The following is a 243,793-nucleotide window of genomic DNA, read 5'->3' as shown; positions in this document are numbered from 1 at the left end:
AGCAGGAAATGAGAACAGAAGCCTGGGGAACACTCTGTAGGGAGAAAGAGGGTACATGGCCTTCATTACCATCAGTATAAGGCAGGAACAAAGGGATATAAAAATGCACCGTAAAGCAAATCTACTGTGTAGACCTCTATATTGCAAGTTGCTCAGTGTAATTCATCTATGTGAAAGTGTGTCCTAACAGAAAATGTCTATTGATATTATCCAGCATAGCTCAGTTATCATCTCTAGTAAACAACTGGATATCCTACTTCACATCATAGGTACTTAAACTGTGAAACTATTTGTCACAGGACATTCTGGATATTAAAAAAAGCACATGTATTCAAAAAGTAATTACAAAAATGCATAGGAATCTCAGTTAAGGCCTGCACATTGGTGATTATGAAGAGATTTCTCTCTCTCTCTTTCTGGCCTGCGCAGCCGAAATGAAACAGGATCATTTGGAAAACTCAACAGCACACTGGATGCTAAGCACCTGTTAAGCTGTTCTGGTGCCATAGCTTTACCACAGGTAGAAAGCTCACCTCTTTCCTCTGATCATTCGTGGCTTTTTCACAATGAAGTGTTTTGTAACTGTGTATAAATTTATACACTAGCAAATGTACTTGATATACTTGTCTAAAGTAAGTAGATGCAGATTGCTCATTGTTGGCCCTTGACTGGGACCAGGCACAAAACGATTATTCTGACGTGGCAGAAGGGTCCAGTAATGGAACCTGTCAGTATCTCTCCTCTAAAAAAAATTCATAACTATCCATGCTCACACAAACCTCATGAAGTTCAACAAGACCAAGTGCAAGGTCCTGCACAAGGGTTAGAGCAATCCCAACCATGGATACAGGCTGGGTGGAGGATGGATGGAGAGTAGCCCTGTGGAGAAGGACTTGGGGTATTTGTGGGTGAAAAACTGAGTACGAGCCAGCAACGTGCACTTGCAGCCCAGAAAGCCAACCATATCCTGGGCTGTATCAAAAGAAGCACAGCCAGCAGGTCAAGGGAAGTGATTCTGCCCTTCTACTTTGCTCTCAGTAGTCCAAGTGGGGTCTCCAAGTTCTGATCTGGAGTCCTCAGCATAAGTAACACATGGACCTGCTGAAGCAGGTCCAGAGGAAGGCCATGGAGGTGTTCAGGGGGTGCAGCACCCTGATGACAGACTGAGAGAGTTGGGGTTGTTCAGCCTGGAGAAGAGAAGGCTCTAAGGAGACCCTGCAGTAGCCTCCCAGTACTTAAAGGGGGCCTACAGGAAAGGTGGGGAAATGTGCTATCAGGGAGTGTAGCAATAGGATGAGGGTTGATGGTTTTAAACTGACAGAGGGTAGATTTAGATTAGATATTAGGAAGAAACACTTTACTGTGAGGGTGGTGAGACACTGGAATAGGTTGCATAGAGACATTGTGGATACCCCCTCCTGGATGTGTTCAAGGCACTGGTCTAGTGGGAGGTGGCACTGCCCATGGCAGAGGTGTTGAAACTAGATGATCTTTAAGGTCCCTTCCAACCCAAACCATTCTATAGTTCTATACAACCCTTTATTTTTCTAAGAACTGAAAAAAAAACATTAAAAAAGTAAAATCAATAAACTGAAATCTGGTTAATAAAAGGCATATTTTATTTCCCAAGGTTATGGTCATTATAGATACATAAGAGTAGAATTTTGTGCTCCCATGGACTACAATAATGAAGGCTATAGAAAAGCAGATTAGGATGACACAGAACGCTAGCATTTATTCTGAAGGTAACTATCAACTGGCATACTTAGAAACTGTAGAAATCAACAGAACAGAGATCTGTTATAAGCTTTGATAAACTAGATCTGAAAAAGCGAAGACAGATACTATGCAATATAGCATAACACAATATGGACCATTTAGGAAGCATGCAGCGGTAGAGTTGCACACTCAACATCTGCAGCCCTTTGCACAGAAAGATATGTCAGCTTTTGCAAATGTTTATCTTAAAGCAAATAAATTTGTTTGTAAAGGTTCCACTGAAAATAAAAATATGTCAAAACAACAAAACACACCCCATCCCCACCCCAGCACATTCTTGAGATGCTACTTGACTGTTAGTTCCAAATGTTTGCAAGGCCATGTACAGGAGGAGCTGAATTATTTCAAATTTTGTTTCTACAAAGTACAACAAAATACTAAGGAAATTGATAAGAGTTAAAACAATCTAAAAAATTTATATAGAAGAGAGAAGTCATGTAAAAAGTATTATTTTTAAAGTAAAAGCAACTGTAAAACCTCTTTACTTGGTCTATTACCTGAATTTGCATCTTTAAAAAGCTGGAAAAACCCTCTAGCTTGCAGTTAAAGTAGAAATTTTTATCTTTTTTCATATTTCACAACCTGACCAAATATCATTTCATTAAATAAGAAAAAGAATAATAACATCATCCTACAAGAAGAGGTTGCTGATATGAAAAAAGACGATCCTAAAACTTAAGTATGTCCTAGCCCTCAAGTAAGAGGTACTGGTGCTTTGCCTTGTTTTAAGGTTAAGTATGTAGGTCACGCTACATGTGAAAGGCTTCTAGGCGCATTCTGTTTGGATCTGCTGGATGTCTTAGGGCAATTCCATATCGCAGCAGCAGCTCAATATAAGGTGGCCAAAATGAGTCATTGATCGTTACATAGGGTTCATGTGGTGTGGTCATTAATTTGTTTATAAGAATCTGGAAGATCAAAAGGATAAGATTTAGGAAATGAACAAAACCTCTAGATTTTTATCTCCTCTAACCAAATTTATACAAATGATTATGATAAGACACTTGTGTAGGCAATATAACAAAGACTACAGGAGAAATACAAGACCTGTTCAAAGTAGAAGTAAAACAAAGAACACACAATTAACTTCATTACACCTTTTTTTTTTAATGTAAAATTTAGAACCAGAATTCTCCTTTTATCCAGACTAAGTTTTTCATCATCTGTCAAAAATTCTTAGTGGCTTTTAGATAGCGTAACTGTAAATGCTTAAAATTTTTGAACATGAAGGTGGTAACTGTTATGTAATTAATCTTTAAGTCTGTATCTGTTAATACACAGGATTACACATTAATTGGTCCTTCTATCACTGTTATACTATTATATTTCAGTGAAAAAGAAATCAGACATAACATTCTTAAACATTTTACTTTTCAATTAATGATCTTAACTCTATGTCATATACTGTTATTTATCTTATTAGTATAGTATGATCAGATCTGATTATTGGAAAAAAAACCCCAGATCTCTAGATAACAAAACCATCTTACCTCTAAAATTTCATTCAGCGTTATCAGCTCTACAGCTGGCTCTTCAGAAGAATTCTGCAAAGATAACCACCCCCCCAGCCAAATTAACAGACACCAAAACTAAATCATCAGAAAAAGTGTTAATTAACAAAGAAAAATAATCACACAATTATTTGGTTGTATAGTAAAACAATAGATGAAGACTTTTCCTTAGATCTAGTCATGACAAAAATACAAGGTAGTACTTAAATCATTCATCTACCAGTTCTATATTATACACTTTAAATGTACTGTTTTTAAAATTAATTATTAAAAAAGATTAATCTTAAGTGATCTTAGTACATATACCTGGGTTTAAGTTAAAATAAAATCAAGTACATCATATTTATAAATTTAGTGCAGTGCAAAAAATTCTATGAATATGATCTGTTAGGAGAAAAGTAATTTTTTTTTAAGTTTAGGAAAATGTTTACAAGTTTGACGCAGCTCAAGACTTGAGTTCATAGTGCTTTACTATATTTTCATTATTTGCCAATGACTATTTGTTTACTTCTACTGATTTCAATTAAAAAATTAGCCAAGATTAAGAAATAGAATCATTAAAAATATGAAAAAACGTTCCTCGATAAAATACCATTTGTACAGCAATCCATTAGAAAATTACTTGTTCATTTGTAGCAAGCAAATCAAGCCATTTGCCTAAAAATTGATATGGATTCCTTAGGCTACAATACCAAAAAAATCTGCTTGTGATGTTGTACGGCGAACCTGATGCTTTTATTTTTCAATTTTATCCTTCCCCCCCTTCCACTTTCACATACAACATAATAAAGGAGAAAATACAGCACTGGTGTCTGCGCACTCAGCACTGCTGTTGAATGTGTCAACTAAGTCCTAAGATACTAACAGATCTGCAGCACCTTATACAAACTCCACTTCTGGAACAGAAGAAGAATACAAGCAATAAGGAAGACTTTGCGAAAGGCAAGTTCTGGCTCCTTTTTTCCCTGTCACAGTTCTTAATATTCTCACCTTCAGAAAAACACAAAGGGGACATACTGCACACTCCATGGAAATCTTGCAAACCATGGAGCTAGGGGTCAATAACATCTATCTTTGTGCCTTTATCTTGATGCAAGGCTGAGGAAATAGAATCTACACTAAGCAACTGCAAAAGGTTCCTTGGAGCAATCATGACAATACTTCTTCTCTTCTTGTATTTCCCTGGCCAAAAGTATTACTTCATAACTTGGGTAATATGTTCAATATTCATGTTTCAAAGTTGAAATTAGGTTAGGGTTTCAGCAATTACTAAAACTGAAGAACTAAAGAATAAAATCCTAAGGATATTAGTGTAAAAGAGGTTTGCACTCGCACAGAACTAGCAAACTTATTTTGCTAGGTTTATAATATACATTGTAAATATTGTTTTGTAAAATTATATTACTTACATATTTCAAGTGTCGCCCATATAATAAACACCTCTAACGTATATAAAGTCATTTTTAAGCAGGATGCTCAGCATTTATTTATTTAACCTGCAAAGCACCTTCTTCTCCCTTCCATGAGATAGACTATCATAAAGAATATTCCTCAACATATGACTTTTCATATTTCTCACCTTGAAAAAAGAGTGTCTTTTTTTTTAATCTGAGATTTAAAATGCAAGACAATTCTTACCTCAATCACTACCTAAACTAAAGTTCTTGGGCCATGGCTAACCTGGGGTGCTGTGATTCAGCCTTCCCTCCTGCTCCCAATCCCAGAAGCAGGCGCCTGGTGAAAGGAGGGTAGAACCAGAGCAGTGAGGCTTGGAGCAGTTCACACTACACTGGAGCCATGCCCTACAGTCATCAGCCCCTGCATGCAGAACTACCGAGAACAAAAGAAGCTTCCACGAAGTGAAGCAAAATTACTGATGTAATTTGGATTTGAGAGTTCAGTGCTTCCAGAGTGTTGAACCAAGCTGATAATAGATGTGAATATCATCTTCCCCCAAATCAATGTAGCAACAAATTTCACTGCTAATGCCATCAATTTGTATTTCTGACACAATAAAGAAAACAATATAGGTGAAAGTGTCTGTCTCTCCTGCCTTCACAGTTAATCACTTAGATGCAGATTACGGAGGACCTGCAGTTCAACCACTGAGACCCAACTGAGTAAAAAGATATAGAAGCAGCTATGAATTCATGACAGGTGAAAAGAAAGAAAAAGACTTGTCACAAAAGAAACTGTGTTTAAGAGTTCAGAAAAATCAGTAAATAAAATTAAGATAAAACCAGACCTTGCTTGGAAATTTAACTAAAAAAAAAAGGTAGAAGGTGAGCTTGTGTGAGCAGGGGAAGTGTTGATTAATACCGAACACCTTGGGTGAATTTTTTTTTCTTTAGATTTTAATAAGGAAAGTGGCATGTAAGGGAGATGAAGGCAGGGTAGGTAACAAGAATTTCTGCTAGTTAGTATAACAGAGACTGAGAAAACTCAAGCAGTTGATACTTGCTCTAGGGCAGGAGATTTTACATAAAATCTTCCTTAAGAGTTCGGAAACACACCTGAATTCACTGTTTCTTATATTTAAAACACAAGCTGGATATGACCATGAGCAATTTGATCCAACTTTGACATTGGCACTACCTTGATGATGAGTTGGAATGGAAGATCTCCAGAGGTCACTTCTAGCCTATATTTTTCTATGACATCACATAAATGGGAGCAAATAAATTGGTGTATCTCATTATAGGAAATATATTTTTAAGGAAATACTAATGATATATATAGGAAAACCAGACAATCACTTAAAATGCATCTGGGAAAGACATCAGTGTTTGAAGAGCCATGTCCTAGAACAACTCTATGATGAGTAAGAACCAGCAAATAGGAAGGTGACATATCAGGCTGAAATCAGGAAATATATGATTGAAAGACAACTGTTAATTAAATCCCCAAAACTTTAATTTCTTAGTGTTATAACAAAATGTATCATATTCAATAATAGCAGGAAACTGGAAGGCATTGATATGCAGAAGAACTAAGATAGAATAAGACATTTGAAGATGGCTAAATAAGACTTTGAAAATGGACATCGTGCTTTGAAAGCCCATTTGGCACTTCTATGTGTAAAACACATACTTTCATGCAAACACAAGTTTGTTTTTTTAATTAAAAGCTCAGGATTCATCAGTTGGAAATAACAGGAAGAAAAAGACAAGGGTGTAATCTGTTGCTTTTGTGATGACTGCGAGCTAGTAGTTTTCTTTATAATATTGGTCTTTACCAGGTTCCAAAAGAGATGCATCCAAATGGAAGCAAATATAGAAAGCTGGTGTTATTAGAATAAGCCAGGGAATTTAAAAAAATTGTCTTACAGGAAAAGAACAAGAAAGCTTTGCTAGTTCAATTAGCAAAACAAAGAAAGAAGGTATTAAGATTGCTATCTATAAATATGTCAAGAGGAATAGACACAAGAAAGAAAAGGAGACAAGACTGGTGTAAGAATACAGGAATATGTGTTAGACATGAATAAAATTAGACTGGAAGTTCGGAGACAGTTTCTAATGAGAGTACTAAGGTACTAGAATAAATCCTGATAAAAACAGTAGTAACAAAAATACTTAGTTTTAAAATAGAGCTCAATGATAATATTAAAAAAATCATATTATGTGGTTGTCCGAAATAACAGGGAACTGGATTAAAGAAATCCTTTCTATTTCTGTATTCTTAAATGTGTCTGAAATCAAAATCAACCCCTGCCTTTTTTGTAGCTATTCTTTCAAATAGTAATGGTAAAAGGTTTATTTTTACTGCAGACTTTGAATTTATTATGCAAAATACTCCCTGACTGCCTATTTTCCCCTAAAGTTTTAAGATAATTTTTGGCCCAGTTTGCCTGAACAGAAACTGATGGTTAACATTCCAAACTATGCTGTAATTATAAACACTTGTCCTTATTATTGTTCCAAAAACATTGTTAGACAATTAAAAGTTGCTTTGCCAAGGAAAACATGAATTCACTTGCCTAGTCCAGTAAAAAAAAAAAAAAAAAAAAAAAAGAGGAAGAACTTGGAGTGAATCCCTCACCATTTCCACATTTGGCACGGCTTGCAGTTCAGTAAGAAATACAACACATTACTATGTATCTTATTGGGTAAGGGATATATACATTAAAAAGAAAATATCCAGCTGGGAAAAGCCTTTAATATAAACCAACCTGAAAAATATCAATTGTACCTTGGGTCAGCTGTAGGACTATACTTATTTCAAAATATAACTGCAGACTTATGCTGGTGATTTAAAGAGATACTGCATCTAAGTAAACAGAAATTGAACATTCCAAATCTAATAGTTATTAAGAAAATCTTACCTTCTTTTCAGCACTTCTACCTTTCTCTGGAAGAGGAAAATGTTCTTCTAGGAATTTACCCAGAGCATTCAAGAGTTCTTCCTTATACACCCGTAGTTTCAGCATTTTTTTTTTCACGTCTTGAAATGCTCCGGTATGCAAACTAATAGAACATGAAATTCAATGAAATAATTTAAAAGTTATTCTTTGGTAAAAAAAAACCCACCAAACTTTTTTACTACTGTTGTGAGTTCAACATCTTCAAACACAGGATATAGTAGCAGATAGTAGCAATATTTTCTATGTTCCAAATATGGATTACTGAGTTATTTGATATATTTAACAAAATAGGTATGTTGTAAGAGTTTGTTTGTTACTTTGCTCTTGTTGATATTTAAACTTGTCAATATAAAAACACAACACTGCAGAAATACCTGTTTTGGGGAAGCTGTTGAACTTGGGTTGTTGTCTCTTCTTCAAATCCATTAAGAGCATCTAGTACCTGCTCCTGTTCCTCATGCCACTGCTGTTCTCTTTGAAACACGAAAAGTAGGAAATGAAACAACAGATAAAATGTTTTCCTGGACAGTCAAAAAGAAAAAGTGTGTCAAAAAAAGCTTACAGCATTCATAAGTCCAAATTCTTGTATTACCTTTTCAGATCTTCTTCCAGTTTTTTATTCTTTGATTGAACTGTTAGCAGCAGCATTTCAAGATCACTCTTTACTTTCTGCAACTATAAAAAAGTAAAAATAAACCTACAGTTTGCAGATAGCCCAGTCCATAGTATTTGTTCTATGCAAGGTTACATTTGTAAATCTGGTTAAAAGCGCCGAAGTTACGTGTAATTTCTTAAGAAATATGGCTACGGAATGCCACATTAATTTTTAAATCCACTTAGAGCTATTTAAAATGTTACTGTCACCAGTTGCTCATAAGTGTCTTATTGAAGCTCAATAAAACAACATAGCTGACTTTACCTAAAGCAGATTATGGAGCACATACATGAACTGCTCATCTGATGAAAGACTGAGGAAGAAACACCTACAGCATCAGGCCTGCATTGTCTAAGTCTTTGCAGCTGTTTGCAAGAATGAATCTCTGCTAATTCCACCAACATAAAGCATATAGCACTCAGAAAACAAAGATGCTGAAAAGAAAGACTAACCACATAATGTCTTAACAAAAAGAAAAAACAGCTTACCTCTTCTTGTCCTAATGTTAACAGTACATCTGGATTGGTAAAAATTACTGAAAAACAAAATGGATTAGGCTATTTGCATTAAATGATACAGACTTGTTTATACAGAAAAGCAGCCTGTCTGGACAGAAACTTGTGTAGCCTTTCAAAAACTAGTTTAGCTGTCAGCAGCAGTTTAACTCCATTTTGTGGTGCCCTGATGGACTAACCTACTGTCGTTTTTCAGCAAGTTAAATTAGACTGAAAAAAGTGTGGTGCTAATGCTTCTGCGTTATTTTTTATACCTGAACTAGCTCAGGTACATAAAATTGAAATGTGAAATACAGTCAGACTTCAAGATAAGCAAGCCTGATTTTTTCAGTGGAAGGGATGTCAACATTACCAACGTGGACAATCAAATTCTTCAAGTCTTACAACTCCTCGGTAAACAGCCTCACAAATGCTTGATCAGGATTGTAAAACCTACCAGATTTAAAGAACTTAAAAAGCATGCCACCATCCTCACTGTTCACAAAAACAGATACATGCAGGGAGATGGAAGGCCCAGCATGGCCAATATCCTAATTCCAACCCTAAGCAATTTAGGAAAAGTACAATACTATTCAAGGATGTGGTGATGTTTCCCCAGAATGCTTCTGCAAAAAGCAGTGATTTATGCTCATGAATTTTCTAAATAAGAAGTGTATTGTTGTATTTGATAGCTTTCAATGGGTTCCAATCAATTCTCAATTTCATGTCAACTTGCAGCATCTGCATAAACATATAACTCTTGAAATCAAGCATTTGAATCTATTAGCGGGAGAAATGAAAGCTACTCTAACAGATGTAAATCCTAACACAATGGGGATATTTTTTCTCCAAGCTTAGGCTCCAAATCTGTAATCTTAAAACCCATTACTTCAATAAAAGCTTTTCCTTTAACAAAAAGGAAAACCCTTAACGCCCTCAAAAAAGCATTAAATATCTCCTAAATACAATACAGTTGACTTCATAAATTTATAAGAAAGTACATTTTCAGTAAACGCATTTTGAGAAGCCTTAGATTAGTAGCTTTAAAAGCAGTTTGTTCTCAGATTAAAAAAATCAGCAAAACTGAGTTCAAAATGCATTAAATTATATGCCACAATAAAATCCGTTTTATTTAGAGACAGAATTACTGTCTCTAAATCTTGACACAAAATTTTAGTAGGGTGGTCCTAAATTAAGCTTATGTTTAAATGCTGTGGGAGGTAGTGGTCTGTGCTATTATTAGAGCAAGATTTCTTTAATGATATGAATATCCTACATACACATGATAAAATTCAATGGTGTGCTTTTATTCACATTCACTGGCATATTTGAAGAAACCCATATAACTCTTCCCCCTGACACCTCCCCCCCATCCCCAACTACCCTGAGCCCTCACTACCTGGAATTATCAATTTCTACTACTGCTTTCTAACACTTCATTTTACATACCTAACCCTGAATATGTGCTTCCCATTCAATATACATGTTGTCTGAGTATCAGACTAGAAGGCCACATCTTCCTAGGAAAGAAATTACTAACCCTAATTTAGCAAAGGAACAGTGCAGATGTGAGATACTGGGACAACACATTTATGGCAGCTGCTACCGTAAAGAACACAGGTTGCTCTATCTACTGTCAGTTAAGGTTTTTTCAGATATGAATCACTGCACTTGCAAAAAATCAAATGTCAAAAAGAATTGCCTAGTGATACATAGTACAATTACTACGCAAAATACTACCAGATGCTAGCAGTGTAAAAGCAACTACTATGCACATGTTTATACAGAAACTTCTGTTAAAATAAGAGGAATTTGGCAGAATACAGACATTTTGCAAAGAAAAATAGAAATTATGCAGAAACCACAACTATTACATGGTCGTTTCCACTTCCTTATTTTGCAAAGGTAAAAGTTAAATTCTATTTTTATGAATCAAATGCTTCTTAAGTTTTAATTCAGCTGATTTAGCAGCTCTAGAGCTACGTAAATAGTACCATAAATTGAGAAAGAGCAAGAGACTAAGGTAAAAGCTTTGCAAAAACACAATTTGCATTGTGGATTCAAGTCTGTTTGCCAATATTGTGCCCAAAGAAGTGTAGAACTGCCAAGTTATAACCTCTGAAAATAAGGTTTAAAATTGAAACGCTGACAGGCTCTCATTTACAAGAAATGAGATAGCCATTACTAAAAGCAGAAACCAAAGTAACAAGACAGCCTGACATTCATTTAGTAAATCTTATGAAATTAGTATTTCTACAGTTCCTATTTGGATAAATTCAGACAATGTTTTCAATTAAGTAATTCCTCCTTCAAAACAAACAGTAGGTAAAAAGGAGCCAAGATGGACAGAAAAGGCGTAAGTGCAGTAGACTCTTCATTTTTATACAAGCACTATAACTATTCAAATTCTATGCAGCAACTTCTTTTTTCTTCCCTCAGAAAGGTAGCCAAAAAGGCAAAGCTTTGGCTTCAAAATATTATTTGCATTATAATATCCATAGATCATTTCTCTAGTACAAAATTAAGATTTCCAGTAATAAATCTTATCACCTGGGAACAAGTAAGAATGGTTGAGCAAAGCAAGTCAGCAAGCCAATAAAAATAGGTCAAGCCCCAAGAATATTTTTAAGCAAATAGCTTAAAGTTTAAAATAATTACATATTTTAGTAAGGAAACCCAACATCTCCAGGTATTTTACCCAGATAAAAACTGTAAGTGCTTTCCATTCATTTGCTTTAAGCCAGCAACTTACTCATGAGCGGCAGCCAAGAACCAGTATTTCCCAAATTAATTCAATGTCATACTTTTGGTCTGCATACCTCTAACAGGCACTTAAGCCTCTGTCTAAGAATCGTCAGTGTCACAAAGCACATGAACTATGAATTTATTCTAATAGAGAAATAGCATCTCTTTATAAGAAAGAAGAAATATTGTTTTCACCAGCTCCTATAATTTGATCACAATACACAGCAAGTACGTCAACTTTGAAAGAAAACAGAGAAGTGACTTTAGTGGTCATCTGAAAATGCATTCCAATTTGGCCAGATGACAAAATATTAGAAATCACCACTTGCTGTCTGAAGTACATTCCTATCATTTTGTAGTCACAAAAAAAACCAAAGCCTCTTCTGGCATAAAAATATTTAAATGAGTCAAAGTATCCATTTTTACTGGGTCAAAAGGTGCTAACATTTCCTTGACAGGAGACGTAACAGCAAGTGCTACCAGAATAATAATGATAGTGTAGTGTGAACTGTTTTTAAGAGTCTCCAAATGGGACATCTGAAAAAACAGATTACTTTACACTTCTGAATGGTTTTATTTTCAGTGGCTGGCCACATCAGCCTTGTAACAGAGTTAAATCAGTCACCCCTAATGTTTATGTACAACAAGAATTTTTAAGAACTGAGGGATTTATACCTTTTGACTGATAATTCCTAACAAATATAAAAGTTCTACTTGTCTGAGTGGTTTGTGCTTCTTGGGATCAATAAGCGATTCGGATTCCTGCGTTGCTCAGATAAACTGAGATGTCTTTTAGCACCTTTTCTTGACCTGAAATCTCTGACCCCTGTTAAATCCAAGCTAGATATTTTGTTATGGTGTAATGGGCTTACCACTACAGGTTTACTTCAAAGTTTCAGCTAGTACATCGTAATACAACACACTTCCATGAAGTAGTAATAAAAAAAAAAAGCCAAGGAGCTATGGTTAAAAATATGTCTGGGTAGATTACTGTTAGCTTATTAGCAAAACTTGCAAAGATAAAAATTGTATCCATTTCTTAAGAGACAAAATGAAGATGGAATTCTTTGCCAAAGTAGTTCTGGCCTAAAAAGGAAATACACATGAAAGATGCAGAAGAAATGATTACTAAAAGGAGAAACGTGAAGGAGGATAACAAAATAGTGAACGTTCATTATGCTGTTAGGAGATCTGCTAACATTTTTTTTTTTTCATTAACTGACTGATGAATGGGTGATATGAATCGTGCATTTATTTGTTCATATTCATAAGATTAACTTACAGTAGAATTCACTTTGAATTCTAAGTTCACTTTGAACTGAAGTCCAAAAAGAATATAGAAACAAAAGATACATGCTACTGTGGGAAGTATTTAATTTAATTTTTAAGTACTTGTAGTATGAAAATACAATCATCAGACATTTGATATATACACAGTTTAAGATGCCTAGATGAAAGAAACTTTGCAAAGCTTTATATAAGTATACCTTACATGGATGCAGTTACTTACCCTCTTCAGGACTACTTTTTTGCCATTGATTATGTTCTGCTGTTAAAGCTTTCACTCGCATCATTAACAAGGAAAGCTGTATAACAAGAAAAGAAGCATCTCTTGAAGTGTGTTGAGTTGCATTGGAGTGAAATGAGACAGAGCAGTATAGGAATTCAATTATTACGTTTATACAGCAGAAAACAAAAGAGCATATATTACAATAGACCATTTATTCCTTCAAAAGATATAGAAAGCCATTTGCAGGGATCAAGAAACATTTTTATTCTTTTTTTCAAAAGGGGGAAATCAGAAGTGGTCAGAGTTGGAACTTTTCCCCTAATTTCCTCTGTACTATCAGACAATGACCACAACTGAAGACGAGCCATTAGAAGGAATGAAAATACCTCACATCCCCACTCCTCCTTAAATGCATGGTTCATAGACATTGAAGGTTAAATGAACTGTGCTTGATATGCGTAATGACTAAACAAAAGATTAGCTTCCAAAAAACAGCAGTCAAACAAATCTTCTATCAAAACCACATCTGTGGACTCAACAAAAAAATGCTTTAGAACTAGTGCTCCAGCTTATTGCAATCATTGAAAATATTGGAGCAATAAGAAAAAACACCAGTTCAGAAGAGTTTATTAAAAAACCCAAACTAAACAACCATAGATTTTTAGAAGGGTACTTATTTTAATATCTTACTATATTCTGGAGAAAGACTATATTCATTATTACTATTTCACTTCCTGAAAATGAGGACTACACCTGTAATTTTAAATTTAAATTTAAATACATTGTAAATTACATATAGATAGCATATTACAAGTAATCTGATATGAAATTAAGCATACATTTAAATACAAAAGGTACTGCTGGTATGCTCAACATTCCACAAGAAGCACTGCAGATTGCATTTGGCTTACATCAAGTAAAAAGATAAAAATATGCTAAGAGTCATCAGTCAATTTCTTACGATAAAAATATCAAGAACTGACAACTTAAGCTTAGCTTTTTACTACTCAAAATAACTTTGTAAAGTGCATTTTCAAAAGACAATATTTTAAAATAAAGGAAAAGAAAATAAACCTAAAACAAAAGAAATAACCACCATACAAACACTTTTTATTTTCTAGATCTGGGGGATCCTAGAATTGTCATCTCTTTCATAATGGAGCACTACTCTTGACAATACTACCAGCTTATTCTTTGTTCCTTTAAACTTGATAAAAAAGGATGTACAAAATGTTCTGACTATTCCAGTAACTAGACAAAAAAGCCCTTTCAAATAAGTTCACGGTATCATTCAGCAACCTTAAATCAAGGACCATCTTTTCAACAGACAAATACATACAGCAATTATGTACATCAGATATCTCTCTCTCATGGCCTATATACAGTCCTAGCAAAATACGCCGCTCAGTAAGTAATCCATTGCATCAGAGACCAGAATCAGTCCCCAAACTTAAAGGATAAAACCACAAAGAGCATTTTGTAAGCTTACAGTCTTGAGGTGATTAAGAAAAGAAGCCTTTTTTTTGCCTTTTTCTTTCGGTTCTCCCCCTATCCCAACCACTGGAGATGGGGAATAAGTGGCCTCGTGGTTCTTTGTTGCCAGCTGGGGCTGAACTATGACAGCCAGTTACGATGAAAATAGAATAGAATAGTTCAGATGGAAGGGACCTACAGTGATCCCTCCATCAGTCAGTCCAACTGTCTGACCACTTCAGCGCTGATCAAAAGTTAAAGCATGTTATTAAGGGCATTGTTCAAACACTTTTTTAACGCTGACAGGCTTGGGCCATCCAACACCTCTCTAGGAAGCCTGTTCCAGGGCTTGACCGTCCTCTAGGTAAAGAAATGCTTCCTAATGTCCAGTCTAAAAGACTCCTGGTGCAGCTTTGAACCATTCCCACGCATCCTGTCATTGGATCTCAAGGAGAAGAGCTCAGCATCTCCCTCTCCACATCCCCTCCTCAGGAAGCTGGAGAGAGCAATGAGGCCGCCCCTCAGGCCTTTTCTCCAAACTAGACAAGCCCAGAGTCCTCAGCCGCTCCTCACAGGACATGCCTTCCAGCCCTTTCACCAGCTTTGTTGCCTGCCTCTGGACGCATTCAAGTACTTTCACATCCTTAGATGGTGGGTGCCAGAACTGCACACGGTACTGCAGGTCATGCCACACCAATGCTGAATACAGCAGAATAGTCACCTCTTCTGACCGGCTGGTGATGCTGTGGTGATGGCTGGTGATGCACCACAGAATGTGGTTTCCCCTCTTGGCTGCCAGGGCCCACTGCTGGCTCCTATTGAGCCTGTTGTTGACTAGCACCCACAGATCCCTCTCTGCAGGGCTGCTCTCCAGCCACTTCTCTCCCTGTTTATACCTGTGCCCACTGTTACTCTGTCCCAGTGCAGAATACAGCATGTGGACTTGTTAAATTTCATCCCATTGATGATTGCCCAATGCTCCAGTCTATCTCGATCCCTCTGCAAGGCCTCTTGTCCCTCAAAAGAGTTAAAAGAACCTCCCAGTTTGGTGTGATCAGCAAACGTGCTAATGGTGCATTCAACTCCTGCATCCAGATTGTTGACAAATATATTGAACAGAACTGGCCCTAGAATTGAGCCCTGAGGAACACCGCTGGTGACCGGTCACCAGCCAGATGTAGCCCCATTCACTACATCCCTTTGAGCCCTGCCATCTAGCCAGCTCTTTGCCCATTGCACTGTGTACCTGTTCATCTCAGCTGGACATGTCCAGAAGGATGCTGTGAGCAATAGTATCAAAAGCCCTACTAAAATCCAGAAAAACTACATCCACTGCCTTTCCCTTCACCCACTAAGTGGGTGACCTTCTCATAGAAGCATATCAAAATAGTTAAACAGGACTTTCCCTTTGTGAACCCATGTTGACTGTGCCTCATGATTGCATTGTTCTTTAAATGTCTTTCAATGGCACACAGTATGACCTTTTTCATAATTTTTCCAGGAACTGAGGTTAGACTGACAGGTCTGTAGTTTCCTGTGTCCATACAAGTGCCTATGTTAGGGCTGAAATGAGATCCCTTTAAAGTTGCTGACAGAGGGTATAACATGACCTTTTACTCTCCTCCCTATTTTCTTTCATGAAGTGCAATCTTAATTTAATCTTTATTTTTGCAACTCCATTTAATTATTGTCTTCCTATAATAGTTTTCAAGAAAAGCCCAATGTTTAACTATTTATACTTTCCAAATTTGGGGTCCTCATATAAATTCGATTTTGAAGATTCCTATTTAGAATTTACAAATAGCTAAACAGTGAGCCAGCATTGCCTTTTTGCATGTTCCCCAAAATTTAAGGGATACAGGAGCTCACATTCATGCACTCAGCATCATTCAGTTCATTTCTTATTCAAATTTCTAATTCAAATTCAAATATTTTTTCCTAATTATACCCACAAATGGGGGAACAACTGTAATTTTCACATACAAAGTTCCAGAGTAAAACTAAAGGGATCCATATAGTTTCACAAATTACATATACACTGATTAGGAAATAGTCCAAATGAGTATTGAAGTTACACACCCCGCCATTTTGCTGCCCATGTTAGTCATTTATCAGTTGTGTGGTAGAACTGCATGTAACCTTTTTGCTATACATAAGTGCAACTTTTCAGTATTTGCTGGATACGTACTTCGGAACTCAGCTTCAAAGTTAATAAAACCGTCAGCTTTAGAGAATAAGTGAAGATAATTTAATTTCCTTCTTTTGGGAACACATCACATCTTTACAGAAAACTAAATATTTTGTGGAGAATAAAAAAATAAAAGAAAATACTGTTTTACCTTGGCATCTGATTGTAAGAGTGTTTCCGTTCCTAGAAGCATGAGCTTGCTCTGACACTTGGTAGAAAACAAACAAAATACAAACAATGTTTACTTACTCTTCCCCTTGGTAGGACAGAAACACAATGCTTTAAAATCCTGACAAAAGTTGTTTAATATAGAAAACAAAGAGTTTTGACTTGGCTCCTACCACATCCCTCAGAGCCTGACTCTGAACAGCAAATTAAGAAATATTTTGAAATCACACCACGGTAAAAAAGTAGAACTTCAATTAATGGAAAAGTAGAAAAGTTAATAAAAGATGCATGATGTGATGAAAAAGGAAAGTTACAGATCAAGAACATGAGAAACTGGGAGGAGAGAGTCATGGACAAGGCTGAATAGGGAAGCTGCTAAGAAGTTAACACACTTGCAGCTACTATTCTGACTCTGCAAACAGAGTAATCGCGTTATAATACACATTTTTAATTTCAACTCATTTAGGGCAACATACTATACACTTCAGAAATGGTCTGATTTTTACAAGTGCACTACATCAGTCTGATGACTGCAACGGGATGTATGTCAAGTCTGAAATACAGGCCACCACAGATATCCAAGGCTTCAGCAGAAGACACCTGCTAAACTCTTTCTTGTTCTATAACTGTCAGCAATTTTAACCTGCCTCATGACAGGGCAGGATATATTCTACTAAGCAGTAAAACTAATAAGCAGTACTTTGGAAACGTTGCTGTTAATATTTGGAACCAAAACACAATACAGGATTTCTCCAATAAAAACTGCTAATGCTGACACACAATCATTGGCACATTACATCATAAACCACATAACCTAGGAGCTAATTCCACGACTATTAGTTGTTCAAACATTTTGCTGAAACATGCATGTATACAGGATGCAATAATCACAAAATAATAAAAATCCTATTTTTTTTATCAATTTCCAAAAATAGCACACTTCCTGTATTGTTTTGAGGATGCTGTAGATAAGATAAAAGATATCAAAAATTTTCAATTAAATTCAAAATAATAAACTTTCTAACTTCCCTTCTAAACTGAAAATTTCAAAGAAAGTTCACATCCCCTGAAGTGGCCCGAAACAAAATTTCTGCTGATCACTTATTACATTACTTCAGAAACCTAGACAGAGGATTCCCTGTCACTTTGTCAAAATATTTCAAGATAAGTTTACATATAACAACAAATAAGAATCACATTAGTCTCTTTAAATATAATTCTGTAAAATTATTGCACTGTGAGTTGTCTACACTTTGTTCTACTTTAAGTTTGGAAGTATTTTTACTTCAGTTTCTGATACTTTTAATGCTTTGAATCTACAACTCAGAAGTCATGCAAATAGCATACAAATACAACATAAAATTGAGTGAAGCAATTAAGACTCTCCAGATATAATTTAGAACATGACTTTCATCAAACTCAGCAAAATCTTATAGGATGCGTAGTACAGCAGTGCCTCAGAACTGTTAAAAGTTTATCTCTCCTGCGATCCCTGTAAATAAAAATACCTCATTCTAAAATTTTATTATTAGCATATTGGACCATGTATGTGGAGAGACAAAATTTATTCTTGAGGATGTGCTGTCAGTTTGTATGAGCATATCCTTACATTAACTTCCTTCTAAGCCACCTCCTCCTACCATTCTCTCTCTCCTTTAAGCACCAAACTACTTGTGAACAGCAGTTGAATCCCATCTTGTATTAGGCTAAAAAGAGAAGGATTTCAAGTATCAGTGTGCTGGTACTACAAGAACACAAGGAAATCTGTTAAAGCTAGAGAAAACTAAACATCCCCATTCTATTTAACTAAATCATAACATCTGCACACCATAATCAAAGTTTAACGCTGCAAGGCATTCTTCACTCCTGCCAGCAGATCTACTTTTGGTCTTTCTGAAGAACTTTTATTCCCCCCACCCACCTTTTTTTTTGTTGTTTTGTTGCTGTGGTTTGTTTGGAGGGGGTGAGGTAAGCATGCAGTGAAGGATGGGGAGATGAACAAAAAAACCCCACAAAGGACAGTTCAGAATAATCTATTCTGTCACTTGTCATTTGTATACCTCTTCTATGTGCTTCCAAATACTCTCACATTCATTCAAGATTTCTTCCTTGGCATCTTCAGGACAAACGCAGTCATTGGTGATTTCTGGTAAATATTCATCCTATTAACAAGGAAATAGGACAGTTATCACGTAGGTCTACAGTAATTATTAACAGGTTACTGAATCATATCTGCTACTTCAGGTCAGACATGTAACAGCAATACCTCTGAATCCAAAGCTTTCAGTTAACTCTCCTATACTCCTAGACAGCACCCAATCATTCAGTAAAATCAGCTAACTACATTACTCTAGTAAAATTTAAAGACACTAATAACACTTTTTAAAATTGAATCACAAAGTACTAAGTTTTCAAAACTGCTTTGATTATCTGCAATAGCACTTTTTATTCTTATTGAAGAAACAAGAAGACAGTCTCACATCTACAAAGCCACGCTTTTCTTCCATATATCTGCAAAGTTCTGAAGCATAGTTACTTTTGCTCTGTCTTCCAGTAAATGTCCTAATCTATTTCTCCTTATGACAACTTGAATTCGTAATCCTTTTGATTAAGAAATTAAAGTGTCCTGGAGGTTACTAGAAAAACAAACATGAGAACTCAAAGATAATGCAGGCAACCAAAGAAAGAGGGCACCAGGACAGCGAGGAGAAAAATCGACGCAAATTAAGTTGAAAACTTTGAGAAACTGTTGGGTCAGGTAGGAACCATACAAATCCAGAAATATAATGCTAGCTTAATCTATAAAGAGATACATGAATGACAACAGCAATTAAGAGGGAAAACCAAGAAGGGACAAAATAACACTCAAAAGAAAATTTTGGTTTGGAAGGTAAAAAAAACAACAGGAATTTCCTAGATATGCAAGATGCAGGAAGCCTTTAAAAATACTTAAAGGGATCACTAAGACCACCAGATATGGAAGAGATTAAAATAAGACATTTAAAAAGATTAAGATCTAAAGAAGAAATAAACATCTCTGCCTTCTTAATGATGCACGAATTCCTAACTCAACCTTTTGTTCATTTTCAGAACACAAACACAACATCAGAGAAAATGATGTGGAAAACCTGAATAATTTAAAAGGAGTGAAATATTCAACTAGTACCTCCAAAGTTCAAGTATGCCATAGCAGAGTGGCTAAGAAAAAAATCAGAATCTCTCACTGAACACTGGAAATATTCTAGAGAACTGAAAGGTAGCAATACTTCTACTAAGACTTCCTGGCAAATTTGTTGCATCAATAATTAAAAACAGAACACTAGAAAATCTAGACTGCCATGATCTGATAAGGTCTAATGAGCACAATTTTTTGTAATGGAAAAATCATTATCTTCTTAAGAGTCTTGAAATGTCTCCACAACATAAAAGAGAAACAGTTTACATAATTTATTAATACTTCTGAAATACCTCCAGTAAAGTCCCCCACAGAAGGCTAATAAGGAAATTAAGCAGTCTTGAGATGCAATGTACTTTTTTTTTCCTCAGACCAAAAACTGTCAAGGATGCAAACAAACAAACAAACAAGAAAAGCCTGAACAGATAATTTTCATCATGTCAAAAAGGCTCATCAGCAGAGCTAAGAGGGCCTGAAAGAAAAAGAGCGGGGAGGGGGCCCTGGGGCGTGAGGAAAAGAGGAATACATAACCTTTTGAAATTTGAAAGCGGTCTTGGGGTGGAATAAAAAGTCCTATCATCCTGTGTTCCCCTGCAATAATACGATCCATCAACATGAAAACATTATATGAAATAAATCTCAGAGTATATAGCCAAAAAAAACCTCAAAAATGTTCAAATGATTAGAATGATTTTATTATTGTTGACCTTCAAAATTTCCATGCTTGATTTGACACCATGTTTTAAAATGTACATACTATTAGGAGATCCTACAGGCCTCTGTAGCGCAAGCCAAAATGACTTGTGGTCCCTAATACTGTGCTGTTAATTACCTTATAAAGTATATACATCAGTGTCATGTTTAGATGTTTTTCCTTGTAGCCTGAAGTTTTCCCTATTTCTGTATGGTAAAATTAGGTTTCTGCTTGTACACTATACCTGAAAATCGAAGACTTTTTTTTGCATGTCCTTAACATTAACGCTTCCCAGTTTTAACGTGCTATTCCTTCTTATCTCATTTAAAACTGTGTAGTTCGGTAAAAAACCACACCCAGGGACAGGGGTGCATTGTGGACTCTCTACCAAGCAAATAGGCAAGCTTTATAGGAAGTGTTTCATGGCAGTAAATACAAACCAAACAACTGCTGGAAGAAATTCAGAGATGAGAAAGTAACAGCAGCCCTGGGAAAGTAAAAAAAAAAAAAAAAAAAAAAAAAAAAAAAAAAAAAAAAAAGACAGAAAACCGGGAGTCCACGTTCGGATGAATAAAAGCAGGATGCAAACAACATCACAAAAAAGGTCAGACAGGGAGTTCCCATTGTCCCTGACACAGACCCCAGAACTACATCAGGAACCCCAGTTCTCCCTGACACAGACCCCAGAACTACAGCAGGAGCTCCCATTCCCTCCGACACAGACCCCCAGAACGACACTAGCGACCGGACGCCATGAGGAGGGCGGTTACTCCTCACAGACTAGGGCCGAACGCAGCCTCTTCCCGCTCGACAGCCGCCCGGCAGCCAGCCCCCTCCCCTCCCCTCCCCTCCCAGCGGCCGTAACAGCCGCCAGCCCCCCCTCCCCCGAGGCGCCACCGCTGCCCCGGCTCCGCGGCCGAAGCGATGCTCCGCTCCGAGCGGGACTTCAGACCCGTCTCGGGCCGGCGGCGGCGCTGAGGGCAGCTAAGCCCACCCTGGGCCGGGACGGGCGGCGACGGCCGCCCCATCCCCGTCCATTACCATGTCGAGTCCGCTCGGCTGAGCTCACCTCTTCCCTCTGCGCGCGCTCGGCACTCACTGGCTGCTCTCCGCCATGGCGTCACTTTTCACGCGCCCGGCACGCAGTGTGGCGGGAGGGGGAAGCGTCGCGGAGAAGTGACGTCCGGCAGCATGGCGTCGTCCGACTCGGAGCGTAAGCGCAAGCAGACCGAGGCGGCGGCTGGCAGCGAGGAGGCGGCGGCGGCGGCAGCAGAAGAGGAGGATGATGATGATGATGAGGGGGAGGAGCGCTGGGTCGGGCCGCTGCCGGGGGAGGCCGCGCAGGCGAAAAAGAGGAGAGGTAACGGGAGGAGCGGGGCCTCCGCCCGCCGCTTCGCTGGAGAGCGGCCCCGGGCGGCAGCGGTGGGATCGCCGCCGGGCGGCAGGCCCCGCCGGCAGAGCCCTGGCCCCGGCTCTGGGCCGCCTCGGGCGGTTCTCCCGCGCCCCGGCGCGGTGTCTTGTATCTAAAACGACGGGGCTGTGGAGGGACCCCCCCGGGGTGCAGAATTAGAGGCCGGGGCGCCGTGTTTCTGCTTCCTACGTAAGACGCCTCCGAGCTGAGGCCCTGCTTGGCGGCGTCTGCGTTGCCAAGCCCAGGCGCTTTCAGCTGCGGAGTTAACTGGCTTCTGGGTCGCTGCCCTTCGCTGGGGGAGCAGGAGAAGCCTCTGGGCGGTATGTTGACATGCGGTGTTGATGTGCCTGGCAACTCACAGCTCCTGAGTACCGTTGTAAAGTAACTGTGAGCGTGACGGTGAGCAGCTGCAAACCTGCCGTTTCAGTAACAAATGCTATTGTGCAGGTATTAAGGGTTAAGATGTAAAAATCAGAGGCAAAAGCAGAAAATCAGATTATTTTAGGTGGGCCAGTTAAACAACGAAGTAAATAGGTGCTAGCACTTAGAATTTAAGCTACAATACCTGTAGGGGACCTTGAAGTGCTTAACAGCAACAGAGATACATTTGGTTTCAAAGAAAATGAGGTGCGGTCGACCTTCTGTTTTCTGGCAGTAACTTTAAAATTATTGTATTGATTCTTTTTTTTTTTTTTTTAATATATGTTCGGACAGCAAGGTAATAGTTGCTTTAAAAGGAAGCATCTGTATGGCTTAAAGCAGATTTTGAGTGGCTTTAGTCTACCATGAATCCGTAAGCCTGAGTACAAAGCTACTTTGTACTAGGTGTACCTTTATGCAAAAAAAAAGTATTTCCTGATTTTTCTTTTCTTTTCCTGTTTAGTTCTTGAATTTGAACGTGTGTATCTTGAAAATCTACCATGTGCTTCAATGTATGAACGCAGTTACATGCACAGAGATGTCATTACACATGTAGCATGTACTAAGTAAGTGTCTTTCTTTTTTCCACTGTATCTCATTGTCAGAAATGTATTTTTGTATATGCTAGGAAGTTTTCATTGTAGAAGTCTAATAATGGGAAGTTAGTGTTGTCCAGAGGTGGTATTTTAAGATTTTTTTAAACTAAGCGTACAGGAAAGGGCCTACCGAGAAGCAAGATAAAAATTGTTTAAATAGACTAAAAGGGTCTTAAGATCCGTATTGCAGTGTGCAATATATACAGGAATAAGAGCAACTGGCTGCATCTGAGCAAAATATGATTCAGCAGAATTGCACAGATTGAGGAGATACCTTTCTTCTCTTTTATATATATACACATATATACACACACACATACATTAGCAAATAGTAACTACTGTAAAAGCAGACCTAAAATAGGACTAAAATTTGCATGGTCAAAAGGGATAGTGTTATGTATTTCCTCAATTCAGGCTGCTGACTTTTCATAGATTAATCCAAAGTGCTTGTTTTTCTAGGAGTGATAGTTCAGACACATTGTCACAGTAATTTGTTTAAAGTTCATTCTCTACATAGTGTTAATTATAGTGCAAATTACTGCCCCAGGGTGGTGTGAAAGTGCATAATAGCGTGTTTTGGTTTGTTTCTTTTGTAACTGCAGGACAGATTTTATCATAACAGCCAGCCATGATGGACATGTAAAATTCTGGAAAAAAATAGAAGAAGGGATTGAGTTTGTTAAACACTTCCGGAGCCACCTGGGTGAGAACTTGCTTTTCCTCCCCCAAAGGACCTCACTTTTTCCTCCCCCTTACTCTTAGTCCTTTGAAGAGGGAGTGCAAATGCAGAGGAGAGGGATTCTGGGAGTTGTTTACTGCAGTCAGGGGTTAAATGGTATCTACTTCATCTTTCTTCATTCCCCTGTCCTGTTATATTTTGCTCCCAAACTTCAGGAGGGATAGAGTGAGAATAAAACATGTGGGACTCCTGCACAGATCCCCTGCATCCATTGCATTGCCTTATGCCCCGCCTGTGGGGAAAATGTCTAGGACATGAAGAAGAGGTCTGTGTAAAAATAAGTAAACAAGGTACATAACAGGGGTCATAAAGTCCAGAGAAGTTTAAAAAGATGTTACTTTAGCAAGGTTACCTTCATTCCTTTTTGTTTGTTTGTTGGTTTTTTTCCCCTGCAGTATGGAAAAAAAATGGTTGGTTTTATCTGGATTTATTGCCACTGTAGAGTAAATTCTGCATCAATGTCATGATTATCAGCTGAATTAAGCAATTAAGAATTAATATTTTTAACCCAGCTTTCTGAGGTAGTAAGTACGCATAGCTCTTCTATACTATGCTAAGTATTAAATAGGTATGGACAGAAAACCAGGTTCTCATTGCTATTAGAAATGATAATATATCTGATGGAAAATAACAGTTTGATATGCAGACTGTTACAATAAGAAACATATTTATTAATAGGTAGTAAGAGTACTGTTTCTTTTTAGAGTTAGAAAGAATGTTATGGTGGGTTTTTGATCTTAAGTATCAGCTTTTCGTTATATACAGAAAAAAAATGTGAGAACAAAGCAAAAATAAGTATTGTGAAAAACTTAGGGAAGGCTCAATTGCAGAGTAATTTTGAGTGTTATGTATGTTAATCGCAGGACTGTAGAGTGCTTTTTCCTCTTTTGAGAGATGCAAGCTATAATTTTTTACCATATCATAATATTGTTCTGAATTTTTTTAAATTAAGATTGTAAATGGAAGTAACTGCCATTATAATCTCTCTTTTATGTATATGGTAAGTAGTTCATTACCACATACCTGATTCTAAACAGTGATAGAATACAAAGTGGGTTTTGTGGGCTTGGTCTTGTTTTTGTTTTTTTTTAAAGTCAGGTAGTTTTTTAAGTCAGAAAGGTGTAGAAACAGCTGAGAAATAGGTTTAAACCTCTGTAGGGTTTTTCTTGTGGAATATTGAAATGAAGGATATCCCTTTCCTGTCTGTTAATATTAAGTTAACTTTTTTTAATAGGTGTTATTGAGAGTATTGCTGTTAGTTCGGAGGGGGCGTTATTCTGTTCAGTTGGCGATGACAAAGCAATGAAGGTGTTTGATGTAGTCAACTTTGATATGATCAACATGCTGAAACTTGGGTAAGTTATTTAGTTCTTGAAAACGTTTCTTTGGGATTATAAATGGGAGTTATTTTGCTAAGAGATCAGTCAACAATTTGCAGGTTTTGAGGGTTTTACTCCCCCCAGTCACATGAAGCTTATTAAGTTCCATTATCCAAAATGCATCCAGTGGTTGGAGACTGCCTGACTGAGTAGAAAAATTTATGACTCTGTGTGCAACAGTACATCAGTGGAGTAGATCTGTGCCTTTCCTCAGCGTCAAATATGCACAAAGATGTGATGTTTCTCAAAATACTTAGCTAGGCATAATTTTTTTTCTGTTGTTTGGCACTGAATTTAAAAATTATAGACACCTAACAGTTCCAAAAGAAAAGGAATTTGACCTGTATATGTTGTCCTACTTGTTGTCATAGGGATAGAAATTTCCTTTTTCTGTTAGAGAGTGGTGTTTTTTTCCTTAGTCTTGCGGTTGCAGGGTTTCTGTAGTTATACAGTACGCAGCTAAAGAATCTCAGAGAAATATGTATGTATGTTATTGGAGTTATAAGACTGCCAGAGGAAAACAAGCCCTGAACTGTTACAAGGGTGCCTATATAAAACCTTATGTTATCTGCTTTGCTGGTTCTAGTTTCAGTATCATCCTCCAGATGACGTACTTCACCTATAGGAATTTATTCCCACTTGGCTGTCTGCTGTGGAAAAATTGCGGTTAGCCTTAGTCTTTTGGTTTTGCTGGTCTTTTCTATTTAGCAGTCCTGTATTGTCACTAGAAAATTGGTAAAATTTTGGAATGAAATAAAATTAATTTAATATTAATAAGAAAAACTTAATTTTATGTTGTTTTAGAAGGTGTTTTTTCCTGTTTGACAATTCAGGGAAAACTGTGGTAGAATTTACATCAATTTTGCTTCAGGGATACCCTGAGAATGCTACCTGTAACATTTTTCTATAGTATGTTCCCTGTTCTTTAAATAGATTTTTTTTTCAACCTCAGTAATCTACATCCTCCTCTCCCCACATATTTTTTTCAGACATAATTGGCTTTTACCTCAAGTGAACTCTTTAATGAAGAAAAGAACAATGTATGCCTGTAATATAAGCATTGTCCTTAATAGCCTTTTAAAACTTAATGTTTGTTGCTCTATCTTCTGCATTACTGTTTATTGAACAGATAGTTTCTGTTGATGTGCCTGAGAATTTTATCATGGCTCTTTGCTCAGACTTGCAGTGGTTAATGTAGAATCCTAAGTTCTGTGTGGTCTTTTCAGCTCACGTTATCTTGCGTTGCCTGCTTGGATAGGTGTATGCCAGTACATTGCAACGTTGATTAGCTTTGTCTCAAATTCTTCAGATTCTTTCAGTTTTGACTATACAGTGTGGCTATCTGCAAATCGCCATGCTTTATGCTTCCATTAGTGATCTGGAGAAGGGCAGCTATTTCTGCAGAAAACTTTGGATAATGATGCTTAAATCAATGGAACGTCATATTTATTTCTTTATGTACGTATTTGATCCTATTCTTTCTAGTGAACCTGAGACAAAGTTCTGATTATGTTTCTCCTTATGAGAATCTTTACCAGACAGACATTGAAAATCCAAATTATTAGTGTCTGTCACTTGTCAGTCCTTCAGTATCTGCTAGTTTGATTGTGAAAGGATACTAAATAAGAGTTTTCTATGGAGACTGTATAATTTCTTTGTGGTCTGTCATTTAGTTTCTGAGTTCTGGTTCTCAAAATCTTTGCTTACAGACTTTTTTAAAACAGACATAACATATTATTGAGCATATCTCTGGCTTGTTTTATTTGTAGAGTATGTTTTTGCTAGTAGCAAATGAGATCCTTCTTAAATGCATTCAGAATGCTTATTGAATATAGGGTGATTTGTCTTAATTTTACTTATGTTGCTTTTTAGTTTTGTGGTTTTTTTGTTTGTTTTTGGCAAGACCTAGTTGAACTTTTTTCTAAGTGTATGGCAAAGGTGCAGTTGTCTTCATTTCCACTGAAGTATTAATCACTTAAGAGATGAAAGAGAAATGTTATTGAGTTGTAGAAGTTCAATAGTAATCATTAATGCCACTTGTGCTGTTTAGCAGAACTTTCAGCCTTATTCTTCTTTTTCACTTACTTTCTACCTTTGCTTTCCATCACAGCCTCTTTATAAAATGATATGGGAGCAACAGAAATAGGCTGAGCCATCCACTGAATTGTGTTGCTTGGAAAACCTTGGTTATAACGCTGTTGAATTTTAGCACGACAAATATTAGCAGGACTAGTAAATGAAGTTCAAACTTTGCTTCTGATATTTGATTTCAAGTTCATAGCATAACTTGATTCTTATCTAAGTAACAGCAGTCCATTTTTTTTCTCCCTCCTTCCACTCTTTGTTGCAGCTACTACCCTGGCCAATGTGAGTGGGTATATTGCCCTGGAGATGCCATATCTTCTGTTGCAACGTCTGAGAAGAGCACAGGAAAAATATTCATATATGATGGACGAGGAAATAACCAGCCACTTCATGTTTTTGATAAACTCCATACATCCTCTCTTACTCAGATACGGTTGAACCCTGTCTACAAAGTAGTAGTGTCTTCTGATAAATCTGGAATGATCGAGTACTGGACTGGTACTCCACACGAATATAAATTCCCCAAGAATGTGAACTGGGAGTATAAAACAGACACTGATCTATACGAATTTGCTAAATGCAAGGCTTACCCATCCAGTATAAGTTTTTCACCTGATGGCAAGAAAATGGCCACTCTTGGGTCTGACAGAAAAGTTAGAATTTTCCGGTTTTTGACGGGGAAGCTGATGAGAGTCTTTGATGAATCTCTGAGTGTGAGTTTGGTCTTGCTTCTCTTTTTTTGAGGCTTTTTCTCTTCTTACTTGAATTTATCAGTGCATATACCTAAGTTATCGTCTGCTTCTAAGGCTATATTTTTTGCTGTATTTTTCTTGCAGAAAAGGTTTTCCATATTCTCTTCCTTGCCTCTTGTGTTGCTTTGCTCCAAAACTAATTCTTACTGATTTATATTAGTTATGTAGTGGTTATGTAGTGAAACTGAGTTGTTGATTTTCATCTGTGTGTTTATACTGCTAGATTACTTTTTACTAGAAAGAAATTACGGAAAGTGCCCATTTTAAATAACATCATCATAATTAATTACATTTGTCATCTTCTAAGAAATTTGTTAGATGACTACACACTTTTCTTTCTTTGCTTAAGTTTGGTACTACAACATGGCTATTGGGTCATTAAAGTAGAGTATCGCTTGTATTTATTTCAGTTCTTAAGTGTGAGTAGTCTCACTTGAATTCTGTATTTTCGAAGCACGTGCATCAGTGTTTTGCTGGATCATAAGTTTAAAGTATGTTCATATAATAGTGATTTTTTTTTTTCTGTAGATGTTTACTGAACTTCAGCAGATGAGACAGCAACTACCAGATATGGAGTTTGGCCGACGTATGGCAGTTGAGCGTGAGCTGGAGAAGGTGGATGCAGTAAGATTAATTAATATAATTTTTGATGAAACTGGACACTTCGTTCTCTATGGAACAATGCTGGGCATTAAGGTCATAAATGTAGAGACTAACAGGTAAGTTCCAGTGACACACTTTGGCATAAATATGTTTGTTTCAAAGTCTATATTCATTTGTAGTATATTTAAAACTTGATATGACTGTGGGGGTCTCTAATCTTTCTTTGTTGTTGTTACTTGGGAGCCTTACATTAGCCATAAGATACTCCCATGCTTTGTAATGAGTCGTGTCAGTTTAAAGCTTTGTAAAATGAGGAAAAAACACAGCAAGCATATTTGTATTAAAAATGTGTAATTAATTCATCTCTGGCTAACTAGATGTTGTAACAAAGTAAATGTGGATCGTGCAGTTGGGATTTTATCGCGTAAGGAGGGTGCCTAGTAAATTATGTAGCAAGTTTGAATAGAGAAGCATCACAAAAACAATTAGTAAAAAATTGCTTTGAGAGGGTTTTGGAATTTTGCTTTGAGTATTGCAGTCAGAAAGGAGATGTTCTCTGACTGTGAGCAGCTAACAGTAGCTACACCTTCTCACATCTTGCGCTTCAGGTGTATTCGTATCTTGGGAAAACAAGAGAACATCAGAATGATGCAGCTAGCTTTGTTCCAAGGAGTCGCCAAGAAACATCGTGCTGCGATCACTATAGAGATGAAGGCATCTGAAAATCCTGTTCTCCAGAATATCCAGGCAGATCCAACAGTAATCTGCACAGCTTTTAAAAAAAATAGGTTTTACATGGTGCGTGTGGTTTCTATTTAAATAACTCTATTCTTGTATTGATGTTTTCTCTGCGATATTTTTTTATTGTTGCACCTTTCCAGCGCTTTTTGTCTTGAGTACTTGCAAACACAGCTTTTCCAGGGGAGTCCCTTTATATTGCAAGTATATTCTAGAATTTTTAGCTTGAACTAGCTATAAATTCGCTAGAAGCAGCTTTAACTGTTTCATTATTGCTCAAGCAGTTTAGTAAACTTGGGATGGTTTGGGCTGTCTGAATTATAGTTCTCTGAGAATGGTATATGCTTTTGTTCTAGTTGAGGAAAAAACACCCTTAAGTAGGAACGTTTTAAAAACCTAACCAGATCTTATATTGATAAATAATAATTAACTGTACAAAATATGTAATAAAAAATAATTCCATTCAGAGCAGTATTAGGACTCAGTAGCACCAAGTATGGGCAACTAACTAAGACAGGAGTCATCTTCCTGTTCACAATTTAGATTTTAGGTGAGATGCAAGGAATAAGCCAAAGAGATGAGCAATTCCGGAGTAGTTAGTAGTTGATCTGGGATGTGATCACCATAGAGGTTAGAGATCAGTCTGTTTGTCTGTTGGTTGTGCTTGAACTTGATCCTGTTTTCTGTTGGAGCAAGATAGTATACTTTCTAAAGCTTTGTGTGGTTAGTGTGTAGCATATGCTGGAATATATTACTCTGAACGATTTGACAAGTGGGGATGAAAAGTTAGACAAAGCCTGGAAACATTACTCACCATTACACATGCAGAAAGGCTAGGGATTATCATTTGATGTGTAAGTGTACTACTCGCTTAAGTGGATGCTCGTGTACTCATATATTTATTCTGTGTTTTTCTGTAAGTACTATACAAATTACATCTTTGATATTTCTCCTGTTTTGAGTTAAATTTTCTGGTTTTCTATAGTTTTGTATTAATGTGGTATTGGAGTAAAAGGATTTAGTTTGACTTTGTAGTGAAACTAAAAGTTTGTGATGAAACCTGACAGTTTTGTGTGAATATAATAGAACACATTGATACTCTCCACTCTTTTTTTAAAGACAACACGCCAAACTACTGTGGGCCTTCTGTTGAAAAGGGGAGGAATTTTAAAGACAATAGATTATAAAAAGTTACTTGGATTTGCATGTAGCTGTGCTGGGATTTGTGACTGTGGAAATGCTGGTAACGCAGAGCACTGAAATGCAAGAATAGACTGTCTATGAATTATCTCCCTACATTTCAAATCTAGTTGGGCGTTTAGCAGGTTCAGTAATCATATTGATGTCTTAGGTGCAGAGCGGTGTGTAAGATAAAGGAAAGAAAGAGAAAACCAAACAGTTAACCTTCTGTTCTTTTGTTCTTCAGTTTACTAAACGTGAACCAGAAGATACAAAGAGTGCAGATTCTGACAGAGATGTATTTAATGAGAAACCTTCTAAAGAAGAGGTCATGGCAGCCACTCAAGCAGAAGGTCCCAAAAGAGTTTCAGACAGTGCCATCATCCACACAAGCATGGGAGATATCCATATCAAGCTTTTTCCTGTTGAGTATGTATTTGGTAGTTCTTCTGTTATTTTGGTTTTCCTTCCTTCTGTGCCTTTTGGTGGCAGTATCCAAGATGTACATTTAAAGTTAGGAATGGTTATTTTCTTCCCCTTTTTCTACTTGTTCCTTGTTTCCTGACAGTTTCTTAATACATCAGGCTAGGAACATGACTCTTGGCAAACACAAATAAAGTAGGGTAAAAACAGGTCTAAATAACAGTTGGGGTCATAGTTGTTTGGTTGGATTTTTTTTTTTAATTATTGCTTTTATTTAATTATTGGTTCAGGGGGGTTATTCGTTTATTAGCTTTTGTTCTTTATCTAAACCACAGATGTGGATAGGTCATGATGCTCTTCTGTGTAAGCTACATATTATTGTAAGGCAGTGCTGTTTGATTCCGCCTTGAAAAATAATGTTGATGTTGGCAGCGACAGTAGATTTGGCAATAGGTCTGTGTAAGCCAGAGGAATGGTACAGTTTGCAACTTCCAAATGTGGCCATTGTACTACGTTTTGTACTATTGCAGCTCCTTCAAGAACAACATAAAATTTATACCACTGTGTATATCCAAAACCAGGCATATAATTGAAAAAGCGTTCTGTGTGTGACAATTGCTGAAGTTATTCTGTCAGCGTCTCTTCTTTGTAATGCTAGTATATGCAAAGATTTTGTTATGAAACAGTAAATGTATATAATATTACCTATATATTGCTATACATTGAAACTTAAACCATATAAGTGTAGTCCATGCTTCTCCAAAACCAAGTTCATGTTTTGTCATAAGCACAGGTAAGGCAACACAATCTCAATTCTGTCCTGCAGGGCTGCTAGTCTATTATTGCTCTCTTCACAAATGTCTCCTTGCATCAGGCCCTAGCTTCTGGAATTCATAATTGTAGCATATAGGTTGCAGTAATGCTACAGCCCTTACCAGTGAGTGACAGGCCAAACTACATTATTTCTGACTTTTTTTTTTTTTTTTTTTAAATTCTCATGCCAGCGTGCCACTATATTGGCGTGCATAGTATTGCTAGGTGCTTGACTGCAATGTTTTGTGTGCAATTTTGAATTAAGTGTAGTATTACCAGGCTTGGTTATTGTTAGGTTTGTCCTTTCTTGTTCTAGTATTTCCTCCCAACTGAGATTTGAATTTTAATCTCTTGAAGATGAATGTGATTAAAAAGTTAAAGAAGAGCCTATACAAAGTGGCTTATGCCCTTTAAATCCTTGGCCATGTGCTTGTGGAATAAAGTTGTGAATGACTATGTACCACCCAGCAGGAACTGGGACTATAATCTTGTCTGTTCTGTTAGTTATGCTATTAGTGCTGTGTTTCACAAGATGGTTTAGAATACTAAGCCCAAGCTAATGTTCCTTGTCACAGCTGAAGTAACTTTACAGCTACGGACTCAACTTGGCTATTCTGTCGTTTGCTCAGAAAATGTATGTGACTGTGTAAACCTGTCAGTGTAGATCTACCCTGGTAGCAAATCTCAGAAGTAAAAAATCGAGTCACAAAGGTGAAGGGGTTGGTTGGCTGGTTTTTTTCCCTTTTTATTCCATCAACAGTATTCCAGCTGCTTCCAGACAATGTTTGTGAGCAGCTTCAGAGGAGGCTAACTGACTCTGCGGACTGCAAGTTCTATAATATTAAACCATTGTATTTTTAGATTTTACTTCTGGTATGCAACAATGAATGCCTTACATGGGTAGCTTAATACAATTATGGAGGTAAAAGAGCGAACAACTTTTTGCTTATGGAGCATACACTCCTTAATTGATTTTGTAAATGAACCATGTAAATAGAAAGCTGGGGAAGGAACATCTAATCAGTGATGCCTTGAACTAGGCTTTGAAGAATAGATTTATTTGCTGGCTGTCATGGTTTAACCCCAGCTGGCAACTAAGCCCCATGCAGCTGCTCGCTCACATCTCTGCAGTGGGATAGGGGAAAGACTTAGAAGGTAAAAGTGAGAAAACCCATGGACTGAGATCAAGACAGTTTAATAAGTAAAACAAAAGCCGTGTCCATAAGCAAAGCAGAACAAGGAATTCATTCACTGCTTCCCATCCGCAGGCAGGTGTTCAGCCATCTCCAGGAAAGCAGGGCTCCATCACGTGTAATGGTTACTTGGGAAGGCAAATGCCATCACTCTGAATGCCTCCCCTTCCTTCTTCTTCCCCAGCTTTACATACTGAGCATGATGCCATATGGTATGGAATATTCCTTTGGTCAGTTGGGGTCAGCTGTTCTGGCTGTGTCCCCTCCCAACTGCTTGTGCAACCCCAGCCTGCTCGCTGGCGGGGTGGTGTGAGGAGCCAAAAAAGCCTTGATGCTGTGTAAGCACTGCTCAGCAACACCTGAAACATCACTGTATTATCAACAATGCTGCTGCCTTCCTGGGTAATCATGCAACTTCGTACTCAAGGGTTTTTTTGCTTCCAGCCCTGGGTTTCAGGAGGTGGGGATTTGCTTTTATCCGTAGCTGATAAAATCCCTTTCTACAGTGTGCTGAAACACTGCTCAGTACAACAGGGTCTTGGTCTCAGCTGAAATCTTCATGGCGTTGCCACCATACAATTAAATATTTATTGTGGCCTGTATTTTCTGTTACACAATTTTAGGTGCCCCAAAACAGTGGAAAACTTCTGTGTGCACAGCAGAAATGGCTATTACAATGGACACATATTTCACCGTATCATCAAGGTAATTTGTAAAAAGTTTTTGTTTGGTTAGATAATGTACCTTTGAAGTCAGTCCTCTCTGTTAACCTTTTCCTTTCCATTTTGCACGGGGGATTTCTGGAATGGCTGGAAAGTTCTCTGTAAAGTCTGAACAACTCTGAGGTTCTAAATAACTTCCATCATTTACTGAAGTTGTTTAATAGTTTTTCTGCAACTGACAAGGTGGGAGAAATCTGAAAATTGAGACAAAGATTAATTCAGCAGTCCTGCTTGAATTCAGACTTTGTTTCATATCAGAGGGCAGCTTCTTGTAAGGCTTCTTATTTCTGTTGCACCAGAATCAATCTGACACAGCCCAAGTGTTCGCAGAAGCCACAGATAGTCTGGTTTCTTGTCCTTCACTAGCAGGAACGGCGTTTGTTCTGCTTGTTTTTTCACAAGTACTTGATTATGATTTAAAGAATACTTTGTCCCTTATCCACAGCATTTTAACACTTACATTTTGTTGAAAGGTTTAAAGTTTGTTTGAAAAAATGTGACATAAGGCATTTTTGCTTATTTATTCTATGTGATGATATAATATTTAATTTCTGTGCAGGGTTTCATGATTCAGACTGGTGACCCAACTGGTACAGGAATGGGAGGTGAAAGTATTTGGGGAGGAGAATTTGAAGATGAGTTTCATTCAACTTTACGACATGACAGACCATATACGCTCAGCATGGCTAATGCAGGACCAAATACCAATGGATCCCAGTTTTTTATAACAGTAGTGCCAACTGTAAGTAGTAAAGCTCAATCTAAGACCTGAGATACTAACTAAATAGTAAAAGTGTATCTTTTCTGATGGAAAAAGGAACACAGTACTATCTAAATATCGTCTTGTTATTGTGCAAATAAATGCTACACACAATGTATACTGTGTAGGCTTCACTGAAACAGTCTTTTAAGAAATAGAAAAGCATTTTTGTCAGTTGTGATCAAGAGGCCTTTTGCCTTTAATTGCAGTAAGGGCGATATCAAATTCTTAGTCAATGCTTGCAATTGTTTATTACTGGAGTATTTTGTGTTAATATACTCATTTAAATTTGATGGAAATCTAGCTATTGCTTAGATTGTTTGAAGTTTTTTGGATATGATGCCAGGATGACTTTAATATTGCCTAATTATAGCTACACAAAGAAGCCAGTATTTACGTTTGAAGATTTCCTTTAATCTCTGTACAATTTCAGAGCCAAAAAAAGAGATTTTGATATGCGAGTCTAACAGATACAAAACAAATACTTAAAGGTAACACAGAAACTGTATTCATATAGCACTTATTTCAAAACTATGTTGGTTTGTTGTTTTTTTTAAAGCACCCATCTACCATAATTTTAAAGCTTATTAAGTTTATCAGTGCCTATATTCAGATTGCTAATTGGGCATACTTTACGAATATGAATTTGAATTAGGTCATATTCTGGACTGGCACTTACAATTCAGCGGTGAAAATACCATGAAATAGAGAGACTGAAACAGCATTTCTGTGAACTGGGAATACGCCTTAAAATAAACTATGAAATGCTACTGCATTGCTAGAACTTGACCTGTGTAGTACTTTAAGGAAACAATTGAAAAGGTGATGAGTTTAAATGCATATGAACATGTATTAGCCACACTCTTAAATTTCATAGTCTGAACAGACTAAGATGTATTAATGTTTACTTATTCTAGGTCACTCTCTTTCTGGTTTGGTGCTTAACCTACATGCTGCTTTCTATTTTAATATGCTTTTTCTTTCTCTGCCCTCAAACAGCCATGGCTAGACAACAAGCACAGCGTGTTTGGACGGGTGACTAAAGGAATGGAAGTTGTTCAAAGAATCTCAAATGTAAAAGTCAATCCCAAAACCGACAAACCCTATGAGGATATCAGCATCATTAATATCACAGTGAAGTAAGCTAGGAGTTGAAGGTTCCAGCTTAAGCAGAAAAAAATTCAGCATGGTGGGACCCAAAAGGGGACCCAGAAAGAACAGAAACATTTTTGATAGTTCCTAGACAGAGCAATTGCCAGTTTTACTATTTTTAACGTATCCAAAGTGCCCTAAGTCTGTATTTCTGTATTTTAAAGTAAAAACACCTGCATGTTTCTTACAAAGTCTACTGTTTTTCTTGCATCTCTTCTATGCAAAACTAAAGACGAAAACCCATACCCTGTCTCATGACTTATAAAATAGGACCAGGGTATTGTTTGTAACTTTTTCATGTTTATTTGCATCGTTCCTATCTTAATTAATCCTCTACACACTATTGAAGTCTTTGACAGAGGAAAAGGTTGGAAATCCTAAACTGCGTAAACTCTTCAATCCTATCATGCATCAAAAATTACATTAAGTTACGATACTGTTTGCTATAACAAGATATGTAATCTACCTCTGTTCTTTAAAAATAACTGTGTATGTGTCTGCTGTGTCCAAGAGCAATGATCAACTCCTGGAATGCCAGCGGATGAAGTCCTATGCAATGGGTTTGGTATTGCCAATATTGGTTTTTTTCTATGCACTGTTCTCATTATTTTAGCCTGGGGAGTGTGTTTCTGGATTCATTTTTACCCAAAGTCCTGCAAACACTACTACTTCTACTGCCATACTTAGTTTAAAATAAATGATGGGAATCACCTCAACTAAGCTTACATCATGTGTTTCTGATGCAGTCCTCAAGGAAAGCTCAGACTTGTCCAGCTGACATGAATCTGTGGCTAGATATGGTCCTGTTACTATGTTGGATAGTTAAGTCTACTCTAAATACAGTAACATTGACTGTTCATGTTCACATAACACCACTGCACTCATACGAGACTCAGGAGTTTACAGTTCTGGTAACATCATTCGTGAAATGAGATGTGTGCTAATCAAACAGTCCCTCAGAAGCTGCTACCAACAAGCAGCTTATCTTTGGTGAGATAAAGGGATATCTTCAAGGATCAAGAAGAAAAATTCTACAGTAAGTTAAATGTAGCACACCTCCTTAAAAAAGAAAAAAGGCAAATTTATTAAAATTCATTCTGAAAGTTTCAGATACTTTTATTGAAAAGAATTCATTTTCTGGGCAACTCAAATTGCAGCAGCTTATGAATTTTTTTTCCACTAAAGGAGCCCTTTCTTTCAAGAAGTCTTTACATAATATCCACACCTACTCCAAGAGTTAAGAATGAGGATTATCTCAGAATAAAACCCTCATGTACCACATAATCCACAATAAATTTGAAGGTAGCATACAGTAAGACCATATCAAGTGATAAAACATTATTTTTCACTTATTCTAGATGCACTGTTTTTGAGCTGAGATTCTTTAAAGAAAGCCACAACACAGTCACTGTATGTTGTATTTACTCAATTTCACAATTAAGTCAAAATCCTATGAAAAGTTAATCGGTCTTTTCAAATAATCCTTATAGTTAGTAATGCTTGAGTGAATTCTAGTTGAGGAAATACTCCAATTACGTATTGCATAAATCAGTACACTAGAAACTAAAGCTCAGTAAAACTGGTGAAACAAGCTTAAATTTATAACTGAAGCAATTTATATGTAGTATTAATTTATAATACAAATAAACCTCTTAGTGGACCTGTTTACACTGAAGAGTTCACAGACAAATGCAACACTTTCACAGTTACTTCAAGTCATCTTAAATAAATTCCATTTAAAAACACTTTTATGGTAGCATTCCATGTGTCACAAGCAATCCTTTGTACTCAAAAATATGCATGAGTGAGAATTTTTTCTCTGCCCTCAAATGCAATGTTACAAAAAATCCAAACTGGTCACCTTGAACATTTTAAAATAGAACTATACTGAGAGGTATGTATAACTGAAGCATAAGCCAGCTAAAATAAAACTACAGAAACGGAATTTTTCTGAAGAATACATGTCTTCTCTGTTAAAAATATTACAGGAAAAGGTATCTACCATGCTAAGCAGAATTTGTTCATATTTTAGAAAGAGGTGTGAAGGGACAGTCAGCCTTAACTAGGTCTGGGACTGCTTTGCAATGCAGGAGAAGCAGATGCTCAGGTCAGAGCAGCCAACTGTCTAGTGCACCAAGAAGTTACAGGCTGGGAAGGATGAACAATTTTTAGTTGGTAGGTGCAAGAAAACACCCTTCACTCTGTTGTAAACTATTTCCAAATTTATCAGGTTGTCTGAAGAAAGACTAAATATCCCTTCTCAGTACCTGTGTACATAGGTAGGCATTGAAGCCCATTTCACAAACATTTAACTACTTTAAAGCTTAGTGTTCTTTCAGCTACTATTGAAGTCATTAGACTTACTGAAACTGAAGCTGCATTTAACACCATTTACAGGAAATTTAAGTAACAAGAGAAAACTACAAATAAGTGTCATTATGAGGCAGTAGTTAACTGCTTCTTCTTGAAGAAAAGTGCAAATGTACTAAATTATTTTTATACATTCTTGGCTTTACCTAAGTTATGTAGTGGGAAAACATCATAAAATTGATAACATTATAATAGAAGCCATAGCCACAGAAAATAGGATACATTTTCTTTGCCAGATGAGGTTCAGAGCTCTCACAGGTAAACACACTTTTCAGTGTGGCAAAAATACCTACCCATCTGTGAAACAACTGCTCGTTTCCACTCTATGGTTCTCCCTATTCACCTCTACTCCAGTAAGAAAAGTGATTATAATACAGTTTTGATCTATTGGCTGTGCTCTTTGTCACTCCTCTACTGACAGAAAGAGGTCCACGGCATGGCTTCCTCAAATGGCAATGGCTGTGTACTTAAAGAGGACACCAGAAGATTCTGGTGCACATATCAGACAGATAAAATCGTTTAGCAGAGTTGCATATGCAGCAGAGACAGACATCACTACATCATTGCAACCTTCTCTAAATTTAAACAGTGCTACGCCCATATTTCATGAGTTTGTGCATGAGTAATCTGCGAAAATAGAGGCATTAGTGACAGTTCCATGTAGAAGGTACAGTGAGAATTGAAAATCTAATTATGGAAGGTTTATATCACATTTTACCATCTGCTCTTCTAAGTAAGAGTTATAATTAGTGTACACTGCTTTTACATTGTGTTATTTTATATTTTAAGGCCACTACCTTTATCTGGAAGCATGACTTCTACATAAAAGTATATAGCTGGATTGACATTACACCGCACTACTTTAAGAAGTTTGGTTGGTTTTTTTTGAACTTCACTGACTTCTTGAGGAGTAAGCTTAACCTCTAATGGCAGATCATGTCCCCAAGTACACACAAAACACTTTCACCTCAATATCACTATAGTCTGTCCATAAATAATTTAGCATGTGTAAATTAATAACACCCCCCCCAAATAACCCCTCCCCCCTAACTAGAAAAAGACCAGCTAAACAATGCCACAGATCCCTAGCCCTGCAACACGGGTCCCCATTCTCAGTTTTCTTTGCCCAGTTATGCCACCTTCTGGTAACAAACAGGGAAGCTAACAAATAATGAGGGAAACATTTTCCTTTTGTGGTGTACTTGGATGTAATTTTCAATGCCACCTATAAATGAATGCATTCTTCAGATATTAAGGAGTAGCACCGTTTATTTCTGACTAACAGACAGGACTGGCTATTCTAATAACTTGAGATGGATTTTGGAACAGTTTCCTGGGAAAGTATTTCTAAACCATGCAGACTTTTTTCTGACACCAATGAACTATTGTAACCTTGTTAAAAGTATTAGATGAATTCCACTGCATTTTTTTAATCAGGGAATGCTTTTGAATTGTAACAATCTAATTTCACCAAAAAGAATTTCAAGGCACCCTTGTAACTAGCCCATCCCATTACTTGTCACTGTATCAAATTTCAAAAACACTGTTACTGCACAAGTTTACTCAACCAATTATCCAATCTAGGATAAAGGCTTGTATTTTTCTGTACCCACCAAGTTAAATCGAGTCCCCTCTTCAGACAGCAGAGCTGGCTACAACATCCTAAATCGTGCAAACAAAACACAACAGTAAACTACACCCTTAAATTGCAGCTGCTGTAAAATTAAGCCACATCCAGGACACCAGCTGCCACTAACTGCCTTGAAAGCCAGTCCAATCCTTCATAAAGTCCTGTACCACTTCGGGCATCACAACCCTGAATATACCAGCTACGGCCACAGCAGAGTTTGTGGAGACTCAGCAGTTCTGTGATTTCTTCCACTGAAAGTGCACCTGCTACATCCTGCAACAGAACCAGATATAAAGATTCAATTATTCTTCTGTATTATGTTTGAAGCATTTTATTTTCAAGTGATAGCTTAGACTGAAACTACAAATCATAGAAAATGTTTCCAAACACAAAAGCCAAATAAAACAGTTACACATTTACTCCTTGTTACCATAAACCAAAAACTGGTTACTAAATTTACCAAGCACTCTAGCATCACTTATTTTACTAGTACTAAACATAAGGAAAACATATACATTTTATCCTTTCGACATTACCGTTCCCTACCCATAGCAGAGGGTTCAGAAAGTTGGAATTTGATAGAAAAACTAAGGAAAAGAGTAACAGAGTGAAAAAAATCACACATACCTGTTTATTAGCAAAGATCAAGAGCAAGGCATCCCGCAACTCCTTCTCTGTTAATAATTTTGCAAGTTCACTGTGTGCTTCACTAACCCTGTCTCTGTGACTGCTATCCACAACAAACACCACCGCTATGAAAGAGAGAGAAACGTTATACACCTATTCAAATATAAACTCTGTAAAATTAGCTTTCAACTGACACAATTCTTTTTTTCCAGCAGTCTATGGGAAGTTTCTCAGCAGTGCACAACTTCAGTTTCAAATCCAGGAGGAGTGAGAAACGCCTTACATATCTCCATACCTTTGACAAAAATCTACAATTCATCCTAAAACACGGAAAAAAACTCTGAAGTTTTTTGCCTAGTCTAATATAAAGGCTGTGATATTTGAACTACTTAGGTCTAAACCCAGATTTACTATGTGTGGACTGAATATCTCAGTTTAAACCATTTCTTGATCCATTTATACTCAATCAACTCCCACACGACTGTTCCAGTTACCCTGAACTGGCTGTAAAATCTCCAGATTCAGCCAAATCGGCACAGCTTCCTCCAGCTACAGACTACACAATCCAGAGAAGATTGTGATGGACCTGAAACAGCAGTGATAGATATTGCTATCCACCACAGAGAGTAACCAAGATAGCAGGAAGACTGGAGAGTCAGGGAGGTATAGCTAGAGGACAGAATTTAAACTCATGGGTTTTGCAATGAAAAAGCCTCCAACACCAAAACTAAAAACTTACTGCACGTATACACCACGTTAACCGCTTAGGCCTTCTCTCCAACATACAATTCTTCAAGGCAGACATGATTCCATGCTATTGGTGTTTACATGGTAAGTTTTAAGAGGACAACAGAAATCCCGAAATACGATTTTTAAGAGTTTGAAAAGACAAACAATTTAAAATGTTAAAGTTTGCAATGAAGACTGAAATAATGCACAAAGCAGAGCACGTAAACTGATGTTTGTCATTCCTAAGTATTTCAGATAATTTGGAGTTAATTAATGAAGAGGAACCCTTTTCTAAATTAAAAAACAGCTGTGGAGGATTTACAGGGGGACAGCATCAATTCCTAAGTTGGCACCATTTATGTCAGTGTTTTCAGAATCAGTAATCTAGTCTATGACCAGATATTACGCTGCAATACCAAGTCAGAAGTTACAGAACTTTGTGGAGCGTTTTAAGTTGCCAACTAGGGCTCCTAGAGGCTGAGTATTTTCATTTCAAGTGGTATTTAAATTTCATACCTGGCAAGTACTACTCCTCACTATGTAAACTTTGGAACACTGCACCTTGTCTGTTGTCAGCTAGAACCAGTTTAACCGAGATTCTAATTTTGTTTGGCTCCATGAACTGTCTGACGGATTTATGGAGAATGCACCTTTATCGTGCAGCAGACACTATGACCAACTGGATTAAAATTTCTTAGCTCATGAATCTAGCAGCTGGACTTCGCATTAGATGAACAATTTTTACAGTTATAAATTATTTCTATTAATAATCTTTTTGGCTCTGAAATACAGGCTAGAAGACAAAATACAGATTAAAAGTTGTACTAGTCTCACCTTGTGTATTGAGATAATAATGCTTCCACAAGGGCCTCAATTTGTGCTTCCCTCCAACATCCCAAATAGTAAACTTCAAATTCTTGTATTCTACTGTTTCAACATTAAAACCTAGAACAAAAATATTAAAGTTGTATCATGTTGCTCTGTATGAATATAAAATGACCAGATTCTACAGATAAATCAAACATTCAGAAAAAAATTAAATATAAATTATTGCTACTAACCTATTGTTGGAATTGGCTGCATGAATTCATCTTGCTTTAACTTAAACAAAATAGTTGTTTTGCCAGCTCCATCCAATCCTAGAGTGACAACACGAATTTCCATTTTTGGTCCAATATGTACCCTGTTGTCCTGGAAGAAACAGCACACACAAAACAAGAGCAAGTTTAGGAAATTAGAATTAGAAAACCCTAATATTTAAGATACTTATCTTGTTACCATTTGTAAAGTGATTAAATGGATGGACTCCAAAAATACTGGGCACAATCATCAATCACTTCCTGCAGTAATATAAACCAAAATATCCAATAATCTCTGTAGTGAACCTGTAACTTCTGCCTGAGCTACCACAGGTCTTTTAGAAAAACAGCCGATCTCATGCTAGTACGTCTGTACTTGATAAAATTTCAAATTCTTTCATCATTTTCGGCTCAAACCGCATGAGGAGTTGCTCATAGCAATTCTCTGACCAGAGAAGTCTCTATTGGTTTTGTTGCTTTTCCACTACGTTTTATCACTTTATTAATGCTCCCAACTACAGAACTATTTCCTTGCTGGAGGCTCCATAGCTACCCCTCTTCACCTCAAACCACTTCTAATCTTTTGCCACATTACAACAGCAACATTATTAGCATTAAGCAGTAATCTGAAATAGTGAAGAAAAACAAACAAACAAAAGAAACCCCAAGTCTTCCTTGGAGGCAAGGAAAAAGAATCACCTTCCTACTTGTAGTTTAGACCAAGCTACCATGAGCTTGAATGAGCTGATGCTAACAATGCAATCAAGTGGTATCACTAATATAAAGCAGCAAATCGTAAATTGTAAAACAAACAACATAGGCTAAGATTACCATGTATCCTTGAAACATAATTTGAAGTACTTAGAATTGCTACCTTGATGAAATACCAGAGTTTCAATCATCAGAACTATGTGGCAATACACTTGTTTTCTTGCAAAATCCAGACAGCACTGTGCTGGGCAAGTAATAGACAAAAACCTGTGTCTACCCCACACAGCTTTTTATTTCTTCTTGCATTAGAAATGCTATTTATTTAGTGGAAAAATGCTACAACCTCTCCTGGTACAAGACCAACATGGACCAGTGTGACCTGATGTATAAACATCTAAATGATGTGACATGAGATATATATAGATAGGTAGGTAGACAAACAGATATACACACATATGGGGTCCATTATATAGCTGGGTATACATCATCATGACATGCAACTCCATTCTCCCCTCTGTCACAGCGTACTGCCAGAATAATCAATATAGATTAATTCAATGACCTTATGCTATTGCAACCTTCAAAGAGAGCAAAAACACCTTGAGAAACTGCTTTCTAAAAAAAAAAAAAAAAAATTAAAAAATTTATACAAGTACCACAATACAAAAGTCAGCAACATCACAATTGTAAGTGTAAGAGTCAGATCAAAGGTCCATCTAATCTAGCATGTTGTCTGAAACTAGGTAAAGATGGATACATGTGAAAGTAAGGAACAGGAAAAGCACCTAATGATAACTCCTCTAAATACCCTCCTTATGTCTAGCACCTTGCAGCTCACGGACTTACTGAGCCAACATCTTGATGTATTATTCACATATGAATCCAACTGAATATTTGAGATTTGGAAAACAAAACATTGAGACTTATTTGTTTTTTAATAAATTTCCTTTTAAGTTCTGGAATTTTGGATTCAGAGATGAAGTTGCCAAATTCAGTGACAACACTGCAACACAGCATGTTATCAAAAAGGGTTACTTCCTGGAGAGGGAAAACCTGTGGGCAGATTCTTGACAAGAATATCAGCAAGAAAGGTACAAGCTAAGAGAAAGAACACAAAGAAGCATGCAAAAGGCACTGAAGAGGCGAAAAAATGCCATGCCTCCAGCACCCTTTTCACACTCAAGCCTCAGTTCTGATTTTGTCTAAAATTTCTGGGGATGAATCTCAACACTTCTTCTCTGTGCCTGAAAAGAAGGAGGAAGGAGAAGAGGTGGCTCAGGATAGAGCTGCCGATTTCATAGATTTCTTGCTGGAGGCAGCACCCTGTCTATGGCCAGAGCTTGCTGACAGTGAGACAACCTGGCCATCCTCTCAGGGCTCCACCAGAAGCACCAGTCACCTCTACAGCTCCCACAGCTGGAGGGCAGAGGCAGCGCAGGCCTCTGCAACCTAAAGCATCAGGGAAGTGGAGGAGATGAACAATTCTGTCAAATTTAGTCATCCTGTTGCAGTTTGCTTTCAGCAAGATTTAGAGTGAAAACAGGTTGTTCTCAGTATATTTGTACTCTCTCAGAAGGAATCAAAATGCAATCTGTGATGGACACCAGATTTCCAATTTTTGCGTGAGTAGTTCTGTCACTTCAGGAAGAACCTTGCAAGAAAAGTTCCCACTCAGAAACAATGTATAGCACCTGTAATACAAGTCAGAAATAACCGACTATTGATGATCACAGATAGAAATTGACAGATGAATAATAATAATAAAAAAATATCTTTCTGCATCAACTATATTATCACCTTTAATCAAAAGTGTTATTTAAAAAAAAAATCTGGCCCTTCATGTCTACATTCCTGGCAGGTGCATAACTTGACAGCACACTTAAGAACAGATAACCTGTGTCTTCTGTTCACGTAAAACTTGGTGTTTTCTTAATTCTCAGTAAAGTGCAGAAGAAAAACCCACACAACAATTGTGATCTCTTGGTTTTTGTCCTCATCCTTTGTCTTTCTTAAGAAATTTGTTGACATCACAAAAGCTGTACATAGATTTACTTAAAGATAGTGTTAAGTGCTTTCCCTCTCATAGATTACTTGAATACTCTTGGTGTAGATAAGGGTTAGCAGTTTCCCATACTTGCTTCAACGTTGACAGATAAGTGCTCTTTACTATCTTAGGTACTGGTTCCTTACTCATTTTCCCTTTCCCAAGTATGTACACACAAATATTGAGGATGACCAATTGCTACTCCACAGCCACTACTCTCATTTGACCAGGACAAACCAGCAATCTCTCTCTTCCAATAAGAATCACATTCCTGGGTGAGGAGCCATTTCCTTGCCAGCAAGCTCACTACATGAAGACATCTCTATCTTATTTGGTCAAAGCCCTCGTAAATACATAGGTAAAGAAGGATTCATTGGAAACAATATAGTAACAACATTTGGGAAAAAAATATTATATACTAACATATTTCTTGAAAGACTTTCAGCATCTTGTTCTGGAATTCTCCAAATCCTCCCTTCGGAGCTTTTAATGTGGATTTTCCCTGAATGGCAGGAGGAGTTTTCCATCTCATCAGTGAAATAAAAAATGTGGATAAAACCTACTCACTTTCAATAGCAAAAAGGACTTCTCCCTCCCCTCCTTGAATCTCCACAACCCTCACTGGATATGGAATGTTCCTCTGATCTGGTACTGTTTGAAATGCTTTTTTAATTTTATAATGGATGCAGCCCTCAGTGCAGGAGAGCTCCCGAGAAAGACCTTTTCAGTGAAATTATAACAGTTTAATTTTTGATCTGAAGATTTTATTTCTGTCTGAAATCTGTTGCCAAGCACAGGCCTTTCAGATACAACAAGCCTCACTACAAGTCAAAACAGTGGCCATCAGCACAACAGTATTCTAAAAAAAACATTGGGTAGAAAAAGAGCTTTAAACTTTGTCAGAAGTGAGGAAACAAAAAGTGAGAGACTGAACTAATTGCTTTCACCTTACTTTTTCATAGCTGCTGCTGGTTTTGTTAAAAATGGCATTTGCTTTGGCATCTTTGAAATTCAGACTCTAAGCTTCAGGATATTTCATAAAAATACCAATTTGTGACAGGAGAAAAACAACAGAAGCCCCATCTCTTTCTAAAGAAAGCTGAGGTGTAGAGAGATACTGGAAGACTTCTGGGTCCTCCAAGCTGAGACCTATTTCAGATCTATTGCAGCTTGGTTGGCTGCAACCATTCTCTTTCCAATTGCTCAGAAATTCTCAATCAAAATTTTCTGAGACTAACAGCTCCTAAAGGCAAAACCAGACCATCTGAAATGCCTCTCTGACTCAGCCCTGTGAGATGGCACCATCAATCAACTCTGAATACACAGAATGCAATTCATCATCTATGAAATGTGAATGTTACTTCACTTATGGAAATGAGGATTTGCAGAAGAGGTCTCTCTGATCCTAACAGCTCTGGTCTCTGCTGAATAGGGAAGGGAGGGGCAGAAATGAAAATGTTGCATTTATTGATCTGACAAAGCAGTTATTACATGGAAATTCAAATATACTGAATTTACAAAACAAATTATTCAGACATCAACAAGGACTGCGACAGAACCCCCACAGAAGCATCCATTTCCTTATAGTAAAAGCTTCAACAGCAACAGTTAAACCCTCAGTTTCATCTCAGCAACAATAGATTCTATTCCTCTTTCACCCATTCAGAACCAAAAAAAAACATAAATCAAAGTACTTCTTGTTCTTTAGAGTTTCAAACTTATTTACTCTCCTACATGAAAAGTACCACTGTCAGGGTTCGAGAAAACCCATAACAATTTATTGTCATTTAGACATTCTATCACCCGATGACCCCTCCTCACCCAGAAAGGGGAACTGGGGAAAGCAAGAAAACACAAGGGTTGAAATATAAATAGATTTAATAGGATAAGACTAAATAATTAACAACAATAACAAAGAACTAGCATTAATCCCGATACTAATATAAGATATACAAGGATTATACTCGGCCAATTCTATCAGTAGAAGCTGTGCACTCCCAGCAGTGGACAGCAAATGTGGGACACTGCGAGCGCTGTGGCTTCGGGAGGAAGGGAAGGGCTCAGGGGTCTGGCACCGGGCAAGAGTTCTCTGGACTGCCACCATGAAGGGAGAGAGAAACTACGCAGCAAAACTTTCTAATTTATATTGAATGGGACATTCATGGTATGAAATAATCCTGTTGGCCAGCCTGGATCAAGTGCCCAGGCCTTGCTCCTCATCATCCCTGCACCTGGCAAAGCTCAAAAACACCGAGACTTTGAATACCACATAGCCTAGCTGATATAAAGTAAATATTTTCATAAATTCAGACACTAGAGTCTTCCAAAAGTGCAGTTTTCCCCAGCATTAGAAGTGTCCTGTGTCACTCAACCCAGGACAATCACCATTATCAAACTCCAAATAATGTCATCCTTTTCAAAGAATAAGTGGTATTGAAATGATATTACAGCAATTAAAAAAAAAACTACTTAGAAAATAAACTGTGTCTAAATTATCAGTGAATACAAAGCAACTGTAAGACAAATTATCATTTCACAAATTGAAAGAAATACATTATTTTTAATACTATAAACTGAAAGTTATAATAGCATTATTGCATTTTAAAATAGGTGTGCAATTTTCAGGAAATAAAATAACAAACATTCTGCAGAAGTTATGCTGTCTTCATGAAAAAGCCAAAAATACGTGGAAAAAACAAAGGGTAGATTCCTGGTCTGAGTTGAATGTACAACAAATAAGGGATGTTACCAAAGAAAGGTGTTTCTAGAATTCACAAATATGACCTTACATATTTAAAAGAAAGCAGCTAACTTTCAAAAAAAGCTACTGATGTAGTCAATGTCAAATGAATGTTTCTCACACTTATTCTAACAGTACAGTGGTTTTGTTGCTCAAATACTAGATGGCACTCATCATATGGTAAGACACTGTGGCTCTAACTGATACTGAACTGCCTAAATTTGCTGCAACAACTACAGCATCATAATGAACATATAACGTTGCTGCTGTCTTTTAAATTACATTTGGGACTTCATAAAGTGCATAGTTGTACTTTGATGAGATTAAGAATACCTTTGTAAAAGTGACAGGTATGCTAGCATCCAGCTGTACGTGATCTGCAAGTTCTGTAAACTGTTGCTGCTGTTTCTGTAATGTCTCTAGCAACCTTGTAATTTCCTGTTTGGCCAACACTACTCTGCAGTCATCCTAAACAGACAAAGAAAACAAAAGCATACCTTTCCTTTAGTAACTTACTTAAAATAACCAAATACGATGCAAATACGATGGCTGGAAATAAAGCTTTTTAAATAGAAATACTCTAGTTAAAGAAATTCACATTTACAGAATAGATTTATTTATTGCAATACAAATGTGAAGACCTTGTCATTCTTCCTTAATACTAATAGATACTGAATTGTTATGCAGTTTTAAAAAACTTTTTCTTTGACCTCTCTTAGCCCTGTATGAATAAGAATACAAATTGTAAGAGACAGTAATGTAATATAAAAAAAATATTTATATCATTCATATATCATTCCAGCAGCTGGAATAGAGCAGCTGCTTTGCAGCATACAGCGACACTCAACACAAAAAGATTAATATGCACCAATTAATGATGGGAACTTTTGCACAGCAAAGTACATCTGAGTAAGCAATCAGACACTAGCTCTAACCAAATTTTTTTTTAAAAAAGTACAAATAACACATTAATGAAATAATTTCTCACACTCAGTTCACTGTTCGCTAGATATGCTATCACTAAATTAAGTGAATAATAGACCACCCAGATACTCTCACGCAGATGCTTTCTTCACACATTTAATATTATTACAACTGCTACCAAAAGTTATTTAGTCTTAAAAGATTTTTTCTACTATCCTTGCATGACAGCTATCTTCAAACACCTATACTGGTAATCGCAACTGTAAAATCCTTCCCATAAATCTTGTAGGCTTTTTGTTTCAGGTTCATCTCTCCTTCCCACTAACCTCACAAATAACCAGAAATTTCTCCAGACAAAAGAATCATGCCACAGGGTTTCCAGCAACTAGAGGACTTGATGCTTTTGTACTGATTATCCTTGTCTAACACCACCTTGTAATGACACTGCAATCTTTGTTGTTTTAACATTGTAAAGGGAATAAAAATGCAGAGTATCATTTAACTTTTTCATCTGTAGCCTAAAGTTAATTTGCAGTTCCACCTATCTTGCCATATGTTACAGCTCACTTGTCAACCTACCTGTTGTAAAGTCTTTTCACAATGAAGGCAAGCTGTTGAAACCTGTGACAAGAGGATGGTCATGTCTTCTTGCTGTTGCCTAAGCCAAATCAACTTCTCTCTCACGTGAGCATCAACAACACTAAGAGCCATTTCCTCCTGACGACAAAGGGTTTCATGAAGATCAGAAAAATAGGCTCGGACACATGAGCGAGCGTTCTCTGCAGTCCCTGGTACCTACAGCATTGCAGTCGGGAGATCCAGAGCATTAAGGACACCAGTTGATTCCAGAAGTACATTCTTCATTTTATTCCCGTTTCTAACTTATGTTCACATCTGCTTGGCTATATCACAGTTCAAGTCCCAGTTATACAGAAAGTCTAATCAGCCCTAAGATCAAGAACCTCCAAGAGGTTACTCCAATAAACAAATAGGTTATTTGTCTGTATACACACCTTACTAAAAATAACCAGGGAAAAATGCCTCAACAGTATCACAGCACTGAGAACAGATGCAATCTGTCACAGTACGTCAATACTGTACTAACAGTTATATAGCTTTCCACACTGCCTCCGTATTTTCATGTAGCCTAAAAACATTGTAAAGGACTACAAGTTCCCCTCTATCTGCTGGCTTAAGCCTCAAAACAAACTTGGTAGAGAGAAAGTCTTTTAAGACCTTAAGGTCTTGTCTTCTAAAGCCATATATAATTTTCAAAGAAATTCCTTATCTTGGTTATTACAAAAAGCAAATATTCTGTGCACGTAGGGGGAAGAAAAAAAAGCATACATGTTCAGTATGGGCCATTCCAACTCCATCTTCAACTATTTGTTCTCCTCCTTCTATATGCTGAACAATTCCAACTAATTTTCTGGAATAATCCGAGATTTCTTCTGTGAAAGTTCTTATACAGTGGGCCATGTCTAAAATGGATGCACGAATCTGGTTTGCTTCTGGTTCCAAGACAGAATGCTATTAATTAAAAGCAAAATATCAAAGATCATTCATAAATATCTTCCTTAATAATGTTTTCTATTTTACTACATATTTAATACATACGTGTGTGTATGTGTGTATATATACACATACATATATATATAGGAATGGCAAATAAGAATTTAAAACCATCTTGCAATTTAAAATGCTATCAGGAGTTACAGATTATGCTGAGACTAAGATAGGCATCTAGCAATCACACAAGTAAATATACAAATTTGCCCATTTATCATAATCATTTATAAAAAAAGAAGGGTGGTTGGACTGCACTAGATTGGGTGAACCTAGTGTTTGCACAATGAAAACAACTTTCAGAACTAGTGGCTCAATGCTGTGAGAAGTTCAGAAAAGTATCAGATAAAGGCACTGTCAATCTTAATATATAAATAACTTAATGTGATCTTAGAAATAATGTTGGTTTTCTTGTAATTTTACCATGGCAGTTACCTGAAATGAAGGGAAAACAAAAGAACAGTATGAAGTTACTTCATATCAAGACATACCAAGAATCTACCCTCCTTTCTTCATAATCTTTTGTACTTTCATTGGATAAATAATTATGCAATCCACCCCACGGCATGACTAGAAATGGATTATTAGCAGTACCTTATGACCTTGATGCTTCCCGTATTCTTTGCAGACACAACACATAAGAGGACTCGCCTGACAGCCCTCTTCTAAACAAACAAACTCAATAGCATGTACTTGGTGTTGGGAGCACATGGTCTTCTCATGAGGCTTATCAGCAAGAGGTACACGCCTGTGTTTCGCTAGTGTCTTTGTCGAATGAGTAAGCTGGGAACAGTCTGCGCACAGGTGAGTGGCACAAACAGTGCAATATACAGATGCAATGTGGGCTTCATCTTCGTCGCATCGAATGATACTCTAACAACAACAACACAAAACTGAAGTTGTTAATGTTTAATCACAATAACTAGGAAAATCAGAAGACCTGCCACCAATATAAGCCTGAAAACAGTCTTTCCTTAAAAGTTACACACTAATAAATATTTGAACTAGTTTGAAACCTTGATTTTATGTTCCAAATAAATTTAAAAAAAATAAAAGTCAGTTTCCTTTACAGTCAGCTGCAAAAAATTACTCTGGAGATGTACAGTGATTTTATAAATCCAAATTTCAGTGGAAGTTGTAAAGGTTTGGAGGCTACAATAATTCAGGCTCCAGTCATTTCTTCCAAAGCAGTCATTACAGAACAAAGAATTACAAAATTACAGACAGACAAAACACCAATGGAAAAATAGGCGCTTAGGACAATTATTTTTTCCTAGAATGGCACTGCATGATACTTTTTGCAAACCAGTTGTTAATATTGAAATGATTAAAGCAACTAGTTTTGATAATGACGTACTATCATATGATATAGTGATATCGAATTACCATAAAAGGCAACTACTAGGGAAGAAGAGTTGAAGTCTTTAGGAAGAGTTTCTGAGAAGTTTTAGAAAACTGTCCTTAAATCACTATACCTGAAATATCCAAATGAATAACCTTTTCTAAAAATCTTAAAAGCCTAAAAAAGGGTAAAAGAGTATGCATGCTTGGCAAAACCTTTTTATTTTCTGCTTTAGTCAGTACAGATTCGTATTTAATTATGAAGCAATTAATTGAAGCTAATACTAGATACTGAAAGAAAACAACAGTGAAAGTACATTTGGCAAAAAAAATAACTTTTTTTTTCTTTCTACCTAGAGATACCTTTAAGCAAATGTAACAAACATTTTGGGGTTTTTTGGGGTTTTTTTTTGTTTGTTTTTTTTTTTTTTTTTTAAAGCTCAGTACCTCTCCAGACAGACCAATGGCTTCTTCTGCCGTCCCACACTGCCCAGCAGGTCCATTCTGCAACCGTTCCAAGAGTTCCAACAAAGCAAAATTCTTTTTCAAGCCCCAGACACCAGAATCTCCTATTTTTGAGGAAGAGTTAAATGAAGGGATGGAGAGGAAGAAAAACCTCAAGCAAATACCATCATGAGAAGTTCCACAAACTACAATTGAGATTCTGACAAGTATTAAGAGTACATTAACTACAGTGAAATACAACTACTGTTTTTTCTATGTAGAGCACACACTACTTTCCCATCCTCTTCCTTCCTTCCATCATGGAACTATTTAATATTTATGCAGATTTTTCCCTACTGAAAAGATGTCAAGATTACAAAAAATTTACAAAAAGTACTTGTAAAATAATCTGCAATAGCTAACAACTAAAGACTACAAGAACACACAAACTCTAAAGCATATCATAAAAATTAATATTTTGCATAACTATGTACTGTGAAAATTTCTACTGTACTAATAGAAGCCGTGAAGAACTCACACTGACAAACCTCATATTCCCTGAATTACAAGATGCAACACCTATTGCAGATCTCAGTCCAGTAAAAACCTGAATAACAGTTAAAACAATATTCAGAAAGAAAGATCCAGGTACAACACTTTAATATAGCAAAAAAGAAGGTATCTCATACTCCCTAGAGCAAAGCAGAAGTCCACCTCTACTCCTCTGTATGATACTCTGTATCATCCTCATTTTGTAGAGGTTAAAAGAAGCAATGCAATGAGAAGCAAAAACTGAACTGCATCCCAATGACTGCTGCAACATGCTACCTGCATAGGCCATGTAGCACACACCTAGTGATTGCTTCTCCAGAAAAGTATCATCCCTTGACTTTTTTCAGCATCATTCTCATAGATTCAAAGACATTTTCTCAGCACCATCTTTGAGCGCTGGATCATTAACTTTTAGTCATTACAGAATCACAGAATGCTTGACATTGGAAGGGACCTCTGGACATCACCTTGCCCAGTCCTGCTCAACGAGGGTCACCTTGAGCTGGTTGCCCAGGACCATGCTCAGGCACCTTTTGAAGATCTCCAAGGAGGGGGATTCCACCACCTCTCTGGACAACCTGTACCATAACCTGGTTATCCTCACAGTCAAAATCATTGCCTTATGTGCAGACAGAACTTCCTATGTTTCAGTTAGTACACAGTTCTGTCACTAGAAACACTGAAAAAAGCCTGGCTCCATCTTCTTTATGCCTTCCCTTCAGATATTTGTAAAATATCTCTCAGCCTTTCCTCATATGACAGATGCTACAGTTCCTTCGTTATCTTACTGGCCTTTAGTAACTCCACATCTCTCTTGTACTGGGAAGACCAAAACCAGATACAGGACTCCAGGTGTGGTCTCACCAGTGCTGAAGACAGGGGAAGGATTACCACCCTAAACTTGCTGGCAACATTCCTCCTAATGTAGCCCAGGATATCGTTAGCCTCCTTTGCTGTAACAGCGCACCAGTTAAACCAGGAGCCCCAGGTCCTTTGCTGCAAAGCCACCCTCCAGCTGGTTGGCCCATTCTGTTCTCTTATTCTCTTCCCAAGTAAAAGAATTAGAATCATAGAATATATCAAGTTGGAGGGGATCCATAAGGATCATGAAGTCCACCTCCCATCCTCTCATCCCCCAGTTTGTACGTATAATCAGGATTAACCCAGGATTAAATGTCTCTGCTTTGTCTACTTATTTGTGAGGTGACTGACTACATCAAGCAATGGACCACCGTTATCTCTGTTCCTCCTTTTGCCTCTCTGTGCCAGAGACAGAAATGCAGAGAAACACCTGTTGAGAAATACAAGGGCATTGCCAGGGAATGCAGTTAGAAACGCAAAAGCTCAGCTCAAATTGAAATTGGCCAGAGATGTGAAAAAGTACAAGAAAGGGTTCTTCAGGTATGTAAACAACAAGCAGAAACAGAAAGAAACACTGGCCCACTGTTAAACAGGAGAGGTGAATTAGTCACCAACAATGCTGTTGAGAGGTTCTTAAGACTTTCTTTACCAGCACTGTTGGGCCCCAGGCCTTCGGAATGGCAATCCAGGTTGACGCACACACAGACCCACCATCAGTGAAGGAAAAGCTGGTATGTGAACCATTACAGGAGCTTAAGCCTACAAATCCATGGGTCCTGACGCTATCCACTTGAGGGTGTTAAGAGAGATGGCTGATGTTGTTGCAAGGTCACTCTCCATAATCTTTGAGAAGTCGTGGAGAGTGGGGAACATCACAGAAGGCTGGAATAAGGCTAATGTCACCCCCTCTACAAGAAGGGCTTAAAGGTGGATGCAGGAAGTTAAAGGCTTGTCAGTGTCACTTCAGTTCCTGGGAAAGTTATGGAACGAATCCTCCTGGGGGCTACAAGTCAAATGAAGCACGTGATTGGGAAAAGCCAGCATGGAGTAACCAAGGGAAAATTATGCTTGACAAACCTGATTGCCTTCTACAACAGAGTAAACTGCTCAGATGATGAGGGGCAAGTGGTGGATATTGTCTATCTGGACTTCTCTGAGGCTTTCAACACAGTTCCCCACAGTCTCCTCCTAGAGATACTGATGTGTTATGGTCTAGACAAGTGGTCTGTGCAGCGGGTGGGGAACTGACTGACAGGCTGCAGCCAGGGTCAGGGCCTGGTAAATAGCTCCTTTTCAAACTGGCAACCTGTCACAACTGGGGTCCACAGGGACTGATGTTAAACACTGCTTAACATCTTCATGTGATCTGAATGATGGGATCAAGCGTACCCTGATAAATTTGCTGATGATACCAAACTGAGTGGGGAAGTAACACTTCAGAAGGGAGAGCCACCCTGCAGGAAGACCTAGATAGGCTGGAAGAGTGGGTGAACAAGAACGTTATGAAGTTCAACAAAGGCAAGTGTAAGGAATTTCACCTGGAAAAACATAATCCAGGAGTGAAGCACAGACTGGGATCTACCTGCCTGAGGAATAGCTCTGTGGAAGGGGACCTGGGGGTCCTGGTGGACAACAAGCTCCATATGAGTGAACAGCGTGCTACTGCAGCAAAGAAAGCCAACAGGACGCTGGGTTGCATCAACAAGGGCATCACGAGAAGAGGTAAAGAAGTCATTATTCCACTCTACTTGGTGCTTGTCAGGCAGCACCTCAAACACTGCGTTCAGTTTTGGTCCCCGCTATGCAAAAAAGATGTGGATAGGCTGGCGAGGGCCCAGAGAAGGGCCACAAAGATGATCAAAGGACTGTGAAGCCTGCCATATGAGGAAAGGCTGAGAGAACTGGCTTTGTTCAGCCTTAAGAAAAGAAGGCTTAGGGGAGGCCTTATCACCATGTTCCAGTATTTGAAGGATAGCTACAAAGATGGCAACTCCCTTTTTACAAGGAGTCACGTGGAAAAGATGGGGGTAATGGATACAAGTTACTCCTGGGGAGATTCTGATTGGACACAGGAGGAGAATTTTCCACAATGAGAACAATCAGCCATTGGAATAATCTCCCCAGGGAAGTGGTGGATTCCTCAACATTGGACATTTTTAAGATTTGGCTGGACAGGGTGCTGAGCCACCTTGTCTAGACTGTGTTTTTGCCAAGAAATGTTGGACCAGATAATCCTTGAGGTTCCTTCCAACCTGGTATTCTATGAGAGTCACATAACATCATGTCACATAACATTGCCCTTATGTAAACATCTGACAAAGAGGTAAGTGTACAGAAGCTACTGTACAGGGAATAGAAATAGGGGAGGGTTGCTAGCTTTGAGTAGAATAATAGAAGGCACAATGTTATCAGTAGTGCCCAGGGTAGTGACAGATGTACATTTACGTAGCTAAGGAAGAATTGCCACCTTGTATTTGAACAGAATCTGTAGGACCTGAAATTGACCCATTGATTTTATGACTGAACTTTTGAACTGTATTTGTAAGAAAAGAAAAAGAAAAGGTAGCCACAGTTAGTTTTTAGATTGTGGGACCCCACTATCTGGACAAAACTCCATAGGGATGCTGCTTTTGTAATTAAAATATTTATTTTGTACTTCATGCAAATATACCTGTCTAAGAACATGTGCCAAGCTTTTAGTGAACTTCTGCTATTCACTGTAGAAAACCACACATACTCCAGTTCTTCATTAAATTCAAGTAACTGCTTTATTTGATTTATGCTTTGCTTCAAGCATGATTTGGAAAACACAATTTTAGAAAACAATGCCAGATCCAGAAAAAAGTTCCAGATGCAAGGACTAGGAGAACAGCAACTGGAGCCTGAGGGTGGTTCCAGATGATACCTAAGAACTCTTTGATATTTTCAGTCCACATATCTGATGTCTGACTGAAGTTTGTATCTGATATGAACTCACAGAAATTGTATCCCATGCATTTTCCCAAAGAGAAAGCCTAGGCTACTTAATTTGTCTTATTCTCCTGAGTGTCACTGCATATCTCCTAAATTATGCTGCCCTGTGGCAGTCTGGTAGGCATACGCCCTCTGCGTCCTTCTGGAATTCAGATGTCATTCCACTGATCCTATACAGACATTAAGTCTTCCTTCTCCAATACTGAGATTTATCAGACACTCCATACATTTTTATTAACCATTAGAGAGAATGTGCTGTTCCAAATGAACAGACAGACACCAACTACTATGAGTAGCAAGCAGTTGTGAGAACCAACAAAACAAAGTACCCATCTCAAATGTTTACCTCTGCCTCAGCTTGGTACATGGCCAGAGAATAATCAGCATTTTCATGGCTCTAAGAATATGGATCTTCAGCTCCCACAGGAGTCTGTATTTGCAGCACACAGAGAACACAGACTGCTATAAAGGTTCTTGTGTAGAATTACACAAACAGTGTTCGAATACATTCACTCCATAAAAGGCAATGCTTTTAAGATCTAGATATGTTACAATATTGCTTATAAGTATACACAAAAGCAAAACAAAACCAAAAAAAAAACCCAACAACACAACTGCAAGTTCTCCTATCTTCAGCTTGTTAAGAATTAATTCTCTGTACTGATTTTGCCTGGGATTGAGTTCATTTTCCTCATAGTATCTGGCATGGGGCTATGTTTTGGGCTTGTGACCAAAACAGTAACGATAATACACCTGCATTTTAGCTACTGCTGAGCACTGCTCACACAGCATTGAGTCCTTTTTCTGTTTCTCATGCTGCCTTGCCAGCAAGTGGGCTAGGGGTGCAGGAGAAGTTGGGAGGAGACGCAGCTGGGACAGCTGACCTAACCAACCAAAGGGATATCCCATAGCGTATAATATCATGCTCCACAATAAAAGCTGGGGTGAAGGAGGAGGAAGAGGGGGGGCATTCAGAGTTACAGCATTTGTCTTCCCAAGTAACAACTATGGGGGATGGAGCCCTGTTTTTCTCAAAACAGCTAAACGCCTGCCTGTCAGTGAGAAGTAGTGAACAAATTCCTTATTTTGCTTTGCTTGTGTGCACAGCTTTTGTTTTCCCCATTAAACCATCTTTATCTCAACTCACTTTTGTCATTCCAACTCACTTTTGCTCTTCCAATTCTCTCCCCTGTTCCACTGCAAGGGAGTGAGTGAGCAGCTGCGTGGGGCTGAGCTGCCCACTGAGGTTAAACCACAACATTCTCTTTTACTTCAAGAGCTGTGAAACAAGAAAAATAAGACTGGCTTTCAGTCTTATGACCTCAAAACTTGTCTGCTATACATGCAAGTGGTTTTACTACCTGACAACGGTTTTCCTTCAGTACTGTTTCAAAGAACAGAGCTGCATTACACAGCTAGGGAAAATTATGTGGAAGACTGGAACGCTCACATGCCAACTGTTTTCCCACGATGGGAAACAGAACAAGTAGTTTCATGAGATGCATGCCAAAGTGAGGGCAACAATGCTATGGCACCTCTGAAGAGGGATGTGAACAGGAACCAATATATCCACACTATATACCTTACTGTTTCGTGTAGCTTCCAGTTTTGCTACAGGAAATTTTCTTTCCTAGGCACTTTTGCCCACAGTTTAAGCCATCATAATATTCTCAGTGGCCAAACTCAAAATAAAAGTTATGTGCCTCACAGATAAAAGGCAGAGTTCATAAAACAGATAAATGGATTAATATTGTTTTCCTACAGCTATAAATGGGAGTACATATAAGCTGTTCTCCCCTCCAACATCTTCAACTGGTACAAAACAACACCGGCTACCCGTTTCAAAAAAAAAAAAAATGCTTGCCAGTAAAAAAACATTCATTTTAGCAAATGCACTGTTTCTGGGAATGGGCCTATCAAGGTACTGGTTAGTAACTTTGAAGTTAGGTATAAAGCAAAGGCATGTCAGTAGTCTCTGTAGTTATCAGTTTCACAGTGGAAGCCTTATCTGGTACAGACAGCATTACCGACCGCACTCCATAAAATAAATTGCGAACACAAAAAAAGAAAAAAAAGAAAAAAAAAGAAAAAACAGTATTTTAACTTTTGTTTGCCACAGATCTTGCAGCAGTTTACAGAAGTTACATTCTGGTCCTCCACAATTACAGTTAGCACAAGCAGAGTCATCTGCTTTGATATATTCTGACTTCAGAGCTAAGTTATTTTTTAGCCCTAGCACTCCTAGCAGGATCACAGTATTTTTCATAACATAGACCATGGAAGAGTCATCTCTTATTACAAGTTGAAGAAATAGAGAGAGTGATATCCACTTTTAGAATCTAAATTATGTCAAACCAGTTTGTAAACAGAGTCTGGACTTGCTCACACTGTATCTAGACAGATTTCTAGACGTAACTCCCACAAAGCAAAGCACAGAAAAGTGGCTAGTTATTTATTAGCGCTTAGAACAGCACTGTCCCATAGCAAACTGACCGCACAACCTTCAGTTACTATAGTATATAAAATACATTAACGACATACCAATATAATGACTACTGATACTAATGTGGACCTTTTATCTCCAGATTAGCCACTAATCCAGATAGCCATTAATAGCAGAGTATATATGGATGCACCCACACCAAAAGGATAAACCTACTTATGGAATAGATTATAGCAAATTAGCCTTTAAGCAAACATTGATTTAGCCTTTAAGCAAACATTGGATAAGGCTGAGAAAGGAAGAAGCTGTTCAATCACTACAGACTTTCTTAGAAAAGTATTTTCTTTCACAGGTTTTAATATGTTTATTTAAAAAAAAAAAAAAAAAACAAAACAAGAAAGTAGTACTCTCCTCAGTTTACATCTCGTATCTGATTTTTATCATGTTAGTTCTGCTCCATGTCTAGCATGAAGAGAAAGCCAAGCCAGAAAAGTCAAAGCAGAACTAATTTACTGAAACAGAACCAACAGAAAAGATTACATCTGTAGCTATTCTGTGTTTATTTTCTAGTTCATAACTTAAAGCTGTCAGGAGAAATGAAGTTACGCTGCTTTTACATTCCTTCTTTAACTTTTTGTTATATATCCTGAGACTTGCTAATACATGTTATACCTTGTCAATACACTGTCGATCTTGGACACAGATGGAAAAACATGCAAAGCTTACACATCAACTATTAATGTACTAAACCAGAATTTATAACCAGTAAGCACCCAATAAAATATGCATTATCATACAGAAAGTCATGTCTCATTTCACTGGTATCTACCATAAAGTTTACATATTTGAGAAAAGGCCACTTTGCTGCTTTTTACACTAAACCCACTATAAAATTACTACGTACTCAACATACACATTTCCAAAACATCTGATCAAGTGTTTATTTTAATATTTAAAACCACTAAAGGATGAGGTATGTAAATATATCTATTTAATCTCTTGGACTTTAACTCAAATCCTGCTTTGGTCAAAAATGTAACAGAGTCTAGTGATCTCACCCTTGTGCCCATTACAAAACCACTACACAATCTGACTGTCTCTTCTCAAAAGAAGAATAAGACACGAATAGCAGGAAGCATGTCAGCCAGGAATGAGACAGTGACAGAGTGAGGATATTAAGCCCAACTCTAGCCAACAATACAAATGTAATTTTCAAAAGCATGAAGCTTGTCTGCAAAAGGATTATAAATAATGCAAAGAATAAAGGAGCAACTTTTGTCTAAACGTCTGAACAAAGCTAAGAGAATGTTATGTTATAGCCATGTTTTCTTGCACAACGTTTTGAATGTACCTTAGCACTCAAACACTAGCTAAATAAAATATAAATGTTAGCAATACCAATGGAATGGATTGTATGAAGGATGACAACACCTGCATACATCAGTTCAACTGAGTTCTAATGATAGAAAATAGTTTAAGTCCTGTAATGTGATGATGGTAGGTAGAGTTCACCTGAGCCATAAACTGTTTAAAGCTTCCTTAGCAGAGCTGCTCAATTACAGTCAAAAGCCAGAGCCTCCAAAGCTGTTGTATATGCACATCCCTTCCAACAGTTCCCTGGTCCGTGTATTTTTTTAAAAAAGAAACAACACACTAATCCAACACAGGAAAAAGAGAGAAAGCAGTTTGCGAGAAATGATTCACCTCTTCTCCCGAATCAAGATACTTTAGGGAAAAGGCTTTAAGAAGACTCTCCTCTTCTACAACGAAGATCTTATAGACTTTTCCATAAATATATTGCCTGAGTCAACATAATCTCCAGAATATATGGCTTCAGAATTTTGATAGTTGATAAAGCTTTTCCATTACATCTTTCTGGTTAAAGAATGTTAATCCAGTTGAAGATAAAACATTAGACAGCTCACATACCTTCAACATGTACACACTCATTTAGAAATCTCCACTAGAAGACTAATCACAGTCAACTTCATTAAAGACCTTTCAAGAAAACCCCAAAAATCTATGCTTAGTCTACTCTGCAAAGCAATACGTTTTCGGCAATATGGTATGGGTTCTACCAGTTCATTACTAAATATTTTCTCTCATAGCAAGATTTAATGAACTAGTAGAATATTTTGCTAAGTATGTAAACGATGTGTTGTCAATTTTCACTCGCAGACTCCATCTGTCCAGAAATCTTGATTGACAAAGTACTACTAACCCTGCCTTCCCCTAGAGTTTTATATATGTAGAAGAGATAGGTGAGTAAATTTAAACCAAGTGACCACTTCAGAAGGGAGAAAATACAGCTACATCTATACATATATAGATCCCCGAGTATTTCTTTCAAAAAGTTCCCAAGATACCTCAGGAAAACTTGAACGAATACAGGATTAAGTGATTTAGTAATAAGAGCAAAGGAAAACAAGCACGTCTATCTGCTGAACTGTACAGGTTAAATGACCAACTAAAAGCATCTGTAAAATCCACAGTTAGTGATTAAGGAACTTAGTTCAACACAGGTAGCTTTACGTCCTAATTATACAGCTTTTCTTTCAACAGAACTTTCTCTTGGCAATGATCCTATAACTGAGATTTAGGATACTAAACAGCTTCCTGAGACTACTTCATTAAATGGCAGAATGGCAATTGTAGAAACAGGTGAAAACAGAGCTTGCTTTCTCACATGCCCTCAAATAGAGGGAAGGGAAGGATGGAAAGTTCCCTTGACCCAGAGCTGCCATGCCTCCCCTCCCAGCTCCACTTCTGAGCTCTCAGAAGGAAACAAAACTACAGGCATAGAAGATTTAACCAACGGCAGTAACTAGTAGTTGATTAAAGCAAGATAACAAATGCACAGACACCTCAAAGAGTGACCATGACGAGCTCCACTCCACAAAACACCCTATTTTTACATGCTGAAAGCAGTAATATTTCTTAAGCAGTTCTTACGGATCTGGCAAGAGTAAAAGTGGCTATAGCCCTATTTTGCCCCAAATCACCAGGCAGAACATTTTTATTTGCAGAAGTATTTTTACTTTCAAGCTGTTTTGCTAAAATTTTCTGCTTATCAGTTTTTTGAGCAACTGCTGGTTACAGCATATCATCCTTCTTTCTAGTACTAGACAGTAGGATGCAAGTCTACTATCCTAGATATAAAAGCCGAAGCTTTTCTTCCCTCTTCCTATCTGTAGGAACCTTACAAGCTTAATAATATTTCACTGTGTTTCACCAGAAGCTCCTCAGTATTATGCAAGACAAAGAAAAAAAACCAAACTTTAAATGTTCTTATAAAGCTTTGTTTTTGTTAAAACTGAAACCCACAAAAATTATGTTAGGATACATTCAGATGCCTGGGAAAAAATGCACAATAAAAACTAAGAAGTGACAAGTTCCCTATCATAATAAAAAAAATGCTACTTTTACTTTACAAGTTACAAGCAGTGGTCTTGGACAGAAATGTTTCACAACAGCAGGACTGAGTCTTGTGCTCTAACATTCTCCCCCTTAAAAGCATACTTTAAGAAATCTTGTGCAGCTGTACAGTCATAGATAAAAAGTAAGAAAAAATGTGACTCTTTTAACCACATCTTCTAGATTGGCAGCGATTCACGATGCTCATACTTAGCACCTCCCTCCCCCAGAAAACAAACACCTCTTCTACGAGACTGAGGTTGCTTTTCCTGACTCCTATTTCCATGACAGAAAGAGTGCTCTAATATTTGTCTCAGTTTGGTCTACAGTCTAACAGATTCCCTTAGTGCAAAGTAAATTCTTATTCGAACAAATCTGATATTTAAATAGTATGGATTACTAGATTAGAGGTCTCCTGCTCTGAGGATTTTCCTCCTTCCAACAGCTTTTTTTTCCCTCATGTGCTGTTCAAAACTGCTGGAGGCAGGTCTATTAAAAAGTTCTTCTCAGTACAAATTCTTCTGGTAACTTGTCTTCTCCATAACCCTATGTTGAATAAGCAACTCCTATTCTGAAGGAATTATAAGCACGTGTCATCTTTTGCCTAAAGTAGACTTCCATTGTTGAATAAAAGTTGTACCTTATCCTTTCAAATACTGTCTGCAGACACTCCTACAGTAGGGAAATTCCTGTTGATAGCCTGACACTATCAGTTATTGCATATATAGAATTACTTTACATTTTAAAAAACAGGTTTGTTATCACTTATACTTCCCTCTGTATCACTTCATCACGAACCCAGAAAACTCTGTTTGTCAAAGAAATTACCTATCCAATTGCATGGTTTATTTAGTGTTTAGGACAACAGGAAACTAATACCCATTCAGGAACGTTTCAACCTGAATTAAAAATAGAGTAGTCCCTTTACAAATATAGGTGTTAAGGTACAAAGCTTGCAAAGCCAGGTTCAAAAAGATAAAATCTTTACTTTCTTTTTCTAAGATACCTATTTTACTAGTGCTTAACAGTGCTCTGAGCTTCTCTGAATGAAAAGGAACAATGCACATTAATTACTTGGAAATATTATCCAAGTAAGTGGAGCATTAAGAACCTGTATCTAGTGTTATTTTCTAGATATCCTTGGCTGATGGGTTTTAAGAACTTTAGACTTATGTTTTCTTACCTAGTTCAGTAACTTGTCGATCAAAAGGACAACGAACTGCTCTGCCATGAAGGGGAAGCCGGGTAAGACAGTCATGGCAGACAGTATGGCCACACAAAAGCAGCCGGGGAACTTTGTCACCTTGCAAAGAAAATACATCTTCACAGACTCCACACTCAAGAACCTACAATTTAAAAAGAGACCGTATTTGTTTTTGAGCTGATAAAAGAAGCAACACTTCATACCGTAAACCATATGACACGGTTCATTTTACAGAAGTTCCTGCAACCACAGAAGATAGGCTGAGACATTAATTTTGCTTTGTATGCACAAATAACGATCATACAAATGATATTTAAAAAATAAATAGACATGAACAGAACATTTTAACTCTTCAGCATCCCACCTGATCACTGCTAGTTCTTGCCCGCTTCATTTAACGCACTGCCACAAGAAAAGCCCACTGGCCAAGCAGCACAAGTAAGGAAGCAGAAACGTCCTCACAGGAAAAGGAAACAGAGGGCATGACCCTGCCAAAGCAGACTATCAGCCGGTGGAGAAAGTCTCCATTCATAGCTGATCCACATAAAAAGGTCAGTCACACCAAATTAGCCATTTATGAAGCTACAAACGCAGCATCGAGGTAGCAGGAAGAAGCAGCAGGGGACTGGAACATCTTAAACCGCTAATAAAAAGCAAAATCGATCATCATTTAGTAAAAAAAACAAAAAACCAACCCCAATCACCCTACAATCCCTAACATAAGAGCGTCAGCTGACCGCCTTCAGGGAGCCCGGGCCTTACCGCTCTATCGAAACAGCTCCCGCTTTGAGGCCGCCATCCTTCCCCTCATAGAGAGGCCTCTCGCCCGGCCGCCCGCCCCGAGGCGCCCCACGGCAGCGCGGACGAGGCGGGAAAAGGGCCTCCGACGCGGCCTCCCAGCCCGGCCCGAGCCGAGCCCCACCGTCTCAGGGGACGCCTCCCGCCCCGGAGACCCCTCACTCCGGCACTACCCTTTCCCCCAGCTGGGGCAGCGACGGTGCAACCCCAGCCACCACAACCTGCCCTGCCGCAAGGAGGCGGCCGAGGGGGACGGCGCGAAGGGCTAAGCAACCCGTCTCACCTTCACTGCGGCGCCAGCCGGGCTGCGACCGCTACTGCTGCCACCAGACCCCCGACTACCCTCCGGCCCAGCACCAGCCCCAACCTTGTTTACACCGACGGCGGCCATCTTGGAGAAGGCGGAGGAAAGCGGCCACCGTCAGGAAAGAGCCCGCTGGCCCCCTCCCTCCCCTCAGGCACGGCCCCGGTAGGCGCATGCGCTTCCCTTCCTCCGCACTGCTCCGGGCTGCGCCCGCCTCCTCCGACTGCGCACCAGGGAACTACGGTTCCCATCGTGCCGCGCCGCGCCGCATAGCTGCCCCCTCCCACCAACTGCCGGGCTTCTGGAGGACTCTACATCCCAGCCTGCAAAGGGAGAGGTGCCTCAGAACGCCCTTTTAGAAGGGGCCGCGGCCGGCGGTGCCTTCTGGGGGCTGTAGTCACCGTGGTGGCGGCGAGCTGCATGCCGGGACAGCCGCTTCCCGGCTCGGCGGTATTTACCGCGCCCGGGCCTTGCGCATAGGTTTGCCCGGCCTCTGCCGGCCGAGTCCCTTCCGCCACTCGACAGTGTTTTGGCCCGCCTGCCCTGCTGCAGGGGTTGAAGGCCGGTGCTATGGACGTCAACCAGCCCAAGCAGGAACACCTGCTGGCTCTGAAAGGTATCGACGGCGCAGCCTGACGGTGCCCGCCTGGGTCGCTCCTGCCGCGGCCTCCGCAGGCCCTGCCCTGGGGCCGGCCCTGAGGGGCGCGCCGGACCGGACCGGGCCGGGCCGGGCTGGGCTGGGGGGGAGGCGGCGCGGCCTAGAGGGTTTCGAACCAGTGGTGGAACCCCACGTCCGCTCCGGAGGGGAGGCCGCTTTCTTCCCTCCGGTTCAGAAGCAGGTGGAGCGCGGAGCGGCCCGGCCAGGGCGGGGGGGAGGCTGTAGGTGACAGAGGGCCCCGCACAGGGCTGTGCGGCCGTCGCGGCGGCTCCACCTGTCTGCGTTTTGCACAGGGCTTTCATCGCTTATAAGAGAACCTTTTTTAAAAGTTTCCTTTCTAGTCCACTGCTGTCTCCGTTCATTTGTTTTCTCCCTTTTAATGGCTTTTGCCCCTTTACCCTCAAGCTTTGTGCACAGCTACTGGCTTTATATCCTTAGAGTCACGAATAATGAAAATAAAGATGTGTCTGTCTCTCGCATGCCTTGCAGAATTAATACAGAAATCAAGAGAGCCCCGTAAAGGATTTGATCATTTCTGCTGGCATTTCTGGGTACCAGTAGGTCAGCAGCTGAAACACTGAAAAGCCTGAATCTACTTTCACCTTGTGAAAGTAATACTTTCTTTTCTTCTGACCGTGTTTGTAAAATAAATGCTGCTAGTTAAGTAGGAGTAATAAATAGTTGGTTAAAATCTTAATTCTGCAACCATTCTAAATCAGTGATGGATAAAGTATTGCAGGTGTGTAGATGATTTCAGACCCTGTCTTCTGCCCACTTACTAGTTTTACAACACTGCTGGAGAGAGTTTTTAATGGTATCTGCATGTAAAATTCAATATAATAATAATACAATATATTGAATTATAATTCAGTATAGTATAATATATCAAATAATAATTGCATTATTATAATATGTGGAATTATAATTCAATATAATAATTCAAAGATCAACAAGCCCTTTTTTCATGTACGTACACACACACGAAATAAACCCACAAACCTGAGAACATGAAACATTATCAGCTGCTGACATTAAAATGCATTTTGATAGTAATTAATTCAAAGAAAAAATTTTTATGATGGATCATATTGCTTTTGTAAGAAACTAGTACAATCCTTGGGCTTCTGTTGAATTTGGTACAGTGTCTGGGCTATAGATTTTGCAAAAGAAGTGAGAAAGGTATCAGGGTTTCTTTACATTGTGCCTATTTAAAAAAAATCTTGGATTTTATTGATTTTAATGTCATTGTATGTTGCTGATCTCTGGCAGGAAACCTGAAGTGACTGCAAACTTGTTAAGGGCGAAAAGCAGGAGAGCAAGAGAGTGCATGTTATGTTTCATAGTAGTCTTTGTAGTTCTACACACACATTTAATCTAATATTTGTGTAAAAGAAAGCAATGATTTATGAAAGTTTAAAGTTTTTAAGGACTTAATGAGTCTTTTAGTTATTCTAAAATCTAATAAATTAAGGAATTACCAGATCCTTAAATTAGGGACTAAAAGGTTGGCTGCATGTATTGCTCGGAATCTCTGAGACTAAAAATAAATGCGTAGTTCTGATATGAAATGGAAGCAGACAGCTTTAATTTGCCTATAGCACTTCCCTTTCAACTTCTGACTTTAAAAACTGCTATATTGGTCAGTACTGTTTTAGGAGGGGTGTTTGTACCACACATGTTTTCTAGTTGATTTATATGCCCTGGCACAAAATGTTGAAGTGTAGGAGGAAAACACTCTTTAAAAAAAAAAAAAGATTTGTCTGGTAAATTTGAGAAAATAGCCAGTAGTAATTGTATGTCTTTTAATACGCATCACAGCAATATGGCAAGACTAATGGCAGGTATGACATGGTGACAGTAAGAGAATACTCTTGGGAAGGACAGTGTTGAGTAAATTGCGTGCATACAGTTAATGTTCAGCGTGCTAAAGTTATGCTGGTAATGATGGAATGTTGCTAATGTTCAGCCTGGATAAAGGAGAATGTTATGGTATATATCGTGCTTATTTTTACTACATATTGCTTTTTTGTAAAATATCCTAGCAATGATTTTCTTAATATGGTAGTATCTTATTTTTTTATAATACTTCTGCTTTAGGTCCTGTTTTCCACAGATCTTTGCAGCACGGGACAAGGAAATTCTTGTAAATAAGATCTTTCAGTCTAGATTTGAGAATCCTAATCAAGAGACTGTTCCTTTTCCTAAGAATAACTGGATTTCTACTGTAACAAGTATGGAAGTGGTCTTGCATTATCGACCACATCAGAGAGATCTAATAAAACTGCAGAAACTTGCAGAAGCAGCACTGAGGGAGTTTCCTATTCGTCAATTACCAAGATTTACACCCTGGTTTCCAAATGATTTATACGGACTTCCCCTGAAACCAAAAAAGCAGCCACCTGTTATTTCTTGTGAGGAAGCAGAAGAATTGAAACAGCTTTCTACACCTTCAGAATATGTTACAGGATCTCCTGATTATGACTGCACAAAAAATCTCCTTGAGTTTCAGTCTAACATGAAACATGGACAGATTTTAATCCACGCACAAACTGTTCACAGACCAATTAACTTGGAGAATCAAGGAGAACCACCACCTAATGGAAAACAAAAGTTGAAAAGGTCTTGGAGTGTCTCTCTCCCTAGCCCTAAGCTTAAAGAAAAGATTCTTCCTTTATCTCAAGAACTGCAAAGCAATTTGGAGAGACTAAAACTGCATGCATTTTATAGAGCAAAGTGGACAATTGAACAGTCTATTTGTAATAATCAGAATTTGGAGGACATCTGGATAAAACTGAATAGACTCATCAAGCAGAATGAACTGCCATCTTGCAATGCTACTATCCAAAGACCTGTGGGACAGATATGGATTTTCTGTGATATATTATACTGTGAATATGTGAGAAATATTCTTAGGGAAAAGCTAAGCCTTACTGATAAAATGAATTTGCTTGTACATAAATTTGGAATTATATTTAGTTTATAATTGTAAGGTAGAGTTTCATAATAAAATTGCTGTCTGAAGTACTAGGGTTTTTAAGCAGCTTAGAATATACAAACTTTAGAACAACTGATGAATTAACGAGCAGAAAACCACTTAACATTACTTTGCTGCAGTTTTTTTAACTGTAATAATATATTTATTTAACTTTCTTTTGCCAGGAGACTTATGAATACTTCTATTAAGATTAGTAAGTTTCTGTTTGGTTTAGTACTGCATTATATAGCTTTTCTGTACCTTGGTGGTCTAAAGGAAAAAAATGAAAATAAAAATTCCAGACTATTATGGCAAGCTGTGTCAGATAATAAATTTTATGCATTTAGTGAAGCACTGTGCCCCTTTGAAATTAGGAGAAGAAAGAATATTTTTAAGTGAGTTGGTATAATCACTATAAAGATCTCTAGTATTTTTTGACACTGAGACTTTTAAGATCTTAATATTTCCTGAAAGTAGTGTGTGGGGGTTTTTTGATGAAGGCATAGCCCTCGTGTGAAATACAAACTTATTTTCTATTACATGTGTGTGCTGTCTTAGTGACATTATCTGTACTTTCCCAGAAGTACTGATGACAGCTTCAGAAGTCTCATGCTGGAAAATAATGGACAACTTAGCATTTGCTGTTCTATGACTTTGGTAATAAGGTTATTTTTTTCCCCTGATGTTTCTGGTCTTTTGTCTCTAATTATATTGGGGAACAAGAAAGCACTAACTTCCAGCTACAAGTCAGGAAATTAAGAAATCAGACTTCTATCTGTAAACCTCTGTTTGATGTGATTATGGAAGGTAAAAGTCTCTAAGGATTTCAATGCGTTTTGTGGTGGTAAAAGGTTGAGTTTAGCATGACTTTTTGTCACCTGAAAATAAAGTGGTTCAAGGTCACGCTGTGCCTGCTCAATTCAATGTTTGGAGGGTCAGCAGAGCAGTTAAACTGGAATTGATATGACTGTAAGGGTATGTGTTTCTCTGAGGCACCTCTGCTAACTCCAGGTAGCTTTGCTGTAGATGGAGGTCAAGGTCTGTGGCATCTGGAAAAGGGGGAAAATAAGTGAATGGTATTTGTAGATTTTTAGATTATCATTAACACTGGTCAAATAGAAGTGCACATAAGCATAATGTAAATCCCTCTGTAAAAACTGCATAAAATCCCCGTGGATTTTTACTTGGAATTTTCTTTTGATGACATCCTTATGTTGGAATAATTATATTTTGTTATAGGAATTACATGTTCTTTTGTAGTTTAAAATTAAGGATACTGCTCAGTTTGGATCATTGACATATATTTCTAAACTTTGATTGTTAAGGGGGCCTTATATTGATATTTGTGGTGTTTGTGACATTTAATATTACCACTTAGCAAAATTGATGTAAAATGCTGGCTGGAGTAACTGAGGATCATTATTTGTTTTAAAGCTTATATAACAAACTTATTTCACGGAAATAACTTTTCTGAGCTTAACACTAGTAGTAACAGAGCTTCTTTGTGCGTCAGCATTTTTAAAGGTAAAATGGAGTAGAATGCAGTGTGATTTGAGTTTTATTTAATGTTGTGCTTTGTGTCTAGGATCTTAAAAGAAAAGAGATGAGAGGTCATCCTGCAAAGATATAATATTTTCTAATACTGATTTAGTAGTCCTATTAAATACGATAATCTACATATCTTAATTTCTTGGTGTTTTGACTTAATTCCATGATCTATTTATTTACTGTCTTAAACATGAGTAAACTTGATCTGTAACTATTCCTTTAGAAACAGTCAGCAGGTACTATTTTATATGGGCTTACAGTAGATTTGAATAAAATTAAGTAACCGCCAATAACACAGTCCCACTATATTTATTTAATATACTGACAAAAGAGCTAAACAAACATCTTACTAAACAGAAGGAGAGATCAGTGTCACTGTTCAGTGGTAGCTGTCAGCTTTCTGCTGCTTTGGGTTAGCTTGTACATGAATAATGATACACGCAGAGCTAGCTGTGAGCACTTCAGCTTGATAGCTGTCGTGTAATAAAAAATGAACACCACACTTGGTTTCCCTCAGGATTATTAGTCTTGGGTAGCACCAATGTACAAGCTGAAATCCAGACTTTCAGTTTGTATTCTTCCAGAAATGCTTGGTTCATATGCATATATAATTCAGTGTTTTATCTTTTCATTTTCAATGCTGACTCTGGTTCTCCATTTATTCAGTTTTGCGTATTATGAGGCTTTTTATTTATCTTGTAGTTTTAACCCTCAGAGATCATGTTTTTCAACTTTTCATGGTAACAAAGGGAAGGTGTTACCTTTATTTTGTGAAAAATGAGCATAGGTCTGCTGTATGGTAGTGTAAGTTCTTGTGAACCAATACAGCCTGCTACACCCAAATGTATGTTGAAATAATTGAATATTTTATACAGCTGGAAACAGTGAATGCTGATGAGACATATAAGATGTACAGAAGTACAATAAAGATAAAAGCACAATACGTGTGTCAATGCAAGGGTGTTGATTAACTTGTTGCTGTCAAGAGAAATCTTTTTATTTTTTAGCTTTAGTTTTCAGAAATTGTATGGTTTTATGTTTGTTGAATTTCAAAGAAAAACAAATCAATAATTTTTACATATTCAGATCAACATCTAAGGTTACAAATGCTAAACTTTGTTCCATGTGAATGCTTTCATGAGAATGTATGTGCAAGATTAGGGCCATTGGTTTACGTAAATAGGGAGGAATTTATTTAAGATGCGACATCTTAAATCTGTAATACAAATAAAAATAATGTAATTTTGAATATTCTGTGTTAAAATAGCCTTTGAAAATAGCACTTTCTTGAAGTAGAGGTCTTTTAATAGCAAGATCTTAATGATTTTGATTTTGTCAGTATTGATAAAATAGGTTTGTGTGAGTGTTCCTGAAGTTTTTGTGTTGGTTTTGCTGGTTTGAGTTTAAAGTTCATGACTAAAAGAAAAAGTGGTTGTATAAATAATGTAGGCTTTTAGAGTTGTAACTCTATTTTGCGTATGTTTTGGAGATTCGGGTGTAAAAGCAATGCTTTATAGTCTCGAGTTTGACTGAAAGGGTCCGTATAGTCATCATCTCCCATTCTAGACCAACCAGGATCACAGAACAGGCACTTAGACTAGAAGAGTCCACAAAAAATGAAACTAGTACACTTCTGAACTCCACAAAGCGCTGAACTGTAACATGTATAAGACCATTAGCACATAAGATTGAAAGCGGTAGATGTTGGCGCACCAGGGGAATAAAGCAAGAGGGAGCAGTGGCATCACCAGTGCTCTTGGATCTCAGAGCAGCAGGGAATTAGTTATATTGAAAAAGGCCAGGTGATCTAAAAAGGTGTTACTGTTTTTCAGGCTAAGATTTGGTGGATTTTTGGTGTAAGGAGAGCAAGACAAAATTATACTTAAAAAATAAAAAAAAAATTTAAAACCTTGTTTCATTGACCTATGGTTTATTTTCTGCTTTTTGCAGTGATGAGGCTAACCAAACCTACTTTATTCACAAATATTCCGGTGACTTGTGAAGAAAGAGATTTGCCAGGTAATGTCTTTTCTACAGACTGATTATTATGTATGTATTACATATTATTACACTTAAGCAATGCGAGCATCTGCGACTTAGATGTCAGAGAAATCTTAGACCTCCCATAGACGATAATCTGAAACAGCAATATATTTTATGTTAGGTAATGGCTATAGGAAAATACCAAGGTGCACTCTACAGCTCTTGACCTACAGCTTTGAAAGCTTGGTGATGATATTGCAAACATGTGACCTTGAAGTCTGAGCAATTAACACACAAGATGGAAGGCAGTTGTGAGAGAGAAATGTGTAATTGTAGCAAGTTTGTCTTTACTGTCTTTATCTGTAGAAAATGCTGTGGTAACTAGAACCAACACATGAATGTTCTATGGAAAATTATTTTGCAAGAATCACTGGTTTTGAATTGGTGTACAGTCATAAATTGGAAATCCCTGTGTTGTCCTCCAGTAATAGTTGCAGACTAGAAGTCAAGTATAAGAAAGAGGCAAAGGAAAGATTCGAGAAAAGAGGATTGTGTGGATATACAAAGCAAGCGGGGGAAGAAAGTAAGTGGGGTTCATTAGTTCCGTTATGTAATGTACTTAGGCAGAATTTCCCTTTAATGTTAATTTGAGCAATGCCTGTGGGATTGCACCCTTCAGTATGTATACTGAATGATTTATTGGACATGAGTGCCTGGAAGTAAGTTATATTTTATAAGCAGACCTATAGATATGTATTTCATCCCTAAAGAAGTTGGTTATAAAATCAGTGTGCCTAAATTAAGTTACATCTAAATAAGTGATTAAGTGTCATAACTTGAATGTAGACAAAGCTTTAGACTTAACAAATATTTAGATACTAGTAATTTGATATTTCTACAGGTAATCTGTTTAATCAGCTCATGAAAGATGATCCTTCTACTGTAAAGGGAGCAGAAACTTTGATGCTAGGAGAAATGCTGACTTTGCCTCAAAATTTTGGGTAAGAATGAATTATTGTAACTGTAACATGCAAGGTTTAGGATTCATTTAACACTGATGTGTTTGTTACATTTCATTCTTTTTGAACATCATTGTTATGCAATGAGATGTTCAATTGTTATAAAAATAACGTGGCTTGATTTATAATGTGACATAATATATGAATTTTTGCTGCCTGATATTCCTTGTCTGCAGCCTGACTCTGAATGTAATGAGGATTGACAGTTGAAAGAAGTTTGCAGCTGTAGGTGAATTTCTAATGTAATGCATGACTGTAAACTACATCTTATACTACAGAGTTTATTACATTGATTTTTGTGGGTACTGTAAGCCATCTTCTTATTCTTCTCAGATTTTTATCTAGAAAACAAATTGTGACTTGTTTGTTCTCTTTTGAAGTTGTTTGTCTTTGAAGGATGAGGTTTAGAAGTATGGCTGTGAAAATGCCAGCGTACTTCTAGGATGTGATTTGGCAAACACGTGTGTGTGCACATGTGTGTATATATATTTTAATTAGAACTTAGAGAACATTTCACTGAAACCCCTTTATTTTTTTTTAAATATCTGTTACTAAATATTTTATTTTTTTTTTAAACACAGAAATATATTTCTGGGAGAGACATTTTCCAGTTACATTAGCGTACACAATGATAGTAATCAAGTTGTCAAGGACATACTGGTGAAGGTATGTGAAAATAAATATAATTACTGGATTTATAAAAAAATAAAATGTTGGGTATGATTTCTGACAAAATCTTGTTTAATGCTAATACAGAGACTTCAGGAAATATGTGTCACTTTTTCCAAACCAGAAAATAAACCTGGAAATTGGAAACAATAAGACACAAAAATAGAAATCATGATAGAGATCTTTAAAAATTAAAATTAAAAACTAGGATTGTATCAAATAAATAGACATGTTATGAAGCTTCTCTGGAGAACTGGTGTAGCAAAATTTCCATGGCTAAAAAATTGGAGTTATATTTGCTTATTTTAATTTTCAATGGAGTCTTCAAAGCAAGTATATGTGAAGCATGCATTGACTTGTCTTTTTCTTATATTTCAAATTAGTTCATTTCTAATGCGTCAGGTTTTTGCATTTTCTGCTGAACAAATAATACATTGAGAATAGAAATTCGAGAAGTCATTATGAAACTCAATGTAAAAAGTAAATAGAGATTTTTATAAGCTGCATCTTAAAGGATTGGACCATTTATATACATTTTAGAACTTGTCTTTAGCTTTGACAAGTATGTCGTTGTCTTAACATGTCTTAATTGTATGTATAAAAACATGTAAGGTACATAATGCTCAGTGAAACCTGGTACTTTATAATGTAAGTTATTTTCTTTAGACTGCTTTAAGCAGCTGCAGTTCTAACCAATGCTTTGTTTTTCTGTCCCCAGGCTGATCTTCAGACAAGTTCTCAGCGCTTGAACCTTTCAGCTTCTAGTGCTGCAGTGGCAGAACTTAAACCTGACTGTTGCATTGATGATGTGATCCATCATGAAGTAAAAGAGATAGGAACGCACATGTAAGGTTTTAAATTTTTCTATGATTAAATGAGCTCATATGAAACTGCAGCACATGCATGCTAATCTGTTGCTGCTTCGATATAGGCACAAAATTTAAAGTAATTCAAAATTATTTTTTAAAAATTTGTTTCTTTCAGCTTAGTTTGTGCAGTAAGTTATACTACGCAAACAGGAGAGAAGATGTACTTCAGGAAGTTCTTCAAATTTCAGGTATTGCCCAAAGTATTCTACTCCAATAACTGGGTGGATCTGGAAAACCCATTTTAAAAAATTTGATACTTCAGAAGCACTTTTACACACGAAAAATCCATTCAACTTTTAAAAGTGAATTGATAAAAAATATTGCTTCAATCTTCACATGAACTGATGGTTTCTAAATACCATGCAGTTGAACAATTCATAAATACTAAATATTACATCTTACCATTTTTATTCATTTATTGAGAAAGAAAATTCTTCTCTTTAAAAAAAACTTTTTATAGCAGCCAGCTTTATGATTATTTTCAAAGAGAACAAGTATTGTTCATTCTGACTTTGACACATCTAACCTTTGAGCTTAGATTGTAAAATTCTGATTTGCCTTTTATTGTGTGCAACTGTTTTTTAAATTGAAAGTTAGTGGTTTGTTTTTTAAAGCAATCTAAGCAAAGCAGTCTAATGTGTTATGTCTAATGTCCACAGAAGTAATTGATAGAGTTGAAATCTTTTGTTCCACCAAGTGAATTTCAAGACTTAAGATTAGAGTAACTGAGGAAAGCAGGAAATTGCTGTTATCTGTGGATTGGTTCTGGCAGGAGAGTCTATTTTAGCTGTGTATGTAATGGATGTTTACTTTTTAGAGAAATATGCTGAGATTTGGATAATTATGGGCTCTTTCCCATAGAATGGAGGATTAGGTGACATGCTTTACTGAATAAATTTTTAGATGCTCTCACAGAGTGTCTGGCGATACAGGAGACCTATATCTTTTGCACGTGATTTCATTTCACTCTTCTCTAGTGTTCTATCTAGATACTTCAGAAAAAAGCATTTCAGTCTTTAGAAGGCTAAATTACCATGCACTACAGATAAAGAACACCTGAGTGCTCTTAGTACTTGCAGGCCTTGAAATGGCAGATATTGATTAGCCAAAGGTGTTTCCAGGCAATCCCTGGGAAATCATTCCCTATGAATTTTCATGTGACATATTCTCTATTTTTTCAGTTATGCTTTCTAGGATCTTTTAAGTTGATCAGGTGTTACAATTGGTTTTAAACAGCTTCTTTTTCAACTATTATATGTAGTTTAACACTGATCAATAGTGCCTTTTTGTTCCAGAGATTCCTCTGAGTATTTAACAGCATTATGTTTATATGGAGAAAGAATGATTCTTTCTAAGATTTGGTTGTTATTTGGTTTGGGACGGGGGAGGGCATGTGAACCTCATAATAATTATTTGATTTTTACTGGAATGCCACTTGAAATTTACTGGAATGAATGGAAAGACTTTGTTTATCGGAAAGCGAGAAAACATCAGCATTTAGGGAAATTAATAGGAAGCCCACTGAAGCAAAATATTTGGTGTAAAAAGCGACTCAACCAACAAACACCTAAATAAAAGTTTTTACTTTTCTGACTAGAGAGAGATAGCGATGATTACTTGAGAGATTTGAACATTATGCATGATATAATGCAAAAATCTCTGTGAAGACTACTTTTTAATCTTTAATTCTTCAGGGCTAAGAGATTTGTTCACAACTTGGAACTTTAGGGGTATCTCAGGATGCAGTACACTCATATGTAAACAAAAGAAGAGTTTCCCTGCATAAAGGGAAGTAAATGTCTTCAGCAAGATAATTTAAATTAGTTTCATTACAAGTGTTAATAGAAGATTAATTCTTTCAGTTACATCAGTGTATATCCATTTTGTATTTGAATGTGTAAACTGTAGTGGCTTTATGCATGAAACTCAAGCACTTAAAAAACCAACACTTTATTTTCACCTTTTATATCACAAAAATGTTTTCTCTTACTGATTTAATCTCATGAGATTAAAATGATTCATTGGCTTTTTATTTTTTGTAATAGTTGCATTTTCAAGAGGGAAGTGAAGCCTAGCAATAGTTTGTTGCTTAAGCTAGTCACATGAATAGTTCTCTATTCAATTTTTTAGAGAAGCCCTTAGCAACTTTTGTTTGCGGCAGAACACTGAAGGACGTGTAAATATTACGTGGTTATTACTCTTGAAAGCAAGTGCAGACCACTTCAGGATACAAGATGGATGTAATGTTATTTTAAAGACATGGATCTACTTAGTGCACTGAATTCATCTAGTTTCATAAGAGGCCAGTGCTTAGATGGAGAAGTATTTGTTTTCAGTCTGAGAAAACTGCTTCGTAGTAAAGCAGCCAAGTGTGCAAATAAGAAGCAGCAAGTATATACTCTGAATTGTGAGGTTTTAGCTGAGTTGATTGTATTATATATTCCATTATGCACCTGTTCTGTGTAAGATCAAAAAAGAGAAATAACACTGTAGTAAAGATCCTAAAGATCCTAGCACTTATAAAGAAAGAAGTGAAGTTTAAGTCATGCCTCTATGGTGAAGTTGTCTGAGAAACCAATTGTCAATCTATCTTTTTCCATTTAATTCAGGTTCTTAAACCACTAGATGTGAAAACCAAATTCTACAATGCTGAGGTAAGTGAGATCTGTGTGTATTTCTGTTTGTTTTGGTGAGTGCTGGGTCTATTACTTCACATTAGGTGGTTAGATTAAATTCAAAGAGCTTCTTAAGCACGAATGGTTATGAGAAAAATTATCAGTTCTAAAGGGAAAAACATAGGTGGGGATTTATATAATTTAGTGTGAAAATAAATGTACTTTTGATGAAGGAGAGGGAAAGAGATCGTAACTAAGGCAGACATGCTAGGACCTTAATGCAATTGACCAGCAATTTGCATATTTTCTGCTTTCCGGTAAACTCAAGTGTTTTCCGTTATTGCTTGTATATTTAGGCTGATAGAGTACTTACTGTAAGGGATTGTTCACAAAACAGATAATAATTTACCAGGTTGGGTAAATTTGAATTATTGAACAGAGGGGTCGTATTTACCTTGGGGAAACTGTTCAATAATTTATGTTTAGGTTTGTAGCAGTTATACACAGTACTTCAAAACTAAATGACCTTATATATGCCATGTATATTTATTCGGACATACTTCGGCATCTGTCTTTAGCTATTAATGGGAAAGAATTTTAACTGAAGTTGACACAGATAGTGGAAACTTTTACAAATTACATACAGCATTCTTTTTATTTATAGACATTCCCTGTGGATATATGTATTACATAGATCTGTTATAGGGTATCAGCTTCCACAATATCTCATTACGTAGGAAGTTGGGACGCTTGTTTTCATCATTATCACTTAACTGCTTTGTGAAACTGAGCAAGTAGCTTAATTTTGTGAGTACCGTATTCTGCATTGTTTGTATGAAGTTCAGACTAATACTTGCAAAGTACTTTGAGAGCTTCCATTATGAGTTTTAAACTTTTTTCATAACCCCTGAAATATGGCCAGCTCTTACACTCCTAGTCATTTCATTGAAAACCTTCATTAGCATTCTTAAACAGTTTGTTTGAAATAGTTTAAAAGATAGAGTGAAGTTGTAGGCATTTTATGTTGCAGTGAATAGTACATGGGAGAAAAAAGACCAAAGTGTCAGTGAGAGGAGAAGAAAATATATGGAATTTTGGCAATTTGAAAAATAACTTAAGCTAAGTAGAAGATATTTTGCTGTCCTCTTTGTTCTTAAGTAAGCAGATATGTGCTGTGAATTTGCATGTAGAAAAGCAGAGAGTCTGCAAACCTATTTTTCTAAATATTTATCTCCATCATAGTCACACCTGGGGTTCATCATGCAAGATGATGGCTATAGAGGTGTGAAGGCTGTATTTCTTTCCCTTCCTGACAGTGTCAATAGAGAAAACAAAAAGGAGAAGTAACAGATAAGAATTTCTGCTCTACAAATGAGTATTCCAGATGCGAAGATCTGTCTGGTTCAGAGTTGTGCAGGAAATTTTCCATAAAGATTTTTCCTCTGCTGTGAATTAATAGCATGTAAATTATGAGATATTTAATATAGAGAGTGTAATTTATTTAGATAAATTAAGGCATAGGTCATAAGCGATTTAAATATCGTAGTACAGAGAAAAACATTTCCCTACAAATATGTTGGTACATCTGTCTAGGCCACAGGCTTCAATCCTTGATAGGCTGACCAGGTGTGAGATACCTGAGTAGGGTCAGAACATAAGCACGTAGTTCAGTGCCTTATAGAACTGGTGTTATCTGTAAGTGGGAATGTCTGGGAATGTCTCCTGCTGTGATTTAAGAATAAAAATAATCCTAAGAAAATAGATAATTCCTCTGGGAACAAAATAAACCCCCATTTTGTGCATGGATTATATTATTGTTTCGGACAGAAAATATCTGTTAGGGGAAAGAGGGACAGACACCTTAAATTAAATGTTGCCATCTCTCTATATAAATTTTGTTTTTTGCTGAAACACTTCACAACATATGGAAATAAAAACCTCTTTGAGGTAAACTCTTGGCAAATTTTTGACATAGGTCAAAAGTATTCTTTTCTTACAAAATTGTTTTACTGACTGGCCTTATAAGGGCCTTCATAAACTCCATTTCCCAGTTAGCCACCAATTCCTCATGATAAAGATCTTCAGTGTCTGAGCTGGTATTTGTGGGTTTTTGGGTTTGTTTTTTTCACCCCTGTAAAAGTTTTAAAAGGCTGATTTGGTGCCTTTTGTTCTTCCTGCTCAGGAATTTATGCAACTCCCATTATCATAGTATCCATATGATTGATTGAAAAAAATTTTTTTAAGATTTTGGGTGATATTAACCAAGCAATTTTCATTTGCCTAGCAAACTGATATAGTACCATTCATATTTCATTTCTGAAAGTATATAAAGTGCTGTTATGTGTTGTGACCACAGAAGTTAAATAAAATTTAAAAACCTAGAAATAAGTCTTTGGTTAGGTGTTGTATGTGATACTATGGTGCTGTCAAAGTACCAAGACCTTCATCCTGAATATTAAGAAAGACTGTATCCTTGGGAGCAGGGGAGAAGAAAAATTGGTATGTGTCAGTTATTAATTAACGAAAGGTCTTTAAAGGTTGACTAAACAGTTAAACAGTTGCCATTAATATTACAGATCTGATGTTATCTATTTATAAAGTCTGTCAATAAAATTATTTTCTACTAGAAATTATAATCCCTAATTTAATTTTTTTCTAAGGCAAGGAATGATGCTGAACTTTAATTCTCTTGCTTGTTGCTCGTATTGCAGTAGCATTCAAATCAAGTTGATCACTGAAATTCGTGCATAGAACGCATGCCCTGTCGCCCTAACCTGCTGCAACCCTGAGATTGAATTACCTGCCCCAATCTATAGAAGGTCTCTCAGTGACTCTGGCGTGCCTTGGAAAAGGCACAGTAAAAGGTTCTGCTCCTGCAAACATGCATAGGGGAGGCAAATATGCAGACCTTTAAGAAAACAAAGTTTGCAATTGAAGTTGGGTTTTTGGAATGATGGATATTCAAAAAGTAGTTTTTCCTGATTAACTTGCCTATAAGATGCAGTATTGTAGCTTTGCTACACATTCCCACATTAATTTTATTTTGAGACCTTATGTATGTGGATACTTCAAATTATCTGTAAAATAACAAGTACTGTTTTTCCATTTCATATACAACCCATTGCATGGATTTAAATTCAGGACAAACTTTAAACTTGCTCAAAAACTAACTCTCTTTTTTGGGTCAGTTTGTTCTACCATATCTTATCTGTGACTTGTGTGCCTTAGGCTCTACTTTGGATTGGTTCTGAAGCAAAGCTAGTGAACCATGTAACCATACTAGCTATAACTTATTAGAAATGTAGTTGTCATCTTTGTTTGCATCCATTTTTATTTACGTTTCTGTCTTACTAATGCTATCTTGTTTAGATGGTGCAAAAAAAATGCAGAAATGCATTTTGTTTGAAAGTTAGCCTCCTTTTTCTTTAACATTTAACTCTAATTTCTCTAATGTGTTCTTTTTTTATTTTCCCATTAGAGTGACCTCAGTTCTGTGGTAATTTTTATTTATTTTTTTATAAATATGTATGCTTTTTTAATTGCCTATCTGTCTCTGTGCTTGTTAACATTCTTTTAAAAACATAATGGAAAAGCAATGTTTGTTCTGCATATCATGAACTGATGTTTTCTCACCTTTATATGCGCAGCTAATCATTTAAATGGTTAGCTCTTTCTTTAACACCCATTGTTGAAACTAAAAGCTGCTTATTACAGACTCTTGCTTGTGGGGGTCCTCCTGTAAATTACCTCATCAAAGTTTGACTAGATTCATTATTTGAAAATGGGAATTAATCCCTTCTAAAATTTTCCTGCTTTTGACTCATAGAAATGTAGGTTTTACTACAGCACCACTTGGGTAAGCTGTGACGCAACTTTTCACGCCTGGTTGGTGGAGACAGTGGGTTTGAGGAGAGAGCAGCAGTTGGATGTTCTTCCTTCCTTTCGCTAGCTGGAACTGCACTTTCCAACTCTTAACTGCATGTAACAGTTGTTGAGTTAGTATGATGCTTCTGCAGTCTGATTTCACTTTTAAGGTGTGCCTTGTATTAAAATAAAGTGCATTCTTCTGAAGTACTTAAGGATTTTTATTCTTTTTAAAAAAACGTGATATTAAACCAATTTAGGAATAACACAAAAACTAATTTGCTTTTTCATTATGCTGCTTGTTTTTTCTTCTCTTTCAAATTAGCCTTTTCTAAATTTCTGCCTATGGTTGCTGCATTGAAAACAACTAAAATTTGGGTAAATGGACACTTTGAGCAATGGATTTATGGGATATAAACAGTATCAATTTAAGTGACAGTCAGGTGGTAGTAGTAATGAGAGCCATGTTTTAGTTGGGGTTATTTCCAGTTCCTTCTGCAAGCCTGAGGTCTGTCCCTAACTCATGGCACTTGCACAGTTTTCATAACTATATATATGCTATCATCTGTTTTGTGTTTAACATGCTTATAAGGCACAACAAATAGTTCCAGTACCATTCTGTGTTTCTTCTTCTAACAGAATGCCTTTTGAGACTAAAAATATTTTTACTATTTTGTCCCACTTTCACTTTGTAATTTACAAGCAGGACTCCACTTGTATAATGAAATCATTTATTTACACTGATTAAAAAGAAACTGTAAGCTTCCTTCCACCTTCCCCATAAAAATACTTTTTTTTTTTAATTTATCATAACAAAATACCTAAGCTGCTTCATACTGAATTTATAGGAAAGAATATTTCAGTTGGAAGGGACCTACAATGACCACCTAGTCCAACTGCCTGAATAACCCAAACCATTCTATGATTCTATGAATAACTCCCCTGTAAATGCAGATTTGGTACCCTCCTCCTTTTTTCTTTTTAATTGGCACTTCTTTCGTTTTATTTTTCACTTCTCCAGGGGCTCATGTCTCTAGTAGTCTGAGCCTTAGGTAATTACTCTATCCTGAGATTTGACAGCTGCAAAGTGACTTCACTGGTCTGCAATTCCACAGCTCTAGTTCCTTGATTTTTCAGTTTCTGAAGTTTAATAGTCTGTAGCTTTTGTTCCTGTGCTAGAATTGGTCCTTATATACCATCTTCAGGCATTAGCTTAATTTAACAGATATGTCTTACAGGATGTTTTGAAGGTAGAACACCAGTTAAACTGTTGGATGCATATAATACTGGTAACCATTGGCATGATGCAGCTGAGTGAGAGAGGAGGCTGGTTTTTGCTTTTTAGCCAGTACGTCAATGTTTTTCAGAATTATAATAAATTCCTAGAGCATGTACCTGAACTATTTTGCTTCAGTTAAAGAAAAACACACACACTTATTTTAATTTTTTTATAGAGCTTGATGCACTAGTAATCTGGCATGGCATGTTGTTGTGCACTGCAATTCCTTACCATTTATTCTATTTTTTTTTTCTTTTTTAAGAATTCAGATTAAAACTTGAGTTGCTATTGAGTTGATAAAAGTCTTGGGAAGTGGTGACCATTACAAATAAGCAATAGCTAGAACATAGCAAAATTATCCCACATCCATTGTTTGGCAAGATACCTGTTGACTAACACTTTTGCTCCTCTTGTTACTGGGATTAAGGTTTTTTCTTGCATTAATTAATTTGATTTGCAGGCATGAACTAAACACATGTGACTTTTTTTTAACAATAGGACTCTCTACTCCTTTTAAGAACACTAATCACGTTTTAATGAACTCGCACTTTTGGTTTTTTTCAGACAGATGAAGTGTTTCTGGAAGCTCAGATTCAGAATATCACGACCTCTCCAATGTTTATGGAGAAGGTTTCTTTAGAGCCATCTATGATGTACAATGTTGCAGAACTGAACACGGTTGACACAGCAGGGGAAAGGTATGTTCAAATTCAGGATATTTGCCTTGATTTTGTGATTTGATGAGATATAATCATTACTCTGCAAGACGTCTGTAATGGAAGGATTGTACTTTCATTAAAAAGATCAAAGTCCTGTTACGTATTCAGCTAGAAAAGCTGTTACAGTTTTCTTTTTATAGAAACTATTCTTACAACTTTGTAATTCTACCTAGTAGAGAAATATCCAGCTCAGTCCTCAAATATTTGGTAACATGGATGACATGGTAGCATGAAAACCTACTACTTCAGTATCTCCTATGTAAAATTTAAATCCCGTCTGGTTCTGACTTGATCCTGTAAGGCTAAATATGTACACACAGATCATCTGACTTGTCCTTGCTTCCTTCTGGTAGACTGGTAACTGTTTTCAATTGTTCTAATCAAGACCTAGCAAGGCAGCAGTCAGCGTGAATTGGTGGAACGCTCTCATGGGATCTTAAAAAATAAAAATCCATCATGCTGAAATAAATTAAATGCCTTTTGGTGTGAATTAGTAAAACACCAAATATGAGAAGAATTTTCTACTGTGTTCAGTAAACTGTTGTGGATACAAAAGCTTGTGGTATCTGGGTAGAAGTTAAATTTGGCTGTTTGTGCTTTGCTATTGCTTCGGTCTTTGGAGGAAGTGATGTTTAGGTATTTCTGCGTTGGGGCTGAAGTGAAAATTCTGTTGTCTTGCCTGTCACAGGGTTCACCTGCAGCATAGTGGAGCATTGTTCTTACAAAGTGTTTGCGTCTGTCCTGAATGGGGGTCTTAAGCTTGTGACACTGAGATTTACCAAATAGCAAAAGTAAAATTAAAAGCATTGTTTAAATGCTAAGATGCCAGATAATAAATGATAATGTAGCAAAGTGGATTTCCACCTTGGTTCTCTCTGGCTCAGATGAGTAATTTTTTTTCCCCTTCATCTTCGATGGTACGTAAATTCTAGAATTGTTTTCTGTTGTGAAAACAAAAAAAAAATTCAATGTGTTTTGCCATGAATAAAATACACACACAGAGTAAGACTGGTGAGGGATGGGAAAAAAGGTTGGGCTCTTAAGTCTTCCTAAAAAAAACTGCGTAAGACCCAATATTTTTTTCTTTTAGTGAGTCTACTTTTGGGTCAAGGACTTATTTACAACCTATGGATACACGTCAATATTTATACTGCCTAAAACCAAAACAAGAATTTGCAGAAAAAGCTGGAGTAATAAAAGGTGTAACAGTGATTGGTAAACTGGACATTGTATGGAAAACTAATCTGGGTGAACGAGGAAGGCTGCAAACTAGCCAGCTCCAAAGAATGGTAAGTTTAACTTAAACATCAGTTTAACTTAGCATCCATTTTTAAGGCAACTCAATGAACAATTTAATAATGACTTGAAGGAAAAGTTCAAGCTGCTTACTTTCTGGACCTCATTCTGAATTCACGTGTTTCTATACATATTTGAGAAAGTTATTCAATACATTTGGTCAGTGATGTGTGGAAAAACCACTAGTCCGAGGGACTATAGCTGCACAAAAGCATTCTTTTTTTTTGGTTATGTGAATGGCAACATTTTTTGTTTTCTTGAGGATTTGTTTTCTGGCACGTAACATGCCTCCATCTTTTTTCATAGCACCGAACAGCATAACTTAATGAATTGTGCACTTGAATTGCCAGAATCAAGTAACCTATGTAGCAAAATACATCGGTTATTATAAAATTAACTTCTTGGATGCCACCTGGCAACAAACTGAAAAGCACTGATAAAGGAACTCCTTTAAGTATGCTGTTGACACAGAAGTCTGCTTCGTAATTCATATGGACAGTTTAGCTTCAAGTAACAATTTTTATGTATCGGATAATACTATTTATTTTTCATGTCCACAGTCTTGATTGAAAATCTATTCTATTCTGATCGATTTAAAAATTGTTTGTGAATTTTAAGTTGTAATTACTAGCTTGCTTAAGTCAGCTGCACAGCCCGTCTACTCTAATGCCTAAACCTGATTTGCATCTTTTGAATTGAGGATGGTGTAATACGGGAGAGAAGTAAAAAAGCTTTGAGTTTACGAAGCTTGTAATTGAGTTTCTGCCTCTGTCTCTCCCCCTGCCCCATCTTCTAGTAAATCGATCAATTCTGTAGGGAAATCACATTGACTAGGAACTAGGCAAGCAAACTTGGATCCTGGAAATTCACAGCTAAGTCACTGAAACTTCTTTGTTTTTTAATTGATGTGTTAAGGATCTGTATAACCCCATCACATCAGAAACCGCCCTTTTTTCTAAACTTAGAAAAACTTAGTAACTTTATTTCTGTTACTTTGAAACTTGCTGCTTGTTTTCTAACTGACTCATTTTCAACGGACCTTTCCTATAATTTCTCTTTAAAGGCAGGTATTTTTTTCCCTTGTCCCTAAATCAGTATTCCGTCACGCTGCATCCCTTCTTGCTGAACCTTTGAGAATTGCGCTTGTAATACAGTGGTGATTAACACGCCTCCACACTCCAGGATTAGTTTTAGTCATCCGTCATTGTTTTGTGCTAGTGATTAACAGAGAAACATGAGTTATTTTGTATACTTTGAACAACATTTGTCTTTGGAAAAGCAGCAAACAGGTTTTGGATGTTTTTTCCTCTTTGAGTTGCAGTGCAACTCCCTCTCATTGTCTTCTCATCTTTTAAATGCTACCAGATTATCCTGTTTCTAGGCTCCTTTCGCTTTCCATCATTTTCCTCCTAATCCATTTCATTGTTTCCCCCATAGACCCTGAATTTTACCTCTGATGTTGTTTTGGTTCAGATCAGGAATGCACTTTTGGAACAAGTATCCTGGATCACCCCCATATACCATAATTTGAGGGCTTTTGTGGAGTGGTGTCCACAGTATGCCAAGGGTGCTCCATCTGCTTACGGGCATTCAATCCAGGACTAGACTAGAACCAGTCCAAAGAACATTATTCTTGAGTAGCACACGCAAAGAATTTTCTAGTTGATTCCATACTCTGAGCAATTATCTAATTTTTTGATGAAAAGGACGTTCCTCCTTGAAGTGCTACGGCAAGGCTTTTACTTCTAGGCATATGTTCTCGCAGGTATCTCATTGTTAAGGCCAACAGGTATGTACTGGTTTAGGCCTTGTCATCTGCTCTGATCCTGTCTTGATTTGGTCAATCGTTCCTAAGTTTATTCTATAAAATACTGCTTTTATTGTTGGTTTGTGTTTTTTTTTCTTAACATACCTTTTAAAAGAAGAGTCTAATGTTATGACAAATTCCCCGTTGCTTAGGGAACTGGATACAATTTTTCCAGTAGAATCCTTCATGTCACCTAATACAGCTGAAAAGATGTGCCTTTTTCTGGTGCTGGATAATTACTTCTATTTCATGAAAGGTTCCAAGCTTATTTATGTTGCTTGACTGGTCTGAAGTCTCCATTGGTTTGGCAGCCCTTTGCTCACTCTAATGTCCAATTTAATATGCTTTCTTTAAAATGTCATCTGTCTTCAGCCTGTAATGAACTGTATATGGCTAAAACCTGTTCCCAACCTGTCACTGGCTTTCTGGACCTCTTAAGGTATATCTTTTAATCAAGCTGTAAACTAACTTTTACTGCAGTGTCCTTCTGTTAGCAGAATTGGAACACGTGTCACAACTAAGCTTTGTCAGGCAGGACAAATTTTCCCCTTGTTTTTTTCCTTATCTGTCATTTGTGGGGATTGAAAATGGAAAGTTTTTTATCTGCAGGTTACCATCTTTAATCAGCCCTGACTGGTAGTAACAGGATATTTATCACAGGTTTGTTAGTAGACCATAGGAAGTGTGTTCAGCTCTTGACAAAATTGGTTGGCAAATATTCATATCATGTGCCTTCCTAACTGGTGGCAATTAACTATTTTAGCAGACGTTTGGAGGACTGAAGTGGCAAGGAGAATGAACAATCTCTTATTTCTTAGACTGTGGAATAGTAGCGGGCTTAAGCAGGAAAACTATACTTATGTTGTCCGTAGTTTATCTGTTATGTGCATAACGGAGAGGTCTTAGACTAAAGCTGATCTCAGGAACTGTGTATGGGTATCCAAACTTTATGGATGTGAACTATCTGAAAAACTTAGTAATAAAGATCATCCTTGTCTAATGAATTGTTAAACCTATCAAGGTGGTGGTCATCAGTAGTGGATGGAGCACTACTTTTGAGTACAAATCAAAAAGAGTCAATTTTGTTTCTTCAAATTCTTCTTATTCTAAGCTTGTTGCAGTAAATGAAAACTTGACTAGTAAAAACTTGAGGTTTACTATGCATCATCTGAGAATATACATTCTTGTACCTTCTCAGGCTCCTGGATATGGTGATGTAAGGCTTTCTTTGGAGACAATACCAGACACCGTGAATTTGGAAGAACCTTTTGACATTACATGTAAAATAACAAACTGCAGGTAATGATGTCCTGTGATTCTTGTGCTTTTTCCTGAGTGGGTAAGTTGTGGCTGTCTGTTTCATTTTTCAATACTTTCTCCTGAAACAACTCAAACCTGGTCTTTACTATGAGTAAAGAAATGACTTGAAACAGATCTTTTGGATTACAACGTTTTTAAAAAAACTCAAAGAAACAAAAAATTTCCATCATGATCTGCTAATACTATTTGAACTAGGAGATTGCCAAAAATCTGTAGTGGAATTCCATGGAACTGGCTGCAATATCATTTAAGATTGCACCCCATAATTCAATCACAAATCATCTTAGTTCTTAGTTAATCTAATAACAAAATTAGTGCATATATAGGATTTTTTTTAACTACAAGTAATTTTATCAATAAACAATGCCATTTGTATTCAGTCAGATTTTACTACTAGTTCTGCACCCCTGCTAGAATGCCTGCTAAACATTGTCACTGTAGTCTTTTGTACATCTTTATCTGTGTTTTGGCTTGTGTTTACACTAGGATCTATGGTAGCCCTTTACAGAAGAGTTGCAGGAGTGATATTTAAATAAAGTAATTCTAAATAGAAGTTGAAGCCAGGGATAAAGTGTGTATCTGGTCTGCAGATTCTTCTCGTGAAAATCTTGTGCTCCATCCAAAACGTGAGCAGTATTGCACTATCCTGTGTTGCTAAACCCATGGCAGGACGCTTGTGTCAGACAAAGCTATGTGCAACTGAACTACTGTGCTTCGCAGTAAATCTTGCTTACTGCCTTATAATTATTTATAAATGCTTGATTAATAGTAAACTGAATAATAAAGTAATGAAGCTTTTACATGTGTGCAGTCCTTGAATGTTAAAAAAAAGCCCACAGGTTTATTCTTGTTTTTCAATTTCCTCTAGCAGTGAAAGGACTATGGATCTGGTTTTGGAAATGTGCAATACTAATTCCATCCACTGGTGTGGAGTTTCAGGAAGGCAACTTGGAAAGCTGCACCCAAGTTCATCCCTCCATCTTGCACTTACATTGCTGTCTTCAGTGCAGGGATTGCAAGTAAGTCTTTATAGCACAATTTTGTTATGAAGTAGCTCTTTTATAAGCTTAGTAATTCTTTCTAATAACAACTTTTGTAAATATTTTCCCTTTCTAGAGTGTCTCTGGCTTAAGACTTACAGACACGTTTTTGAAGAGAACATACGAGTATGATGATATTGCACAAGTCTGTGTAGTTTCTTCAGAAGTCAAACAAAGCTGAAGAAAAAAATCTGCATTTCTGCTGGCCTTTTTTTTTGGACCAACTTCTTGATGTTTTTGCAGCGGAATCATATCAAAATGTGTACAAACAAAACTACATCCCTCTATACCTGTAAATGTAACTGTGCTTATTTAATTTCTCTGATCATTTTTGTAATGTTTTAAAATAGTTTAAAAACATGCATATGCATTTCATTTCCTGAAAAGAAAGCCTTTGAAAAGTGTAGCTCTAGCAAATCATATTGCATTAACATTACCTTGGGGCTGTGGGGGTGAGAATGAGATGAAATCTATGACATTGTACTTATTTTTGTTATTTTAATTATTTTTAAAAATATTTAAACAGTTTTAAAATTTTGGGTCTGACAAAACTGCCTCAGTTTGAAGGAACTGGCCTCTTATAGACAAGTTCCTGGAATCCAAACCCCTGTGAGAAATACTTCGGGGTACCTGGCCTGGCAGCGTATTTGCATGGTACATGCATAGCCATTAGAACTAGAGCCTGATAAAGGCATGAGATGAGAAAGTGCGGCTGGCACTGTTGAGGTGCCAGCAGCTAGAAAGTAGAGATCAGCCAAAGAATGTGCTGGTTGTGGCTCAGTCTTTGGAAAGGAGTAATAACAGTAAATCTGTCCCGGTTTTGTGCATCCCTGCCAATACAGGGCATGCTGTGAACAGGCGTGTTACTTCCCAATTAGTAGGGAACTGAAAACTAGAACAGCAGAACTCAGGCATTTTTTATTGTTAAACTGTGGCAGTGCAAATTAGTCTTCCATTTAAGTAGAGTTTTAGGAAAATGAGGGAGGAAAAACCCTGAATGGCTGCCCTAGATCAAGTTCTCCAAAGCATATGCAGGAAGGAATTCGGGACTTGGTTAAGCACTGAAATGTACTTTTTCCTTGCTTTGTTCTGACAAAAGATGGAAATATTTTTGGCTGAAATATCTAAGGCCACCCAATGGTAGCCATTTAATACACAAAATGCTGACTAGCTTTCTGAGCTTAACACTAGTTAAACTAGTCTTAAAGATTCTACTCAGTGGCTTGCCGTATTTCTCAGCTACCATATTGGCAGTTAGCAACCTTACTTAGTTTTGACAATATTTTACTTAAGGCTTTCCTGTGTATAAAATCTTTAAGTGTAGGATTCAGTTTTAAAATACTGGATAAATTTAGGACCTGCTTACTAAAGTGAGGGAATGAGTCCATAGAAGAAAAAATACTAAAACTATATCCTGCACATGTAAAAAAATGCAGATTAACCAAAATAAACAGGTAATTTAAAAAATGCAATTTATCTTTTACTCTAGATTCATCAACAAATAAAAACAGTAAAACCACAGCTATCCAGACAATAAAATGTAAATAACTTTATTTATAATCTATTTTCAAGTTAAACTGACACAAGTTAAAGGAGATGTAACCATATGGTAATAAGAGGTAGGAGAGACATAGAAATGGTAGACAAGTTGCATCGTGCCAGTATGACTTGTTGTAGCCCTGAAACAGAGTACAAATCCAAACCTGCAGACTTAGTTCTTCCTCAGTATGCAAGAGTGATTTTACTTTGTACTTTTTACAAAACGAAAAGTGCAACTGAAACAGTTCCTAAGCTTAACAGTGTCTTTATGATCAGGCATAGTTAGAAGAATATAATTCCATGCAAGCATGTTACAGGAGTTTACAATTTGAGTGCAAAACATTTTCTTCTCTAACAATTATCACACTTACATGCTGATGGAACAGTACTGATCCAAAACCAATTAAGTGTTAAATGCATATTTGCTCAGTTGAATGATAAACTGCAGTTGGCTTTAAACTAAAGCAGTATTTATGGGGAGTGTGGTTTACCACTTGGATCTAGCAAGATGGAAAATTTTAGTGCAAAAAAAAAAAAAAAGTGCAATTATTACACAGGAGAAGGTTCCTTCTTCACCCTGTGATTAAGACATATTGCATGACCCTGTGAAACAATCTAGCCTATTCAAGGCAAAATAGACTTAGGCATAAATGATCCCTCTGTTCCTGGTTTCAGTAGAAAAGCATGTAATGACAGCTCCTGTTATGGGTTTCACTGTTTTTTATTTAGGCTATAAAGCCCTTTCTGTTAATACACAAGAAACAAAGAATGTTTACAACTAAAGTATTGTGCCAGTTGTAGCATGGCAGGGTTAGACAATGCCATCAACATTTTAAGAAATACTCTGGTTACATGCTATCTGTACTGGAGTAAAACCTAAACAAGACAATACTGTAGTATGTGAAATGAAAGTTACCACTCTATAAAGATGATTTCAAGAGCAGTTTTCAGATAACTGACCAATGCTTCATTCCATTTAACCATGGGGATAGTTGTCCTGTACATCGGGTAAGCCATAGGGCTTGTACTTGACAGTACAACTTCTACAGGCAGTCTTTGAATATTATTGTATCTTGTAGTTCTTAAGGAACTCTCAAGAGGTTCTTGACACTCTTTCTGTCTTAAAGTAGTGTCATGGTAGAAAGGTAACTGACAGCATGATGATAGCTGTCACAAAGTAAGGATAAATTGAGCACGAGAGGTACTGCAGTGCTGTCCAGTCCACTCTGGATTTGTTGGTTCCCCTTATCAAAGTTAGTAAAAGTCACTGAGCAGTTGAAAATGTGAAGAAGAGAACTAAGAGGAATTGTGAAGTTTAACAGGAGATATGCTAGGAGCAATGCTTCTCTGATGACACAACATACTACTCCAAGCAATGTTTGTACAGTAGTTGTAGCCCACCTACAGCTTCCATCAATCCTTCTTGCAAATAATACACTGTCCTATTAAATGTAACTAAACTTAAGTAGCAGTTTTCTTCAATGGATCAGATTCAGGATCTGAACTACCACTGAAAAAAGATCCTGTTAGGGATTTTCTTCGTCATCAGATGTTAAGTCAGAAGCTGTTACGTAGAAATGTTTATTTAATGTAAAACTTAAGTACATCTACAGCCTCAAAAAGGCAGCTACAGCAACTAACATAGAGAATTTTAAGAAGTATTTCAATGCTGCATATAGGCAAGCTCTATTGAATGAAGTATGAAGTGTTTTAAAGTTGTTTAAGTTGCTCTATTAAGCTTTACCTCTTTATTCAACAGATGGTAATATAGATTTCCTGTTGTGGTATTTTCTCCAATTCTTTTCCATTCTCCTTGGATCCAGATGTATTTTTCCCCATTTTAGTAGAGGAAGACTCATACAATAGATGCACAACTAGCATTTCTTAGAGTCAAGTACATGGCTTAGCCCCAAATTTTGCATTTGCTTCTACTTGTGACCACAAGACTAATGTCTGAGGTCTAGGAGTTCCTGTGTATTTCTCCATTTGGGAGTCTTTTTTGACTTCTTTGACTTTCTTCTTTTTTGACCACAAGACTAATGTCTGAGGTCTAGGAGTTCCTGTGTATTTCTCCATTTGGGAGTCCTTCACCTTTGTTACTCCTTCACCTACCTTCTCCAGTCTGACTGGCCAGCAGAGATCACTTTCTCCTAGGAATCAAAGCAAGCTCCTCAACTTAGTTTTGATATACAAAGAGGAAAGCGTGAGTGTTAAGAACCTCCCTGGAGTAAAAACAAATGTACCTTGTATCAGCAAGCAGTGTGAACAGTAAGCAGAATAAAAAAAGTTAGTGTAATAAAAATACAGAAAAGCAGTGCTCTCTGAAAGAGTAAGATTAACTGAGCAAGAAAAGCCAGGGTAGGAAGAGAAATACTATAGAGCATAAAAATCTTTGACTTGGCCATATAACCATCAGTTAGGATAGATATGTGTAATGGAACTTAAAAGTAAATCCTTAATTATTTAAGTCAGTGATTTACCACACAGGAATAGGAAGAGAATCCTTCTTTCTAAGGCAGTTATTTTTTAATAAAGTTTCAGTACTCATTATTTGTACAGTCACAGGATCAGTTTTAGCTTATTACAGTTAAGAATTTTAAGCGTATGTTAAATACTGCATACACACGGAATGTAATACAGTTTGCCATGCCTAGGAAAATAGTGCCATAATGCTGACCTCCAGGGCTACCATCATGATTTGAGGGTATGCATGGCAGTAGAAAAGCCTAAAACTTGTTAATACTCTTTCCTTTTTGAAGCCAGGTTCCATTTTGGTTTCTGTGTATTATCCTACTCAGGATTAGTGTCTTCTCTTTCTCTACAATTTGTGGTACTCCTTCATATGCAATCATCTCCCTACCTCCTGCTCAATGAAGTTGAAAAACAGTTCATGTTTCTAATGACAGCCCTTCCATAGGCTTAAAGAAACAGACTTCAAGCATTAGTTTTTAAGTACACTCTACACTCCAACACTCAAAAGTTGGAGATTCATGTCAGCCCACAAAAGGGCACATCAGATGGGCCTATTCTTTCAGTATTTGACAGGCAGTACAGCCATAATGATTTTCACCATCAGAATAACCTGCCTTTTATACTAGGATTTTGGAATTACACTGTTATGCAAGATCAGCCCACTACAAAACTCCTCCCCACTCCATAGCCCTGGAGATCAATCTAATGCACATACCGAAAATGACTTGTACTTAGGGATTTTAATAAACCACCTATTTAGTGTATTAATTTTCAGAGGAGTAACTATACATAAATGATATGTTCCAAGTTATGTGCAATAGATCTGTTTAACAGATTTATTCTTGTTTGCAAACACACACAAAGAATTTTCTGTCTTCTATTCAAGCAGAAGAGTTACAATGGTGCTTTTGCTACTAACTATGGTACGCATTTTGGGGTTATATACCATTCCAGTTCACATGCCTCCTTTAAGTCAGGAATGCTCTTCAGTACTGCCACTGAAAGATCTGCTCCGGACGTGATTTCTCAGTTGCTCTATGAGCTCTGGATTCTGCTGCTGTATCTGTTGTGCAAACTGCTGCCCCCTGTGTTGAACAATTTTAAGTAAAACCCAACAGGTAAAAAAAAAATCTGACAAGCAGCATTTGTAAGAAAACAGAATACAACTGAAAGTCGCATTATATGCAAATTAAGACTGACGATTACTTACTGTATAGTCTTAATGAAGATATTTGTAGCATTATGACTTTATCTAGTTAAAGTCTCTCCAAACATCTTCATTTACATTCTTTAGGGCTATTACTTCTACTTGATTATTACCTTACTTGGTAAAACTAAAATTTAGCAACAAATGTGCTCCATGATTTGCTCCCTTCTTTTTGAGAGCATCCGTTCTAGTTTTTTTAAAATATCTACTCTTGTGGCTGAAGTGCAACCTTATATTATTTTTTCCAGAAATACAGTGTGCAGCTGCCAACTTGTACTTGTGGGCAAGACGTCATTAGTAGAAAGCAAGCATACAATTACACTTTATGTCTTGTATGACTGAAGTAACAACAGATTCATCTCCGTAAGAGTTGTAGCTTAAGAGTTAAATTAATAGGTCAGAATAATTCCATGTAAAAGATAAGCATAACACTGGTTTACTAGAAGAAGCAAGTAAGTAAAACATTACTTCACAAATAGCCTGGCACGGCTTCTCTGTAACTTCTGCGTTTTGCCCAAGTAGCAAATTATCAAGACTCCTTTAAACGACAGTGCAGGTTGAATGAAATCCACTGTTTTCATAGATGTAGTACATGTTTTTTGTGAAAACAGCCCTTGATTTTGTGGGGGCACCTTCCTGTCTGTGATGTGAATTATAAATTACTTCTGCCCTGAAGGTGCAAAACTTCAGAATAGTTTGAAACAGGCTAGAATGCTGAAATAAAGTAAACCTGTATGCCCTTTTAGAGGTCTTGCCATATAAGCAAATAGCATGTTTTTGTGCTAGATGGATTATCATTATTATATTAAAAAAGACTTGGGTCCCAGTTTTTGTAAAAGCTACTCCTCATTATACTGAGTTCCCTGAAGCCTTCCTACCCTAAACACAGGGATGCCAGAGCAGAACGTGTTGCAATCCATCCTAAGTAGATCTGCAGCTTTTCTAACTAGTGTCTGGGATACCAGGTAGTAAATTTATCAACGCAATTTGAAAGCACGTGTAGGAGTACTTAAAAGATTTAAAGGAGCAGTTTTATAGAGGCATTTAGAAAGTAAACAGTGTATGACAACCAGAAAATGAAACTGAGCACGCAGTTCAGTCATTCCAATTGATGGAAATGTACAAAGCAAACAAGATAGTGGAAAATAAGTCTTCAAGTTTTCAGTTTTAATAATAATCAGGCATACAATGGGCACAGGCCACAGTATAATTGCCTTGACGGTATCCCTTTTAAACAGATGTTGCACAATGATGCTTCTACAAATGTAACAGTTAAAACTATGCAATTCTTACTTACGCATGGATCAGGCTGGACAAATCCGACAGGCCACCAACACCGGCAGCAGGGCCACCAATGGCATTTGACATCATCCCCGACATCCTGGAACAGTTAGCATAGTGTCGTCATTGGGGTATGCAGGGACTTTTACAGTAAGCAATACACTGTAGTTCTTTTTTTAATTGCTGGGAGGAAATAAGCTGCAACGGGAAGAAACTGCAGTAGTTTTATTTGCAGTAAGCAAAAATAAAATTATATTTCATTAATACAGTATTATTCACCTTTTCTCTTATTAATTCGAACTCCTAAATACATTTGGTTTAATAGTACTCAATTTTAATACTTACAGTTGTTGAACTTGGGGATTCTGCATTAAGCTTGCTGCCTAGAATAGACAATATATAGCTGAAATTATAACACATTTACTACTTGGGTATCACTGAGGAAAATGTGGGGAAAAAACCCAAAACACCCACATGCTGTAGTCTATGTTTTATTACAAAATTAAGCTAAGTTTATGTGCGCAGAGATGCATGGTCTCCAGCAAAAAGAATCATTACAGGAATGTATTTCAAAGATATGAAGCTGAGAAATTTTGTTACATGTTAGATAAAAAATAGTAGTTACAGATTCAGACATGAAAAATACGACAAGAATACATTAAACATAGAATCCCTGTATCAGAAAACAAAAAAAAAAAAAAGAAGGAAAAAAACCCAAACACTTAAGGCTTCCAAGGACAAAGGCTGGGCTTTTTGGAGAAAGGTCTGTATTTTGTTGATTCTCAGCCTGGATAAATTAGTTTTGCAACTACTATTACTACTGGGTATAAACTGTTAAGATTACAACCACAAAATATTGCAGAATAAACCAGAGCGTAGACTTACTTGGTAGCATGATTTTGTAGTAACATATATCTTCTGTAGTAATTGCATATCTACTTACTTTGTAGTAACCATGAAGTTATTTAAATTTCTCATTCATAAGACCCCTCAAAAATTATATTGTGTTTACTACAGTTAAGGGTGTATATGGACAGATGCTATAAAATAAACCAGGTGATATTTTAAAGTTAGTAACATACTTCCTGCAGAAATCAGTGTCTGAATGAAGACCAATAGGCACAATGCAGTATCTGCTTATTCACTCTCTTATTAAAGGTACTACAAAACCCAGATATATACAGTATTCATTTTATTGATCAATATATCTCCATATATACATCTCAAAAGTAAATCAACTTTTTTCTAGCCTACAGTTGGATATAAAAGGCCAAATTCAGGTCAATTCTATGGGTAATAGAGGATTTTTTATTTATTTATTTATTTATTTCTTCTATCAGTAACAAGTCTGATCTAAGTTATGGGCCCAAAATGGTGGCTAGAAGTAACTTTCTCAAGGTCAGACAGTGAGTCAATTTTTTTCCTTAAAAACAGAACAAAAAACTACCTCACAGGAAAATAATTCATTTGTTCCTGGGTGAATGCCCTGTGACTCTATCTACTTGACCAGGCATCTTCTGGAAATAATGCAAAAAATCTTTTCCTCATAGTAACCTCTATATTGAAGCATACATCTTTGCCTCTAAACAGATGCAGACTGTCTGAGTAAGTTATGTTGCCAGTGAAGTGGTACACAGCGTCCCAGTGCTATTTAATTACCAGTGCCATTGCAGCACTTGCTGACTTCTTCCTTGCCTGCCATCTCTGTTACTTGGACTTTGCATCAGACCAGATGTGTTGATCTCTCTTGCATGCACTGCATTTCCACACAAGCACTGGTTGAAATGGCCTGTCCTAATGAAGCTACCAAAGGCGTAGTATTTGGCTAAGAAAGCCATGCATGGAGAAAAACTACTGAGGGACAAAAACACAATTTGCCATTGTACTGGAAGTAAAGGAATGCAGTATATGTTATTTGTATTAATTGTTTGCACATCTCATGAAGTTTTGCACGCTTAAGGATATCAGGGGTAATATGAAAAAGTAAGAACAGAAAGGTGTCTTGGGTAGTTCTCCCCAGGCAGAGTTACTTTAGTCTTGAGCAGACTGCAACTGAATCAACTGCTATTCATTTAACAGATGATTTCTTTGTTAACTGCTATGTAGAGAATAGAAAAATAAATGTTCACCATGCTGTTGACAAGTGTTTTACTACCAATACTATCTATAAAATACAGTATAATGTAGAGCTTGAAATATACTCACCATACTAATGAAGGCAGGATTGTTTATCAAGCTTGCCATGTCAAAACTCAGTCCAGTTCCGGTCTACAAACAAATTGCAATTGAAGAGAAGTTTACCTACAAAATCCCATTTAAAGCTACTGTAAATAAATAGATACAGAGCTAACTTACAGGACTGGACATGTCTCTTAGTTTCTGTTCTGCTATTTTCAAGTTTGACTTGTAAGAGTCATTCTCTGGATCAAGATCCAGTGCTTTTTGGTAACTGGTAACTGCCTCTTCGTATTTATTCACTGAGGTCAGAGCCAACCTAATGTGAAATAAAGAAATTCTGGGTAGAATATAAATGACCGTCAAAAGATAATGATACATTTTCTGTTCTAAGTAAGTAGAACAGTATCTCACAACTAATTTTTAGCTTGCACACTAAGTTAAAGCAAGTTTTTAGTTTTGCTATTGTGCTACTATTGCTTAGTGTAAGCACTTCTTTTTGCAAGAGATAATCCCTCAAGAACTCATCTTGCATTGTCTGTTCCATATACTGGAACCACAAGTTTTAGCATAATAGATTTTTCTCTTAGGATCAGCGTAAGGTTCTCCTTTCAGATCTACTTCAACAGTTTGACAAATGGGTTATATAGGATAGTAGTAACATATGTAATATGCTGTAAGAAACCCTTGTATCAGGGAAGTCTGCTTAATGTTTTAAAAAAAAAAGATTCTTTCCCAGCAGCTCGGGAGAGCACAGGACATATCTACTACCTTTGAAACAGTATTTGTTTCCAAATTTGATTAACTGCTACATTTGAAACATCATCTTTCTTTGAGCTATTCCAGAAGTCTGTCTGGCTGCAGTTTCAATTCTATCTCCTACTGTATTTTCAGTTTATACTGACCACAAAACTAAACTGATCTTTTCCACATTTTGTGAAAGATCTGTGTAATGCACATTCAGCTATTTAGTACTCCAGTCCCCCTTTGGCACGTGCTGAGCTACACAGACTGGGTTGATAAGCCTGTGCTAATGCCCACTGACAGACCTCAGCCTTCTATCGCAGGCAAGAGAGCTCAGCGTGTTAAGATATATCAGTCACAGCCATTACTCTTCAGTGATGATGAGCTCAGTAACTACAGGAGTTTCCAGTAATGCTCCTGGAGGAACCCACGCAATATTAATATCTTCTCTCTTAACACAGTTACTCCCATAGAAAACATTGTCCCTTTTGGCCCATTAACTTGCATTTCTTGTCTGGACAGAAGCTATTTTGGCAATCTGGTATTTCTGTGATGCAACTATGTTTGTTTTTTTTTTTTTTTTTCTACAGAGAAAGCATGTAAAATTCAGTACAAGTCAGAACAGTGGGCGACAGCTTCTTTGCTCACAATTCCTACCCAGCCAAGTGCTCTCTCAGGGTCATCCTGGAAGTATCACTTTACCTATCTCCATGGCTCCCGTCTCCACATATTTCTATGGCACTCCTGCATCTTTCTGTGACATATAAAGAGTTTTCTTTCAAATCCTGAGAAAAACTGATATGCCTGCATAATGCAGTCAGAAAACACAGCTTTCTCATAAGGACTTTTTGTCGAAAAGGTGTTTTCTGCACTTGTTTTTTTCAGTTATTACTAAACAAGCACTGGTTCCTCATTCAGCCCATGCAAGTGTATTATTATATCCATCTGCTGAGTTAGGCAATGGCTTGTAGCCTAAAGTATATCTTCTATCAAAACAACCAGACAATCAAAAAAAAGAGTAGCTTGATTGCCCCAGAATGATCCCACTTACTTTGTGTGTCAAAAGGCACACTGGTCTTACATCCAAAACTCTAAAATAACCTCCAATTCACAATTAAATCAGCCTGTACCTTCCCTCTGTCTCACTGAAATCAGGAGATGTCAGGTTGTGCTATATGAAGAAACAATCTAAAGAGAGTTAAATAGGACAAAACCAATTCAACAATCCCTAAACTTTCAAAGTTAATTAATCATCTCAAAAGCCAGCCAGGCTACATTTGTATTAATAAAATAAACTGTATAGTGGAAAGTTTTCAAGTGATAGAATTCCATCATCTTTGATCTTAAATAAATGCACTCTGGCATGGTGTTGTCCCAGGCCAACAAGCATTATCTCAGACAATTCTGGGGCACGGTTCAGGACTTAATACAGGCCAATGCAATTTAGCAATAGGCAGTAATAACAGACACGGGCCATTTTGTGCCAGCTGACCCAACAAACAATCCCAAGCATTTTTTAATTTACTAGTATAGATATAACCTCAAGAGCCTTACGCAACATTCAGCCCATACCCACAATACATTTGGTTATTGAAAATGCAAAGCTACACATCTTGGAAGAATGGCCATTCACTCAAGTGGATACCCCATTCAGAACATTCCTGACATTTTTTTCAGATAGCACTTAGTCAGACCCACTGCCTAAAGAGGCTATACTGTTAATCTCTCAGACCTGACTGAAAAAAAAACTACCAAAGGGACTAGCTTAGTCTTGCTAAAATATCTGCTTCCAAAGAGCTATCGAACTGAAAAATTAAGCTTCTATTCCTGCTAGTGCAAAGCCCCCATGCTTTTAGGATCTGTTCTCTAACAACATCATTAACAGATTCACCGCTCTAGCTGCAGAATTTTGATTACTCATAACTAGGCAGAAGGTAGAAAAAACACATCATGGCTTTTTAAACTAAATTTGCAAAGTTGATAAAGTGAAAGAAAAAAACCTGCACACTGATAAAATCCGATATGAAAATGCTGAAATCAACTGCATATATAAAACCTAAAGCTGACGGCCTGGTAGGGTCATCTTCAGAAAATTGCTACACTTTCAGAACAAGAACGTCAACTAAGTGAAACAATCTAGCTCCACTTATTTCAGAAAACCTATGGTGATTTACACTTGGGTCTTCAGTGTTCACTCAGATTCATATGAGCTTACCCCATTCTCCCATACGCTTTGCTGTACTTTGGATCTATTGCTATGGCTCTCTCACAATCCTTTATTGCTTCACTGTAGTTATTGAGCTTACTTTGTGCAGCAGCCCTAAGAGGAAGACAGGAGGGAAGGGAGAGAGTTTTGTCAAAAAAAAAGAAATAATAGGAGAATAAAACCCAAGCTTAAATATTTACATGTCCATGACTAACTTTAGACTTGTTTAACCTCACTGACTTTTCATTCACTATTTAGTCAATGCCTCAGCTTTCCTCAATTAAGTAGGACAAGAAAACATTCTGAATTAAGTATGTGCTTAAGTGCAATGCTACACTAGGGCTTTGGAGAACACGCACTCACCTTTGAGGACGCAAAGGATAATTCTAAGGAACAGTTTTAGATCCACCATATGACTATACACAAAATACATCATAAAATCTGTTACAAGAAGTGAAACTCTCAACTAGTAGTTTACATAAAATCAGTGATTAAGCAGAAGTATTTTATACGATTGGCATTTTCCAGCAAGAAATATAGTTTTACTGCTGTTTAAAGGAATGCTGTGATTTTTCCCTGCTCAGTCTTTTAGCAGGCAACTCATGCTTGCAGGTAAATTGGGATAACATTTTTCAATAATCTCCGAAGTACTAAATTACAATTGCATCTCTACACCAGAAAAATATAAATGTTGTGGACATTTATACAATAAGATTAAAGACTTGCCCAAATTAAAAAGGACGTTGGAACAGATTAATAATCAGAACTTCCCCAGTTTGAAAGGTCTCAAAACTATTTTGTTCTTCCTTGATTAAAAAACTATAGTAGAAATGGCAATATTTCCATTGCATAAAGCATTCTTTTTATTAGGAATGCTAGATGCTACCATCAGCACTATATTCAATCCTTTCTCCTGTGATAACCTCCAAATTGCATATTTTTTCTGACTTTGATTAAAATCTCTCCTGAATGGGACTACTTATATATTTTAAATATTTAGGCTGCTTAACAGTTGTCCAGCTCCACAGATGCCAGTGAAGATGTATGGATAAAAGCCGGGGACAATGCTTAGTCTCTCATGTGTTTGAACAGAAAATATTTTTTCAATGTTTACAAAAAATTTATATGGCCAGTTAAAACTTTGAGGGTGTCTCATCTCTCTCTTTTTCTCACAGCTGTGAGTAAAAAGCAAAGCTGTTGGAGGCAATACGTCTCCATTGCTCTCAAGCTTAAGAAAGGCCTATATTTATTAAAAAAAATTTATTCACAAAATTCCAAGCAACTGCCTGTCTTAGGTAACTTCATACAATACTTTGCTTACTGGCATCAAGATTCATTTTGGTCCTTACAAATGTGATACATGATGATGTAACACACAGAGTGAAGTATTTCTACTTTTCCAATTACAATTTGATGCTTAAGACCATTCCACTGAGGAAACTTTCTAGTGATTTTGGGAGGCTTTTGAATCTGGTCTTGTATTTTCATTTTATACCTAAAATTACTTATGTGATCCATTTTCTCAAGGAAAACAGATGATTTACACTTTGAACTGCCATCTTAAAGACGGAAAATATTAGTAAGCTGTGCATTACCTTTCTCTTTATGCTTGCCATAGAACACTGAATTTTTCACTTGTATTTATGACCAAGTAAACTTTGGAATAATGAAAGCACAGCTCCAAAAACAGAAAAATCCACTGGGTACGGTGCCACAAGGACAGATTGAGAGCACTTAAGTTAATATGTCCTTGTGGTAATGGAGGCACTGAAGAGTGTAAGCAGAGTGGCTTTAGAGCCAGGCTAGTTCCAGTAGGGCTCATAGACTATTCTGCCTCTGCTCTCATGCTGGTCTTCAGGGCAGTATACCAAAGGAGGATACTTCTGCTATTGGGCTAACATGTACTTTCAGACTTCATCTGCTCCCATGCCACTATGTCTTCACTACAGTGAAGAACAGATTATACAATGAAACTACAACAGCCACCTTGTTATATTTCAATAGCTCATGCACAAAAATGCCATGTATTTATGCAATGCTTGAAATCTCCGAGATGGTATTCCCACATTGATGGTATTTTTTCCAGGGAAAGTCAATACTAGGAGAGATAAAGAGATGGCAGCTGAGTCACCAGAGCACCAGAAAAAGAGGTTATTACTACTCTCAACAGACTGGTAATCACAGCCTACTTTATGGTTTAATATAGACAACCTATCTCACAAAAATCTGATCTCAAGTGCTACAAGTAATTTTAAAGCCTATATTATACCTTTAACTGATAGAGATATGCTGAATGATCTTAATTTCACTTTAGATCTTTCACAAATTTAACTTGATAAATTTCGGAATAGCGGGGTTTTCTAGCCTCATGTTCTTTTGATCTATTTCACAATTTATCTTTAAAATAATGTTAATGAAGTTTGGGAATGAAAAGCATGTATTCTTTTGTTTTTACCTGTTGCAGTAATAGACTGCATTGTTTGGATCCAGTTTTATAGCCCTAGTATAACAATCCACTGCAGCACCATAGTTTTCTTCTTTCATATGATTATTACCTGAAATAAATTATAAAAAGCTCTTAAGTAGTTAAAAGATACAGTGCTATGTATGAAAGAAATAGAGCCGACACATTATAGCACCTGTATAGGGTAGTTATCACAAAATCGCAGAAGGATAGGGTTTGGATGGGACCTTTGGAGACCATCTATTCCAACCCCCCTGCCAAAGCAGGTTCACCTACAGGAGGTTGGACAGGAATGCATCCAGGTGAGTTTTGAATATCTCCAGAGAAGGAGACTCCAGAACCTCTCCGGGCAGCCTGTTCAGTGCTCTGCACTTTTTTTTGAGATACAGTAATTTAGATAGAACTGGCATGGGATAATGCAAATAAAAATATCTACTATGTCTCTAAAGCTTATTATGTACACTGTATATTGTAGACCACAACATAAACCTTCCCAGTCTCCACTTGCTATTTCACACTTTCCAGCTAGTTTCTGCTGTTAAGCAAAGATTACTTTGTTGAGAAGTGCAGAATTGCAGTTCCACTCTAATATGGATTCATCAGTCTTAACTATCTTTGCAAGCCTCATAATCCAATAAACTATATGTTGATCCCTTTTTGGTCTTATTTTCTTACATTCTAACAACTTGCTTGTAACTATTTATGTAACATTGAAAAGCAAAAAGCAAAACTAAGCACTTGAGCCCCAGTTCTGTGATGCCACGTATATAATTCATTGATTAAGATAATGAAAAGTATGTATAGCACTGGCAACCTAAAGTGATTCAGAGGTAGAATTTCTCAGCAACAAAGCTCAGAACTTCTACTCTGTAATTAGGTTTCATATTTCGTATTTTCTAAGTCCAGAGAAAAAACTAGAAAAATATAACTTTTCTATGGAATGAAAATTCTGGAGTAAGGTTTTTCAAAACAAAAGATATCTTAAACATCCTTTACTCCCCAACACAGGGCAGTCCTGTTAGTTTCTTCCTTTCCTCATGACAGAGCAGTACAGAAAAAGCACTAGTTCAGAGTGCCCAGCTTAAGGTTGTCCCTGGTCCTGAGACTATGGATCTTTGGCCTGCTAGATCCTACAGAAGCCTTGGCTTCTCAGCAATGTCAAGAAATTGTCAGGAAAATTATAGACTTCCACTGACTTCCTTGTATTTTGGCAAAATATTTCAACCCTCTCACAAAATAAGAGAACGGATAGGTTAACAAGTTACTGCAAATGTAGGTAAGCAAAGGCTGCATAAGCAAAGGCTGGAAAAGTTCAGTCAGTGCAACATTTTGGCTCTGCTAGAAAGCAAAAGACTGTGGAGTAAGCAGTCCCAGGTGCTTGTACTTGCATTTATTTGTGAACATGGAGAGCTTAATAAACAAAACCAGACTTAAGTAACTAAATATCACCAAGGTAGTACAAAATCACCTCTTCCCAATAGCAATATACTACACTGCAATTATAGTCAGCAAACCCTGCCAATGAGAAGGCAAACTGAAACTGTAATTGCACATACACCTTCAAAATATACACAGAATGTAACCATGTCTCTCATTTCTACAGGCCAGCCATCTAGACATCTTTCTTTTGATCTAAGGTAAAGCTCTGTACACTAAATCGTACTGTCAGATAAAAGACTTGCAAGCTAGCTGCACTCAATGAGACTGCAGCAATTAACATTTCTCTGAAACAAAACTGCCATCAATGATTATCAAAGTTGGAATTTCTGTTACTGCTCTGAACTAAAAATGACCTTAATTTCTGCTGAGATTAAGCAATTCAGGACAAAAGGAAAAGCAACTGTAATATTTTATTTTAATGCCAGACAAAAATCCCCCAGAGATGGCTATACTTTTGAATGTGTGTCCTCTACAATGAAAATACTACCTATTGTTACAATTTATACTGTGGTAATACCCAGATCTTCTTAGGATCAAGCCACTGTTACACTATACGAACCTGCACGTAATCTGTGCTCTTACATAGCTGACATTATGCCAAAGTGTCAAGTGATATATAAAGGTAGGCAAGTAAATTCAAGTATCTACTAGTTTGGAGGGTATATTACTTCCTGGTTTTATAACAACCAGGAAAGAAAACTGAGCTATCTGATTTTGTTTTGCCATTTGTTAGCCAACTTCTGCAGGTACTAGGGCTGGTTTGAGAGCAGAGGAGGAGCAGGCTGGAGGCCACACAGCTGAGGGAAGTTATTCCTTTGGTAAGAACATACAGACAGAAATGAGGAAATGACAGAGTTATAGAATTACAGTATTATAGAAGATATAGGCCAAATGGACTTCCCCAAGTTACCCAATTTATATACCTAACTCAGCGCAGAAAAGTACTCATAACTGAAAAGCATGATAGTGGTGATAGATAATACTTGTGTGAAAATGATGAGGATTAATATGGCAGAGCAGTATTAGAAAACAGGACAGGAAGTTTTAATTTTATTACAGGAAATTAGCCAGAGGCATTTCAAGAAGTTCCAAACTGCTTATTAATGCCCCACCTAGCTGACATTTTAAATGGCCCTTCATTGAAGTTTAGACCCTTTCAATTTTTCAGTATAGAGACATGGAATTGCTTTAGTAACACCACACAAAAACTAACACGTAGCACAAATTAATTTCCTCAGTCTGCTTCACAAACCCCTGTGGGCTGAGAAACGACAATACAGAAGATAAAGATTTAAAACAGGCATTGCTGTAACATCCACACCTCAAAAGAGCTACAGTCCAACAACCATACTGAGTGTTACTGGAACTCTTCTTTCCTGGCAGTAATAGACAGCAAAATGAAAAGCCAGGATGAACAGAAGGCATGTTGCAACTTAAGAACTAATTTTCACTTGTGATCTAACGTTGTTTGAGCTCTTATCTTTAGAATTAATGAGCTGATGAGCAACTTCAACAATGAGGAAATCTTCTTTCACAGCCAGTAATGGACTGCAATTATGACTACAGATGACCAGTTTTAAGATAAAACAGACATGGAACACATTCTCCTGTCATTATCCTGAAATTTTTGAGAGGCTTACATCTACCTTGCAATTAGAAACTTACGTATTTTTTTTACAAAAATCAAGTATCTGAAAATCCAACAGGTTATAAAAAATGTGATTTATAAAGCAACGATCCACCTGATAACGATTCGTATCACTTATCAGTGCTACATGCCTTTCTTTTTCCTCCCTCTTCTTTTTAGGGGGCAAATAAAATGGATTCCTTCTTCGGTAGCATTAGGGAAGACTTCTATGGTACCACTGCTTTTCCTCACATAACAGCAATAACATATATCAAAGGGAAAATAAAAAACTGGCTTTTCTGCAATTTTTATAGAGCACAAAAATTATTTCACATATGTGAAATACTAATTCACATATGTAAATTCACAATAGTTTTTCCATTGGCTTCAGCTGGGTCAGCCTTTTACCAGTGTTTCAAAATTCAGCTAGCACATAACCTTGACATCACATAACCTTTTCAATATAAAGTAGAATCTTGTATAGCAATTCCATGCACAGAGAAATCTCTAATATACTAAACAATGACTCTTCGTTCTTTAAAGCTTCTACTACTCAGAAACGTTCCCCAAGGACTTGTTATCCTTTAGTTTTTAGGCAACCTCCTGAGCAAGGGAGTTTATAGACTGTATTTTCTTAAACCCCAGATGGAGCAAATCACTTAGCCCTCTTACAACATAACAATGACCAGAGAATATAAGCTTAAGTTCTTGTGCGGGGTGTGTATTGCCCAGCTGCTATGCTATCACTATCCATGATAACCCAAAAATCTTAATAAAAACACACGATGTTTATTCCTATATTTATTACAAACCTTCATCCTTCAGTTGGTCAGCCTTTTCAACATCCTCTGGTAAAGAGTCTGAGAGAGGCAGCATGTCATTCTGTATGTAAACAGATCAGATTTTTTTCATTAAAATACAAGCCCTGATTTTATTAAAAACTTCTTTCATCCTGGGCAGCGTTGTATCAACAAGCAACCAGATTTTCTATAGTGCAGAGGAACTATGAAAGAACTAAACATCATTAAAACATCCTTAGAAGAGAAACATAGCTTGCTTACTAAAAAAAACCTTATGGATCACCACACATTTTAAGAAAACCAAGGGGAAGAGAGGGAAGAGAGCTGGTATGTTTCTATAGTCTTGGTTTTCTTACTTCTGACTCTCCTATTTGCCATCTCGGTGGTTCCTGTGCTTCCTGTACTGAGGATCCCTGGTAACGCATATAATTAGTAAACATTTTTGAAGTTCCCATTTTAAGGTTAGTCTTCATGAAGATGATGTAAAAACTGAACATAAGGGAGTGAGAAAAATCAGCAAACTACGAATGACCTCAAGCACTTCGCAGACGTTTATCTCTGGGAATTGCAAAATGCTTAACTAAAGGATAAAATCCTTCAAGTGAGAATGAGACATCCAATGTTTAGTAATTTTCTATACGTAATTGTCCTTGTCGAGCTGAAATTAATTCCTCCCACTGCCCCAAAATACTCTCATGCTGCTAGCTTTTATGTAAATTTCACTTTTTTCATGTGAAAATTTCCTTAAATTTCTACATCATTTTGACCTATACAGCACTTTAAGGTTGTGTATATGATATTAAATCTTAGCACATATTGGCAGAGTAACTCTAGAACCTAAATGAAATTCTTACCTTGTGAAAAGAATTTGCGAACATTTCTATCAAATGTTGTGGAGGCGCAAGATGAGTATCTTCCAGGCTAATCTTAAACACAGTCTCCAAACACTGAATCGCAACTTACAAGAAAAAAAAATAAATACAAATCACCAGTTTCTCAACAGAAGTATAATTTCACTTATTTATTTATAAAGCTGTGATTTACTTCCTTATTCAGCTAGTAAAAGCAGCTCTTTGGAACATATCATAAAATAAAGAGACTACCTGCTCTCCATAGAACTGAATTTGCTGAAAATAGTATAAGCTATACAGAATCCATACATAGTTTGGCCATTATTTGTAAACTCATTTAAAACTTTTATTTCAATTTTTTCAATCATTTAATGTCTTTTTTTTTAAACATAAGGATTTAATAAAATCACCACGATCCATAATACAACTATGCACGTGTCACACACACTGCCTCAAAACACCACAACTGCCATATATTTGTGTAGCATAATAGTTGGAAGAAAATGGCTCATCTTTACTGTAAAGAATAAATGGAACATACTTACTACGCTTATCTTTTTTTGGAACAAGATATATTCATTTGAAGACACTATTTATTAATAAAATGCTTCATTAATCACAAGTCTTTATCCTATTAAAAAAATATAACTGCAGTATCCTTTCATGTGTTCTGTTGTGTAAGGATTAAATGGCCCTCCCAAACCTGCAATAATGCAAATACACTCACAATAACCAATACTAAAAAACAGTAGAGCCACACCTAAATGAAGGTCTAAATGTGCTCACCTATTTTTAGGCAAAAGAAGATCAATGGCAATTACTATATACAGTTCTGTATATATATATGTATTCTGTTAATTAAAGTATCTTGAATTATATCATTATTTTCCCTATCACCTTGAGAATCTAGTAGAATGTTTTTTATTAAGGTGTATCATCTAAATGTTTTAGACTGAAAACTGAGGAGGAACAAAGAAGAGCCTTTGTAAAGCCTAGCTTGAACAGAAAAATTACTTTTTTAACTCCAACTATAGATAACCAGGAATAGCCAAATTCAAATTAAGTATCAGTAAAAACTGAATCTTAGAATTTAAATTGAATTTCAGGGCAATGTTAATATAATAAATATAATTTGAATTCCTATTTGCATTATAATGAACCTGAACACTGACCCAAAATTAGAAAAGTAAAATTACTGAAAGTTAACAACAGTTAAGAGCCATTTGAAGAGCCTAGTTTCTATGTTGCGGCTGAGAGAAAAAGGAAAAAAGTAGACTTGTAAAATAAATAGTAAAACGTGGAAGACGTATTTTTTTTTAATTCTGATAACATAGAATAGAAATTATTCAGAAAAAGCCAAGTATGATACAAAATTAACATTCATAACATGTAACAACTGAATACATTGTTAAATAGGCATACAATTTGCTCCTATAACCTATAAATGCCAAAAATGTATCAATTAGCCGGGTTTTAAATTACACAGTAAGTGTGCTGAAGGATTTGGATTAAGCTCTCCTGCTATGTAGAAAAACTTAATTCTGGTAAAGTAAGCAGTGATTATGCTGAATTCTGAATTATATATTAAAAGTACTTATTACCAGACCTATCATAAAACCATTGAAATTACGTATCTCGTTTTCCCTTATATGACTTAATAGGAAGCCGCTTGTCATAGTATACTTACCAGTTTTCCCCTCAAACTTATATTCACCTAAAGGCATTCCCTTTCCTGAATGCCTCACCTCATTTGTAGTTTTGCATAAATTTAAAATACAACCCCCTCCTTTACTTTCTCAAGGCTTTCAGTCTGTGACACCAACTCTCTATCATACAGGAGATTTTTGCAAAGTGCAGCAGTACAAATTATGCTTAAACAAAATAGTCCTGAGTATAGCATTATTGCTAGTAAGCATTTCCATGAAATAATCAATTATCACAGTGAACTCCTGCATTTCTCCTTTAACTGAAAATGGAATTTATAATCCTTATAAACTACTACAGGTGTAAGAAAATAAGGAGCTCTTATGGGATGAATCCATAGGTTAAAACAATAATCACTGGTTAACACGCAAGCCAACAACAAATCAGAAGATGTATTAAGTTGTGACAAGATCGATAACTGCACTACACTATCGTTGACATCACTATACAATTCAAACATGCAGAATGCGTGTTATCAATGTAAGTGGAGTCTGAATGCATACTAGCCTTCTATTTTGATGAAGTCTCGATTCTACTTGTAATGTTCTAGCTCTCTCTGTTGTTTTGTGGGGAATGGGAACTGTTTACATTACTTCTTGACACAGACACTTAATCATAGAGTGTTTTATGTTTTCATAGACATTAAGAAGGTACATAAGGTACCGATGAAAACCATCAGTCAAATTTTTTCATCCCTTATGTCTCCACCTAATATTAAACACTTCAATGGACTGGACTTGGGCTATTGCTACTCCACATGCACCAAAAATATTTTGCATAACTAAAATGAGTCAATTATTCAAAGTGTATGCCTCCTATCCTCTAACACACAGCATATGGTACCATGCTTTTGGCAGGGAACAGCTCTAAAATTAGGATTTCATATCTGTATTAAAATGGTAAATTTTACATCAGCATTTAAGCACAACTGAGGTTTTATTATAATTTTTGTTCAGAAAACAGAATCAGAAAATCTTTGATTCTTTCATAAAGACATTGTCTACAGCTGCTCTGAGACGTGCTATCAGTTAAATTTTCAGTCATAACCCAGTGTGTATCAGTTTTACTACAAAAGCAAAAGGGCTACTCTTCATCTCTCATTATACAATTTCCAAAAACATTGCTTTCTTTCATGAGATGAACATCATCATAACCTGATACAGGTTAAATTCACAGATGACTACTATCTTTTAAATGTACAAAATGCTCCAGATTGTGATGTAAAACCATGTCTTTTGGCTTCTATTCTTTTGATATTCTTTGAATATCACGGTACAAATGTCTTTTTCTTGCTTACATTACTGAACAACTATACTTGTAAAACCAATAGACACTGGAAGGAAGCATGCTCCAGGTTTATCTTTTTAAGTTTATGCCTCTGAGAGGCAGGACTTGCTTTGCACCTCAGGAAAGTCTGCTCTCCACACCTCAGATTTCAGGTAACCCAGTGATCAGCTGCCTGGATGTTGTTTATTGCACTGCTGGTCCTAGACATCCTCCTCTTACCTCCAAATTCCTCCTCTGGTTGAGTCATACAACCAAAGTCTGCTTGAAACAGTGCAAAGGTATTTTAAACAGATGCTATGAAAAGCTCACTGCAGAATGGAACTTTTTGTTCTTCTCTTGCTTAATTCCACATTGTGATACCACCTGCCATGAAGTCTCCAGGAGTTAAGGAAAAGGAGTAAGAGCAGAATGAAGGAGAAAGACAGATACTATGAAGTTACAAAGACTTAATGGTTGTCTGTCAACAGAGGAACACACACAGAAGTCCATCTTTCTGTAGCGATGTCTACAGACAGATGGACTTGAATGTCTAATAGAAACTATAACCATACTGGCAATATTCACTACCGTGCGCTCTTTGGAATAGCTATTCATGTTAAAAAAACCAAAACAACAAAAAACACAAATCATTTATTTTATTTTCCATATTCTTATGATCTCTCAGCCTTTCCTCATAAATTATACCAAATTCTTCCAAGTATGAAACAGGAGTTCTTCCCATATACCAAAACCAATATATGGTAATTGTTTTACTTCCTCCATGGCCAGCACAGCTACTAGCAGACACAAAATGCACAAAGAAGCCAAACATAAAAGCAAAGACAAAAAGAATCGGCAGGCAAAAAGTTGTGGGACACAAATCATTACCATAGTCTGTATTATGGCAGTGCTTAATTTGATGTGATTCAAAGTATCTGTTGCTCCAAATTAAAGTAGTACACATTTTGTAACTTTAGGACATTTTTTAAATGAGAGATGTTTTAAAATTAATAATTTCAGAAATATTAAGATCGTATTCACAGATAATATTTGGTGGTAGTTTCAGTTACGTCACTCTAGTTACTTTCTATAATATACATCAAGCAATTTAACACATGGGTAGGTATTATACATACATATATTAGCACCTTGCTCACTTACCTTCCAGACTTTCTTGTTCATCTGGAGTGAACGTATCCATCTGACTCTGCTCTCTCAAGAAATGGATGACTGCATAAACCAAGCGTTTGACTGATGACATTTTGAAATTGATGAGTTTCTCCTATGTCTTAAAAACAACAGGATGTCTTATTTCAGAAAAATGAATTCTTAGAGTATTCCAACCTGCCACTGATCTCAGTAAGAAGTACACACAATATGCAAAACCTTATCCTTCCTCAGAAAGCTCAATAACGTGATGCTTTGAAACAATTGGTTAAATTGTATGGATTTGGGAGAGCTCCTACAATCATCTAGTCTTAACTATCAGCAAAAGAGCACAGATTTCCCCAGATTCATTCCTCAGGGAGAGATCAGCAAAGCTAAAATAACTTAGCAACTTATTTTTCTTTTTAAATTTTTTTTTATAGTTTGGATTTTATTTCTAAGACATATGCACTTGGAAGTAGGAGCACATGCTGAAGTCAAAATCAATTTAAAAGCCACATTGACAAATATAATGGCATAAAGAAACACACTTTAATAAAAGGTATCCTATATTCTCCTGACATTGTGCTGCTGAATGGTTTATATTCACTGTGGACAAAAATCTGGAACAGGGTGACCTGAGTGCACACTTGTGATTAGTGACAGTGCTGGCTCAGTCCGATTTGCATTCAGCATCAGCCAGGAGTTACGTAACTTTAGGGAAAATTTTAGTTCCAACTTTCTGACTTATTTTTCCTTAAACCGCTGAGATGTAAAAGGGCACAACGTCACCCAGCCGCCGGGGGAACCAGGTTAAAAAAAAAAACAACAAAACAAAACAAAAAAAACACCACACACACACACACACAAAAGAAGCTTTAAATGAATGGCCCGACCGGGGCCAGCCCTCGCTACGTTATTTTCTCTCCACAGCCAAGCGCGCCCGAACCCACGCCGAGCTCCCGGGGCCGCGGGGACGGGGGAAAGGCAGCTACTGCCCGCCCCATTCGGACTCCCCCCAAGGAGGGGCCGAGGAAGCGGCCGCCGACCCCTCCCCACCGGAGGGTCCCGCTGGCTGGGGGCGCGTCCCCGCAGCCACAACCGGGGGCCGCCATCCCTGTCCCCCCGCCCACCTCCCGGTGCCCCGGCAAGCCCGGGGCCGCTGGCTCAGGCCCGGAGGACAGGTCTACCCTATAACAGCGGCGCGCTCCGCCGCCCGCCCCCACCTCCCCCCTGGCACGGTGGGGACGGCGGCCGCGCCGGCCGACCCCTCCCGCCGCTCCGGGCCCACCGAATGCCCGCAGGGGGCCCGATCCGGCCCATCGCCCCCCGAGCTGCAGAGACGAGGTGCCTCGGGCAGGCGGCGCGCAGCCTCCCCGCCCCCGCAGAGCTGTGCCCGGCACAGAGACGGGGCATCGCCCTTTTACCGTGCGATATGCGACCAGCCCGACGGCGAACGCCCTTCCCGTCCCTGTCCCTGTCAGCGCCGCTACCGCCTCCGGACACGGGGCGCGAAGGCCGAGGTGCGCGCGCCCGGTCGCTCGGTACCGGTGGGAAGGGCGTGAAGGGGCGGTGACGGAAGCGGATGCGCCGGTCGGCGGCGCGGGGCCGAGGGGCTGCGCTCGCGGCCGGCGAGAGGGCGGGGCAGCAGCGGGGGTAAAGCCGGCCCTTCCTCCTCCTCCCGCCTTCCCCATGCTGTCCCTGTGCGCGGCTCGCAGGTAGGCGCGGTGGGGAAGGTGGTGCCGCGGACCCCGGGCGGTGGGGGGGAGGGTCGCCTCAGGATCAGCTGCGGCGGGCCGTCTCCGGTGAGCAGCCGCGTGAGTGGAAGCCGTGAGCGGCCCCAGCCGCCCGCAGCTGAGCGGGACGTCGTTTACCCTGGGCTGGGGCCGGGCGTCCTGGTGTGGGGCCGGCGGTGGGGCCTGGACAACTCCCGTGGGGCCCGGCCGAGGGGGGGAGCTGCCGGGCGGCTCTGAGGAGAGAAGCGCCCGGTGGGCTGCAGGTGTGTTGGCGCGCTCCGAGGGGCCCAGGCAGACAATGGGGGCAGGAAACTTCACAGCCTGCGGCGTTTATGGCCTCAGCTCCTGGCGTGTTTCCCGCGGTCCCTGAAATAACCCTCCTTCTTTACAGGTGTGGGGGCGGGGGAGGGGGGATGACACGAGGTCTCCGCCTGACAGTTGTTGCACCGAGTATCAGCCGTACCGCGGGAGAAACGGGCAGGAAAACAATAGCGTGAGGGCTAAGGCTGTAGCAGTGGGGCTCTTCGGCAAGGGGTATGTGAAGGGAGACGGGGCAGTGTGTTTTTAATAGCTTCATAAAGAGGTGTGTCGCTATTTCACGTTATATGAGGGGTGAAATGGGCACAAATGTGTTATGGAAGGGTTTTAAAATATGGGATTAATTATTTTCTCTGCAATGAATACTAGGTGTAAATGGACCCAGAAAACCAATGTGGGAGAAGGCTTGTAGGCAGTTCTAGATGAACTAGACAAATGAGCATCATTGGAGAAATTGAGAGGACAGGAAAACATAAGCAAAGGACCAGATTTAATAGGAAAAGTGGAAATACTAGGAGGGTTACAATGGAAATACGTTGTGGTACTGAGAATGGAGCAGAATTTCAGTGTAAAATGAAGAAGATGGTTACCTCTTGTGGACTTTTGAGAAATGACAGTTGCATGCTTACTGCATAAAATGTACCATTTTTGTCATATTTCACAGCCTTTGTTCAGGTCGAATTAAGAATGAGGGCTACTTGCAGTTAGAAAATAAGATCTTTTCATAAGGCTCCTGCTGTTGTAAGTTAATCAACCAATTTGCTATTGTCAAAGTGCACAACTATTTTCTTTCCCTAATATACATTTACATTCTTTTTGTATAGTCATTTTCACTGTTTTCTGTATTTTGTGTTGACTGTCCTTGTTTGTCCTACAGATTTTTCCAACAAAAAGAAGGAAAGGAAAGAAGGGAAAAGAACAATGAAAGCTTTTTTTCTTTAGAAAAAAATGAAAAGGTCTATCTTTGTTTCCAATTTCCATTTGGAAACTAAAGATAGCTCCTTCTTAAGTAATAATAAAGTACTGGGTATTGATTAAAATATTTTTTTTATCACTTATTGTAAGTACACCAGGGAGTGATCACTGCACTTTGCTAATTTTGATTTTTTTTTTTTTCCAGTCATCATTTGAGTGTGCCCAAATAATTTGTCCACAAAAGAGAGTGATCTTGAATGCCTGATAGTGACCTCAGACTTCCAGAAGTTAAGCAATTGGCCACAGAAATGTTGAATAGCAAAGATTCTCAGCTTCTGTTTTTCCCAAGGGCATTTTAACATGAGATGAAAAAGACAGTTCTTAGCAAGTTTCAAGTATCATGCCTTATGTTGAGTAAAACTACATTAAGGGTTTGATTCTTTTGGTTAAAATAGGCAGCTTTTGGGAGGGAGGCTATTTCCAATTAAATATTTTTCCTGTTGGATTCCAAAAGATTCAGGCTCTAGTAGAACAATTTGTCTATTACAGTTTGCAGAACAAAATTTTTCCCTGGACTGGCTGAGACAAAGATGTTAGGCTCAGAAGCATTTTGTGGACTGAATTTGACCCACAGAGCACCAGTGGGGCCACACTAAGCAATGCAATTAATGTCTTTTGAGGACATACCTTTTCTATTGTTCTCTCTGTAAAGGAAGACATGCCTGGCTTGGAAAGATTTCATTTAGATGGTTTGGATTAATTCAAAAGTCTGCCCTTTCTTCTACAGGAGACAGGGTGAGGTACTTCAGAAAGCACGTAAGATAGCATGAACATTCAGTACTATCTGTTCAGAACAGTCTAGGAATTGGGGACTTTCCAACACAAAACCAGCTGTATCATATTATCTTCTACAAAAATTTATCCAGTAGTATATTTTTACATTGGAGCTGCCTCCTAAAACTGTGTTTGATCCCTTCCTGAGTTATGTTGGAGGCGACAGGAAAATTTGATCCCCATTCATTCTCTCCATCTTCTTCATGATTGTATATACCTCTGAAGTACTTCCTCTGTTGTCTGGTGGTTTTTTTTTTTTCTTCCAATATGAAGAATCCCAGTATAGTTAGTTATTCTTTGGGTGGAGTCCATTGCTGACTGCAACTGATTGTTACTAACTCATCATGACTTGGTAGAACAGGAGAAGGTTTTGGCAGGTGAGAGAGCAGAAGATGAGAGAGTTCGTAACTGTTGGGAGGATCAGAACTGCACATAGTATGTGTGTGCTTCATGTTATTACAGAGTGAGTTAATGAATCTGTGTTTTGTTCTCTGCTCTACTAAATCCTATCATTTCCTTGTGTTTAGCTATTTCTTGGCTGATGTTTTCATTAGACTTACTAGATTAGCTCACAGCTCATCACTGTATATGTAGTGTCAGAAGTGTGTGTCAGTTCACATTTATTAAGACTGAAATTCACTTTGTTTTAAACTTTACTCAGTGTTTTGACATTCATTTGTGGCTGCCTTTAGTACACTGCATTATCATCAGCACATTATCATCAGTAAATTTTGTCACTTCATTAATCCCACCTTTTTCTAGATGAGGTATAAATATATGAAAGAATACAGAACCTAACACGTAAATCTGCAGAGCTCCACTGGTCACCTAGTTCCATGACTGGTTGCTCTTCAAATAAAAGTGAGCAAGTCAAAATGATCTGCCATGTTTGCACTGAATGGCATGTACTTTACCTGCTCTTAGTATTGCTAACATGATAGACAAGCAGCACCTGAGAGTGCTGTAGAGAGAGGGGCCTTAAAAGCAGTATTTTTTCCAGTGTTTCCATGGTTCGCCTGATGGTAGAACCAAACAATAGGATAACCCTAATGAGCACCTCTTGCATCAAATTCAGTGTAGTACCCTTACTGTCTGCATACAAGTGTTGAAAACTCTCACAACTTCCTTTCTAAGATCCTCCAAGCAAGTCGTGCTGTGACGGAGGTTTACTGTGACACAGAATGGATTCAGTTCACAAAATGGTTTTGAAGCCTAGTTTAGCAGCCCTAGTAATTTTGGGGGTTGTGTTGGGTTTGCTTGGTTGTTAGGGTTTTTTTTTTTTTCCTAGTACAACGGATACCATAATTTTAGAGATCAGACACTCTGTGGAAACAGTGTCCTGACACTTCTATGTTCACTACTGGGTGGAAATCACCTCCTGTTATGAAAATCAATCGGGACAGTTTCCAAATTCTTTTATTATTTTTTCTAGAGATGGTTGGAGAAGGCTGAGGGGGAAGGGAGAGGATAAGTAATCTGTAACATGGTATGCACATATATGAGTTCCTACTTAAGGTCTGGATTTTGTTAGTCGCCACAGAATGCCTTTTTCAATTACTTTGCTGTTGATATTAATTCTGTTAGAGAAACCAGTAAACATTTGTTGCCAGGTAGTAAGGTGAAAAGCAGCACTGGGGGTACTGTGTGTGTCAGTAAAGATTTTAAAATGTTTGTATAACTTGCAACTTTTTGACTCACTCACATTTATTTGAAGAACTAAAAGTGTATCTGTTACAGGATTGTAATCAATGTGGAGTGTACAGTGAATTAAGTTGCAGATAATCCTTTTTTTCTGAAAGATGTAGTAACAAAATCGATGGTTTAGTGTTAAAAGGCACTAGATTTTCTTCTATTCCTTCAAAAGCAGCTTAAGGGTGGAAAAAAACCAGTTTCTAATGGCAGTTACGGAGCTTTAAATTAGGAAGTACTAAACATGCTATCGAGATCTATCTGTGCCAAACACGCTCATGACAGAGCCAAGTACTTTTCTTAGGAAAATGGCCCAGGAATTCAAGGCATGTATTCACTGTTCGTATACTGTCAAGAGCCAAACAGATGAAGGGACTGAGAAGCAAAGTGCAACAAGGACTTCGAATGTGTTTGCCTGGCAGGAAAAAGGGATGACTTACCTTGTAGGGCTGTAGTCTCATTCCTTTGGCTTAATTGAAATAACGTTGCCCTGTGTTTAGCTTTGAGCTATTTAACTGTACTTTGCTTTTTTCCCCATTCTTGTTTTTGCCTCGAGTTACTCAGTCCTCTGCTTGCTTCACATCGTTTTGTCCATGCCTTACTATTAAAGATACAGTTACTTCTTGTCTGAAACTGTGAGTCAAAATTGGAATAATATTGAGATACATTTAAAATCCAGGCAAGAATTAAGGATCTATAAATAATGCAAAGATTTTCAACTATTAAATTTGTGCCTTAAAATCCATCCTGAGAACACAGACTGACTGCAACATATCTTATGTTATATTAGATACTGCTGAATACTCATTGCTTGTTTCTGAAATGCTTTTCAACTTCTTCATTTAAAGAAAAAAACAAAATGTACTCTATTCCATATGAGGCTTAATTGTTATAAAGCTTCGCTTAAACCATGGCTGTCTGCTATCATTTATATGGGTTTGGTAGCACTTGAGTCTCACTTACAGGGAAATGTCAACATAGGGCATATTATTCAAGTATTAAATAATTTGTCCTGAGGCAAACTGTCAGTTTTTATATTGCCTTATTGGGACATGTCTAGTTTTTTGTGTTTGGTTTTTGTTTGGCTTTTTTTGGTTTTTTGTGTGTTTGGTTTTTTTTTAGCAAGGCCGCTAGGTGGAGTCAAAACACTGAGACCCTGTGGCTGTGGGTTGCAGGTGTCTGATGAATAATAACTGGTTCTCCTGCAGTCTGTGAGGCTAGGAAGTGTTTAACTAGGATCTGCTATTTCAAAAGATAAAAGGGCCAAAATGGTCTTGCCGTTGTTCTTAATTTTAAACTGGCAGCTTTTAGAAAGCTTCACAGAGTAAATTACTGATTGAAAAAGTTGTTCATTGTGATTTGTAAATCTGCTCTTATATCTGTGAGAATGTCCCTTGAAGTGTACATGAGGCGCAACAAGAAAAACTTAATTGTATTATTTGTCATTAGAGTATTTAAAAGCCAGAAGATGACTAAATTATCTGAAATTGAGACCACTTTCTGTCTTTCTCTCAGTCTTCTCTTTTAAAATCTTGTCTCACACTTTACCCCTGAAGCTGTTATCCCAGACCTTTTGTCAGCAGAGCGCATATTTTTCCATCCTACACGAAGCTGATATACTCTGATTTTTGTGTGTCTACATGGAACAGTCAGATCTATCAGCAAGTACAGTAAACCGGTCTGTATATGGGTTTCCCAGAAATAAGTTTATTAATACACTTTCTTTTGTAAAATTGTACTTGTCTTTGTAACTAATAATATTTAGGTGAGGATTAATTTGAAAACTGGAAATACCATTAATCTGCAAAACCCAAAAGAGCAATTTTGGATGGAGTCATAGCTACTAATATGTAATCAGAGTTAAATCAGATAGCAGGTTTAAATCTTGACTGTATTATAAAGTGATTATCAGTAGTAGGAGCATATTCTGGGCAAGCTTACAGGTTTTTGTGTTTGTATTTCCTAAAGCTGGTACTCCCCTTTGCTGCCTCCGCTTCACAGACTGTGGCTTTCTTGTTTTATTTTAATAGCATTAATGGAACATGCTAACAAAGGGTTGCTTGGCATGTTCCAGTCACGGAAAATGTTTCTAAACAAAACCAGACTTACATAAATGTTTAATATGTTTAAAATACTTACTGCACGAGTTAAAAATCAGTCTGTAAATTCAATTGCTTTGCTTGTCTTTGCAGCAGTTACGTTGGCCACTGTATTGCTGTAATTCAGTATTATAAAGGTCCTCCTCCTTTTTAAAATCAAATCAAATTTGTGTTTTCCAGAAACAACAGGTAATCAAATTGTAGATTTGTTGGTAAAATAGATTACCTGGCATTCTAGCAAAAATAGCAATGATTGCAGTCTGTAATTACAAGCTTTTTTTCTCTTCTTAAAAATTCTCTATCAGAAGTAGCTACTAACCTTTTAAGTTGTTATTCAACTTACACTGCTTTTGTTAGAAACTATCATTCTTAGTGCTTTGGGGATTGGCAGATTAATACCATAATTTGTCAAAACGGTTGCTTCTATAATACTCCTTGTTGTAGCCGAAAGTCCAAACAAAATTTTCAGTGCCTTTCCTTCTGAACTTCGCATAGATGGATGAAACAGTGTGCAATGCATGATATATTTCAATCTGCTTTGTATGTCATTCCACTGCCATTAGATGCAAGAGGACTGGCACAAGAAAAAGGGCAGGGCAAGTTGCCAACAGAGTCCAGTTGGATATTCATAGTAAAAATGCAATGTAAATAAAGGTGCTTTAATTTTGAAGGACTTCGTAGGAATGTAGGGACTGGAAGGGACAATTGCGGTGATCAAGTTTAGTCCTGCGCTATCTTAGGTAACCAAGGAATATAATCCATTTTATAAGGTAATCAAGCTCCATGTTATAAATAGAAGTGGTTTCACTTCCTGGGGCTTACTGGGCAGCTGTTTCAGAATCTCACTGCCCTGTAACTCACGTTACAAACGTCTCTTAAAATTCAAGCTTACATGTATTCCTGACCAATTTATTCTAATTTGTTCTTTTGTCAGTATTGCCTCTTAGCATCAATAGCTGTTTTCACTTTGGGGCATTTAAATGGTATGATTAATGACAGCAATCATCCTGAGACTTTTTTTTTGCTAGGCTCCATCCATGTATTTCATGTGTTTATAGCAGTAGTGCAGCCTTAGGTGGCTATTGACACTTTTGACCCTGGTTTAGGCCAGCACAACTGTTTTGAAGTCACACATAGATGATGGAATTGATAAGCTGCATTTTTTTGGTCCACTTATTTTTTCACCTCTATGCTGGCCTGACTTGTTTCGAAGTATGACCCCAGTTATGCTGCTGTCGTTGATGCAGTGGTGTACAGGGACAGAAAGTAGCAGTGCAGGGAGGAACGGCAAAGAAGAATATCCTAAGGCAATGCTGCTACTGGACACGAACCTTATCCTTAGCCCAGGCTTGTTTAGATATGTCTACCATTCTACACTGAACTACAGAAAATTGAGCGTAATATCTGACACAGTTTGAACTAGTCAGTTCAGGCATTAGCAGCAGCCTACCCATGACCACATAGAGTAATTGCAGTATGCAGGTAACATTATTTATAGACCTACATTTGTTTATCCTTCCGTCTAATTTAAACTGAATCAACTTCTGATGTCTGAGTCCAAGCAGCAGTTGGCTCTTCTGTAATGTTGCTGCCATTTACCAAAAGCAAGCCTGAAATAATCATTGCTTCTTGTTGGTTCAGATGCTACTTGAAGAAAGCCGTTTGCTGTTGCATCTGGTTCCTGCCATTGTGAATAGACTTTATTTTGCAATTTATATCTGAGAAGTTGACGTTTCCCTCAATAAAACAATTTACTATACTATTTTCTCTCTAACAACAAGATAAGTGTAGTAGCAGAGCATTTTTGAAAGCCATACTATTTTAGCTGTACTCATCTTTCTTGCTTTTTAATAGTCTGTTTAATGTCTAATTTTGGCATTGTTCCTTTGTTTCTTTCTTGAACAAATAAAATTGATAGTTTACTAACTTTATTTCAGTATGTTACATGGAGTTTGGAGAATTTATTTATTTATAATTCTATGTAGAAGAAGAATATTAAATACTAAGCCATGAAAGAAACAGCCAAGACTTCACCTGTGCATATATTTTTACTTACAGCTTTTTTTTTATTAGTCTGTTGTCAGTTACATGGGCCCTAAGTACAATCTGATTGACTGGTAGCAAGGTAACAACATATGTCTGTAAATGATTATTGGAAGAGTTGCATCTAGTGATTGTTTTTATGTGAAACATTATGTTACAGTTTGTGAAGGCCCACCTTCATTTGGTCAATTAGAAAGACTTACAGGTCTTTCTGAGTTTGTACAGCCTTTGTTAATCTACATAAATGATTGCTTCCTTGTATCATCAGGTGTCAGCATGTCAAAAATAGGCAGCTACGTGTTTTCCTATCTCTAACAGATGGACAGTCACTTGCTGGCATTTATGGCAATTGCTTATAAAGCTGTCAAATTTTTATGTGTATTCCTCAATGGAACTAGACAGCATACAAAGAAAATCAGGTGATATCTTTTTTTTTTCTATTTAAAAGTAGTGTTCTGCAGAAATCGGGGATCCTGCATTCAAGTTCATGGAATCAGTCCAACTTTAATTACTAATTAAACTTGGACAGGCTAAAATTAATATAAACTTTTGGTGCTATGACTATTTTGGTGTCTGTTTCATAGTTGGTCAGTGAGACGGCTGTGTTTTCTACATGCCTAGGTGAATGTAATGAATGACAGAAAGCTGTAGGTTACCTTTAAAAAAAGACTACCCGCTTCGTATCAGGCACTTTAGCATAGTTGTCAGCTTTTATGTTGTCCAGGCTGTTGTTTTCCTTTGATTCCATTTTTCTTTTATTTTGACTTCAATTTGGCACATTTCGTATTCTTTCTGATAATCTTGAGCGGGGGCAGTGGTGGTGTGGAGTGTGTAGAGTTCAAAGCCTTGAACCAACTTTTGATGTGGTTCCCCTTCAGCTCCCATGAGGTTGTACCAGAGCGGCACTAGCAATCTGTGAAAAACTAGACATAATGCAGTCCAGTGGGAAGCTGTTCATGGCTTAATGAAGTACTGTTCTTTAATGGATTTGTATATTCAGGGTAGAATTCAGTGGTTTTGGAGGGTGGGAAACAAAACGCATTCTGAGAATGCTAATACTTAATCTTTTGCTTTTGTGAAAGCAGCTTCATTTATTATAAATTTCTAACTGAGACTCAGTTTCAGTACTCCAGTGGATAAGCTTTTAAGGCATTGATGTCAGACCTGTGTTGGTATCAGAGAGAAAGAACAGAGGTGGAAGGAGTATTCTTTATTCAGGCTTCATTTTCAGAGTTAAATTATCAATATGCTGGACATGGATGTTTCTGTATGCCAATAGAAGGGAAAAGTAAACATCTTGTCTACACTGGTATGGTAGGATTTGAAGAAACTATTGTAACACAAGGGAAAGAAAATTCTTATCATAAAGTGTAGATAGAAATGTTGTCTTTCATTTTTGTCTTGCATAAAAATTATTTTGGCTAGGCTATTTCTAGACAATTTCTCTTACAGACAAGTCAGACTCTTAATAAAAAGTCTTGCCTTCAAACAGAAGCCCTGCATGTGGTTCTTTTCAGATCGTTGGCGTTTCACTCTTCTGCTTTGTTTTTCCTTCAGGCTAAAATTGCCTATCCTTTTATGCATGCTCTCTGCATTATATGCCAAAACCTATCTGAGCACTTATGAACATACCAGACGGGTTTTGCAATAAAATTAATACAGGTACAGCGGCTAGCATTAAGATAAAAAGGTATTTAATATAAAAGTGTTATGTAAACATCCCTTTTAGTAGCAAGCTCTCTGTGTGTGTTCTTGTATTTCTTTAGTTACAGTTGAAAATTTTAAGTTGTCATTATTGCCATAACAACATATGATTATTATTTTTTTAATTTATGCAAGCGAAATAGGGAGGCAGATAGTAAGTCTCTGCCAGCCAGAGATCTTCCTCTGATGCTTCTATGATCCTCCTATGATACTGAACACTGCAGCAAGTTTTACTCCTTAAATGCAAGCTGTCTTTTAATTAATATCAAATTATCTCCCTCAGCAACTACTTCATATGTAGCTGAGCTATTAATGTAGTTGCCATGTGGACATCTTGTTGACTGTGTCCCCAGTCAGTTGGCCTGAGTCTGTATCCTTCTCCTTCGTGCAACCAGGTTGAGTGTTGGTTTGTTGGGGTGGGAGGGTGGAAGCCTCTATTTCTGAAGCCAGTATCTTATTAACTTATGTTTGGATTTGTTGCTCCAAGTCACTTCTTTTTTTTAATAGTGTCAAAAGGTTAGTGAAAAGGCAGATATTAATTGCACAACACACTAAGATCAGTTACGTATGTAAACTTTTCTGCTAGCCAAATCTGAAATATAGTTGATTTATATAATCAGGATTAATAGTACATAAATTACAATAAACTTATGTACCTCTTCTGGCAATAGAGTGAAGCTGCAGCTGTCTATTTAAACTCCACAACAATTAAAGACATTTTCAAGTGAGTAACAGCTAGATGTTTTCCTCCCATGGCTGATTGTGTTGCAGAAATCCTGTATAAATATAAAATTATTTGTTATAATGGACATGACCAAATGACTTTTTTTTGTGTCTTGTTCTGTGCATCTCTGCAGTTCTTGGTCTTCATAATCCACAAATCACTCTGTGGGTTTTATTCCTTGTCTCAAAAACGCAAATACTGTCTGTTTCTGTAGAATTTCAGTAACTGTAATTCTGTTTTTCTTAGAAGATTGAATAGTAACTTAATGTTTCTGGTTTTCTCAATACCAAAGTTTTTATCCCTGTCTGCACTTAGTCATCCTCTAGATGGAAAAGGTGGAAGACAGACCTGTGATTTATTTAAAATTAGACTTAATTGATAAGGGCGATAAGGTCTGTGTATGGTCCTGGTGGACAAGCTATGGCTCTAAAAATGATTTTGTTCTTGCTTCTAAAAATATTCTGTAATTATTAAAGGCCTGGTGCTTTTTTTTTTTAATGTTTGCTGTAAACTACCTCTTGAACTAGAGTCTTGCTAGGCAAAGATCATTTTTGTACTTTCAGGTCCATTGGGCCACGGCTTATGTTGAGAATGACATTAGGAGCAGAAATTACTAGCCAGCTCAAGGCATCTTCATACATAGCATCAGGCCGAAACCTTTTGAGATGGGACCTGTCACCAGAACAAATTAGAACAAGAACAGAAGAACTAATCAGGAAGACAAAGGATGTGTATGACAGTGTCGGGATGCTTGATATTGGAGAAGTAACACATGAAAATACTGTCCATGCCTTGGCAAATATAGAAGTGGAATATGCAGGTCAGTGTATGTTTTCTGTGATTTTTTCCATAGGGCATTCCACCTGCACTTAAAGAAATACTGAGGAAAAGATAGTGGTTCCTTACAGTTCTGATCTGTGCTGTTCTTGTGTAGAATGTGTAGAGGACTCTCAAGGGTCCTCTGGTTGTAATAATCTTTCAGGACCGCTAAGCAATATGTAACATGATCAGCTACAAAGGTCTGCTGCTTTATTCTAGAGACAAAAATCAGCATTATCAAAAACTGTGCTGTTCATCTCTTTGACACATCCAGAGAACTGCATTGTTCACCTGTTTTCTTTTTGCATGTAATGCTCCACAGTTACATTTTTTCCAGCTCTGTACAACCACTAGGGGACAATGTGCAACAGTGTAGACTACAGCACCTGTGGTATGCATAGTACATTCAAGCCTGATAAGCAATGCTTTTTTTGGATGCTGCAGAATCTCAGACAAGCAAGTCAAATGGAACAGTGGAAAGTGGAGAAAATGTGATGGTTGAGAATGGGGGAATTTTTGAATGTTTTTTTTTTTGAAAGAAGGCTGCTTTACTTGCTCACTTCTATGTTATGGCCTGCAAGGCCCTGAAGAATCCAGGGACAGGTGTTGGTCATGCAGTCGCATCTAGATTGCTCTGAATGAATTATCAACATGTGCCAATGTATGGATGGATTTAAATGGTCAAACACAGGTCATTCAGTTAATTTGTTAATAATTGTCAATCAGAGGAGACAGGGAAAAATAAACGTGTGTCTTGGGTGGCTTTGTTCTGAAAAACTTGTCGCATGGTGGCTGCATGACTCTCAAAAAGTAGTCAGTGTAATAAATGTCAAATTGTCTTAAATCCTCTAAAAAATCTGCAGTAGCAACAGGAGTGCTGAAGATGGCCGACTTAGCTTGGAGCAAAATCTTGGCCTAGGAAAAAAGAGCAGCCTGCAGCTCAAATGATTGTACTGTAATATTAGTCTGGCTTTCACATTACGTGGGATTACAGTTTAGGCACATCCAGTGAATTGACTGGTATTGATGCTGGCAGAAGGACTGAATAATCTTCATCCAAAAAGCATCCTGACAGATTCAGTTTTAATTGTACCAACATATGTGGTCTAATTATTGTAAGCCTTTTCACCAAGATGTAAAACTCTCTGCTTTAAATTAAATTAGAAGGAAAATCTGTATTTGATTCAGAAAATAGTGGCCATCAGCTTCTCAGCATAGCCACCAAGACTTGCATCTTCTAAGATGTACTTTTTTTCTCTAAGCTTTTAAAGCTAATCTTCAAAATTGTATGTGAAATTAGCATGACTTACCTGTGAAACAGCCCATGGCATATGATAAGGATGTATTACCACAGCAAGACTTCCATTAGAACCCTGGATTTTTAAGTCTTGTGTGTCCCTTTCACATGTACATGAAAGACCTGTGCCAGTAACTGGAACTCATTATCTGAAAAGACACAGATGACAACAGGGCTTACATTTCACTTGGAAGCTGCCAAAGCTCACTTCATCATTTTGAAACATCTTGGCATGAGGACGGGGACGGGGGACGGGGGGAAGTTTCTTATGGACTTCCAGAAGAACCATATGCCCATGTTTGCATTCCAAAGGTTTCTGAAGGGCTGAGAGTATCTCACGGTTTGATAAAACAACTTCGGATTACATAAAATTACAAAGCTTTAGATCACCCTCAAATATTGTTACTCTAAAGTGTGCTTTTGGGGAGGTGGAGGGAGGGAAATTACAATTGGTTTTGAGTTGAGTTAATTCAGCTAGTCATAATGATTCATTTCCATTTTAGCACTTCTATTCAATGCCATTATAAGATGAGATATTCCTTTAATAAGCAAGAAATTATTTAATCTCAAAAGTGTATTCTAAAAAATTAGTATTGCTCAGCTTCTGATCTCTAGAAGTTCAGAATGTGTAGACAGCATCTTCTGTATTTGCCTTATTGTTTCTCCTTAAACACAGAAGAGAAGATGGGGATTTGACACTCTTCTCATAACAATGTAAAAATAACTTCAGGACAGATGGGCCTCTTTGAAAGACAGAGCTTTTCACTTTAAATGCTAACATGGAAGCATCTGTGCCAGCTATGAAACAATGTCAGTCTTCACTTACAAATGGTTCATCTTTCAAAAATCATGTGTCATATATATACACCTTTCTGTTGACTTTGTTGAAGTAAGAAGGTAAGAGAATTAGGCTTGGGTAACATGATAGTTTCTTGTAAAATGTTTATTTGTTATAATGGTGTGCAGTTTTGTCCTTTTACCTATTCATTTTTTACCTTATCTGTAGCCTCTTTATTTGCTTTAAGCCTGATCAGAAGTTGCTTTGAGTACTTGTTGCTATGTCTTTTATAAATATCAGAAGGGGGAAAGTTCCTTACTTATCCTTTAACCTTAAAGCATTTCTAGCCTTCTGTGTAAGTGTTCATTGCTTTTTTTTAAACAGTGGAAAGAAGCATGTTGGATTTTCCCCAGCATGTCTCACCTGACAAAGAGGTACGCTTAGCAAGTACAGAAGCTGATAAAAAGCTCTCTAATTTTGATGTGGAGATGAGCATGAGAGAAGATGTGTTTCAGAAGATTGTTTATTTGCAGGTAAATCATGATGATATCTGCATAACTTGTGGAAATGTAGATAAAATTCCAGCAGTGAAAAACTGTTCTCTAAAGTTACTATCCACAGCGCTTTTCAAGATCGCCATCACTGCGTGTGTTTCCTCTGTGTCTGTACCAGTCAAATCTTTCCAGTGGGACACAGCTATACAAAGAGGCTATGGTTCCATAAAAACTTAAGCCAGTGTAACTTGGTGCTCCCACTCTTTGCCTCTCATGTTTCCATGTGTATATCCTTCTCTGTCCATAGCTTTGACTTTTGTCTAATCTTCCAGTGAGCTGGTACAAGGAAGCTAAACTAGCAGGAGGAAACCCGTCAGGAAAAATAAAATTTATTGTTTTCTGCTGGTTGAGCTCCCTGAACTGGTTTGTCCAGAGCATCACCAATGGGGACGGGGCGGGAGAAAAGAGACAATATAGCAATATATTTAAGTTGACTTATACAGCTTTTGAATTTTTGTCCAAAACTATGCTTTATTGAAGTTGTTGAGAATTTTAAATTTTAAAGTTGAGTTTTAAGTTATAAAAGTTAATGAGAACATAAAACTGGGAGTTATATGTTATATGGGACCTCCAAAATTACCTCTTTTGATCTGCAAATTAGACAGCTACATTGTATACTTGCTCCTCATATATTGTTTAAGTCTCAAAATAAAGCAAAGTCAAAAGATACATTTACTGTTGGACTGTTTCTATCCCTTTTTGGTTTCTGTTTAGTTTTCATTCTAATTGAGCACCTACCTTGAGGTATCTTGTATTCTTCATTTGCACTGTTCATTTTGTAGCTCAAACAGGAAGAATATTTGGTTTTGTTCAAATGCATCTGGTGACATTTAGTAATAATTCTCCAAAAGTGTAATTTAAAGGTAATGCAAAGAAACTATCTAATGCAAAAACTAAATATATATATAGTTTGTCCATCCTTCAGATGTGACTCTTCCCTTTCAATCCCACTAATTTTTAACCTTGTGATGCTGGTAATATATTGGAGCACTATTTCTTGGAGTCATTTGTGCTTTTTGCGGCATTAACTGGGAACCAGAATAATATTTGTAGCACTTTATTAAAGTGCCTTCCAGTATCATTGTCTTCTATTGTTGTATTTTCTAGGCATATTTTCAAGTGTTCTCCTCTAGCAGGGTGGTGTTGTTTATGTGTTTGTGGAGGTATTTCATAGACCCATTTTGAAGACCTTCTGCTGTGTGTTGGTAGATAGTCCCTTGTATTGATTTTCTTCCCTTCCCCCGGCTCCCTGTGCCTTACAGGGGCCTTCTCCAACCACCCTGCTCTGTTGCTATTAATTAAATGGTTTGATATGTATTTATTATTTGCTGTGATTTTCACCACCTTCCAGTGTAGTATACACAGATAAGTTTAGGGATAATATGCCATATCTGTGTATTTCTAGTTTACAGGAATTTCTGATAGTAGCTAGTGAAAACTGATTGCTGTTATTCACTAGTATTACTTTCTTATAATATTTTTTTAAAAATCTTTTTCATTTGGTGCTTTCCTACTTAATTTTCCTCTGCAGCAATACTTGGCTTTTATAACAGTTACAATTGTTGCTTAAATCTCCATTTTATTTTTCGGAGATTTTTCTTGGCTTAGCTGCAGCATCCAAGCATCTTTTAGTGTTAGTTTTCCAGAGATGCAATCTTTGAGCCTATGTCAAATTAATAATAACTATGAAAGTCGTAGCAGTTTTTGCTGTAGTACAGATGTGAAATTGCTAATAGTGCCAGACTGAACAAGTCTTGCTATTTCCAAATCACAAACATTTTGTTAATTTTTGCTAAATTTGTAATGTTTTCTCTTGTTAGAAACTCTTAGTTGAAAAATCAGGTTCCAGGAGCATATATATAAAAAAGAAAAAGGACTTCCACAAACAGAAATGTTTTGCTGAAATCATTTTATTGGTTTAAATGAGCCAGTAAAACATTTTGATTAAATCAGGTTTTTCATGGCCTGAGGATTTAATAATTCAGGTATATTAATTCAGTTTCATGATCCTGCACAAGGACCAGATTAAATTGTGGTGAGGAGACTGAGGGCGCTCATATTCCCATGTTATTTATCATACAGTCAGTCCACTCAAAGATTAGTAAATCTGCTTGATATCAGTGACAAACGGAATATTTTTCCTCCTTTTAACGAGGCCTAAACTCTTCTAAGTTAACAAGTGTTTAGTATTCTTCCTAAATTCTGCTTTATTTAAGAACTCTTGATGGTGGAAGATGTATGAGGGTTTTGAATTTAATTAAAAAAAACAACCACTGAAAATAATCTAGTCTCTTTTTCTTCCCCACACATTAGGGGAAAAAATTCCTGCATAAATTTGTTTTGTTGAATGTGCTTCAGATCTTATTCTTTAGAAAACTTTTGTTTTGGGGTCTGAAACTTGGAAAAAAGGTGAATTTGGGAGTGAAACTATCGTTTTAAATTCTATTACTCCTAACATCCACACACGTTTGCAAGCAGAGGCATGCTTAAGAATGTTGCCAATCTTCTGCACCCACACGCCCTCAGGAAACAGCCTGATGTAAACAGCTGCTGCGGTTTTTGTTCATGATATTCTAAGTAGGTTTTGTTTCTTACTCTGTCTGAAGATTTCTTCATAGAATAAGGTAGCATGGTTGTCCAAAACAACTATGAAACGATATATAAAATCATCAGCCATGACCATTCTAAAACTTCTGGAAAGTTCCAAAATTTCATGTATGTAGTATATTTGAAATGAGCACTTCTATTGTGGAAATGATCAAGGAAACACAGGATGATGTAGACCATCCTGACCAGGCCGAAGTTCAGAGATGACCGTGGAGCACAGTTGGCTCCTGTGCCTGTGAGGGTTTATACGCTTGCTTGTCCTTAAAGATCTGACAGGTCTTTTTGAATGTGTATCATCCTTATCTTAAACATGTCTGTGATGCAGATAAACATCACAAAGGCTAGAGACTAGAAGCTATTGATTTCTTTGAAGTGTATGGAGAGATGTATAGTCATCCAGAGAACGATGAAGAACACTTCATTTTCTCCTCCTTTTTCCCAAAAGAATCTTCACTGGCTTTAATGGCTTAAAATTAGTGTTTGTGAATTCCCTTCTTCTTCCTAAAATCTTTGCTGGGTTTGGGTCCAGGAGATTTTCAGGAGCATGACAGTTCCATATGCCCACTGGAGGGGCTGGGAGATTCCTCAGAATACCTAAATAACTCAGTGAGACTTTTCACAATACTCTGTCCTTAACTGTTACTGTAATAAAAGCAGTGTCTTCTTATAGAGGTTAGAGTACTCTGTTTTTTTCTTGACCTTTCTATTTTTGAGCCTTGTGGCACAGTTAGCACACTATAAATGTTAATGTAGTGACAGTATCTGCATTTTTCACCTCTATTGTTTTGAAGTTGTGCTTTTCCTATCGCACTAGTCTTAGGCCAGAAAAAAGAACCCTGCAATTGTGGGTTGCCCAGTGGAAAAACAATATGTGAAAATTTGGATTGTTACAGATATTTTTGTGCTAAGTATCACAGCATTGACACTCCTAGATGTAGTGCTTGGTAGCATAAAAATCTTCATGAAGCTGCAGCATTTCAGGGAGTATTCTTTGCCAGAAGCAAAGGAGGAAGGCTGAGTGTCACAGGGAGTAGGGTAATAGCATTCTTTTTATCTTTGTGTTGTGAAATATTCTGTGTGGCTTGCCATACGCATTTATCACCCGTGAAGATGGAGATGTGAGGTTTAACTTGCAGAGGACAGAGGGTATGATTTTCTTCCCTTATTTGCCTTCCAAAAGGAGATTTCCACCATTTACCTCGTTTTATTTAAGAATAAAAAAAAAAAGGACAACAGCCAAGTGCTGCAAAAAAATCATACTCATGGTGAAAAGTACACCATGCAATCACATGGCTCAGTCATTATTGACTTCAGCTGCGTGATGACCTATAATAGTTAGGTCATCCTTTCTGAGTGTATGGATTCTTTTAAAAATCGTCTGTAGACAGATAATATTAAAAAGAAAAAATTCATCATTCATCATATGACATATCGGTTAATTAGGATAAATCTGCCTATTGCTGTAGAGAAGTTAGTTTATCACAAAGTGAAGTGATTGTTGTCATTTATTTCACTGGACTTAAAAATTCTTGCATATAGACTACTGATATATGCGTAAGAGTTTTAGGCACAATTGTATTAATGCTTAGTCTGACTGTAGCATAATGCTACTGGGACTTGTGACTCTGCGGAGTTAAAACAAGGCTAAACTGTTCTAAGCTCTTTCAGGGTTCTAAAAACCAATCTTCACTAATTTTTTAATCCTATATGTAGGGTACTGGTGGGAGTAGACATAGTTTATGTGTTATTGTGTGGATTATTTTTAAACTACAGTTGGGAAAATATCTGTTTCAGAGTTTTTATTCTTATTTATTTTCTCTAAGAATACAATTAGGTTCCTGTCTTATATTTTCTTTTTAAGGAAGAGAGGTAATTTGCACTGGCAGGTCATTAGTTGACAGTTGTACACAGTTGTGTAACTCTTTCATAAAATTTGCATGTTTCAACGTCCTTACTTTTCAGAGGTGCTAGTCAAGAATTAATTGTATGTAGGTAAGCTGACAAGACGGTTGTTAAGACAAGTCAGAGCGAATTCCAACAGCTTCATATTTGAAGGTGAACTTAAATAGAATATATGCTTTTAAACAAGTACTATAAGTTAACACCTTTTTTAAATGTTCAGTTTTAGATGAGGGAAGATAAAATTGGAATGTGTACAGCATTATTTTCAGCTTAGGACAAAATGGCAAGTTTCCGAATTAAACAGTTATGCTGTAGTCAGTTTGAAGGAAGACCCTTACAGGACTGATCCATGTTCTGTTACAACCAGTATCTTGCATCTTAATGTTGGTTGCTTTAGGAAATGACTATTCAAGAATCTTCATAATGGCATTTCACAGACATAGAAATACTATTTTATTTGTTGTTACTGATTGATGTGTTCTGAAAGAGCAGATGTATATGCTCAAATCTTATGCCATCTGATAACCCTCAGTGACACATCTAATCTTTTGGGGTCTTTTAATCCTTCAAAGTTTTATGGTACAGTGTTACCTTATAGCACTAATTTTCTTCAAGTATGTATAAGAAAGCTTTCTCTACAGAAAAAGCTTAAGTGCACTGTACCATAAAATAAAAGGTCTTGCCATTATGACAGCATGTAAATGTGCTGAGATACTTGGTAGAAGAAAATTATTTTAAACCCATGCTACATCAATATAAGAATGCAGTTGTTTAAGGTAACTGGTTTTGGAAAGTCTTTCACACTAAAATCTGGGATGTTCTTTTTTTACTATGGTGGTGTTCTAAAGAACAACCCTGTTCAGACCCTTTTAATGCTTGGTATGTTTCTTACGCCATCTTGTAAATTTGATTATTCTGTGCTGTCATTTCAGCAAGTCTGCAATCTTGAAAATGTGAAGCCTGAAACAAAGCGATATCTAGAGAAATCGGTTCAAGTGGGAAAAAGAAATGGACTCCATCTTCCTAAAGAAGTGCAAAATGTAAATATGAACTACTAGTTTATAAAGCAAAGGTGACAAACTATTGAAGGGATGAAATAATGGTTGTATAGCTGTACTAAGCACGTATTTGAACTTTGTGCGTTTGGACCTGCTTAATTACTGCTCTTGTCTTAACTGTTCTTAGATCCAGATCCATCCTTTAAACTTCATTCACCTTAAGGTTTTTAAATTAATCTGTTAGACACTGATGGTACTCAGTCAATAGGGGTGGTATGCATCACCTCTCCTAGCCTTCCAGAGTAAAAGAAGTTTATCTGGAAGAATTTTGTTATATATTCTGATTACAGAGGATGCCTAAGTTAGATAGATTCCTAGCCAAGAGACCTCTCAAAAATGTTATTTGTGAGTCCAAGCTTCAGAAGTATGTATACTTATTACAAAGAGCCAGCTATTTTAATTTCAATTATTAATCAGTGTTGTAAAATGTGTCCTGAGATTTTAGCATTTTGACTAAAAACACCTGAGGTAGCTTAAAGGGAGCACAAGCCCCATTAAGGGAGGATTTACTTGAGCATGTAAAAGCACTTGTCACTTATGAAAATCATGAAGGAAAATTGTCAGCATCTGAGATGCTGACATGATTCTCTTTAAATTCTGAGTGATGTTGTATAACAATCTTGATTTGTGACTCTTGACCTTTGTAGAAAATAATCATTCTTCAGCCACATCCTTCAGTTAGTGGGAACGGTTTCATGCGTATTTGCATTGCTTAAGGGCAACTGATGCCTCTAAAGGAATTTTGAAATACTTTATAAGGAGACAATAGTTGAATTACATTTAAGTAAAAACTTGACTAATGATCATCTCTGCCAGGTTTTGTATTTGGTGTGTATTCTTGTACTGGTAAGTACTGTGTTTATGTTAACTTGACAGTAAGGGGTAGAGACATGCTATGAGATATATTAGAAACTGTTTCAGATGGATGAATATCAGGATTTTAAAAAAGATTTTGGAATGGTCTTGTCTGGGGTGGATATTCTCTCCTTTTTGCCATACCTGTACAGTTTCAAAGGAGTGTTTTTTCAATAGGTTGCATATATTTTTACTCCCTTGATTCTCATTGATTTTAGTGGGTATTTTTACACTTAAAACTGTAATTTAGGCTTTTCAAATAAAACAAAATAATTGAACATTAGCACATAATGCTATTCAGAGAATATACTTACGCGTTCAGTCCCCTCTGAGTTGAGAACACAATTGAAATGTTGTCAGAGCAGTAGAAACGATGTTTCTCAGGGCCCAAAGGAAGACAAAAGGGAGACTGAGGGAGGGTGAAGCATGACGCTACCTGCCGCATGTTACTTGTTCAGTGCTGGAATTCACTGTCAGATAGTAGAGAGCCTATGTGCAAAAAGTGAAATACTATTCATGTGGAGGAGGATAGTAATTGCCAAGTTTGATATTTGTTTTTCCACTAAGTTCGGTTTATACCTGATACAGGAAATAAAGACAATGAAGAAAATATTGAGTGAGCTGTGTATAGACTTTAACAAAAACCTGAATGAAGAAAACACGTTTCTTGTATTTTCTAAGGAAGAACTTGGTGAGTAGTATGCTTGTTCTTTCCATTTCTTCAACCTTCCATTTTTACTGGAGTAATCTTTTTTGACACAGTGAATGATAGGGATGATCAAGTGAAATTCTGGCTGTTTTCTGCTCTTCTCTGTTTCCTTTTTAATCCTTTCCCAAAGTCAGTTTAGACTTATCCTTTGCAGGTGTTCATGATTTCTTCATAGATTTGTGCTTCCTGAAGTGTTTGCCTTGCATCAAGTTAGCATATCTGTTCTACTTTTTTTTTTCTCTTAATTTTACACTTCTCAGCTTCTTTTCTTGGTTCTCCACCATGAGGCAATCCCCGGTGTATTATATACATTGCAATTATTGGAAAAACTTTCTGTCCCACAATGTATTTTAGCTACTTCAATGATTTAAACTGATCCAGAGATTTACTGTGACAGAGAATTTGGGGATTCAGTATCTGAAGAGCATGGCATAAAATGCGCTTTGATAACATCACAGACTTTTTTTTTGTCATATTCAGCTTTTATCTGGTAGCTTTACATATATTTCTCTTTCATCACAAGTGTTTCCAATTTTTATTTTGCATGGTTGTGATTTGAAAAAGCTTTAGCAAATAGTTGTAAAAAGAGGGGCTATTCCCATAGAGATTTCCAATGTCAAATTAGATTGCAGCAAAACAAATGCAACAATCTCACAAAAAGAGAGGGAAGTGGATAATTCTGGTAAACATAGTTTATTAAATTGCATTCTATAGAAGGCCTTCCTGATGACTTTATTAAGAGTTTAGAGAAGACTGATGGAGACAAATATAAAATTACTTTAAAATATCCCCACTATTTTCCTGTCATGAAGAAGTGCTGCATTTCAGAAACCAGGAGAAAAATGGAATCTGCCTTTAATTCGAGATGCAAAGAGGTATGTTGTATTTTGACTGTTCTACAGGGTAAAGGCAGAGTTGAAAAATGGAGCTAGGCATTCAAATGTTAGATTTGAGTTCAAATATACTCTCAAGTACTACGAAAATCAAAACCTCCCAGTGTAATCTTTAACAGTTCCTTGTTCCTGTTTATTCTGATATCTAAAGACCTTAGAAGTTGATCATCCACCTGTGTGTGTGTGTACATATCCTAAAGTTTCAGTGGTGCTGTTAATAGAAGTAGTATTTTGCTCTTTTGCCAAATTTCCCTACAGTGTTCTGCAGCTACTTACTTTCCTCCCAGAGAAGGACATCTGATCGTAGCTTCTGTAGTACTTTGGGATTCTTCAGAATGAGGGATGTTATTTAAGCATACGTTTTAATTATAAAATACAGGTGATTAGATGTGAAATTAACACATTGCATATTGATGAGAATTTTAATGACATGTTAAAAAAAAAAACAACTCATTTTTACAAAAGACTGATTTAATTATCTGAAAACTAACTGGAAACATACTTTATAAAAAGAAGAAATAATTTCACAAATAATGTGTTTAACACTGATGAGACCAGGCATCTAGACAGGTACAAAAATAAGAGGATAGAAGGAGTCTCATTCAGGCAGTTTTGCCAACCATTTATTAGAGAACAATGGCAGGGTTGAGCTTTTATGCTGGGAAATGTGAAGGGTACAAGATAAGATAAAATGGCACCAACAACTGAACACTCTGCAAGTCAGAGGGATTTGCTGTTAAAACTGGGACAATCTTTGAACGTAGTGCTTGGAAAAAAAACCCTCCAGTTCTGGAAAAGTGAGATTTTTCAGGGAAAACCTTTAGCACAGTTACATTTTCAGCTTCCCAAGGATCCTCCACCACATTTAGGTCAGAGCCTGGCGTTTTTGTGTTTCAGATCTCTTTCTCTATTGTCAAAGTGGCAAGAGAGGGAAATTTGCGAACAAGCTTTGAATGTTGGCACAGTAGTTTTGCAGTCTGTCTTCACGATCTAATAAGCAATTAAGCCTGCTGTCAGCCATTTCCCTGTTATCTTTCACATTTAAATGATTGATAAAGGAAATAAACTCTTTGCAACAAATATTTGTTATTATCCTAAAAAGAAATGGTATATCTTTTGATTAATATAAACAGATAAATTGTAATAGGGAGAGTAATGACTCAGATTAATGAGAAAACTAGCTACCTGCAATCAAATGCTGTGACAAAAGAATTGCAAGAATCTAGCTAAACTTACATTATCCTATATTTATATCTAAAAATATTTTATTTTAAATGTTTGCTGTTTCTTATGTTTGCATGCGTTTTCTGGTTTCACTCTACAAATTTGCCTCTCTTCTTTTCTAGGAGAACACAAAAATTCTTCAGCAATTGCTTCCACTAAGGGCAAAAGTAGCAGAGCTTCTTGGTTATAATACGCATGCCAACTTTGTTCTGGAGGTAAACACTGCAAAGAGCACAGATAACGTAACAGCCTTCTTAGGTTTGTTCTTATTTATAAACAATACTTTTATATCTGGTGTGGCAAAATAACTCCTTGGCCAAGATAAATTTAAATACATAAGTCACAGTGTCCATCATGTTTAAATAGAAAAGGAATACTCTGTTGCCTCTGTTCTAGCATATATGTATATATATTATTTTTTTTTTAGACCATAGCTGTACAAATGTAATTACTCCAAAAAAGGGAAGCACGAGACAAATCTGAAAATAACTGCTTTGTGACAGCAAATATAGGCAAGTGGTTGTCTTTCTCTGCCCCAAAATGCACTTATGCTAATTTAGAACCAGAATAATGTGCAGCCTAAGCAATTTCTTCAGTTCAAGAGGCTGCGTCACAGTTGCAGCTTTTCATTCCCTTAGGTTAGCTGCAATTTTTTTGTGCCTCTGTAGCCTTAGTGTCTTTTTGTGATACAACTGCATTACAGTCTGTGATGATGCAACTTCCATGATCTGAATTAAAAAAATAAATCTGGAATGATAGATTAAATTTGGATTTCAAAACCCCTCTAATGGAATTTGATCTGAAAACAGAGATACCTTGAAAATTTTAAACAGACCATTTTATGAATTTATAGTCATCCTGTTGAATCTCAGTGGGCTCGCTCTTGTGCATAGACTTAACCTCTACTTTCTGGAATTATGTAGTTCCACAGAATAGTATGTGTTCCTTTATTAATGTGTCCTAAGAGACCACTTAGGATTGTATATTGATATATCATATAAATAAACCCCCAAAAATAATTTCGTACAGCAATAAAGTCTGTTTGGTAGAGGTTCACCTGTGCCTCTTAATTAACCTATAATTCTGACACATTTCTCCTGTTGTGGTATGAGCTTAGCTCCATATTTGGCAATACCAATTATTCATATGTTTGTCAATGTTAATTTTGATTTATAATTAAATCTTAGATTTACCTGATTTTTTTAAGTAGTTTGGACTCTTTTCTATCCATTATATTTTTGTAATTCTAAATAGGCTTATATAATATTGTGGTTTTTTCATTTGTTTTGAAGGTTAATTAATTTAGAAGCTATTGTTGTGACTCTAACTTCTTACAGTATGAGATCGTAAACTTTTGTATTCATAAATATCATGTTTCATAGTAATTCTTGTAGAGGGAGAGTGTTCATCAAATTAATTGTCAGCTTTAATTTAGTTCTTTTGATATATCCTCAGCTACAGCCATGACAGTGTGATTTCCTTTGCTTCATTTTTTAAATCAATGTTCATAAGCTGATCTTACAGCTAGGAAGAAAAGCTTTCTGTTGTATGACATATTCTAAATTTAGCATAATATGAGCTGCAAACAGGATCTCAGTCATGTAAATGCATATTGTGCCTTACAGCCTGCCTAGAAACAGGGGTGGCAATTCCTGAATTTTACACTCTAGATACCAATAGTGAATGTTAACCTGAATTCTTAAGGAAGAAAAAAGTGTCTGATAGTCCAGAAATACAAGAGAATAAGGACAGTTTATACTTTATGGGAGTTTCAGTAAGCTTAAATATTTTTATATTCAATATATTGGATTCATAGTGCTATGACCCTCTCTTGATCAAGAAAAGCTATATTGGAAAAAATTGGAATTATAGAGGTTAATAACCAGTGGCTTTGGTAGACTAGAAGCTAGCTATTGTATAGCCAAGAACTCTTTAATCTGTTGTTGTTTTATAGGACTGGTGTTACTTTCCATTCTGATGTCTTTGAAAAAGTCAAAATTTACCAAAACCCTCCACAGTACTGCTAGGCCTATGTGGACTCCTCTATTATTTATAACATGCCTGCAATTAAACCTCATTAAGACAAGAAAGCAGACAGTTTGCTCACTGTTATTCAACAAATAGCAAACTCCAGTGTCCACTCTTGGGGCATGTGCTTAAAGTTATGAGTGTATTTTGTAGGAAGACAGGTTATAGTAAGCAACACAGAAGTTGATTACAAGACAATCTTTGTTTCAGATGATTTGAGTAACAAGCTAAAGCCATTGGTTGAGGAAGAAAGGAAATTCATTCTAGATTTGAAGAAAAAGGAGTGTAAAGAAAGAAACTTTGACTATGATGGAAGAATCAATGCATGGGATCTTCATTATTACATGAACAAAACAGAAGAGCTGAAGTACTCCATAGATCAAGAAAAACTAAAGGAATATTTCCCAATTGAGGCTGTTACAGAAGGCTTACTGAATATTTACCAGAAGCTGCTGGGACTTGTATTTGAGAAAGTAGAAAGTGCTCATGTTTGGCATGACAGCGTTACTCTTTATACAGTAAAGGATAATTCAACAGGAGAAATGTTAGGGCAGTTCTATTTGGACCTTTACCCAAGGTAATTACGACTTATGTTTTACTTACGTGTTTAAGATGGAATTGGTCTTAGTGGGTTGTTGGTGTCGTTGAAATTAAATGCATTTGGAAGTAAATATTTGTCCCATTGGCAAGACTATTACTATGTTCATTAAGTTGTCCTCTGGACTGTTTTCAGATTGTTTACACTTTTTTTTGCAGTACTACAGTGTTTCTTGCTTATATTGGTTTATGAAGAATTACTACTTTGTTCATTTTCTGTAGTATTGCTGCCTAGTCAGTTGTCCATAATTTTTTGCCCCATCAACTTTTCTCCTTCCTAACTGTAATATTGTGTTTTCAGTTTCATTTATGTTGAACTGTTACTCCAGTCTGTTAAGATCAATTATATTCCTGTTTGCCAAGTGTTCTTAGTTTCTCACAGTTCCTCTTTACACTTTATATGTGTATTTTGCACCCTGTTGTCCAGACTGCTGAAGAAAATATCAAATAGATCAGGACAAAGAATAGATTCCTATAGAGCATGCCTTGAAATGTACTTCCAGGTTGACCTCTGTAGCTGTCCAGCTGTCTTTGTAGCTATTTAGAACATCATCTGTGTTTTGTCAGAGATGAGGAGACTAGACTGATTTGACAGGATTTATTCTTAGCTAGTCCTTTTTGACTGTTTTTAGGTTTTCTTTTTTTAATTATTCTCTAGCAACTTATGAATTGGCTGATACCTTTTTCTAATATAAATTGACTTAAGGCCTCTCTGCATTAAGAAAATTTGATTAGTCAATACAGTAGTACATAAATTGTTCTTTTCAAGATAGGCATGTTATCCTCTTCAGCTGCTTCCCCCTTTCTGTATGTCATGTGAACTGCTGAAACTATTTGTTAGTAAGACTCTTCTGACTAAATTACCCAGTTAACTACTCAGGTTTAGGGCAAGAATTTCAAAATAATTTTTCTTTAAACTTTTGGATCACACTGAAAATACAGTGAAATATATTTCTTTGTCTTCTGTAATGAAAGAAAAAAGTACTGCTTCAGAGGGTAGAACTTTGCCCTTCCTGTTACAGTAGCAGGTTAAAATAGAATTGACATTTAAAGCGTCTATACTTTGAGTATTTAAGTAAAAATCAGATTCTTGTAAATGATGCAGTGATTCTTAAACTGATGTGATTTAAGTACTGGGTGTTTTTCCCCTTGTGCTCTTAACAGAATCTTAAACTTAGTGAGTCTTAGAAGTCATGAAAAGATGTAATTTCTTTGTGTAAAGCTTTAAAGATGCACTGACTGATTGTCCCTGTTCTTGAATAGTCTTCACCATTCTGGTGAGCAGGCTTGTGGTTTGAAGATAGTGTCTGATATATTTTTTTTATACAGAGAGGGAAAATATGGGCATGCAGCATGTTTTGGTCTCCAGCCCGGCTGTCTTCTCTCTGATGGCAGCAGAATGATGTCTGTAGCTGCTCTGGTAACCAACTTCACAAAACCAGCATCAGGTCGCCCATCATTGCTGCAACATGATGAAGTAAAGACTTACTTCCATGAATTTGGTCATGTAATGCATCAGATATGTGCACAGGTTAGTGATGTTTCAATTCCAGTGTAACAATTATTTCTCCACTGTCTCAAAGCAAGGTATAAGTCTATTTTGGTGGTTTCTGATTTTAGTACGTATGCAGCTTTTTGATGAATTTTCAAAGTGGCAGGCAGGGACGGTGGTTGTTTTTCATTTTTATTTAAAACTACAGCAATGAATACACCTTCTTATGAAAAATATTTGCATAGGAACATATACTTTTGCATTTGCGCCATGCAGGTACCTCTGACGAGTGAATAGATCCGTGTGTAAGGTAAAGAAGTTGCTCAGTGGTGGCTTCTGTTACAGCTGTCAGATGGCTTTTTATTACTTCTAGTAGTCTGCTAGATCTTAGAAGGTTGCTGTACCTAGGAATGCAAATGATTTGTGGATCCAGATCACCTCCAGCATTTTGGCATTTAGGACTCTCGGGAGCAATCACTTGACACCAAAAGCATAAAACAGGACTTGCCTGAGCCATTGTATTTTCTGCTCTCCTATCTGACAGTCAGGGTTCTCACAGTGACCAGAAAGAAGCTAGTCTGCAGATTTTGCATCAAGATACGAATAAAGTTCTGAAATTGTTGGTTTAATTTTTACTTACATGAAAACTTGATTCTGCCAGATGATAAATTTATTATTGGCATAAAGAAAATTTTGTGTTTCAGAGAGAGACAAGTTTCAGTATTTAGTCACCCAAAAATTCATACAATTATGTACAAAGCCAGACATTATGCAGCACTGCTTTCATCTTCTTTATAAACAAGTACCAACTAATAAAATCAGAGAAATATGGCACACGTAAGATTCTAATTCTTGACCTTGAGCCTAGAGACAAGGACTGCAGAATAAAGAGACAAAGTCATAGAAATCCATGTATTAAACCCATAATTAGACAAATTACATTCAAGCAAACTTCAGAACAAATAGCTAGACTTGCTTAGATATTTTTGCATCATGTTGAAAGTAGAAATATATTGATTATTTGATCATCTTCAGCCTGAGACAGGTATTTCTGAGCTGAGAAACTGAGAACTAAAATCTTTTTCTTTTGAACTATCTGGAAGATGTTTATAAATGAGACACATTCAGCATTGGTACAAAATTGACCGCAACATTTTGATGCCAATGAGGATGTGCCTGGGTCTTGCCTAGCCCCTTCTGGGCAGCACAAGACAACAATTCCAATGCATACGTACTTCACTTGCTGTGGAATTGCTCTCAAGTCAGGGAGGCCTGCCTTCCAGTGGTCTTTCCCACTGCTGGGGGGCTTTCTGCATGCATAGGTACTGTGCTTACTGCTGTTGTATTTTATGTAACTTGTTATTTGCATATCTGCAATAACTTGCTAGTCCCATATAAGAACACCCTGTCCTCTAGGATTCGTGTGTGCAAAGTACTGTCTTGTTTCATATGATGATTTGTTTAAGCATGGTAAAACTCAAAAACCAAAAAAAAGAAATTCAAAGGGTACACAGAGATCAGACTGGGTGGGAATCTGTGAGCTGCTGGTAAAGGTCGGCTTTTGGAGACTGATACTCCTTGTAATGTACTGGGGATCTGCTGGGAAGTGAGATATCAGGGCAGGAAGGGGATCTGTTTATGCCATTAGGGAAGGAAAGTTATTCAAGTACCTAAACCAAATGTCTCAATATTTTTTGTTAGCATGGTTCATTCGTGTATGGGTAAATGAGGATATCTGGAGGCCAACCAAATCTTGCACTCCTCTTGCCTTTTGCTCTAGCCACTTCTATCACCATTTTTTCCCAACTGTTGCCTCCTAGCTTTTTTTCATACCTGCTATTCAGCAAGTACAGTAAGAAGGGCCGGGCTGTGACAGCTATGGATTTGAGTAACCCACAAGTGTAAATGAAGGCAAATGTTTTTCTCCTTTGCTGCTGTTCTTCTGAAGACATGCAAGAAAGATATATGCATGTGACAGTTGTCAGTTCAACATATGTCCTATATTACACATGCATTTTTTTTTTTTGTAACCCTGCAAGAAAGTAAATTTAAAAGCCAGTACTCCTCTGGGCATCTATTCCCCAATGGAGGACAGAACCTAAGAATATCTAGAGCTCTTAAAGAGGGTGTTTGGGAAACAGAGAAGTATCTTTTTCTTTTAGCTCTTGAAATGTTTTGTCAGAATGTTGCTGAGAAGAGAAGAACAATAAAATTGGGTCAGCAAGAGGAGGTAGACTTATTACAAGACAAGTGTGGTGTGAGATCAAGTAATTTCTGTTGGCATTTGAACAACTGTCTTTCAAAAGTGACTGTTTCTTTTTAGAAATATTTTGGGTTTGGAATATATTTTAATGAAGATTTTTAACTGTACAAATTCTTCAAAATTAGTATCTGAAAGAGGCTTTTTGAACATGAAGTGTTTGGTAATACTGAAGTGAAAAATAAAAAAGCTCTAGTGTGCTTGGCTTTCAGAAGGAAGATTCTTCTGTCAGTGATTGTGTCAGATTTGGAGACCTTTTCATGAAAAAAGTTGCTAGGATTCATTTCTTTCAGGCCATGTATTACTGGCTAAAAAAATTATGCTGTATGTAAACCATATGTCTTATGAATGAAGACAGACAGGACAAAGCTTGGATAAGTTGGTCAAGTAAAATCTTTGGATCAGTGCAGTAGACTGTAATACAATAAGCAATTTTACAAGTGTATAATTGGAGTTTATTATTTTACTTTGGGGTAATATAGCAAAATTTTATAACAAATTACAAATTATATCATTGTCATAAGACAGCATGGAAACATTTGTATTGCTATCATAACCTAAAAGGTAAAAATCAATAAGAAAACTGAAGTACTGTTTCACACCAGTAGAGAATGCAGTAAATAACTACCGAGTAATCGATTTTTTTGAATGGCAATAGTCCTATATCTGAATTTTTGCCTTCCTTTTGTTAAAATTAATTTTTTTATTATCATTGATGACCTGTTCAAATGATTCCTTTTGTGATTAACACTGAAATTTTGGTATATGAAAGTTTATATTTTGCTAGAAATCCTTGCTTCAATTTTCATTTAATACAGTGGCTTTTCCTTTTAGACTGATTTTGCTAGGTTTAGTGGAACTAATGTGGAAACAGACTTTGTAGAAGTACCTTCACAAATGTTTGAGAACTGGGTGTGGGAAAAAGAACCACTACAGCAAATGTCAAGACATTATAAAGATGAGAGCCGTGTTGCAGACACTCTCCTTGAGAAACTTGCTGCCTCTAGACTGGCTAATACAGGTATCTCTCTCCCCTCTCCCCCCCCAGTTTATGTATAAAAATATATAATGAAAAAAATTGGTGGGAAACAATGAAGGCAAATACAACAAGCCCAATAAATTTCTTCTATGTGTACACTTATCACCATCTTTCTAGGTTTATTTGCGTGGATAACACCATTATCCAGCCAGGCTGGATGAGGCTTTGAGCAGCCTGGTCTAGTGGGAGGTGTCCGTGCCCAGGGCAGGGGGGTTGGAATTAGATGATCTTTAAGGTCCCTTCCAACCCAAACCATTCTGTGATTAGGAAAGGCTATGATGACAGATACCATTGTTTGCAGGAACTGTAGCAGCTCTGATTTTCCAGGCTACCCACAGGACTAAAATACTTTTGCATTTCTCTCCATATGACTCTTTTAGCTACCAACTTCACTCTTTTAAAACTGGGGGGAGGTGAGGGAAGAGTTTTCTCTGGTTTAGGTGTTTTTTCGGGTAGCCCAGGGCAGGCACTGTGCATGAATATAGTGTTGTATTTTCTACATATATTGTCTACATTTGATTTGCACATGACACTTGACAGGCATGAAAGCTGTTTGCAAATGTACTGAACATACACAGCATATCCCAGACAGAGGTGTTGTAGTCATGCCTTGCTCAAACAACCTCTTAACTTCTCATTCCAGAACCTTAAGTCCATGTTCTCCACCCTCACAGCAGATATACTGCCTTCCCAACCTAAGGTCCTATTTCTCTTCTCCTTCCACATCTTGTAGCACCTTACATGTATCTCCAAACCAAGACTGTGATCTCCTGTCATTACCTGTTATCTCATTATTCTGTCACTCTCACCCCTCTGTCTCTGTAATCAGGACTCCCCCAATATCATAGTCTTACCCATTTTAATGACAATTTGTCATTAAAACACTGCTGTTTATTTCATACTGCTTCCCTATCCTGAACAAGAAGTTCCTGTCCTTCTGGCCTCTACAGGCACTGTAGCTACATAAGCATTTCATCTGAGTAAAGGTTTACATCTTGTAACTTCTTCAAAAAAGCCTACAGCAGCTGCAGTAGCAGTTCTTGCTGTTCTTTGAAGTGTCTTAGGGTAGATACACTTACTATCATCTGTGAAAACCCTGAATGAAGTGGTATACTGGAAGTGAAGACAGCTGAAAATATAATTTTAAATACCGAAATTTGCTTTTAAAATATCTGCTTTATTTCGGTTTTGATCTGTGAGGAAAATAACATTTGAAAAGACGGAGCCTGTAATGAGAATTCCTTTATTAAAAATATGCTCCTCGGCTTTTTGTAACTGAAGTAATTCAGATGGAAATGACATACCTCCAAGTTTTTTCCATAGTTAAAATTCTAATAATTTAGAATGCATGTTGAGATCTTTAAATTAAAGGTGCTAAAGAAACTCCAGCTACTTTGAAGATAGTTAATTAAATATTCTTACACAATTAGGCCTTTTAACCCTCCGTCAGATTGTTTTGAGCAAAGTTGACCAGGCACTGCATACAAAGCCATCTGTTGACCCAGCAGATGAATACGCTAAACACTGCACAGAGATTCTAGGAATTCCTGCCACCCCAGGTATGTCAGTATGAAGCTTTTATATAGCATGTCCAAATGGTTGATTAAACATACCTTTCTTTCCTAATAATGTTTGGTATACAAAAAAGCCAAGTTGTTGTTTATTAAAAAAAAATACTTCATAAAAAACTGCTTTATAAAAATCTACTTTATGAACCTGAAATAATTACTTTGAAACTTGGGGTGATCTTAATCATGTCTTCTGAAGAAAGATGAAGGTAAATACAAAACTTAACCTTTTGCAGGTTATAGTTTAGAGTGACATGATGTGAATACCATTTTAGATGTGTCACATCTCTGTTGGATGTGCAACTAGCCTAAAATGGGAAAATGAGTTTCCCGTAGTCAACAGAATACGGCCAATACTTTTAGAGGCATACTCAGACCCTTTATGTTAGAAGTTTCAAAGTAGTTGCTACAAATTCCTTAATTTATTCTTAATGTTGAAGTACATTATACATCAGAAAAATAACTGCATTTGATTTAAATAAATTAATGTTAATCTACTTTTCAAGGAACAAACATGCCAGCTACTTTTGGACATCTGGCAGGTGGTTATGATGGTCAATACTATGGGTACTTGTGGAGTGAGGTGTTTTCCATGGACATTTTTTATAGCTGCTTTAAACAAGAAGGAATAATGAATCCAAAGGTACGTGATGAATGCTTTTTAATAAAGATTTTTGTTGCACTTTGTCTCTGAAAACACATTTGTTATAATCATGATCCATAGGTATAACATCTCAAGTACTACTTCTGTACCTGTCAAGTTCAGATCAACAACAAAAAAGGTGTATAAATAACTTAATTACTTTAGAAATATTATCTTAAAATTTCCAAGAGCACTTGGATTTTAATACAATTATTATGTATTCAATATTATGTTATGACACCTTTAAGGAGTTGTATTGCATTGACTAATGCCTTCCTCTTTAATTTTAGACTGAAAAACCATATTCCTCCATAGCAAGAGCAGATGTGTATTTTTCTGCTGTGAAAGCTGTATGATAATGATGCTCTGTTTCCATTAATAGTACCTCAAGTGTGTGGTACTTTTATGCAGTTGTTATTTAGAAAACTGAATTTGTTTTGGTCTTTCTCTTTCACAGCACAGCATAACTCGCAAATTTTTTTTTCCTCTTTAGTTTTTCTCTCAAGTAGCTTTTGAAGTTCAAATCATTGACAGGTTCTGGATTTACTGGGCTTTTTTGCCCCATGTGTAATTCTCCAGCCTCTTCTGCCTCCAGCAGAAAGAAAGGATAGTTAGTGATGCAGTTAGTAGTCCTTCCAATTCTCACAACCTTTTTTATTTTTCAGAGATTATAGTATTAGACTTGTGAGTTGAGATGCTGCAGTTCTATCACGGGAAAGACCTTTCAGTTTTCTTGATCCTCTTATCTGTCTGCTGGATTCAGCAGCCAGCACTAGTTCTTCCCTTCAGTAAATGTGTACAAGAGAGAAGTAAAGGAGGGAGCAGAAATTGCTTGACTTTACTGTTCCTCTCATGGAATTTGCCTTCATTCCTCCTGTTCCTTATCACAGCAACCAGAACTTCTAGAACTGTCCCTCGCTCTAGAGGGTGGAGAAAGAAAACAAGATCAGGCTTTGAGCTTGGCGAAGAGAGAAGTCCCAGAGGAGAGGGGGTAGGGGCTAGAAAACTGGTGCAGTTGTTAGGCCAATAAAACCCAAAAGGGCGTTTACGAAGAAAAGCAGCAAACTGGATAGTTTGAGAGGAGAGGTGATGAAAGATTTGGAGATCATTCTTCCTTATTCAATGTCAATGCTGTCACTCATAAATAAGAGCAGGAGAAAAGAAATGGCAAGTTAAATGAGAGAATAAAATAACTTTTTAATAAAATGCTGTTCATATCTTAAAAATGGCATTTGGGGAGGGGTCAGACTTGCTGGGATTTCTTAATGGTTTGCAGCTGGGAGAGCTGGTGCCACACTTGTGGCACTTTGACAGTTCCCTATTCTGACACACTCACACCTCCCTACTCTCAAAATTCTTTTCTGAATGATTGTAAAGTCAAAACCCTAAGATACAATTTGCTGGAATTACTCTGTCACCTCTACTTCTCCTGAGGGATGAAAGTGCCTTTTCTTCTGAATTTTTGGTGGGGATTTTTTATTTTCTTTGTCTGTATGCTAGGAGTGAATATTTGCTATGGTTCAGCTACAAGGCACCTAGTGCCTCTTTGAATGTGAAGCCTGCTATCCAGGCTAAGAAGTGAGGAGGAAAAATGATTATTTGTGTCAATTGCTCTCTAGCATATGTGTGTGCACGCACACTTTGCTTGAATGCTGATATAACTTCAGGGGTAATTCTGTGGAGATTTTCCCTCCCTCTTCAGAGCAATGCTGTCTTCTCAAATTGGTTCTTGTTCCCCTTATTTGCATTCCATGCAAGTGTAATGGAGTTCCACAGGATGGGACAAACAATCTTTTATAAACAAATACTAGACACTAGTATGATTTTTGTAGTTACATATTTTTCATTATATTCTAGATTTAGACTAGTCTTCAGAACAGCAGGAAAGGAAAACGGCTATGGTATTATGTCTAGGGCTTTTAGAAATTTGGCTTACCTCTTCCTGTTAGAAAAAAACCTCTCTTCCTGTTTTGAGCAAGTTACAGAAACTAGTTTCAGAGACTGTATTTATAAAAATTCTTCATCAAACACTTAATTCTAACTTCATTGGTTGTCACACTCCTCAATTCTTGCACATTATCTGAAATGATCTCCGGTCTCCCTAGAACTGAGCAATGTGCTGGCTCTGGAGAGACAGCAAGGACTCAAGTCTACTCAAATAACACTTTTAAACTACAAGGAACAATATCTTCATTTGCTGCTGATGCTCAGGAAACTAAGACAAATAGCAAAGTATAAGCAAAGCTTCAGTGCATTGGGTAGTTTTGGGGTTTTTTTGCATTTTAGTTTTTTCCAGTTGTTAATTCAGACAATGCAATTGGTATGCAGTTAAGTCATGGAAGTCCATCAAGTTAAAAAGACCTACACTTGTTTTTGCAGCACAGCTATCAGGAAGCATGTAGTCCTGTAATCACATAGCTTCGACGTGTGGGGGAAGTATATATGTGTATATACAGTGACTAAAAGGAAGAACATTGTTTCCTCAATATCAGAAGCATCTGGGACATCTGCATGCAAAATAATATTTTTCTGATTGATAGTCACATCTCAGAAAGCCCAAAATTCTCCAGATATGTTCTTTAAAATATGACCTCTTGTTAAGAAAGTCCTCATTACTTACTGTTGTCTCTGAAGCTTGGTTCATTCTTTTTAAAGGATTCCATTCTATCTGAAGTAATAATGTTTCTTCCTCAAAATAAAACCTGAGTTAAGTCTCTTATGTTAAGATACTGTAATAGGGGAGTTAGATATGTTTGTGTATTATATGTATATAATATGTGTGTATGCGCCATGTTATTCCTCAATGCTACATCTATCTATCTCTGAGCTATCATCTCTGCTGTCCAAAGAGACATTAAGGAAAGAGAAATCATCAATTAAGAGAGAATGGATGTTAGGTTCCTTTTTCCTGCCCATCAGTCATGGGTACAATCCATCACTGAAGTTTGTGTGGAGGTTGTGCATGCGTTATGCTTTATAGAATGTCTTTCAGACAAGTTGTGACTGTAACTTCCAAAACAGTGTAAAACCACGAGAAAAGGGATTTCTTCGTGAACAGGTTGAATTTCTGCTTCAGCAGATCTAAATTATACTTGTGGTGTATCCTGATTTGATATTAAGAAAATCTGGAAGGAGAGAAGGTATTTAATCATGAGTAGATTTGTAAATATGCAACAAATACAGAAAAGAGGCAGGTCGCAAGATAAGAAATACTAACATTCTGCTTTACCTTTTATCAGGCTGGTATGAAATACAGAAACCTCATTTTGAAACCTGGAGGATCTTTGGATGGGATGGATATGCTACAAAATTTCTTGGAGCGTAAACCAAGCCAGAGAGCTTTCTTATTGAGTAAGGGATTATGTATTCAGTAAAATTATGGTTCCTTTGTAATGGCATATAAGTATGGAATGAACTGGAAATGTCAGTGTATTTCACATCTTAACTATGTAGCACTTCTAGGGAAATTGGGTCAATTTTTGATGATTTTTTTAAATTGTATAAATAAAAATGTAACTTTTAAAAATTGCATAGGACTACAAAATTCAACACATCAGGGAAAAAAATTCTGAGATGTGCAGAAGGTGAGGAATTTGGATGGTGACTTTTTTGAATTGTTATGAAATAGTACTAATCAGTATGGGGAGTTGATGCTATGTTTCTCTTAATAAATTCACTTAAACTATGTCTTGTGAATGAATTTAAAAACTGTGGGGGGAAAAAAGGACACTATCAGCAATAAAAGAAACAGATTCATTCTTATTCTGTATTCTTCTATTGTATTGATGGCTAAAAAATGTCTTTGATGGAGAGGAAGTGTGTTTGATTTCATCATGGTTTGGGTTCAGTCTAGCTTCCTGACAAATTTCAAGACTGAGAACCTGCCTTTACAGTTTGGTTTGTTTTTTACTTTACGACAGACATTTGTGTGATACTTTTAGACTTCATTCTGATGCATGTTAAATTTTTGTATCATTTATACTTATACAGCGTAACTAAAAAGAGAAAAAACCCTACCCTGTCAGCTACCCTTTCCTTCCCTTTATTGAGGAAAACCAGCCAAAATCTATGACCTTGGCAGTTCTTCCACCACTTTTTCTTTTTTCTTGATGATCACAGATCAGGTCTTTGTTTTCCAAATTAGATCAACACAGGCACTGAAAAGTTATACTTGAGCAATTATAATGGTTTCAGTTGATTTGTGAAGTATTTTGAGATACGTATAAGGAAGGCAGGGGAGAAGATATCCCCAGTGGGAAGGATCATAGTAAATCCAAGATTTTCTTAGTCCTTTCCAGTGTGGCATGCACAGGTGCTACAAAAAAAAGCTTCATAGATTTAATAATTTCAGCCATGGGAGTGTGAAAATGATTGAGGAATTATTTTGCAGTATTTCTGCAAGATCAGGAAAAATGAGTCTTACAAGCCAATTCTACACCACCCAAATAAAACTGTGAATTCAAGTGCACTCTTCTTGTCTTTAGATATCAAACCACTTTAGATATCAAACCACTTTGTTCTTATGCATGCTGTAATACCAAAAACCAAACTTTAATTTTGGTTACTAGCTAATGTATTTTAGATATCTGAACCATAGCTGTAAATGTGGTTCGTATTTTTATTTAGTTGCTCAACCACAAAGTAAGAAAATGTGCCTGATAGACTGAAAAGACTTCCTCTTTTGCTAGCAAAAGAAAACTGAAAGTATTCACTTTGGGTCAAATCTTTGTGTTAGGGGGAAAAACCCACAATTTTGATTGTTCTGTTGAAACTGTATATCTGTGTCTTTTTCTTTTAAAGCATTTAAACTTGGGGGGGAAAAAAAGGAGCTTAATTGGTTTTTGAATGGAAAATTTAACAGGACTTATTTTTGAACCACACTAGTTAGGGGTGTGAGGAAACATAAATATTTGTAGCCAAACATATTAACTATGTAGTCTTAACCAGAGCATGTAATTAATTAATTTCTAACTTGTCATAGTCAGTTACAGTTTTAGACTGTACTTCTGCTGGGTCATTAAAATGCAATACATGAAAATCACATATATGATAACATCTTGAATGGTATTCAGAACAGCTGTAGAGGAAAATTGAGGAAACTGATGGATGCAAGATTATCCTAAAACCTGTGAATTTTGCCTAGATTAATTTCCCTTACATTCTGACTGGATTTTCAAGTATTTTGCTTTCTTTTTAAATGTGTTTAAATTCTTGTGATCCTATCTTATCAAATGGGTTTTTCCCTTCACACTGTAATGATAAGCTCTGATGAACTAAAATGTTGTAAAAAATACACTAAGTGATACTTTCCAAAAATGAATCTGCTAATCTAAGCAATGGAACCTGTATTGCAAAGGAAAATGCAGTTTTTATTTTACAGCTGGTAGGCATATTTCCACATGAGGGAGACCTTTCTCTGCATAAACTAGCAGTCTCAGATCAAGATAGATAATTGCAAATGCAGTAATTATAAAGAAAAATACGTGATGATAGAAAGTTATGCAATTATTTAAAAGTTAGATTTAGGGCAGTAGTGATGCTAATGGTGATAATTTAATTGACTGACTTATTTTCCTGTTCTTTAGAAAGTGTGTGTGTGTTATATATATATATATATAGTAACTAAGGTACTGAAGTGCAGGAGAGTGTCTGCTATTACATGTATGTGAAAATGCGTACATGATTGTACAGTTATGTTAGCATCAGCTGGTTATCCATATGTGTAGGGAGGAGAAAAACCTAGACCACACTGTGACCACAAACGAAAGTGTTATGTTCTATACCTGTCCCAAAGAATAAGATTTTTTTGTAGTTTGTTTTTTTAGAAGCCAATTCCCTCAGACTGTAATTAAGGCAGATCATTTTATGGCTAAAATCGCACTCAACACAGAAGGCTAATGGGTACATTCTGATGTGTTTCTGAAACATCTTAATGCGGTAACATATCAAACTTGTCTGCTAATTTTTATATTGGTTTCATGGAGCCTTCTGAATCAAGTTCATGTTCACAGTCCTTATTGTAAAGACCTGATCTTGGAAAGGAAACGATAATCTGGAGAAAGACATCTTTTCTGGTTTTGCAGCTCTCCATCATAGGCATGAAACTTTGTCTGTATAGGAAACAACTTATTCTGATGCTATTCCAAGACTGTGACATAAAGTCCCTCAAGAAAACAGGGAATACCGCTACTGCTTTGGAAACATGAGTTAATTGCCTTGACACTGCACAGAAAGAATCACATACATTTAAATGTGCCAAGAGTTAGGTATCTGGCAAAATCCAGCCTATTCTGGAGTTGCTAGACCCATACTTCCACTGAATTAAATTTCAAAACAGCAAAAGCCTGTGTTTATTCCGGCCCAACTTGAAGTATTCACTGCAATTAATAAAAAAGTAACTTGTAGTCTTAGTCTGTAACAAACAGTGGCCTTTCCAACTTAGTAATGTATCTTTTTAGAATTTCATTGTATTTGGGATGAAATTTTTCCTCTGTCAGAAATTCACAGTGGACTTTGGCTGGCTTCACAGCAGAAGCTCCAAATGAAAGGCAAAGGGTAAAATGGGAGACTCGTGAGAGAGTGGTAGTAACCACTCAGGAAGTGGATAACAGGCAATGGCTTTCTCATTCTGCTCCTTCACTGCAAAAGAGTGGGCCAGGCAACTGGGTCACAAGATGGCTACGTGACGGCCTCAGCAGCCCCTGCTGTTAGCTGTCTGATGTAGGTCCAGCACATAGGCTGTCTCTGCATTGCTTGCAAGTCGTGTGGTCAAACCTAAATGGTAAAAGCAGTTTGAAGAAAATGTTTAAACTTTGCTCTCTGAGCTGTGGTGGCTATCAGTTGTTAGGCTGACTCAATAAAGAGAGCACTAAGATGTAGAGAGTCCATGTTTGTAGTGGTAGGTGGAGTATGGACTGTCACTTGAGTTTCTAATGCTACTACAGTTGGTTTTCCTGTACAAATAGTTCTCTGTTGCATGTCATTAATATAACAATGTTGCAGGAAAAAAAACCTTGGTAATTTTAATCACTAATCAGGGTCAGTCAACTAGCAACCTTGTTTGACAAACAATTTTATTAAGCCCCATTTTAAAAGATAATCAGGCAACAACTAATTCTAATGGCTGTAGTCATTTGGTATGGGAGAAGTAATATTACTGCAACAAGAAGTGAGTCACGAGGTCAAGATCTCAGCTTCCTCTCTGGAAAATGAAACAATTTCCAAATAACCTTCAGAGGTAGTGGGGGGCAGTTAGGTTAAATAGAGATTCCTGGTGGGGTTTTCCAGGCGTGTAGAGCTGGTTGCATAGTGAATGGTTACTGACAGGTATTAGAGAGGCTAGACATCAGGAGGTTCTATGGTAGAACAAGTCAAAGGAAAAGGAAGGCAGGCAGTAAGGGAAAGGATGAAGTTGGAGAATGGTGTTTTGACAATAATTGTAGAACGGTTGAAGTAGGTGTCAGAGGCAGATACCAGGAAAAAGACATTAGCTTAATTCATACTGATTTGTGAAAGGCTACTGAATGCTTTTCATTGTTTTATGAATTAGAAACAAGACATGCTCGTCTACGAATAGATTTCTTATCTTTTTATTTGCATGCCAAAGAACATGAGATTTTGCGCCAGCTTGCTACTTGAATACTTGTGCTTCTTCCTGACATCTGGAGATTAATTTTTGTTTCACCACTATTTTCTTCATTAATGTATTTTAAATAATTGTTTCTCATGGTGGAAGGAAAAAAGTGTCGTATTACGGAGGAATTTCAGTTTGTGGGGCCTATGATGGAAATTCTGTATAGCTAATCATCATTAGCAGTTGTAAAAAGTGTAGATGATTCAAAAGACATGGTACAAAACAACAATCAATCTGTTTTAGGCCTGATTACGATAGATAAAGACAAATTAATTAAATGATTTGGAAGTTAGCGGTTGCCTAGAAACCAATAATCATGACCTAATTTTGTTCAGTATTGAATAACAGAGGATAGACTCAACCAATACTTGCTTGCAGTATACTCCTGATGAATTAAAAAGGTTAAAGATATCAGTGCTAAGAGAACCAATGAGCAAAATTATTGGAAGAAAAATTGTGAATGAGAAGTGCTATGTCTTTAAAATTCAGTTGGCCCAAATCTCACAATTTCAAAACTTAAAATTTTTTGAGAACAATTCTGACTAAGAACCAATCTATTTACCAGTAAAAACAGCAATTAAAAATAAACAAAACGGAAGTGGAGGGTCAGGAGTAGGAAATAGTAGGAAATGAGGAATTGTGAAGTGTTAAAAATTATAAAGAAGGCTAAGACTGTCAAGAAAAAGAAAACAAACATGGATTAAAGTATTATAGCCAATAAGTTGTATAAATTAATGTTTTTAGAACTAATAAATCTCATTTGTATTACAGACCCTTTACTAGGTGGAAATGCTAACATTGCAAATGACAAACCCCACAATGTTTACTTACTGTTTCTCTTCTGCATTTAGAAAGAAGCAACATGATGTAATCATATCATATGAGAACAATGGGGTACTTTCCAGTCCATTATTAAGTGAGGAGGATATTAAGCAACACCTACTAAGAATAAACATTTTTACATGAGTAGCTTTTACTAACTTGCACTCTACAAACCTACAAGAATTGGTGGTCAGGCATTTTTTACCAGTGCTGTTAATCTTGGGACACCGAGTATATGACATTGTACTAGAACAATGCTAATGAGTTCCAGCATTCAAAAAGAGCAAATAGGTGACTATTGGTCACATAGCTTGAAATCTATCTTCAGCAAAAGAAGAAATATGGTTCTGTTGCTGAAGAATTAAACAATGAGTGTAATTCATACAGTGCAAGAGGTTTTATGAAAAACAAGTTTTGTCAGACAAGCCTGATATAATCATTTATGCCCATTACAAGCCTGATGAAGGTGACTGTAGAGAGATGTAAGGGGTATTTGACTTAGTCCTGTCTATTTTCATTTGAAATAACACTATATTGTATCAATAGAGAACTATAGATACGATACTATTAGGGCTATAGATATCTATACTATTAGTATAGATACTAATAGAGCTAACTATTCTCAGAGAGTAATTGTTAGTGTAGCATTATCGTTGAGCAGGGTACAGTGATCTAAGAGCTTCAGGGATCACTAGGGGCCAGTAATATAAAATCACTGGTGATAAAATTTGCAAGTAAGTGACCAAAAAACGCAGCCATACAGAATTCTTCGGATTGTTTGAAAGCTTTGGGCATTCAGCCTAAAAATTTCTGTAGCATTGGCAAAGTAACATTTAACATGCCTGTAGTAACTAAAAATGTAGATTGAAACTAGGGCTTGGTGGACTGTATTCTACAAAGTACTGCCTTATGAAAATATCTAGAGGCTGGTTATGGTAGTCAGTTCAATCTGAATTGTTGTGAGACTACAGCAAAAATGGTTAAGCAATCTCATGACGGATAAGTGCAAGAATATTGCGTAAGAGCAGGATACTGATGCTATTTCTGTATACCATAGCGGTAAAATGGGCACAGCAATCGCATGCAGTTTTGCTGTCCTGATTTTTAGCTGGGGCTAGTAGGACTTCTTATTCCAAATAAACACAGGCGGTTCTGTGTGTAGAATAGAGTTAACCTGTGGAACTCCTTGCCAAGGGTATTGTAGAGGCGATAGGTGTATATGGGTTCAAAATAAGACTCAACAACTTCTAGTCTTAGAATAGAAACCCATGGAGGATATTTAAATACATAAAACCCTTTTCATTCTCAGGAAGTCCCTGCAAAGTAGATGGTGGAGATCAGAAGAATATCAAAGTAAATATATATTGACAGCCCTATTCGTGCTTCTTTTACGCAACTGCATTTAGCCGCTGCTAGAGATAGGATACTATATCATAGAATCATAGAATCATTTAGGTTGGAAAAGACCCTTGGGATCATCGAGTCCAACCATCAACGCCACTCTACAAAGTTCTCCCCTACACCATATCCCCCAACACCACATCTAAACAAGTCTTAAACACATTCAGGGATGGTGACTCCACCACCTCCCTGGGCAGCCTGTTCCAGTGTCTGACCACTCTTTCTGTGAAGAATTTTTTCCTAATGTCCAGCCTAAACCTACCCTGCTGCAGCTTGAAGCCATTCCCTCTTGTTCTATCGCTAATTACCTGTGAGAAGAGACCAGCGCCAACCTCTCTACAATGGCCTTTCAAGTAGTTGTAGAGAGGGATGAGGTCTCCCCTCAACCTCCTCTTCCTCAAACTAAACAGTCCCAACTCCTTCAATCGCTCCTCGTAAGATTTATTCTGCAGGCCCTTCACCAGCTTCGCTGCCCTCCTCTGCACTCGCTCTGGCACTTCCATATCTCTCTCGTATTGAGGTGCCCAAAACTGGACACAATACTCAAGCTGTGGCCTCACCAGTGCTGAGTACAGGGGGACAATCACCTCCCTCCTTCTGCTGGTCACGCTATTTCTAATACAAGCCAGGATGGCATTGGCTTTCTTGGCCACCTGGGCACACTGCTGGCTCATGTTCAGCCGCTTGTCAATTAGAACCCCCAGGTCCTTTTCTGCCAGGCAGCTCTCCAGCCGCACTGCCCCAAGGCTGTAGCGATGCATGGGGTTGTTGTGGCCCAAGGACCTGGCACTTGGCCTTGTTGAAGCTCATACCGTTAGCGTTGGCCCATCGGTCCAATCTATCCAAGTCTCTCTGTAGACCCTCCCTATCCTCATGTAGATCAACACTCCTGCTTAGCTTCGTGTCATCTGCAAACTTGCTGGTGATACACTCTATGTCCTTATCAAGATCATCAATAAAGACGTTAAACAGAAATGGTCCCAACACTGAGCCCTGAGGGACACCACTTGTGACCGGCCACCAGCTGGATTTAACTCCATTGACCACCACTCTTTGGGACCACCCATCCAGCCAGTGCTTGATCCAGCAGATCGTATGGTCATCCAGGCCATGAGCAGCCAGTTTTTCCATGAGAATTCTATGTGGAACAGTGTCAAACGCTTTTCGAAAGTCTAGGTAGACAATGTCCACAGCCTTTCCCTCATCCAATAATCGGGTCATCTTGTCATAGAAGGAGATCAGGTTTATTAGGCAGGACCTGCCTTTCCTAAACCCATGCTGACTAGGCCTGATCCCCTGCTTGTCCATTATGACTTGTAATGTCACTCAAGATGATCTGCTCCATGATCTTCCCTGCTACCGAGGTCAGACTGACAGGCCTATAGTTTCCTGGATCCTCCTTTCTGCCTTTTTTGTAGATGGGTGCTACATTTGCTACTCTCCAGTCCATTGGGACCTCCCCAGTTAGCCATGACTTCAGGTAGATCATGGAAAGTGGCTTGGCGAGCACGTCTGCCAACTCTTTCAGCACTCTTGGATGTAACCCATCCGGTCCCATAGACTTGTGTGCATCCAAGCGGTGTAGCAGGTCACTGATCACTTCCTCTTTCATTGTGATGACCTCGTCCAGGTTCCCCTCCCTGTCTCCCAGCTCACAAGGCTGGGTGCCCAGGGAACAGCTAGTTCCACTGCTAAAGACTGAGGCAAAGTAGGCGTTGAGCACCTCAGCCTTTTCCTCATCCTTCATGACTATGTTTCCCTCTGCATCCAATAAGGGAGGGAGATTGTCCCTAATCCTGCTTTTGTTGTTAATGAATTTATAGAAACATATTTTGTTATCCTTAACAGCTGTAGCTAGGTTGAGCTCTAGCTGCGCTTTGGCTCTCCTAATTTTCTCCCTGCATAGCTTCACTACATCTTTATAGTCTTCATGAGAGACCTGCCCCCTCTTCCAAAGGTCATAGACTCTCCTTTTGTTCTTGAGGTCCAGCCAAAGGTCCCTATTTAGCCAGGCCGGTCTCCTTCCCCGCCTACTAGCTTTTCGGCACACAGGGATATCATATCAGCCTGCTGTTTGATCCAGTATGGAAACTGGAGGAAGAGCAGAACAGAGCTGCCACAGAGTTTATCTTAGAGCTGGAGAACTTTCCAAGACAAGTTTTAAAGGCTTTATGTTTTCAGCTTAGCAAAAAAAAGAAAAAGATTCTGTGATGGCTTAATTATAGTCTCTAGGTATTTCCATTACATATCAAAGGCTATTTAGTATGAGAATGTCAGCTAGAAGCTGAGGCCAGTCATTTCAAAGAGAAAATAACAGAATTTTTAACAGTGAAGGAGACTAACTATTGGGCAAGACTGCTCAGAAAATTGGCAGAATTGTCAGCTCTTAATGTCTTCAAATCAAGACAAGTGAAAGCTCTTCTAGGAGATGCGCCACCAGGAGATATGCTTTTTTCTTTGAAGCTCTACAATTCAATAAGTCTTATCTTAGCAAAAGAAGTCGGTTGCATGTTTACTCAGGGCAGAGGTGTAAAACTACCCAATGTAATTCACTGCTGAAGACTTCTTGCCTTCGAAACCACTAATGGAAAGCAAAAGCAAATGGCCAACATACTTTTAAATTAAGTGAACATTTTAACCTGAAATATTTTTCTTTAACTGCATAATTGTGAGATTTACAAGCTTTTATAAGAAAACTGAGCAGACAAATATTTTTGCCATGTGATAGCATTAAACTTACCCTTTGATTTCTGGTTGAAGAAGGCAGTATTTTTCTCTGTACAAAGTAGAAACTGAATAGTATTCCCAAGTTATTGTTACAAATCGGACTTTTCACTAGCCAAAGCTAGTTGCTTTTTCTTCATTGAGTTGTCCCCTTTGGATTTCCAGATTTCAGTTAGGCTTTAACAGACGGCTTTAAAAGAAGTTTAACAACTTCTTTTTGCAGAGCTAATACTTTCTGATTGGACTCACTGTCAGGCCAAACGCTTATCCCCCCCCGCCTCGCCTCTCCATTAGTGTTGGTCTGTTCAGGAATTTAGTCAACCCATTAGCTGAGATGTATGCGTTAAACTTGGGAGAAGCACTTGGCAAAGAACTGAGGAATTTGTATTTCTCCTTATTCTTTTATTAAACTCTTTATTTGCTGACAACCGGTCATGGCTCGACATCCAAGATAACTTACAACCAAAATCTGGCAAAGGATCAGAAACCTTGTCAGATTTATACAACCATATAATGTATAAAATGTTATGAATATCGCCAGTAATAAAAGGTTTTTACAAGGACAGATTGATTCTATACTATAAACATGAGTTCTGGCCTAAAACATTAATGGGAAATGTCTCAAAGCACAACGCAGAAGCATTACAATAAGAAGGCAGAATTTAACATAAAAATAAAGGATAATAAATGTATATGGCACATTGTGCTTTGAGAGGATGCATTGAGAGGAATGCATTTTAGTCACCTTGATAATTTTTTAAAAGTATTTTTTAACTTTCAAGCCTCATCAAGAAGAGAATTTTATTCTATTGAAAATTCAGAACTAAGACCCATGGAGATTACAGGTTTTAAATCAGCTGTCTGTAAAATATTAATGAATACAATGCAATTAAACCTAATAGCATTAATAGCATTTTCCCCTTAGAATGAAATTTTACTTTTATAGAAAAAAGCTCACATTCTCTACAGGAAAGATAAATCATCAGAAGTTGAGAGGTGTTGTAGATATGTTGTCTGTATACATATCGACATTACGAATGTGCTTATGCCCAGGTATGCTTATGCCTTATCTATTCCTACAGGGACATGCTCGTTCTCTTTCCCATTAAGCATGGTAAACCCTGGGTAAGTCCAGCCATAGGACCCTCCACCATGTCTAACAGAACTTCATGAGCAAGGGAAGGACTAAGCAAGCATGAATCTGCCTATAGACAAAAAACACACCTGAAGATCTTCTGATTTACTGGCAAATCACCATCTGCTTTTCCTTCAGGTTGTTTTCTGTATGCACATTTACTCTGCTGCAGACATTCAGCATTACTCCTTCTCCTGAAGGAGGAACATCTAGTCTAGAATGGCTCTCAAGAACTGAACCACATTTTTTGGTGACATAGTACTTGGTAAAAGCATGGATTAACTCTAATATGTCTGGCTTTCATCTCTCTTGCTACCTAGGAATGACATTGGGTTTGCTTGAGTTCTGATGGAAATTGCTTAAATCACAAATTGGTTTTATTTTAGCACTCCTGTTGTACCACCTGCTATCCAGTGTGATAAGTTCTTAGTAGGGCTGTACCTAGGAACCTGTCTGCCATGAAGACAGAAAGGGAAGAGGCCTTCCTAAATGGTCTGTTTAGCCTGAATAAAAAGATAACATGATGGCTGGGTCAGAATGCAGTGGGTCAGGTTTTTTAGGAGAAAACTTAAGGGGGGTTGATACTCTTGCTTAGGTAGAACATAAATTGGGTGTACAAGGGCAAGCTTGCTGTGGTGAAAGAAAGGCATGTTATTAAAGTGGTTGTTACCACCTGTGGTTGTTCCCCCCTTTTGTGAAAACAAAATTCAGAGCCCCTTATGAGATAGCACCTGTGAAGAAAAAAGAAAACAACCAACCAAAACTTAGCTTCAAACAATCTTTACAGAAAACTGATGGTGATCACTGAGAAAACACAGAGAACCGCATAATGAATTACAAGACGTGATCTAGGATCACAGAAAAAGAGGCCTTCATTACAGGGAAAGATTTATTTACACACCAGAGAAAAATCTACTCAGTTTACTCACATAACTGAATCTTATGGTCTTTCTCCTGGACAGAAGCAGGTATACTATAACCTGTCCATAGGTTTCAAGGCAAAAAAAGCCAGTCTTAGGTGGAAAATCCTGGTCCAGCAAAAGCATATCTAAAACCTGGGACAGTGTCTGGGCATTGTAAATTCTCAGATGATAACAATTGCCCAGGCTGGAATGGCGAGAGTTACATTTGCTGTATCACATATTATCTTCTTAAGCATCTTGAAATTAGAAGATTAAATTAGAATATAACTAACAAGGATCCAAGAGATAGATTGGTTCTGCAGCAGAAAGGGTGCCGTTTCCTGTTGGGTGTCCAACACTGATGGGATTCCCTGATTTTGAAAAGGTGACAGAGTAGCTTTGTGTTTTCAAAATTTTTTGCTTTGGACAGTCCGCACACAAAGCAGAGACCGAGTCTGAGACTGACTGTCCCAAAACAAGGGGAGGAAAAGAGACAATTCAAGCCTCTCTAAGTGCTTTCTGGGTTGGAGAAGGCTTGGAGAGTAGAAATCTTACATGCCTAATACACATATTTGATTAATATGAGCTCAGTTCTGTAACTTAGTGCATTGTTTGGCAACAAGTTCCTAAAATACTAAAAATGGGTAATGAAACTTTTTTATTACTATTCCAGGCCAACATCTGCAGCAAAAATGATGCCTCTCTAGATTATTTCTTCATGATAACAAAGATGTTTCACTTGCTGATATAATTTTCCTCCTATTTAATTATGTATAACATTAATTAAAATGGAAAGTTGCATCAAAGATGTAAAGATATTGCTGACTTCATTAAAAAGAAGGCAGTTTTGGTTTTGTGCAGATGCATTACAATAAGAAGGCAGAATTTAACATAAAAATAAAGGATAATAAATTTAGGCATCAGCAGAATTGGGATTTTCAGAAGCAAAATTTTAATGTAAGAGAATAAATCTCCCAATCATTTCTAATGTTGAGTGTCTTACTCAGGATTTTATCACAGAGCTTAGCATCTAACTGGTATGAGGATACCTAATTTTGAGGCATAACACATTTTATATTGGCTTTTTCTCTTCTGATTTAGGCTAGTTATCCTCAAAGGAAAAATTTTGGCTAAGGAAGGTTGTTCAGTTTGTTATATAAAACAAATAATGACTTTATTTGTAAAATATTGCTGCATGTCATACAAATAAAAATCAACAAGATGCCTAAGTAAATAGCAGAGACTTCATTTTCTTTTATAGACTTAATGAAAAAGAATTGCCTTAGTTTAAAAGAAAGTATAAGTGTATCATTTTTTTCTTGACATTTAATTAGATTTATCTGTTGTACAGTTTTATCAATAATTGGATAATGTTGTGAGTTCATGCTAGTGAATTCTGAAATGGTTCCTCCAGTGTTAAAAAACTTTCTGTACGTGACCTGCAAATTGATACCTCAGTGTAAGCAATAGCACGCCTTTGAATAATATATGATTCTTTTGTTATGTCTTTAATACATCTAAAAGAGCTTTCAGAATGGAGAGTAGTTTGAAGTAATATTTCCATACTTACTTTTAATCAGGTTGTCATTAGAGAGAGAGCCTGAGTCCTCTTAAGTTGCAAATACAGGCTGAGCGTGAAGGTTACAAGTTCCCCTCGTGTCTTTTCATACGCACTGGCTATGCCTTGTCTTCTGGTAGCAGTTATGCCTCTGTGAAGCCTGTTTACCTGTGTTGTGGCTCCTCCCACCTGGACATGTTTTATGTTTGTAAGTTTATGTTTGTTCATTCTGCTGGCAGAAAAGGAGGGGGTGAATCTAAATAACCACTTGACTTTTCCCCAAGCACAAAATGTAACTCCTATATGTGTAACCTCCTGTATTTATTAACAGCATTTTATGGGTACAATTTTACATGTTAAAATAGAGAGCCCAAGGTTAGTCATTTAAGTGAAGGTGATTTTCAGAGAATGAGGAACTATGGAGCTCAGTGAGAGCCATTGTTAAGGGAGCTGAAAAATCGTACAATGGTAACCTGCCTAACATCTGAAAATTCATATCCTCTTCTTACTGACCATATTTTGCCTAAAGCATTTTACAGAATGGATAACAAGGATAAGAATATCTTTCTTTATGTGTAAAAAAGTGAAACCTAGAGAAGGTGAGTATTTTGGCAAATGTCAAACAATGAGTCTCAGGTTTGAAAGTGTAAGCACGGGTGCCTGTATCCTTAGGCCATACTTATTGGGAATGATGGCATCTCCGTTTTCTTTAGAGAACCTGTATTCAAGTGCTGTAAAGGGTTTAATTTGGGGGCGGGGGCGAAGAGAGGAATAATGTTCAGCTAGAAAAGTAGAAGATTTGGTAGAAGATTTGGTATGATTGCAGGAGATGTGAATATGAATATGGGGAAATCAGTAATGTGATGATAAATTGCCCTTCACTGGAAGAACTGTATAGCTATAACTTTTCACCAGAACACACAAACATTTATTATATAGACAAAAATATAAAATTAAGGGTCAGTATTTAGTATCTATTATAAAAAGAGGCATATAAAGTACTGGAGTAATTTTCACATGGGGGAAGCGGCAATATTTCATACTCTTTTATGCTGACTAGTACAATTTCAATGACCAAAATTCCCAAATGGAACTGCTGTGGAAATAATGATTTACTTTACATGCTCTCTGCCTGATTCAACACACACAACTGATTCAACACACATGTGTTCAAGTCTACCCCTACTTTGAGAGCACTTGAATGAGTGCCCTGCTGATTAAAGGGCCTTAAATTCTAAGCCTTGTAATGCATTGCTTTTGGCACTGAATTTTCTTATAATGAAGAAGCTGATGAACTTGGGCAAAGAGAGATGGGGTCCTTTATGCTGGGCATTACAGACACCAGTGCTAGTAGTTTTGCAGATCATAGGTGCTGGTGCTGTTGTGGTTGCTGGTGAGGAACTAGACCATCGGTTTCAGGAAAAGAAAGTGCTGCTGGCATGTAGAGAAATACCTGTTTCAAAGACCTTTCACAAGGACACAATGATTAAGTTGCTCTAGGAAACACAGGGCAAAAAGTACATTTTGTTTTTAATTATGTATGCACAGTCCACTGAGAACATAAAGGAAATAATGAGATACTATCTCAGTAATCTTTTCCACAACACTGATTTATGTGCAACAGCTTACTGTAGCTCACAATCTACAGTTTGTATCTTAGATTTAAGATCTAGAAACATTGCTCAGTGATCCCCCTTGCAGATTGTTCCTTCTGCATTAGCATCGGGGAGCTCCCTCCCACCTCCTTATCTGCTGCTAGGAAATCCGTCTCTGAGGGCACAGGAGGGACAAGCTGCACTTCCACAGTCCTGCTGGTTTATCTTGCTGTAGCCTGAGATGGTTAGCAGCTGTTGTTACAGTCTGCCCAGCTTCAGCCCTGTGGTCGTGGCCTGGAGGGGAGTCTTGCGTGGGATAAAGTGGCTCATTTGCAGTTGAGCCTGCTCTAAGAGCTGCAGGGGATTTCAAGCATTTCTAGAGATTTCAGAGATTTTTTAGATATACAACCGCAGCAAGTTTTTACTGAACTGCACATTCTTAGAAGTATGTAACCTGGGTGAATGTTGCCCTATCTTCATGAGAATAGCAAAAAGGACATTTCAAAACAAAATTTCAAATATTTACTCTAAAGCATGGATAGCAGATGTTTGTAATTATTGAAATAATTTGTGTAATACCTTGCTTTGATTTCAGAAACAGCCAAAATAATTCAGCTGAAATTTTCCTCATCAAAAGCAGCCTGGGGAGTATATTCAGAATGGAGAGTTTCAGCTCAAACAGTTATAGTTTGGCAAATTTAAAAGCAATTGGAAACAGGTTATTACAATAGGAAGTGTTGGGCAACCTAAATTGCAGGCAGGTCAACGAGCCCAAACTGTAATTTACCACATGTAGAAAGTAACTTGTAAGTGTAAGACGGTAATTTATAAAAGTAGGTGGAGAAAGAGTTTCTTGGTATGGTTTGTCAGAGTTGGTACTGGTTAAAACATTTTAATATTTTTAATGTTGACATATATTTTTAATTGGAGCTCTGGATTTCAATAGCGTGACTTTTTTTTAACAACATTTATTTCATCAGATGTTTTTGTGTCGTATAGAATGGTCAGGTTTAGAGTTAAGTTTTACTCTAACATGCATAAGATATGTTTTCAGGTGGCCGTTGTATGGAAGTGAATCGTCAGCAGGGACTCACTGATACAGGCCTGCTAAAAGTCAGTGGAGCTGTGTTGTGAGCTGTCTAGTCAGCTTGCATTAACAGAATAAATGACCTATAAGGATCATCAACTATTTAAATTTCCGCTAAGATAACTTTCTCATTAACTTTAAAAAGATAAAATACTGTGGTTTTTGTAAGGGACAGATTTACTTCAGCCATCATATTATTTAACTGATATGTGTTAGTACTACCTCTAGGTTCTCAATTAGACCTGAAATCTCAGACTGTGGCTGTAATGCAAAGCCTGGAAGACATAGAGATATTCTGTCTCAGCTAAGGAAACTATCAAGGCAGTTATTTCAAACAATTGTATGCTCAAAGATTGAATGAAGAAGTTAGAACTATCTCCCAGAAGTGAACACCACAAAGCCAGAATTGGCAGTTACTGGTGAGAACAGCTATTGTCAAGGCTGCTGCTGCGAGGAAAATGGCCTAGATATCCATGTGGCTTCTCCTCTGTGCCTGACACTTGGAGATGTGGATGAAAGGGTGCCAGGCTGACAGATACAAATATAGATGTCACACACCGAGAAAGGAGCACTGTATTTAATGCCAAGGGCAGGAAAGCAACTTGCCAAATGATGAGAATGTGTACTTCACTGGAAGATGTGTTGAAACTAAAACTGGGATGACACTTGAATGAGTTGTAATTACAGGAGTAAACAGGAAGGTGACTGTAATCTTCAACTTGAGAGTTAATCCTTCCTTGATAGTGAAATCTAATATCGTGGTGTTTCCACTTTTAAAAGTGGAAACATGAAAAGATATCACCAGGAGTACGAACTAGATGAGTAATGAGTAACTAGTAAATGAGATATTGGTAAGAAAACTGTGTTTTTAAACAGCATATAAATAAGAGATTGAGTTTAAAAATATTTATTGCTGTGGGAGGATGGAGGAAGGGAATACAACTTTATTGAAACGTTTGTTTTGTTTCCAGATATATAATAAGATCTTTAATCTTATTTATCCTGGTGTAATGTAGTGTATCAAATAACATTCTCTAGTTATTCCAGGGGCACTGAATCATAACAGCTCTGGGTTGTCCAGTGTGATTAAGGGAAGGTAGAAATCATTCTGTTTCTGCTGCCGAAAATCTTGCTGAGATTTTATTGATGGGATTTGTGGTGCTGAAAAAGAATGCCATGCCAAGTGGTCTGCTGCAGGAAGACAAGTACCCTCACTGAGTTATTTCATAGAATAGTTTCCCAAGTTGGTCACAGCGAATTAAAAATAAATTAATTCTGAAATCTGTGGTCTCTTCTTGCTTGGACTCCTTTAGTAAGTTTGTACCTCTTTTTCATATTTGTCTGATAGATGCATATTTTTAAATTCTTTTTTCAATTCTTCTTATTTCAGAGGTTAGATAGTTATATTGCTAATTAAACCAAAATAAGGTCTTCATATGCTTCACCCAGTGCATGCAATCTTCTTGAATTTTCAAGTACACTTGTATTATAGATCAATGATTTAGTTGTCTAGTTTTACATTATAAAGAGATATATACTTTAATGGTATCTTTTTAAAAGTCACTTGGCACTCTGTTTTAGTACCACTAATGTAATTGCTGTATAGATTATTACGCTTGTTTCAGACAGACAGACTAAGATTATGAATAGTCACGTTTCTGTATTGCCATTGCGTTAGTTATTTCAAAACTATCACTGAAACGACGATTCTGCCATGCTTCAAAAGTATGGAGATGTTAATAAGCAGCTATTACAAAAGATTGCTATTAGCTACTCACAATGTAAATATTTCTTCACGATGCTGACATGTGAGTGCCTGTAACAGAAGAGGGCTCCATTCTGCTTCTCAGCATGCACACGAAGATTTGCCAGGTGTATCTGAAAAACCAGCTCACTTTTTCAGTGTAAGCAACAGTAATAGCCTTTGAGTCTGTCATGCTATGCGCGTGTATTTGTGCTGTGAATTGAGAAATAACTCTTAGCAGAGTTTTTCCTGTTGGTTTGGCTGAACTGAACAGTGCTTTGTCAGCAGCGGGGCAGGATAGCAGGTACCAGGGGCATGATCCTGCGGAGATTTATGAATACAGGCTTTAATAACATACAAACCAGACAGGCTTGTAAAAATTGTACAAATCTGTAAATTTTTGCAAATCTGCATGGGAAGATTTTAAGTTATGAGCTCAGATTTCTTACACCTCAGAAATCTCTATCACGAGCCTTACTTTACATGAGGGCTGATCATCCTGGGCAGAATGCAATGCAAATGCTACTGCACTTTCCAGAGTCCTAAATGGCATGTTTAATGGCAGCTTGGGCAACCCTGCAGCACTGTGCCATGGAGACGGTCCTGGCGCAGGCGAAGATCCCATAGGGAAAAGGAGAAAGGAGGTGGTCATGTAATTGAAGACTATATCATAAAGCACAGTCACCAGTGGGTGTAATTATGGTTGAACGTAATTATGCACCTCCTAACCTTATATACCTTAATTATAGCACGTCCTAACTCTGAGTGCTTGCCTTGACCCTCAGTCTGGTGTAGCTCTGCTGGCCAATGAAACACACCGTGGTTGTAAGACGGTTGTATCAGCTGTCTTACTGCTAAAGACAGTTACGTGGTTAATGCAAGCATTGGTGGGGTTTCTCTATGTGCTTAACTTTTTTAAGCTACTTAGTGAAGAAATTTGACAGTAGACTTTGAAGACAGTAAAGCTGTCACTGAGGTCTTTGGCTGTCTTTTTTTTCTGGGGAATGAGAGCTATTCAGGAGGGCTCAGGGTAGCAGCTAGGGAGCCCAGGAATCTTGGAAGCTTCTAGGAGCATTTGGAGCAGATACTGTCATCTTGGAAATTGTCCAAACTGAGAGTTGGTGCAAAACGCAGTGCCCAGCAGCCACAGTACCTCCTGCCAGAGTCACGTAGCATGATAGCTCCCTCCAGTGCTCTCCACCTGGATGATCTTCACCACTCTTGCCCCTACCTACCTTTCTTTTTGGGGAAAACCCTCCATTTTCTCTGCAACAAGCCATGATGAAATGTGTGTGTTTCACGTGCACGTGTCTCAAGGGCTCTCTGTTGGAAGGAAGCTGTCCAGCCAGTTAGGTCTATGTCATCATGGTGAAAGCAGAGGAGTGTTCCACCCACAGCAGTGTTTTGCCCTTAATGGAAGAAATTAGCCTAACCCTCACACTCATTTGAAAACACTTAACAGCGGTAGGCAGGGAGACAGACTATGACAAATGCATCTGGATGATATAATCTTTCGTCTGTCAATGAAGAATAACAGCAACTGTGGATTTCAGTGCCTTTAAGAAAAAATTCCTGCGCTGAAAAAGTAAGAGAAAATTGCTAGTCATCTAAAAGGGTGCTGAAAATCCAGATGCATGAGAAACAGCTGTACAACAATACATAGTTAAAGCAAAACCTCCTAGTATTTATCTAACAAAGTGAAAGATCACCTAGTGCTGTTGAATCTTGATACCTTTTTACTGGGGGGGGGTGTGGTGCGGTGGCGGTACAAAGAAGCTTTATTTGCTCTGCTGTGCAGGGACAACACTTAAGTAACACGACGCTCCAAAGGAAACGGGTCAGGGGGTGGAGGTGGATTGAGTGCGACTTGCACAAAAGACATCCCCAGGGAGGCAGCTTCATTTCAGGTGGCTCTACCTGGAGCTCGGAGCTCGGCTCTATTGCCCAGCCATGACCATTGGCAGCCCACAGTCTCATGAGGCCCTGAGAAAATAGTTCGAGATGAGCAGAGGCAACTAGTACCAAATATTTAAAATTACAATATGTGTTTAGAGATTGTCAAAATCAAGAAAACCAAGAAATCTACTACAAAAGTTTACCTGCTATCTTGCCCTAACTTTCTTGAGAGCATTTGTCAGTTTCTTTTGAAAGCGTGTCTCTCTCTGCAAAGTAACTGCAGCCAAAACCTTTCAGGCTGTATCCAGCCAAATGTTAATGTTGCTAGAAGCAGGAATAATTGTGTGTCCTCAAACCAGGACATTATGCAAGCAGTCACTTCACTGGTCACTGAAGGTGAGTTCTGCATTCAGCCTGAATACAAGCAGGCTATTGAGTTTTTAGCAAAGAAGTGTGAAATTATATATCAGAAACTAAAAGTCCCTTCTGACTTCTCTGTAGATAAGGGAGATGTTGCTGGGAAAGGTGAGAGACCTTTGATGGCTTTTGCAATGTTGCAGAAACTGGTGCGGATCGCAGAGTACTAACCAGCGCGCTTGCTGCCTGGATGAAAGTTTGACGGTGTGCGTAAAGGCCAGGGAGCGCTGCTCTGACGAGCGTTTCATTGCCCCATGCGTTTCATTCAGACAGTTGCAGTGTAGTAAGGAAAACTCTGGTGCTTAGGTTTCCCAGTATGGCTGCTGTACAGCATATCTGGTGAGGTTTCTTCCCCTCTATTATCTCGAGATTTGTTACTATAATGAATTCTTTCCCCTCCCCCTCTTCTGCAAACTTTATTGAGCCATCACTGGGAGCTTTCCTTCACGTCAGTGCCCTTTCTCTTGACTCTGAATTAATTAAGGGTGAAACTGGAACAGTGACTCATAGCAAAGGAGGAGAGTTTCTTATTAGTAATAAGCAAAGAAGGCCACAGGAACCCACTGTTTCCCAGCTCCAACAATGCCTTCCTTTCTTGTGTCATTTGCACATTGATCATGTTAACTGATGCCTCTTTAGACACTAATTGCTGTATCGATGAGTCTGAACTGGTCCGTTTCACTATTTGGGGGCTTTGGGGGAGCCAATCTCCAAAAAGGTGAAAGTGCTAATTATATTGGTAATTACTTTAAAGCTCTTATCCTACTTTTGCCAGTGTCCATTTCCATGGTAACAGGAGCAGGTACGGCAGCATTCAGCCGCGCGAGCAGCTCAGAGCTCTTGGCGAGGTCAGCGGTGGCTGAAAGATACTACACAAACTGCGCGTACAGATTTTCCAAGACTCCCGAGATTTTTTTTGCCACAGATGCAACTTGAAATATCAGAAAGCTATCCTAAAAATGAGATTCTGTCTTTTTGAGCTGTATAGGCTTTTTTAAAGCTTTGATTTTACCCTTAGGTGAGCTGGCAGGTCTTCTAAAGGCTGGGCTGCAGCCAGAGTCCTCAGGGGAAATTCTGTCTGACTCAGCAACTGTTTTTTTTTTTCTGCAGCCTCCTGGGCTGAGAACAACAGCTTTGCCACTTCCTGACTCTTGGGCCTTGTCTGCTAGGCAAATTTTGAAAAAGAAATTCCCACTAGCACTTTGAGCGTCTCTGAAATTGTGAATAGGCTGTATTTGAGTGGTTTATGTCACTGACCTACAGACAGTGTTAAACTTAGTAGGCTGCCATCAGCTGCAGCAACTTCCTAGATATTCAGGCTTTTAGCACATAACCGTGGTATTTCCCCACATGTTGTAAACGCGAATCATTCACATTTTATGTATGAAGCAGCAACGATTCCAGACTGTTGTGGCTGGTTATTCACGCGCCCAGCAAAGCCAAGCGTGACATTTCCGTGCTCTGGAGTGAAAGTTCTGAAGTGATCTGCGGGGAGTCGTGAGTGAGAAAAAATCATAAGGTATCCTACTTTCCACCCGAGTGAGCTTCAGAGCTCAAAACAAGCTCCAACAAGAGCACTCGAACAGGGAGAGCAAAATGTTTGGCTTTACAGACAAGTGCCTCCATAGGGCGTTTAAAAAAATTACATCATAATGCAATAAGGATCATATGGATTCTGTACTATTGATCCCTTTCCTGTGCTTCTGGAAATATTAACATCCAGAAGTAGTATTTTTTTCTGTGATTAGCACTGGTACATTTTAAAAGAAAAATTTTGTTGGCTAATGCATTTCTTTTTATTTACTCTAAATAAAGTTTATTCAGTTCTGCAATTAAATTTCATTTTTGAGAAAGTCTGCTATCTACACTGAGATTATACCTATCCTGTTTATTTAAAAGAAGTTAGAATTTAAGGAGAAACTGGATGACCATCAATTTTGCAGGTCAGGGCACTTTAATTACTTATGTCAGAATGTAGGGCATTTGGTTTATTTATTTTTTTTTATTCTTGGCATTGCTTTTATGACACAAGATCAGTTTTCTCATTCTACATGTTTAAAATAAGTGACAGTTTTATCTGAGCATGTTTTATCTTCCCTAATTTCAAGCAAACAAAGATTGATTCAAATTCATAGGGTTTCTCCATGCCAAGAGATACCTCACAAATTTATAAGCTCTACTGTCCTTTACCCAGCAAAGCCTTTAATGTACTAGCAAGGGATAAAACTCAAAGCGATGACTCTACCTTTTCTAGAAAAGAAAAGAAATTGTGTGTTTGATGGCTAGCAAAATTGGTGGCGGGGGAAGGAGGAAAAATTGTTGATATTAACAGTCATACAGTGCTACTGTTGTTTTACTGACAGGTGACAGCTTACGACCCTGGACTTTAGGCATGCAGACTTTGATCGCTTCAGGGATCTGCTGGCCAAAGTGACGTGGGACAAAGCTCTAGAGGGAAGGGGGGCCCAGGACAGCTGGTCAGTATTCAAGGATCACCTTCTCCGTGTCCAGGAGCAAAGCATACCGACAAAGAGGAAGGCAGGAAAGAATGCTAGGAGACCTGCCTGGATAAACAGGGAGCTCCTGGACACACTGTCACACAAAAAGACACTTTATAAGGAGTGGAAGAAAGGACAGCTAGAATGGGGGGCATATAAGGAAACTATCCGAACAGCCAGAGACCTGGTGAGAAAAGCTAAAGCTCAGTTAGAATTAAATCTAGCCAAGGAGATCAAGGGAAACAGCAAAAATTTCTATAGGTACATTAATGGTAAGAAGAAGACTAGGGAGGGTGTGGGTCCCCTCAGAAAGGAAATGGGGGAGCTGGGGACAAGTGATATGGGGAAGGCCGAGGTTCTCAACGACTTCCTTTCCTCAGTCTTCACTGGCAAGGGCTCCAGCCACACTCCTGGAATCACAGAAGACAATGGCAGGGGTTGGACAGAACTGCCCATCGTAAGTGAAGATCAGGTTCGTGACCATCTGATGAACCTGAAAGTGAACAAGTCCATGGGACCTGATGGGATACACCCACGGGTACTGAAGGAACTGGTGGATGAGATTGCTAAACCGCTCTCTATTATATTCCAAAAGTCATGGTGATATGGTGAGGTCCCCACTGACTGGAAAAGGGGAAACATAATCCCCATTTTCAAAAAGGGAAAGAAGGATGAACCAGGGAACTATAGGCCAGTCAGTCTCACCTCCGTGCCTGGTAAGATTATGGAGCAGATCCTCCTGGAGGCACTGCTAAGGCAGAAGAACAACGAAGAGGTGATTGGGTACAATCAACACGGCTTCATCAAGGGCAAATCGTGCCTAACAAACCTGGTGGCCTTCTATGAGAAGGTCACAACATCAATAGACAAGGGGAGAGCAACTGACGTCATTTACCTGGACCTGAGCAAAGCCTTTGACACTGTCCCGCATGACATCCTGGTCTCCAAGCTGATAAAATGTGTGACTGATGGACTGACAATTCAGTGGATAAAGAACTGGCTTGACGGCCACACCCAAAGAGTGGCTGTCAATGGGTCCATGTCCAAGTGGAGGCCAGTGACAAGTGGAGTCCCTCAAGGATCAGTACTGGGACTGGTCTTGTTTAACATCTTCGTCAGCGACATGGACAGTGGCATAGAGTGCACCCTCAGCAAGTTTGACGATGACACCAAGCTGTGTGGGGCGGCTGACACGCTGGAGGGAAGGGATGCCATCCCGAGGGACCTTGACAGGCTGGAGAGATGGGCCCATGCCAACCTCATGAAGTTCAACAAGACCAAGTGCAAGGTCCTCCATCTGGGTCAGGGCAATCCCATCCACCGATATAGGCTGGGCAGCGACTGGCTTGAGAGCAGCCCTGAAGAAAAGGACTTGGGGGTGCTGGTAGACGAGAGGCTTAACGTGAGCCATCAGTGTGCACTAGCAGCCCAGAAAGCCAATCGTATCCTGGGCTGCATCAGGAGAAGCGTGGCCAGCAGGTCGAGGGAGGGGATTCTCCCCCTCTACTCCACTCTCATGAGACCCCACCTGGAGTACTGCGTCCAGCTCTGGAGCCCCAGCTACAAGAGAGATATGGACATGCTGGAGTGTGTCCAGAGGAGGGCCACGAGGATGATCAGAGGGCTGGAGCACCTCCCCTATGAGGACAGACTGAGGAAGTTGGGGTTGTTCAGTCTGGAGAAAAGAAGGCTCCAAGGAGACCTTATAGTGGCCTACCAGTATCTTAAGGGGACCTACAAGAAAGCTGGAGAGGGACGTTTTAGGATGTCGGGTAATGGTAGGACTAGAGGGAATGGATTAGAAGAGATGGGTCGATTCAGATTGGACATTAGGAAGAAGTTCTTCACCATGAGGGTGGTGAGGCAGTGGAACAGGTTGCCCAGAGAAGCTGTGGATGCCCCATCCCTGGAAGTGTTCAAGGCCAGGCTGGATGGGGCTCTGAGCAACCAGATCTAGTGGGAGATGTCCCTGCCCATGGCAGGGGGGTTGGAACTAGATGATCTTTAAAGTCCCTTCCAACCCAAACCATTCTGTGATTCTATGATTCTATGACATGGCTGCTAACCGCAACTAGTCCCTGTGACGGGAAAGCTCAAAACATACTCTTCTTGGGACATTTATGCTGTAGGGTCCGCCTGCTCTCCTTGGATCCTTCCACCTACTGAAACAAACCATGTTATTGAGTATCAAAGTTCTATGGTGTGTTTACACCGAGACAACAGTATGAGGCTAAGACATCTTGTGCCATCCTTTTGTCCTCATTTGGCTTATTATTTTACTAATGTCCTTACACCTGGGGTTAAAGGGCCATGCATATTAGCCACAGATTTCCTTGTCACATGGGACACGTCTGTCTGACAAATATTCCAGCCCTGTAGGAGTTCAAATAAAGCAGAGAAGGTATCTCGCTCACTTGTCTCTGTCATAATGCTTCTGGGAAGAGAAAGACAGGAAAACTGATTCTTTATAATAATCTCCACAGCTGCAAAGACCAAAAGGCTCCACTGCATCCAAGCAGACCAGCTATGGAGCCTGATGTCCCATCTCCCAAAAACTCAAAGAGTGTTCTCCATAGTTGGGAAAACAAGCAGTCTATGTGAGAGCATATGATGTTATTTTGTATCCTGGCAGAGAGATGGCTGGCATCCAAATTTCCCTCATGAAGAACTTTAGCAGAACTTTTGAACCCATTGTCTAGGGTAAATCAGGGATAGCATACTTACGAATGTCTACATAAAGAAATAGCAGAGTTAAGGGTGTTTACCCTAATTGGGTTATACAGAAACAACAATCATCTGAAACTGAAAAACTGAAAGAAAAGCTATTCTGAATATACAATAACATACTCTGCTCATCTGCAGTTGCATTCTGCAGAGTGGGCAAACAACTGTTGTCCGCAGATGGGGAACCTAACACAGCGAGCCTGCAGGCTGCTGGATCCGAGAAATGGACGGTTGAGCTGGTTCCTCTGACACTTAAAATTTATGTGCAGAATGTTTATTAGCTTGACTACCTTAATTCTAAGTCGCTATATTTGAAAGCAGAACTCTTATGAAGCAGAAGTAGAGGAGACTAAAGGAAAAAAAGTGGTAAAGCAGGAAGGAGTGGAGAGAGAACTATGTGTGAAAAGCAAATATGGATGTGCTTTAGTGAAGAGGAAAAGCTTACGGGATGGGAGGTGGGAGAAGGTAGGACCTAGCACATGATGAAAGTGCCTCAAACTGGCACTTTGGAGAACCATTTCCACATATTGGCAATCCTGCTTAAGTCCACTTTGTGGAAACAAAACGATAAACGCTCTTATGACTGATCACAGCTCATATCCCACTGAAGTGCGTTTCCCGTGTTTGGATTTGCTTTCATTTGTACCTTCAGTAATGAGGCCCTGGAGCTGTATTGTGCTGATGACAAAACCATTCGCCTGGGCTGCTTCTGCCCTTGAGTTTGTCCCCATGTAATTTTGTTTATTCCCTTCATGCGTCCTCGGCTGTGTGGCTTTTTGCACCTTTTAGAGGAAGCTGTGCAACCACCTGTTCTTATTGGCAGGCTAAACTGGCAAAATATTTGTCTCTCCTAGGCCCGAGGCTGGCTTACAGGGAAGAAAACAGCAAAACACAACCATATTGTGCCCTTCACCACCCCTGAGCAATGAAGCGCAGCATTGCAGGCTTTTGCAAGGCAGGTGGCATGCCAAAGTCCACACAAGGGCTGTGCTGGCCCTGGCGGCTTTGAATGGCTACAGAAAACATGTATGACCTTTTTTTTTTTTGCGGTTCTGCCGGTAAGCTATTATCATAATGTTTAGATGTCACGAGCCTACAAGTGTAGAAACTTATCCGGTTTATCAAGTCGAACTGCCTTTTAGTTTGATTTATCTCCTCTCATTTCCCTGCTAGGTGTAAGCAGTTTATGGTTTGCCTGGGGCCTTCAGCAGCGAGGGGGAGGGCAGCACGGCATCTCTGCTGGTGGACGGCAGCTCTGGATCGTTCATCAGATCCCAGAAGCTGCAGGTACGGCTGTTTCTGTCCCACTCTGGCCGGTCACGCTCTGCTGGTCACATCACAGTGGCCACCAGACCGCCCTGCCGACAGAAGTGGTGTCTGGGCTTGGCGTGCCGCTGCAGCCTGGCGCCGTACGGGGTCAGCAAGCTGCTTCAGTCAGTCACGTTCCCTGCGGCATTTCAGCAGATATTGGCACACGACCAGTAAGTGTTCAACGACTTTGATAGGTTCCTCTCATGCTGCAGCACCTATTATTTGTATTACAATGGTGTACCGAGTGCTGCAAATACTAAATAAGGGAGGTTCCCTCTTCCTGGTTGCGTACCATCCAAAACTGGAGGGATTACAGCGCTCCTGCTACACGTGGTCCATGGCAGACCAAGATGCAGAGTTAGGGCTTCTAAATCCCAGATCAGCGAATTAACAGGATTATCCTTTCACTCTGGAAACAAGATTGAGAGAGATTTTGATAGTGTCAGGCCACCCAAAAACTAAGTCACATTAAATTACCTGGAAGAGTAAAATGTTTAAATTTTATACTGCATGTTTTCTTAATAAGAAAAAAACCCACAACTCTGATGATAAAGTGTAAAAGTGTCACCTTGATCGTACAGATACTGTCACATGTCAGTTGTGAGTCTGAAAGCTATGCTACTGACATGTCTTTTAGTTTTAATATCTCCCATGACATTCTGAATACTTTCATAACTAAAATATCTTGTTCCATGAAAGAGCAAAAGTCACAATACTTAAATGCACAGTGCTGCCACGCTGAAGTCTTCTGCTTTAATGGCATTAGAAGCAGTAGTTTGTCCTGATCAACAGCTCTGCTGACGTCCCAGATGCCACCGAGAGCCAGAACAAGTGGATCTTCCATAAACAAGAGTTTTAATGGGCCAGGATTCTTACAAAGGGCTGGATGCACACAGTGCCACAGAGCAGTTCCTGGCATTGGGCACTTAGGCTGGTTTCAGAATTTCTATTATAAACTTTCCTGACGTTTAAGGCCTGTCTATATGAAGGATGGCTTTACGCACAAGCAGTACTAGATGAAGACGCGCCAAAATAATTAATTGTCTGAGAGAAAGAAAAAGTCACAGACAAACGTTACATTTAAAATATAACTTTGGCAAAGAAATCCATAACCCAACAGAGACCTTAGCTGATCTCTCACAAAAATCCAGCCACAAACTTTCCCTAGTTTCTCATGCAGCAGAGGTGGTCCTCCCCTATTCCTTCCCCATCACCTTTTCCCAACAGATCCATTTCTTTCTTCCTTACAGTATTGCCACCTGCATCCTCTGTATTTTTTAGGGTCTGCTGAGGATGGAGCAACAGCACGGCCCCTCAGAGACCAGGTTCTTGTAGGTGTAACAGAGTAAGCCACAGCATGTGCATGTTTCTGAGTGGAGTGGGGATGCCTGTAAGGTCTGTCCTCCATCTGGCTCCTTCCCATACACTTGACAAACCACAGAGCTGTCAGGGCAAGCGAGTGCCCAGACCTCCCGCCTCCTTGCCCCAGAACATGGTGGATGGGTATCTGTTAACAACTTACAACAGCGAACCTTCCTGGTTGCCTGGCGTGCATGTCGGGGGGACATATCCTGCCATATGAGTACTTGTGTACCTTTTGTGGGGCCAAAAGCAGCTGTCCCCTGTCATAAGCTGGACACGAAGGGTTTGGTCATGTCAGATTTAAATTCAGCACAGGCCATGGAAGGAGCTTTGTCCGTGTGTCTCTCCAGTGTCTCCTTAAAAGGCTCTGTTGGCCTGACCTGGTCACACAGTGTTTCATCTCAGCTCTAGACACCGATTTCTGAGTACAATGGTGGCTGTGCCCAGGAGCTGCCAGGACTGCACAGCGTGGCCTGGAGGAGGGAGGGGCGGAAAAATGACCTCATTGTAGATGTGTTTGCTTGAAACCTGTGTGTTAGGAATATGAGCAGTGGAAAAACTACCTTTAACATGTTTGCAGGACTGGATCTGTGCTCCGGTCAGTATTTGTCACGTTGAGAAAGAACATCCACGCTACCTGGTAAAATTAAATAATAATAGTAATAATAATAACAATCCATCCTAGCCTGGTTCTGTCGTACTGCATTGCTGGATCATTTAGCTTATTAGCGTGACTTGCATTTACAGCAAAACTCAGTCAGGCAATGAGGACGAGGGAAAGCAGAGCAGTGCTGATGGTTAATGGCCATCTCCCAGGGCTACCACATTTCCAGAGTAAGGAATTCCCACTTTCCTACTAAAATCCATTTTTAGGTGTTTAAATTCATGTTTTATTCGTATTATTCCGTTAGTTTTCCCTGATGTTTAGAATTTGCCTGTATGAAATCCATTGTGTGTAGAAATCAGAAATATACAATATCTACACTGCCTTAGGAATGTCCTTACTCTGTGAGGGATTTTACAGATTTGCAAATCATCCTACTGCCCTCAGCACATTGCTGCACATGTCGCAGACTCGGGCTCCAGCCGAGCTGTCAAACGTCATCCCTCCCCTTGGGCTGTCTCACGGCTCTGTCACTGCCTGTTGGCTAACAAGGAGAGCAAGTGTCACTGGTGCGCTGTGCTGCGGCTCACACCCCAGCCAGGGCCAAAGTGCAAACCTCACAGCCTGGGTTGGGAGTGGGGAGAAACTGCCTGTTGCTTCCCTTACCTCGTGACGCCAGAGGCTCTGCCTGTGCAGCAGCACTGAGTCATTCCTGATGCCGGCAGCCAGGACCCCGCTGCCCACTCCGTCCCAGGAACATAATTAACCTAGGGTATAAATCACGGTGACGGCTGTCTTCCTCCAGGTCTGGAGTCGAGAGGCTCCTCTTTCCCTTACAACACTCTGTGCATGAAGCCTGCTGGCGCTGGAAGATTGGAAAAGTTTCCTTTTTTTTTTTCACAGGGTGTTTTAACTTTGAAAACTGTGAATCTACAGAGAAAAGAGTATGCAAATTCTGCTACTGTAGCCAAGTCTTTGCGCCAAGTTTTGTGATATAGCACATATACCTTTAAAATCTTGCCTCATTATTCTCATTATAGAACTATTTGCATTGGGAAACTTTGATTCTGCATGACTGGATAAACCGTTGGCATGAAATTTCTTGTCTTCTTTTCCAAACCATTGTTATACATGGTATTAACACTGAACCTTAAATTACCCTACATATTTTTCTGACAATTCTGTATTGTGTTTTGGTCTAAACATGCCTTAATGTCAGTCTTTTTTTGCTTTCAGTTCACTTGTTAAATTCCCTCTTCCTGGAAAATGGCACATGAACACTGGGGAGAAAAGCCTTAGTTATGTTAAAGATACAAATCATTTCAAATGGAAGATTTTTAGAGCTGAACACATATGCCAGGACCAAAGTTCAGTGGAAACTTCATAAGATGTTACTTTCAGCTATCAAATTAAAATATGTTAAAATATGTTTCTGAAATTATCTAGCACATGGAATACAGTCAAGATTCACAATAAATCCCTACAAGAAGACTGTTTAGTAACTGAGGTTAACAAGCAACGGTGTAGGAATATTACAAATAGGCAGTGCACTATAAATTTATATAAATTTACCAGTTTGACTTTGAAAAATTAGCATCCTCCTGAATATTTTAGAAAAACAAAACACCAATAGGCCTAAGAGTTCCATGAACTCAAGAAGATCTTACAGCTGCTTCAGTTCAGCCCATTTTAATTATATATCCAGACCATTCTGCTTATTTGCTTGGCTATTTGCTCATTGAATGCTCATTTTTAGTGTATCCCTTCTATGAGGTCCTTTTTTCCTCAACAGCAACAAAATACGCTAGTGACATATGTAATATAGTTAGAACATGATCAATAATCCTGGGTGTTTATCACTGTCTTTTGCGTAATTTCTAAGGCCTCTGCAAAAGTCTGCTATTTTTTCTTGGAAGCTAAGTGCAGCATCATTGGTGGAGATAATGGTGGAAATGACACAATCCAGTTAATCAATTAGAAAAATTGTTTTGAAAAAATTTAGAAATGGTGCAGAAAGACAGAAGAGTAATAAAAGTAATGGTGACTTGTCTACCTTAGTGCAGCAGTCCTTCCTGAACTGAAGGCTAAGAGAAGTAGTAAACCATTGATATATATTTTTCAAGCCAATTAATATTAGAATTTATTTGCAAGTGAGCTTTCAATATTTTAACGGAGATGAATGATTGAGAAAAAGATTCTAGTATCTCTTTTAAATCTGTGACAATGCTACAGCACAATAAGTGATACATGCAATGACTACTGTACAGGCTTCAGATCTGAAACAGACCTGTATCTGTTTGTTGTAATCTTAAAACCTTGGTTCTTGTGTCTTAAACAGTTCTTTCTAAATAACATATGAAATCAAATTACTTATAATTACCAAGAAAAAAAAACAGCCTTACTTGTTCCACTTGCTTTCTTCTGCTGATCAAAAAAGGAATTCCTGTTCTACCATATTACTTAAGTTGCATTTGCATATATGCCATAAAACTGTGCTTTAGCCAATGTGAAAGAGTTATCTTTGAATTTCTCCAGATAAAACATTGTTCAAATGGCACAATGGCACATGCACCCAGAAAAATATTTTACTAGAGAAAATACTACAGGGTCTTGGCTAACAAAAGCAACAACGGAATGGAATTCATTAATTGCCTCTGCTTCTTTTAGCATATCATGTAGCACCCCTAACTTCTGAATAATTAGCCTGTATTTTACAGTCAAAATGCATCGCACAAAAGAACTCTAAACAAAGGTAATTATACTTTCACCACATTATGCTTAGCTTTATTACACTAAAAAAGCACATTCCTTTTCCATCCTAGCCTAAAGAAAATCAGTTCTTTACAACCTGAACAACCATTTTCAGTAAAAGAACTAAGTGAGTCTATCTTTTTCCAACTATTAATAGGTTTTAGAGATTCTCATTATTTATGGCATAGATTCTTATTACTGTAATTCTTAATTTAATTTGAGATCTAAGTCAGCAGGAAGTTCCCAGCCCTAACAGGTGCTGCTCAGAATCTCAGGAGCATGGTTTAAATGAGAAAATCCAGCATACCTTTTTTGGAACAGAATCTTAAATGCTGAAAAACATAAGATAAAATAATTTAAATCTCACATTTGGTATAAAAAGCTGAGTTAATGATAGTTTAAAGCATATTGGGTTTGTGTTTTCTGGATGAAGACTAATGTAATACTAATAACAGTGAATTATTTTCTAACTAAGAACATCTTTAACTGGGATTTTGGAAAATGCGAGAATCTCCTGATGATTTTATGTTGGTCAGAAAGGAGGCTAGTCTATCACTTTTCCCATATGAAGCTGTGTGTGTTGGAGGGGTAGCTGTTTCCTAATGAGATCTGGCTGCCATTTTTAGAACTTTTTTGGAGAACATTTTAGGAAAAAGAAATGTAGACTTACAGTAAAAGTCCATCTTTGACCTTTGTTCCAGTGCGTTTAACAGAACTAACTGGTAGCTTTTAAACTTCTGCCTTTGCCTGTCTTTCCCTATGCTGTCCAGCTGCTGCAGGGCAGTAACTGTTTTCTATACCCAACACATGTAAAGCTTTCTCTTTCACTTTTTGTAAAATAACAGTCTGTAATTCAAACAAAAGATTGATCTCGCACAACGATATCCTTAGAAATGCTATCTTTTTACTCAACTATACTAGTTTTGTATGTTCTGTAGACACACAGACATGAGGTTTATCTTGTGTTTCTTTACCATGGGACATCCCACCTAGAAAATAATGGCTGCATATTCTAGGAGAAAAAAAAAAAAGAAGAAGGGGACATGCTATATTTAAGTGTGATTAAATCAACCTCATTTTTTCACTGCTGTGTTTACTTTGTCCTTCTGTAACTGAAATCTGAAATCTGTGCAGAAATATATGAGTGTGGGAAAGCGAAACAGGAAAGGATTTCTCTGTGTTATTATTCCCAAAACAGCACAAGGAATTAATTTTAACTTAGGTTTGTGTCATGTAAATTGCCATCAGTGGAAATGGGAAACTTAGAAGGCAAGTGTAGACTGTCCCAAGTAATTTATTAACTGCAGTGTGACTTGTCCACTCTTTTAATGTGTTTATCAACAAAGTTTAACAAGTAGTGGTAGTATGTCAAAGCAGAGTATGCATAAAAAATGGATTTTACAATGGTGTCAGCTACATAGCGTTAGTAGCGTTCTTCAAAAAGATACTGTTCTTTAAAAAAGGCGTAGCAGTCAGCTTCAATACATATAAAAAATGTTCCTTAAGAAACAAACCAGACAAAAAAAAACAACAACAAGCAAACAAAAAGGAATATTTCCACACTTTTTTGTTTAAAAACAACCAGTGAATAAATGTCTCCCTATATATGTAAAAAATACCTACCCTGTTTAAAACTTAAGTAATCAAATAGCAGTCACATGAACTGAAACTCCATTTTTTACTCTTCAGCAATTAAGTAAGGATAAATGCAAGAAGTATACAAACCATAAAAATTTACAAGTATTTATATATACTTACAAAATGTTTAGTACTTCAGTCACCTAAAAGGCTGCCAGTTACATAACAAATTCGTTGTGAACAGTATGATTCATTCGGATGCCTCAGCTTTATACTTCCAGCAAATAGAAATGGTATTTAACACCTGCCTAATCAATTTCAAGCATTAGAGAACAACAAAAATACATCCCAGTTTAATTCTTTAAACTGGGCACTAGATTAGCAAAGTGTATTCTGAGTATATCTTAATAACTACAAGAAAAATATCACTAATTTAGATGGGTTCTTTTTGCTGCACTATGGCACTGGCATGGTGGATTTTTCCTGCATCTGTGGTGGGAATTATCAAGTGGGATAAATTAGCAGGGTCCTAGGACCTCCATTGTAACTGTCCTTTCTGTGAGCAAGAAATCCAACCCACATCAGAGGAAGTATTTAGGAATCTTACTTCCCCTAAAACAAACGGAATTAATCCCCAAATACGTTTATTGGATCTAGTTTCCAGCCTTTTATTCAAAAGTCTTTAATACAAGTTCAGTCTTCAATCCTCAAGCAGCTGTAGACAACCACAAGGCTCTGGCAGAGCGGCATAAGTCTGAAAATGGGAAAGTACTGAAATCCTATTTAAATCGCTTGCCAGAATTTACAGAGACTTGAAGTTATGTAGGCATTATTTCATTAAGTAGAGTGTGATATTTGCATAGGTCTAGGGTTTTCTTTTTGGAATGATGTGCTGGACTGAGAGTGGGTATTTTATTACCTCTCCATCTCTTCTGTCCTCTCCTTACCCTTCCCTCCTCTCTATCCCTTCATTTTCTAATCTCCTTCTTTTCTGTAATTTTCTTCTTAATCACTTCTCCCTTCTCCCAATCCTTCGTTTGTCTTTTCCTCATTTTCCATCAGACCATCACTTCTGCTCTTCACTAAAGTCATAACAGAAAAAAGCAAATTACCTTGAAGAGAGAGGGTGACTGGTTGGTTGATGAAAGGGTGGTACAACTGTTGCCGCTGTGGTGAGAAAATGGACATGGCAGCTTTTTGCCTACCATGGTGTTCACCCAAGTTGAGTTTCCCTGCTTACACTGCTGAATGATTTTGAAGAGTATCTGTATTTTCCCAGCCATATGTGACTACGCTAATTTTGAAAATTAGTTCACTTCCTTTCATTTCCTTTTTTCAACTGCTTTTCTGTTCTCCCAAGGCTTTGAGAAGATCATTGGGTATCCTCCTGCTCTATTTGACAATATTTATTTTCACTTATCTCCTTCACCTCTTCGCAGTTGTACATTTATTTGAGAGTATGTATTAACTGCTCACATCCATTTCCTCTGTAGTCACCAACAGGTATTACTTCCTAAATATTAACCCTCATGTGTCAGCAGCTCCTCACTACTCTGTAGGCTTCTTAATTGAATCTTTACTTGCATTTCTTTCCTAAAGAATCAGTCCAACAGTTTTCAGAGTGCTGATCCTTCCTTTACAAGAGAACTAGCTTCTGCTTTTTCTTCTTCATTTCCAGAAGCCTATATACGTGGGCAGCGTGACTGGAATTTGTTAGTACTTTTATCTACTTCTCACATAAAAATCTAAAACGACTGTTGGGGCAGCCACATGATATTTGGATGTGGTAGAACTGGCCTGTTCTCCAACTCACTCCACCGTGGTCTGACTGGACTTACTTTCCTCTTCCCAACGAAGCACTCTTCTTTATCTGGAACCAAAACACCTCTGTTTATCAGTCTATTTTTCACCCTTCAAAGGCTAGTACTTCTCTGAAGGTCAGGTGAACTGTTTCATTCAGCTCCAGGAACAGAGTATTCAGTAGTGGCTAAACACTCCAGTTTTAATTGTAGTCCCATAAATAGGAGACAGAATGCAGCACTGCGTTCCAGGTGATTTCCCTCTTCATGCAGTCATTATAGAAAGAAAGAATTCATAGGACGTTTCCTACACGTCGGGGAAGAGAAGCAGTCTAATCGCCTCTGGAAGATAGTCATATGATTGGGAAGGCATCGCTTTCAATGTTGGAATGAGGGACAAGACAGCCATAAAATAATAATTCTGGCATCTTAAATTCATGTTTTATTTCCCTAAGAAATGCTTCAAGTTTCTGGTGAAGCTTGGTTATTCAAAATTCCAGTAGCCAACAGTGTTTTGTATGTCTTTTCTTATTGGTGAGGGGTGATGGCAGAGAGCTTTGACTTGTTTGCTGCAATACTGAAATCTTTAGGACTTCTCCCTTCTAAGCTCAAGCAGTTGAGGGGGAGGTGAGGAAAGAAAAAATGTGTGTGATGGGGGAGGAGACCCAGGGAAAGAAAGGAGTGTTTTCCACTGAACATCTGAGAGTGAGTAAACTATTATATTTGCTGAGACGTCATTATTCTTAACTAGCTCTTGAAACTTCTGTCATGGTCACTGCCTGGAACGTACAAATGAAAGCAACTGAAATGAGCAGTTAGGGAAAGAAGAGATCTGCAGAGGTGCAGCTGGTTGTTAGGAGGAGAGACATTTAAAATGCTCACAGCAACACTAGCTCGTAGTCCCTCACCTGAGAACTACAAGACTGCTACCTCTTGTGCAACTTTTTACATGGACATATTCACATTAACATTCACTTTCACATTAATATAACCAGGCAAAACAAGGAGATTTTCAGGCTGTATTCCTTTCTCAGGATTGCCATCCTGAGTTGTCCGTACTCAAGCAAATTGAACATCTATCCTGGTACCCTTGGATGCATCCAGCCAACACACAGGCAAAGTGGTCCTGGCTTGTATGTGAGCCTTCTCCACAGCAGGGCATATCAGCCTCAGAGTCCTCACCGTGTACACTAGCGTCAACGCTGTCTACAGCAAACTGACTTCAATATGTCTTTCCATGACAAAATCCAGTCAGGCTTTTGCTAACGTACGCAGGTGAAAGGAGAACAGCTGGTTATCTACTTCTTGTTCTCCCACAGTGGATTATGATATTTTATTTGGCACAGCAATAGAGCAGCAGGACAAGTGTGGCAAGTTGTTTATGGCAGCCAGAATTAGATGTGGACCTCATTTCAGCAAGGTCTGAGCTCCTTCCACATTGCACTGTATACGGGGAGCGTTTGTCATGAGGGTCCATAAGTGCTCTCCAAAGCTCTGTATCTGATTTCTGCAGAGCAAGGAGATGAAAAGAGCTTGTAGTACTGTGCTGTAAGTCTCCATTTTTGTAATTAGGAAGCAGAATTCAGGGGCAAATAGGGTCTTCCTTACCTTCCTAACTGCTTCGGGATATTCTCAGCTTGCGAAGGGTGGAAGGGCTGTAGGTCCATAAAACATTATATGTGTCTCATTTCATAAACTTCAAATGGGTATATAGGCTTTTTGTTATCTCAACAGCTAGTACATACTAAAACTGTATCACGTGAAATTAAGGTGTTTCAATGTACATACATTTAGTGTACTTTTCTGACTCTGTAAACAAGCCCTTAGGTCACACATATGGAGTCAGGCATACAGCGCTATTTCTATTAACAATCTCAGCGAAGGCAATAAGGTTACTCATGCGAAAAATACCTCTGCATTTGAATAAGCAGATCCTTATATTTTAAATCTCTGTGGCAGCAGCATTCCTGTTAAATTACCTAACTTTCTGGGCCATCACTCATTTTTTCCAAACTTATGTGTGATTCACATAGCTTTTTTGTCCACACATTTTTATTGACATTTATTTTCCTTAAAATTAAGGAGCAATTAAATTGACACTATAGGTGTTTTACACTATAAGTATGAATGCTTAACACTTGAATATTTGTGCGTGTATATATATGCGCCACATATTTACATACATATCTCATATATCATATTTCAGATTTAGGCTTTACAAGATTGATGTGTGTATATATATATACACACATATATCTCCAGAAATCTATTTATTAATGGTTGTATTGAAACATAAACACATGGCTGCACTGCAGGCAAAATAGCTCATATAATAGAAATACATATGTAATGGAAAAGAATGCAACCATACCCTGGCAATTTCCTGTTTCTTCAGAGTTTGTGTAAGAAATCATCTGTGCAGATCTGAAATGCTGAACAGCCTGACAAGGACAGTGCCATTTAACATGTGAATGTCTTAAAATTAAAGCAGTTTATGAATATTCACATCTTGAAGGATTTCTCTCCCAAAGGCATCCTGGCTGTACAGTGGCTTAATTCAAGATGGTTTATGTCAATCATAAAGAAAGAACTGAAAACGAGTGTAACTATTTCTCTCATTTAATACAATGCTGATACACCTAAATTGGTGGTTTTCAGATGGAGATGGCTGCCACATGTAAAGAATTATGCAAATCAGTAGGGTGGGGCAACCAAAGTTTGAAAATATCTCTCATACCAGTAATGGCAGCCTGTTCATGAACTACTCATGGGACGGTGTTTGAGAGAACTGTGCCACCAAACCTATTCTGTATCTAAAAGATACACATCTTTATCACCTGAACTTCTTCACTGATTTCCACTGCTAATTCAGTATTTCCTGCCCTTCCTATACTAGAATATGAACATCACTTTTCTACATAACGTGGCTGACAAAAAATGACAATACAAATTACCCTGCAGAGGAAACCCCAAACAACAAACTCTTCAGAAAACTAGCCACCATGCAAAACACTCTAGAAAAAAAGTCTCAAAAAAGTCTCTAGAACTGCCCTGCAATGAGCAGGGTCTGGTTTTGATCTAACCACTTAAATACCATCTGCAAATCTACTAATGTAAAAAAAAAACCACCAAACCCTCACTGAGAGTATCTTCCTGTCTATTACATACTACTCAATGCTGGTATATATACAGAAAATTGTTAAATAATTACAGCATCTACTAAAACACAACCTTGAAGAGTTTTTTCTGGAACCCTTTTACACCTGGCTTTTCAGACAACACTTCCAACATTAAACTCACAGTTCAAAGCAGATTTCCCCTGTACTAACAAACACTCATTAGAACCAAACCTTGCTGGCACAGCAAATGCAAAATTCATGAATACTGATGTGTTTAACATAATTGATGTCAGTGCCCAAAAGAACTATTAACTTCCATGAGTCTTCTTCATATATTTTGAAAAATGTGATATATTACACCAAACACATCACACACCCTCATGAGAACTACGTGCATGAAACTGATCAACCATTATTCACTACAACGAATTCACACAGATAACTGATCAAGGACAAAACACAGCAAAGGACAGGAGAATATTTTTTTCATAAAGAAAATATTCCATCTCTTGCACAGTCCAGGTCCTCACAGGTGACTTACAAGTCATGTTTAAAAAATAAGCCTGGGAACTAAATTCTTAACGGTGGATAAACAAATTGTGGACTCAGTATCGACATTGTTTTTAAAGCTTACGGTTTTCTTGCTGATTCATCCCTATACATTCATGTTAGCAACTGTTGTCTATCCAGTGGTTTAATTGATTAAAATAATTTTGTTGTACTAAGAACAGTCACGTCCCACGTGTGATTAGCTTGGATTTTGCTACTTGTCAGATTGGATTAATGGATGTCAGTCAAGTCAAAAAGTTTGTTTGTTTTCTACAGTTCTATCAGTTGGTCTAATTAAAGGTATCACCTCTTCTACAAACCTTGTCTCATTTGTATCACTCAGTGAAATAGCCATGGCAACTCTCAAAATGTACTCTTAAAATGCACAGAAGTGAGATAAACTTTTAATTGAAACACTTCTCTCCTATACCACAAATGAAATGGGTATGGAAGGAAGAGGAAAATAATACAATGAATTTTAACTTCAGATAAAGACAGACCAATACAAAGGCTGGAAAGCAGTGCCCTAAAGACCTTGTAACAGCAACTGTATTTTACACTGAAGGTTTTCGCATGAATTGATAGGTTTCTGTGCCACCTGTGCTTAGATTTAAGTGGATTTGTCTCACCAACGGTAAAACACAAGGCTATTTTTTTCTTGATGAAAACTTTCCTGTGCAAATTCAAATGGGGGCTTTCTTGTCAAAGTTGTGCATCTGTTTAATCTGAATGTATGCTGTCTAAGCACAATACTTCAAAATATATTCATGAAAATGGGTTGAGTTGATGCTGTCATGAGGCTCAGTTGTAAACTCCGCTATGTTGCTAATAGTGCTGTTAATCAGAATCTATGCGGTTTTGCAACCTTAGTTCGATGAAGTAAAATATTCAAAAGATTTTATTTATAGAAATCATAATAAAGAGTAATTACAGCTTTAGACTAAAGTGCACTTCTCAAAGGACTTGGTAAAGCCACTTTCTCTGCAGAGAGCTTATGCTTGTTTGCAGGCACGGAAATGAGTTCGTACCCAACTTTTTCACCCTTATGGCCTGGAAAGTTACTATTTCCTTACTGATGTAGCATAATACTCATACCTACCATACAGGGCTTGTATTAGAATATGCTTTCGATTAAGGAAGCCAGTAGATGAAACCTGTGAATTAAAACATAAAAAATATTACTTTAGTCGTATTGTTTGCAACAACCATGCCTTAGAACCTAGGACGGACATAACTGAAAAAATGTCTATTTTATATTTTAAAAAGCTACTCTGAAACCGTTCTTACAAAAGGAGAATTAAAAATGTCTATAATGGTTTTCAGTTGTGCTAGTCATACAAGTGCAATCTTTTATATTTTGTGTGTTCAAAGAAGAAGGGATAAGATACTTCAAAAGGAGGAAGTTTCTTAGCACTTAGAACTATGTCATTTGTATTTGCTGGGTGGGAAGAAGAAAGGGAAAAAATAACTAAAGAAAGAGAACTGAAAACTTCATAAGCAAGAGAAATGGAGAAGAAAAAATGATTCTTGTCTAATTGCACTTACAGGTGGATTTCCTATATGATGAAAAAAAATCTACAAGTGTTTTAACAGATTCTGATATAAGTAATTATTTTCCCCAAACTGAAGTTGTCTTTTGTCATGAACTCTATTTTGCAGATGGAGGACAATCAAAAGGATTAGTTTTTGAACTCTCCTAAAAATGTTCCATGGTAGCTTTTCCACAAATGAAAAACTCTTAAAGTACAATCTATCAGTGTAACAGGCCTACAGACAGGATAGTTCATATCACTGGACTGTCTGGATCTCCTTGCTTCATAAGGTTCCAAACATGGTAGTCCATAAGAAATTCAACTTTAACTAGCATTGAGCCAACACTGAAGTCAAGAATTCACGTATTGTTGGTCTTCATTTCTATACTACTGAGATTATTCACAGAAAATAGATGACAAGGAAAAAGTAAGGAATTTTTAAGTGTCCACATATGCAACAGTGTTGCTAAAAACTACTAAGGGATTTATATGGTGGGTGTTACCCCCTTGTAAGAAAAATTAATGGTCAGAATAGAGATATGGAAGCCATAAAAAGTAAAATAAATGCAATTTATCCTACAGTTAGAGAAATCTGGATTTATTTAATGCTTAGCATGCAGGTATCATTATCATAGATGTGCCTATATAGAATAATTCTGGGATGATATTTGTGATAACATTTACAGTGTCTATTTACACATCCAGAACACATTCTCATGGGTTTTCATCAGCTTAGAAAATACACTATAATTAATTTTAAACAAACTTGCCACAGCAATTGTTTCCTACCAGTGGAGAGACAGAGGAGTGACACGTTTCCTACAGGAGGCAGCACTAATTACTGACCTTGGAAGAGCAATATAACCAGTATAGAGTTACTATAGAGCTAGTGTAAGTGATTTCCTATAGAAAAGCTGTTCCAGATCTGATTAGAAGTTGGTACAATATTCTTTTAAGATTGCTAAATATCCTCAGCAGTATTCATTGTTACCCTTTTTGGATCTGAGAACCTTACCAAAGGCAGTCCAAAACCACAGTCGGTGAACAGGCACAATGCAGAACACGGGGCTTATTTTAGGCAACTTCATAGTTGACTCTTTCTGCCAACTTCATGTTTAACTCTTTGTCTGCATTGTGGCCAGAAGGAGCTCCGCAGGATCTTGCGAGCAAAGGACTGATGGTTATGATCCATGGGTGTCCGCGTCCTCACACGGCATGGCTATATTTTCATTCCTTTCCATTTGTTTTGACCAGCGCAAGATTTATGTGGGGCCATCAGCTGTCAAAACAGACTCTTTAGCTAAAAGGCTGCAGCATAGCTTAAAGTCAGTGTTAAGGAGTCTGTCTGTGAGCAAAGTGGTCCAAATCAGGCAAGCGTAAAGGTGCTTTAACATCACCTTTTTGTCTTTTCTCCTACATGTGAAACGCTGTGCCAAATGTTCCTCCGTCAGAATTCAGGAGCTCACCCATGGTAACCAAGGAAGAGAAATACAAACAAAAAGTCACAATAAAATGTTTAAAAATAACTCTAAAACATTCCTAACCATTTCTGGAACATAGCATATACAAAATAGGTTGTGGTGTTACAAAGGTTTTCTACTGGTACGTGCATAATAGTCCAAAACTTAGTCACACAATACATTTATGTTCATCGCTCTCTTTGATTTTACTATTCGAAAAATAATGCAACCAAATATAGAGAAAACCTCTTTGTATGGCGTAATGCAGTATTTTATTTAACAGTACAAATTTGGGATTGTGTGAAAGTTAGACTGAACAAAGGCTGTTTACTTAGCTTTTCTTTTCTTTAAGTATAGGAGATAGGCGTTATGCATTTAGCAAGTCATAACAATATACTTCTAAGACTGAATTGCCACTGAATTATAGCAGTTTTGTGTCAATTTCGCCATCATAAATATAGTGTAATCCAGTTGTGAACCAGATCAATGTTACAGGAAGACATTTTGAATGGACCATGCGCAAATTTAAATTATGGAGTACCTAAAATAAACTTCAATATAGGCTTGTTAAAGAAAAGATCACTTCTTATCTCTTTAAGTCTTTCAGGCTGTTACTACTTCCAGAAATCACTATTTAATATTTGTATTGCAATGATGTCCAGAAGTCCCAAAACAAATCAAGTTAAAATCCACGGTTCAAATGACTACCTGTGCATTTAATGAGCAGAAGCACTCACCCCAGAGGCCCTTCAATCTAGCTCTTGGAAAAGTGGAAATGCACAAATGTAAGGAACAACAGGAGGAAGAATAGGAAAAGCAGCAATTAAACCCTGTTACTCTGAAAAACTGTGGATACATTGTTCAGACCATTGAATTCTTGAAAGGGACAGAGATAGAGGCGGCTGTTCCACCAACTGTTCTTTCAGTATAGCTGCATGTTGCTGCAGTATTTACTAGTGTTCCTGTTCAAATGTAAAAATAGAAATTTGAATGAGAGGAGTTTGGACTTGGTGTCTACTGTGAAATCGTGAGTAAAGAATTTGTTTAAACTTTCAGTGGGATCAGTGGCATAGTGCCGCTTGAAAGACTCATTATGTAACTTTATATTTTGTACTTTGTGCACTTAATCTCTAATTATATGGTAACTGGGATACCAGCTCTGGGAATTAATGTTGCTGGGGACTCTACTGAAGCTGTAATCTAAATACTGTCTTGATATTTATAGCACTTTTAAATCCCTGGGATAATTACTGGTATTTTCTTAATTTGTATAGATAGTTGTATCTCATCTATGTAAAATGTCTTCAGGAGCTGTGGTCTAGCTAGCTATAGTTTCAGCAGACTTCGGCTAGGCTTTTATTTTTGATGGCTAAAACTGTAAGTGAAATAGTATCTTACATTGAAACAAACGTTACAGCTACGGTAGATTCACCACCAGAACAATAGTTGCTATAAAGTTCCCACATCCACCTATTACCCTACGGCAGTGATAAATGCATTGGGCCATTTGCAGTAAACATTGCCAAAGAATATTTTCACATTAAAAAAAGTTACGATAGTTCACGCATAAAAGAGGTGCATTGAAGAGTTCATGATGGAGGACATCAGTTACAGAGAGCCATTCATATTAATTATGATAAGGATACATTACTGGGTATTAGCCAGGAATGATCTATTGTTCGCATGAGATAAAAAAAATAGTAATTTTATTATAGCACCAATGTAGTGTACTATATTGAGAAATTCTTAATCTGTTGTCAGTGCTTTTAACTTGAGAGGCTGAAGTTCTCATACTTGGCCTTAGTCCAAAGCTGACTCATTTGAAGAAAATGGCTTATCTGAAGAAGCAGAAATGGAAGTGATTTAATATTTTGAGAAATATATATGTATATAATTTTATTTTTTACAAACTCTGATGGTTATATTCATTTAGCTTAATTATTTAAATCTAGGCATAGATGTAGTCCCCCAAGAAGACTATGCTCTGTAAATATGGCAAGAGAATTCATAGAAAAATAAATAAACAATAATATTATTACCCTATAGCAATGCATACTTATTTTCTATATCTGGATACAAACTGGATAGTTGAACATACAATTCCCATACACAGACAAGAAGTTTTAAATAAGTAACAGTATTTTTAAACTCGGTAGACTTTTATAAATGTGATCAACTGTACCTTTTGTTGCTAAAGATTAAACCTTCATCCAAAGTCCAGCAAGAAACTGGATGAAGCAACTAGTGATCCTGAACAGGAAATATCAATTGGAGTTACTGGTGAGGGTTTAAAGGACTTTTTGCTGCTAATTGTATGCTAAAATCATGGCTCATACTAACCTGACGTACCATTTTCCTGTGCTGTTCAGTGGCTCATGTAAAATGGCATTTTCTTAGCATCTTGCCCATTTCTCAGTAAACAGATTATCACGATAAAACGCTGTCCCAGCTTAGTTGGTGGCAGTCGCAGTAGAGAAGCCAGGGATTAAACGGGTGTGAAAACAGAACTGTCTCTGCCCTTAGACGTGGTCTCTGCAGGACACAGTTCAGGAGCATAAGGAGAGCAGCATGCACACCCCCACCCTCCTGCCAGCTTTGGGCGCTCTTCTGTGGCCAAGCAGAACTCCAGGCTCCAGGACTGTCAAAATGGCATATTGCGAACACAATAGGTTACCAAATACCCATTTCAAACCATCAAGAAAATTAAACAGAAAAACATTTCCATCAACATGCTGTGGCGATCCAACATACAGCACCAGCGAAGCCGGGTGACCTACAATAAACCCACTGGCTCCTTTTCAAACGTATTTGTACATGACTGTGTTACAGCTAACAGCATTTTCAGTAGCATCATATTGTCTTGAGGGGGTCGAAACGCTTGGAAAGAAAACTGTGTCCTGGGGTTTATATGAAACAGTGTGACTACATAGGCAGCATTATTTTAAACCATTGTTGCTTGCATCGAGGTTTAACGTAATGTATCCAAACACCATGTTTGGGTGGAGGCTGTTGTCTGTCTGTTCACCCAGGCCCCGGTAAGGGCACGTCAGGGAGTGTGAGGCCCAATGGACGGTTGCCTGTAACATCAGGCAGTGAATGCCTGGTACATGATCAATCGCTGCAGGGGCTTGGATACAAAATGGGCAATTATTAAATTAGGAAGCTGAGCTGCTTATGCCTGAGAAAACATTTGCCAGGTGGGATGGAATTTCCCAGGGCAACTGGCACAACCCTGCAGAGGGAAGTGGGGATGTTCAGCCTGGAGAAAAGGAGGCTGAGGGGAGACCTTGTCGCTCTCTACAGCTGCCTGAAAGGAGGCTGTAGCAAGGTGAGGGTCTCTTCTCCCAAGTAGCAAGCAGCAGACAAGAGAAAACAGCCTCAACTTGTGCCAGGTGAGGTTTAGGATGGGTATTAGGATCAGTTTCTTCACCAGAAGGGCTGTCATGTGCTGGAACAGGCTGCCCAAGGAAGTGGTTGAGTCGCCATCCTTGGAGGTATTTAAAAGACAGGTAGATGTGGCACTTAGCGACATGGTTTAGTGGTGGTTTTGTCAGTGTCCGGTTGATAGTTGGACCCGATGGTCTTAGAGGTCCCTTCCAACCCAGACGATTCTGATTCTAAAACAAACCACGCCAAAACGGCGGGGCAACACCAGCGTCACCCGCACCCCAGCTGGGGGGTCTCTCGGGACAGTCTCTCGGGACAGGCCCCCGGCAGCCCCCGCCGCGGGCCACACGTCGGGCAGCTGCGGGAGGGCCGTTCCGCCGCCCCGAGACCCGACCCGTCCCGTCCCGTCCCGTCCCCCCTGCCCCGCCGCGCCGCGCCCCTCTCCCTTCACAGCTCCTTCAGCCCCCCCGCTCGCGCCGCGCCCCATTCCATTTCTCCACCGCCCGCTCCCGCCCCCCGCCGAGCCCCATTGGCTGCGGCGGCCCGTCCCTCACGACGCCCCTGGCTGAGGATTGGCTGCGCCGCGGCCTCCTGCGCTCAGCCCCACACCGGTGCGGGGGGAGGGGAGGTTAGTGGGGCCCGTCTCCTCCTCGCCAGTGGGGGCGCGAGTGCCGCGCCTGCCCGCTCCTGCGGCGTCCGCCTCCGCCCGGCCCCGGCCCCGGCCCGGATCCCGCCCCCACCCCTGCCGCCGCGGTGCCTCCCCCGGCCTGGGCGGCGGTGCCGGCTGCCGCAGGGGCGCGGCGGCCTCACCTCCCCCCTACCCCGGTCCCTTCCCCGCCGTGTCCCCCGTTCCACCCCTTCCCCCCCCCCGGGTCTTTCCCCCTCCCCACAGCTCCGCCGCCTCCCCGGGCCCCTGCTGCCGAGGCCGGGGCGCGGGTGGCGGGAGAAGGGGGAAGTGTGCGAAAGGAGGCGGGGAGAGAGGGCGGCGGCGGCGGCGGCGGCGGCGGGCGGGCGGGCGGGCAGGCAGGTGAGGCAGGCGGCCACCCGCTTCCCTCCTGCCCTTGGCGGCGGCGGCGGGTAGGGAGGGAAGGAAGGGGGAGGGGGTCGTGTGGGGCGGTGGCCGCTTTGGGGCAGCGCGGCGGCGGGTGAGGAGCGGGGGGCGGAGCGGGCAGGCAGGCCGGCGGGCCAGGGGCGGTGGCGGGCCGGGCCGCGCTGGCTGGGCCGGGGGTGGCGGTACGGGGCGGGGTGGTGGGCGCTGGGCTGTCGCCGCCGGGAGTCGTTGCTGGCGGGCGGGGCCGGCGCGGCTCGGGGCCGCCCGCGGGGCAGAGACCGGCGCCGCTGACGGCGGGGGCCGGGAGGAGCCCGGCTCCGCGGCTGCGTTCCCCCCGCGCACACGCACGTCGCGCGCTCCGCGGACGCCCCCATCCTCGCCGAAAGCTGTTGCATCTTTTTTTATTAATTTTATCCCCCCCGCCCCTTTCTCCTCTGCCCCCTTCCCTTTTCCCGAGAAGAGAACTCGATTGGATTTAATATATTTCCGTGGGGTCGGAAGAAACTCCTGCCCGCTGGATCTGGTCTAGACGGCCGACAGACAAGGTAAATTAAATGGAGAAGGCATGGGGAGCAGCATCAGCAGCAACAACAACAGAAAAATCCTTGCTCTGCTGAAGGGGGTGGGGAAAAAGGAAGGAGTTCACGCTTCGTTTTGATATCCTGTTTTTGGCCTTTATTTTCGTGTGTTTTCCGCCTTCCGTAGTTCAGCTGTCCTTTGTGTTTCTCCCCCTCTCGCCGAAATGCCGATCGTATGAACGTAGTCGCTGTTTTCATGGAGGCTGAGGAGAGAGTCTGGGGAGGACCGAAAGTTTTTAAGCTCCTCAGACACAGAAGTTTCTTTGTTCGGTCGGAGAAGGTATTGAACTGAAACTGCTCGACTCCGTGACTCTGCTGCTTCAGCTCCTTCCCTTCCAAAACGATTGCTAACCCTGCGAGTATAATCAGCTTCTCGGGAAATAAGAAAGTTCTAAAGGAGGTAGTATTTTTTATTTAATCGAAAGATCTTGAGGCTTGGCCCTCCCTATGTCTGCCGTTTCTTGTTTGTCTGTCACCTCGTTTTCTGGAGTATCGATTAGTGTGTGGTCGGTCGTCTTCAAGATAGCTGTTAAATTTCTTTATAAAACTGTGTCCTTGTGTCCTCTGTAAATGCTGTCGCGCTTTTCCCCCTCGACTGCTGCCACCACCTCTCTTCCTCCCCTCCGCCCCCTCTCTGTCCTCAAGATGACGAGTTGGACTGCATATTTTTCAGCTCGTGTAGGAGAGATCCGTATTGCATTTTGATCATTGCACAAGTTTATCTGAAGAACCTCCATTTAAAAAAAAAAAAAAAAAAGCTAGCTAGTGGTCTGACTTCTTAAAAGTATGTGCAGTCGAACCTCTGAGTTAAGGTAGCCTTGTTTAGTTTTGATGACCGCTTTCTCCGTTATCGTTTTTGAAAGGATTCCTGTTTGAAGCTGTTGATGCTGTTGGAGGGGAAACTAAATGCCAAGTTTTGGTGGAAGGTTGTGTACTGGTGGTGCTTGTTAAGTTATGCCAACTTACTAGTTGCATGTAGTGAAAGCAATATTGCTCACCGCAGATAATTTCACATGCCTCAAAGAGGCAATTAATTGGTTGGTTCTTCCATGAAGGCAAGGAATTTCTCATTTTGTGAATGTTCAAAATGAGCTAGAAGCCATAGCTCTGTGCTAGCTTATTTAAATTTTTGTTCCTGTTTGTCAAACTTGAAAGCAGTATGTTGGTCGGATGGGATGTGTGTGTGTCTCTCAAGTGTCTGAGATGTGTTGGTATTTGTGAGGCTTGGACAAAGTAATTTCTATGCGAAATTTTTAACACCCCTACATATGCAGTTCTTTAACAACATCAAATAATGTAGCATTTGAGGAAAAAATTATTAATCCTACTTCATCTGCTTCATATACCGTGAGGAAAAATTTTAGCATTTAGCTGCACTAAAGTGGCTTCTATGGCTGATAACAAGTAAATGATTTGCCTTCCAATTTATAGACTTACCTTTCCAGGCAGCAGTTGAGGGTTCTTCTTAGGCGTCAGAAAGGGCTGAAGAAAATAAATGGCAGTGAACTTCAGTTTCCTTATATGGCTGATGCTTGGCAGAAAAGCAATGAAGTCTAAATAGAGTAATCCTTTTACAAAGAACGATCACTTTCCAAAGCAGTGTTTCAGTCCCGATAATGACTTGAGATTCTTGGGCGGTGGGGGTGGGTTGGGGAATTGTAGCAATGCATGACAAATTTAGTTGTAAACCACTATGTTGGTAATGGATGTAATTTTGTTTCTTTTCAGACCTTTTGTGTTTCTCATGATGCACTTGATATTTTTCAATGCCATGTAGAAGAATAGATCCTTGTAGTGGAGCCACAACTTTTTACGCTAGCGTTTTGTCACCATGGTAGCTATGGATAAGGCCCTTTTTAATGATGAAAGTGTAATTCAGTACTGCTTACAGCTAATGGTCATATCATAGAATGCCATTCATGTCATTAACATAGTTTAGGAGTTATGAAAGAGTGTATTCTTTCTCGAGATCAGCCGTCTCAACTAAAAATCAGTCTGACATCATTATTCATATTATGAATAAAAAGGTTTAAGTATACACATGGTAGCTCATGTTGCTTGAAACAAGTGTCATAGATACGTGTCGATGGCTTGAGGAAACATTCTTTTGACCTGGCAGTTCCTTGCTCATTAAATTAAGCTAAGTAAACATTGGTAATTTTAAGTAGGTATGCTTGCAATCTAAGAGCTAGAAGTTACAGTGTGTGACGTGCAATGCAATATGATTATCGGTAGGATAATTATCATATTAGTAAAAATACGATTAGATTTGTCTTATGAATAAGCTGCCCAGTAGATAATGTTTGGTATAAACGTAGTGCTCTGTCGGGTATCCTTTTGCACATCACATTCATATAGAATTGATGAGGGGACTCCATGGAGAAAGTATTATTGATTGAAAGTTGTATACTGTATTAATCTGGTGGTGTAAGAAGACAGTGTGATGATTTGTCCTCAGTGGAATTTGTTTAGAGTCTGTAGTCCCAGGCACAAAGAACCATGCTTGGAACATCAAAGCTAAGGAAAGGCTTGCACATATGTAGCATACATTATACATAGCATGTTTGCAGTAGGTTCTAGAAATAGAAGGGGATGGGAGCAAATTCCTCAACTCAGCTTTCCTGTAGGGGTGTAATGAATCACTGTCTGTCTGCTTTGTTTTCTTGTTTTTTGTCCTTCCTGCTCCCAAGCAAAAGGGAAAATCTTCCAGGGAAAATGTTACGTAAAGATCAGATGGCTGGTATGTCATCTCTTCAGCAGATTCTCCCTATAGAATAACCTGATCTGCTAAAGGAGGGTCTGACATAAAGGAGTTACAAATCTAACATTTTCTGAATGAGTAACTAGTTGAGTTGATGGAAAAGCTACTTTTATGGATATGAAAATAGTAGACTATTTGTATGTGAGCATGCAGCTGTTGATAGTGACATAGTTGATATAGGTAGTTAAATGTAAATTATCTGGAAAATGAAGATTTAGAAACATTGCTATTTTATCTTGTCAGTTTTTGAGTAAGTAAAAACAATATGTCAGATGAGGCTTCTCACATCAAAATGAAAATGTTGAAGGTAACATGTTTATCAGTTTGATCAGTTTGTGTAATAAATAGTCTGTAGTTAACGCCTGGCCCCCTTTCCTCCCCCCCCCCCCCCCCCCCCCCCCCCGCCCCGTTTAGAAAGTACAGCGTTTGTGGTAACCTTTTACATTGCTAGTTTGTTGTCTTTGGAACGTCTGTGAAGCCCACTGCATGTTTCTGAGGTACAGGTTACGTCTTCTACAACTTCTAAGAGTTTAACTGATTTTGAGAGGTTTGCTTAATGTTTTGAATGCGTAGAAAATATCTTTTTGTTAGCGTTGTGGGGAACTTGGTAACAGTTCTGTGGCTACTCGCATGGCAAACTCTGCTCTGGTTCTGGACAAGAAGTACTTTTTTTGGTGGGGTCGGGGCTTGTCAAAGCTTCGAACATGGATTTCACACAGTCCTTAGGGTTCCCTTCATGCTCTCAGGGAGCAGCCGCAATGTGCCACTGCAGTTTCCAACTGTGAGGGTGCCATGCAGAGCCCGCTGTATCAGCACAGCTGGCATGGTCTCTCCTGCTGATTAAATATTGGTAAAAATTAGTGGTCCTAAATAACACTGCCCAGTGTACTTCAGTAATAGTTAACTGTTAATCAATTTTGTTGAGTTCAAGGGGACAGGTGATATATAGGGAAATGTGTCTGCTCCCATGACAAGATGTGTATGGGGTTTTTTGAAGGATTTTTTGATGTAAAATGATTACTTTATTGAAATACAGCCTTCATTTCTCATTAAGAATACAAAGTTCATGTATGTCAGTAAAAACATAAACGTTAAGTTTTGAAAGTAAGATGCTGATTTAGATGAGATTTATAACTCTCATCTTCTGCCTAAGAAAAATGGAAAAAGTGAATATTGCTATGGTAGAATTGGAAGTATTTTTATTACATAGTAGTCTTGGGATAATTCTGCTTTCCTGCTGTTCTCCCTCATTAGTTACCAGTTCTTTTTAAGATACTTGTTTCTCTGATGCTTAAATTTCAATACGGGTATTTGACTCTATTTAGTTTCACTCAGTTCCCCTGAAGGTGGTACAGAAGCATAAAGTTTCAACTAAATTGCGCCTTCCACCTTTAGAAACACATCGTGACTTTGCATAACTGAGAAATAAAGGTAAACAAACCTCTTCACTTGGTCTAAACGAATCCAAACTGAAGTGTACTTAAATTGGGAGAACATCAGCGTTGTGACTTCCCTGGGGTAGTTTGAGTTGAAAAGTAGACTAGTTCTTTCTGTATCTGGAATTAGTTTGTAGATACATGATACTAAGTGATCATTATACATAGGAACAAAAAGTGATGTTTAAACAGAGTCTGAGAACAATGATGTGAACTATCTTGGTTGCTGTGGCTGTCCTAGAAGTTGTAATAATGTCTGAAGGCAACCAAGCGTTTGGAGCTTCTTGTTGCATTTGAAGGCTCAATATTGTTAGGTAACAAGTCTTGTACACAGCTTTGATTAAGGAAGGTGAGGGAATGCTTTATGCCTTCCTCTGTTCTGTATCCATCCAATGATGATGCACAAGAGACTGTAAAGATCACTTAACGATAGTAAGGACAACTTCTGTCCCTGTAAGAGCAAAGCTACCAGAAAGATGGTAATTGATTCCAAAATGCACAACTTTGTTCGTAGTTTCTCAATTTTTAAGTATCTAATATTATACACTCTTACATCATTTGTAAATAGAACTATGTTTTTTTCAAATTTTTGTTTCATGCTTTTGCATAACTGCTTTCTGCAAGCATAAGGCTATATTATATATGCAAAGTAAAACAACGGCTAAAAGCAAAAATTCTTTAAGATTCTCTTATTCAGATGCACATTGTGAGAATAATAACTGGAAGAAACTGTACATCAGTATCTTTAGAGTGATCAGTTTCGAATTACACTGGGTGCATGAGCTCCCTTTCCAAACAAAAAAGTCTTCTAAGCACGCTGAATTCTCCAAGTTCATATAGTTCAATACGTACAGTACTGTGCTTCGTGTCTTGTAGGACCCGTTACAAAGTTGACTGGGGTGGAATGAAGAGAGATGTATAGACATGGTCTGACTGTTCTCGACTGTCACACACTTCCAGTAGGAGAGACTGCAGCTATTTGAGTAGAATTTCCTTTCTGGGAACAAACGGGAAGGAAATACTTGTTTTAGGAGTGTTGAGTTTTGTGTTCTCTGGAACTTAAAATTGCGCTTCTGAAGTAGATGGCTGGGGTATAGTTGTCTTCCTGTGAGCTCCTTAGTGCTCAGTGGCTACTTCTTGTATCAGTTGTCCTGGGCTAGCTTTAAGAGTGGAAGAAGATCTGAAGTGGTTTGAAGTGTTACTAAAAGTTACAAATACTTGAGATGAAATACTCTTTATTTGGAACAGGGGGTATCTTCCTCTGAAGTGGCCAGGGCCTTACTGTCCTTGGTGGTGAAAGCTCCAGTATCATTAACTAAATTAAAAATATTTGAACTTCTGCTACTATATTAAAGATAGCTACGGAAGGGTGGTCTTGGTGTCTGAAGTACTGCGCTTTGAGTTTTACTGCTGCCTTCACAGCTTCTCCTCTGTCTTCACCTCTGTTTGGCATGAGAAGTTCCTGTAGCAGCTGCGTAGGGGGCTCCATCTTACCAGGCAGTTATGGAAGAAAAGTTTCATGTTCTTCCTTAGTCCTCTGTACCATAATGTGGGGTCTGAGTTTAGTATGGTTGCGGAAATTATTTCTTCAGCCTCCCTTGCCCACTTTGGCCGTGGAGTTTTTCACGGAATCACGGAATCTTCAGAGTTGGAAGGGACCTCTAGAGATCATCTAGTCCAACTCCCCTGCTAGAGCAGGATTACCTAAAGCACATCCCTCAGGGCTGCATCCAGGCGGGTCTTGAAAATCTCCAGAGAAGGGGACTCCACAACCTCCCTGGGCAGCCTGTTCCAGTGCTCTGTCACCCTCACCATAAAGAAGTTTTTCCGTGTATTTGAACGGAACTTCCTATGTTCTAGCTTGTGCCCATTGCCCCTTGTCCTGTCGCTGGGAACCATTGAAAAGAGCCTGGCTCCGTCCTCCTTAAACCCACCCTTTAGATACTTGTAAACATTAATCAGGTCCTCCCTCAACCTTCTCCTCTCCAGGCTAAAGAGTCCCAGCTCTTTCAGCCTTTCCTCATAAGGGAGATGCTCCAGTCCCATAATCATCTTGGTTGCCCTTCACTGGACTCGCTCCAGTAGTTCCCTGTCCCTCTTGAACTGGGGAGCCCAGAACTGGACACAGTACTCCAGTTGTGGCCTCACCAGTGCAGAGTAGAGGGGGAGAATGACCTCCTTCAGCCTACTGGCCACAGTCTTTCCTATGCAGCCCAGGATGCCATTGGCCTTCTTGGCGACAAGGGCACACTGCTGGCTCATGGATAATTTGCTGTCTACTAGGACCCCCAGGTCCTTCTCCTCAGAGATGCTTCCCAGCATGTCCGCCCCTAACCTATACTGGTGCTTGGCATTCTTCCTTCCCAGGTGCAGGACCCTACGCTTGCTTTTGTATGTATCTTCCAAAACTTCCAACCAGACTTCCAAAGGAGAGGGCATAGGTGCTTCATGATACGTCAGTACATCTGAATAAATGTGTGAAATGCAGTGCAAAGATGCCTGTGCATGTCAGTCACAGGTTCAGTCATCCACAATGGCTATGGATATCATTTTAAGTGTTTGGATGGTAGAAAGTGTTTCCAGGCTTGTCCAAGAGACTTCTGTTAGGCAGCTAAGAAACTTCTTGGTAATTGCTGCTTTTTCCCCAACATGTGACTGTAGTCATCCTGTCTTTACTCTCCCTGAGGGGAGAAATGATAGTTTAGAAGATCAACCCGATTGTCAGCAATTTCATGGAATTACTGCAAGTCTTCTTTCTTTACGTACAGGTAACCCTGAGGATAGGACGGAGGTTTATAGTTGAAATGGGATATTGGAGAACTCTTAAATAATGATACTAATGCAAATTAATGTGCTTTTTCCCCTCTGTGAAATGATATGCTTAATAATCTGTACGTGCTTATGCATGCTTGTGGTTAAATCAAACAAAAAAGCTTGGCTGCAGAAGTATTTACGGGGTTGAGGCCTGTATTTTAGGTAAAAGTAAACTGAAAGTATGGTAGCATAGCAGTCTGAATCTTTCATCACTTAAATGCTCTGTAAATGCTCACTTTCCATGCTGATGCTAGAGTATAATATGCAGGTGTTGAATTTACTTAGTTTCCACTTCGGCCTATGGGGTAGGCATGTCTGCCTGAAGGAGGAGATGAACCTGCTGCTGCTGGTACGTTTTCTTGCTGTGGCAAATTATTCTGTGGTGACCTGGAATGTCAGCTTGGTAGTTAGCTCCTTTTAGGAGAACATACTCATTTTGGGTTACTTCTGGTCACATAATCATATGGGACGTTAACCTTGGAGCTGTGGGTTATTTAAGTTCTGAAGTGCTCTGTATTTTTTGGGGATTGGCAATGAAGTTCATCACTGAGGGATAAAATTCAAAAGTTCACATCTTTCTGATTCATAGCGATCCAGCCTTTATACCATTTATTTCAGTTGTGCTTTAGTAGACTTATACAAGGTGATTTATTCTAAGTAATGGAGAATATTAATGCATTCTTTAGTAGATCTCCTTCTGGGAGGAATTACAGGCAGAGGCAATCGAGTGTAGAATGCTAGAAAATAACATTTGGAGCAAACCTAGGATTTTACTTTAAGGTTGCTTTTGTTGATTTACATATGGGTGTTGGAAAACTATTAAAAGCAAGGTAACAATTAAGTTAAGGACTCAACTCTAAGTAGGAAGAGGAGAAAAAGATGTTTAAACCTGTGTGTTTCCATCCTTTCTGGCAATGTGAGAGGAAGGGGAAATAAACTGGAACTGAATTTGGCAAGCCATCTGGCTCTGATTCTGATGGGTAAGATCAGAAATGTTGATAGGGGGGTGGGAGAAGCTGTCAGAGCTTTACTATTTTACTATACGATTGTTTAACTATACTGCATCTTAGTTGTGTCTTTTAGGAGACTTCTTTTTCTGAACAATGTTTTGTGGAGGAGGGAGCATTCTGTGGCTATTAGAAGATCCTGTTCTCCCGGTGCATTATTCTTAATCTAAACGTTAATCCTTTGGGTCCAATAGCAGAGATTTCATGTAAATAAATGAAAATATAAACAGTAAAAGTACTAGAAAAGCAAGAGAGACCTAAAATAGATTTTAATAGACTTACATGAGAATAATTTACTCTTCTGCTTGTTTTTATCTGGGCATGCTCCTCTATTTTTCAAGGAGCCCTTATTTTGTCTTGCTTTACTGAAGCGAAGCAGAAGTGCTGAGGATGGTGGCATTCCTGTGTGCTTTTTGCAATGCTGCTCTTACGAGAGAAAGACAGTGGAGCAGACAAACATTTCTGTGGGATTTTCCTGTGGGAAACCTGTGGGATCTGTGGGAGAGGTATTGTCAAGATTTCAAATGTCCTGTAGTCTTTCATTACATTCGTGTTACTGAATTGGTTTTGCAGCAGCCGCCTGTGACGCCTCAAGGGAAGGATTGTGGCCCTGTCAATGGAGCAGGTTAAAAGAAAGTGTTGGGATGGGAGAGAAACATATATTTAATCAATACTTTTTTCTTGTCCTCTTTCTTACTTCTCCCTTTATACAAAACGACTGTTCAAGAACCAACAAATTATTTCTTAAACTTTTAAAAACACTCCTTGCTTTCTCTCAACTGTCCTAGATGGAGCGAGTCCCTGCCTAGATGGAGCGAGTCTACTGAATTCAAATACATATTTGCTCATTTTAGATCCATAGATCAACCATTGTTCCAGTTGTGTTAAATTGTGACAAATTTTTAAATTTCAGCCTAGGAGTATGAAATATCTACAGAGGAATAACCTTCGCTCAAAATCAGAATGTTACTCGTGTTCCCTGAACTTGTATTAACTTGTTTTTAATCTTTGAAAAGTCTGAAGGGAAGTATGCACTGGACAATTAAAATTATTTAAGATCACAGTTTTGAAAATTTTGAACTTCCTACATTGTGCTATTCAGTTCCATTTTCCTATTCGGAGAAAAAGAGGCTGACATGTTAATAGCAAATCAGTAAGGCACTGTCCCACTTTTTACTTCAATAGTGTCAAAGTAGTATTGTACCTCTTTTTTTTTTTTTTTTTCCCCTCTTGCTAGAAAGCACAGGATGTCAGAAGTTAAATAACACTTTAAGCTGAGTTATTATTAAATCAACTTTGAATTCAGGTTTGAGGCTGTAATTTGCACTGTGATGGGAAGGAAGAATCTTAATGAAAAACATGTTTTTTATTTTAGAGAGTGAATTATTATCTATGTTGATAACAGTACTTTAAGAGAAACTGTACTTCAATATAATTGTCTAAATTACAAGTAATTCTTAATTTTTTTTATTGTAAGCAGTAAGCTAGCATTATTCCCAATCTAAAGAGGCAAAAATACTTTGGAAATCATTCAAGAATAGCCTTCTGTTAATTTTGTTATAACAGTTGCTTATCTGATCTCCAAAATGCCTGTTGTAGTAAAATAAAAATAACCTAATAGCTCTTCTTTTTTCTTTAATCAGCATGTGTTGGCTTAGAGTAACACAACACTAAGTAAAAAGAAAAATAATTTAGTACAAAAAATATTATCTTAAACACTTCATTACTGTGTTGGGAGTGAAAAGAGATTATGAGTGGGCAAAAATCAAACGGACATTGTGAGAGCAGAGCTGAGTAAATACAGGACAAGAATAACAATGCTTAGTCACATGGGAGATATGAAGAATCTTGTAGTTAGAACCACAGCTAATACAAAGAGGAGTAATTTTTGTGCATCACAATTGTGATGCACTAATTGGAATGGATCAGGATTTATGTATTGGTTGTAAAATGACTGTAGAAGAAAACAGCAGACGGAGGTGCAGTTCAGGGATTCCTATATTTGCCCATGACGGTAACTCTTGAAGCTGCTGAGAATCATGTTGAGCTAATATGTGTCATAATTACGGTATAAATTAAAAGGAGAAGATGCTTAGAATCTGGGAAAAATTATTATTATTTTTTTTAACTTTTGCTCTTTACAGTAATAGTGGCTACTCCTTATCATAGCAGTGAAAAAGGTCTATTAAAGTAAAACTCAAACTCTTTTTAAAGCTGCATTGTAAATAAAAGCTTACTGGGTTTAGTGCTGCATTTTATACTAAACAAATGTAAAAGTAAAACCAAACTGGCTTGTTGAGGTAGGTGACGCGAGACAGAATCATAGAATTGGCCTAGGTTGGAAGGAAGTGTTCTTTAAGGGGGAAGTATTCTAAAGTAAAATGGAAGTCCAGTTGTATATGCTATTTTTTTAAGTACTGGATTTCATTAGCACACTTCGTAGCATTTTAAGTGTCGGGGTGCATGTTTATGTGTACTTTTTGTTAGGATGTATTTTTTTTGAAATCTCACAATCCCAAAATGGGGAATGAATACACATTTCCACGTGCACTCCTTTTTTTTTTTTTTTTTTTTTTTTGAACTCTGGTCTAAGAATGTGTTTCCACTGTTGTTCCTGTTACGCAGACTGAATTGTGTAACCTGTCTAGATTTGGTGCAGCAGTTTTTCTGGGCAGTTTATCCATCTTATTAGCGAGAGGGTTTTGAATGTGGGTTCCTCCTCCTTCTCCCATGCACCCAGTCTCTCTTTGCTTTGTATCTCAAAGTCTCATATTGTTTTGGGCCTGCTATGTTCTTCTGACCTCTGTTGTTTGATTCATATTAGTTTTAGCTAGGAATTCTGCCAGTTACTTTTTGGGTGGAGTACATGTAAAGCAGGGCAGCAGGGGCTGTTTTGTTTTAATATATGGATGACACAATTTAGAAAGCAAAATAATTAAGAAACCAGGAATCTTCTGATAAGAAATAGTTCTGGGGTTTTTTTTTTTTCCCCTTTCTGTTTTGCTTTGTGCTGATGTATTATGTGTTGCAGATTGCATGAATTTATCTGCAGGCAATTAAATGGAGAGTCTGGTTAATAGAGGAGAACTTTTATTGTATGTTGAAATACTGCATATTTACAGCAGTGCAGCTTGCTTGTTTAGAAAGCTTTGGTGTCTGCTGCAGATGGCTGCACAGTCTAAGGAGTGGCTTCCTGGCTGCATTGTACATGGAGTGCCAAACACGATGAGAGCAGTTTTGTTCTGGGATGCCAAAATACATTGAATCCATTCAGGAAGCAACATATGTCAAATGAATAAAAATATCACACTCATCTGAAACAGAATGTGGTAGTTATATTTTTCAAATCTGGTTTCTTCTCTGAATTTAGGGGTTAATAAAGGACTTCTTATATTGAAGGTAGTATTAAATAACAATTGCTGACTTACACGTTCAGCATTTTCACGAACATTTTTTTCCTCGTACCCTTTTTTGGTTTTCTTTTAATTAACATATCCCGTAGATGGAAATTGAAACAAGGAAGCTACCAATAGAGCTGCTGTATAGGAAAAAGAGTATTATGTTTTTCTTCTTGGATATCTAGGGCTGTGCACAGTATACAGGGTTTTGGTGTTGTTTTTTTGGGGGGGTGGGGTGTGTTGTGTGTTTGTGGGTTCCCCCCCCCCTTTTTTTTTTTTTGTAAGGCTGATAGCTTATGTGTTTCTTTACATCCCTGTCACAGTTTTGTGTAATTGCTTCATACTGCAGGTAGAAAACCAGGGCTGGTGAAAATAAAAATGATCAGTGAAAGATGTTGTTTCTGCCCAAACTCTTAATTCCCGCAAGTTCTCAGGACAGGAAGTGGGAACATTTGCAATTAATACCTCCAAATATTGCAGAGTTTTATTATGATATAGAAACAGTCCCAGGGCAGAGCATGTTTTGTTGCATATTACTTCCTTGTTCGCAAAGGAGGTGGCAGTCATTTTGATTTTTCCTAGTTGGAAGGCAAATATATTAAAAATTGCATTGACAGAAAAATACATGTCTCTAGAAGCTGTAATTCCATTTGATTGTTTTCTAATGAGTATTTTGCATAGGTTTTTTCTTATCTGAAATAATTAGAAAGCCTTGATTTTATAGCTCTCTTAAACCCAGAGTAATGAAGTATGTATCTTTAAAGCAATTTTGCGTGTCCTTTCTGAATGTTTTCTCTTGTTTGTTTTTTCTCTTCCATCACTATGATTAGACATAGAGTTAAAAATTAACTTCAGTGAATTATCTTACGTAAGGTTCTTATTGTTGTTCTGTCTTGTGTAAGAAGTGATAGGTCACTGAAAGGGAGTGAAGAGGCAAGTGTTTTCTTTTTGTTACTGTGGAAGGCATGGATTTATTTAAATCGGATTTATTTAAATCAAACATTTAATAATAAGGTTGCTTCATGTGAAGCCTGGCTGTAGCAAAGGCCATAATTCCCATCATTTCTATACTTTTTAAAAATGATATTAAGAGTTCAGTTGTGAAGCAGAGTTGGAAGCTTGATGTGTTCCTGTCTTCTGGGTTGAAAGAGGAGATGCTGGTGTTACTTTGTGTTTTAAATTCTACCCTTCCTGTTCCCTGAATTTTTTAGCTGTCCCATGGTAATGATACCACCAACTAAGGATGTGCTCATCTGCTGAGAGATGAGCCGTACAGTCCAAAACAACTTCTGGAGTTGCTTGTTTGTGTCTAGGTCCATACCAGCTGGGTTCTCATGTGCTTTCATATTTGTTCTGGCAGTCCACTTGTCTTCCCTGATTATGATGTGTGTTAGTTTGTCTGGTCTCAGCCTTCTTTGAGGTAATTATGAGAGAATCTATAGAAGACACGTTCTGATACACAGGAACTTTCCTCCTTGTCAGCCTTTTTTCTTCTGTGAAGTGTGATGTTTATGTTCATTCTAGTCACCAAATTTTGTGTTTCGTGAATGAATAGGGGCCCTTCTAGCCAAAGGGAGGCCTGATCTACTCAAGCACAATTCATTCCAATGTTTCTACTTGTCTGCCAGATAGCAGTGGCTACAGCACTGTTCTGTAGCTATTGAATTGTAGGAAGTACCAGAAATAGAGCAAAGAAATGTTCTATCAGGTCTCTGTTTTCCTTCTGTCCTTTTGTGTTTCTGAAATGTACTTGCAGTGCACCGGAGCAAGTATCTGTGTTTGTCCGCCTCCTCCCCCCGCCTTAGAGGTATCTCTTATTTCTCTAGAGTCTGGCCTGGTTTGCTGACATTTTCGGTGTGAAATATCAAGTTAAAAACTTATTCCTGGTTCATTCCTCATCATCACTAGTAACAGGTATTAATTTTCAAATAATCTTTGAAATTAGTTCACACATCTGTGTTCAGGTTGGACTTGCCACTATCATAGTGTTAGTGCAGTTCCATAAAACCTAATCTTAACACAAAGTTGGTTTTTACTGTTCAGAAGCTGTAAATGGTGGCAAATTGCACTATATTTGCAACAGTTTTAGTATGTTGTCTTTTCTCACTGTTTGACCAACTTAAACCCTCATCAAAGCCCATGCCATTTCTGGTTTTAATAAACATGTAAGCCTACGGAGTCTACTGAATTTTTTTCCCATTCCAGAGTTCATTCAAAATTTTCTACTAACATCTTCCTATGCTGTTGATAGCATAATAGAACCAAGTCTGTGGATTTACCCAGTATCTCTTTTGTTATTTCTCCATTAAAAGGTTGTCTTGATTTTTTTAAAATTTTTTTTTAAAGTACTTGGCAACTTAATTGTAGTCTGTGTGATTTAATTAACCATGACATATAACTGATGTGACTTTTGAAAGCATATTGGCTGTTATGCATTGTTTCATCTTGTGGTTTCTGCCTGAATTTATCACTTCTCCTTAGGCTCTCCAAGACATTGATAACGTTGATTTGAGAGCAGACCAGAAGACAGCATCACAGATTATTTTATTTTGATTAAAAAAAAGTTGTTTCATTTTCTTCATATCAGGATTTACTGTTAAGTGTGTTTTTCAGCTGCAAGATGTGGGTGGCTCTTAGTTAATCAATTAGTAGGAGGGGCAATAGAACAGGAATTTGCATGAGAAGCTTGCATGTGCTGCAGAGAGACTGGTTTCACCCGTAGCATTTCTTAGACTTGCTTTACATCCAGACACCTAAACGTTAACAGAAACTATTTTATTACATGGACTTCATATGGCAGAAATTATCTTTCCTGTTAAGATTGGAAGTAGAGTGCTTTCTGCTCTAAGTAATGGGCATCATCGGCTATAAAGTGGCATCATCTAGCTTTAAAGGAAGCTATAAGAAGCTTGAGGTGCATCTTGTGTATCTTTGGTTACTTTTTAAGAACACTGTGACAGATGAAAGATGTGTCTAGATCACTGGCACTGTTGTGTATTTCAGGTCTCAATTTTTATTTTTATGAATATCTTCAGTATTCAGCATTTGAATTACAGGTCGATATTAATTGAATATTTTTCTACATTTTTTTTTTAACCTTAACATTACGATTAGCCCCAACTGAACAACCCAAAGCCTTTATCGTGAGCACTTCTTGGCAAGGCACCTTCTTATATTGGTCGTTTTGGAATTTTTAGAGGGGTTTTTCTTTGGTTATAAGAAAGTAAATGTAAGTAAATTTTTAACTTGCCATGTGGGAGGTGATGGTCTGTTCTGTATACTTTAGTCTCATTCCATCAAGCCTTTTATAAATGTAAAACATTGCTTTTTAGGCAAGTAATTGACTTTTTGTTGCAAAAGCATTGCAGCAGTTGCTGAGCAAGGGTGTCTTGCAGTTAAGAAGACCACATCCTGTAAGTATTTCTTTCCGTTATGAACTCAGTGTAGAACATGAGCTGCTGACATAGTCATTGTCTGGACCATAACTAATTACTGACCTGTTTGAGTGTCTTCACTACTTAGTTTCTGGGAAGTATTTGACATGGTTAATTTTTCTTTTTTAAATTATTCTCCCTTGCCCCCTCCCCAGACTTCTTGTATTCACTGGTTGATTCTTTCAGGGAAAAAAAAAACCCACCAAAACTCCAAATCCAAGGCAGACTAAGCTATAAAATGTGACCCACATGCATGAATTTTGCTACCAGCATGTGCTGTTGTGAGCATTAAAATATGCTTGCGTATGTTTTTTTGATACATTTCTTTCATACTACAAGAAAAATATCAGCAATAATGAAGTTATCACCTTTACTTTAAAGGAGTCTTAATTTAGAAAGCCTGGGACTGAATGTATAGTCTTACATTCTGCTGCATCTTCCCTGACAGTAGGCAGTACGCTTCCTCTTTCCTTCCTGTGCGGGTCCTTTGCTTCATATGTGAAAACTTGGTATTGAAGGTCAGTGAGTTGATGAGCATGCTGATCTAATTAGAAAAAAATTTCCCCCGATATCTTGCAGGGTTAGCCTTTTTGTATCAGTTACTGATTGGACTCGTGGTGTCGTTATGCAAACCTTAGACTTAATAAAAGGCAGGTGTGAGGGGAAAGCAGGGCTTACTCTTTCCTTAGCAGTCTCTGGGTTGAATTTAGCACAATGGCAATTGACTTGCTTTTTGAGTTCCAGTTGCTGGTCAGGAATAGTCTTTCACTTGATCACAGTAAATGTAAATGTTGCTCTTCATCATCACTGATTTGATCGTCAATAATCCTTCCATAAAAGTCAGAAGTGCAGTTAAAAACTGGGACACGTACCCAGTTATATCTCTTTCTGGGCAGATTTAAAGTGTACCTCCTCCTGTCTTTCCTGCTTTTTTGCCACCTGCAAGTTGACTTCCAGACTTTGGACAGTAGGCTGTGAATTTCATGCCTATCTGTAAAATGATTTGTAATTGCTGCAGGGGTGGGAAATAACTAACCCTGGTAAAAACTGAAACTGGAGAAGGGGAAGCAGCAATGAAGTCCTTTTCTCCTGAAAGCTACCTTGCAGAGCACTTGCTCCTGAGACTTTTGTACTTATTCTCTTTAGTTCCTAGGGATTCTGGTGGCCTTACATTTTTCGTTGTCTGGAGGGATCTGCTGGTTGAAATGTGTAGGTCAACAGTATTTGAATGGGGGATGCTCTGCTTTCAGATTGGACCCCAAGGCTAGTGTGAAGGGAGAACTGACAAGTGATGGACAGTCTGTATGATTAGTAAAAAAGTTTGTATGTGTCCTGGTTTGAGCGACACAGGACTAACTTCCAATGCTTGGGAAATTTGCACTTTTAGGAGACTCTAGTGTCTGAATTCATGAAAATATTTACTTCATATTAGCTAGGCTATGTGGGATTCAACATCACATTCAATATAAATTAGAAAGTATACTGCATAGTTTCTCTCTCCCTTGATGGTGGCAGTCCAGAGGGCTCCTTGCCCTGGTGCGGGACCACTAAGCCCTTCCCTTCCTCCCGAAGCCACAGTGCTTGCAGTGTCCAACATTTGCTGTCCACTGCTGGGAGTGCAGTTTCTTACTGGTATATTTGGCTGTGTATATCCTTATATATGTCCTTGTATATCTTATGTTAGTATTGGGATCAATAGTGGTTCTTTACTGTTATTGTTAATTATTTAGTCTTATCCTATTAAATCTATTTATATTTCAATCCTTCTGTTTCCTTGTTTTTCGCAGGTCCCTTTTCCAGGTGGGGAGGGGTCAATAAATTGTTACAGGTTTTTTCAAATCATAACAGCATCTTATCTATTATGACTGGTAGAATGATGGACTCAGAAATGTCTGCCACTGATAGTGTGGGATGCCATTACTGTATTTTAGGTTTTCATCTCAGATAGGCAATGTAGAACCACCTACATTCATGGAGGGATTAAAAGTGCAACATCATTTGGGGGGCAGGGGATGGAATAGCAGAAGGCATTTAGTTTCATAATTCTGAAATCTTCTAGGAAATTTGCCACCTGGTGTGAATGTGCTGTGTGACTGTAGCGTGGGGCCACGTTTATCAGTCTCACTTGTCTGTCCTGCACTCATAAAGTGCAAGTGACAAAGCTTCTGCTATTTCCTCTCTCCCAGGAGGGCCATGACCATACTCCAGCGAGCAGGTATCATTGATGGGCAGGAGGTAAACAGATTTTTCCTGTATTGGTACCACCTTTTTAAGATTCTCTGATACATGCTTATATCTATCTGCTTCTCAGGAGAGACTAGAGTGGAGTGATGTGGAAAAGCACTAGTGAGTTTTTGTCCCCTTTTTAATAAAATGTGGAAACAGTATCCCAGTTCCTGTTGTCTCAAAATTTGTTTCTTGGTATCTAAGATTAAACTATTGTTCCCTGCAATGCATTTCTTAGAGCCACTACATAAGAAACACTTGAGTTGTTTTTCCTTCTTCAGTCACACCACTGTTAGCAGCAATTACTTTTGCAAGAGAGTTTAGCTGGACGTTGCCTGCTTACTGAATAGTAACGTGTCAAATGAATAGTTTTGAAAACATCCTGAAGCACATAAGCTATTTCTCGTGCCAGTAGTTGTCTATTTGTACGTAGCACATCAGAGGAAATAGTGATTGCTGGAAGATAATTTATTTTCCTAGGGTGCAAGATGGAAACAAAACTCAGCAGAATATATTAGGTCCCAAATATTTGAGAAGACAATTTATGTATTACTTTTTCTTTCAAATTATGTAGTACAAGTATTAATCTATGCAGGATTTGGAGATAGTGAATTATTTCCTTAAGGTAGTCTCCAAATGGTGATCCTCTGCATACTTGAGAGGAGCTACTGTAATGATATTGAATTCCCTGTGACTGAAATTTTTATCTTATGAAACCAAGATTTGGTTTCATAAGATAAAATGTGGTGCAATTTTTATTTTTTTTTCTCCACCCCCTGGATTCAAAATATACTAGGATTTTTCTTGAAAATGTATTCACAGTCTAGTTAGGAAGTAAACAAAAAATGCAATGTCTGACCTTGCAAATAAGCATGAAACAATTGTACATTTTTTTTTCATGTTTCCTTCGTCTGTCTACTTCATTTGTGAGACTCTATCTGTAATAAGAATCTAGAGCATGGTAAATTGGAATCGACTCTGAACCTGAGGGCGTATGTATCTTTTTTTGGCATAACTTCATGTTTGTATTCATCCCTCCCCCTCCCAGTGAGTGTGTGATTGAAATATTATGAACTGCATTCGGTTCTTCTGTTTTTAAAGTTATCTTTCTTCTGGATTTTTTCCCCACTTAAAATATGAAGTAGATTTCTTTTTTTGATGCTGTAGTCTTGTGTCTTTAATGGAGGAGTCAGAGGCTAGACAGAGTCTAGTTTCAGTGCATCTGTCATGTCTAAAAATGCTGGGCAGAAAAGATTCAAGAAAGATAACTGTGTGGATATTTTTACATTTATTTATTCCGCTGTGTGATTAGAATACAAGTTGTACACTGCTTTTTAGGTATGTGTGTATATATTTATATCTATGTATATTGCAATAAGAGACAAAAATGGCTGTTTTAAGATCCCTTCATTTTAAAATCCAAAGTAGAAACTACTCTCTCTGCTAAGATGCGTTTTCTGCTATCAGTCCTGATACTTGGATATGAAGTGAGTCTTGCATGATGAAATTATAGCCACTAGTGAAGCTGAGCTTAGTGAGCTTAACATGTACTGCTGGAGAGGGTTCCCTTGCTCCCCTCCTCACAGGCCATTCATCTGGAGAAGAATTTGGGATCCAGTGTCAAATTTTTGTCTTTAGACTGTGTAAAAAGCAGTTCAGCTACTCAACAGCAAGTACTTAAGTTCACAAAGTACCTGCAAGTTGATGCCCTCTCCTGTCAATCACCTAGCTTCCAGCAATCTGGATCTCTATATAACCAAATTATCTATTAACATGTTGAAGGATGGTAGTTGAGTGTGTTTAAGCACTTCTTACTCATTTTTTGAAAGTGGAATAAATATTTGTCAAAACAATTTCTCGTAATATAGGCTAACTAATTTTGTGTGTAGTTTCTGTAATTATATGCATCCTCTGTTTGTTCCACTTAATGGAAAAAAAAAATCAGATACACAAAGTATTTAATTGCTTTCACAAAGTAATTGTGGAGAACGTTTGTTTTGTTTATTCAGTTTGTACCGCATTCAATTGCATTAATGTAGCTGCTAAATTACCAGTTTTGTATGTGCACTCCATGAGGTTACGTTCATGAATTCATAAGTTTATATTTTTCCCTTATTTTGTGCTATGGATTCAGCTAAACTATGCTTAAAAGAAATCCAAATATGCTTTTTTACTTTGTCATGGTAGATGAAGAAAATGGAAAGGGAAGAATAATGTAGTAAATGATTTTTATTTTTTTTTTCTTCTGTTCCTTGTGAAAGCAAAATGCTAGGTTTTATACATAGATCTACTGATGCAGCAGCACTAACAAATATGTCAAATAGCCTCTTTAGCCCTATTAGAACTTGATTAATGGAATATTTGTAATGAATTTTGCTGCTTTAAGTGATCATTTCCATTGCTCACTGCTATCAATAATGGCACCTATATTGCTAAGATAGTGGTGTTACGATGCTTCTTGGCATTGTGTGCGATGTGTAATGAAATGAGAGTAGTGTCCATTACGATGTTCCATCTGGCATCTTCCTCCAGTAGGTCTAGCCAAAGTGATAAATGGCCTTGGATTATAATGTAATATTACTAGTGATTTAAGCATGGGCTTTAGGATACGTTCTTTCGAAGTCTGAAGTGTTTGATAGCAGTACTAACCTTAACTTCTTTTTTTGCATTAGGTATACAAAATTTCATATAGCTAGGCAGCCCCTCATCTTTCGTGTTGTAGAGCTATTCAAAAAAACCGAACAACAGTAAGAAAACAGTAAAAAAATGTCTTCTGGTTTTTAATTCACAACTTTTTTTTGAAATGCAGAATGACAGTTTTCACAAGTGTGGTAGTGGAGTAAAATCCAAGTTGGTTGTTCTTGTAATTCTCTTTGCAGCCACAAAAATAGTTGTTCTCTGTCAGATGTTGTCTGCAAGGGATGATTTTGTGCATTCAGCAGCACAAATCTATCTAGTTCTGAAAAGTCCTCGTTCTTCATAACCCTTCTGAAATGAGTTTATAATTAACATGTAATATTAGTGCTCTTTCGTACAGTGACCTGCCCATCAGGGGTTTGAGTTGGAATAGGTTCTTAATGTTAATTACGAACCATGTATTTTAATTAAAAATTAGAAGTACGTGGTAATGAAAAAGGTGTAAGTAGACTGTAGCCTTAGTTCTACTTAATTTTTAAGTTAGCATCTTGTGGGGAAAACTTACATTAGGGGGAAAAAAAGATCTTTCTTTTTAAGACGTGCTGTGCTTATTTTCTTACTTCTCCCCAACTCTTAACCCTTTTGCAGTTTAGCTAAAAACACTGAACACTTGTAGCATGTATGCCAGGGTAATCAATTTTTTATTAAAGAAAAAAAAAATCTTGAATTTTTGACTTAGTAACAAGAAGGTCGTTAACGGTCATGGGAAATGTATTGCGGTTGCCCATGGTGTTAAACTGATGTCTGTCTTTTGAACTTTTGTAACAACACCTTATTTTTCAGTAGGGGTAGAGAAATGAGGATGGAGCAGTATTCCAGCCCTCTTTTCCAGTCCTTAGATAATGCTTAGATACTCATCTTTTATGTAATGATCTGTGCAATTGACCATTGTTAATATAGCCCTACACTCACTCTATTCTTTTTCTTGCTACCTGATATATAGTGGAAGGGTGCGTGATTGAAGCGGTAATGGAGGGTATATAATGCAGAATTCAAGACTTCATAGAGGTAGCCACAATCTTGAATGCGTAATCTGGAGGAGTCGGCATGTTCAACAGTCCACTGTCTATCTTCAGGGTTGCCACTTAGATCTCAAATTGAACTGAAAGTTTAACCTTCTGTGGAAGATTGCAAGGCAAGGGAGAGGGACGTTATTCAGCTCTTCTTAGTTAAGAGCCAAGAAAGCTGTTTCAGTCTTTGTATCATGGAGCAGCAGTTCCTAAATGGGGTGTGTATGAAGAGAGTTGCTGGCCAGATACAAACTTTATTTAGTAAGATACTTAAGTTAATATTTTTAGTCATGCAAAAGTGTTGGCTGTAGGTGAGAAAGCAGTAGGAAAATTTCAGAAGAAAAGTTCCAGAGCCACATCTATAAGGGACAGCAACCCAATTTTTTTTATTTCCAAGCAAGCCAGGAAAGTAGCAGTACAGTCATCATCTAGCTGGGCTTGCCATGGCACCATGGGGAGCTGACACCAGCAGTGTTTTGGAAAAGGTAGCTGAGATCTGTTAAACAATTGTATTAGTATGGAGATTTTAGAGTTTGTTAAATCTCACAGAGTGTTGTGGAAGTAGCAGAAAGAGTTATTTTAATTATGATTCTGTTGCTGCTCTTTGTCTTAGAAACTGTGGGAATCATGAAACTCAGTTTTGCAACTGTGTATTGAATGCTTTATGAAAGAATATGCTAATCAGGATCTGATCTGAAGAATCTTTTTCTTTAAGGAAGGATTCCAGTTGTCAACTCAGAAACCTAGATCTATTAGACTTTTTTTAGGGGGGTGGTGGGCGTGGTGTATTTGCTGTTTTAAAAGCAGATGACAAAACCACTCTTCCGTAGTTTATTGTCCTCTCTCTCTTATGTATTTTGGCACCTTATTTGAACTGGCTCCAACAAATGTCATCAAGGTGAGGCTATGGGTGTGTTCCGTATACGTCTTAGACTTACTGCATTATTGTGGCCTAGTGGCCAGGACCACATAATAAAACTTTGTATCCTCAATATATAGCATATGTGGCAGTACTCCACAAAAGCCCACCAGGCAGAGTAAGCTTCTCAGAAGTAGATCCTAGTACTTGTAAGCAACTCTCCCCGTTCTTGCCAATGGCTGTGGCTGCACACTTTCAGTAAAACCTCATGTTAAGCTAAATGAAAGGCAGCTGTCAGGTCCAATTAAAATAATTGCAGCTTTTTTTAAAGCCTCATCTGTTGCAAGGAGTTGTATTTCCCCATGAGGGCTGTGGGAGTATTTGTGACAGTGTGGGTGGTATAGATTCTCTTTCAGACTGTGCTTGAGACTCAGCAGAACAGCAGCGCTTTAAGAGGAAGTCATCCAGTTGAGGTCCTGCACATAACTTCTTGTTGGTTTTGGTTACATTTTGTTAACCTGATAATTGCAATAAGACTCCATTCATACATGTAACAGAAAGGCAGCTCTTTTGAACTCAAGCTTGCTAGCTATGCATATGTTTTGGTTTTGGCTGGCATCGGAGGAGGAGATGGTAATCAGTTCTACCTTTTCTGTGTTTTGGGACACTGCTTTCTCTGCATTACTTTGAGATTTGGCAGAGGACTAAAATGAGTGATTTTAGAATGGTGGTTGTAGTGGTAAGTTACATATTACCACTTCTGCGTCTTCTGTGTTTAATTCTGGTGTAAAACAAAGTTAATGTGTGGATTTGAAACTGTCTTAGTTTTTGTGCAAGGCCCCTTATACCCATCATCTTGAAAACACGTCTTAATTCTTTTTCACAGATCCATGTGGATGGTTTAATAAACTCTGTTCTGCATCCCGGTGATTCTGTGTTTCAAGTTCAGAAACTGATTCAGGCTCCCATGGTGTGAATTGGCAGTGGTGGAGTGATTCGGGTAGGTGACTGTCCAGATGTGTAGAAGGAGATAAGGGGAAATAAATGTTTTGGGTGAATTTACTGTTTCAGTTACTCTATGCTATACTAATATTTAGCCCTCACATGTAAGAATGACAAACTTTTGTTTTAGATGCCGAATTTGTGTTGCAGTAGCCTGTAGGGAAGATGTGTAACAACTGTGAATTGTGATTGCTTTCTGTCCAGAAGCGCTAGGGATACTCAGTGCAGTGGCACAGTCTGTCACACTTGGGTCATAGAACACGGTCTGTGTGTCTGCAGTTTTAACATGTTCATATGGCTCTTTGTGAGCTCTTGTATATAGGCAACCTATAGGCTTCCATTGCTTCTGCTGTAATTTTTTGCATTATTTATTTAGTTTGAATGCTATATAATGTGTGCAAGGTAGTCATCCATTTTATGGTAAGGAATTCAGGTAGCTGAATTTCAAACAAATATTTCTGCCCTGGATAAGCTAACTTAAATGCTATCCTGCCTAAAGAAAGCTTTGTATGATTAAGGTTTTTTGTTGGTGGTGGTTTTATTTGTTTGTTTTGGGGGGGTGGCTTTTTTTTTTTTCAGTTGCAGGCATGTACTCTTTTGGTTCTGTGTGCTTGTTCCATTGTTAGTGGTATATTTTGGGGGGGCTGAGACTGAAGGGGTTTTTTTTGTTTGTTTGTTTAAAGTTATTTTTAATCCCATAATTCAACAGCAGATGCACGTAGCTCCTCGTAAAGAATTATAGGGACAATATAAGCAGAATGATGTAGCCTTTTTTTTGTAAGTATATGCCTAATTAAAGTGCCACAAAAATCATTAGTAGATCACAGTATGTTTTGATCTTAATATAGTGGAGTAGGATCTCCAGTAGGGTAAGTTTGATCTTAATATACTGCCTTAGTCCTAATTATGACCATTGAGCAAATGCATTTTTTACTTTGCTCTCTTCATCTCTTGCTCTGATTCAAGAATATAGGTAGAATACACTAACAAATGTTTGTAACAACGCACAGAAAATGTTTGACTTCTGAGAGGGGAAATATTTTAATAGCAAAAATACTGTTTTAAATGCTTAATAGTGTTGTAGAAATGGTGTACTTGGAAATGCAGGTGTCTTACGAAATTTAAATTATGAACCATTATGAAAAGGTAGTACAAGTTTTGGAACTTTTGCTTAAAAATGGGTTTTTGGGGAAAGAGTGGGTTTTAATAAAGAACGTAAGAAAGGCAAGAACATTTATTGTGAAGAGCAGCTTGGGTTTTTTTTAAGAGCAAAATCCTAATTATATTTATTAAAAGTACTTGATTATCTGTGTGAGGGTGTCAGAATTGTTCTTTCTGTAGATCCTTGGTTACGGGGAATTTGATAAAGTGCCATTTTTCTTCATTAAACTTTTGAGATTTCTTTCACAGCTCTGACTCGTGAGTGATTGAAGAAATTGTCACAAAAGAGAAGGAATTTTATCATGTGGATAGACTGAAGCTTTTAATAAGATATTACTGTCCTATTTACTGCCAAACTAACGATAACAAAGCAGGGAGTTCAGGCAACAGTGCAGAGCCTGGATTTAGACAGGGTCCTTTCCTTTGTTATGCTGTTCATATTGTTCAGTAATATTCCCTAATATGTATAAGAGCGTTTGAAGGTTTAGAATAATTTTATATTTAATTAGAATCTTGTTTTATATTGTGGATTGGCTTGTTTTCATGCTGAAATTCTTACTAAGCTTTACTAAAATAATTCGAACAATGGATAATCTAGAGCTTATTTTTTGTTGCTTTGCGGTGGTTTGCTCTTATTTTATGTTTAGTCTTTTCTTCACTCCTAACTGTTGGTTCATTAGCAGACTTGATTAATGTGTGCTTATTGGGGGGAAGAAAATCTCTTGGCTAAAAAGAACAGGATTGGGATAGGCTTGTGGATGCAGGCAGATCTTGAATAGCTGAATTGTAAAGCGTGTTATGATGAAGTATTTGCTGTAGGTATGACAAAAGACGTAGTAGGTGTTTCTGATGTCTTGTGATCCTCTTGGACAGAGGCTTCTTAATGCAAATTGAGTGTGTGTTCTCCAGCCTCTCAAATTTTGGTAATGAATAGGTTTCTGGAAGAGGTGCCATAATCTGTCAAACTGCAAAATCCCTAGTGAGCACACCGCTAAATGCTTAGGTCAAATGTGAAGGTAATGTATCAGTGTATATTTACAGGTACTGAAATACATGGTGAACATAAGACCATAAATGAGCTTCTGTTTCTGTATAGCTGAGATGTATGAAAGAAACTTAAGACAAAATGTTAAATACTAAAATTTGTCAGATTTTTTTTCCCTGTTCTTTGCAATCCATACTCTAATAGGTGAATTTGACGTGTCCCTGAAATCTTCACTTGTACAGACTATTGCAACTTCTTTTGCAATGGAGTATATTTGGTCTTCTGACTATGCTTTATTTAAGGATGCAGTTTTTGAAGCAGTCTGTAATTAGAGTTAGTTAAGGAAAATCCTGTTTCACTGTCTTGCTATCAAGACTTCCACCTGAATCAAGAAAACAACATGGTCTAAAGCAGCCTCTCTATGTCCTATCCCTTCACTATTCTTGTAGCTCCTTTATTTCAATAGGTTTTGGACATGTTCCAAGCTTCTTATGTAAGCTCTAGTTTGCATATTTACTCTGTGAGCCCTCTTGGCTTGCTGATTCATTTCTCTTTGTAGCAATAAATGCTGGCCCAAAGCTCCCCCTTCCTAGTTCTATTGACAAGTGCTGGCATGAAGCGCCTGCTCAAATGTATCTCAGGTGGTTCAGCTATGAAGGTTAATCCAGTCAGCACAAGATGTGTTTTATCTTGGTAATGCACTTCGGGAACTCGTCGTTCTGTCAGAAGATACGTCTTCTATAGTGCAGAAGAGGTATCAACAAGCTGTGTCCATAGGTGAAATGATTCTCAGGCCCATGGACATTTCAACACATATTTTAGACTGCTTTGCTGAATGTTATTTTAGTTTAAGGACTTAGGAAGGATAGTAGTTAGTTTGTCACTTAAAACGTGTGTAGCGCTAACAGAGTCTGTCTAAAACAAGATTAGGTTATCAGAGGGTTGGCTTGTGTGATAAGCTTCCTGGTTGTCACATGGACAGAGCTGTATATTCTAAGGAAAACAATGTTCATCCTGACTGCATCTAGGCAAATTTGTTTAATTCAATACAAAGGCTAGGTATTGGGAGACTCCCTTTTGCATTGGATGAGCAGTTCTTGAACCCTATTTGTCAATTCAGCAGCAAGCAAATAAAAACCTTCTTACATAGTGCCATAAACGTGCATTGTGCTTTCAGAGGAAAAGTATGCAGAGAATATTTCTAAGCTATTTAAATAGCATGGCACATTCTGGCTTCCTCTTCCTCTTTCTTCTCTCTTCTTTTCCAGCTACGTTGTTCAGTGGTGATGGAATTAAGTGCTAACTAATTTATGCAAGCAAACTTCCTTTTGACAGTTGTCTCTGAAGGTCTTGGCCAATGCAGTTTGCTGGTTCAACAATGTCAGTGCCTATTTCTTCAGTTAAAATATGGCTTCTGTGTCACTCACAGACCTCATTGACTATTTTGACTATTTCCTGCTTTTCTTTTGTTTGTTGTTCCCCCGACCCACTGGATTTTTTCTGACTGATGTAATTGTATTCATTATAATATCAAAGTATGTTTTCCTGCGAATTGGAAGAAATGATGATGAGGCAGAAATGCCTAGTAAAAAGCTTAACTTCCAATGATGTCTTAAGCAACTGTGGGGAGCTGTAATGGATGTGCCATAGTTTGTTTTTCTAAATACAAGATACTGGAAATACCACTCATCAAGGACTGACGGATAATTCTGAGGATCTTTATAAAGTAAGACTTGTTAGGTACTCAGTTTGGAGGAAAAAAAAAAAAAAAGAAACCTTATGGTTAATCTGTTTAGTGTCACTGGCCCTTGGTAGGCAGAGTGAGGTATTTGATGGTTAAAATAGTTATAATTTAGGAGGAACAAAGTGAGGGGAAAAGCATAGTGCTATTTTGATTAAAACAGCTTTAGCCATTTACCTATTTTTGACTTTGGCGAATTGAAAAAAAGTAATTCTTGTTAACTGGTATTCTCTCTGATAAGCCACAGCATAAAAGGCTTGCTATGGGACATCAAATTGTAGTCACATGCAGGATGAGTTACTCCATAAGTACAGGAAAGGAAAGGAAACTTAATGTTTATGTGCAGGTGGGCTTGTACTGCTGATACTAAAATGTTCATTAAAAAAGACGATGGATGCAATATTCTTTGAAGTCAGTGTAGAAGGATTTGGAGTCGCACCTTATGTTGAAAGGTGCCAAGTAACCAATTACGTATCTAAAACCTCTTTGGGTTTGATAAAGTATGACTATGAATTTATTTTGATTGCACGTAATAGATATAAAGTTTAATCAGCAGTATTTAGTTGTTCCTTTTTAAAAAGAGCACTTGGAAGTCATTCAGCCACATTATCTGTATAGAAATTCCTTTTCTACTCCATTTTTAAAGGGAAATCAGTTAAAGGATGTTTTATTAGATGCTTAAAAAACAACAAATCTAAAGCAGGGTAGTATCATAGTAGTGAGAAGTGGCCATCTGTTAATTAAATAAGGGAAAAAATCTACAGCAATGAGTTACGGGTTAGAAGCTAAAGACTGCAGAAAGTGAGGGATGCAGGAAGTCCACCTAAAATATATCGGATGCTAATGTTAGGACCACTAAGGTACTTGAGAATGAGATAAAATATACCAACCCTTTGTTTTTTATATACTTAACAGATATGTAATTTTCTTGACAAAGTAGGAGACTTTCATAATTGAGAGAACTTGATGATCAAACTGACTCCTTTGTAGGCTTGTTCAACAGACAAGTGGCTCACTTTTAAAATTTCTTGATGACTCAGGAAACTAATGGATTGTAATCCTATAATTAATTTGGTTCAATCTGATTTTAAGTTAGAGGATTCATATTTTCCACAGTATATCATGTGAAATAATGTTTTATTCTTGTTCTCACTTCCTCTCCCCCTGGAACTAGTTGCATTTGTGAGAAAGGAGCACTGCTTACCTTTTGCATGTATCTGTTACCACTGGAGGTTAGTTAGTTAGAAAGCCTAAATGCTTCTACCAGCATAACTCTACGGGTTTTATTATGCGTATGTTGGTATAGATGTAACATGTGTAATGCATTTTAACGTGCTTAAGAGCAGCATGGGTAAAATCAATTTTTTCCCAAACAGTATGATTGCCCTTTGTGATGTTGTAACCTAAAGGGGTTTTAGTAAACAAACTGGAATCGCCCATCGTGATTCAACACAAGTGTGGGATAGACAACAGATTGTACATCTTCCAGGAGGACAGGTTAAGGTGAACTAGATAGATAGAGGAGCACGTGATGGGGGGGTGGTGGTGGTAGGAGTTATTGGTTAGCTTGGTAAGCAATGACATTTGCACATCAGCAGCCTGGTAATTGTCAGGATTTTATTTTTACGCATTATTGTGAAGGTGAGAGATAAGGAGGAAGATAAAAGAATTCATAGTGAATTAATTTTTTTCTCTGTGTGTGGATGCTGTCAGATATGGTTTTGAAAGATTTATGATGGTGGTAGAAGCTAACTTTATTGACTGCATAGGAGTCTCCCTCTTGATTTTTGAATGAGGAAATAGATTGGAAAAATATCTGAAAATAAACTGCTTATCTCTCTAATAGAAAAGGGGGAAGATAGGGGTACTTAAACCAGCAACACAGTGAAGCAGTGCCCTAAAAATGGTTTTTGTAGTAAGTGGTGCAGGTTGTGTGGTTAAGGTTTTGTTTTAGGTGTTTGGGGCAGAGGGGAGAAGTGTGACTAGAGGAACTCAAGGGAGTAACAACTGAGGAGAGTTGTGGGCAAAAGTAATGGACTGGATACTGATGATTTCTATAGATGTAATAAAAGCATGCGATAAGAACAGTTGTTGGTGGTGTTTCAGATTAAGTTCTGGTTTTATATGCACTGAATTTAATCAGGCTGTCCCCAGAGGTCCTCATCATCTGGAGCTTTCCTGTGAAATGGAAGAGTGTCAGGGATACTGTTGTGTTAGAAAGGTGGGGGAAGCAACTTCAGGTGGGAAAGAACATACTGGAAAAGAGGAAGAAGCAGAAGGGTGGAGAGGAATGGATTAACTAACAGCACAAAAGATCACAATGGAATGAATGAGGAAGCAAAAGAGATGACTCTTTTGGGGCTTTCACCGTTATTGTGGACCTTGGAAGGATCACCTCTAGAGTAGTACTAGGTCTCTGAGAAACATTGGACTGGTAGGAGATGTTAGCAATGCAACCAAGTTCTTCTTTTCCCTTTTTTAAATGTATTTCCTTATTTTCTCTTTTATTCCCCTCCCCCTTCAAGGGAGAAAATTTTCACTGAGAGCAAAGGCTCCTTTTTAAAATTTCCCTCCTTTTGAAGCACGTCAGCTCTGGTTTCCTTTGCATCTGCATTTGAAGCAAACAGTAACTGATTGGAGATAGAGGTGTGGTTTCGGTAGGGAGCAATTACCCAGGCATTTTTACATCTAGCAAGATTTAAGTATAAGACCCATTAGTTTTAAACTAGTGGGTGTTAGATAAATTGGTTAAGCTCTGTCTCAGTGTTTGCTATTTTGGACTTAGATACTGGCCTGCCAGGTCTAATTGAAGCTGTTGAGAATGTTTCTATCTCTTTAACTGGAGTGGTAATAGCACTACTGCTGTCTAACTGCTAGCACTCATTCTGGTCTCTAATTTATAGATCATGCTGTTAGCATTTATTCTTAGCCCGGTCTCTTATTGGTGTGAGCACCAGACAACTGTTAACTTGAAATGAGTTATTTTCTAGGTTTGTATAGTCTTATGGGAAAACTGGGCTATGCGCGTTGTCACAGTGTGCATGCATTAAAACTGTGTTGAATGATCTTAACCGTGGCATTATCAGTCTGTCTCAGTTCTGATCTCTTAATGGTATTAAAATGAAAGCTGGTATCTAGAATGGAATTAGTCCATTAATCTCGCTACTGATCTTTACTACTGAGATTTTGCTGTACTAGAAAAAAATTTTAGTGCTTTTTCAGCTGTTAACAAAGGTGACTGACGTGTTAAAAAATCAACCTGGTGGAAAAGGTGTCTTTTATATTTTTAGTTGCAGTGTCTGTTGCTAGACAGGATATTGCACAGACATGTAATCTAATGCACTTTAAAAAATGTCAGTTTTTCTCTCTGAGACTTTAGAATTTGGTAATCTGCAGGTAAACAGGTGAGTTGCCTTATTGCTATGAAAGCTTTGAATTGCTTTGTCCAGATTTTATGTTGGCTTGTTGGAGAAGATCTGGAAGATCCGGAAGAATTGATTTTATATTAGATTAAACAGATGTCAGGTTGTTTTTAAAGCTCGTATCTGATTGTTTCCTTCTTCATTCATAAGCGAGAATGGAGCTGTATCTAAAAGCTGGAAAAAAACCCAAAACCTCCATTGTTTGGCTATCAGATCTAATAATGCATTTCACATATTACTGGAAGATACCATGAACTGGAATGGGTAACTGCAGTCAAAAGGATTTTGGAAGATGCACGAATATAATCTTCAAAATGCATTTTAGGGCATGCGGTTTGTTAGTGCTTCTATCAGTATGTGAAGGGCACATTCCTCCAGGCAGTATCTTCAAAGAATGAGAAATTGGGAATAAGGAAAAATGTACTCGTGTTTTGCAGACTATGCATAAACAGCAGTTTCTGGATGTTATATTTATGCTGTGTTAGTTTAGATTAAGTTTAATAAAAGCCATTAAGAATTGAGGCAAAACAACCCTCACTATAACCTCATTATCAGAGGGAACACAGCAAACTCGTATCCTGTTCTTTTCCAGACCCTGCCATCCTCTACCCAGGATTTCAAATAACAATTGTGTTCCTGTTTTTTCAGATCCAGAAGCTGCCTCTGCGTTGGTTACTTCAAGTCCAATCTGCAGAGGTCCTTTTTTTTTTTTTTTTTTTTTACCAAAAAGAAATCAGTTGAATTCAGCATATTTTCCTTAATTTTTTTCCTGAGTTGTGGATTAATCACCTTGCAGCTCTGTGATGTCAAATGATAGAAATCTTACTACCTTAATGGTCTGTTTGCTTTTCAGTTCAGTTGTGTTGTGGTCCTGGGTTGGTTTTGTGTGTTAGAAGAGGATTGTTATCCTGTTACATAGTAAAAATCTGGGGGATCCTGTAGCTCCATTCCATCCATGAAACAATTCACTTCCAGAACAGTGTTTGCAGAATGTAAATTAGCTCGCAACGGGGGTCTGGCTAACTTCAAATTATATGGTAAAAAGTGACAATCTGCTCCATCATTGATTCTCAGGCAGGTAGTGACGAGATCTGACAGCAAGCCAAGGCTTAGTGTTTAGAAATTGGCTCCAACCATGAGATTAAGCAGCAGCATTAGTCGTTTCAAGAGTAATGTGATAATGTCACGGAGAAACGGATCATACCTCAGTGGCAGATGGCGCATGCCTGTGTGAAGTGTAATAGAGTAAAAATACACTTTAGTTTGACATTGTTTATGTTTAGTCACAATCAGTAGCTGTTGCGGTTAGTTATGAATTTAATATTGATTCAAACAGGAAACTTCAACTTCCAGTAAGACATCTGTGCAGTTGTTCACAACTTACTAAAAAGTTTTAATACCAGTACTTGCCTTGAGAGTATATCCCTACTTAAATCAGTACATTTAAAATAATTCATATCTCTGTGATTCTGCTTTCTTCCTGCTTCACTATCTAATTCTTGTTTTGAATATAGAAGTGTATTATTCCTCCTGATGCCTTCCTTTGTTTATAGAGAACACTGTTACTGAAGAATAGATTTTCATAATGTGCATAAGGGGTGAGTTAATGATACACTGTTATGACAGTGAATCGACGGTTGAAACTATAAAAAGTATCTGACAGTTCTTTAGATCTTTAAACCCACTTAAGCTATAACACCCTAGTATATTTGTATTACTTAATATCTTAAGAGCACTGATGAGGTTAACTTCATTCGTAGCTATGAATGGCAATTTCGCAAGGAAGTTCTCAGATTGCTAATTGTATTTGTAATTAAACTGGTCAGTGATGTCTCCTAACTTTGTAAAGCAGTGAGGAGCAAAATAAATGCAGGACGAAGTAAAATGTTCATAATAGCAATTGTTAATTGGAAAGTTATGCCTGTACACATGTGGGGGGAAAATGACATCTAAAAATACACTTAGTGTTGCTCAGCTAGCACTGCTCACCTCTGCCCTGGAAGGAAAGGAAACTCAGGAATTTACATACCCAAACAATGACTTGGCTGGTAGAGTGAGGTCTATAATTAAGTATACAATTATAGCAACTGTTTGCTGTTAATTTCTGCTATTTTTAAAACTATTTTATTTTGAAATCTCCATTATGCTATAAAATTATATTTCTGAAATATGTGAAATGTAAAACATTCATCAAGTTCCTAATACCCATTTTCTAACCTATTTCAGACAACTGTTAGGTGGTTATTGGTTCTAACAGTTTAGTATATTATGCATAATTTGATAAATTCAAATATTAAGCCTCAGATGGTTCGCAGCCCAAACTATGTTGCAGAATCTCCCGGACTAGCCAGTGGCAATAAAAGGCCACAGGCACAAGAGAAATTAATGTACTTGGAGTGCCACAGACATTCACAGAACCCGTAAAATTTGCAGTCTGAATTCTGCCTATGCCCAGGTTTCTGCTGCAGCATGTATCCACAGCCTTCTGTGTTTTAATAATCTGAAAGAGCTCAAGGATCCAATTTTGTGCATACACTGTGGCATAACTGACAGTGTCTGCCTGATGCAGTAGGTATATCGAGAGCACATGTCTGCATAGGTTTCAAATGGAGAGAAATGTACCACCTTTCTTCTTATTAATGGGGTATAAGTAATAGGTTGTTCATCTGGTGTGTTGAAAACCTGTACTTAAATGTTGTCCAAGAGGACGTGAATCTCGTGTCATTTGTATTTTAGGACAGGAGTGCACACTCTGTGACAATCGTGGAGTCATTCAAATGGATGACTCATTCTAGGACTTAACTGATTAAGTTTCACAAGTTTCTATTGGAAAATTCAGTATACAATTAAATATTATGCCCAAAGTCTTTGCCAAAAGTTCTTATTCCCTGTGCTTGTTCTTTCTGGCATGCTTGGTAATCATACTCATTTTAGTATCTAGATCAGTTCTGTGTTTCTCATACTAAGTACATAACAGGTTATCTGTGTTAATGAGTAAGCATCTACTTAATGCAATATTTAGCCAATGACATCTTGCTCATAGAAGTGTGGGTGTTGGGTGCCACCACCATTTTATACACGCCCATGGTCCCTATAAGACATGGTGCCATATTTTTTAAGTACTGTGGAAATAAAATTAGGTATGTCGCTCCCTAAAGTATTTCAATATCTAATAAAAGATGTGGGTGTGATGAATTAGAGGGGGGGAAAAGGGTTTGTGTGATGAATGTCAGTAGGGAAAGAGAGATAAGGGTCATGATAATAGCATCATACAGGTTAACCACCTATTTCATTTAGATTGACTGTGTCCTTTCTAGAAATGGTGGTATACATTCTGGTGTAGTTTAGCATGTGTGTATGACTCAGTTTCATTTTTTTAATTACAAATCTTACTACTGATTAAAGTGGTATATTCTATCTCTTAAGTATTCTTGTTCTCTTAGTCATTTGTTTCACAAATTTTCCACGTTCCTCTTGTATTTTTCCCATCATCAGTCTGTCCTGTGCTGCTATGAAAGAAGGCTAGGTCTGAGCACATTTGCTGTGGCTAACGATAATAGACCTGAAACAGCTATGACCATCTGGAGCTGTCACTGTCTAGGATCCATGTGCTAATCGGAAACTCTTAAGAATGGAGGCAGAAAAAAAGGCTGAAAAGGAAGGAGGTCGCATAGGAGCAAAGGGTGAGGGCACCAGATCTAAATAGTTTTCTCATGGATTTGCAACTGCTCTTGTTATCCCAAGTGCTCATATCACATTGTTTGTGGTGCTAATTGGCCATCTGATGTGACATAGGTATGTCCAGTCCTCTCTAAAATTATCGTCAGTTCCGTAGCAGCAGTGGAAATCTTTGAAACGGCTGAAGGTTGGGTGAGATTTGTCATAATTTAGGAAGAATGGGAGTTTTTTTTTGCTTTTTCTTTTTAATTCCTAGATTGGTTCAAGTTGTATTCTTTGTGTTACCACCACCACCAAAGCTTCCTCAGGCTTAACTAGACCTTGGTGTGTAGCTTGGCACAGCTGTTCACTTCTGGTCAGTGAGTTAGCACAAGTGTCACTTAGAGAAAAGTAACTCAGTAAAGAGTTTTGACAGTGCATCGGATGAAGACTGTTGCTGTTCTGAGACCTGCTGGTTTGGTGGCCCCTAAGCATGGTCTGTGAGGTCAAGGTGAGTGGTTCAGAAAGCTGTGTCTCCTTGACCAGAGACCTCAGGTAGTTTTTTGTTGTGCATGGTTTATTTCGTGTGTTTTGAAGTATGGATGCTGCTGTATTGTGTACTTTAGAGACAAGAAACAAATGGATGTGAAAATAGATCACTAAACCTGTTTTGTGTAAAAGAAAACCTATATTAAATGAATACGGTGTTTAAGGATGCCAGGTATATTAATATTTTGAATGCTTGGTTTTAAGGCCTTGCTAAAATTCTTAATTTTTAGCATTAAGTTTGGAGTATAAAATCAGTGTCATGTCTCTATTTTCTATGTTTTCATTCCTGGCTTGGTCTCTGGTTATTTGAGCTAATGCAGTGGCATCACAGTAATAGAGCCAGTAAACATCAGTGATGCCTTAAGCAGAGTTATTTTCAACAATATATAACAGTTGTTATATATATATAAATTCAACAGTATATATATATTCAACAGTAGCATTGAAACCTCCTCGCATTTACTGTTCTACAAAGCAACCTCGATTTATAGAAATTAACAATTTGTAAGTCTGTGGATACTGTATTTACTTTGGTCATTGTATTTGTTACCTACTGTAAAGTAGAAATAATTTCCAATTAAATAGTGATTTCTCTGATTTCGTTTCTGTCCATTGATATAAGCCAACTTGGTTCCATAAAGGGAGTTTCTTGACACTTTTATTTTCATTGTAGGAAAGGATAGTGGAATTACTGTGAGATGAAGTATTGTATGTCATGAATTCATGAGTGATTGAATCAATGTGTGATTATTCATCTGCTTCAGTAAGACTTGGAAAAAGAGTATCTCAAATAGCAATTACGTTGAGTAGATAATTTTGCTAGAGTGGAGACACAGAAACATGGTTCATGAAGAGCACTAAATCTCAACTTTCTTCCCCGGAAATGTTTCCACGTAAGCCAAGTGGCCTGTTTCCTTTTGTACATACTGACATTGACCATAACTCAAAAGTAGCTTTTGACTTTGTTGAATCTAATGCTGAAGTTGACTCTAATGCGGTTGTGTTGTTGGAAGGTTGGACCTGCCAGCCTCCATCATTCTGCAATTCTAGTTACTTGGGGCAAACAGTGGAAAATAGTGCTATATCTTGCTGCTTTTAGGGGGAATATTGGGTGTAAGGGTAATTAAAAGTTGCAATATGATTACTTACCAGCAACAGGTAAGCCTTCTGATGGTGTTGTAGATATAATAGTTTAAGCTTAATAACAATGTTGTCTTTCATTCTTATTATAGAAGAAATACTTTGAGAAACAGGCATCTTGATTCATATGTTTCACTACTATAAGGGGGGATTTTTGAACCCTAGGCAGTTTTTCTAAATCTTGGTATGTTTATTTTGTGGTAAAACCACACTTCGCACTCAAAACACGTAGCAGTGACAGTTATGCAGCTATAGCCACACAGGTGAGAGAAACAATTTGGAAATAGTTTCTTTAAAAAAACTGAGGTCAGATTTGCCATCTTCGTTTATGCCTTGGAGATCCCTCTTTGACCACCTTCCCCAAAGGAAAGCAAACAACAACAAAATTCAGCAGATCTGGTTTATCTGCGTATGTGCAGGTATGAATGTGTTTCCTTAACAGTCTTGTCCAAAAGTGCTGTTATGATAGTTTAAGTAATGAACAAAATTTAATTTTGCTAGCCTCTAGGCATTTCATTCAGTTTTACGATAATTAGAAATATTTCTAATAGAACTGTAGATACTCTGGCAAAACAATGAAACTCTTAATATTAAAATATAATTTGTATGGTAAGTTAGCCAGTCAGGGACCTGTAAAAGTGCCTTTTTCATTCCATTCATTGTCGTTGATAAGCATACCCGTGTTCCTTGGCAGAACACTTCTCAACTGCATGTCCCCAACAATGTTGCCAAATACAGGTTATTTTGGGGCGTGCTGGAAGCAAATGTGAATCTTTGTGTGGTCACTGAGAGTACACCATCAGCTGTCCTCTTCCTGTGGGATTCTGGTTGTCAACAGCTGTGACAGCGTAGGTACTAGGAGGTAACAAATCCTCAAGTAGGTCAGTCTCATGCCGCTTAAGGTATTGTATCATAATTAACATTTTGGCCTCCTCCACCCAAAACCAGTGGAAAGAAAGTGCTGCTCCTGAAGCTTATCAGGTTTTTGTCAATGAGACAATCCACACAGCCGGATTGTTTCTTTGCTTCACTCTAAATGTCTGGCTTTGGTTCAGGCACCGAAGTAACGAGAAACAGCGAGACATGGTGACAGCATCTGCTTCCAGGAAAAACAAGATGCATTCTTTCTTGAGAATGGTATCTGAATCCTTTGTGTCTCCCTGTTCACCTCCCCTCACCCCTCCCTATTCCCCAGCGTGGGAATCCAAGATTAACTAAATTGTCTGTGGTCTACAGACCTTCCTACTTTGTGCAAAATGTCTGCTCGATTTCAAAAGGTATGCTATCTAGAGATAAATATTTTGCCAGCTGTGTTTATCTTTTATTTCCTCAATCAAGATCATATGTTACTCATTTTTTTTTTAAATCTAGCTCACTGTAAGGCACACATTCCTCACCTGTGTACCAGGTTGTGATCAAATAAGAATCTTGCCAGTAACCACTGGCAGTAAAACTTGTTTTTTTTATTATTGTTGTGTACGAAATGATTATGCGCATTTGTATATACTTCCCTGATACTTAAAAATATTCTGGTTATGGGCATCCTTGTGCAGGTAAAACCTGCTTCACTGAGGACAATTGTGCATACAGTTGTACTTCCTTGGTCTGCTTCAGAACCTCTCATCTTCCTGGTCCCCGTTCCAAAAGGAAAAAAATATAATTAATCTCATTGGCCTGAAATTGTTCTTGATTTGCAAATGGATTTTAATGATGCAGTATGACATCTCTTTTTGCTTAACGCGTGTCTCTGCTATGGATAATCTTGATCAATCTAGAGTCTCTTATTAGCTAAACATACATTCTCACTAGATGCGAGTGTATATTTAAAGGGCAAACATAGATAATCTGGTTTCTGCAGTGCTCTCCTGGAATTATATAAAGAAATAATTCACTGTTATTACTGTTTCCACTATTTAAGATGGAGGATGGTTTTTACGGCCAAAGGCTGCCTGAACTGTCTCTGAAGCAATCGATTTTTAAGATACTTATTTCCAGCCCTTCCTTAAATGAAGAGTGTGTTTTGAATTCCCTGCCCTCTTTTTTTTTATTTTTATTTTTTTAAACAGGCTGGAGAAAGTAAAAAATGCTTGGGGGTTATTCATTGTCATTGAGTATACTGAAGTATTACCCTGTTTCCTGATCTGTTGTGTGAAAGTTTGCCACTAGTGTTGTGGGTGCATCGATACCCATTCAAAGTCCTCCAATAAGCAATTGAAAGAATGCTGAGGATTTACGGTGAAATGTGTGAAAATTTATAGTAAGAAAGATGTTTATTGAGTCAGTTGCAGGCCTCAATCATCTAAATCAGTGGTAAGCTGGAAATTAAATACTTAAGAGATGTGAGGAGCCTCCAGAGTACAGTAAAGTGATCAGAGCAGCTGCACTGGAGCAGAACGGCAGTCCATCTGGCACGTGTTTTCTAGCAGCAGTTGGGTTATACCCAAGGAAGAGTAAGAACAGGATGAACACGTGATGGTTCCCTCAGGTAGTCTTGCCGTACTTTAAGCTGGGTGCTAGGCTCTTCTGCTGTGCCTTTTTGGTTGGAGGAACCTGACAGATACTGAGTCTGATGTGTTTGATATCATGTGCTAGAGTAGGGGTTATATAAGATTTCATTAGATATTTTTACCTTGAGGGTAATTTATCACTAGTCATCTAAAGAATCTGTTACCATTTCCGCAAAACAAATAGCAAAGTGGTCATCTGAGCTAGTTGAGGTCCAGCTGCGTGGCTACCTTGGCCTCTTCTGAATACCCTGGTCTGTTTTCTTTGGGAGATAATTGTGCTTTCCTGCAAACTGGACCTGGAATGTGAATGTGTGAAAGCTGGGAGGGTTTCTGCTATTGAAGACTCACCAGTGCTTACAGTTGTACTTACAGCACGATCTTAGCTATTGCCTTCTGATAACAGGCTTAAGGTTGTCTCACTCAATGTCACAGTTTCAAGTGAAGTTAAGGTAACACTGGTTCCAGTGAGTTCATTGTTCTTGTCCGATTCTGTAACTGGTGTCTTTTGTTCAGTATATAGGTGCTTAATCTCCAAAGCAGAATGACCTGAAATACCCAGGTGGTGATGCGAATTCTTCCCCCCATGCACACACATACCCCTTGCTTTATTTTCTCCTCTGGATGGTTGGGATCAGATGAGTTCCAAGTGCTTGGTTTGGAAGTCTGCAAACAGTTCATGATTTGGTAATGGCTCCCTACCATGGATTTTATTCTTCTGGGCATTTCAACAGAGGCAGCCTAACAGGTGTCAGGAAATGATGCAAGAGTAATCCCTTTCTGTTTATTGTTTTTGTGATGATTATGGGGCTAGCTATTTCTTTGATCATTTTTCTAGTCTGAATGGTCTGCCTGCAAAGTCTTGACCTTACATCTTTATCTTTCCAGAGGCCCAATCACCTGACTTTCCTGCTGTCAGATCCAGCCCTGCACTGTTGTGTTCTCTGGATAATTCTGCTTATCCTAGCAGAGCTATTGCAAACCTGCATTTCTTCTATTTGGGAGCTTATGTACAGTGCCTATGAATAGCTTTTGTAAAGATTAAATAGTTTTTCAGTAATAGCAAAGCGCTATGGGAAAGGAAAGAAGCAGGCAGCCATGGCAGTTTGACATTCTCTCCTAAGAGCCTAGGTTTCAGAATCTAGTTTGAATTTTACTGGTTTTGATTTATTGATTTTTTAAATTTTCTTCAGTGCTGCTTTTCTGTTATTTCTGAGGCTGACTAAGCTGGTAGAGGCTTTTCTTTTTTTTTTTTTTAGTAAGAAACTTGAAAGATTTGAAGCTTTAGTGTAACTTCTACCTGTCTTACTTTTCCCCTTGCCATTTTTGTGTCCTGGTAGTCCTTCTACTGAGAATAAATTAATAGATTTATGCAGTATAGTGCATTGGAGTCCATTTGGTACAAATGCAGAAGCTGACACCAGTGACTCCTGAATGAGGAACAAGGACATGTAACATGAAAGTTGGTCATAGTGTAACCCTGATGTGAAAATCCTGACTTCCTAAAGAGTTCATCATTATGTGATTTTACTGCTGCTTGTGTCTTTTCATTCCTCCTGGAACAATTTTTTGGTTTTAAATCTGTTTTAGGATTTTTTTGAGGACAGATTTACGATGATTTTATAATGGGCTGATTCTGTTTTTTATTAGAAAGAAATGAAATATAGTTCAATTTATAGGTAAATCCTTTGAATGAAGCTACTACCTGTGCTACCCACAATGTGAATTTTTTTCTAGGTACTACAAATTGGACAGGTCTGCCTCACTCAGCTCCTTAACTGTTCTACATGGCCTCATAGAATCACAGAATGGTTTGAGTTGGAAGGGACCTTAGAGATCATCTAGTTCCAACCCCCCTGCCATGGGCAGGGACACCTCCCGCTAGACCAGGCTGCTCAAAGCCTGATCCAGCCTGGCCTTGAACACTTCCGGGGTGGTGCATCCACAGCTTCTCGGGGCAACCTGTTCCAGTGTCTCACCACCCTCACAGTAAAGAGTTTCTTCCTATTATCTAATCTGAATCTCCCCTCTTTCAGTTTAAAACCATTACCCCTCGTCCTATCACTACACTCCCTGATAAAGAGTCCCTCCCCTTCCTTCCTGTAGGCCTCCTTAGGTACTGGAAAGGGCTGTAAGGTCTCCCCGGAGCCTTCTCTTCTCCAGGCTGAACAACCCCAACTCTCTCAGCCTGTCTCATAGGAGAGGTGCTCCAGCCCTTGGGTTGTCTTTGTGGCCTTCCTCTGGACCTGCTCCAACAGGTCCGTATCCTTACATTGGGGGCCCCAGTGCTGGACGCAGTACTCCAGGTGGGGTCTCAGCAGAGTGAAGTAGAGAGGCAGAATCACCTCCCTAGACCTGCTGGCCACAATTCTTTTGATGCAGCCTGGAATACTGGGCCGTGAGCACGCATTGCCGGCTCATGTTGAGCTTCTCATCAGCCAGCACGCCCGAGTCCTTCTCCTCAGCGCTGCTCTCCCAGCCTGGGAGGGATTGTCCTGTGTGCAGGACCTTGCACTTGGCCTTGTTGAACTTCATGAGTTTCTGTGCACAGAGCCACCTCTCAAGCTTGTCCAGGCCTGTTCATGTTCAGTTAGATGATCTGTCTGACTGTAGTGACATTTAATCCCTTTGAAGATACTTTCTACTTCTTTCTTAGTTGGAGGCAAAATTTATCCTTTCCATACGTCCAGCCACTAATTTTGAATGTGTTCAGTTGAATGTGTTGAATGTTCTTGTTTGTTTATAATTGTTCTAATTCAGTGAAGATAAAGTCAGTGATCTGATATGCCTTATTAAATGTGTTGCAACTTTCTAAAAAAATTCTTAAAGTTAGTGATTCAGAAGTGTGCTCTTTTCATGTTCTGTTGATTTCTCATTTATTTTTTTCTTAACTTTCTTTAGAATTGTGTATGAGAGATGTAATAATTTAACACAGCAATTAAAATGTATTAGAAATGAAACAACTTGGTAGGCAGAATGCTATGAAATCAAGATTGAAGTAGGATAAAAAGCAGTGTTTTATACTATGTTACACCCCCAAAATAATCTCCCCCAAAAGTATATATCTAATTCTTACTGTCTTTAAAGTCTTTCAAGTTCTCCGAAATCTTAAAGCTACTGTTCACACACGTACAAGTTTTCTTTTTAAAAAGAAAAAACAAAACCCTGATAGCAAAATAAATATCCAATACAATGTAATAGTTTTGTTCTTATCTAGTAGTGCTAGAGTTGACTAAAATTTTTGTACCTTTCTCTTAAACAGAATGTTGTCTTTGAAAGCTCAGGGAAGAAGCAGCAGGGAGAAAAAAGTAACACAGTGGTAAGTACGTCTGAAGCAACTACACCAAATGTTAAAATAGAAATCCTCTTCTTTATTCATATGTTGTAATAATCACCTGCATAGAACTTGAAGTTTTTTCTGCATCATCTCTCATGATGTTCTGAAGGCAAATTCTTAGTTATAAATATCTGTTGAAGAGCCAAGTGAATGGTATGTATTTACATGTAATGGTGTGCATATATAGAATGGGGAGTACAGGGGAAACTAAGTTGCAGAGAAATATTTCTGTTTTAAAGCTCTATGCCCACTGTTAAATGTTTTAGCTTATGCAGTTTAGCATTTTATACTGCTTTTTTAGGTAATTCTTTTTACTTCGTTGGAAAGATAAGTGTATTTTTGAAAAACTTGGGTAAAAGGTGCTTGAAAGAATGCTTTGAATGCTTGTTGGGTCTCTTACTGTCCTTCTTTCAGGTTTGCTGATATAAAGCCTTGGCAAACGTTGCATCATGTTATTTCCCCCTTATTGGTCTACTAACATTCTGTAGGTAGAGAGCTTATTTAAGGACATGAAAAGTTTTAAGAAGCTAAATAAAGTTCAGTTTTCTGTTACAAGCTCTATCGAAAAGCAACACGTATTCAGAATCAGCTTTTTTTATTAAGTGATGCCAGTGCAGATGGCACTAAGTTGCTTTTGCCTTGTATTGTAAGGATTTCTCGAGGCAAGTATTTCTCATGAATAAAAAGAATACCCAATAGACAATTTTGTTTTCCGAACTTCTCTATGAATTTCTGTGAAGGAGTTGTTATTGCTAACCCTCCCCTCTTTCCCCCACAAACCCACACCTCCCCACCCCAACATATGACAGCAGCTTCCATCTGCTCTGATTTTATTAATAGTACTGCTCAGATTGTGGAAATGCTAATGAATATTAACGCTTCAGTGAGTGGAATTTTGAGGCTTACTATAAAATACCAGTTTAAAACATACAAAATCATCTGCATATTTTATCTGGCATTGCTACAAACAGCAGATACTTAAGAAGATAGAAGCATGTGCACATGCTCCTTTTTCCAGCCTTTTGTGTAGTCTACAAGGCTGTAGGCTTTGTGTGCTTTGGCATTCTCCACTGAGCTAAGAAGCTGTGCTGTTGCTACACTGCTTCAGCTGTGCTTGCTGCTCTGAAAGGTTTGTTGCTTCCTATGGGCAAATGTCTAGCAATGCCTCTTCCCTTCCATTCCCCTACACTGGTTTATCTCTTTTGACTATGTTGTCATAACTGGAGGAATTAAGACAGTATCTCTTCCTTTCTGCTTGAATAGATGTTGACAGTATGTGATACACAGCATTTACTTGTACGGTAGATCCAGACAAAATCCCTCAAAGGACTAAACTTGAAGCATAAGCGGTTTAGTATGGTTTTACACGTCTTCCACCAGTTTACCATCTCTTAGTCTGGTTGCTCTGTGTATTTATTTTCATTGTTTTCTTTGTATAGAAAGTCGGGAATTTGTCCTGTTTGTTTCCATGGATCTTTTTCACAGCAACAATGAAAGAAAATGTAGAAATTAATGGATTCTGAAAGCAAAGCAGTTCTGAAGTAGCTTGGTGCAGCTCGCTGTACCAAATAGCTGTGATTACTAGCTGCACAGTAGCTGTGATTATTTCTACTGCATAGTTGTTTTTTGTGATTTTTTTTTTTTTATTTTATTACTTTTTTTTTTTTGAAAAGGGGGATATGGTGGCTAGTGGGGCATTGAGTTCACTTCAGTATCCTATTGGGATACATATTTCATGTTCCCAGCTATGTATTAACTTAAAAGTGGCAAACACGAAAACCCAAACATGTGTGTTCCGTAATGTAAAGGAATTCTTTAGCCATTTCAAAACATCATTGTTGAAATACTGAAATATCAGTGTCGTGGCTGTTAGAAAAGCTCAGTTTTTTAATATTCCATGAAGGTTTGAGGGGCTCCTACAGTTTCCTTCAAACTTCAGTTTGTCATAGTAGATACTCTTGAATTTCTATGGCTTTTTTTGTTTTGGGAAGAAGAAATGAGTGAGACTCGAGCACAGTGGTTTCAAAAATCAATTTATTTCTCTCAGTGTTTTCTTAGTAACACTACAAATACTCAAAGAATATGCAATCAAGTTGAACATCAGAAATGAAGCTCAGATCTAATGCTAATCTCAGCAGCATTGTTAATGATATACAATTAGAGACCATTCTTCTGATGAAATGTTGTAGTGGCACTTACTTGGATAGTTTGGCTGTCCGTATGGAATTTAGTTTCTAGGGGTGCCTCAGAAAAAGAGCAAAAAGGCAATGTATGAGCAGTAAGCTGCAACTACCTGGGCTTAGGTTGTGTAGTGACAGGGTGCGTGTGTGTTATTGTGTAGTTGTTATGTAGTGTTAATATGAAAAGTCAATATAAATATAAAAAAAAAAAAAAGAAAAAAAGAAAAAAAAGAAAAAAGCTAAAATAACAATTGTTTGGGTATCTGAACATTTTTGAATTTATTTTTTTAATCTAAACTTACAAATCTGTACTCTTGATATATCTGATATACCTATGCCTTACTGATGCCTTATCTAGCATTATAAGAATATTGAATATTACTGCATTTCAGTTAAAGGCTGTACTTGAAGTAGAATATTTTATTATGTAGATATTTGCCAAGAGTTTGTTTTTTCTTCTTTTCTCAGTTTAAAAATAATACTTTTGTTGCTCTGTTTTTACAAAGTCAATGTCTTTTTGTCATTGTTAAGCTTGTGGCATGATAAGGCCAAGTACTGACTGCTTTGTTGTATTGCTGCTTTTTTACAGTTACAGAAACGAATACAAATGAATATTCCAAAGATTTCTTTTGATATGGTGGGTTTTACGTGTCATAATAACTCTTCAGGTTTGTTTTAGCATAGTCAGTTTAGATAAATATCTGCTGGAAAATAACTGTTGCAACAAATACCTGGTTAGATACTCTCTAGTTTCAATAAAGCAGGAGAACCAAGAAAACGTTATTAGTACCATCAACATCATTAAAACTAAGTAAAGAGGTTTTATAAAATAGTTTGATCACAAACTTCAGATCTTAATTGTGTAAAAGGTTTCTGAATATTTTGAAGCAAAACAAAACAGAAACAGTAAATTGAAATCTGGTTAGAATTTACTTCCTAGAATATAAGAAACAGATAATATAAGCAAATGTCTCTAAAATTCCCACCTAGCATTGATCTTCTGGGAGTTACCTGAAATTGTCTTGCTGCCCTGGCCCTTGGAGGTGGGTGGGTGTTTTTGGTTCTTCAGTGTGGTTTGTTTTGTGGGGTTTGTGTGTTTTTTGTTTGTTTTTAAATCGGCATTGGGAGCTTGGGAAGCAGTTAACTCCAAAAGAAGCTTAGAGTTTTGTTACCAGCTTTGAGTTTTGTATTTCAGCAAGCTAGGAGTAGGGTATTGCTTGTTTTGCTTATATCCTAGCAGCTGTTGAATCAGTAAACGCAAAACTGATTTCTGCCCTCTGTTCCCTTCCCTTTATTTTCTCAAAAAATGTAGCAAGCATCGTTCATGTTTTTGCATTTAACCATTGGTTATTTATTTACTGTATTTACTAACATGTTCCTTCTCCTGCTTTTACCGTGCACCATTGTAGTTTCATGAGTAATGCCTTCTATTTCTGTTGCTCTGAATGCTGTACATGAGCAAGTAAATATGTTTTTTGGTGTTCCCTGCCTACGAGAGGACATGCAGCTGTGGATGCAATTGAGCGTTGTTTTCATATCGGGAGCAGGGAGGCTTAGACTGTAGCTTCACATAAAAATGGTGAAACGGTTCCAGAACCCCTTTTATTTCCTATCGCTTGTTCTCTCCCCCAGATTGCAGCACTACAGTTCATTGGGTTGTACTGACCTGGGTGTTTGCCAGTCTCATTCAGTGAAATGAGTGATGTAGTTATTCCAGTTTTGCAAATTTTTTTTTTTTTCTAGAAGAGACAGAAATAAATAGCTTGGAGGAGAGCGAGGAGGGGGTGAAAATACCTTAACTTGGCATTGTCATCAGTGAGGCTTTAACACCTTAACCAGAGAATGCCAGTGCCACTTAGGAGGCAGTCTCCTCAAAGTATGTGCTGTCTTTTCATGTTTCACCTTCTCAGTGGCCATCAGGTTTGAGCCATGCTTTTCCTCTCCTAAAGAGAAGAAGAAAAAGGATTGCAGAGAAACAAACTTCCAAGCTAGGATTTGCAAGGTGCTGGTTGTTAAATTAAGACCTCACCATTCCCATCTAAGAGGACTAGATTGGTTTTAGGGTAAGCCTGAACCAACCCTTAATGCTGTGTTGTCATCCCCTCCCCCCCCGCCCCGGCCCCCGCCATTCTTTACGTGATTTGCTGATGAGCAAGAGGAGACAAGTAATTTCTGAGGTTAAAGAATGAAGGATAATTGTGTTCTTTAGTGTAAGAGCCAAGGATGTTGTAGTTTCCCCAAAATCATGAGGGCTACTGCTGTCATTACCTGAAGATATTAATTTAAATTGTTCTGTGAGTTTTCACAGTATAGCCTCTTCCATCAACAAGTCAAATAGCCTGTGTCTGAGTATCTTCTGTGGTGCGTGTTGCTGCTTTAGGAAGAGAAAAACCTTTAACGTCCCTAAAGACAGACTGGTTCATGTTTTTATTTCCAGTAAGGGAAGCTTCATTTCCTATTGATTCTTTAATGTAGAAGTAGTAATCAATTATTTCTGTGGAATTTTTTTTAGTGGATTAAATAAGGTTCTTAATAAATAACTTTTTTTTTTCATAATTCTTTGTTTCAACAGGAGTATGTTGGATCTTCTCTCAGTTGGCCAAATGAGCCTTCTTGTATTTGTCGGGGTGCACATTAGGATACGTGCTCCCCAACACAATCTTTCCCTTTCTTGTGTTTACACATCCTCAGCTCAATAATTATGAACTTGTTTGTAGATAGTGGAGTCTGCTAAAAAGAACCTGACCAGATATTTTTGTGCTTAGTTGTTCATGCCTTTCGGTACAAACATCTAATAGCTGGTTTCATTTTCAGCTCTGCTGCTGATGTAACTGGTAAACACCCTTTTGAAAGGCTTGGGGGGGGAAAAAAGTGCTTTCACCAGTTTAGAGCATAAGCGGTCACATCCTGTTAGCATCAAACAGGAAATTTAAGGGACTAATGGTGCAGTGAAACTATTGCTTTTAGAGCAAATTAACAGATTAGGGGCAAAATTACTGTGAATTTAAATTCCACTTGTAATAAGCCTGAGTTCAAAATTTTCAAAGAAACGTTACACTTGGTGGTCTGTGTGGTTTTTTTTGTTGTTGTTTTTGTTTGTTTGTTCCTTTTTTGGTTGTGTGGTTTTGTTGTTTGTTTTTTTTGCCAACCCATGAGAAGCATTTAGCTACACCAACAACTACTGGAAACTAGTGCATAAACTGTAGCCCTTGTTGAAAACTGAGGGACTTCCAAAGCTGAGACTGTTAACTTGGGTGCTTGCACATTGAGTTTTATCTCTTAAATTTAGACAAAGAGACTTGAAAATGCAGAGCCTATGTTCTCCTTTTTATGTAGATATGTATTACTATGCATATATATGTAGATAACAAAACATAGGCAGATATGTGGTTAAACAAAAAATGTCCCATGGGGTTTTGGCAGATCTGCAGCTGCTGTTGGGCTGCCAGGTTCTTAGGGGACAGGGGTGTACAGGGAATCATCAAAGAGTTCCAGGAAAGAGTTATGTTTCACTGGATGATGCTGTCTCTTCTGGATTAATGTTTAGTGTGTATCCAAGCTTGTTGTTGATCTTGCTTTCTTTCACTGATCATGGTCTTGATCAGTTTGGCCTTGCTTATCAATTCTGAAACTTTGAAGTGCTCCACGTCATTCATGGTCTCAAATGGGATAGATTATATAAAGTGATATCTATCTATCTAGTTATATAGATGGGCAGCAAAAATAAGATGAAGATTTGACATATTTTGTATTAAATAAATTGCATACAGTTTCACAGCAAAACATCTTTCAGTTGTGAACTCTTATCTTCCTTTCTTTTTGACCATACTGGTTAAGCACTACCGTTATACTATACTTATATAGACTACCATACTTGTATCAGAAAACACTTAATTTTTCTCACAAATTTGAGACTTCACAGAATAATAAGCCTTCACCACTGAACCCCTTGAAGAAAACCTGTCTGCATAGTTGTTGCTACCTTCAGGATATAGGCAGTTCAGTAGGTAACATTTTGCTTTGTCCCATTTTTGTATAGTTATTGTGGACTTTGTTTCCTTTTACTGTCACAGTTAATGTATATGAATGAGTGAATACTATACTTACTGAAATGCGCATATCTGTGTAGTTTAAAACACTCATGTATTTTTCAGTTTATTACAGATACTACAGTGTCTCTGATCCTTAGGTGTGATCCTCAAATAAGCTTGGAAAAGGAGGTGTGAAATAAATGCTAAAAATGATTCATGGAGAAAAAAAAATACGATGAGAAATCTGCTAGTTTATAACTAGCAAACCTATCAATTTAAACTAGGTATTTTTTAACACTGAATTTTTGGGGATGGTAGATTAAGTCTTCACAAACAGAACACAGCTCATTCTCCTTTATGCCTTCCAACTTTGGAGCCTTTAATGATTACAAAGAAAAGCTTCTGATTGTACAGTGGCAGTTTTCTCTTCCTATTCCTTCGAGAAGTAAAAAAAAAACCCAACAACACAAAACTATATGAAGATCCTGATTTTTTTTTTTTTTTCTGTGTAAACACTGAACATGACGTAAACTTGTGTTAAGGCTTTAATACTTTAGGGGACAGGGGGGTTTTGTTTGTGATTTTTTTTTGAGGGATTTGAATGAAAAAGCATATCTTTCTTCGTTATTTATATGAATCATGTAATGAACTTTTTTGCATTCTGGAAACCAAAGCATAATTCTCAGAAGCTGAAATGACTGGACGAAGTGAACTCACTGATGGCTGCGGCTAGTGTGATATAGGTGTGTCTTCCCCTGCCAGGCTTCTGGTAATCAGCTCACTTCTATGACCTCTGCTTCCAGTCCTCCCTGTTCAGGGCATATGTTCTTCTGTTTATGCTCCCATTTGAAGCAGTTGTCGCTTCTTTCTGAAGTGGTGTGTTTTTCCACAGCTCTGCAGATCTCTGAAGTAATAACAAAATGAGACGATATTTATTTTTGTGAAAGACTTTTTCATTTGTAAATGTTGGCCATGGAATTCCTCTTGTGTCTTCATGTGCAGTCTCTGAGGCTTGGAGAAGGCATGAGTAGCTCTGACCCAGTGAGCTCATCAGCTTCAGTAGCATCCTCGGCTGGCTGTGGGTGGCTGGAGGATGTTGTGCTGGAGCTTATTCCTGTGGAAGAAGCAGGAGTAGGTTATGCTGTCTCTTTTGCTGACTTTCCCATTCTGTGGAAATCCTCAGTGTGGAATTTGCAGTCTCTACATTCTTTACATTGCAATACAGTTAAATATTTTTATTTTTAGAACACTTATTATTTAAATAACATGGCTGGAGTTTTATGGGGAGTATTAAGTATTCTGATAGATAATCAACATTGTAACAAAATCTGACACTGAATCAATCCAACATTGAAGCGTTGTTAAAAAAGGAAGTCTTGACATCCCACTTTCTAATTAAGAGTTTTCTTCCATCCTTTTAATGGACGCATGTAGAATTTGACTGTATCCAGCCTGCGTGATAAGTTGTACTTCTGTTCAGTGAAAAAGCTGAAGTACAGCAGCCCCCCGACCTGTTGTCATATAAATTAAACATACTGTGAAGTTTGCAAGCTGGCTGCTCACAGAGGAAAATCCAAGTGCATGACTTTTTTTCTTGTCTTAGTTAGAAGAGGGGTCTTGCAGCATGTGACATCATATAGTGCAGAGGCCACAGTATTTTATTTTCTCCCTGTGTTACTAACATACTGTCTGAAAGTTGAAATGCAGTCTGCTAAATGTATCTGAAAGACTATTTTGGCACTTGGAGAAGAAAGTTTCCTGTCACCAATCCAGAACTTGAAATATAA

The 243,793-nt window shown here is 38.0% G+C and overlaps 8 protein-coding genes and 1 long non-coding RNA gene across 38 annotated transcripts in view; 5 read left to right on the top strand and 4 right to left on the bottom strand.

The window, feature by feature from the left end:
* Positions 1–1,596: 1,596 nt before the first annotated feature.
* On the bottom strand, positions 1,597–21,935 carry CENPK (centromere protein K). Of its 3 annotated transcripts, none has more exons than XM_054184804.1 (10): positions 21,794–21,935; positions 18,944–19,045; positions 16,867–16,923; positions 13,055–13,130; positions 8,794–8,840; positions 8,243–8,325; positions 8,025–8,123; positions 7,612–7,753; positions 3,270–3,323; positions 1,597–2,687 (listed from the first exon to the last, which is right to left on the bottom strand). In XM_054184804.1, exons 1-10 carry the CDS (start codon positions 21,794–21,796, stop codon positions 2,529–2,531), a joined length of 822 nt encoding a protein of 273 aa, XP_054040779.1. In that variant the 5' UTR covers positions 21,797–21,935; the 3' UTR covers positions 1,597–2,528. The 3 variants fall into 3 exon arrangements, with proteins under 3 accessions (XP_054040779.1, XP_054040781.1, XP_054040780.1); XM_054184806.1 differs by having other exon boundaries at positions 21,822–21,935; XM_054184805.1 differs by lacking the exon at positions 16,867–16,923.
* Positions 21,936–21,943: 8 nt separating this feature from the next.
* Positions 21,944–35,908, top strand: PPWD1 (peptidylprolyl isomerase domain and WD repeat containing 1). Of its 4 annotated transcripts, none has more exons than XM_054184787.1 (11): positions 21,944–22,112; positions 23,047–23,149; positions 23,782–23,882; positions 25,153–25,273; positions 27,648–28,095; positions 28,663–28,853; positions 29,346–29,535; positions 30,902–31,083; positions 33,707–33,788; positions 34,365–34,547; positions 34,999–35,549. In XM_054184787.1, exons 1-11 carry the CDS (start codon positions 21,944–21,946, stop codon positions 35,017–35,019), a joined length of 1,791 nt encoding a protein of 596 aa, XP_054040762.1. In that variant the 3' UTR covers positions 35,020–35,549. The 4 variants fall into 4 exon arrangements, with proteins under 4 accessions (XP_054040762.1, XP_054040763.1, XP_054040766.1 ...); XM_054184788.1 differs by lacking the exons at positions 21,944–22,112; positions 34,999–35,549 and adding exons at positions 22,232–22,562; positions 35,565–35,908; XM_054184791.1 differs by lacking the exons at positions 21,944–22,112; positions 23,782–23,882; positions 34,999–35,549 and adding an exon at positions 35,565–35,908 and having other exon boundaries at positions 23,081–23,149.
* On the bottom strand, positions 33,070–64,652 carry TRIM23 (tripartite motif containing 23). 7 transcript variants are annotated; one of them, XM_054184793.1, is made up of 11 exons: positions 64,451–64,648; positions 63,349–63,511; positions 51,926–52,047; positions 50,732–51,010; positions 49,919–50,101; positions 49,151–49,288; positions 47,981–48,115; positions 42,135–42,264; positions 41,908–42,018; positions 40,345–40,469; positions 36,813–39,990 (listed from the first exon to the last, which is right to left on the bottom strand). In XM_054184793.1, the coding sequence occupies exons 1-11, from the start codon at positions 64,556–64,558 to the stop codon at positions 39,811–39,813; spliced, it is 1,674 nt and encodes a 557-aa protein (XP_054040768.1). In that variant the 5' UTR covers positions 64,559–64,648; the 3' UTR covers positions 36,813–39,810. The 7 variants fall into 7 exon arrangements, 6 of the variants coding, with proteins under 6 accessions (XP_054040771.1, XP_054040768.1, XP_054040767.1 ...); XM_054184792.1 differs by having other exon boundaries at positions 49,151–49,366; positions 64,451–64,646; XR_008463701.1 differs by having other exon boundaries at positions 39,967–39,990; positions 40,345–41,158; positions 49,151–49,366; positions 64,451–64,652.
* Positions 64,653–64,953: 301 nt separating this feature from the next.
* TRAPPC13 (trafficking protein particle complex subunit 13) lies at positions 64,954–89,887 on the top strand. Of its 4 annotated transcripts, none has more exons than XM_054184799.1 (13): positions 64,954–65,087; positions 71,602–71,670; positions 72,536–72,635; positions 73,235–73,319; positions 74,041–74,168; positions 74,307–74,379; positions 76,801–76,845; positions 80,285–80,302; positions 82,514–82,647; positions 83,759–83,957; positions 86,970–87,070; positions 87,963–88,110; positions 88,208–89,887. In XM_054184799.1, exons 1-13 carry the CDS (start codon positions 65,042–65,044, stop codon positions 88,310–88,312), a joined length of 1,251 nt encoding a protein of 416 aa, XP_054040774.1. In that variant the 5' UTR covers positions 64,954–65,041; the 3' UTR covers positions 88,313–89,887. The 4 variants fall into 4 exon arrangements, with proteins under 4 accessions (XP_054040774.1, XP_054040773.1, XP_054040776.1 ...); XM_054184798.1 differs by having other exon boundaries at positions 87,960–88,110; XM_054184801.1 differs by lacking the exon at positions 80,285–80,302.
* On the top strand, positions 64,956–69,006 carry SHLD3 (shieldin complex subunit 3). Of its 2 annotated transcripts, none has more exons than XM_054184807.1 (2): positions 64,956–65,087; positions 67,227–69,006. In XM_054184807.1, the coding sequence occupies exon 2, from the start codon at positions 67,363–67,365 to the stop codon at positions 68,110–68,112; it is 750 nt and encodes a 249-aa protein (XP_054040782.1). In that variant the 5' UTR covers positions 64,956–65,087; positions 67,227–67,362; the 3' UTR covers positions 68,113–69,006. The 2 variants fall into 2 exon arrangements, with proteins under 2 accessions (XP_054040782.1, XP_054040783.1); XM_054184808.1 differs by lacking the exon at positions 64,956–65,087 and adding an exon at positions 65,660–65,740.
* SGTB (small glutamine rich tetratricopeptide repeat co-chaperone beta) lies at positions 89,657–112,637 on the bottom strand. Its single transcript, XM_054184802.1, has 11 exons — positions 112,481–112,637; positions 111,069–111,195; positions 106,941–107,044; positions 106,099–106,168; positions 102,211–102,310; positions 99,765–99,869; positions 96,986–97,124; positions 96,836–96,898; positions 94,976–95,013; positions 94,647–94,730; positions 89,657–93,227 (listed from the first exon to the last, which is right to left on the bottom strand). The coding sequence occupies exons 2-11, from the start codon at positions 111,166–111,168 to the stop codon at positions 93,116–93,118; spliced, it is 915 nt and encodes a 304-aa protein (XP_054040777.1). The 5' UTR covers positions 111,169–111,195; positions 112,481–112,637; the 3' UTR covers positions 89,657–93,115.
* NLN (neurolysin) lies at positions 112,631–149,200 on the top strand. 2 transcript variants are annotated; one of them, XM_054184785.1, is made up of 13 exons: positions 112,631–112,771; positions 123,679–123,935; positions 126,394–126,542; positions 132,005–132,112; positions 133,574–133,676; positions 134,409–134,569; positions 135,934–136,069; positions 138,050–138,416; positions 139,766–139,967; positions 143,023–143,209; positions 144,658–144,786; positions 145,302–145,438; positions 148,678–149,200. In XM_054184785.1, exons 1-13 carry the CDS (start codon positions 112,746–112,748, stop codon positions 148,810–148,812), a joined length of 2,097 nt encoding a protein of 698 aa, XP_054040760.1. In that variant the 5' UTR covers positions 112,631–112,745; the 3' UTR covers positions 148,813–149,200. The 2 variants fall into 2 exon arrangements, with proteins under 2 accessions (XP_054040760.1, XP_054040761.1); XM_054184786.1 differs by lacking the exon at positions 123,679–123,935 and having other exon boundaries at positions 112,672–112,771.
* LOC128902237 (uncharacterized) lies at positions 123,059–161,805 on the bottom strand. Its single transcript, XR_008463702.1, has 3 exons — positions 161,626–161,805; positions 125,245–125,380; positions 123,059–123,167 (listed from the first exon to the last, which is right to left on the bottom strand). It is a non-coding gene; the product is annotated as an uncharacterized LOC128902237 (long non-coding RNA).
* A 32,520-nt stretch (positions 161,806–194,325) lies between these two features.
* Positions 194,326–243,793, top strand: part of ERBIN (erbb2 interacting protein) — a 120,912-nt gene continuing 71,444 nt past the window's right edge. For 2 of the 14 annotated variants that reach the window (XM_054185236.1, XM_054185226.1), the window contains exons 1-3: positions 194,328–194,622; positions 217,184–217,297; positions 235,721–235,777. The gene's annotated coding sequence lies outside the window, so the exon portion shown is untranslated. Of the gene's footprint in view, positions 194,623–194,782; positions 195,056–217,183; positions 217,298–235,720; positions 235,778–238,965; positions 239,019–243,793 lie in introns of all 14 variants that reach the window. The other 12 variants (XM_054185238.1, XM_054185235.1, XM_054185230.1 and 9 more) reach the window with 11 other exon arrangements.

Source organism: Rissa tridactyla, chromosome Z (assembly GCF_028500815.1).
Source record: "Rissa tridactyla isolate bRisTri1 chromosome Z, bRisTri1.patW.cur.20221130, whole genome shotgun sequence".
In the NCBI taxonomy this organism is placed as follows: Eukaryota; Metazoa; Chordata; class Aves; order Charadriiformes; family Laridae; genus Rissa; species Rissa tridactyla.
The sequence above is the reverse complement of the archived record's forward strand: the minus strand, read 5'-3'. Positions and strand labels throughout refer to the sequence as shown.

What these genes read in the sequence shown, in the direction of transcription:
- CENPK (XM_054184804.1), bottom strand. An exon ending in TTTGGAAGCACATAGAAGAG is followed by an intron (nt 16,924 to 18,943) that starts GTATACAAATGA and finishes TTTTCTACCAAG; the next exon opens with TGTCAGAGCAAGCTCATGCT. An exon ending in TCTTACAATCAGATGCCAAG is followed by an intron (nt 13,131 to 16,866) that starts GTAAAACAGTAT and finishes CTTGTTATACAG; the next exon opens with CTTTCCTTGTTAATGATGCG.
- PPWD1 (XM_054184787.1), top strand. Translation starts at nt 21,944, where the DNA reads ATGGCGTCGTCCGACTCGGAGCGTAAGCGCAAGCAGACCGAGGCGGCG. An exon ending in ATAAATGTAGAGACTAACAG is followed by an intron (nt 28,854 to 29,345) that starts GTAAGTTCCAGT and finishes CTTGCGCTTCAG; the next exon opens with GTGTATTCGTATCTTGGGAA. An exon ending in AAAAAAATAGGTTTTACATG is followed by an intron (nt 29,536 to 30,901) that starts GTGCGTGTGGTT and finishes TTTGTTCTTCAG; the next exon opens with TTTACTAAACGTGAACCAGA.
- TRIM23 (XM_054184792.1), bottom strand. Translation starts at nt 64,558, where the DNA reads ATGGCCGCCGTCGGTGTAAACAAGGTTGGGGCTGGTGCTGGGCCGGAG. An exon ending in TACCTGTCACTTTTACAAAG is followed by an intron (nt 42,265 to 47,980) that starts GTATTCTTAATC and finishes TGTTTCTTCCAG; the next exon opens with GACAACAGGGTACATATTGG. An exon ending in TGATCTTTGCTAATAAACAG is followed by an intron (nt 39,991 to 40,344) that starts GTATGTGTGATT and finishes GTTCTGTTGCAG; the next exon opens with GATGTAGCAGGTGCACTTTC.
- TRAPPC13 (XM_054184798.1), top strand. Translation starts at nt 65,042, where the DNA reads ATGGACGTCAACCAGCCCAAGCAGGAACACCTGCTGGCTCTGAAAG. An exon ending in ACTTTGCCTCAAAATTTTGG is followed by an intron (nt 72,636 to 73,234) that starts GTAAGAATGAAT and finishes TTTTAAACACAG; the next exon opens with AAATATATTTCTGGGAGAGA. An exon ending in CTAGCCAGCTCCAAAGAATG is followed by an intron (nt 83,958 to 86,969) that starts GTAAGTTTAACT and finishes GTACCTTCTCAG; the next exon opens with GCTCCTGGATATGGTGATGT.
- SHLD3 (XM_054184807.1), top strand. Translation starts at nt 67,363, where the DNA reads ATGGAAGTGGTCTTGCATTATCGACCACATCAGAGAGATCTAATAAAA.
- SGTB (XM_054184802.1), bottom strand. Translation starts at nt 111,168, where the DNA reads ATGTCATCAGTCAAACGCTTGGTTTATGCAGTCATCCATTTCTTGAGA. An exon ending in AAAGCGTATGGGAGAATGGG is followed by an intron (nt 97,125 to 99,764) that starts GTAAGCTCATAT and finishes ATTTCACATTAG; the next exon opens with GTTGGCTCTGACCTCAGTGA. An exon ending in ATCCTGCCTTCATTAGTATG is followed by an intron (nt 95,014 to 96,835) that starts GTGAGTATATTT and finishes TGTCTATTCTAG; the next exon opens with GCAGCAAGCTTAATGCAGAA.
- NLN (XM_054184785.1), top strand. Translation starts at nt 112,746, where the DNA reads ATGCTGTCCCTGTGCGCGGCTCGCAG. An exon ending in TATTTGGACCTTTACCCAAG is followed by an intron (nt 138,417 to 139,765) that starts GTAATTACGACT and finishes TTTTTTATACAG; the next exon opens with AGAGGGAAAATATGGGCATG. An exon ending in TGCATCAGATATGTGCACAG is followed by an intron (nt 139,968 to 143,022) that starts GTTAGTGATGTT and finishes TTTTCCTTTTAG; the next exon opens with ACTGATTTTGCTAGGTTTAG.